We start from the raw sequence: 288,358 nt of genomic DNA, 5'->3' as shown, positions 1-288,358 counted from the left end.
GGAACCTTGGCATTCACTGATTTGGTATCCACTGATTTGACTCACCCCTGTTACCGAGGTCCACCTTTAAATGCCTGGTAACAAGAAAAAGAGCACCAAAATCCAATTTCCTACCTTCACGCTGTTAAATAATTATAATTTCATTTCACTAGATTCCACTATTCACCCCATCTAGTCCTTGAATGAGGTATGGCGTCTATACCAATGCATTTCACTGTGACAATGGAGGAGCAAGAAACCTGGAAGTGGGTCTTTAAAGCTATTTTTCCACTATTTCTCCAGATAAAATGGGGGTTCTGGAATGGAACCCCAGTGGATAACAAGGCACGACTGCGACAGAAAATGAATATTGAGGACCAGGTAACATCTGAACAAGGAAAGTTTCTGCTTGTAGCCATGCTGCCAGGCCTGAGTGCAAGGGCCCAGCTGTAACAAACTTCTAATTAGTGCATACTAGGTCTGAGAAAACTATGGAGGAGGCCGCTTGACAGGGCCTTCCGATACTGTACCAATTACCAAGTGGGCTTCAAGGCCAACTTGATTAACAACAAGGTACAGCTGTGAACTTCTCAGGTTGGGAGGGAGGATTCCACCATGAGTAAGAAGGCTTGTGGCACGTCCACCTCTAGAATGTTCAGCTGGAACCGAGTTCTGATTAGTGGGTGGGTCAGGAGACCTATAAAGGTGAGGGAAAAGAGCTTTTCTTTGTTCTAGCTTTGCCTCAGGCTAAGGGGGCCTGAGGTTTGACCATTCTGGCAAGAGGGACCCAACTTGACTTCAGCAAGATGGGTTAGACTGGACTTTGGAAATCTAAGACTTTGGTGAGTGATAGAGTTAGGAGCTATCTCTTTATTGTTTTATTAGTGCTGAGTGTTGTATTGGTATGCTTTATCCTAAATTCTAAAACCTTTGACTGATGCAGTGCTGTCTGCATAACTATTCTTTAAATCTATATTCAATAAATCCTATCTATTACAACTGGATTATTGGGACTGGTGAAGCAAAGGAGACTGGTTGTGGGAGTTAACCCAGTGTGACTGGGTGGAACCTGGAGACCCTGTACTAGGAGCCTGCTCTGAAGTTCAAGCCCGAGTCCAAGGGGACTCAGGCTGGAGCATGGTTCTGGGAAGGGTTCCCCCAAATTTGGCCTGGCTACCAGGATTGGAAGCTCTTCGGTTAAAGAGCAAATGGTAACTGGAATTGGAAAGACCTGAGGGGTGTCAGGTGATTATATGGGTTTATGGCCACTTGATTACCCTAAGGGCAGTAAACAGATTACAAGGCCCTCAAGGGAGGGTCGTCTTGATTGTCACAACAACCTGTACATTATTTTCTTAATGGATCATCTGAGCTGAGACTAGCCCTCTGTTTTCTTGAGAAGAACCTATGAATAAGGTAATGGAAAGGAATTTTTATTAGCCATGTTCTTCCTCTTGGCTATTGTGTTTATTCCTTGATCCAGGTCGATATTTGGAGTGTCCTGTGTGGGTTTTGATAGTGGGCTTTCCTTATGTTAGATGTCAAAAGAGAAATTTAGTTAAAGGCAGAAAGATGGGCCTCAAATCCTGAACCTGAAAAGAGGGCAGAAGGAGGGCAGAGAGCATAAGTTCATACTGCAATGTTAGCAGCAAACAAGAACATGCAAGTCATAATACGCAAGTCATAAGAGGAGCATGTTTGTTTGACCTGTCCTGCCTGAGTTTAGACAATTCTTTTTAGGTCAGTGTATTGATCTATACTGGTTATATACGTATCTCACAACTGCTTGTATGTCAGACTTCCCTGTAATTGGAGTCTCCTTGCAATCACATTTTCCAAATATTAAATCATTACTCTGGTGGGTTTTCCTTCCACATCTGGGATGGCCACAGGCTAGCAGTCCATTCCAGGATGAATGTTGGGCCGAAGGGGCAGGGAAGATTCTAGAAAGAAGTGGACATCCATCTGTTCATAGCTACCTGCAGAGAAATAACCTCAACAACAAATTCTGTGTCTTGTTAAGACTATTCTGCTTATGTAGTCTCATTTTCAAGAGATCCTGGCACTCTACTATAGGTATCAAAAAATTTTAGCAATTTCATTCCTCCAATTAATACTGTGCTCTGCTGATTCATTAATGGCTTCTGACTCAACAGTGCACAGCATGGTCTCAAATTCGATCCTGCTTCAGACAGTTTATTTGACAATGAGTGATATCTATTTAACTCATTCATGAGTATTACTTAGTCAACAAACCAGAACCTTTGCTATTACAAGTTCAGCATGACAAAATGCTGAACTGAAAAACATCTAACGCCCCTGGTTTGTTTGGCTGACCTATCCATCCGGTCTGTATCAAAGTTCACCTCTGACATACCGCAATCCCGGGCTATAAACTCTACAGGAGGGACAGGCAGGGGCGTGTTGGAGGTGGGGTGGCCCTTTATGTTAAGGAAGGGATAGAATCCAGCAAAGTAGAGATTGAAGGTGGGTCCGACTCCACCGTAGAATCTCTGTGGGTTAAATTACCAGGCTTGTGCAGCGATGTAATACTGGGGGCGTGCTATCGTCCTCCAGACCAGAAATCTGATGGGGACCTTGAAATGAGGAAACAGATCAGGGAGGTGACAAGGAAGGACAGGGTTGTAATCATGGGGGACTTCAATTATCCTCATATTGACTGGGTCAATTTGTGTTCTGGTCACGATAAGGAAACCGGATTTCTTGACGTGCTGAATGACTGTGGCTTAGATCAGCTAGTCACGGAGCCCACCAGAGGACAGGTGACTCTGGATTTAATTTTGTGCGGTACGCAGGACCTGGTTAGAGATGTAAACGTTACTGAGCCACTGGGGAACAGTGATCATGCTGCGATCCGTTTTGACGTGCACGTTGGGGGAAGAATACCAGGCAAATCTCTAACAAAAACCCTTGACTTCCGACGGGCGGACTTCCCTCAAATGAGGAGGCTGGTTAGAAGGAGGTTGAAAGGGAGGGTAAAAAGAGTCCAGTCTCTCCAGAGTGCATGGAGGCTGCTTAAAACAACAGTAATAGAGGCCCAGCAGAGGTGTATACCCCAAAGAAAGAAGGGTTCCACTAAATCCAGGAGAGTGCCCGCATGGCTAACCAGCCAAGTTAGAGAGGCTGTGAAGGGCAAGGAAGCTTCCTTCCGTAAATGGAAGTCTTGCCCTGATGAAGAGAATAAAAAGGAACATAAACTGTGACAAAAGAAATGTAAGAAGGTGATAGGGGAGGCCAAGCGAGACTATGAGGAACGCATGGCCAGCAACATTAAGGGGAATAATAAAAGCTTCTTCAAATATGTTAGAAGCAGGAAACCCGCCAGAGAAGCGGTTGGCCCTCTGGATGGTGAGGGAGGGAAAGGGGAGATAAAAGGAGACTTAGAGATGGCAGAGAAATTAAATGAGTTCTTTGCATCTGTCTTCACGGCAGAAGACCTCGGGCAGATACCGCTGCCCGAACGGCCCCTCCTAACCGAGGAGTTAAGTCAGATAGAGGTTAAAAGAGAAGATGTTTCAGACCTCATTGATAAATTAAAGATCAATAAGTCACCGGGCCCTGATGGCATACACCCAAGGGTTATTAAGGAATTGAAGAATGAAGTTGCAGATCTCTTGACTAAGGTATGCAACTTGTCCCTCAAAACGGCCACGGTGCCAGAAGATTGGAGGATAGCAAATGTCACGCCTATTTTTAAAAAGGGAAAGAGGGGGGACCCGGGAAACTATAGGCCGGTCAGCCTAACATCCATACCGGGTAAGATGGTGGAATGCCTCATCAAAGATAGGATCTCAAAACACATAGACGAACAGGCCTTGCTGAGGGAGAGTCAGCATGGCTTCTGTAAGGGTAAGTCTTGCCTCACGAACCTTATAGAATTCTTTGAAAAGGTCAACAGGCATGTGGATGCGGGAGAACCCGTGGACATTATATATCTGGACTTTCAGAAGGCGTTTGACACGGTCCCTCACCAAAGGCTACTGAGAAAACTCCACAGTCAGGGAATTAGAGGACAGGTCCTCTCCTGGATTGAGAACTGGTTGGAGGCCAGGAAGCAGAGAGTGGGTGTCAATGGGCAATTTTCACAATGGAGAGAGGTGAAAAGCGGTGTGCCCCAAGGATCTGTCCTGGGACCGGTGCTTTTCAACCTCTTCATAAATGACCTGGAGACAGGGTTGAGCAGTGAAGTGGCTAAGTTTGCAGATGACACCAAACTTTTCCGAGTGGTAAAGACCAGAAGTGATTGTGAGGAGCTCCAGAAGGATCTCTCCAGACTGGCAGAATGGGCAGCAAAATGGCAGATGCGCTTCAATGTCAGTAAGTGTAAAGTCATGCACATTGGGGCAAAAAATCAAAACTTTAGATATAGGCTGATGGGTTCTGAGCTGTCTGTGACAGATCAGGAGAGAGATCTTGGGGTGGTGGTGGACAGGTCGATGAAAGTGTCGACCCAATGTGCGGCGGCAGTGAAGAAGGCCAATTCTATGCTTGGGATCATTAGGAAGGGTATTGAGAACAAAACGGTTAGTATTATAATGCCGTTGTACAAATCTATGGTAAGGCCACACCTGGAGTATTGTGTCCAGTTCTGGTCGCCGCATCTCAAAAAAGACATAGTGGAAATGGAAAAGGTGCAAAAGAGAGCGACTAAGATGATTACGGGGCTGGGGCACCTTCCTTATGAGGAAAGGCTACGGCGTTTGGGCCTCTTCAGCCTAGAAAAGAGACGCTTGAGGGGGGACATGATTGAGACATACAAAATTATGCAGGGGATGGACAGAGTGGATAGGGAGATGCTCTTTACACTCTCACATAATACCAGAACCAGGGGACATCCACTAAAATTGAGTGTTGGGCGGGTTAGGACAGACAAAAGAAAATATTTCTTTACTCAGCGCGTGGTCGGTCTGTGGAACTCCTTGCCACAGGATGTGGTGCTGGCGTCTAGCCTAGACGCCTTTAAAAGGGGATTGGACGAGTTTCTGGAGGAAAAATCCATTATGGGGTACAAGCCATGATGTGTATGCGCAACCTCCTGATTTTAGGAATGGGTTAAGTCAGAATGCCAGATGTAGGGGAGAGCACCAGGATGAGGTCTCTTGTTATCTGGTGTGCTCCCTGGGGCATTTGGTGGGCCGCTGTGAGATACAGGAAGCTGGACTAGATGGGCCTATGGCCTGATCCAGTGGGGCTGTTCTTATGTTCTTATGACATGGAACATCTGCACTGATGATACATAGGATTTTGTCAGACACAACACTGTGCAATGTAGTTGCACTCAACATTGTACCAGGTGAAGGAAGAGTGAACATTCTCAGTTTCATGTCCTGCATTGCAAAATAAACTCAGTGCCTTTTCACTTTGCACATGAGGCTCAAAGGAGCTTCATGCACATGAGCTCTTGTATCAATGTATTTTGTTATGCAAATGTGAGGCCTACATTGGCTAAAATACTCATTTGTATTACAGAAGGCTCTCCTCCAATATCTCTCCTGCATGAGTGGCAACCAGAAATTATCATAAGTAATGCCAGAGAGACACAAATGCAGTTTCAGCTTCACATGAGAAAACAGCCTCTGCCCACTAGAACCTGAGGAATAAGACATCTTAACTGCAAACTTGACCTGCCCATATTCTATTGGAAGTAGATCCCATAAGGCATTCCTTTCCTCCACATGAATTGTGCCATTGCAGGCAAGATTTCAAGATTCAGACAAGAAGCATGAAAGACTCAGCTACAAAATCCAGTTAAAAACTGTGTCAGAAGAGGCCTGCCACACAGCATTGAAGACATCAGAATCCTCAAGGCAATGAAGTCTGGGACGCAAGAGAGTTGCACCAAAAAAAATCCATTCCTTGCATTGTCACTTAGATAACACAATCCTTCTTCCACAGAAAGGCTTCATCTCTGAGGATGGACATCTTGCACCAGGATTAGGCTGTGATGGTCCTGAGCTATAAGAGAAGCTGGCTACACTATGTTATAGTGTTCAGACTTCGTCGGGTACCAAATGCAGCCAGTTCTAACTGAAATGTGTGCATGCCTCATTTATTTGCCTAATTACTGTTCATCATCCACTGGGAGCCCATCTGAAAATTCTGTCAAACAACCTGACCCTAGTTTTCACCTGGAATAAGTTTGTTAATGAGCAAAAATGTCATTTCCTAGACCCAATACATAGTAGTATTCTTGATTTACCCAGCTCTTAGTGGTCCAATTTGAAGATTTGGACGCTGGGCACAGCAGTTGTGTACATCCCTTACTGAATTCATGCTACTCTAGCCACTGACACTGGGAGGTTCAGGGGTTTGTCCAGCCAGTTTTGTTACTTGGCTAGTTCCTCAACTGGCTGACCCATGATCCCATCCTTGGGTTTTGTGGCTTCTGGTATTGAACTGCCACAGGAGTTCTGCTTGCATTCAACCCATGGCTCTCATGGTGTAAATCACTGATGTATATCCATCATCCAGAGACATATTTGGCAAACTTAGCACAATATCTTCCATCTGTGTCTGGGAACTGCATAATTGACTTCTTTAATCCCAAGCATCATTTGTATTGTTTAGCTCAATCAACAGAATTTTAATTTCCTAGTATCTGTTGTATGTACTTTCCAGCTTAATTAGTTGGACCAAAGTTTAAGCCTTGTTCCCTGACATATTGCTGGGTCATAAAATTTAATATTCTTGCTATTGATGAAATGAAAGGCAAATATCCTGTACGTCCAGAGTAAATTGTCATATTGCCAAGGAGGGTGGCACTTCTTCATGATCTTTATGTCTTGAATTTCTTTTTCCATCCAAAAAAATTGAACATATAAAGCTGCCTTATACTAAGCCAGAACCTCGGTCCAGCTAGTTTATTACTGTTTAGGCTGACTGGCAGCACCTCCCCAGGACAATAGAGTGAAATTGACTAGACCAGATAGCAACTTCTAGTTTTGTTCATTTTCTTTTTAAAGGCTTTGTAAGCACTGACGCAATACAGTGGACATGCAGTTGAGCAATACCTTCTAATTTATAACTTTGAGAGCAGTTGCTGAGCATCAGGAAGGGAAATACATAACTCACCTTCCACGATGTCATGAGAACTATCCAAGAGCTGCCCGGAGCAACAGCATACAGCCCAACAAATGCAACCCTACTGCTAGGAAAGGTGAAGGCAGGTAGGGCGGTCTTCCTGCCTGAGTAAAGATGTTAACATCCCTTGCTCAAACCCACAACTGACCAGTCTCTGAACCAGAACATCACAGTGTCTTCAAATGGAGAGGCTAGTCTTTACTTCATGTCATCCAGAGTCTGTCAACTCTCCCAGTCTGAACAGGTAGCAATCAGTGTTATCCTTCCCACTTTGGAAATGAATATAACCAGTCAAGTTAAGTTACATTTGTTTGCGTTTATGCTCAAAGATGCTCCAACACAACTTCTCTTTCTTACTGTGCAGAGGTTTGATTATTATGTTTGAAACATCTCTTTTAAGGCATGTGTTTTTTTCAGCTTCAACTCTGTGTTTTGAAAAAACTTATTCGAGAATAATGCAATGTAAGAAGGCAACATAATGAAATGGCCAGCCAGTTACCTCTGGAAAGCAAACAAGTAGGAGAGAAAGGCATACTTCTCTCTATCATTACTCCTCTGGAACTGATATTCAGAAAGTGGCATACGAAGGTCATTTGGCACCCATAAATTTTTGGAACCCTCCCATGATTAAATTATTTTCAGTAATAGCCGTGATGTGAAATAATAATAATGACCAGAGAAGAAGTGCAGACAGTGAACATTTTCTTTTACTGAACTTATATATAATGTTTCACGTTAGAGATCATAACCCAAAACAAAAGGGAAGGAATGCCCATCAAGATAACATGCAGTGGGCTTGTGGTCTATCATACATGCAAAAGCAGTTTTGTTGTAATATAGAAGAAAGACAAAGCTTATGTACATTTACTTTTGGTTTTCTACAATGCTGGCAACAAGCTATTTATTCCTAGTGGTATTCCCAGTGCAATCCACATTTTGTTACAGTGTACACCTTTTGTTACAGGATTCCCAGTGTAATCCGCTATTTGTTACATAAGGCAGTTCTATTTTCTTTTTCTGGTTTTTTGACTATAACATTTGATAGAATAGAAAAATTTCAATGTGATTTGTTTCTTTGCATTCTGCATGAAATTATATGATATATAACATGATGGCATTATTAAATACCAAGATTTTAAAAATTGGGAGGTAGCCTCTGTCACCCCTCTGCAGCTTGGCACCTGGGGCCCACGGCCCCCGTGACCCCCCATTCATGCACCACAGATTCAGAGGCATAATGTGCTGAGCCTCGGAGGTAGGGTATAGTCATCGTAACTACTAGACCAATAATAATAACAGGTATTTATATACTGCCTTTCTTGGTCTTTATTCAAGTCTTTATTCAAGGCGGTTTACATAGGCAGGCTTTATTAAATCCCTATTCAATAGGGATTTTTACAATTTCAAAGAAGGTTCTTTCTTTCAAGAACGACTACATTCAAGGTGTTTCATTCCGATCTGGCTTCACATTCTGGCCTCCATCCTCCCACGCTCAGAGCAGATGGAGTTGCTCGGCTTCAGCTTGACAGCTGCTCCAAGGTCGCACGATGCCAGTGGCCTCGAACTGGCGACCTTGTGGATGTTATCTTCAGGCAGACGGAGGCTCTACTCTCTAGACCAAGGATAGACCATGAATTTGTCCAATCCTCTTTTAAAACCATCCAAGCTAGTGGCCAACACCACATCTTGTGGCAACAATTTCACAAATTCAAGAATCAAATTCAAGAAGTGGGTTTTTGGAATCAGCAGGGGAAATCCATCCAGGACCCCCCATGGATATTGAATTCTGCAGATAATGAAATCCACAAATGGAGAGCCTCGGAATACCTCTTGACGTGGCTGGAAGTCATTGGCGTAACCAGAAGTTACTTCTGGTCAGGTCGAGGAGGTCTTCTGAGGCCCTCCAGCCATGGACTCGGCGTCCACAGAAACTGAAACACAGTGATACTGAGTCTGCTGATAAGGTGGCCCACTGTATACAACATTCCAAATGTAGCCACACCATCAATTTGCACAGGGGCATTATAATATTAGCAGTCTTATAGTTTATCCCTTTCCTAATGAGCCTTAGTATGGAATTCACAACTTCTTCACAGCTACCATGACCTGTGTTTTCTTCAGGCTGATTGTCAGTCCAAAATCTTGGCAGGCCTTGCTAAAACGATCCATGAGCTGCTGGAGATCTTTGGCAGAGTGGGTAGTGACAGCTGCATCGTCGGCAAAGAGGAAGTCACGCAGACATTTCAGCTGGACTTTGGATTTTGCTCTCAGTCTGGAGAGGTTGAAGAGCTTTCCGTCTGATCTGGTCCGGAGATAGATGCCTTCTGTTGCAGTTCCAAAGGCCTGCTTCAGCAGGACAGCGAAGAAAATCCCAAACAAGGTTGGTGCAAGAACACAGCCCTGCTTCACTCCGCTTCGGATGTCAAAAGGGTCTGATGTGGAGCCATCGAAGACAACAATGCCCTTCATGTCCTTGTGGAAAGATCTGATGATGCTGAGGAGCCTGGGTGGACATCCAATCTTGGGGAGAATCTTGAAGAGGCCGTCTCTGCTGACCAGGTCGAAAGCCTTCGTGAGATCTATGAAGGCTATAAAGAGTGGCTGCCCTGAGCATGAACTGGAGGTTGTCCATGACTTTGTGTACCTTGGCTCAACGATCTCCGACACTCTTTCTCTCGATACCGAGCTAAACAAGCGCATCGGTAAAGCAGCTACCACGTTTTCCAGACTCACAAAGAGAGTCTGGTCCAACAAGAAGCTGACGGAACATACCAAGATCCAGGTCTACAGAGCTTGTACACTTCTGTACTGCAGCGAGTCATGGACTCTTCACTCACAACAGGAGAGGAAACTGAGCGCTTTCCACATGCGCTGCCTCCGACGCATCCTCGGCATCACCTGGCAGGACAAAGTTCCAAACAACACAGTCCTGGAACGTGCTGGAATCCCTAGCATGTATTCACTGCTGAAACAGAGACGCCTGCGTTGGCTTGGTCATGTTGTGAGAATGGATGATGGCCGGATCCCAAAGTATCTCCTCTATGGAGAACTCGTGCAAGGAAAGCGCCCTACAGGTAGACCACAGCTGCGATACAAGGACATCTGCAAGAGGGATTTGAAGGCCTTAGGGATGGACCTCAACAAGTGGGAAACCCTGGCCTCTGAGCGGCCCGCTTGGAGGCAGGCTGTGCAGCATGGCCTTTCCCAGTTTGAAGAGACACTTGGCCAAAAGTGTGAGGCAAAGAGGCAAAGAAGGAAGGCCCATAGCCAGGGAGACAGACCAGGGACAGACTGCACTTGCTCCCGGTGTGGAAGGGATTGTCACTCCCGGATTGGCCTTTTCAGCCACACTAGACGCTGTGCCAGAACCACCTTTCAGAGCGCGATACCATAGTCTTTCGAGACTGAAGGTTGCCAATACAAATCACAGCTACCACACACTGATTAGCATTTTCATTGAGCTATCCACCAGAACCCCAAAGTCTCTTTCCTAATTAGTCACAGACAGTTCAGATGCCATCAATCCATATATGAAGCTGGGATTTATTTATTTATTTATTTGCTCCAATGTGCATAACTTTGCACTTTTTAAAAACAAAACTTTTTAATAACAAAACACTCCATATATTTGAAAATTCACAATTTTGGGAGATAGGTGTTACAAGTTTATTCACAAACTACCCACACCGTCATATATTCTAAGTCACATAAGAATGACTAAAATGTATTTCTGAAAACCTTAAAGTGACTCTCTAAGCAATCATTTCAAGAGATGAATAGGGCAGCAAACACTGTCTGCCTCTCAGATTGCTTATACAGCTACTCAAGGATTTTCAGAAATATGGTTTAGTCATTCTTGTGTGATTCAGAAGATGCAATGGTGTGTAAAGTTCATGAATTAACTTGAAACCCATACCCAAAAAGGTGTGATTTTCTTCATATAAGGAGAGATTGTTTTAACAGTACAAATATCCTAAAATAGATGTTTTCTCATGACTGAATTCCACAAGCCATTGAGGACAGTGGATCGCAGAATCTGCTTTTGTAATTGGCACTATGACAGTGCAAGCAATCACCATTGTGTGTGACAAAGCTACCAGTAGAAATGGTCAGAGGCTCCATCAGTGCACCAGAACCACCAGACCTTTACCCTGGGCAGGGGGCTGGGACACTCCACTTCAGCTGCCAGACACTCCACTGGCCCAGGTAAGGAGGCAGAAGGGACAGTTCACTGGAATTGGGCTGAACTGGGGGTATGTCAAGGAGGGGTGGGGATGAATATCATTGGCAGCTGTGGCACTGATATCCTATGCCTCTGGCTTAGACTCAACATGATACCTTGTTCCGAGTCTGTGACCTTTCTTTTGACTTAGAAATTCTGAATTCTGGCATCTTGCAGCTCATCATGAACCCACAGAAATCTTGTTGTGTTGTGTATCTTGTTTGATTAGGTGAAATGTTTCCTAATGAGCCTGAGCAATGCATACCCTACACCCTGAGGAACCTACTCAGCGGAATCTGCAATTAGTCCTGATGTTCATGATGACTGGCAAACATTTTGAGCCAATAGCAATGTGTGTACTGTGGAGGCCATTTCACAGGGAGTTTTCCTGGTTGCCATTTCCTCAGTTCTTGGTTGCCATTTCCTCAGAGAGAGTAACTGAGTGAGTGCATTCCAAGCTTACCAGGCTGCTTACAGTCTGGTACAGGCGAGAGCAAAGCCCCAGCTGGATTCAGGCCAAGGGTAACATCATTATTTCATGCCTGTTTCACTATTTCTCTACTACTGTTTTTCCTACATCCTGAACTGGCCAGGAAGGGCTTTATGAAACCTAGATCTCAAGAAAGCACTATTCTCCCGTGTGGTTCAAAGTCAAATTAGGTAGTTCAGTTAACCCTAGAGGGGGGGCAAACTCCCCATAGTCTGATTCAGCATTAGATCTGATGACCTAAGCTTCCCCCCCCCCTTTCCATTGAAGAGCCCAGTTTCAAAATTATGACCTTTTTGGAAGTACAAGATCCACATAGTATCACCATGAGCTTTTGATCCTTCTCAAGACCTCCTAGATGCCCCAACTGACCATCATTTCCCACTGACCTGGCAACAATAGCAGCACACAGAGGTCTTACTGGAGACTTCAATGGACAGCCTCCGTCCTCCCTACTTGACTCATTCCATGATGCAACAGCAGCATCTCAGGCACCAGGAAGGAGGAAGGGAGGTAGGTACACCAGCTCCCTTATTATAAAAAACAGATTAGGCCTTATGGAGTAAATGTGGTGCCTTATATGTAATGCAGCAGGACAAGTTTTTATTCGGAGATATGTAATTATAAACATCCATGAAATTACCACTTAAATCTACATGACATCACCACTTAAATCTATCAGAGTCACTGGTATCAAGAACCATACAGTCAAAATCCACATGGAAGATTTCTAACTCACAAAAAAAAAAAGTGACAGAAGTACTTACCTTACTCCATGGGAAAACACTCACTGGTAAGGAAGTCCTCATGAGATTTGCATTCAAATGTAAAATTATTCCATGGGAAACACATTTCTCATGTTTCTGCAGGTTTGTTCTGGGCCCTGATCACAACTGACTTTCTAAGGGCCAAACTAGACATATGTAGGAACTCTAACCCCAAATTGCACCCTATCCCCAGCTACCTTTCAGAAGTTCAGTGATTTTCCAAGTTCCCAGGCTCAGGTTTGCTGCCAACTGTCTAATTTAGCCCAAGTTCAGCCAGTATCAACTGTCAGACTGTTTTCCTAACTTTCTTCACAGTCACCAATACTTTAACAGTGGTTCTCAAACTTTTAGCACTGACACTCACTTTTTCGAATGAGAAACTGTCAGGATCCACTGGAAGTGATGTCATAACCAAAAGTGACATCATCAAGCGAGAACAGTTTTAACAATCCTAGGCTGCAATCCTACCCACATGTACCCAGGAGTAAGTCCCATTGACTATCGCTGTTAAAAGCATACCCATAGTAGCCTGTTAAAAGTACAGATCTGTAACAGTTCTCCAAATGCAGTCACATAAAATGACAGCATCGAGTCTAATATATTGAAAATAAAATATTGAAATGAATGGGGACCCACCTGAAATTGGCTCGCAACCCACCTAGTGGGTCCCGACCCACAGTCTGAGAAACACTGCTTTATTATAATGACAAATATGCACAGCCTACATCAGTGGTACTCAAATTTTTCCAGCCAGTGGCTCCCTTGACCCCTGTGGCTGTTGGCCATGACTCCCCATCATGTTCCTGAGGGCTGGAAGTGACATCATTAAACAGGAAGTGGCCAGAAAAATTAACTATATTAAATATATTAAATATAATATATTTATAATATATTATTTATATTATATTTATATAAATATAAATATTTATAAGTTATTATTATATAATATAATATATAATTATAATATAATATAAAATATTAGTTAGTTGGCAACCTTCAGTCTCGAAAGACTATGGTATCGCGCTCTGAAAGGTGGTTCTGGAACAGCGTCTAGTGTGGCTGAAAAGGCCGATTCGGGAGTGACAATCCCTTCCACACTGGGAGCAAGTGCAGTCTGTCCCTGGCCTGTCTCCCTGGCTATGGGCCTTCCTTCTTTGCCTCTTAGCAAATATAAAATAATATAAAATATTATATATATATATATATATTATAACATATTAAATATATATGAACTATATTATATTGGTAGTAGATCTCATTAATTATATTAATCATATCATTAATTAAATGCAGATCTTAAAATATATTAATACACAGCAATATACATGCTTTATAAATGATCAGCTGCTGATCACTGTTGGAGACAGGATGCTGGAGTAGGTAGATTTTGTCTGACCTAGGACGACTCATTTTTTTAAACTTTGTAAGCATACCAATAGAATTGTTTTATCAAATGAAGTTTGTGAACAACCAGACTGACCAACATCACACACACACACACACACACCCCTGTGGACCCCAATCCAACTAGTCATTTCTCCCACTCTCCTTGGATAGGATTGAACCCTTTATTAATTTAATTAAATTTTTCAAGCAGTTGGTGGGGAAAACAAAAATAGACCATGAAAATATCAGAGGTGATAAGGGTTTTGTTAGGAGTCTGATTTGTCTCCTATACTAGGAGATGCACAGCTCAAGCCTATGCATGTCCACTCAGAAGTAAGTCACATTGGAGTCAATGGGGCTTACTCCCAGGAAAGTGTGGTTAGGATTGGGCTGGCAATCACTTCATCAATGGCTGATAAGTATTCCCTTCAAATAGCAAGATTCATCACTCTAAAAATACAGCCTTTCCTCTTCAGTCCAACAACAAAATTAATAAATCACTTTAAAAACAGTACCCTTTTTCTGTGCCTGGCCAAATAAAGTGTGTGCTTGTCTCTCCCCTCCCCCTTTGCCAACTGCATGGAAGCAACTTTAAGAGTCCTGATGACTGGTAAAATAGGAAGTGTTTTTTGGGGGGAAGGGGAGGAAAGCAGGAAGGTTTGGAGATAGAAAGGGGGGAGTGGAAGAGGGAGGGGTTGAAAAGAGAGATTTCACCTTGATGAGAAGTGATCCCAGGCTGGGAACTAGGAACCAACCAGATAAGGATCAGCGAGGGTTAAGGACTGCAGGCTGAGCATGCTCTGAAGAGGGCGGGGCGGCAGCAGCCACTCTCGCAGCTGAGCAAGTCCCGTTTCTTCTGCTTTAAAAAAAAAGCAAAGACTACAGGTAGAAGACAGGCTTTTATTCTGCCCAGGGGTGTGACTGTATCACTGCGAGAGGACATCCAGCACCTCCCCTTTGAGTTCCTGGCACTGCCCTAAAGAGCCACGCCTCACAGTTTGAATAACACTGGCCTACATGATGCTGGCGGCTGGATGTGGCCTGTTGAATATCGGGTCCTTTCTTCTTCTTCTTCTTCTTGATCACAGCCTACCTAGTGGTCACTGGGAAATTTCAGTTGTTCCCCAAGGACCTAGGATATTTAGAGATTGTTGTTTTTGTCATCATCATCTTTTAATACAGCATTGATCTGAACATGAGGCCAAGCAATCAGAAATGCTTCTTCATTTGGCATCTTGTGTAACCCATTTTTGCCCTGCCCACAGGTATACACATTTGGTCCCTATTGCATATATGCAACATTGGGTAGAAATCGCTTAAACTAGATCACTTCACCTGCATGTGCAATTTTAGTATGCTAGGGATCCATGACTAGAGAAGTGAAGGGCACTACACTGATGTGCTAACACTGCATTGCACAAACTCCAGGTACACAGAATGCCATGTTGCTAAGTCTCTGTGTCATGTTCAATCAGCTATAAGGTAATCATGAGGACCTCTCCATTACTAAAGAATGGACTTCTACTAAAGAGTAGAAGGGTGTCTTGCCACAGCTCCTCCCCACTGGGCCTCATGCCCGCTTAAGGCTGATTAGTTTCCCTTGTTAAACTCACAAGTGCAGCAAGCAAAAGTCAGAGTCAAGTCCCAGTCCACAGATTCCAAGTAAGTCAGTCCAATCAGTTAGAGTTGCCAAACTCAGAGCCAATAAGCCAAGTCACAGTTGAAAGTCAGTCTCCTCTCCTACCTACACTCCTTCTACAAACCCACACCCCCTAGTTCCTCCAGGTGCTGTTTATATACTTCTAGGTTCAGTTTAGCCTCTAGTGGCTGCAGCTGTGCAGCACACCTCCAGCTACCACCTGGGCTTTAACCCAGCATTTACTTAGAGCAAGGGGCACTGTGCACACCACACCCTATCTCCTTGGTAATATCTTCCATGATGTCGCTACAAAGGGAGAGAAAAGTAACACTTCTTGCAACCTGACTCTGGTTGCAGACATGCTTAGCCTTGTAACAAAATTGCTCAACAACACAGGAGAAATATTTATTGTTGTAGAGTTTTACATACCAGCCTGATATTACAGCAAATTAGTTGTCGTTGATTGATAGATAGATATTTTAAGATGATTTCAGGCAAGAAGGATCACCACCTTAAAGGTGAATGACAGGGTGGTCTTTAGCAGTGATCTCATCGGGTGTTTGGCCTTGCAGGCATTGTAAGAAAGTTGTGCCAAAATTAGAAGTTTTCCAGTGGAGGCAATGAAATCAGTGCAGTGTAATACATATTTCTTTCCACAAAGCTTCATAAAGGTTTGTATAAATCTATCATATCTATCAAATCAGAACGCAAGTCAGTGTTTCTTTCAGACATTTAAACTTCAAAGACCCTTATCAATGTCCACATGGCTGTCACAGAAGCCCTGTGAATTATACAGAAAGTATTTGGGTCCATCCAACTTTCTTGGGATTCACCATTGCTCTGCAGGGAATGACAGTGCATTCTGGGAAATAAAAAAAATACTCACGTGTGTTTCCTCATTCCATGGTAATCCCAGTATGGCCACAAATGCTTTCTGGTGAAACTTGTCTGCCACGAGGGATCTTAATGAGAAATGCAAAGCAAGCTTCCAGGAATCAGGAGATTCTCTAGAACATGGTTGTGAAGGAAAAGATTTAAATTATTTGCTTCTTCATTCCAGGAATGTGCAAGACAGCTTAGCTCTTTTGCAATCTGGGCTTTGCAAGTATGAGTACACGGACTGCTACTTAGAGTTTCCATCCACTAACAGCTCAGTCCTCCTAACTAAGACTAGGCTACCCTTTATGACAGCGGAACAAAGGTCTGTTGTTATAAGTGGCCATACAGCAGCACTCACCACTGCAGCCATTTTGGGTCTACCGCCATTAGTCTACCAGTAATTTTGCTGGCGCAAGTCCGAGCAGATCTGGGTAGGTGAATTGAGGCTGGGAAGGGATATATGTGGAGCTGCCGCTGCCAATATCTGCCTCCTTCCCAGCCTCAGCACGACCCTGCCCTCTCCATCCCATTCCACCTACCACTTCCCACTGCTCCCCATGCCAACTTACCAGCCTCTGGGATCTCACAATGGCAGCTGTCATGTAAGAGCAGGGCCATCTGTGCTCAATGAAACATCACATTTTATGATGACCATAAAGTGCTCTGCAGCTCTGGAGCACACATTCTAGCAATGCAGGAGCCTGATAGGTTTGGGCTGTTAACCTCTTTTTTCACTCTTCCTCCACTGATGATGTCATATTGACCCAGGATCTAGGAACTTTTAGACCCTAAGAAATGTCCTTTGCAAAAAGAGAAGACTGGAACAGGCAGGCTGGTTGGCCTGTGTTGTATGTAATGCAGGGTTGGAGATGACTGTGGTGCAACTCAGGGGAAGGGGATATTTTTCACCTTATCCGGAGTACTGCCCCAGCCACTGTAATGGGGTTACTCAGATCTGCACCAGCTAAATTGTATCTGAGCATCCCAGAGATAGGCCAGGCTGCTCAGGAGAGCAATGTAGGATCCAGCCTAAGTGCCAGTGGCTGGTTCCAGCCCTCTCCCAGGTCATAAGAATGGAAGAACAGCCCCACTGGATCAGGCCAAAGGCCCATCTAGTCCAGCTTCCTGTATCTCAAAGCGGCCCACCAAATGCCCCAGGGAGCACACCAGATAACAAGAGACCTGAATCCTGGTGCCCTCTCTTGCATCTGGCATTCTGACATAACCCATATCTAAAATCAGGAGGTTACACATACACATCATGGCTTGTAGCCCGTAATGGATTTTTCCTCCAGAAATTTGTCCAATCTCCTTTTAAAGGCTTCTAGGCCAGATGCCATCACCATATCCTGTGGCAATGAGTTCCACAGACCAACCACACAATGAGTAAAGAAATATTTTCTTTTGTCTGTCCTAACCCTCCCAACACTCAATTTTAGTGGATGTCCCCTGGTTCTGGTGTTATGCGAGAGTGTAAAGAGCATCTCTCTATCCACTTTATCCTTCCGATGCATAATTTTGTATGTCTCAATCATGTCCCCATCTTTGGTGACCAACATTTTTCTTTTAAATCAGGGATCAACATTTGAATCTGGTTGTTTCTCAGACTTTTGGAGCATGTCTCCGTGTTAACATATTCTACCTTCCCCAACCCAGCAGCAGCCATGAAGGGTTGAAGCCACAAGGAAGTGATTGAGCACATGCTTTGCAATCTGTGGCACAGAGCAGAGGAAGTTACCTCATCTCAAGGTAGGCCCTTGGTCCACTACATTGTCATCTACATGGACTGGCAGCAATTTGCCAGAGTTTCTGATGGGGTCTTTCCTACCTATGGATGCCAAGAACTAAACCTGGGGACTTTTGCATTCAAAGCAGGAGTCGTATCAATAAGCCAAAGCTCCTCTCACATAGTAGGCTTCTCCAGGCAAAGCTGGGAGGGACCTCTGGAGAGTCACTGCCTGTGTAGAGAATACTGAGCTAGATGGACCACCGTATCTAGGCTGAGTGTAAGGCTGCTTCATATGTTGGTTTGTCATATATTCCACAACAGATTTTAACCACAGCTAGACTCATCTAGGACAAGAAACTGATCTTCCTGGTCAGGGAGTATATTTTCCAAACAGTTTTGAGCTCTGGTGCCCTTCCACGTTACAAATGCATCAGCATATTGCAGAGATTAGCTTTGGAATAACATTTTCCCATGCCAGAACTGTAATGAATGATCAGAATGCTTGTTGTCCTGGATAACATCTGCTGAATGCTGTACTGTCACAAGTAAGCATCTTAAGGACTGAGAGCTTGGGAGCAAAGTAAGACAAAAAAAAATGTTGAAGCAACTTAAGTTCATGATTCCAAAACAGCACAGGTTGGAGAAGGGGCTTTTTGTTTTGGCTTTACATTTCATTTTTGGAATTCAACAGTGATTTATCAGCATATCCCCCCCCTTTTGGGGGTTTGGTATAGAAATCCCTACACTCATAAAGTCTCAACAGAATGATGAAGTATTGGTAATTTGAAGGACTGGCTGTAACATTGCAGATGTAAGATGTATTTATTTTAATAAGCTTGGCCTGAAAGAAAGTGGGTTCATTTATTGAATACGGAAAATAGTTGGCTGGCAGTCTCCATAATAGGCTCAAGCAACTTAAAATTCTTGGAGACCAACGCAACCAGTATAAACAGATCTAAACCAAGGATTTCAAAGCTTGCATATGCTTTGTCCATGTGGAACAATTAAATGGATGATTTCTCAACAAAAGCTTTCTCAACAAACTTTCCGTCTTCCTGATCGCCTTATCCCTCTTTTCCACACGTGTCTGGAGCTAACAATGACTAGCTATTAGGGAATAGTCGATCTTCAGTGATTAGACATTTCACGGTTGGTTTGCAAATCAATACCATGGCCAGCATGCATGTCAGATGTAGTTGCACGAAGTAGCACAAATTTGACCAGTTAAGCTGAGAAGACAAATTGTTTAGGAAGATTAAACTGGGTAACAGTATACCAACTACTCATTCCTGAGAAAACCATACAAACAAAAGCAGAATGAAATCCCATAACAGGGCGTCATTCCTTTAAATTATGGTATATGTCCTTTTTACAGCAACAATAAACATCCTGGGTTGTTGAAAAAGAAGTCACAGTTAATGTGGGTATAAGCAATAGAAGGAAGAACAAAATTCCTAGGAAAAACAATTCCTGGGAAAAACTAACTTAGGGTGAATATTCTGTTACTCTTGACTGCGAAGCAAATAGATTTCCCCCAAATTTGGTTTCCTATGACATGATAATTCTCTGAATTTCAGTGGGTGAACAGCCTAATCCTTTGCAGGTTTACGCAAAAGTAAGTTTCACTGACATAATAATATGATTTTAATATTTTTCCTCAGTGTTCCATAGCAGACAACTGTTCCCCAACAATCTCAACAACAAAAATCATTCAGTGCGGACAGGATACACACGCTCCAATCTGGTGATGGATAGGATACACATGCTCACTGGTGGAAGTGAGAGAATGCCAGCGGAAGTGACGTTTCACCAGCAAGCGCAACGAGGCTGCCAGCATAATTGCTGGTGGCCATGTACACCGGCTGGTGGAGAGGCTGCTGTCTACCAGTGCTGGTGAGTTGGCCGTAAGGGTGGGCAATGGGCAAAAGAGGGCAGGGAGGAGAAGGAATTGCAAGTGTCGAGGTAGTGGGGGGGGGTGTAAGAGGTGGAATGGGGTGGGAGGGGTGGTTACTGGCAGCACTCACATACACCAGTACGCTATGTTCCCTCCCTTGACCCTGTCTCTTACTCGATCTGTGCCAGCAAAATGGCTGGCACACAATTGAAGAGACCTATCAGGGAAGCAAAGGCTTTCCTCAGGGTAAGGAAACAAAAGTTCCCTTATCTTGAGGAAAACTCCATGACTACCCCCCCCCCGGTTGGCAACCTTCAGTCTCGAAAGACTATAGTATAAGCCTACAGCACCCGGTATTCCCAGGCGGTCTCCCATCCAAGTACTAACCAGGCCCGACCCTGCTTAGCTTCCAAGATCAGACGAGATTGGGCATGTGCAGGGTAACAGTTGCTGTCACTACTATAAGAAACAGCACATGCTTTATTGGCACACTCCGTGGGGGGGTTGATAGGATTGGGCTGTCAGTTTAGATATGGAGTTACATACCAACATGAGCTATTATCAAGGTCACTGGTTTGAGAAAGGTTGGAGCTTAGTAGGGCTGTCACTAGCCTCTACAATGCTTTTGTGTGCATTCGAAAAGGGTAGCCCTTACTCAAATTTTTTTTAAGTTAGCGTATTATTTATTTCTGAGTATCAACTATTATGACAACAGAAACTCATTCTGTATAAATTCAACAGACCAAATTACTGAGCATAAAATAATAGAAAATGTCAATTTTTAATCACAATAATGAGGAAATCAAAGTGACTAGGATGTAATAATTTGTTTTCAGTCCCAGCAGCAGCCCTTCCAGGTCAGCACAGGCTGCCTCTGGCTGCTTCCCAGTGAGCCTGCATTGAGGCTGACATGCTGAATGGTTGAGGTGCCTGCCTTGCTCATTCTAGCAGCAGCACAACAGCAGAGGAAGTGACAGGTGAAGGATGGGCGGCTTCCAGCTGGCTGGGGAAAAGCCTTCTTGCTGTCACAGGAGCCCCTCAAACCATGGTCTCTTGGATCACTTCCAGGCTAGTGGAATGGTGGCCCTGCAGTTCTCATAAGATCTTGTCTTTATAGCAGGAAAGCTTTGTGGCATATTAGGAGTCTGAGGGCCCAGTCCTATCCAACACAGAAGCAGCAGCTCCAAATGGCTCTCGCCAGATCCTGTGCTCCTGCTCCGAGCCGGCAGAAGGTCTTCTTGAGGGAAGAGGACATTCGTCCTCATACCCTGAGTAACACCCCAGCCTGCTCAATTGGGCTTCTTGAGTCTATGCCAGCTATTTTGCAGATGCAGACTGGAGAAGCCCTGTGTCAGGCTTCTGAGCCCAGGAAGGCAGATCGGATTTGGCAGAGGCGTCCAACAATCCCACACACACCCCTATGCTTGTCCCACCTCTCGTTCCACCCTCTCTCCTCCCTTCCTCTACCCAGAAACACCTCACACCACCCTCTCAATGCCCCACAATGCTTGGTGGTGCTTACTTCCTTTCCATCAGCAGCTGGGGGTTCCTCTGCTATATTGATGGAGCAATACAGACCTGTCCACCAGTACTGGGGCTGCAGCACTGGCACTGAGGCCTGATAGGATTGGGCTAGGAGTATTATTATTCTGTTTGTCTTTATACGGCAATGTGCAGCATGCACCAAAAGCATTGGCTGATAATACTGGATCAGATGTCTTCTATGATGTGTAAGGAGCCCCTTAGATCAGGCACCCTTGTACAGTGTACCTGAACCAGTATACCTGTATGTGACCACCGGGATACATATGTATTGAGTTACTGAATCATGAATGCATCTAATGAAGTGAACTGTAAGTGCATGAAAGTTTATGCTTCAATCAATTGGTTGGTCTTTAAAGTGCCACAGGAGTCTTTGTTGCTTTTGCTACTACAGGCTAACATGCAGCTGCCTCTCTCAAAGCAGAATAATTTGACATTCACTAATCGAGGCAAAACTAAACGTGTCATTTGACCTTGTGTGTCTGTGTGTTTGTTTTTCTGGAAAGACTAGCCACAAGGTCAGTCCCCAGTCCCCAATTTCCAAACTTAAAATTGTACGTTTATTCTATGACCTGAATATCAGACCATCCCTGTACTTTCTGCATTAGTGAGAAAAGTGGGAGTAGTTGGAAAGAATGCTACCTTCATGTTTTCTCTCATGACTTTATATGTTATAGTAGTAACTAGTAAGTGCAAGAAGCTTACTATTTGAAAGCTGAACATTCAAGAGAGGGGCCCGGAATTTCACTAGGGATATCTCTAGCTGGTTCCCACAGACCCCGTTTTGGCCACAGGTGTGGGGATTATGCCTGATCTAATGTATACCATCTACTGAGATTTCAGAGCCAATGCAGGGACAAAAGATGGGGTAATTTACTTGTTAGCTCTTCAAGAACATTATCCTGGAGTCGTGGAGTGATCTGAGAATGGGACAGAAAAGCATGGTGGATTTTGTTTTTCTTCTTGATCAAAAATGCTTCTACTCTTCCAGATCAACTGTTTTGCATTCAGTTCTGCATTCCCACCCTAGCCCCAAGGGAAACCCAGGAAAGCAATTTACTGAAAGTGAACTGACATTCTTGTTTGAACTGTAAAGCATTTGTGTTTGAGTAGATTCATGCAGTGATTGGAGTGTTCTCTTTGAATTTCAGCTGGTGAATAGCCTGATCCTTTGCATGTTTATGCAGAAGTAAGTTCCACTGTGTTTTATGCGACTTACCATGCACCTTTCAAGTACACATGTACAGAAGTGCAATGTTTGGGTTGTTGAGGCTGCAATCCTTTGCATACTCACCTGGGATACATTTTATGAATCTCAGTGGGGTTTACTTCTAACATGAATAGGATTGCACTACAAGTATACTTATTGTCCTTGAACCCTCTGGATTGGCTGGATAAAAAAAAAAAATTGGAAAATAAATTTGAGTTACATAAAGAGCCCAGTCCTATCTCCTGCCAGTCCTATCTCCTGCCTACAAGATTACGCTTGTAGATCTTTTAGCTCCAGGCTACCTGTGAGGCCAAATGCCCATGGTGGACAATGGAGCTCCAAAGCATGCAAGATGTTGCACCCAAAAACTCTGCCCAAGAAGGAGCACGCACACTCATTGAGGCACTCATTAGGCGCTTGCTGTATGCTGTGATGGGGGAGCAAACTGAAGGCAAGCAGGAGGTAAGTAAAAAATATTTTTAGTTACCTCCATGTAAGCCCTCAGGCAGCCTATGGGTCTTCTTGAATATATGCCATCCATTTTGGTTGTGTATGTCTGTCATAAACTTAGGGGGGTTTGGGGTGCTCAGAGTTCTTGGTTCTCGAACCCTAAAGCCCTCAAGGCCCCCCCATCCAGTAGTACTGCCACCACCCTGTATGTGCCAGTGCCTCAGTCAAGGGACACTGAGACCCTCTAGGGTTAATTCTATCCCTTGCAGGCACTGAGTGGTTTTTCCAATTAAAGCTTCAGTCCTCAAGTTACTAGACCTCAATGAGCACTTGGTAGCTTGCTGAACGGCTAGGCAGGATTCTGAACCTTTGTCCCCAACAGGCAATGAAGCAACTTAGTAAAAGGGATTTTAGTTTATTAAGTACATACGGTTACATAAAGTTACAGTAAGGCAGCAAATACTAGAGGCATAAACATCTAGAAAACATATCAGCAATAAAATAATAAAGCTAGCTGGCTGTCTCTATTAATCCCTATCTCTCACCTAGGTCAGTTACGCTTGTAGATCTTTTAGCTCCAGCCTACCTGTGAGGTCAGATGCCATGGTGGACAGTGGAGCTCCAAAGCATGCAAGATGTTGCACCCAAAAACTCTGCCCAAGAAGGAGCATGCACACCCCTTGAGGCACTCATTATTATACTTCTTATGCTAATAGTGCTGAGGTGACTTCATACTTATTTAGACTGTCCAACCAGAAACTTTTGAGGACAGAAGCTTCTCAAAGTTGGCTTGGTTGCTAGCCCTCCTAGTTCTTACTCCTCCCAACTGGAGATCCATAGCTGCATTCCATTCCGGCACCCCTCAGTCTACTGAGGTGTTAAACATTCCAATGGGTCGTAATTCTTGTTGTCTGTCCTTTCTGGCCAGCAAAGGAGAGACAACAATCTTTTTGTTTGTTTACTCACATTCTTGCAGCTAGGAACTGCTAGCCGTTTCTCCGTTACTGACTTAGTTTGGTTCAGGCTTCACATGCTAACCAAGGCCTAACATGTACATATCCGTGACAAGGTCCAAGGAGAGAAAATGGTTTAAAAAGAGGCAATAAGATCTGACGTGCACAACTGCTACCAGATCCAGCCCATCCCCTCCCTGTCTCTGGTTCCTCCACCACCCATGACCCACCCCCACTGCTAACTTACTGGCACTGGGGATCTGGGATGGCCACTGCCATATGACCAGAACCACTCACAACTTCAAGCCGTTCACTGAAAATGGTCCCCGTCCCCCCGTGTGTGTGTGAGAGAGAGAGAGATGGGGGGGTTCACACATGCTCCCTATTCCATCAGGTGGTAAGGCAGTTAGGAGTACTGCTGCTGTTGACTAGCTGGTGGCAACATGGGAAAGAGACTTCTTCATGGTGGCATCCTCTGTGTGGAATTCCCTGTTGGTAGAGATCAGGCTGGTTGCATCTGGAGGCATTCTGGAGGCAGCTGAAAACGTATTTAATTTAGCATTTGAGCATCCTTTCGTTCTGTTGCATTGGTTTATGTTTTATTTTATGCTGGCAGATTCACTTGTGTTTGGGGGTGTTGTTGTCATTGTATTGCACCGTGTTGATTTTGTGGACATTTCACTGTTGCATTGGTTTTGTGTAGGGTCTTAGAGGCTGTTGTGAGCCATTCTGAATGCCTCCTACTGGAGACGAAAAGCAGGATAGCAATACAGTATTTCAAACAGATAAAATAGCTACTTAATTCTGCAGCTGTAGCTGCAACTACAGAAGCAGGTATGGCTCTCTATTCCAATGGCATATGGAGTACCAGTACATAACTCTCTCCTGTGCCAGTGTTTTGCTACCATCCATTTGGTAAGGAGAAAAGCAAAAGAGTGCCCTTGGGGACACTGAAATTGTAACCCTATGCACACTGTCCTGAGAGTAAGCCCCATTGAAGACAGTGGGACTTACTTTTGAGTAGACAAGCATAGGATTGTGCTCTGATACAAAAAGGGTAGCACTTGGCCCATTCCCTGTCACTGTGATCAGCCTTTTATTGACAGGCATCCCACCGGTCCTCTATTCATCCTTATGCTTCCCCTCATAATGTATTAAATGATAGCTGGAAAATAGGGCGGTCACAGTCATTGCAACATCAGCATCCTGAGATCTTCAACAGCTCAATCCTAACCTGCTCTGGAGCAGGTTGGGCCAGTTGCAGCTCAGCCTGGGACAAGGGGAATCACTTCCCCTTACCTCAGGTAATGCCACAGTAGCCTCAATGGGGCTACTTGGATCTGTGCCACCTCAAGAGATTCCAAGCAGTCCAGAGCTGTCCCAGGCTGCCCGGGAACAAGGATAGGATCCAGCATAAGTGCCAGATCCTGGCCCTGCCCCCCTGCTTACCCACCTGCCCATGGGCCCACTCACCGCCTGCCCCGCCCCGCCCCAAAACACCTCCCTCCCATCCTCCCCACACCCCCTGACTCCTGTGCCAGTACAGTTTGGCCTGCACAGGCTTACTTTTTATGCCGGCCAAGTAGGGTTTGCATTGGCCTGCAGAGCTGGTGCACATCTGTGCAGCAGCCTCTCCCAGTGACAAGAAAGTGCTTTACGGCACTTGCCCTTTTTAGGATTGTGCCCCAAGGCTCCTTCTCCTTCTTCCAGACAGCCCTCTTTGTCCTTCTACCACCCCTCCCACCCCTAGTCTTGTGGTGCACATCTTGCACTCAGTCAGACAGGAGAAACCACTGTTGTAGGGCACAATTCTACCCTGTGCTGGAACAGACAAGCCAAGAGGCGCAGGATTGAGGCCACAAGTGGCTCAGCCAGAGTCAAGGGGAAACATTTCTCCTTAACTCTGGGTAAGGGCCACTGGCACCTATGGGTCTCCTCAAACTCGCACCACATCTTGAGGTGGCACAAGTCTGAGGAGAGTGGAGCTGCTTCAAGCTGCTCAGTTCTCCTCGGGAACAGGGGTTGGGATCCAGCATAACTGCTGGATACCAGCCCCACCTCCTGCTCCCCGCCCACCCTTGTGACTGCCCACCCTCCCCCCGCCCAGGAATGCCTCCCTCCCTCCTCCCTGCCTCCCCCCAATCTACCTTGCATCCTTGCATCGGCATATCCAAGACAATGCAAGGCACTGGGCGGAAGCCGGCGCAGAGGTTTCCATCAGCCTTCACAGGCTGGTGTTTCTTGGAGCACTGGCCCAGCTTCCTTCTGAGGAGCCGCAAATGTGCCTTACAGCACATTTGCTGACTTGTGCCAGCCCAAGTCAAGGGCAGGACTGCGCCCTTAGTCACCTACCAACAAGGCACTCTGCATGCGGGTGTGAGCTGATCATCAAAATGGCCATGAAGATTGACTGGATTGATTCCCCATTAACAGGCATCCCTAGCTTGTGATCTGCAACTATGCCAAAATTAAAGGGAGACTTTAAAAAACAGAACAGACAGACTATAGCAATATTTCTGAAGTGAGAGAAAACCTGGCACAGGCTCTCCCCTCCCATCTAATACACATAGACACTTTGTTCAGTGCCAACATAATTTGGAACCTGGTGTAGCTTTCAAAGATTTATTTTACACAGTGGCTTAGCCAGATAAATGTCCTGAGAGATTTGGGTATGTGTTTAATTAACAGTTGGGACTCACAAGATTAACAAATAGCTGTGGTTCTTCTCATTTTCATACCCTGGCTCACCAAATGCCATTTCAGCTTTATGGGTTTTAGCCTTGAGTTTAACCTGTCATTGCTTTTAAACAATCTAAATAGAAGCCTGTCATGGTGAACAAAAACATAGGCTCTTTAAAGCAGCCCTTTTGTTGCCAGCATTCAAAACGTGACTTCGGCACCTCGGTTGTATCTCCTGAGCTTTAGCAAAATCTCAGTTAGCGGGTAAGAGAACACTGTCCTTGTAACTGGCAGAGAAATATCAACCAATGAAGTGTCAGTCTTGGTGAGCACACTTGTGAATGTGTAAAAATTTCCGAAATGAAACATTTGTCATTTCTTACTATTTCACACTTGGATGCACAGATTCATTAGCGGATTTCTATTTTTGTGTCCAATTTGTTTATTTCAAATGATTTTCAAAATATGCTTTTGGAAGTTACTTCCTAGGGTTCAATTATACATTGCACAAATGAATGTGACAGTGTCGCCTTGTCCCTTTTCTTTCAGGAAAACTGCTTGAGGAGGGGAACGTCTATAGGCTTAGCTGCTAGGAGGGGGCATTTGGAGAAAAGCTAGAATAGAGGAGGAAAAGGTTAAGTATCCCCGCCCCTTCCTGCTTCTCTGCCCATAACCGCAGCTTCCCCAAGTGGCTTTTCCTGCTAAAAAAGAAAGGTTGCTAGAACACTACTACTGCGTGCATTTGTGCGTAATATGGAATTGGATACTGATTTGCAGGGGTGTATCTAAGATGTGGCAAGCCAGGGCATTTGCCCTGGCCACCACTGAAAGGGGGCACCAGGCAAGCAGGAGAGGTGGCACGCCCCCAGCCCACGTGCTCCCTACCTTTGTTGGGATGGGATGGGGCCACTTGTTGCCTGAAGGTGGGCCCATCCAAAATGCAGCTCTTCTGAGTGGGGGTGTAGCACGCAGGTGTGGGGGCGATGTGGTGATGCAGGGGGTTGTATTGCTGCGTCACCTGGGTGCCATTAGGCTCTGAGACGTGGCCGACTGATTGAATAACCAGTTGATCTGATAAACATTTACTACATGTATTTCCAATTCCTCTAAGTATCCACAGTTTGTCATTATATTGAATGTGACAGGTATTTGCAACAATGAAAGGCTTCACAATACGCTAAGCCAGTGTTTCTCAGTGTGTGCTTCTCAGAGTCCTGGGACTCTCCAAGACCATTGTTAGGAATGGAAAAGGCTCCAGAGTCCAAAAAGTTTGAGAGCTGCTGCACTAAACAATGCCATGGGAAGGGGCGGGGGAGGAGATCTGAGATTTGCCTACTATTTGCTTGCCAAAAAAAGGTTAAATTTGTGTTCTCTTAATTCACTTATTTCAGCATTTCCAATTATGTAAGTGGTTGAATTTAGGGTGCTCAAAGAAAATGTATTGGTTATGAGTTTCCAGGTGAATGGTTTCAGGCTTAAGCAACACTTGGGACATTTTTAAACATATAAAACTGAATTGGGAATTTGGCACATTTTGAAATAGTGCAAAATGTCTTGGTAAAGGAATAGCTGTTAAAAAAAATGACACACACTTATAGGCTATTTCAGCATATCCAAATCCCACAAGCTACAACAGGAGTGTTGTAGCTCAGGTTGGTCCCCCACCCACTGCAGATAGGAAAGATTCTTCAAGCAGGATGCTAAGCAGACACTCCTCATCTGAGGAGTGATAGTTTGGGGGATCTCCTCAATGTATTTGTTGGGACCTGTCCCAGGTTATTATTGACTGATTATTTCCAGCTTCAACAACAAGACATATTTTAGATCACTTTGGCTTTGTCTTCTGTTCACTAAATGGCCCTTCATACACTTATGATGACATCCAGCATACGGAATTAAATTTCAGTTCTATTTCTTACATCCTTGGATCAGGGGAAAGAAAGCTGAATGGTAGGCTCAGTTTCCAGGCCAAAGCATTCACATCTCATTCCTGCTTTGTAGATTCTTTTGCTTCAGGGACTTTGATGTATCATACAAAAATGTAACATAAAAGGAAATCATTTGCAGAAAATGCTCAAAAGCTGCTGTAATTGATGATGCAAACTCCGTGGCTTCCCAGGAGGCCAGAATATATCTGTAATTCAGGCTTTGCCAGGCACCGTATGGCATTTGCACACCCCTACGCCTGAAATAACCAAGGTTATCAAATACCATATGAACATTTTGGATGTATCCCTTACCATACTAGATGCAATTTAAAAGTTAAACCTTACACTTTGTGTTAGACTTTATAATGGTTTCATTTTTCCTTTTCAAGTCGATGCTTGAGAATGAAGTCATTCTTTCCCCATTACCTACTTACACCTGGGTAAGTTTCAAAACCCAGTTTACATTCCTTTTAATATGCACACAGAGCTCTAAAATGTACATTGGCACATAGATTAAAAATGTTCATTGCTCCTGATGGCCTAGAGAGTTTCAGTAAGAACAGAGTAAATACTCTGTGTTTTTGTTCTGAGATGCTTACATTGACAGCACATGCAGACAGTGGCGTTACTAGGGGTGTGCAGGGGGTAGCAATTGCACTGGGCAACAAGCTTTGGGGGGCAACAAGCTGAACTTGACACTAATGGCCAAAACTGTGAAAACCTTGGTATGTACAAATAATACCATCATGTTATATATCATTTGAAAAGTATTTTAACGCTGAATGTAATGAAACAAACTCTGTTGATATATCTGTATTCTATCAAAGGTTATGGCCAATTAACTAGAAAACATTTTCATTGTGTAAACTTTGATATGTATGAATAATACCATTGTATATTTCATTGGAAAGGTGATTTAACGCTGAATGCAGTGAAATGACTTTTCTGAAGTCTATCAAAAGTTATGACCAATTCACCAGAAAACTTTTTTATTTAGGGCACAATCCAGAGGCACCCTTGGCGCCGGCCCAGGAGGGTTGCAAACACCTCCTTGGGAGGAAGCCAGGCCGGCACACGGAGGTGCTTTGGCCTGTGGAAGCTGACACAAGCCTCTGTGCCGGCTTCCTCGGTGAGGCTTGCGTCAGCCCATCTTGGCCGATGCAAGCCTCTGGGATGGGCGGGGAGGAGGTTGGAGGGAGGCATTCCTGGGCGGTGGGTGGCCCCGGGAGAGGAGGTGGGCAGGGAGCAGGAGGTGGGGCTGGGATCCAGCTCTTATGCTGGATCCCAACCCTCATTCCCAGGGAGTTTGGAGCAACGTGAAGCTGCTCTGCTCTCCTTGCACTTGTGCCACCTCAGGAGGTGGCGCAAGTCCAAGGAGACCCAGAGGGGCAAGGACGCCTTACCCAGGGGTAAGGGGAAAAGTTTCCTATTGCGACTGGCTGAGCCGCCTTGGGCCCCTATCCTGCTCTGGATATAGCGCAAGCATCTTGGCTTACTTGTTCCAGTGAAGGGTAGGATTGCACCCTTATTTACTTAATAAATTAAATTAGATTTAATCATGCAGAGACTACAAAATCTTCTTTGACCCTGAGTAGCAGATACCTTAGCTATCCCAGTGCCCCATTTTTCACTTTTTTATAAGTCTGGGTGTAACGTCACTTCCAGAAGTGATGTCACTTCCTGGGCATCATTTTGCACTCGGCACCGGCTTGCACTTTCATTAGCTACGCCACTGCATGTAGTAGCACCTCTCAAGAAGGAAGTCATATTGGCCTCTGCTCCCCAGCACCACACTGAGCAAAGGTCCTGCCTGACCTGGAAGCTTCCCTCCTTCCTGGTCAGAGGGAGCCAATAGCTAGCTTGGGTGGGTGGAATCATTCTAGAGTCTAGGAACAGACCACTGCCTAGGAAACACTCCAGCTCACATCCCTGGTGGCTCACCACACAGAACAGTAGGGTGCAGAACTGAGGGTTCCTGGTTTCAGCCCCTGGTAGTTCCTGACAGGATGCTGCCCTGTTCCTTGTGTCATGGCCATTGCAGATGTGCATATGCAAGAGGTTCTGAGGGGGACCGCGTTCCAGGAGCAGGCATGGCATGAGAAAGGAAATGCTTTCCGTACTCCAGATCCATAAAACATTATATGCTGCACTCCCTCCAAACATTTCTGCCCTGCATATATATATAGTACCATAAGGCAATTGGTCTGTCAAAACATTCCAGGTGCCAGTAGGGGAAAAGTTCTGGCCAGACATCAGAATCCGCATAGCACTACATGGCTGGCAACATTTTGCATTTCACCTTAAATTATGCATTTGGAAAAATAGTGTGGCATTGCTACCAAAAAAACAGAGGACCAAACTCTATTAATTCACTGCTTGGAGCCGGTTATTCTGCTCCAGATTGCACTTGATTGACTCCAGTGTAATTGCACTTTGGAAACTGAGGTTTTGATCTGAGGCCTGCACTAACATCCTTTTAAAACCTTTCCCTTGGTACAGTTTTGTACTCTCTCTCTCTCTCTCTCTCTCTCTCTCTCTCTCTCTCTCCCTATATATATATATATATATATATATATATATATATATATATAATATTAGAGGAGGAGAAAGTGTGTGTGAGAGTGAAAGAGAGAGAAAAAGATTTCCCCGCTGTGTTGCGGTCCTCTTGCCAAGGCTTGTTCCTCTGTAGCTTTTATATTTCTGGGCAGGAAATCTCATGTCTGCCAGTGCTGTGGTTTTTTCTGATATGTGCATGAATCACTGGAGAGACACATTGGTTTGATGTATTGAGGATATCACAGTCAGACCGTATGTTGTCAATTTGGGGTGTGTGCTTGTCTGCACATGTGACCAACAGCTCCAAAGGATTTTCCTCCATTCAGTTATTCAGCCAAATATGCATTACACTATTTTCTACTTTCTTTGTTAACATGGAAAAGTAATTAAAACAAATCCAGGTAATTTAATTTTAATCAGTGGAGGCCATAGCTTAAGTTTCACTGAACATTGGTAAAGTATTTTGACCTTGGCTCTCTCAATGCAGAAGTTCTGAGCACTCAAGAAAATTGCAATTCACAAACCAGTGTACAGGTTGTGCCTTGTTATCCGCAGGGGTTCTGTTCTGTAACCCCCAGTGGATTTAAAAAAAAAAAATCAATGGATACCGAATCAGTGGAAAAATAGTTTTAAAGACCCACTTTCAGGTTTCTTGCTCCTCCATTGTCACCCCAGAATGCATTAGTATAGACACCATAACACATTCAACCACTAGAAGGGATAAATAATGGAATCTAATGGAATGAAATTATCTTTATTTAACAGCAGGAAGGTAGGAAATTAGATTTTGGTGTTTTTTCCTTGTTACAAGGCATTTAAAGCTGGACTTCAGTATCATCAGTAAGTGAAATCAGTGGTTATCAAATCAGTGGATACTGAGATCCCGCCTGTATTAGCTTTTAAACCTCCTTACAGGTCAATTGGTATCTTTTGCTCGGGGCCTTCTAACTAATTCAAAAGATATGTGCCCCGATTGCATTGTTGTTGGATCCTGCTATAAGTCTCAGTTCAAACCACTTCGCATCCATTACATCCTTGCCACACCATCCAGGGGTGGTACCTGAGGTTGACTAGGTCGGGCACTATCCAAGGATTCACACTCATCCTAGGACTTACCAGACCAGGTTGACCCCTAAATGGTAGTGCCAGTGTCCAATGCATCAGAAAGGAGTGAATGGGGATGCTATGGAAAGCCCAGTGCAAGGTTTTGGCCCAGGGCCCCCAGCAACCTGGGGCAAGCACTGAGGCTATCCCAATCCTAAGCAGGTCAGCCAGCCACAGAAGGTGAGTTGGACCTGCAGAGACTGCTTTACAGAAGTTGTAAAACAGCTGCAGATGGCACACACTTGTGGCTGGCGGCAGGGAGGCCAGAGTAGCCTTTGGCATGCTGCCAGCCAAGGTAAGCTGTTGGGGGTGGTGGGACAGGGCATGGGGTGGACAGAATGGGGCAGTGGCCTGGCTTTCATGCCCCTGTAAAGTGCCTTGTGCTGCCAAAATGCTAGTTCTGGCACCACAAGGCTACAATAGGATTGGGGCCTAGGCTCAAGGTTGACTGTGGGGTACAGACTTCACATCCATAGATGTTGTGGTGAGCATTCTTGTAGGTTAGCTGTGTCTCCCACTTTGACAATGATATGCTTTTTATAATTAATTGGCATTATTCTGGAATATGCAGGTCATGATGCTACTGAAGTTGGTCACTCATACAAAAAGATTAATCTTTTATTTTGCCTGTTTGTTCTACTCTGAATAAATAGTATGTTTGGCTTCAGAGATTCCTTTGGGGTCAAACTGCCCTTCAGAGAGTTTCGGCTGACCTCAGAACATGGAGGTTCCATAAACAAAGAAACATGGCAGAAGGCAGATGGTATACATAAGAGGATATAAACATTTTTTTAAAGTAGAAAATAGGTCACAATAAGTAACAATATCCTCCAAGATATTTTTGGCATGCCTGACTTTGTCCTGATTTTTTTTTTAAATATATACTTCCTATGTAAGATTCCCTAGTTTTGTTTTGATTATTCAAAAGTTCTGGCTTTGACCCACATAAGCCTCAAACTACTTGATTTGCTACTTGGATGGTAATCCTTAGGGTACCTTCCCTAAGGTACCTTAGGTACAAGGTACCTTAGGGTACAATCTTTAGGTGTGTTAAATAAGGAGAGGTGCATATACTTCAGGTCAATTCAGCTCCTGTTTCTGTGGACTATGTATTGTTACCTACTTGGATTTACTATGTAATAGAGTGGTACCTGAGTGAAAGCTTGTTAGCTTACATCAGTTCCTCTTTTAAGGGCCCAATCCTTCCCCCCTCCCACCGTTGCAGCTACACCAAGATTGATTGCACTGATGGCCTCATAGTACTCATCAGTGAAAGTGACATTCTGCTGGAATTCTCCTCTGTCCACTGGCGGACAGAGTACACTTGCGTCCTGAGTACACTTCTGTACTGCAGCGAGTCATGGACTCTTCACTCACAACAGGAGAGGAAACTGAACGCTTTCCACATGCGCTGCCTCCGACGCATTCTCGGCATCACCTGGCAGGACAAAGTTCCAAACAACACAGTCCTGGAACGTGCTGGAATCCCTAGCATGTATGCACTGCTGAAACAGAGACGCCTGCGTTGGCTCGGTCATGTCGTGAGAATGGATGATGGCCGGATCCCAAAGGATCTCCTCTATGGAGAACTCGTGCAAGGAAAGCGCCCTACAGGTAGACCACAGCTGCGATACAAGGACATCTGCAAGAGGGATCTGAAGGCCTTAGGAGTGGACCTCAACAAGTGGGAAACCCTGGCCTCTGAGCGGCCCGCTTGGAGGCAGGCTGTGCAGCTTGGCCTTTCCCAGTTTGAAGAGACACTTGGCCAACAGTCTGAGGCTAAGAGGCAAAGAAGGAAGGCCCATAGCCAGGGAGACAGACCAGGGACAGACTACACTTGCTCCCGTTGTGGAAGGGATTGTCACTCCCAAATTGGCCTTTTCAGCCACACTAGACGATGTTCCAAAACCACCTTTCAGAGCACGATACCATAGTCTCTCGAGACTGAAGGTTGCCAACAACAACTGGCGGAACATGAGTTCCACCCAATAGGATCAGGCTGCGAGGCCCACTGAGTTCAATGGGGTTTATACCCAGGGAAAGTGGTATGAAATTGCAGCCTTATAATGTAACATGAGCTACATGCTGTCTCTGGTAGCCCTGGGAAAGAAAATGGTATAGACATTAACCTATACCTTAGGCAAGTGGTTCTTACACATTTAGCACTGGGACCCACATTTTAGAATGAGAATCTGTCAGGACCCACCAGAAGTGATGTCATGACCTGAAGTGACATCATCAAGCAGGAATATTTTTAACAATCCTAGGCTGCAGTCCCACCCTCACTTACCCAGGAGTAAGTCCCATTTACTAGCACTGTTAAAAGAACATACCTAGTAGTGTGTTAAAAGTACAGGTCTGTAACATTTCCCCAAATGCAGTCACATACCATGGTAACATCAAGTCTAATATATTTAAAATAAAATATTGAAATGAATGGGGACCCACCTGACTCGCCACCCACCTAGTGGGTCCAGACCCACAGTTTGAGAAACACTACCTTAGGCAAATTCTCAGTTCGCCTCCTGCTGAGCCTGGAGCTTCTTCTCTGATAAGATCTTTTGAATAAAGTTTCAAAGGCAGTGCTCTTACTGATGACATCGCTGTTTTCTGCTGAAGTCCCAGAGCTCTGCTCCTGTCTACTCCCTCTCAACTAACCCTCTACCCAATTAACAACATGGATTTCAGGTATATTTATCTGCCATTATTGGTCTTTGCGATGAGGAACTCTGGTAAGCTTCCAGGGAATCCCATCATTCCCCACATTGGCCTAAATTACAAGTCAGAGGGCCAGCTCTTTGTGTGTGTGTGTGGGGGGGGGGGGGGTTTGCATTCAGTCTCACCATCAGAACTCAAGAAATAATAAGCAATAAATGTTGTAGCAGGTTCAGATACTTGTGACTGGTGTCTTCATGTCCTGCAATAGTAATTCAGGGCAGCTTTTTTACAGGATTGATTACTTTCAGCATTGAGATTGCTTGGGGTCTTAGAGCATTTTTGTGAAAATCTGCTGATTTACAGGTGTATGAACTAAGAAGGACTACAGATCTCTAGGCTACACAGCAGGAGTTGTAAACTATTCAGCCAACTTGTAGCCTCCCAAGGTAAGGAGCACTCAATCTGCAACATTTTGCTTAGTAAGGATCAGATTTCAAGCTGGGACATGAGTGTTAATAGATTTTTTTTCTTTCTTTCAAGAGGCTCTTTTGATCTGCGCTGGACCAACCAATGCACTGTCCTTGACCTGAATACATTCGAAAACAAAAGTTGCTGAACTATTCAGGCACTCAATTCACTTTTTACTGTTTACTGCCGCTGAGACGTTCAAATATTTTTGCACACACTTGCTACTCTGAACTCCAAGTTTGGTAACCACTGTTTATACAGGTGTTGGTACTGGACCCAGAGAGTTTGAAGCTGCGTAATGAGTGAATATCTGAGGTTAGGCGATCTGTTGATTGCGCAATGAAAATAATCTATTGTGTATATTCAGCAGCCTAAAAATTGCAGCAGGCATCTGAGAAGGTAGGCTCTTGCTGATGAGAGCTCATGCCAGAATAAACATGTTTGTCACTAAGGTGCCACAAGACTCTTTGTTGGGGTTTTATTTGTTTGCTCCAATAGGCTAGCATGGCTCCCTTTTTGGAGACCCCGAGTCAGTCTCTTGTTTGCATGCACTAGATCCTACCCCTTCCCACAGCAGTCTCCCCGCTGCTCATTTTCTCATCTTGGACTCTGCTAAGAGCTGGCACAGGACTGAGGAGACCCATTGTGGGGTGGGAGGCTTATGGAGGGGAAAGGGGATTTAATCTGAAGCATCCCATTCTGCTCCCCCCTTTTTGGTGCAGCTGCACAGTGGGTGGGTGGGTGGGTAGAAGAATAGATTGGGCCATTAATTTTTTTTTTTACAGTATTTTCAGAGCCTACATTCCAAGTGCCCCAGTGTATCTGAAACAATCCTATTTTGGGGTTAGTGCCCCGGAAAAATCATTGTCCTTATTTTTGCCTCATTGGTTAGTTGTGTGAATTATTAGCATTGCCATTATTGACTGCTGCACTTTCGACCCCAGGAGGTAGAAGCTGTTGGTCAGTGGTAGACTGTAAGTTTTCTGTGCAGAAGGTCCGATGTTCTGTCCCTGGTATCTCTATGTGAAAGGCTCTCAGGTACTACGGCTAGAACTGCACTTGAGATCTTGGAGAGCTGCTTCTGCGGGCAGTAGTGGGCCAGATGGATCACTTGCTTGACTCTGTATAAGGCAGCTTCATATGTCTTTGTGACTCACCAACTGCTGGGGAAAGTGCAGCTGGGACCACTGAGATAGCTGCCGGTGTGAGTTAATGAAAGACTTCTTTGTCATACGAGTCTTCTTCCAAACAGAAAGCTAGACACCACCTGCATCCTCAAATGGTTGGCAACCTTCAGTTTCGAAAACCTACAGCACCCGGTATTCCTAGGCAGTCTCCCATCCAAGTACTAACCAGGCCTGACCCTGCCTAGCTTCCAAGATCAGACAAGATCCGGCATGTGCAGGGTAACAGTTGCTGCCTGAACCCTCAACATGCCTATTATTTGAATTGGGATTTTTTTTCATCCTTTGCGCAGTGTATTATTCCTCCTTGACAGGAAATGACAACTGAACTCCATCCCCATCTCAGATACCTTAAGGGCATCAGTCAAATGAGCTAGAAATAATAGGGTACAAGGGCACAGAAATTCCCAAACATTCCAAATCAGTCATAACAGGTAGTCATTCCATTTCTCATGGGTAGGTATGTCGAAATGTTTCCCGGAAGATGAGCCTTCATACACTCACATCTGTGTTTGCACTTATGTTCAAACAAGTGCAAGCACAGTGCATCATTTGAAAGTCTGGAGGCTGACTGGCACGGTCTGAGCAGGCATTACACAAGAGATACTTTGTACCACTTAAATTTCCGGAGAATTGTGCCCAAGTATTTGAGGTTTGCTTTGCATTAGAATTCCAATTTACATATTGAGAAACTTCAGGATGGTATCTTTCTGACCATGTGCGTGGAAGCATCATATCGCTGCATCAGGGAAGTAGGGGAAGTAACTGGAAAAGTTACTCTGTAGGACCCAGACAAAAGCTCTGAAGCCTGGCTGGAGATGGGGTTTAAACACAAAGCAGTTTCTCATACGCATCCTGTTATTTTACTAGCAGTTGGTTCCACAGCAGGAGAAGCAGTGGATGTGCTATGGCATCACTAGACATACCTGGGCATGGGTAGCATGAAATTAGGCAGGGTCAACTGTGGAGGGAAAGATCAGGTAAAAGGGATGATGTCAGAGATAGGACAAGCAACTAGAGTTAGTGGGTGAAGAAACCCCTCCTTGGTTAGGAATGGTGAATGTCAGAAGAGGTCAGCAAGGATCCTAAAGATCTACCTTCTGTCTCTAAGGCCCCTTTCTTTGTTTGGATTTATGTGTGTGTGTGTGGGGGGGGGTGATCATTCAGCTCTTTGAATGCTGTCTGAAACAGTACAGCCTAACAATATGTGTCACATGTTTCTGCTTGCCTATTCGTTTTTGCTCACAGGCAATGAGAAGAAAGCACTGAGGAACCACAGGTGAGCTGATAGGATCCCAGTGCCTGCACCTTTGTGTGTTGGAGAAAGTGGAAGAGTTGCAAAGAACAATGGAGTCCTTCAGATTAGGGTCCATGTTGCAGACCATGTGGGAAGCCCCTGGGATCTGAACTGAGCCTGGAAGCTGCCAGTTCCTAGCATATACTGTGGGTATCAGACGGAACAACATTTTGCATGTGACACCTCTTTTTTTGAGTGGCAGTTGGTTCAACCTTTAGAGGAAACCTTTAAAATCTTCAGCGCCGCAGTGGAGAAACCTTTTCCTTCAAAAATATTAAAGGGGGGGGGAATCTCACACGTGCCCTGTGGTTTTCCTTAGGAATACGTTGCTCTCGACAGTTAGCCTCAAAGCACTGCAGGCATGCCAGTATAAAATACCTACTGTTTGTAGCAGCCCACAGGTAATGTACCAAATGAAGCTCATTAAGAAGGTGAAGAAATGTTGAGAAGAGGCTGTGCTTTGCCTCTGGAAATAAGATGCTTCAATTAAGTGGGCCTCTCAGTTCTGATTACTTTTATCAATAGTTAAATCTTAGGTTACATGTTTTGGAGTGCGTTTTTTTCTTTCACTTTGACAAGAATATGCGTCTTTCTTTCTTTCTTTCTTTCTTTCTTTCTTTCTTTCTTTCTTTCTTTCTTTCTTTCCAACTTCTATCCCCCCTATCTCCCTAAAGGGCACCCAAAGCAGCTTGGGATAGGCTATTAAGGGCGCAATTCTAACTTGTGCTGGAATCAAGCAGGTTGGCAGGCCTGCGCAATCCTAACTTGCGCTAGAAACAGGCAGGCCTATGGGCCTGTGCTGCATCCAGCACAAGTTTGGGGCCAAAAGCGGTACAGCCTGAGGCAAGGAGAAACCTTTCTGTTACCTCAAGTTGTGCTGCAGTGGCCCCCACTGGGTCTGCTCAGATCTGTGCCACCTGACGAGGTGGTGCAGATCCAAGCAGAACAGAGCAGCCAGAGGCTACCCCACACCACCCGAGAATGTCCATGCCCCACCTTCCGCTCCCCAGCCACCTACCCTTAGGAATACTCGCTGCCCACCATCCCCCCACCCTGAAATGTCTCTCTCCTGACTCCTCCCCACTCTCCCCACGCACACCCCAGGCCCCTGTGTGGGCCAAGTTCGGCCAGTGCAACTCACCTTCTCTCTGGGGCCCACCTCAGCACAGGGAGGCTGGCACATGTTCATGTGCTGGCCTATCTCCCCTCAGAGTGGCACAGAAATGCTTTACAGCACTTTTGCAACACTCTTGGGCCAGCGCAAGGGACTTGCATTGGCCCAAGTGCCAGGTAGGATTGTACCCTAAAATACATATAATGTAGATAGTGAAGCAATATATATGTCATATAAAATACAAATATTTTAAAAATTGAAAAACACCCAGACAGGAGCTGTTGAAGTCTTCTTTATTAGGTTAATGTGGCACCTCTCTTTTCATTGGATCTGTTCTCATGGCCATCTCCAGGCTCCCCTTGGTCTGTCTTTTGGAGCCACTTTTTCCATCATAAGGTCCATTTTCCAAAAAGCAGCTATGGTGGGGCTATTTGAATCAGGGCTGCAACACAGAGGGGGCCTAGCTCATTCTCTCACACCACAGTCCCAATTCACATCACTCCATTACTGCTAAAAACTGCTTACCTCTCGTAATTGCCAGCTTTGAGAGGCAGTTATATCAGAGACTCTGCACAGGGCAGAGTGCTAGACCTGTCTTCCCCTATATCCTGGCTTCAGTCCAATTAAGACTCCCCTCCCCCAACCCCCCTTTGCAAAAGAAAAAGAGTTCCCATACTAGAACTCCCACATCACACTTAGTTTGACCCTCATTTCTAAAATAAGTGCCAGGGCCATTCCATTCATGAGATTGTCTGAGGTGGTTGCAGATGGAAACAGGGGGTGCACACTTGCTTCCATTGATCCCCCTCCTCCCATTCACTGGCCTGGAAAAGGAAGAGTGGGATGGAGCAAAAGAAGAAGTAGGAGACAGAAGAGAGTTGTGGGCTAACTCATCAAAAGATGTCCTGATCCACCACTCTCCTCTCTTCCACACTTCCCCTTCTGCTCTATCTCCCACTTCCTTTTCCAAGCTAGGCAACAAAAAGAGGACAACTTGGCACATCACTGGGTAAGGAAGTAGCAACACTTGGCATGCCACTTCAGATTCTAGGAGGACCTGGGCTGGTCTTGTGAATGTCAAGAAGTTACGCAGGGTGATTTGCCAAGTAGTAACTTAGTGCATCTAACCATGTGATCATCTGGCTTGTCCTGCCACAGGGTGGGGAAATTTGACCTCTCCTCTGCTTCCCTGGTTTTCTAATCAAGAGCAAAAGTGAGGCACAGTTTTCATTATCACTTGCAAGACAATGCTAGTTGTGTGAAAAACCAGCCATATGGGAGCTGGTTATGGTTCCAACATGGTGATTGTGCACAAGCTCAAAGTCTTTTCCTTCTTTGATTTTCTTTCATACTTTCCTGAATCCTGGGAGTGAAATCCGACTCCTACTAAAATGGGAGGGCACAACTTTGTTCCTAGACATTCAAACAGGGCGATAGGCCAGGGGACAGGGTTTGTCAAGGCCTGACACATATTTCTAGAAGCCAATAGGGTGCAAACACATCTTTTCACTTACACAGCTGGCAGACTACCCATTATAAAAGACAAGAACAGCTGCACCTGGTTAATTAGGAGGGGACCAAAAACAAAATGTTCATTAAGCCATCTGTAGTAGCTGAAAGGAGGATGCAGACACTATGATGATTTGACTTAGCACAAAAATTAGAGGTAAAAGAAATAGCAACAAAGAATATTAGATCTCAAAAGGGAGTGTAACTGAAAGGGAGGTCAAGATACAGATGCTTAAACTTTGCTAGGAACTTTGCTGTGTTATATTTGGAAGTAGAAAAAGGAATTGGGTGGGAGACAGTTATGAACTGAATGCATGGAGAGGCATTGTGTGGCTAAGAGAAAGATCTGGGTCAAATCATGGAGTCAATGGAGTTAGTAATTGCAAAAATTTGCTTATGTCTGACAGATGTATTTTATGGCTATTATAGTTCATGTACAGTATTGATTGCATTTTACCAGGGGCAGGACAGAACCACTTAATGGACACGTTGTGAACAATGGAATGCCAACAAGCATATGCATTTGATTTATGTGTGGTTGTGATGCAAACAGTGTTAAACTATGTTCAAGGTCGTGAAAGAAAAAACAAACCATTCCTCTGCTGCAATAATTTCAAACAGGATTCCTAGGAACCCTGGGATTCTTTGAAATCCTCAACAAGAAGATCAGTAAGGCAGGTTGTCAATGGTGTTGCTTAGCAGTCGACAGCCAGTGAATAGTGCTGGGCATGTTATTGCCAAGGCACAGTTCAGATAAGACGAGCACAAGCCTAGCTAGTACCCTCCATAATCAGAGAGCCTATGACAGTGGTACCCAAACTGTGTGCCACAGTGCCCTCAGACATCATGGAAAACTCAGTGGGATGCCACAGGATGTACCTGGTGGCCTCTTCCAAGTTTTTCTGGGTGGTGCCATCTTCGATTGCATGAGATCTTGCACAATTCTCACATGATTGCACACAATCCAAGATGCAGTGCCTGGGGGAAGAGGCCACCATGAAAGAATGACACCGTGACCACAGTACTTTTGGGAACTGCTGCCCTAGGACATAAGGAAAGCCCTTCTAAATCAGGCCAAAAGCCCATCTGGTTCAACATTCTGGTTCCAACAGGCCTCTGCATACTCCAAGCAGGAGATGAAGGTTTGCACCTCTCTCACTGTTGCTACCCTGCAACTGATATTCAGAGGCATACTGCCTCTGAACTGGATGCAGCATACAGCCATCATAACTAGCCATCATTGATAGACTCATCCTCCAGATATCTGTCTAATCCCCCTTTTAAAGTCATCTAAGCTAGCAGCCATCACCACAATTGATGATAGCAAATGCTATAGATTAATTATGCACTGTGTGAAGAAGGACTTGGTTCTGTCTATTCTAAATCTCCAGCCAATCAGTTTCTTTGGCTGACCCCTCATTTTAGTGTTATGAGAGGCTTCTCTCTATCCACTATGTCCACACCATGCATAAATTTTTATAAGCCTCAGTCAGGTTCCCCCGTAGCCACTTCTTTCCTTAAATAAAAAGCCTCAAGTCTTATAACTCATAAGGAGTTCCTCAAAAAGAAATCTCAGAATTCCATGCAGAGATTGTGCTGCCTATTCTCAGGGATTTATGTAGAAAGTGTTCCCTGAAAGAAGAAAGCTTGAAAACCACTGATTTTTGGGTATCTACTGTGGTAACATCACAAGAAGGACAATCCTATAGTCAAGCCACCAGCTTCAAATACATCTGGCAGACATAAACTAGCCACCAGCCAAACTACATGAGCTTAACTAGACTGTCCTATATTCAATTTGCACAAAGGAGCAAAAAAGAGCTTTCAAAATCCTAGCGACGAACAATTGTCAATCACTCACCCAGAGTTAATGACAGCACTACCAGCACTTTTCCATGATGGGACAGCATGTTGACAACATCATCCCACAGACAGGATATGGAAGGAGCCAATCAATGCACATCAATGGGGAGCGACCACATGACATAAGCACATCACACCCATGCACATGACTTACCTGACACAAAGATGCCACAGTATCAGCACCGCTAGAGGAGCTATGGTGCCACAGGCAGTAAGGAAGCAAAAACAGAAACTAGCCAGAAATCCCAGCACCAGTATTTCCTTACACAAAGCCTGTTTATTTGCTTTATTTTGCTTATACAAGCATACTGCCAAAAAAAAAAAAATACCCTTTGAGTGTAGCAGATTAAGGAAAGAAAAATAGCTCCCTTGGCAGCAGCTGGTGCATAGAATAAACAAACCAGCTTTCCCTGGGGACGGGTTACAGTCCCTATGGGGAACCCATCTGTTGGAAAGTAACTTTTTGCCAGTGGAGGAACTGGGACAAGCCACAAGAGGAGCCCCAGGTACACTCAAGCAATGAAGAGCTACCACCAAGGCCAAACTCATCTTTTGCATGACTGTCCAAACATGCCCATAGTAGAAGCAAAATAGGAAGAGCAAGCTGGTCTCAACTGCACAGTGACATGCACAGGACAACTCCCTAAGGCAGGGGTGCTCAATAGGTGGATCGCGATCTACCAGTAGATCGCGAGGCAAAATGAGTAGATCGCGGAGTGCCGACCGCTCCCCTTCAGGTGCCTCTGGGAGGAAACGCCGGGAGTAAGGCCCATTGTACTCAATGGGCCTTACTCCCAGGTAAGTGTGGCTAGGATTGCAGCCTCACAGCCTAATCCTAGGCATGTCTATTCAGGAGTAAGTCCTGTTATACTCAGTGGGGCTCAAGGTACACCAACATACATTGTACACATAAATGTTATATGTAATGATGGCGCGAACATTGTAAAAAAAACTCTGGTAGATCTCCGGGCCTTGCTGGGTTTCAAAGTAGCTCTCGAGCCAAAAAAGTGTGAGCACCCCTGCCCTAACGACTCAAGTATAACAGGTGACAGGACAAAAACACCTCATGGAGTAATTGGCATCCTGCAGCCACGGGCACCAAAACCTCAGAGTCTGCATATGGAATGCTGGCACAATGGAAGAATACAGGCTCAAACCTGAGATGTGCCTTCTTGTCAGAAAGGGCTTGGTGTGACTACAAACAGGCACACCTGGAAGACTGTGGTAACTACTGGATGCTTTGGAAGAAGGTCTACAAGAATCTACATGGACTTACCAAATCCTGCCTTGGTAAGCCGCTATTGCCAGCAGGCAACAGTTTAGAGACACAGTGACTTCGCAAACAGACATTTAATAATTTGGTATTGTAATTATTTCCATCTATGTTATCCCAATTTTCTACAAGTGATATTCAAAGTGGTTAAGGGACCAATCCTATCCAATTTTCCAGTGCCAATACAACCGCAATGCAACCTCGACGTAAGGAAACAAATGTTCCCTTATCTTGAGGAGGCCTCTGTGACTGCATTCCTCTGCAGAACACAGCACACACCCTGTTGGCATGACTGCATCCTGCTGGAAAGTTGGATAGGACTGGGCCATAAGGCATATATACCCACACGTCACACATGAAAATTAGGACTTTCTTTGCTATAACACCCCTGTTTTCCTGGCAAGGGGTCATCATGGCCGTTGACCTCTGTTACACCTTACTGTTCTCTTTTCTGCCTACTGTATGTTAAACTTCTTGTATTTGTTTGGAATTTTTCAATTTTTATGCATTCATTTTAAAACTATTGCAGCCCACTCAAAGAAGTTGAGGATGAAATAAATTAGAGCTTTAAATGAAGTATAGTAAGGTTCAAAGTAGATATATGTGGCAGGAGAAGAACTCATTCCAGTGAATAAATTTAAAGTTTATTGGGGGGATTATATGGGCAGGAGGTCTGGTCTAGAGGGTAGAGCCTCCGTCTGCCTGAAGATAACATCCACAAGGTCGCCAGTTCGAGGCCACCGGCACCGTGCGACCTTGGAGCAGCTGACAAGCTGAAGCCGAGTGGAGGCCAGAATGTGAAGCCAGATCGGAATGAAACACCTTGAATGTAGTGGTTCTTGAAAGAAAGAACCTTCTTTGAAATTGTAAAAATCCCTATTTAATAGGGATTTAATAAAGCCTGCCTATGTAAACCGTCTTGAATAAAGTCTTGAATAAAGACCAAGAAAGGCGGTATATAAATAACTGTTGTTGTTGTTGTTGTTATAGTCTTACAGCCCAATCCTGAGCTGCCTAGCACGTGGGGTTGCAGCAGTGCCAAAAATGACTGCCGCTGCATCCAGCACATCCCAGGGCTGCCGCCACCGCCCCCTCGGAAGAAGGAGACTTTTGTTCCCTTCCCCCTTGTAAAGCGAGTAGCCCCACAATGGAGCTACTTGATTCTACAATGACCCGAAGGTTGGCGTAGAATTCAGAGCCTTCATGTTGGGCAGCGAGCCAGACACGGAGGCTCAGGATCTGGTCCTCTGGTCCTGCCTCCCTCCCACCCCACTCCCTCCCCCCAGCATGCCTCTTCCCCGCCCTCTCCCTGCTCTCCCTCCATCCACCACCCTGGAATACCTCCTCCCTACCTCTCCCCAAGCCCCCACCTACCTCTCCGCTGCTTGCCAGTCCACGTGACCGCTGAGCAGCGGAGGTCCAATGCTTCACTGGCACTAACCCAGCACCGGCCAGCAGTGGGCTAGCACCAGTGCTTCACCAGTGCTAGGGCCCGCAAACATGCCTTACAGCATGTTTGTGACAGTGCTCACCGGCAGTGAGACGGCGCGCACTCTTCAGAATTGGGCCCTGTATGAGGTATGGTGATGAGGAGATTCTGTGCTTTAAAATTTAAAACCACTGCACCACTGCTCAGTTCAGCTACTATTTAATTTGTAACAATTAAGCATGTCATAGGCTCATCATAACATGCAGTGTGGCACTCAGAGATTCAGAGCCCAATCCTAAGTACTTGTAATTCTCAGCGACAACACAACCTCAAGGCAGCCCCAAGGTAAGGGAACAAATATTCCCTTACCTTGAGGAGGCCTCTGTGACTGCCCCGCACATCAAAGGATACAGCTTGCACCCCATTGGCATGGCTGCAGTGGTGGTGGATTGGGCTGCTAGAGCCCAAACATTTCCCGAAAGACAAAATATGGGCAGTACTTGTTCAGAACTGGTACCAGAAAAGAGGTTCTTTCTCTGATACGTACAGACAATTGGAGTGTTTGCTACATACACAGTTAAAAACACCTCATCAACATGATTTGTGGAGCCAGCTATCATTGCTTAGGTCACTTATTATATTAACTTAGTCCCAAAACTCAAAATGCTATAAATCGTAGCAATATATATTTGCTACAAGTTTGCAGGCGTTGTCTCCAAGGAGCTAATCCAATGTATTCTAAAGGAAATGAAAAGAGGACTTCCTTTGACTGTAGAGGGGATCTCTATCTCCCTCAGACAGATCAGCTTCCAGGTCTAGAACAAATGAATGTCGGCAGTCAGCAAGCTGTTTCCACAAAGAATGTGCTTTTACAGCAAGACCACCAACCGTGCACATGTGTATCCCCTAGCCACAGTCTCTCAGAGAGGAAACCAGATAATTGGGATTGAATTTCCAATAGAACTCAACATAAGACAGAGGTCCTGCGCCATAAGATTTATAGCAACAATTTCTTCTGAGCATACATTAAAGCCCTTTGGTCAATATTCACAAATGTAATTGGGCAGGCTATGGTGAATAAAGTTTCATGTTTGAAGGACTTTTAAAGAAAGCGAAAGTGTATAAATTTATAGTTATTAATACGTCAGAGTTCTGGCTCTCTTTCCTGAAGTTGAATTGACGTGTCATTTTGTATGTATAGACTGAAAATCATTGATTTCTTGTGTTGCCAAATCACTGCCTCTCCCTGGAGGAGAAGCAGCCGCAATGCGTGTGCGCTGTCTGCAAGCAGCACGAAGGCAGTCGCTTCCAGGCTCCCTCCAGAGAAGTGACTGGGTTTTGTGGCCGCGTCACATGCCCCATTGCTTCTCCTCTGGAGCTGGGAGCCTACAAAGGAGATGGAATGGGTGGGAAGTGGCTGTAGTGTCCTCTGTAACAAGGGTGGAGTCTTATGTCCCCCTTGACTCTTCCCCAGGTATGGCTCTGCCTGGTGTATCTACTGTATTGCTTTTACTCTGCCATTCACTGCTAGATTAACCACCAGGCTCAATATCTTGTGGAAAACTTCAACCAGAATGGCAGTCTAATCCTAGGCTTCCCCTCCCCACCAGTGTCGCTGTGCCAAGATGGCTTCCACTGCATCCTGGGGGGGGGGGAGCCCCAGAGATCTCCTCTGAGTAACAGAACATTCATTTCCTTTCCCAGAGGTAAGCCTCAATGGCACATATACTCAGACCAGCGCCAGCAAAATTGCTAGTGCAGGTCCATATGGACACAGGCAGCAGAACTGGGTGGGGGAAAGGGGATTAGGATTTGGTGCCCACTGCTGCTGCCAAACTCATCCCTTCCGAGACCTGATTTGACCTGCACCCACCCCAATAACACCCCATTCTGCCCCATTCCACCCTAATTCTGCCTCCTCCATCCTTTCCCTTCTCCCTTACCAGCTTACTGCCATTGGCGGTCCTTTGATGGTCCATTTCTGTGCACAGGGCCACTCCAGCCTCACCACCAGGGGTCTGGCAGAGCATGGTTTTGCACTCTGCCAACAGGCCAGTTACAATGGACAGAGAGTGCCCCCCACTGTCAGAATGCTAGTTCCAGCAGTGAGGAGGGGGGTTAGGATTGGGCTGTGAGTCTCTTGCTTTCGCTCTGTAGCATTTCTGAGGAGCAGGGTTTCAGACAGGAGTCTTTTCAAGCCCCACCTGGAGATGCCAGGGTTTGAAGCTTGGATCTTCTTTGCAGCATGTACTAGACACCCCTTCCCAAAGAGGAAGCACTGTGACAGAGCACAATATCTTTTGTCTTTGTCCACTGAAGCTAGACCAACACTCCTCTGTCATCTGAAAGCAGCATTTTTTGGAGACCATCTGTTAAGCTTTCTTATTGCAGTAATGCTGACCATTTTGAAACAGCCCTTCGATACTTGCCCACTGAGTCTTTTAAAAGTGAGCTGTTTAGCTGACTTAGCCTATTTCTCCCCCTCCCTACCTCTGAGACTTGTAAAGAGATGTTGCTATAGGGAGGGCAGATTACCAAAGCAAGTGTTCAGCAGGAGTCCTCAGTCTAGGAGTCCTCAAGCTAGGTGAACAGTTTGCAAGTGTAGCATCTAAAGTTCATTCCATCTGCCTTCCTTAAGCCAAGCACAAACATAGTTCATGTGACTATCTTTGGGGGGAATTTTTATATCTCCAAACATGTGCAGTCACACATGAATGAGTATTTTCTTTCTTGCCAAAAGTGCTTCGCTGCAGAATAAGAGCAGTGACTTCATGGGAACATTATCACGAGTACACTAAATATTGAGGTTGCCGGATAAATGGGATTTATGGCTCCCAACATCAATATTGTTAGTGCTATCTCCAGATGTTGTAGTCCTGCCCTGGAGAAGGAAGAGGCGGCGATGACAACCTTACAGTAGTGGGGCTTCTTTTTTTCAGGTCACAGACAACATTTGTGTTTTCATCTCTTCTTGGTGACCGACTGGCATCATGACGTGATTTGATTAAAAGCTTCTATCTGGCATCCGGAGGTGATTTACATATGTGAATGACCCATCACAGCTCAACCATCACAGACTGAAAGCTCAAATCATTTCCTATCAAACAGAAAGTGCTTCAGTGGAATCAATTTGCATACACAACTGCAGCCCGGTCATGGAAAATCAAGGTATAAATAAATAGGGGAGTGACTCCTGTGCAGTGCTGTTCTCTCAACCAATAAATAACCACAACCAGCCTCCGAAAAACTAGGATTACATATATAGGTGATGATGGCAGATGGTGAAAATGCTAGGCAGATTTGAGACCTGGCACTTCTCAGTTTAATTAACTTCTCTTTTTACTGTCTAAATCCAGCACTGCGTGTGTTTTATGGTTCCCATTTCAGGTAGTTCAAAACATTGTGTTCAGGGCTGGTAATACCTATTAGACAAGTCAGGTTTCTCTTCCTTGCACAGTGCAAGTGTCCTGAAATGGCACAAAACTACTGTTATAATTATTTATTAGAGCAGTGTTTTTCAAACTGTGGGTTGGGACCCACTAGGTGAGTCGTGAGCCAATTTCAGGTGGGTCCCCATTCATTTCAACATTTCATTTTTACTCTGGTAGACTTGATGCTCCCATGGTATATGACTGCATTTAGGGAAATGTTACAGACCTGCACCTTTAACAAGCTACTATTTATATCCTTTTTAACAGTGATAGTAAATGGGACTTACTCCTGGGTATGTGTGGGTAGAATTGCAGCCTAGGATTGTTTAAAATGTTCCTGCTATTTAGACGGAAAACACCAAAGAGCAATACCATAATTTAATAATGTCTGGTCTGTCCCTAAGGCTGCAATCTTTTATACACTTTTCTAGGACTAAGCCCCACTGAACAGGACTTACTTCTGAGAATATTGTACTTATATGTATACATTTGAGCTGTAATCTTCTTTGCAGAGTATATATGCAACAGAAATTGCACCTATAAAGTGCATAAAGTATAGAGACCTGTGTTTGTCTATGTGGGCATGCAGTGGATGTACACCAGGGAGCTTTGATTTACAAATGCAAATCTCCAATTCACATTTTACACGACCACTCTAAAGACTGATGTGTAAGCAGAAAACATGCCTGGACCAGCAAATGCCACCGCTGTGTTACATACCTCAAGAAATTCCTTTTGAAACTTTGAGCAAAGTAGCCTAATACATTCCTATCCTTACTATAGAAATCTTGTTTAATAGCTGTTTAAGGAAACAAAGCAGATAAAGTGCAGCAAATGAACATTAAATGCTGTAAAAATAGGGAGACTTTAAAAAAAAAGTCAATTTTACAATGAACAGAGTAAGAATGACCTGCAATCCAACAAATGAGGAACTTTGGTGAAAATTCCTGATTTTCCCCTACTTTTGTCATCTGTTTTTACCTTCTTGTCACCTAGGGAGGCTGTTGTATAGGATCAGCATTCTGAAAGGCAGCTGAGCCGTTTTGAAGTCGCAGTCATTTCTGCTGCGTTGTTCTTTATTTTTTCCCATCTTCCTCAACTGTCCAGTAAACAAGGAACAAAAAACTTGGCTTTGAGCCAGCTCATTGGAGCGAGAAGACCACCTGATTCACCAAAACAGGAAAGTAAAGCGACACAGATGACCCCAAGTCAATCATTCAACAGGTACAACCTGGTAATTGCCCAGTTGTTATAAGAAGCAGGGTAATGAAACCCTGGTGTACATTTGTCCTTCTTTCTCATCTGAGTTTTGGAGACCTCAACAAGGGTCATTTATCTCCCAGTCTGGCATGGGTGTAGAAACTGAGAACCTGAACTAGCATGAATACCCAGGGTAGGGAAAGTACCTAAAAAAATGCATTAGCTTAATGTTCTGTTTCAGCTTGCCTACAAACCGCCATGCCAACTTTTTGTTAACTTGGCATAGTTGCCTAACTCTCCTCTGTGGTTTGCTTTTGACCCATTGTATTTTCCTGTCCATATGTTGGTGTGTTTTGATCCTTCCAATAAACTCCATTTATTTTTATGGATAAATTAGGGGCTTTAGTGGTGGGCAGTTGGTTGTCCTCTGTGCCAGACTGCCCACTTTCAGTTTCTGATCAGCATTTCCAAGGACCTGGAACTTTTGGCACTCTATGCTATACTGGGTGGGGGTCTTCCCCAAGGCAGCTCCTTTTTGTCTCTGTTTCTTCTAATATAGGGTGGAGGCAGTGATAACTACGATCTCAGGAAAAGATGAAAAGAGGTTGAATGCTGGAAAAATTTTTGACTGGTTCAGACAGGGGTTCAGTTAGCCATTGCCCAGGTTGGGCACTGGTCAAGGATTCAGTCACCAGAGGTCCCATCTGGCTAGGCCACCCTTTAAACTTTCAATACCAACAACCAATGGGCCACAAGTAACAACCAATGGGCCACAAGTAACAACCAATGGGCCACAAGACACACGTGGCTTTGCCCCAACATGATTATACTGATGTCAGCATTGGGTTCAGACATGCCTGCGCATGATTTAATAATAATAGTAGTAGTAGTAGTAGTAGTAGTAGTACAGGTATTTCTATACCGCCTTTCTTGGTCCTCAGATTTCTCCTTAGACTTTATTCAAGGCGGTTTACATAGGCAGGCAATTTAAATTCCCATAGGGATTTTTACAATTTGAAAGAAGGTTTCTATCTTTCAAGAAACCACAACATTCAGATGTTTCTTTCTTGGTCTGGCTTCACATTCTGGCCTCCATCCTCCCACGCTCAGAGCAGATGGAATAGCTCAGCTCAGCTTGTCAGCTGCTTCAAGGTCGCACAGTGCCGGTGGCCTCGAACTGGCGACTTTCAGATGTTATCTTCAGGCAACTGGAGGCTCAACCCTCTAGACCAGACCTCCTGCCCTGAATTTAGAGCACAATTCTATGTTGTCTGCTAAAAGGGAAGTCCCAGGGTCTTCAATGATGCTCACTCACAGGAACGTACACATAAGACTGCATCCTGGTTATGATACACGATTATTGGCATCTGAATATATGAATTAACACCAGTGAAAGTTTTGTGCTGAGAGAATAGAAAAGTTTCATATGAAGTTTTACATGTGTGATATTCTAGGCACCCATGCAAAATCATTCAGAATTTCAAACTGAGATTTTTCCCAATTCTACTTGGGGATACCAGGAGTTCAATAGGGCTCTTTTGCACACAAAAGTATGTGCCCTACTACTGATCTGTGTCTCCTCAAGGCCACTGAAAGTTTATCTGCTCTTTTGTTTTCTCCATGCAAGCCTAACAGTGCATAGGATGCAAAGAATGGGGGGTGGCTGTTAAAGAACTTGGAAGGTAGTGGGAAAAGTACAGGAATGTTGTTTTCTCTGTGACCCAACAGCCTGCACATGCCCAGTCTTGTCTGATCTCAGAAGCTAAGCAGGGTCAGGCCTGGTTAGTACTTGAATGGGAGACTGCCTGGGAATACTGGGTGCTGTAGGCTTATACCATAGTCTTTCGAGACTGAAGGTTGCCAACCAACAGGTCTTTCTCATCACTTGTATCTATCTTAAGAAAAGGGCTGGCCCACTCATGAGGTGGAATGAAAAAAATTGAATTCTACCTCTAAGACATGCATAATAAATGTTAGATTGCATTAGGTTCATAATATCTGCCACAGCGCTATGCTTTATAGATCTGAACCAATGGTGAAATCTGGTTGTGATTAATAGCTGGATCTCTTGTGGGAGAGCTCTGGAGGTGAGAAGATTTAAATTGTGCAGAACCATCTGGTATTAGCTCTGTCAAGCTTCCTTCTACAAGCTGAGCTGATCTCTCTTGTATTATAATCATTTCCATATGAAAAGCAGTTGTTGTTTCTCTGTCTTGTCTCAAGACACTCAAGAACTCTTGAGCCAAGAGCAAAAATTTGGCAACATGCATATACGTGGGACTGTTCAATTTGGTGGACACTGATGAACTGCATGTACTACTTGTCAATAGTTGTTACACTTAATAGCCAGTCAAGGTTTTTGTGGGTATTGGATTACCCTTGAAGATAATCTCTCATTGACTCTGTGGGTGGACAACATTCATGGTTTGAATGAGCACATAGTTTCCTTCTGAATTTGATGTAGGCCTATGAAGGAAAGAGCTAGACCCAATCCTGTCTTCCCAGGCTGACTGTACCATTGAGCAGGGCATAGCAACTCACCTCAGGCAACAGATTTGGGACTCTGTTAAATGTCAGTTATTTCATGTATGATTATATTTTATTGGGGGTTGCCATTTGTATTCCCTAGTTTTCTTTCTCTTCTTCATTCTTCCCAGGGAGAGGTGCAGGTTTACTAGGAGTGGCATTTATATACAGCAGGGCATTCCTCCTGTCCTTCACATATGATTATCCATGGACGATTATTCAGAAGTACTACTGGTTCCGCACACAGAGTGTCTATGGTTGTAAATAATTCCATTAGCATCTGTACGAATATGCATGCCAAAGGGACAAATCTCTTTGCTTCCAAAATAAAAAACAAAAAAAAAAGTTAATTTTTTAACCGGCAAGAACACTGGTAGAGTTATTATGATAGACAAGAGAAAAACAACACAAGGAACACTCTTGAAATGTCCTGTTTTGCTGCAATTTAATCCTGAATATGTATCCAAAATAGTGATAGGTGATTCTCCCAGAGCTCCCATCAGATTTGGCTTGGAAATAAGCCAAGAACAAAAGGAGAACCCCTAAGGTGCACAAAGTGTCTGTTCATTCTGTCCAGTATGCTTCAATTAAATTAAAAAAGAAACATTTCATTAGCACTGTAAAAATAAGACACCAAGTACTCCACATGCTCTGCTGCAAAATAAATTCTTGGAATACACAGTATCTTATTTCTAATTAGGATTTTTTAAAATAATCAAAACACATTGAACAGAATAAATTAACACTTTGTGCATCTTAGAGATTCTCCTCTTCCTTCATCTTTGTTTCACTGTTTTCTCTCCCCTTCTTCAACATTAGAAGTAGGTTAACTTATTTTAAAAAAGCAAAAAAAAACAACAACCAGATCTCCTAATCTCTTCTCACCCACTCACTTAGTCCCCTTCCATCCTGCACACCCTGACATTTCACATTTACATCCACCTTCCTTGTTACCTGGACTCACTTGGCTGGACAATGGTGTTTGCGCCATGGCGGGGGAGGTCTTGCCTCCCCACATGCATGCATGGACCACTGATTTCAATTTGAGCCAGAGAAGAATTCCAGATCTCCTAATCCTTGCTTTTTCTTTGAGGTAAAGATTGTGAGCCCCTCAACTTGTATCCAAGCCAGTAGGCAAAGAGTTTTGCCAACGTCTCTCATTCAAGAGCAAGCCTTTGAATTGTGCTGTGAACCTTGTCCCATCCATTGAAATCTGAAATTGTACCCCTGAAGACCACATCTGTTAGATTTTTATACAAGCAGATTCACACTAATGTGTACAGATGTGGCAAATAACTTTCTCAGAATATTTTTCTATCTGGATAATATGTATGGAAGTTTATTGGGATTTCCACTGCTTAAACTATGTATCTGACTGGGAAAAAAACACTGGCATGTCCATTCCCATATTATTATGTACATCCTCAAACATAGCTGTGGACCTACATGTGGAAATGGCTATGATGGGGGGATGTTACCAAAAAGGGCTGTTATGTTTTAAGGGGAATTATTATATTACCCTTTTGGAAACCTCAGGATCGCAGGCTAGATAACAAGACAGCATAATGCAGAGATAATCCCTTGTAGCTTAAAGAGGAGACTGGGAGAAAGGTAACTTTCAATCAAAGGATTATATTTTTATTGCAAAAACACACAGGTAAACATAATACACATGGAGAATTGATACGTATATGTTTCTTGGTTCCTAGTACTTGGATCCTGTGTACCTAGCTTTATGGTGGTTGCATGTAAAGTGTATTTGGTGCATCAGAGAAGGAATCAGAAAAGGATAGGTCGTAGGGAAGGATTTTAGGGGTCCCTGGTCTGCATAACCCAGTTGCTAACTAAGATGGGGAGAAAATGGGAGAAAAAAGGGGGGGAGAAGGGAAAAGATTCCAGATGCAAGATATAATTACCTGTCCTGGGAAGCAGTTGGGGGCGGTGGAGAGTCCTATGGAGGACCTCTTCCTTGGGAGGGGGCAGCCAGAGAGAGAGACCATGTGGCCAGAGCTTTCTCTTAAAGGGTTTTTTCTGACCTGAAATGACCCGGATGTGGCCTCCTGGATGCACATGCTCAGTACACACAGTGGGACACATGGAGCATGCAAGAAAAGGATGACTGGGTATCAGCCATGACTGGCCTCCTGGGGGAGGGGGGGTAGCTTTCTTTCTGTCGCCCCTGCGGGGAATTTGGAGACATGATGTCTATTATCAGCAGAATTCAAATGGGTCAAATGGCTAGCTTCCCTGGCTAGGGAAACTTACACAATAGACAACAATAGGAAACACTTAAGCAACGATTTACAGTGATTGAGACAACAATTTTCCCTTTAGACTTTGCTGCTAAAGTCTTTGTTGCTGTGTGCATGGAGAGCTGGAGTCTTGTGCAAACCTGTGACTTCTATCAGGGTCCCTGGAAATTGGGCTTGTTTGCCTGGCCTGTACAATATTCCAGTCCACAATAACATAACCAGATATAAAATCACAACTTAAAAGGAAAAAGGGGATTTTCACGTAACAGCGGTGGCCCCTAGAAATAATTTTAATATATGAACCAGAATGTGTCCAATGCTTCCATTATTGGGAAAGATCTTTTGCACATTTGCTGATCACCTCTTCCAGTCCCAACAAATTCAATCCCTGGATTTATTCAAGGAAATCCCTAATCCAACACAAATTCAAATGTTCCTTATTCCTCCTGTTTGCCAAATTTGGGAGCTTCTTGAGCATAATCATGGACCAAATTATTTTGGTCCAGAATAATACAAAGGCATCTATAATTATAACCAGGGCTTTTTTTCTAATGGAACGTGGGGGGACGGAGTTCCAGCACCTTTTTGCAGGGGCCCCTCCCCTTTGGAGGCATTCCAGGAGGTGGGGAGCAAAATAGAGGCATTCGCTGGGTGGGTGCTGGGGGGTGCAGGGTGGGCAGATGCCTGGCCTCTGCCTGACCGCACAATGACCCCCTCCTGCCCCCATCTCCAAGCTCTCACCTGAGCCCTGCCTGTCTCCCCTCCCACCATGCTCTGCTTCCCAGCTTCCATGCGCCGACGCTGAGGAGGAGGACGGACAGCCAGCCAGCCAGGGAGATGGGCTGCAGCACCCACGGAATGCCCAGGTACTAGCTTGGCGGAGGAGGAGGGGAAGGAAGCTGGCTGGTGCAGCCCCCGTGCCAATCTGCAGCATGAGCCTAGGCGTGTCTACTCAGAAGTAACTCTCATTGTGCTCAGTAGGGCTTGCTTCTGGGAAAGGGTGTATAGCCTTGCAGCCTGAGAGCCCAAGCCTATGCATGTCTACTCAGAAGTAAGTTCCATTGTGTTCAATGGGGCTTACTCCCAGGAAAGTGTCATAGCCTTGCAGCCTGAGTAGACAGGCAGAAGAAGGGCTCTGAGGCTGCAGTCCTCTCCACACTTTCCTGGGAGGAAGTCCCACTGCCTCTAGTAGGACTGACTTCTGAGGAGACAGCCATAGGCTTTGGCTCTGAGGCTGCAGTCCTCTCCATACTTTCCTGAGAGGAAGCCCCATTGACTCTAATGGGACTGACTTCTGAGTAGACAGGCACAGGATTGGGCCCTGAGGCTGCCATCCTATCCACAGTAAGCCCCATTCACTACAGTGGACTTCTGAGTAGACATTCATAGGATTGGGCTCTTAATCCTGGCAGAGATATATATCTGCACCCGTTTTCACATGCTAAGGGCAGGTGAAAAGGGATTCTACATGTGTACAACATGCTGTCCAGCCTTGCCAGAGATCCTCCTCATCCTTTCCCCACAAGCGTGCTCTCCACCAGCCAGTGTTTGCAGCTCCTCTCCAGCAATGCACAGCAGCTGCTCAGGGCAGCAGAGAACATACAATTGCATGCCAAGTGCCTTCCCAAAGACACAGAGTATTCTGATACCTGAATTAAACCATATTTAATCGCTTGTTTGCAAACGTAGCTGTTTCTATGTGCACCTAAGGACCCCTCTCGTGTAAGAATTCCTTTTTTGTTCTTACTCCCACAGTTGCTTAGAGTAATTTTACTACATGGAACTCATGTAAGCCATTTTTTGGAATCCATTCACTGCTTCCTCTCTTCAAAGTAGTGCCACACTACATACTACCCGCTACAAGTGCACCTGTACAGTATTTTTCCCCATGTGTAGAAAAAATAGCAAGGGGGAAGGGGATGTGGAGATGGACAGCCCAATCCTATGCATGTCTACTCAGAAGTAAGCTCATCTTTAGGGGGAAGCACATAAAAAATATTTTATTTCTCCAATAAAAAATGGTTTATAAATAAATAAATAAATAAATAAAAGATTAACAAGTTGTGAGTTCCTGCACATTTTTATTTACAAAAAAAGCACTGATTATAACAAGGTTTCTCACTTTTAAACCTCAAGGATCCTTTTCAGGCTACGTCTGTTGCATTGTGAATTTTGAGCATTAAAAAGGGCACGTAGACTTTAGAGAACAATCGAAAAACTTTGCTCCACTGCAGGAGCAAACAGGAATTACAGCCCAATCCTAACAGGCTGTCAGCCTTATGCTGACCAATCTCACGATTCATTAGTCTAAGGCTCCAACAGTGAGCAGCTTTCTATTGATGGTGCAGGAGCTGGGAAGGCCCACATCAGCAAAGGCAGATCACTGAATCTCTGCTGGAGTGGGTAGGTTGACAGATGGGATGGCTTGGGAGAGGATCGGGGTGGGGGGTCATGTTGGGCTGAGGCAGACTGGGGATAGATCTTGGTGGTGGCAGCACCCATGAGATGCTATGCCCCTGGCCTAGGCCCATCACGCTTCCTTGGACCTACCAGATTTATGGTGGCAAGATAGCTGGCATGGATATAAGTAGGCCTATTGGAGACCAGGGAGCAGTAGAGTAGGAGAGAGGGCCCAATCCTATCCAACTTTCCAGCACTGGGGCAGCTGCAATGCAATCCCGAGGTAAGGGAACAAATGTTCCCATACCTTGAGGAGGCCTCCAAGACTGCATCCCCAACACTGGAAGCAGTGCATACCCCATAGGCACAGCAGCACCGGCACTGCAGAATTGGATAGGATTGGGCCCTAAAACATTTATTTACTTACCTCTCAGCCACCGCCTGGGCCGCAGTCAGCCGGCGGGATGCAGCAGAGCCTGTTTTGGCATCGCTACATAATGCTGGCCAGCCCTGGATAGATTGGGCCACAGGGCTGTAAATATGAGTGAATCCCATAGAGCGACCTACTTATGAATAGAAACAAGCTGCATATAATAAGTAAATTTCTTTATCGTTTATGATGTTTCTTTATAGTTTATGTCCTCTTCTTTGTAAAGCTCCATTACTCCTGCCAGAGAAGAATAAAGACACAAATATTTTACTGGCAAGAGGAGGCAAAACAAACCCTTAAGCCATAAAGTAATGAACGTTTCCATTTCAAAATGCTGGGTCTGATTTGCGTGAGCTGCTTTAGCTACATTAGTGCCTCAAGCTGAGAAACAGCAAAGGAATCCTAAGGCCCAGGCTGGATTGATAATCATGATGCTGAGAGTTGAAGGTAGTATTAGGCAGGGAATGTTGCCTAGTGTCTGCAAACCCATCCAAGGCTGGCCTGTCCATGATGCAGAGGGGTAGCAAACAGATGCTTTCCACCTCCCCCCCCCCCCCCCCCCGTCTCTGCTGCAACAGGCAGACCCAGTCTCCTTTCTGGCTCCTTTAACCAAGGCAGGCAATGCAAGGTGCACTCTCAGTATTGCCTGCTTTGCGTAAAGAGCCCATATGGAGAAAGAAGTGAGATCTCTGCATTCTGATCTGTGGAACGCAGCGATCTGGTTCCTTCACCTTCCTCTACCAGGTACTTTAAAAGAGTTTGGTGGGGGAAGGAACAAGATCACTGCATTCAGAGTGCAGTGGTCTGGCTCCCTCACCTTCTACTGGTCACTTTAAAAAAGCATTGGCTCTTCCCTTTGTACTACCTTCAACCCATGTACATCTGTTCCTGTACCCATATCTTTACTCAATAAAAATAAAAATAAAAAGCACTGGCTCTTTAAGCAAAGGAGGAAAGCACTCTGGGAGCATTCCCAGTTTGCTTCACAACTCCTGCTTTGATTCAAGAGTGAGCATGGAAGGAGCCAGGTAATAGGGGAGATGAGAAGGAGCCAGACAGCCCAATAGCTACAGCTAGCCCTGCACTCATCTCACCATCATCTACAGTGGTGCACGTTTGCAGCAAATCCTAGTTGACTAGAAGAGACAGACAGACAGACAAGACAGACGATATGTACACATGAGCAATGAGTGTTGAACACTCTCAGCTCTCTAAAAAAATTGTTGTCTCTCTCCACCCAGAATGTATCAGGCCATCTCTCTGCCTACCATGTGCTCTCACCCCTCAGCCCTTTGGTTTGTCATAAAATTATGACACTTTTCAAACCTCAGAGGTCAGACATGGTGGCTGTCCCGTCTTCAAACAAATTCAGCAAGCCAATTTTACAGCTGAAAGGACTTGGAACAAGCAAGTCTGGGTTTGATTGATGGTAGCTCTGTAGAGCTTTCAAAGAGAAGCTGCGCATTCCCTCTCTGCAGTCAGGGAAACAAAGACCCAGTCATTGCCATACCACAATCTGCGTGCATGTGTGAGGATTGCACTCCATATGTGAGCAAATTTAATTAGTGGGGGCTAGAAAACACTGAGGAGATTCTTAACCTGACAGCACAACTTCATTTCTGCCAAGAATATCATTGCCTCAGTGTCTTTTATTTGTTCACATAAAAAAGGACAGAAGAGTGACTCCCATAAGCCACACCTATGTCTGAAAGCATAACATAGAATGATGTGCATTATTATGTTGGACAAAGTCATGCTACCCTGGCAGTGCCTGACAGCCCAATCCTATGCATGTCTACTCAGAAGTAAGTCCCATTAAACAGGGCTTACTCCCAGGAAAGCGTGGATAGGATTGGGCTGTAAGAAGGCAAAGTGCAATGCTGGCCATTGCACAAAGCAGACGCCATGACATGGCTGCTGGCAAACATCCAGTAGCACTCAGTGTGGACCAGTGACAACCCTGGACTGCACTCACATTGAGCACTATCAGCCTGCTTGTTCTGCAGTATTTGCAGCGTGTAGCCCTAGCCTGTTATTTCCACCACCCAGAGGCACACTCTAGAATCTTCCTCTTCAGCCACAGCTTCAGCCAGTGGCAGCTGCACTTAATAATAAAGACAGACATTCCATATCCCACCACCATGAATGGATGTCGTGGTCATCAACATCATCATCATCATACACAGTCCATCAAATGTTGGTGGCTGGATTTGGTCTGTTGAATAACAGGTCCTTCCCAAGGACCTGGGATATTCATAGATGCTTCTGTAAAAGGTGTGCTATTCCAAGTAAGGCTGCTTTCTGTAGTCGATGTGTAGTGGTTTCATCATCAGCATCATTGATTGATTGATTGATTGATTGATTGATTGATTGATTGATTACACAGTGGTGTCACAATCCACCAGATGTTTGGACTGGGATTTTTGGGTGCACACTAGTTCAAACTCTACCCAAGAATTTAAAAACTGTTGAGATATTGCTTTATAACAGTCAACGTTCCTAGTAGTGCTGCTCGTTGCAGCTGTTCAACTGTTATCTTATCAATGCCTATGTTGTTGTTATTGTTAATCAGAGCCCACCTGGCAGTGGCTGGCATTTTGCAAATATTGAATCCTTCCCAAGATGCCTAGGATGCCTTCCTAGGATACTTGGAAGTATTTATGTTGAATATGTGCAGTGCCAAGCATTGCAGATTTCTGCAGCTCATATATAGTAATTTCATTTACACCCAAGGTATGCAGGCGTTTTTCCAAGTTTTTCAGTATGGCGCATAAACTTGGAAAATTGGTACAATTTTTTCCTTTCTTTGCCAGAGTTGTTTTACCTCAGCCTGAAGATATTTGTACTTGGTTACTTTTCCATGTTCTTTGTCTTCTATTCACGCATCTTCAGGTCTTGCCACATCTATAATCTGGACCATTTTCTTTTTCACTACTGTTAAATCTTGTGTATTAGATGCAGAAATCACATAGTATTTTAACCTCTTCATTTTCATTTTTAACAACTTTATCTGGTTTGTGCTCCCACTATTTCCTGCGCACTGCGGCATTGTATTTCTTGAAAAAGTTCCAGTGCATCAGGCATGCTGCTTTGTTGTGCCTTTCCAGGTAATCAATCTGTTATTAGTCTGGTAATCAGGTAATCAATAATAATTAATAATAGACTACTATACTACTTCATCACAACCTATGCTGGGTTGGTTATATTTTGCAATTTGGGTTCTAGCCAAGATCCTGGGAATTGCAGAGATATCTTCCTAGGATGATGACGATGATGATCATTTTACATATTTATATACCACTTTTCAACAAGAAACAGTTTACAGAGAAAACTGTAAGGCTTTAGAAGCAACTTGGCAATAACGTCTTTTGCCTGTCTTCTTACATGATGGAGTAGCCCATTTTTGGCACTCCAAGCTGGGGTATGCAGCTATTGTTGTCCAGCTGCTGATGCCAACACAAAACCACAGGTCGTGATGTTATGCCAGGGCAGTGTGTTGCACTGCCCCACCCTTACCACTGATTTGCTCATGCATCAGATAGAATTAGAGCTCAAGGCACTTTTGGACTTCGTGCAATGTAAAACACGTGCAACATAATAGACATAGTGCATAACACATTGAAACAACAAATTTCAAATGCAGACTTGTTCTTCATTCCTGCTGTCACACAAAACCAACACAGCTTTAAAAATAAAATAAAAGCAACAAGCAGATACTCTGTCTGCACTCCATGATATTTCTGTTGAAAGACAGCCATGTAGATTAGAATCAGTGGCATTCGCAATACTGCATTTGTCCCTGATGTGCTCATTTATACTAACCAAACTGATTATGGGTTAATATATTAAATTACAAGTTTGCAGTTCCCTGTCTAACATGGTAGTAGTGGTAAATTTTGAAGTGCAGGAGCTTGTTATGTCACACACACCCCCATAGCCACACCCGGCCCTCCACACCAAGACCACAATATTATGCACACCGACAGTGCAATACTTCAGTGGGACTTACTTCCAGAAAGGTGTGTATAGGATTACAGCCTTACAGGGGAGTTAGTCCTAATGATGTGAATAGAACTGAATAGACATGCATAGGATTGTACTATAGTCTTTGTCAGGAGTCTCCTAACCCCAACCCAGGGGCTAGATGCGGCCTGCAGTGAGCCTCTTTCTGGCCCGCAGCCAACCTCCTGTCCCCTGAAAGCCTCTGGCCCACTCAACTGAACATGACCAGAACTCTGGTCTGTGCTCTGATTGTGTCTGGAGGGTGTTCTGAGGGCCAGAGAGTTTGAATGAATGAGCCCATTCATTCATTTTTTCACTCAGATCTAAGTTCCATCTCTAATTTATTTATTTAAATTTTATATTTAAATTTTTTTCTGGCCCTCCACACCATGCCAGACATTTGATGCGGCCCTCTGGCCAAAAAGTTTGGAGACCCCTGGTCTATGTAATCAAAAAACCAACTTCAAATCTCTTTGTTTGAGCATTTTGGGGCGCAATCCTACCTGAGCTGGAACAGGCAAGTGAAGAGGCTTGCACTATATCCAGCACAGGGTAGGGGCCAAAATTGGCTCTGCCAGAGGCAAAGGGAAATTTTTCCCCTTACCCCTAGGTAAGGCACCCTGGCCCCTATTGGTCTCCTCAGACCTGTGCCACCTCTGGAGAGCGGAGTGGCTTCAAGCTGCTCCGAATTCCCCGGGAATGGGGGTTGGAATCCGGCATAACTTCAATTTCAAAGGCAGCACCTGCTGATGCTCCTGCTGTAGAAGAATTCTTGGAGCTCTGCTCCCCTGCTGCCTCCCCTTTGACTACACCACTGTCTATGTCCTAATTAATATGCTTATCACTTAGATCTACAATGTGCTGTAATTCTCATGTTCTCATTGAATTCCTTGTATGCTCATTGCCTAGGAGGAACTCCTGCACATTTGCCTGGGACCTCCTACATGTTACAGACAATTTTCAGGTTCCGGCAACATTCTAGGATACACATGAAGTTCAAGCAAGACACACCAGACAGATCTGTTTAGCATCAGTGTACTCCTGCAAGAATTGATAACATGCTCCAGAACATTCCGCATGACTGCAGCACATTGCAGAAGAAGATTGGCCAATGCGGGCAGGCTGAGTTTCAGGAAACTTGTCTGTTATTACTGATTTTTGCACTGGGGAACTATCAATAAACTTCCAAGGAACACAGTTTAAAAATCACTGCTTGCGGACAGTATTTAATATGGGATATGGTTATGGTGAACGTGAGAAGTCTTCAGAATACAGTACTTGGCCACTAGATATGGTGAAATATATTTGGGCTCCACCAAAGCAATAATGTAAAAACGGGAGGAAGCCTAGACCAGAAAGTCCATTCATTTCCACTTTAGAAGGAAATTGCATCATGGTTGAATAGATGGAATCCTTGATTCAAAGGACTGGTTCACACATATGGGTTCATCCCTTGATAACAGCAGCATCAAATGCTGATCTGCATATATGAATGAGCCATCAGAGATTAACAGCCCAATCCTGTTGTTGCTATGTGCCACCAGAATGCTAGTTCTGGCAGCGGAAGTGCTTTCCGGCTGTTGTAAACAGCAATCTGGAAGAACATGTAGCCATGTGTTTCCAGACTGCCACAGGAGATGAAGTGGAGGCCCCACACATGGTGGCAGGGCAAAGAAGGTCTGCTGATGGAGGTGAGTTGGCAGGGTGGGCAGAACTGGGTGAGGATGGAATGGGAGAGGGCAGGAGGTAGAAGGGAGTGGCATCCAACATGGGTGACTTGCACCAGATGCTATCCCCCTGGAGCTAGCCAACCAGCCCCCTTTTGTCTCCTCAAACATGCACCAGCTAAAGAACTGGCACAGGTCCAAGGACACCCATTGCCAGTCAAGGGGAAAATATTTTCCCTCTCCCCTCCCAAGCCTCCCAACTGGGCCTTCCACTGTAGTGTGCAGTGTGTAGTGTGCACACTGTAGTGTGCAGTGTTTGCAGTTTGGTGCAGCTACATGCTACGGTGGGGAAAAACAATAGGTTGAACCGTTAATGCCACTGATAAAATGTTAATGCTGTCTCAACCCACAATGCTTTGCAATGAAATTATTTGAGACATGACATTTGCAGTTATGATGCCCTCACTGAAGCACCGTCTCCAACAGGTGTTGCCTGGCACTGATGTTGCTCTCCTTCAGTTACCAGGTAAAGCCCACCTTATTTTCCCATGTCTGCATTTTTTTTTTTAGCTGCTGCAGTTTTGATGGTGTTTGTTGTCATGTGTGATGTTTGTGATTCCTTTTTTAGGTGGGTTGTAGTTCTGGTTTTTCATTGGGTAATTAATTGGCGAGGCTATATATAATTAGGTTAAGTAAATAAATAAACACTACAGAGGCAAATGAGATGAGGCATGCGAGTTGCATGCAGTACATCTCCCCTGCAAAATAAAGCATCTTAATTAAAAGGTTAGTGATCAAAGAGTTTATCTTTGTTCCGTGCCCATTGATTCACGCAAGGAGAGGCCATTTGTGCAGTATAATTTTGCAACAAAGAACAATGGTATAAGAGTCCAAGGCCCAAATCCTAACCCACTTTCCATCACTGGCATAGCTGTGCTAATGGGATGTGTGCTACATCCTGCAGTTGAGGGGCACTTACAGAGGTCTCCTCAAAGTAAGGGAATGTTTGTTTCCTTACCTAGGAACTGCATTGCCCTTATGTCGGTGCTGGAAAGTGGGTTAGGATTGCGCCCTAAATCTGTCTGTCCAAGATAGCGTAACTATCTGTTAATCCCACCAGCACAGCACTATTTTCAAACTCATGAGGTTTTAGTGGGCTCATGCTTCAACATGTGCTGTATAAGTACATTAAATAGAAGGGAAAGAGTTCCAGGTGCAAGATAGTTACCTGTCCTGTAGAGCAGATGGAAGGGGGGAGAGTCCTGTAGGGAGGACCCTCTGACACAACACAAATGTGTTGGGCCCTGGAGAGAGAGAGAATGTGTGTGAGAAGAAGCCTTATAAGGGGTTGGGAGACAGATTGAGGTGGAAGGTAGCTTGATTGCTAGCACAAAGTTGGGTGCTTGGAGACCTGTTTTCATATGTATACGTTTGAATGGGGATCAAGATGTTGGTATCAGTTGGCAACAAAATTCAATCAAGGGGTTGATGGCTGGCTTCCTTGAAGGGGGAACTTAACAAAGACTGTGGAAAAAAAATACAGGATGTAGGTACAATACAATGAATCAGAAACAGAATTTCAACACCAATAATAATAATAATAATAATAATAATAATAATAATAATAATAATAATAATAATAATAATAATAATAATAGTACAGGTATTTATATACCACCTTTCTTGGTTGTCAGATTTCTCCTCAGACTTTAATTCAAGGCGGTTTACACAGGCAGGCAATACTAAAACCCAATAGGGATTTTTACAATTGAAGAAGGTTCTGTCTTTCAAGAACCACAATGTTTCAGATGGATCTTTTATGATCTGGTATGACATTCTGGCCTCCATTTTCCTCCCACACAGGCTGACAGCGGCCAAAGAGCAGGTGGAATAACTCGGCTAGGCTTGTCAGCTGCTTCAAGGTCTCGCTGTTCACGGTGCCGGTGGCCTCGAACTGGTGACCTTTGGATGTTATCTTCCGGCAAACGGAGGCTCTACCCTCTAGACCAGACCTCCTTCAAAATCCTTGAAGGCAGTTCAAGTTTGCATACAGTAGTGTAGGAGATGCTTTAACAGTGATTGGATTAACACACAAGACTTCCTCACATAATGTGTGACTATGGGGGGGGGGGGGTTGTGCAACCATGAGCTTGTGGCTTGACCAAAGTCCTGAAAGTGTGGCCTGTATTCTGGGAGAACAGTTTAGCTTGCATGATATTATAGTCCATAATAGCATAGAGAGAAAATCACAGCTAAAAGGCAAAAGGGGGGAATTTCACGCAACAGCTATGAATCCTTGCACTGTGTCACTCAAGAATGTAATAAATTTAGAACGAGTCTCCTGACTGGAGTAAAGGAAAGGAAGTGGGCTATCTATACAGCACCACTCCCTTTCAGTGCACATACTAGAGGACACTACATCTCGAAGACAAATTGTACATTTCTTATGGGAGGAATAGCTTTTTTCATGGAGAAGCCTTTTAGACTTGTGCAGCAGGGAAGAATTAAGGATTTCATCCAGGCATGTTCCACACATCTCCCAAAAGAAAACTAGTTTGAAATGAAACATTTCACCTTAGAAGCACAGAGAAAATCTCTTGAAATCAGGCAGGAGGATATTTCAGTGTGATATAATGAGGCAAACACTGTTCCAAGAGTGAAAGTAGTTCTTTAGCTGGATTCTTCTCCTGGAGATCTCATAGGGGCAGCCCAGTCCTATGTAACTCTGAATGTGGCACTGCAGCTGCACCAATGTGGCATTCGCTGTATCCCATGGGTGAGTTTCAGGCTTTGAAGGTCTCCTCCGGGCAGGGGAACATTTGCCTGGGAGTATGCCTTCACCCTCTGAATGGGTCTACTTGGAGCTGAGCGAGCTATATAGCTGGCTCAAGTCTGAGTGGAGCTGGGAAGGCATATCAAGGCTGGGAAGGGGGATAGGATGCCACTGCTGCCAATACTGCCCCCTTCCCTGCCTCGGTTTGCTCTCTTCCCCTCCCCAATCTCTGCCCCATTCCTCCTCCTCCCCCCTGTTCCTCCCCCTCCCTGACTCGTTCTCTCCCCCTGCCCTACCAGCATCTGGGGACAGATTGCTGGCATGCAGATCTAGCTACTCACTGCTTGCAATGGTGGCCAGGCCACATGAAATGGCATGTCTTACAATGCTGGAATGTAAGTTCCAGCAGCATAAGGCCCTCTTAGGACTGGGAAATCATTCTGTTTTTAGAGTGGATACACACAGCCATTTATCAAGTGTTAATGGATCACAATGCACTTCTAATCACTTTTTAAGCCAAGCTGTTGGTAATATCCTGCCAAATGGAAAGGTAAGTTTTGACTGCCTATCAGGTGCAAATTTCTAACAAAATGCATTGTAAAACAATCATTTTGTATTCATTTTTAGACTTCTCTGTTTGCATCTAACATCTGGAAATATCATTATTACACAGAAAATAGTTATACGTATTTAAAGAAAACTGAATGAGCCATGATTGTGCTTTTAGAAACTGCAGTTTGAAGCAAGGGCTTCCCCATATCATTATGGCCCCAATTAAGTTAAATTTAGTCATGATTAATTTTGGGTCCATTGCTTTCAACTGGACAGAGTCACAATTGAGTTTAGCTGGGCCTGTACTTGCAGAGGGCAAAAAGTCCATGTTCTCACATGAGGTTTGCCTGTAGTTATCCATTTCTATAGCAGACAAGTGGTTTTCATGCTCACGCTCTTCAGAATTGTGCAGCTGTTCCACATTAGGCACTCCATGCGCTCATTTTATTCAGACACAGAACCAATCTGGTTTTCATTGATTTTTGTTTTGGTAATATTTGCTCCGGTATCATTACAGCTATACGACTGGCAAAAAAAAACAGCTTGCACTAATAAATCATTGTCTTTCTTTTGAGAGATGAAAAAGTAAATTATCTCAGCCTTTGGTGAAGCACAGCATGGGAAGACCTTGCTAGTAGACACAACTCATTCCTAGGGTACTGTCTGCCTTTCCATCATGGGACCTGGAGCAAGGGCCCTTCTGGGTCCTCTGTCCGTCAGCTCACCAGCTGCCGCCACCCCACTCAGCCCCTCTTCGTAGCCAACCCTGCTCTTCAAGACCACAGCAACTGCCTTAGAGAAGAGGGTTATACTCTACCCCAGGGTTCTCCTCCTATGCCATGCCTCCTGTCACTAACCTCATGAGCTTTGCAAAACTCAGTGGGAGACTACATCATTAGCACTGCCCCCCCTTTCAGGTGTTTATATCCCCTGCCATCAGTCACTGCAATGTCTACAATTATATTATTATATACTGCTTTTCAGCAAAAGCAAAAAAATTAAAAAAATTAAAAAAATTCACAAGGTGGTTTTCATAGCAAAATAAATCAATAAATAGTTACTTGTCCCAAATGGGCTCACAATAAAAAAAGAAATGACATAAGGGAGACACCAGCAGCAGCCACTGGGAAAGACATTGTGCCGAGGTGAATAAGAGAACCACCATGTAAAAGATGCCTCTTTGCCCAGTTAGGAGGAGTGCAATGAATTATTGTTATTATGGCAGTTATTATTATTAATAATTACATTTTAAGCTCATCTTTCCTTGAAGAGCTCACAATAATGTACCTGAATACTCCCTTTAATCTTTACAACACCCGTCCAAGGTAGGTAAGAGCTGGTAATACTATAGAAGCTAAGAGCGTGGGCTGTGATCAGGGACATTCAGGATCCAAACCTCAGCCTTGCACTGGGCCTCCATGGCACCCTCTGCCCACCTCCCTGGTGGGATTCTGAGTGCTACTATTGCCACCAGTGCTGAAGGTCCAGTGGTCAGCCTGGTCTGGTGGGCTCTCTGATAGGCATAGGGTGCAATCGTAACTTGCTCTGGAACAGGCAAGCCAGGAGGCTTGCGCTGTACCCAGCGCAGGATTGTGGCCAGCAGCGGCTTAGCCAGAGGCAAGGGGAAGCTTTTCCCCTTACCCCTGGGTAAGGGCTGCTGGCGCCTAGGGGTCTCCTCAGACTTGCGCCACCTCCTGAGGTGGCACAAGTCTAAGGAGAGCGGAGCAGCTTGAAGCCGCATAACTGCCAGATCCCAGCTCCACCTCCTGCTCCCCACCCGCCCACCCCAGGGCTGCCCATCGCCTGCCCTCCCCCCTCCCAGGAACGCCTCCCTGCATCCTCTTTCCAGCCCCCCCCCACACCTACCTTTCGTCCTTGCATCGGCTCATCTGAGCCAATGCAAGGAGCTGGGGGAAGCTGGCGCAGAGGCTTCCGTCAGCCTCCACAGGCCAGTGCTTCTCGGAGCACCGGCCTGGCTTCCTCTCGAGGAGGCGCAAACGTGCTTTAAGGCACTTTTGTGACCCTCCCAGGCTGGCCCAAGGGACCTAAGTTGGCATAGGGTGCAGTTTGGATTGCGCCCATAGGCTCCCAGCCCAACCTGGCTGATTTCTAAAGCCGCCCCTGACTTCAAGCAAACCAATGTTCTCTCAGCCACAGCCCCCTTGAACAGGTAATACACAAATCCCTCCAATAAGGTGGGGATCCATTCCTAGACACTCCAGTGCTGTCTGAAACAATTCTATAGGAGCTGTTTGCTGGAAACTGGTGCTGACTGGCCAGAATCCAGTGTTTTTATTGGTTACGGTAAACTGGTGCTGACTGGCCAGAATCCAGTGTTTTTATTGGTTACGGTAGCTGCCAATGAACTCAGATAAAGAGCGCTGCAGTGAAGTGGTGCTAAAGGTAGCAGCATTATCAGAGATGTCACTGTATTGTAAGTATTATGAGAGCCAGGGTGGTGTAGTGGTTAGGGAGGTGGACTTAGACCTGGAGATCCCGGTTTAAATCCCCCCTCAGCCATGAAATTTCATGGGTGACCTTGGGCCAGTAAATTTCTCTCAGCCTCACCTACCTCACAGGGTTGTTGTGCGGACAAAAGGAGGGGAGCAGCTGAGTACACTGCCTGGTATAAAAATGTGATTAATAAATATTATTGAAACAATGTACTGAGTTAGGTAGTCAGCTCCACTACAGGGCAGCTTCCTATGTAGATAAACTGCTCTGAACATACAGAAATGCTAAGTAGTGTCATATGATTTATGTGGAATGAGGCCACATATCCAATTGGAGTAAAAAGATTATGTGCAAATAGGTCATAAGCATATCCTTATCCAATTGGTATTGTAGGAGAAGCTTTCTATTTCCTCATGTTCCACTCAGCAGCTGCCTCAGCTATTGCTTAATGTTTGGCCAGCCAGCATAAACAGTTATCTTCCTGACCGATGTTCACTTTTGCGTGAGAGGCCGTGTGTTGCCCTGACTAACTCAAGGGCCCTCCTTCCAATGACAAAAATGTCTCCCCTCTCAATGGATGCATTAAGCTTGCTGCTTTTGAGTGTGTAAGGAAATGTGTGTGCTGTGTTCACAGTCCAAGCAGGGTCCTAACAATATAGAGTCACATTCTAAGCAAAAAGGAATATGGAGGTGTTCTGGTGACCAGAAAGGGGTGAGCAGACAGTTCAACTGGCAATGCAGCTAGGTGGGTTTGGAGAGATGAGGGAGTTCTGGCCACCTCAAGAGGACATGAACAGGCCTGCAATCAGGATTTCAGGAGCACCTTCAGAGGGCTCCCTTGACCTGGGAGAGATGGGATATGCATGCTGATCATTCTCTCATGCTACCTCTTACATTTCTGGATGTTCCATGCAAGAAATGCACAGAATGGTGGGATGATGGGTCCCAGAATGATGGGTCCTGTGTCAGTTTTGCCATATAACAAATGCTCAAACTTGCTTCTCTTTGAAACCATCCCTGGATAAGCGCCTGGAGAAAAGGAGAGTCTGTGCTGGACTCTGTGCTGGAAACTGTATAGAGAGGGCAGGTAGCAAAAAGAATCAAGCTGGCTTAAGGAGGAACATGGAAGTTGGGGAAGCACACAGAGACTGGCTTGCAGTGGAAGTTGACACATAAAAACAGCCAGGGTACTTTCACATTGTGGCGTTGTCTCAAATTTTGCAGAACAAGTCATAAATCTGTGGTGCATTTTGTCTTTTCTAATGAAAAGCATTGCTCATTGTATTGCATCTGTTAACAGCCACAATACAAACTTTCAATCACTTGTTTCAATTGACTCTTAAGGCTGCAGACAGTGTTCAGTGCTGGTAAACAATCCTTTTGAAGAGCATTTAAATTGGTTTCAGAGAGGCTTTGCTTTCCATTTGTGTACACACTTTTCTTTTGTCCCACTACTGCTTCTGGTCAAACAGGTTTTGCAGGTTCAGTGCTGATAAGCTGTTTACCACTACTGAAAGAGGGATTCATAAACACACAATGAGCAATGAACTCTCTTTCAAATTGTCCTGGGCTTTCTGAAGAAACTGAAGCTAGAGAGAGACATCGTTTTCTTTTTCAGAATGTTGAGGCAGTTTGTAAGAAGGACCGTTGCTCTTTTGCTGGTCTGAGAAGATTCTGGGATGAATCCAGCTGGGAAGGGCGGATAGGATTTGGAGTGCACAGTTGCTGTCAAGATTCACCCCCTCCCGCTCCAAACTGCCCCAAGCCTGACCCACTCCCTCCGCTTGCCCAAGATCCCCCAATCTGCCCCCACCACCAACTTACCAGCAACAACCTCTGGAGCTTTATGCGGGCAGTAATGGCCTGCAGAACAGTGGAGCACCACCTCAAAAATCTTAATTATCCTCCTGACTAAATAATAAAATGTTAGACCAGAATAAATCAAACCTCTCAGCCAGTCTCCAACAAAAGAATTGTACAGTTTCTGGAAAAAGACCTTAATGCAGTCAAGGAACCTATTATTTTCTCCCTATCAAGAATACTTAGAATTATAGTTAGCAATGAGCCACAAGGTCATCTAGTGCAACCCCCTGTCTGTATCAGGAAATCTTCCTAATTCTTCTCATGCAGATGCCTGTTGAACCTCTGCTTTAAGATCTCCAGTGAGAGAGAATCCACCACCTCCCTCATCAATCTATAAGGCAGTGTTTCCTCACCATCTGCCCTGTGCTATGCCCCTTGATGTATGCATTGGCACTCTGGGGCTTCCTGAGACTTTGCACATGTAAGACACATATGCAATGGAAAGAAGAACACGCAAAATACAAGTCGTAAAAATATTAGCCTTCATAGGAGGAAAATCAAGCACTTGGTCATGACATTTTCTATAATCATTAACTTTGGAAGGTAATTATTGCTTAAAGTACTAAATTGCTTATAGCTGGGTGCTCATCAAAGCACTCATTCATTTTGATAACCTTGTACATCTTTGGAAAGCAGCAAAGAGGAGACAGAGTGATTATAACTCAGCCATAACTAAGATCAAGTTGTTTGGGGGTGGGGAGGGCATTCTGTTCTGTGACGTAATACTACATAACTATCTTGTGTCTGAAGAAGTGGCCTCTAACCTAAGGAAGTTTATACCATTTAAAGAAATGGCATGAGCCAAACGCCATGCCTGCCCCTATTTGGCCGAGCTAGTCGTAGACCCAGAGGAGGGTGGCTAAGGCTGAAATACCCAGGAGTCGGCAATGCCGGAGAGACCACAGTATGGGCCTGCCGTGACTGCCCGCCAACAGGTCAATCTCAACACCCTCATGGACACATTTCTGTGTAGCTTTGTGGCCACCCCAGGAAGGACCTCAGCAATCCAGCACAAAATCGAGACACCGCCAGGAACGGTGGTGAGGGCCACCTGGCAGCCCCTTCCACAGAAGAGGTGGGAGGCGGTAGAACAGGAGGTCCAGGACATGCTGGGTCTGGGGGTAATTGAACCCTCAAAAAGTGATTGGCGGAGCCCTATCGTGTTAGTCCCTAAGCCCGATGGTTCCATACATTTCCGCATAGACTTCCGAGAGGTCAACAAGAAGGCTAAGTTTGACGCTTATCCCATGCTGCGAGCAGATGTTTTCCTGGACCAGGTTGGCAAAGCCCGGTATTTATCATCCCTGGACCTAATGAAGGGCTATTGGCAGGTCCCCTTGAGACCTCTTGATCGGGAGAAGACAGCGTTTGCAACTCCGAGCAGACTATTAGCAGGCAGGATCTGGTCTAGAGGGTAGAGCCTCCGTTTGCCTGAAGATAACATCCGAAGGTCGGCAGTTCGAGGCCACCGGCACTGTGAACGGCAAGACCTTGAAGCAGCTAACAAGCCTAGCCAGGTTATGCTGAGTTATTCCACCTGCTCTTTGGCCACTGTCAGCCTGTGTGGGAGGAAAATGGAGGCCAGAATGTGATACCAGATCATTAAAGATCCATCTGAAATGTTGTGGTTCTTGAAAGACAGAACCTTCTTCAATTGTAAAAATCCCTATTGGGATTTAGTATTACCTGCCTATGTAAACCGCCTTGAATTAAAGTCTGAGGAGAAATCTGATGACCAAGAAAGGCGGTATATAAATACCTGTATTATTATTATTTCAGTTTACCGTCATGCCCTTCGGTTTACATGGAGCCGCAGCGACATTCCAAAGGTTGGTCGATCGGGTTCTGGGCTCCTGCAGCACTTTCTGCATGGCCTATCTGGATGACATTCTCGTATTCATCCAAACCTGGGAAGAACATCTTGAGCACCTGCGAGCCGTTATAAACCCCCTGCAAGCCGTTATAAACCCCCTGCAAGCTGCCAACCTTCGAGCCAACCCCAAAAAGAGTGTGTTGGGTGCCACTTCCCTGCGGTACCTGGGTCACATAGTGGGCCAAGGGTACATCACCCCACAAACAGAAAAAGTGGAGACGCTGAAGTCCTTCGCTCGTCCACGTACCAGCCGTCAACTACGCCAATTCCTTGGTTTGGCAGCCTATTACAACCGCTTTATCCCCCATTGTGCCACACGTGCCAGCCCCCTTACTGACCTCCTGCAGGGGCCGGCACGTTCCCACATATGGTGGTCGGCCGAGGTTGAATGCGCCTTCAATGATCTTCAGACGGCCTTGTTACGTGAGCCGGTCCTGCACAGTCCTGACTTCACACGCCTGTTCCTTGTGCAGGCTGATGCTTTGACGACCGGACTGGGTGCCGTCTTGGCCCAGGAGTATCCCGAGGGTGAGCGCCCTGTAGCTTACCTCAGCCGCAAGTTACAACCTGCAGAAAGGCACTATGCAACCATCGAGCGGGAGGCCCTGGCAGTTAAATGGGCCGTGACCTCTTGGCAATATTACCTAACGGTGAATCCCTTTGTTGTCATCATGGATCATGCCCCACTTCTCTGGATGCATCGCCTCAAGGATCACAATGACCAGATCCTCTGGTGGTACCTGGCCCTGGCACCCTACGCCTTCACCGTCCAACATCGCAAAGGCTCACTCCATCAGAATGCCGACTGCCTCTCCCGCCTTCATGAGGACGATGACCCTGCCCCTCTGGCATTTGGCCCAAGGGGGGGTGTATGTCAGGGGTCGAGCCCTTGTCCGACCCCTGCCTTACCTGGCTGCAGGCCGGGGCAGAACTGCCTGGCCATAGAGCCACCACCACTTCTCCAGCTGACCAGGTAAGACGTAGGGCAGCTGAGTGGGAGAGACTGCCCCCCCAGAGCTCACCTGACCTGAGCAGTGAGCAGGGCTGGGTCACCATTAACCACCAAAGAGGAGGGAAGCAGGCCAGCGTCAGGACCCCTTTAAGCCTAGAGAGGGAGGAAGGGGAGGAGCTGAGGGTGTGACTGGGGAGGATAAAAGCAGGGAGGCCTGTGATGACAGACAGTTCTGGAGAGGGAAGGCAGGAGGCTGGAGCCCCTGCCTGAAGACCAAGGGCCTCAGGTCCTACCTCCAGGGAGGAGGACAAGGGTGTCGTGAACCCCCTCCCCCTGGCTTGGTCTGAGGCTTCCCCTGCAAGGAACCCCAGGGAGGTGGACACCCCACCCAGGGGTCCCAAGAGACCATCCAGCCGACCCTTGGCACCCTGCTGGGTGACACCCAGAGACCCCCCCTTTTTGGGGCACCCCCTCACACCTACTAAGAGCAAGATTTAATAGACCAGTGGAGAGTCCCCAGTCATGTTCTTGCGACCTGACCTCAAAAGAGTCCTTGACTCATGTACTTTTGTATTGTACCCACTATATTGATTTACAACATCGATTTCTATATCCATTCCTGGAAAACCTTCATGGTTCAGATACAAAATTGGTCCGGTATTTATTGGACGGGAGAAATGAGTGTCGCTCATCAAATGTTGCAAAATATTTATTTAAGGCACTGTTGAGGCGTAAATTCCTCTGTATTTCTTTGCCTGATGAATGATTGGTGGCTACCTTGAATTTTGTTTTCTTGATGGATTGTTTATGCCAATAAAGGTGGAATGAATGAATTAGCATTATTAGCACAAGAATACCAAAAGTCTTGAATTTTTGCCCTGTTGAGAAAGTTACTTCCTTGATCTATGCTACAGCAAATACACATCAAAAATATATATTGAAACATGTTGTCACCTGTTTTTATGACGGATGATTTCATCTTTTTATTAACCTCTTGCTGTGTATTTAGTTTATGATGATTTGTTATTGCTTTTTGTCTGAACAAATGGATGTATTCAGTCAAATACAAGTTGAACAGAAGCAGATAGCGTTTTCCAATTCACATGAAACTGAGGCAGAATGTTACTAAGCATTCCTCGGGTCACACCAGATCAGACCAGACCATCCATGAGGCCGACTGAGACTGACCTTAGGCAGGAGATATTGGGTTGCATCTATCTCTGTCTGTCCACCTATCGCCACTGCCCCTTCTCCCACTTCTTGAATTGGAAGAGGAAGAGGGGGGCAAAGTAGAAGAGTGGAGGAGGAGATGGCCAGAGTAGTGAACTAGAGCATCTCTGGCATTCTAGTCCACCATTCTCCTCTCCTTCACACTTCTTGATTTCCATTCCTGTTTTCCTTTTCTACTCCAGTGAGTGGGAGTAGATGCTAGCACATCCACCAGGGAAGGACAGCAGCATTTGGCATACCACCTCAGGGACTAGGAGGTCTTAGGTGAATAACACTTCAGAGCAGTGTAATAAGCAGGGATGAGCAAATCCACTGCAAATCCACTGCGGTTAGACTTGTCGTGTTCTGAATCCCCGCCCCTTTTGACAAATATCAAATTCACTTAATGGGCAGCTGTGGGGACTCATACAGAGCATTTTTGTTATTCTGTTTGACTTTGAGTCCTGAGTCTTTTTGATGCCCATGCAGGCGCAGCTCTGCAGAAAAAAAAAAAGGCTCCTGGTGTGTGTTTGTGTGTGTGTGTGTGAGAGAGAGAGAGTCCTAATTTAATACTCCCTGATGTCCTCATCCCATCTGTAAACAAGACAGGCGGGGATGGGACAAACAGCATGAGCGCAGTGACAGAAGTGGCAAGTGGGAAGAGGGTCACATGCAGCAGCTGGGAGGCTTACCAGTTTGACCCAATCCTTTGCAGCTCTACTCAGACATAGTCCCATTTGGCCAGTCATTCAATGAGCCCATCAGAGCCATGCCATGAGTTTCTCTTGGATGGCTAGGAACCATCTCTCCTTCTCCCCTCACTCATCCAGGGGAAAAACCTTTATTCAGTTCCTTCAGAGATGGACAAGAGAGCCCGCTCCCACCTCCCTTCCCCAACCTCCTGCTCAATGCAAAACTAAAACATTAACCCTCCCCTGTCTCCTGGCTGGAACTTCTCTGCTGCTTGCCTGGTCCCATGAGGTCTTTCACACTGTGAAAAAGTAAGTCATTACATCCAGACACAGACTGAAGTCTGCATGCATGGGGACACATTTCCAAGTCAGTAGCCTCAGACTTGAGTCAGTGCCATGTTTTTGCAACTTGGACTCAAGTCACCTGCCCCAAGTTCACATCATTGGTAATAAGTATACCATGTTATAATTGTTAAACGGGAGATCAGTCATGAAAAACATTCTTCTTTTTACATCAATAGTACTATCTCTCCCATGCCTGCCACACTGCAGAAACGTGGGTGTGGGTGTTCATTTCAAGTCTTATCAGAAGATATTGCCAAACTGGACAGGAGACATCCCATCATTGTAGACAGTGTTCATAGAGTTTCTTTATAACATTTCCTTCCACATGCATAGGAAATTATCTTTGGGGGACAAAGGTTTCTTCCACCCTAGCTGTTTTATCTGGAACTGACATAATTTGTTCTTTCACTTATTAGAGAAGATCCAGACAGTGTCACAACCAACCTCTTGCATTCCAGGGTTTTCTGTGCTGTCCTCCTGTGTTTTTAAAGACCTGGTCTGTGGTGATTTTTTTCTGATTTTGAACAGAGTTGTAGTAACAACCCTTCCCCGTATTGACAGGCAAAGTATTATTGATTCACTTGGCTTACATTTTCACTCTTATGTGCCCCTTCACCCCTTACATGAAAACAGCCCACATTGTTGATACAGTACTTCTCTTTCTCTCTGGAGGGGAGGTGTCACACTGAGGTACAAGAGTGGGAACAAAAAGTTCTTTGCCTTGGTGAACTAGAGCACAGTCTCTGCCAAATGTTTACAAGATAAGAGGGCACACAATTTCATTCATAAGGAGTCTAGCCAAATGATCCAACCCCCCCTTTTCAGACTGAGGCAAACTTGTGGTCTTGTGTGCTCCCTGAAGCATTTTGGTTATCTGTATCTCACCACTGTGAGATACAGGAAGCTGGACTAAATGGGCCTTTGGCCTGATCCAGCAGGGCTCTTCTTATGTTCTTATGTAGCCCCTGGGCAGTCCAAATCTTGAGCTGCTCGGGGCGCCCAGGCTCGGCGGCACTGAGAAGGGCTGCCGTTGGCACTGAGAAGGGCTGCTGCCGGATCCTGCACCTCCCGAGCTACCACAGGAGACCGCTGAGCCATGGAAGCTGGGCGACCGCCCCGTGCTAGCCCAGCATCAGCTGGTGCTGGGCTAGCCCCGGTGGGATTCTCGTGGTGAGGCTGGCAAACGTGCCTTATGGCATGTTTGCGACAGTGCTTGGTGGCAAGGAGCCGTGCTGCCGAGCACAGGATTGAGCTCTCAGATAGCAGATGATCAGTTGGGAGGGGGTGGTAGTGCACCACTACAGGACCTCCCCCCAGAACCCCCACCACCTTGGCAGTCCTTGGGGGATGTCATCTTGTCTTCCACCTGAGCCAGTGAAAAAGCTTGGACTGGCCTCACATATTTAGAACAAGCAATGGGGAATTTCTTCCTAGCCACTTTATCTCCTCTGATCACCTACTATGTAATTCCCTATTACACACACTCATAATCCACATAAACATTATGTTCAGATGCTTCTCAATGGTATGTACCCAATCAACAATCTCAGAATTCCAAGAACCCTTACATGATTGATCAATGAATGAATCATCTCTGAAGGTACATGCATGAAAGAGGGTCAGTGTCTGCCCATTGGTCCACTTCTGAAATTGTTAAGGAAGTGTGGGAGGAAAAAGATATAGAGCCTGAAAGGGGTGCTGTAACCTTCAATCATCTGTGCTTACCACCCAGCACCTGCTCATCTAGGAAGACTCAAATGGGACTATTTGGAGGGAAGATCTGTTTCATTGAAGTGTAAACACAGTAAATAAAACACATTTTTTTAAAAATTCACTTTGTTGGTTTGTAAAAAATTCATAAAATAAAGACTAAGTAGTCCCTTTCCACAGTACTTTTTAACAGTTGCCACCCACCCCCCTTACTGGAGACAGGCATTGCAAGACTACTGGAATATAGCATAATTATATAATATAACCCCTGCTAATTGGGTAAGAGGCACTTTTTCAAGTGGATGCTCCTTTTTTAGCAGGGGGAGAGTAACTGGCCCATCTCACCCCAGCACTGTCTGTTCTAGTGGCTGTCTGCTGGTATTCCTTTGCATCTTTTTAGATTGTGAGCCCTTTTGGGACAGGGAGCCATTTAGTTATTTGATTTTTCTCTGTAAACCGCTTTGTGAACTTTTAGTTGAAAAGCGGTATATAAATACTGTTATTATTAATAATAATAATAATAATAATAATATTCATGTACTACTTTAAAAAGAAAAGAAAAGAGCAGAACAGAAAAAAAATGAATAAAGCAGTTTACATAGCAAAATTAATGGGGGGGGGGGAAATTCCTTGACTCGCAATCTTTAAAAACAAAAACAAGGAAGTCACCAGCAAATAGCCAGTGGTGGAAATGCTATGCTAGAATGAGTGAGAACAGTTGTTTTCCCCCTGCTAAATACAGAATTCACCAGAGATGTGCTAGAGTCACAGTGCTAAGTCTTGAGCTGAGTCCCAAGTCAGCGACCCTGCGACTCAAATCGAGTCATGAGTTGCGCATGCCATCGCAACTCAACTCACGGAAAATTTTGAGTCATTTTGACCCAGGTCATTTAGAGCACAATCCTAAAGATGTGCTTGGTAGGTGCGAGTCTCTTGCACTGGCCTGGGAGTGTTGCAAACATGCCGTATAGCACATTTGTGCCTACCCTGGAGTAAGCCACAGAGGTGCACAAAAGTGCGCCAACCCATAGAGGCCAGATCCAGCTTCCATGGTATGGCAGCAGGTGAGTCCGCAGCAGCTGAGCTTGGTCGGCGCAGGGATCTGGGGGAAGTGTGGGGAGACCAGGGAGAAGGCGTTTCAGGGTGGGGAAATTTTTCCCCCTTGCCCCGGGCTGAGCCTCAGCCAGCCCCAAACTTGAGCTAGATACAGTGCAGGCCCACTGGTCTGCCTGTTCTATTGCAAGTTAGAACTGCGCCACCCAAGAAACGAGTCTACTTGAGCTAAAAAAACAAACCATTAATCCCATCTCCCTTCATCCCCAGCCCACCTCCTACAACCACCTGCCCTCCTCCCACCACGTCTGCTGCTGCCGTCAGTCTGAAGGACAGCTTCCAGATCACCCACGAGGTCTTTCGGGGTGGCACAGAAGCGACAGTGGAAAAAAAGTTTGCAAGCACACACACACTAAAGAGAGTCAGGACTCAAGTCAAATTTGAGACTCTTTTGGATAAAAAAAAACCCAAGTCTGAGTCAGTGATGCGCGTGACTCAAGTCCACACAAGTCATGAAAACATATGTTTTTGCAACTCTAGTCTGTCAGTTTCAAGTGTCCATTCCTGGAATTCACCTTATAGTATTTCCAGATTCTACTGACATTTGAACTCAGATTCAGTGTTCAGTCCAGAGTATTAAATATTATGCCACAGAACCAGAGAAGTACAATAAGGCTGTCAAGTGCAGCTCTGATTCCACTTTTAGCTGCTTAGCCTTGACAGCATTAAAAGGCCTTAGTGTGAAAAAGACCAGATATTCCTGTACTAAGGGTATTTTATGTACTAAAAATGCAAGAGGTAGAAAAAAATTAACCCTCACCATAGGTTACCAACTGTCCACACATCTAGTAGAGGCTCCCTAATCTGATGTGAACTGTATCTAAATATGGTGTGTGTGGGCACACATAATGCATGAGAGAGAGAGAAGACCTAACCCTGTCCAACTTTCCAGCACCAATGTAGCCATCAAATGGAACATGCACTACATCCTGTGGGGGGGGGGCAGTCATGGAGTCCTCTACAAGAAGGTAAAGGAACTTCTGTTTACTTACCTCTGGGCTGCTTTGCAACTGCATCAGTGCAGGAAAGCTGGATAGGATTGCGCCATGTCTGTGTGTGTGTGTTTGTGGATGGATGGGGGAATTCTGCATTGTGGTGAATTGTGCATTGTGGCTGCATTGTGGCTGCAATGTGGTGGATGGGGGGAATTCTACATTGTGCCTGCTGTATAGACTTCACTCAGAATTTTGCAGATACTATGTACATGCAGAAACAGGAACTACAAGTATTGCTGAACTGGCAATAGTAGGCTGCTGCTCGCATGCTGTTTTCTAAGAAATTTCCCTTTTAAAAAGAAAATTCCCTTTCACTCTCTTTCTTGCAACAGAAGCTTGCATTGGAAGGAAATTCCCCTCACTCTATGAACATGGATTGTGGAGAACTGTGAACAGGGTACATAGATATGGTGTGCTCCATGATATGTTTTCATTAGCCTTGAATTCTCAGTCCACAGGAGCCAAGATCTAATGGAGATGAAAAGGAATCACCTCCCACAATTTAACTCACAGAGCAAACTCTCAATGTCACCTCTGGCATTGAGATAGTCCCCTCAGAGATAGCTCATGTTTTCAATACTAAGAGGACAGGATACATGCAGATGTACCTACCCTGCAGTTTATACCTGCAAAGAGAAAAATAATTCAGCTGAGCTGGGGATACAAGCAACACAGGGATGACCCACTGACGAGGTGAGATGAGGCAGGCTGCCTCAGGCATTGGATGTCTGTGAGTGGCATCCTGCACCCATCAACCACCTCTATGGTCACCTCACCTAGCCCCCATTTGCTCCCTTGTTCATTCCTCTTGGCTTTGCCACTTTGTTTTAAAATGAATGAAACAAGGAAGCCAGGAAAAGCACTGCCTCATTTCCATTTCTCCCAATGTCCTTGTTCCACCCTGCTCTGCTGTGCTATTTCCAAACAGCACAGCAGAGTCACAAGGAGGAAGCAGGTAAGTGGAGAGGGAGGCAGCAGCAGCAAATTAGAAAGAGATTTGCCATTTCAGCCACTGCTGCTGCCATCAGCAACACAATTACTACCTTATTCTCTTCCTCCTCCTCCACTACCACCACCACCACCATCATGGAGGAAAAGGTGAGTGAGTTTAAGGAGGAGTGTCACCATGGTTGTCAGCTCTCCTCTGCTGGAAGGGGAAGGAGGCAGGGATGCCTGTCCCACCCCCATGGAGGAAGAGGTGGGGGAATACACATACCCTGTCTGAGCAAGAGCAGCAAGCAGTAGAGATGGCTCCAAATGCTGTTTCCAATTAGGTCAGGCCTTGAACGAGGTGTAGTACAGTTCTAGTGTACTTCACTAGAGGAACAGTTCTAGTGGCTGTCTGCTGGTATTCATTTGCATCATATTAGATTGTGAGCCCTTTTGGGACAGGGAGCCATTTAGTTATTTGATTTTTCTTTGTAAACCGCTTTGTGAACTTTTAGTTGAAAAGCGGTATATAAATACTGTTAATAATAATTAATAATAATAACAGTAAAATGGGTCTTATCCTCTTCAATTAAATCCCAGGAATCTGATTCCAGTTACTCGCTGTAGCTGTTTTCAGTTGTATGAGTGATCATGCATCACAAGTGCACATCTGTGGACACACCCAAAAAGCCACTAATACTTGACCACTAGTGCAATCCTGAAGTGAGACTGCATAAACACTGGATTACCTTGCAGGAAAGTAATTCATTGCAACAAGGAGACTATTTTTGTCTTTAACATTGCAGGGAAACTGAATTTTGTCTCAACCTCTGGAATCAAATGCAACAGATAACACGTTTCATGCTACCTTAAATGTTTTTCAGCTTTTAAAAACAGTGTTGAGGTGTAGGGGGACCCAACAGAGGTTTATAAAATTGTGGTGGATGGTAGGCACCCTGAGAAATTAACTTTTTGTAGTGGTCCTGGCATTAGTACTGCATTTCTGCTGTAGCAACAGTCCAGATACCATCATTGGTTGGCAACCTTCAGTCTCGAAAGACTATGGTATAAGCCTACAGCACCCGGTATTCCCATTCCCATCCAAGTACTAACCAGGCCTGACCTGCTTAGCTTCTGAGATCAGACAAGATCAGGCCTGTGCAGGGTAACAGTTGCTGTCTATGGTGGGGGGGATAATGGCTAGAACAGAAATCAGGTAAGTGGGATTAAAAAATGATCTGCAGCAGAATTCAGGGGTCATAGTGATTGCCTTCTGTTTAATGTAGGCACTACAAGTTTCTAAGGTTTGTATTCCAGGCCAAAGAATAACAGACTCTTGTGACATCCCTGAACAGAGTTGTCATGGTTAGGGGTAGTTAACCTCTAATTATCAGTTGCTGCAGGACAAATGAATGGAAGAAATAATTGCCTCTGTGTCCTACATTTGGGCTTCCTGGAGACATTTAGCTGACCACTGTTGGAAACAGAATACTGGGCAAAATGGACCTTCACAAGTACATAAGAAAGGTGCTACAGGAATAGGTCAAAGGCCTCTCTAAACTCTCCCGCTGATCTAGCAAGATCCTTGTTATATTTTAATCTGATCTTGGAAGCTAAGCAAGGTCAGGCCTGGTTAGTACTTGGATGGGAGACCGCCAGGGAAAACCGGGTGCTGTAGGCTTATACCATAGTCTTTCGAGACTGAAGGTTGCCAACCAACCAACCATTAACTTTCAGGACTTGGCTAATATGAGTACCAAACTATAGGTAAAGGAAACATACCTGTATAACAAGCATTAGTAGTAAATTTCACGAGCTGTCTTTGCTGTGTTCAGTCTCAGAATCCAGTGTTAATTGCTATGTGTGATGCTAGTGTCTCAAAGACACTGTCCAACTTTCCAACCCTATCCAACTTTCCAGTGCCGGTGCAGCTGTAATGCAGCCTTGAAGAAAGGGAACAAATGTTCCCTTACCTGGAGGAGGCCTCCATGATAACCCCCCCCCCCCCACCGCAGGATGCAGCACAAGCCCCACTGGCACAGCTGCACCAGCACTAGAAACTTGAATAGGATTTGGCCCTGGGTGTCCACTCCTATTCAAATTCTAAGCACTGATGCAGCCATAACAAAGGGGTGTGCACTGCATCCTGGAGTGAGGGGCAGTCATAGAGTCCTCCTCATGGTAAGGGAACATTTATTCCCTTACCTCAGGATTGCATTGCAGCTGCATTGGTGCTGAAAAGTTGGTTAGGATTGGGCCAAAAAAGAGTAAACCAACTTCATGCATTCTCACCCTAGGATACAGAAGCCCTTAAGAGTACATAGCATATTTTCAATAGGACTACATTTTGTTAGTTAATATCCGTAATTTTATATGCAAAATGTGGCTGGTATTTGCTTCTTTGCTTAGTGATGCAGTCGGAATATGATTTTTCAACATTGAATGTGAATGTTAATTGATGTACTAACAACCTATAACATTTTTTTAAATCCTTATAGCAGTGTATAAAAACAAAAATAATACTAGCAACATTTTCATAAGAGTTATTATATTAGCAATATTTAGAATATTAGCAACATTTTAATAAGAGTATCATTAAAGAAACAAGAACAAATGCAGCCCAAAAAAATACAACATGAACACACTTCTTACTTCCAATGAACTTCAGTGCTGCAGTTCCATGCATACAATCACTTTGAAGGTGCATCTCATATAGCTTAAAAGCTTGCTAACCTTTCTAATGCAGCTGATCCTGGAAAGGTATGTTTTGCAGCCCGATTCACAAATGCTTGTATATGTGTACATAGGTACTTGCAAGGTTTATACCTTGCTCTTCAAAAGATTTCCAAAATGGCTTCCAAGCGGAAATAAACATTAAAAAATTAAAATGGAAATCAAGATATTGCAAAGCAAATGGTCTTCAGTCTAAAACTAAACCAAGGTCATGAGAGAGAGAGAGAGAGAGAGAGAGTCTAACAACCCTCAGAACATCACATGCTCTTCTTGATTATGCTCAATGACTAGAAGATGAACTGACACCACTGAAAAGTGTTGCATTTTAGGTGATATTGGGTGATATGAAAGCTCTGCCTATGATTTTAGATATGATGGCTCTTTCCCACATGTAAGAATTCACTTGCTGTTCATGGTACTCCCATTCAAATACTTAAACCTCTGTTAGGGTGGGAGACCAAAACTCTAATGATAGCGTGCATGGCATGGAATTATATCTCTCTGGCCTCACGTCATGCACATTTAGAGGACACAAAGGGGGACTTTGGTTGGTGAACAGTGGAGAGAGAACACTGCACACAAAGGGAGAACTTTGCACAAACAACCTGCTACTCTCAGAACATATATGCAAAGAGTACTCTGTTAACACTTGTCTTCTCAGAACTTTAATTACAGGTACACTGCCCTAGGAGAGCTCTACACAAAAGCACCCAATACTCTACTATCTCAGTAAGGGGTGCAAGGAGAATGCATCCTACAGAGGTAAGCAAGGGAGAGAGAGAGAAATGCCATACCTCAACATATGAATGCTCTCTCTTTCTCTAGCTCCCCTCCCTTCATTTCAATATTGTCAGATGTGTCTTTGCTATAATATAAATGCATTGCCTAAGCACTCCTTTCGAGGTGTACCAAACAGTGCTACTGCTGATAAACACTCATTCTGAACAAATTTGCTTTTCAGGATTGCAGCTTTGTCACATGGGGCAGTACAGTCATTACCCACAGAGTTCCACCTGGAACTCCCTACAGAGGAGCAGCAGGTAATGCATTATCTTCCTCAATAGGGCATTACCGCAAGTGCATGTCAATGGCATGTATGTCCTTCACCTGTTTTAAGGGCGTACATCCGGCAGCCCACTGACTTTCAGTCTATCTTTGCTTTTGAGGGGATAAAGGGAGAGCAAGAACATCTACAGGGATTGCTAGTGTGATAATAAGTGGACAGGGATCAAGAGTCTCAATAAGGATCATGGAAGAGCAGTGGAGATGGCCCTGTGGTTGGGGAAGAGCTTCAGCATGCTTCTTGCTTTATGGTTCACTACAGTGGGAAAACATTACACCTTTGGACCACCACCCATGTGATGGCCATGCCTGATTCAAGCAGCTTGATGACTCTCTCAGACCCATGAGGCTCCACATACTGGGCACTAGCTTGGGCTTCAATAAGGCACTAGTTAGGGTCCTGGCATAGGAGGTACTCCTCTGTAGCTTTATTCACTGGGACCTTATCAAGGGCAGGTGCATAGTGAACCTGTGGCAGTTGAGTGGACAAGGGTTCAGGGGGCTGGGACACACAGCTGCTATTAATGAGTAGTGGGGAGCACACAGGGAGCTCTTCTGCCCCTCCACTCCATCACTGATGGCCTTGTTGTGAAGGCCAGATTCCAGCAGAGAGGCACAGCTGCAACTGCAGCATGTGCAGCTAGAGTCAGAGATCATAGTCAGTTCAACAGCTGAGGGTGAGCACAGTGATGGGAGTCAGTGTCCTGCTGGAGCTGGCCACATTATCATGTCTCAGTGCTGTTTTTCCTTCTTCTACATGCTATAGTTTCTCTGGAATTTGCAGGGGCCCTGGTAAATGGGTCCCCAGAGGCCTAGTTATCTGTATCCAAGCCAGGCTCCCTGTTGAGTTGCTGCCACAACTGGCGCCACCTCAGCACTCACCACCTTTGCAGCCACTAGCCTAGAACAAGAGAGCCTGCCGCTGCTCCAGCCCACAATATAGTGGATATTGTTCAATAACACTATTTGGTTCCCGCTTCCAGTCTTTGGGGTCCCTGCCTTGTTCACAAGTGGAAAGGCGAGAGTCATTAGAGGTTTGGAAAATCACTGACTGGAGTTCGGGGGAAGGAGGAGCCTTGCCTAGGATAAGCCCAGAGAGTTGATACTGGAGCATTAGCCACTGCTGTCTTGCTTCTTAGGGCCCAATCCTATCCAATGTTCCAGTGCTGGTGCAGCTGTGTCTATGGGGTATGCACTGCTTCCTGTGTTGGGGTGGCAATCCGAGAGACCTCCTCAAGGTATGGGAACATTTGTTCCCTTACTTTGGGGCTGTATTGCGGCTGCACCAGTGCTGGAAAGTTGGATAGGATTGAGCCATCAGTCAGAATTTCAGTCAGGGACATGTGGTGGTTGGGGAGGCAGGTGAGACAGGTGAAGCAGAGCCTCCTCACCAGAATCCTTTGAGAAGTGCTTGGGCAGCTCACAAGGTGGCAGTTCTTTTGGAAGGACTCTGATGAGGAGGCTCCGCCTCACCTGCCTCCCCACTGCCCTGCTCAGTCAAAACAAGCTTGCATTCCTCTCATGGAAGTGGCATGTGTCACCAATTATAAAAGCCCAGCCCCCCATGTAGCTGAGCAGTGCTCCAGGTGGGACGTGCAGTGGCTTGTGGGCACGCGCACTTGTGGCAACCGGGGCCACCCTGAAGGAAGCCGGGCAGCCACTGGATGCCATTCTTTTCAGGGTGCCTGTGGTGGGCGGGCAGGGCACCCAGCCGTGGTGGGGAGGGATGCTGTGAGCGGCCCTCTCCTTGTTTGTTCTTTAACGCGCGGCTTGGAGAGCGCTTTCTGGGAAGGGGCGAGAAGCTGCAGGCCGGCAGGCGACAATACATCAGGTGGAGCAGCAGGTAAGGCCAACCGCAGGCGGCGGCCGAGCGCGCGCGCATGGCTCAACCGGCTGGGCAGGATTTGCGAGCCCTTCCCCTCAGCCACGCCGGACAGGTAGGAAACGCCACCTGAGGAGGAGGAGGAGGAGGACGACGCGGCTTGCAAAGCGCCTCCCCGCCGCTGCCTTGGCGCCCTCCGCTGCTGCTTTCCCGCAGGGAGCCCCTGAGTTGCGCACACCAGGAGGGCGCGGAAAGTTCTCCTGGAGAGTCGCCCGGCTTGGCCCCGGGCGCGCTCCTGGCTGGAGTTCAGCAGCCGGAGAGGGGCTCTGGCGGCGCACGTGGAGGGGGGCCAGCTGCGGGAAGCGCCCCTCGCCCAATCAGCGCGCGCGCGCACAGACGGAGCCTCTCCTCGCTCCTCCCTCGGCCTCTCCCCACTCCTGCCGTCTGGGAAGCTGCAATTCTCTGGCATGGTTCTCCGCAGGGCGGCGGTGCAGGAGGAGCCCGGCAGAAGGGCTGCTGAGTGACCGGGGGCTTCGGCTTGCGCCACTGCTCGCTCGCTCGCTCACCAGGATTATCGCCCAGGATGGGGCGCGGGACCCTCCCGTCTGCAGGAGCCTCGCCGGCCGGTGCGGTCGCCCTCGCCTTCCTGGGGCTGCTGCTGGCGAGCAGCTGGTGCGCAGCGTTCGAGGGAAGGAGAGGTAGGTGCCGATGGGCGAGCGCAGCACTCAGCACCCGCTGGGCAGCCCTGCGTGCGCCAAGTTCCAGCGGTGCCTGCCTGGGCTCCAGCTTGTCCCGGAGCCGCTTCTGATGATTCGGGGGCGTGCTCTGCACATGCTCAGAGGCGCTCTTGTTCGGGCTTCACTCCCGTGAAGGCAGCCCCAAATACCAGAGAGGGGGCGCACAGGCGTCCCTACCACACTGGGAGCTAGCCCAGAGAGGTCCTCCTCCTTACCTTCACAGTGGTGTGGCGGGTGATTTTGGTTGTGTGTGTTTCGATTTATTGGATTGGATTATCATATCCCTTGATAAGTTATTATAATTAGGAACGTTTATATGTCACTTTTCAGCAGGAGAAGTTCACGGAGTGATTGACTTGATAAAAGTTGTGATAGTGTAAAGTTGGGCTGAATGAAAAATCTCCAGAAAACTGAGGCTACAATCCTGTCCACACTTTCCTGGGAGCAAACCCCATTGAGTGTAATGGGGCTTACTTCTGAGTAAACACATATAGACTTGGTGGCAAAATGCTCTCTGTGCCTGCTGGGAGGCACTCTGGTAATAATCATATGAATTAAGAATACGTATGCTGCTTGTCAGCAACATCACAAAAGCCAACAAAACAGTTTTTGTACATCGCAGTGCAATTCTATCAGAAGTAAGTCCCCTCATGTTCAGTGCGGTTTATTCCAGGTCTGTATAGGATTGCAGCTGAAATAATGAAAGAAAGGGTCGTCTGTTCAAAAAGGGCCCCTGCTCCCAAAAGATACAGAAGAAACACCCGCAAAGAGCCACTTGAAATGACACTATGCTGGAAGAGTTGGGACAGTTGCTGTCCCCCTGCTCAGTGTACCAGGAGTGCCACTTTTAAAAGGACCTCTTTGCCCATTTAGCAGGGCTGTAAAGTCCTGGCTGGCGTTTACATTAAACCAACAGATTCTGAGGCTCATCTTTGATTCTGGTGAAGCCTGGGGTTTTGTCTCCTTGCTTTTGACTGGCTCTGGCTTGACACCCAAGCCAAAGGCACCTTGTTCCTACTGGCTTACCAAAGAGTATCCAGTGTTAAACTCTTGTTGCCCTTCTCAGTGATTGTTGCTTGATGACAGCAGATGGAGTGGTTATAAATTAGTTGATGCTGGAGGGAGACCTTGGTTGAGGCTGGGGCAAAGAACAGGGAAGGCTGAACTGAGAAGTACCCCATTACTGCCCAACTTCCCAGATGATATTGTCAGGGGCTCCTAACTTTGATAGGGTTGATTTGACTTCCGCTAATGAGACGAGAGGGTAGAAGCCTCAGGAAATCCATTCTCAATGCCCCAAAGCAAGTCCTTGGCCAGAATGAGGTCTGGAAAAATGGGAACAGAATTTCCCCAGTGTTTGCAGGATTCTCATCACTAGTGGAATGACCAACCATGTGCAGGGTTTTGTTAGGTGTCTTCACCCATAATTTGCCCCTGAGTTTTTCTTAGGAGTCCTGACAAAGCAGGCTGTAGGCGATGACAAACTGTGCCACAGTGAGGTTATTGCTCTTTAAAGTGCCACGGAATTTTTGGCTTTTTTGCTACAAGAGGCACCGCTACCTTTGTGGAAGTTGCTCTCTTGGTTTGTCTTGTAAATATCAAAACAGCCTTCAGTGCTTTTCCCCCCTCCCTCTTTGCTGGACCCTTGAATCATCAACAAGACAAACACCTTGGCAGCAGAGAGGAGACTATTGTTTATATGGTCACTTTTAACAGGCAATGCCCTGCGAAGAGGTTACTGCCCAAGATTATTACCCTTTTCCTGTAACATGGGGGAAAAACCACTAGTGATTCATAGGAATGCCCAGCCCAAGTTGTAGCATTCTCTACAGACTTGAGGTTTACAAACGCTGTGTGTGTTTGCCTGTCTTTTTGGATTTTTTTTTTATAAAACCCTCTTAACTATTTGGTGCTGTTTATCTTTTTCCCCAACAGACGCACAGAGCAGTTAAACAGTATTAGGGAAAAGTTCCCTCTGACCAAATTCCTTTGCCAACTCTCAACTTTTCTTTCCTTGCATGTGCTGTTTCCAGTCTAAACAATTTGTCAGCCTTTATGATTGAGTGCTATGTATGCCACTGAGTGCCTTTAATTGGACTTGCTTGGTGTCCTATCCTATATCTCACCTGGTTTAAATTCGGGACCTTGAAGAAAGTGCTTTTTTTCTTTTTTTCTTTTGGAGAAACAAGGTTAAAGCTGTGAGGGGAGGGAATTTGATAGGTTTTTCCTTTTGGCCTCTACATGATTTTCCCTTGGGACTTTCTTTCTCTTTTGCTTTTGTAAAGTTTTGATAGCAAGCGGCCAACTTCAGTTCCAGGCAAATCATATTTATTTTGAAAATCTGCCAGAAAGCAGAAAACTGCAGCTTTCCCCCCCCCCCCATTCCTTTTCTGAGAAAAGAACTAGCAGCCTGGAAAGTACAAGTCTGGAGCAAAAGTAATTTAAGCATTTCATGACTTAGGACAATAAAACAATTTTGCAAAGGAGAAACTCTGCACTCTGAGGAGTTAATTGCACAATCTTAAAATCAAGAAGTGTTCTTTTTCTGCTCTAAAGAGCAAGTTCATACCTGTTGGTGATGTAATCAGGGCAGGGCTGGGTTATTTTTTTTTCTTGTTAGTAGACTCCCATCTACCTCCGTGCCTTTCAAACAAAACCATTATGAAGTGTGGCTTCACAATAGAGTGGGAAGAAAATGTTAGATTGAGCCGGATCCTTAAAGGAAAATTTGGAAACGTGTAACATAGAATCACACATACTCAGTACAATGCCGCTATGGCATCTGTAGCAGCAGAGAAGCTGTTTCAAGTTGGCAGTGTAACTGTATGTGGGCAAAACATTGTTTAACTGTAGTTGTTGACATGATAGTGGGGATGAAAATTGTGTGTTCTTGGCACTTAGTGTTGTGTACTGTAAAGGACAAGGACAGGAATATTTGCCTTGCCTTTGCTGTGCTTCCATTGACACATGATGTCACTCTACTGATGTTTCATAATGCAACAGTTTAGGGCAGTGTTTCTCAAACTGTGCGTTGGGACCCACTAGGTCGGTCCCCATTCATTTCAATATTTTGTTTGCAATATTTTAGACATGATGCTACCATGGTATGTGAATCCATTTGGGGATATGATATAGACCTGTACTTTTACTAAGCTACTATGTATATTCTTTCAGTGACATCATCAAGTAAGTGTGGGTAGGATGTTACAAATGTTCCTGCTTGATGATGTCACTGCTGATCGTGACATCACTTCTGGTAGGTCCTGATTCTCATTCTAAAAAGTGGTTCCTGGTGCTAAATGTGAGAGAACCACTGGCTTAGGGAACATTATAGAACAAGAGGGGAGATAGATCCTTTATCTGAGGATCTTACAGTCTAAAATTTTTGCAGCGGGCAGTCAGAAAAGGGAGAGACGGGGATGAGTGTAAGAGCAGTTACGTGTACTTAAGTTTTGTTTCACATTTGGTGAAGACTGCCAGAATAACAGTACAATGCACGCATACTTGGAAGTAAGTTGCGGCTCATTGGGGCTTATTCCCTAGTCAGCATGCATAAAATTGCAATGAGTTTCACAGCGAGGTGGCTGGGTTGGGTTTATATTGTCTTGCTGCTGATACTCCTTCCAAATGAAATATAGACCCTTCTAGTCCTACTGTATCTGCTTGTTATGGGCAGCTGTTATAAAGAGGCCAAACTGGTATGCAGGTGGCATTTACTGTTATGGCCTACTTCAGCTAAAATTATCAAGGGTTTGGCGCATCTTTGGAGCAACCCCTGGGGGCTGGGGGATAAGATTAGGCCCTCAGTTTGGCTGTAGTTGTCGTAAGAGGCAACTAAACAGCCACCAGGTAGATGGGACTCGTCAGCCTGGGAAGGCAGCTCATCTGAGAGGAGGAAAACTCTGATCCCAAACCTCCACTGCCTTGTGGCTACATCCAGTTACGGAAAAGGCTTCAGGAGTCAACCTCAAGGCAAAATCCGGAGCCGGAGTCCCTGAGGCAGTTCATGGCTGAACACAGTCACGTTCTGGCAACTCTTGCGACGCAGCTGGAACCAACCATATTGGCTTCTGTTTTTCCATTGGACCATTTCAGCGACGTGGAGAGGGGGGATTTGCTACATGGGTAACAGTCTATCCTCCATATCTACTTTACCCAGGCTTCGCGCACTGGAGAGGACACTCTGTTCCAGAACACTATTCAGAGCTCGATACCATAGTCTTCCGAGACTGAAGGATGCCAACAAGGAGCATCTTTTCTATAAGAAAGTCTGTTTTGGGCTTTTTGTTTAGAAAAAAATAAGAGGCCGACAATTTTATGAACCTCTATAAGTAGGATGGAGAAGCAAAACATATATAAAATACTTAAAAACTGGAAGACTTGTGTACTTGATTGGTGGTGCATTCAAGACAGATGAAAGGAAGTACTTAACACAGTGCATCATTAACTTGGTGATGACCACTAGCTCAGATGACTTTTAAAAAGGATTAGGCAGTTTTATAGAGGATAAGGTTTTTCATTGTTCACTAATCATGATAGGTAATGGAACCTTTGTGTTCAAAAGTAGTATACCTTGATTACCAAATACTGCAAACTGGAATGGTAATTATTTTCTAAGCCTTCTTGAAGGTACCTAGCTTTTTACTGTTTAGAAATGGAATGCTGTAGCAGGTGAACCTTGGTTTGCTCCACCAAGACAATTCTTATACGCTGGAAAATTGTATGTACTGACCGTGCCCTGTGTAAGAGGAATATATGTGGGATTAGGTTCTAAAACCTTTTCCACTGTTCAGATTTGTGTATTTTTCTTTTCAAAGATTGATCTCAACATAAATATTTTGAGTCAGGCTCTCATAAAAGTCATTGAATATAATTCAGTGAATCAAATGTAATTGTCACTGTTCTTTCCCTTTCAAATATGGGTCAAATGACACATGATGAGGAGGTGCCTGGATCTGCAACTCCTCAGTAACATGCAGTTGAAAAGAACTCGTATGTAGTGTGTTACCATTGTTTTTCCTCCCCACTGATGAAAAGTGAAAACAGTGAAACAGAGCAGGGGCGTGAAAATGCCTGTGAAACAGAGCAGGGGCGTGAAAATGCAAATATGATCATGTATATCATGTATTTTTCACTTCTGTAGTAGCTGGGAAAAGTCATGGGTGGGAGGCACTCGCTAATGCAGAGGTTCCCAAACTGGGGCACCCCAGCCAGGAAAGCTCTGTCACTACCCCCTTAAGGGGCAGGGCGATAGAATCTGCATGATTGTGCTGCTCCTGGGCAAAAAAATGACTTTATAACTTAGTAGGGGGTCTATCTGTCTCCCCAGAAGTTGTGGGGAGCCCATGGCCCCATCTGCAGGCCTCCCCATGCCTCTGAAATACTATAGATTGCAATTGTGGCCCAGTTCTGATTTCACAGGCCTACAAAATTGAGGGTCAGAAAATTTTTTCGTAAACTTTATGGTGGTTTGGTATGAATTTAGGGAACCGATTCAAAAAATGGCAGCCGTTTTACCCTATCATGTCTAGTTTTGGAGATATAGTATAGCCTCATTAGTGAATGGTTCAAGCAGCTTCCACATGAGGAAGCCATGGTGTAGGCTTCTTCATGAGGAAGCTGCTTGAACCATTCACTAAAGAGGCTATGCTGTGTCCCCAAAACTAGACATGATAGGGTAAAACGGCTACCATTTTTGGAGTCAGCACCCCAAATATACCCAGGAATTGGTGTAATGTTTAAGGAAGCAAAATGTGTGTTGGCCTGTGTTTTCAGACCCCTTGTCTGAAACCCCTTGTAAGTTACAAAAAAAACCCTTTTTCTCCCAGTGGTGGTGCAATCATGCAGGTCCTGTTGCTGCCATTACCCTATCTCCACAAGGGCCCAAACTGTCCCTGAGAGTTTTGGAACCTCAACCATAATGTGTAACTTGGGCCTAAGGGCCAAACTAGATGTGACTTTTAAATAGCAATTAGAGGGGGATGATCCAGTTTTGAACCACAGCATGTCAGTGGGCGAACACTTTCCCCTGTACCAGGTTCATGATGGAAACCTCTCCTATTGCCGAATGCTACTGTTTTGTCATGGTAGCGAACGTGCTCTGGATCTTTTTCCCTCCGCCCCCCCCACCCCGTGCTGCCACTACAGCTGCTGTAAAATATGCATGTAGAGATTTGTTTATGTCTAGTTTGACCTTATTCAAACTTGAATGTCTTGAAATAAATTGGAACCTGTATTATATTTGTTGGAAAAGAGAAAAATCAGTGACAGTATCTAATAATTCTATAAATGTTTTTCTGAGATTATTTCAAGAAGTGTATATCTCTAAATTAGGATGGCCAAAGTTTGAAATGGAACTAGGGGAAAGTGACATGCATGTGATGTGAAGTTTTCAGTACACAGATTCTAAAAACAAATGGAGGTTTTTGGAAATTTCAACAGGGAAGAACTTGTGCTCTGCAGAAGGCAAAAAATTCCACTAATTTAAACAGATTATGTTCATAAAGAGATATGTATCCTGGTATAAATGCAGATTAATTTAACAATGTAATTGCATTTGGATGTTCTATTGCTGTCCAACCAAGGGACAATAATGGCATTGTTTAGTGACTACAGGTTCCCTGCTCCCTGTGTTGGATACCACGAGCTACTATTCCATAATTGCATCACCATAAGAGGAAAAGCGCAGTATAACATTTAAGTAATAATATAAATGCGTTCTCTATTCTTGAACACATTTGATAGACACACTGAGCATTTATAAGTAACCAGGCATGTGCAGGCGTCCCCTGTATCCAGGTGGGATATTCTCCTGCTACTACTGCAGATACCAGAAATGGTGGATAGTAGCAAACCCTATTCAAATTCCCCTCATTGTACTCATGACTCACCTTTCCATTTGCAACACTTTGCAAAATGAAGTTTTTTGGAAAAGTAAGCAGACAGCAAGACCTAGCAGCTAGAGGATGAGTAGAGGAGGTGACAGTGGGTATGCTAACAGGATGCAGTCCAGTGTTCTCACTGTCTGTCCGCTTCCTGTTAGCATTCTGTAACATATTTTTTTTGCTTATATGCAAAGGCAGGTCTTTAAGCCTTGCTGAGAATATCTTTCCTCAGTCTTGTTCACACAGTCTGGAACTATTTGCTCTGTCCCCTATTGAAATCTGAAATGGCACCCCGCTCTAGGTTCAGTTCAAGTGTTTTCCATTTTGCAGACATTAGAGGTGTTCCCATGTCCAGTTTCCCGGTGCTTACAACATGTGAATGTATAATGTGTGAGATGGCCAACTTGATCTGAAGCTGGAGTTGTCCCCCCCCCCCCAACATGATGCAATATAATTAAGCCTGGAAAATCCTGTTAAAATCTCTGCTTTGGTAGTCACCTGGAGGTTGATGCTGATTCCTGAAGACTTCAGGCCTGTCCTGGAAGGTTGGCAAGCTTAATGATTTATGTAGTCTTGACCTGACAGATTTGTGTATCTTAGTGCTCATTTTGGATTGCCAGATCTTATGAAGCTACCAGCTATCTAGACCTATATAGTTTCTGTTTTATGATTCCTGCATATGGAGATATGGGAATAAGGACAATGTCTACAGAAAAGGTAATGAATATATTGGCCCCAAAGCTACAGTCTAGCTCAGTGATTTTCAGCCTTTTTCATCTCTCGGCACATTGACAAGGCATTAAAATTGTCAAGGCACACCATCAGGTTTTTGACAATTGACAAGGCACACCATGCTGCCAGTGGGAGCTCACATCCCCCATTGGCCCTACTAATAAATGACCTTCCCTCAAATTCCTGTGGCACACCTGTGGACCACTCGCGGCACACCAGTGTGCCACCGCACAGTGGTTGAAAATGGCTGTTCTAGCTCTCTCAGTAGTTTCTTTTAAAATGTGTTCAGCTAAACAGTGCTAGTAGCTGTCCACTGAATTTGATCAATTTTGTATCTTTTATTCATATAATCGTGTCGTATCTGCCAGGTGTCACTAGTTTTTGCTTCCGATATCAACCATTTATGAAAATTAGTGCTGTATTTTTGGATTATGTAATAAATGATACTGTGCAGTTCTCAAAGCATGTATCAATCCTGTGGTTTTCCTTAGTCAGGTGTTCTGATTGGGGGGGGGGGGCAAATTGATGTAGCACCAACAATCCCTTAAGGTTTTTTTTTGAAAAATCTACCAGTATATGATATGATCTTTTAATTTTTGCAAGTGTTTGTGATGTGTGTATCCTCTAAATCTCACATAGTTTTATACACATATACAGGGTGACTCAAAAGTAGGTGGACAGTAAATGATAACATTTATTCCACCTACTGTCCACCTACTTTTGTGTCATCCTGTATATATAGTTTTATTTTTGCCCCTAAAAATAAAGCAATTTAAAATAGGGCTCCTTCCCAGCTTCTCAGACTTTGCAATGTTTTTGACTAGCAGTAGTGGTTTATCATATTCCAGAGGGAGTCCTGTGCATTGGTCAAGGACAGTTTTTGATAGCCTATTTGCACCAAGGCCACATGTTAAGACTAATTGCCTTGCAGAATTTCTGTTGTCTCTCATGCAAATTCTTATAAAAGGAAGGTCTCTCATTTGTAGTATGAAATGCTTGCTGATATTTTTGATATTTTATTCGTAACTTTGAATGCTTTTTAAAAAAAGCAAGTGGTGTACAAATGCTAGAAATGGGCTCTGTCTTGCAAACAAGGAATCTTAATTCAGGTTTGGGTGCCAATTTGCTTTAATTGCCTTCAAGACTTCTTAATCAGGCATGAGGAATAAGGGAAAGTGGCCAAGAAGCATTGCAACAGTATTGATTTGCTGCCATTCTTCTTGATGACTGTCCTCATTATCTGAGGATTCCTTTTTGAATTATAATAAAGATGTGCGTGCATGGAAGAAATGTTGGGACTCGCGCGGAGGAAGCTAACGCTGACATCGCAAGGAACGGGTCGTCAAAGTATCTAAGTAAGTGTGTGTACCTCCCCCTTTTATTAACAATGCGTGTCTGTAGCAACTGCTGTAAAGTATGGAAGGAGGAGAGACATAATGTTTGAAAGTTCATGGTAAAGAAAAGCCTTGACCAATCTGGTTTCCAGGTGACTTCTACCTTGTTTGCGTCTAAGACATGCAGTTGTTCTCTACGTGTTATCCTCTTTGCACTGAGTGAATGGGAGCTATGTGGGAAGCACCTTTGAGTTTCTGACATACTGATCAGAGCATGATGAGCTTTGTGTAGCCTAATCCTGTGCTGTGCAAACTAAGATGTTTAAGATGGCCCAAAAAGTTTCTACTTGAATGTTGTTTAGCAATGGCATTATGCGAATATTTCAAGGATGTAGAAATGCAGCAGTCTTGATTTTTATTGATAATATTAGCAATACTCTGTACTGCCTGATACATTGTACTGATGTAATGAGGTACATTGTAATGGTATGAGTTACAAAGCTGTTGTGTGGCACAAAATTGTGTTTAGTTTTGTTTTATTTACCACTTTCCCATGAGGAACAATGCCCAGTGGAGCTCTTAATAAACATTAGATGAGAGTGAATGTTGAACTGTATTCATTCATTAGAATAGAAAAAGTTAGATCCTATTTTGAACAGTTCAAGTAACAATAAATTGTCAACAAATTCAAGTAGAACATAGTAACAATTCAATAATCACAGCACAAATTTAATGCATCTCTCTCTTGTCTAAGGAGGTGCTGAGAACAACAAACCTGGGGCAGAGGGAACTTTGGTATTAGTTTGACTGGGGATGTGGAAGAGGCTAGTCTTCCCTCACACTTTGGCTCTTTTGGCTGCTTGTGCGATTTTAGATGTGGAAGTAGAGGCAAATCATTTGATGTGGCATTTATCAGCCATTTGAACCACTAACTACACTAGTGTAGTCTTATGATATGTAGCATTAACATTTTTCAGTGGAATTACTGCAGGTAGGCAGTATTTTCACACCTACTAAACAGAGAATACTTTTGCAGTTACATTGGCATAAGTCACTCTGTGTGCTATCAAATCTGTTCTTGGGGACTTGGGGCTGCTATTTTACTTACATCTTGAAATAAAGAGATGATACAAAAAAGTGGAAACCTGAATAATTCCAGTAAGATTGATTAATGTCATTAGAGTGGTCAGAAAACAAGATCCCTGCCCTGGAAACTTTGCAATCTTTCTGTAGAGAGGAAGAGTCCTTTTGGGAGTTTCTCACTGCCTATTTCTATGATGCCCCTTAGGGCTAAATCCTTCATTTGCATATCTAAATTTTCTGAAATATTTGTTCTATACCAATTTTGGCAATAATTCTACTCCATTAATCTGCTCCTAAAAGTACAGTTTTTCTTTTGGCCACATCAGTAAAAGCCTTAGTGATAATGTTTTAAACCATTTCTGCCCAACGTTGCATATATGCAATGGGGACCAAATGTGTATGCCTGTGGGCCGGGCAAAAATGGGTTAAAGAGGGAAGCAGGTGAAATCCAATCATATCTTGATTGTTTTGTACAGTGGTTCCCAAACTTTTTCGACTGGCCTACTAGGCCATTGGCTTTAGCTTCCCCTTTAGGGCTACAATCCTATACACTGTATGGGGCGGTTGGTTTATTGCAAGGATTCCACAGTTCCCCTGTCTGGTTTCTGTTGCTCAGGGGGAGAAATGGCTCACAGTTTGGGAAACGCTAGTATAATGTATAATACTTTCTTGGATTTTAAGGTTTTCCAGTTTGGGGCACAGTGTATGCATCTCAGACTATGCACAGGTGAACGTGACTAGAATAATAGAATATTAAAGTTGGAAGGGACCTTTGTTCAATGCAGGCAGCTAAGATCATTCCTGACAGGCGGCCATTCAGCCTCTGCTTGAAAACCTCAAAGGAGTGAGAGCCCACTACTGTACTAGACAGATTGTACTAGTGCCTGCCAGCTCTTACAGATGGGAAAGTCTTCCTCATGTGTAGTATAAATCTACTTCCCTGTAGTTTCAAGCCTTGATTCTATTTCTGCTGCCAGGTGCCAAAGAGAGTAAGTATTCTTTCCTCCTTGACTGTGACAGCCCTTCAGATATTTGAAAGGTATACAGCCCAATCCTATCTAACGCCCCATGTGACAATGCAACAGCTCCAGCATGACCTCCACTGCATCCTGAGGGGGGGGGGGGTTCTGACCTCCAGAGGTCTCCTAACAGTAAGCGAACATTTGTTCCCTTGTCCTGGGATAAGTCCCTGCAGGCCTGTTGGGTCAACTTGATCCCAGTCCAATAGCAAGTCTGAATTGATCTGTGAAGGCAGATTAGGCCTGTGAAGGGGGTGAGGATCTAGCGTGCTCTGTGGCCACTGAGCCTGCCCCCCTCCCAGGCCTGATCCGCCCTCCTCACCACCCTCATTTTGTAGCTATTGGCAGTATTCAGTGGGAGGTTTAGGCAGGGCCCCTGTTGACCATCTTGTTAAATTGGCTCATTCATAACCTTTGATAGCCTCTGTGGTTGAGGAATTGTCATAAATGCACTCCTCTCTGTAGTAGGCTAGGGGGCCTGTTTGGCATACATAGATGCCAAGCCTTGGGAGTTTTTTCATGACATTTTTTGATTGACTCTGAAACATGCTTGTGCCAGAGCCACAGACATGAAGGCGACGAGGTAGCAGTACATCTTGACGTCAAGTACAGTGTTTATGATTCACTGACATTCATAGCGCCTTAAGCAATATTGTCTCTCATTCTTATCTGTTGAGTCTGTAGGTACACATGATGTCATTGTGTGCTGATATGATAGTCTTTATCATGTGTCTCGGGTGCATAACCCGTTCCTGGTTTCACTTTGCTTTCTGTAGTAATTAAACTAAAGTTTGCAATCTCAATATATTTGCATTTTATAACATGTACCTTCTATCTTGAAATGGAAAACAGCATATCTAAGGTTTTTAGGTAGGCTCCCATGCAAACACTGGCTGGAGCTAGACCTTGTTGGCCTCAACAAGATTGTTGCATCATGTGTCCTCAGATTGTGCCTTCGGATCTCAAACAAAGATGCAGAAAAATAAAGTCTGATTTACAGCAGTGTGCACCTTTTCTATTTAATTGTCTGAGGATTTTCCATGCCTGTATCTAATTGCATAAAAGAACAATTATGAGCAATGTGAAGTTTTATGCATAAATCCTCTGATAGTGATCGTTCCACTGAGACAGACTGGAGAAATTGAAGGGTGCAGTTTTGCTCACTCAGCATGTGTCTGCACAGGAAGAGTGCGGGCTGTAGAGTTGCACTATAGAAGCCAAGCAGTTCTCTCTCTTCTCATAGCTGGGCTGGAAGGACCATAGCTGTGGTTGTGTGTTCTCTGCTGGAGACAGATGCTTTTTCTCAGTTAGCAGGGATTCTCCCACACATTATTTAGTTGCCTGCTTGGACTTTGCATGTAACCAGTCTCTGATTCTTACTGAGAGTAGCCTGTGCAACGCAAGGTATGAGGAAAAGCAGGCAGCTGAATCATCCTATCGCAGCAAAGCGATCGATGGCGGAGAGGACAACTTCCCTTAGTGAGGTGGTGTTCTGCAGTCTGCGCAGGTGCACACACACTAGGGCAGCAGGATTTCTCTTCTAAAAGTCTAGAAACATGCCTTAAAATAAGTATCTTTGTTTTCAAAGGTATACATTTGAAGCTTGGTTGTTTTTTTTCCTGAGGCCACAATCCAGAACAGAGTTAGGCATGCTTAAGCTCATCTTTTTCAGTGGGGCTTTGTTAACTTAATTCTGTGGTTTTAGTATGTAGCCTTCTTCAATGCATGGATCAAAAGTGTTGTGCACTTCTCCTCCCCCATCCTCCAGTAAATGCAAATGTGAAAAAGTGTAATATAAAAGGGTGGAGGTAGAATTATAATAAATAACTTGTTCTAGTAGTTTGGTCAGATATTTCAACATTGCCTTCAGGGAAGAAATAAGGGATTGCTTAAATTAGTAACTAGTTTCTTGGATTCAGGCTGAGGCATATTCCAGCTCCATTGAAGTGAAGGGGTGACTACTAATAAAGATCGCGGCTTCTAGAAATATAACATGACAAGCAGCTCATTATTTTGTATGCTGTGACCTTTGTATATCATGTGTCTGGGTGTGGTCTTTTAAAATTTGAATATATTTTGATATTTTGAACTTGGTCAAGCACTGATTACACTTTACATAATTTTAAGTCTTAGAATAATTGCATATAGGGGTTAAAAAAATTAGAAATGGGAGGGGAATTGGCACCAAACTCCCTCAACTGGGAAATCTCTAGGCTACCCCCTTCAAATTTCTCCTTGGTTCATAAGGGCTTTCATCTGCCAGTTCCCCTCCTCCCATGCTTTCACAAACTTTTCAAGTTGTGAGGTGGAGGAGGGAAGCCAGCAGATGAGGCTAAAACCACAGGCTGCTTCTAAGCTGTTCCATCCGATGTGAACTCTGGGAAATGTGTGTCAGGAAAAGAGACCAACCCACTACATTTCTCAGAGTGAAGGTCGCAGGCTGTTTCTAAACAGATCCTCACTCTTCAATACAGATTTCTGAGCATGTTTAATGCTTGTTTTGATGACTTGGAAAAATGTCATGTTATATATCACCTGATTTATTTTTAACCAGGAAGAATGGGGCGGGGGAAGAGATTCCTTCCTTTAGTGTGTAGACAATATCAGATTTGAACATGTTCAGAAGCTTTCATTGCATAGAATAGGAAACGTAGGAGCTGGAATTTTTGTCCCTCGCTAATTGGACAACTGTTGAAAATTTGCAAAATTCTTTTAAACATCTGCAAACTTTGTGTGTTGTAGTATGAAGTTTTCCCACATTGCGGAGTGGTTCACACATGCACAAAACAATCACTTGTTTACCCCACACTTTTGTGGCAGCTAAATGTTTCCAACTTCATTGACAAAGTATTGTCTCAGATGATATGAAAGGTCTGCCTCTGGTGTGCAAATGGGGTATCATAGATTCAAGCCCATCACTTGATGTTGCTTATGTAAACTGGCCCTGTGTCAGTCTTCATCAGATCTCTGTCTAGAGGTGCTGAGCGATTGATGATGCATTCTGGCCATGTTATACATTCTGTTCACTGATTGATTTGTACTTTCATGGGACATGTGATGCTTCATGGTCGTAGCTCATCCATTTCCAGTTTCTCTTGTTGGAACTCAGTTTCAGTTTAAATCTAGGATTTAGCAAAAGAGCATTCCAGATAAGGGTCAAAATTTGGTACAAAATTTGGTGTAGCAAACTGGTGGTGTAGACTTCTGGGAACAGGGTGACAGTGGGGTAGGTTTACAGCTTGCACACTCCATGATCTTGAGTTTCTCAACCCTGTCTGGAGCTGCAATCCTAAACATACTTATCTGGGAGTAAGTCCCATTGTACACACTTGAATTACTTCTGAGTAATCATGCATAGGATTTCACTGTCAGAGGGACACTCTTCCATAAACTTACCCTTTGGATATGAGGTGAACTAATATGGCTGTTCTGTGGTTACTTTAGCCACCTTCCTTGTTCACCTTTTTCTGCCCTTTTCCCCCTTAGGGTACTCCTACTCAGTCACTTCATGAACACAATAACAGTAATTATCTTGTCACTGGACTACGTAAGCATCCTCCTCAAGTACAAGTGGAAAGAGAGAGCATTTGGTTGGAATTAATCATAGCTTTACAATTCCACAAGAATTAAAAGACTATTAAGTCATCCAGGTTAGAGATTTTACTAAGGTCATTTGATGCTACAACTTTCAAAGAAAAAAAATGCAGTCAGTGCTATATATGAAAATAAAAAAAGTGAGCGGCTCTTTCTCTAATGGAAATTCTGCGTGGCCAGCACTCCCCTGATCTCACTTGAGATCTTGGCTTGGCCAAGAGGATGGTGCCTGGGAGAACCAGGAAGAAGCCACCAGGAACATCCTGTGGCACCCCTGTGAGTTTGCTGCGGTGCCCTGGGGCACTGCAGCATATGGTTGGGAACCACTGTTGACAATTCTCCGTTTCTTTTTGTTTAATTACAGGTCCAACCTTATTATGCACAGATTTGACTCAACATGAATTGCCATTGCAAGTGAGAAGTAATGTGCTGATCCCTGGAGAAGGGGGAAAAAATCTATCTCTTTAAAATCACATTTAAACAGTTAAAATCACTTAAAACGCCTACTTAATAAATCTGTAGAGTATTTTACAACCAACAAGCTACAGATCAACTACTCTAAATCTAAAATCATGGTGTTTGCCAACAATTGGAAATCATTTAAATGGTCATTTATGGGCAACAAATGGACCAATGGAACAGGTAAAATCATTCAGATATTTAGGCATTAATTTCCTCTACAAGCATTTGTGGGTTTCTTATCGTAATGCAGTCCTAAATGCATCAAAAATTTCATCCCTTGCAATCTCCCGGTTTTTCTTCAGCCAAGGTAACAGACATGTCCCGACTGCTTTAGAGGTATTCAAGGCAAATGTACTTTCACAAGTTCTTTATGCCTGTCCAATCTGGTATTAAGCCTTGAATCGATCAACTGAGAGCATACAGGCCTCCTTCCTGCGGAGGATCTTGGGTTTACCAAAATGTGTTCCATGCTCTGTTACGTGTCTTGAAGTGGGTTTTATCCAACTCAAAACCTTGGCTTGACTGAGATCAGTAAAATTTTGGCTTGCGATCTTTTTCAATTCTGCCCCGTATTGGGCTAATGTACTAGCTTCTGACATATCCAGTACTGCCTGTGGAGGTTACGGATATACTCACCAAGCTCAAATCGATAGACTAGACACAGCAAGCCTGGGTATGATTGGTTTAAATGAAGCTTACAGCATTATCAAGGAAAGATTGCTTGATATTGAGCGTCAAGAGCTATTCTGCACGGCTAACACCATATGCTCCCCTCTCTATCTGCACATCCCACTCAGTTTTGGGAAACCGACTTCTTTCTTTTATCCTCTGCAGTGCCTGCAGGCTCGCAGAGCATTCTCCCTTGCGAGATGTAATGCATTTCCATCAGCTCTGCTAGCAGGCAGGTTTAGTGGCATTCCCTACTCAGGAAGAAGATGTACCTGTGACAGGAACTGTGCGGAGACATCACAACATATATTTTTTTACTGCCCACTTCATGACATCCTTTGTAAGAACTATCTGACTCCACTACTGAATAAAATGCAGGGTTGGGAGGATTTGATTAAGTTACAATCTCTTCTTTCCGTATTGGAAACTGACTCTTGACAAGGTTGCTAACTTTGTTTCTGGGGTACTGGCGGGATGGAGTTCTGGCTGCATTATGGTGAATGGGAGATGATTATGATTGCTTTATTTTATTGTTCTCTGTTTGTTCTGTTTATCTCCTCTATGCCAATAAAGGTCTGTCTGTCTGTCTGTATGTATGTATGTATGTAAAATCAAAGTTTTTTAAAAAAACCCGCTTTTCTTACTGTTGTAGAGAGACAGTCATGCAAGCAATCATTCAATTCTTCAGCTGAGCCAGGCAAAGGCTGTAGATCCTTTGCATTTCTAATTCCTGACTCCCTCTCTACAACAGTAAGAAACTGTTTTTAAACCACAGTTATGGGACACAATTTTTATTTTTTTAAACTGCTTTTATTTAACACATTTTACGGTATCAGCAGGGAATTCCAGAATCAAGACCTTATTCCATTAGGAGCAATGGAGGTAGCAAGAAACCTAGAAGTGGGTCTTTAAATCTATTTTTCCACTTTTTTTAATCCACAGATTTTTTTATCTACTATGGGTTCTGGAACAGGACCCCAGTGGATAACGAGGGACGACCTGTACATGCCTTACAATTCTATATCTGACTTTTTTTTTGGGGGGGGGGGGGGAGTGATGTTATGTTGGAACATTTAAAATACCTTTAATTTTTGGAAGTAATTTTTAAAGCCAATTATGCTCACAGAACTTATAACTTGACAGCATTGAGCAAATAACTTTGGGGGAACTAGATTAGAATAACTAATTTGGGAAAGCAAAGGGATGGTGCACTGTTGACCATTTTCAGTCAGAATAACTCACCAAATTTGGTTACATGGGTATTCAGTGTAATTCTAGCAATGTTCAGGAACAGCGAGTTGATTCTAGTATGGTTAATAGGGAGATTTCTCCACCTCTCCCGCATTACTAGAGATCAGAAATTGAAATTTGAGGTTGATCTCCCTTTTGAAGTTCTCCATTTAGGACTAAAGAGACAGCTTGAGTTTGATTAGGACAAACAAACTATAGAATGCAGCAAGCAAAACAAATAGGAGGTTGTTCACTCAGGAAATAAATTCAAAATATTCATAATCACTCCAAGCTATGGAGGAGAGCTCACCAGTAGGTAGTTCTTCAGTAGTTTGTTCTCTTACAACTGCTTGTAAGATTGAAAGTGCAGGATCACAGACATCTGGGACAAATAATTTAGATCAGGTTTTTGAACCCAATGGAGTATACAGGACTTCACCCCAATTCTGCTTCTTGTAATATGCTAACTGAAGAATGATGGGTGCATGACTGCAGCTACCTGTAAGGAAGTTGTAGATACTCTCCTACAAGGTGAGAAACTTCTACCAATAAATTAAGTGTAGATTGACACCTTGTCTTATCCTTGGATCACTCAGGGGTCAGGGCTGTTCAGGCTGTTGGGGCAGCCAGGAGAAGCCCCAAGGAGCTTTAAAAGTACCTGTGGAGGGTCTGTGAAGCTACTTCTAGAGGTTAGTTCAGTGGTTCTCAAACTCTCTGGGAGAGTTTGAGAGCCAGTAAGTCTGCAGGGGGAGGAGGCAGCAGGGGCGGGGGGAAGGCAGCGGCACGATCCCCTGGATCGAGCTGCTTAGGGGGCTGCAGGGGCTTGGGTGCACTTACCCAAGCCTCCTACAGCCTCCCTGGGGTGTGGGGAGCCCAGCGCAACTTCTGGCAGGGCTCCCCGCAGCAGGGAAAGTGGATGCGGAGTGAACACGCTCCACCCCCACTAAAGCTCCACCCCCTGAGTTCTTTGGGGACTGGAGGGAGAGAGAGAAATAGATGACTTATGAAGTGGGTTTCCATGTACATTTAAGATAAGTCTCCATGCTTTGATATATATGATGCCATTTTTGGTGACAAGCAATGGACACCTTCCAAGTGCAAATGATTTCAGTGGCACAGCATCTTTCTGATGCCTATGATAACTTTTTCAGAGTTGTATCTTCATACTTGATGCATGCCAACAAAAAAGACAAATGTCATTATATTTATATAATGCAATATATATAATATGCAAATGCTTTACAATTATATTTGCGTTTCTGATACCTTTGCAAATGCTTTACAATTATATTTGTGTTTCTGATACCTTTGCTTATTTTTCCCTTTCTTTGTCCAGCAGTTCTCTTGCACTGTAAAGAATGGAAGCCAATTTGAGGCAGTGAACTGATTTATTTCTTAGTGTAATGCCTGATATATCATTGATATTTATAAACAATAAATATCAGTGGTGCTTATGTAGCCGAAAGATCCGATTCAGGACCCCCAGGGATACAGAAAACCATGGATAATCTGCGGATTTTGGAGTCCTCCTGAGCTCCAAACATGATTGGAGCCTTGCTCTGAACATGACCAGTCATGTCCGGAGCCCTTCTGAGCCTTGGAGAGGCCACACACCACTGTGCATGGCCTCTCTAAGGCATAGGATGATGCTCAAACACAGGTTGAGTCTCATTATTCATGAAGGTTCCGTTCCCAGACTCGCGTCAACAGCAAAAATTGCATTAAAGCAAATCCATTTTTTAAAAAGTCCCTTTGCTAGGCATTCTAAAAACAGTCTTTCTAACCTTTGTGATGTAAGATAGAGTCAGTAAGCAGACAATCCATCAATCAGTCTCTCTCCAGGTGCTTTAAAAGGCTTCATGCCGAGCCAACAATCCCTCCCTTCACCAATGCAAAGTGATTATCTTTCTTTCATGCACTTAGGGGGAAGGGAGGGAATCACTCGTCTTGAAGTGAAGCTGTTCCAAGTGCCTGGAGAGAGAATGATTGATAGATTGTCAGCCAGCTGCCCTCTCTCTTGTCAATGAGGCTATTGTTATCCTTTAATTTAAAGGTTCCACAGGTGAAAAATCCGTGGATAATTAGGTTATACGTGTAATCACTTGCTTGACTTTCTCTCTACAACAGCAAGGAAACCTGTTTTTTAAACTGTGATTTTTAAAGAGTTGCATTTTTCCTTTCCTCCAGGGATCAGCACATTCCTTCTCATTTGCAATGGCCATTTGTGTTGAGTCAAATCCGTGTATAACATGGTTGGACCTGTATTTTTTTCAATGACTTCTGGTTTGATAGGAAGTCATCAAATGCTCCGGGTGGCTTTCTGAGCCCCAGAAAAGCCACCAACCACGGCGCATAGCCTTTCCGAGGATCAGAAAGCCCCCCAGTCATGACTAGAACAAGGTTCCGGTTGTGTCTGGGAAGTCTGCAAGCAGGCGATCAGGGGGTTCGGCGTCCGCGGTGAGGCAAATCCACAGATGCCAAATCTGTGGATAAAGAGGCCCCACCTGTAGTCTTCGAATTCAGATGTATTTGCTTAGGTTTCTTAAAAATAAAGTTAGCAGCAAACAAAGGTGTGTTAGTTCATGGATCTTTAGGTTTACATTTGTTTTAGTGTTGGATATGAACCTCTAGTTGTGCATTGCAGTGCTGACCTTTCTGCTGAGTAAAAACTGGACTTTGTGCCTGCACTGCCATAACCTTTTGAGAATTTGAATCCAAGATTGTGAACCGGTAAGGTGCTGAGCCAACTGAGTGCCTATTGACATAGTTGAGAATATTCTGTAACTGGTTAGACTGGACTCTTTAGGAGTTGCCTGCTTGGTAAGAGATGTTAACTAACCATGCAATCTGATGTATGGGACTTACTCAGAAGTAAGTCCCATTTATTTCAGTGAGACTTGCATCCAGGTTAGTGTGTAAGACTGCAGCCTAATTGTGGTCTTTTTTTCTTCTTCTAGCAAAAGCAAATAATATCTAAATGGTTATGACCAGGTCTTTGCGCACACTCGCTGTTCTGTATTTGTAGACTGTTCCTGGTGTGAAGTTGACATTTTACATACATCATAAAAGGTTCTTGGCTTTGCTTGCATTGATCCACATAACCTGAAAATTTACAGGATGTCCTAGTTTATTTCTTGACTGTTTGGTTGCTGTAATAAAAGGTTTAAAATTTTTATTTGTGGTGGGAAAGGCAGAGGTAGAATAAATGATAAAATGATTGATCTGATCGACTTGCTTTTGCATTGCTAATTTACAGACCATTGCAGAAATGCTTCTTTATTTATATTTATAAATAAAATGCTCTAGTTCCCATTTTGTTGCATTCTGATGTGACCAACAAAGAAAACGGCAGACCTGATTAAGTAGACATGGTCTACATAATCAAATCAGATCAAATCAGACTTGATTTTCAATTGGTTGGAATCATCAAATGCAACAAGCATGTTTAGCCCACAATGCAGTGGTAACTCTGAGTGGATTCATTTACTTTCTTCCATACGGCTGTTGTTCATACTTATGATGAAAATGAAGCACTGCACTTGGACAGTTTTCGTGGCAAGAACAGAATGTACTGTTCACTCCTATTAGCCTGAGTCCTTGTTAAAGAGGCCCAGTGTGTTTCTGTGTGCAGAGCACACAGGGCTCATGGGGCCTCCCATTCATATAGCCCATCATAATTGTCATTTTTTTAGTTCTATATTGCTAAAATAGTGTAGTATAGCTTACAGATATGTGTAATTCTTTATCAAAGAATGTCATTGTGGATGCTTCAAACACAGTCGTTCTAGTCCAGTGGTTCCCAAAGTGGTGGGTCACAACCCACCATGGAAACCAAAATTGGGTCATTGCCCCTTAAGGCTATGATTTTCAAACTCTCCAGGAGCCTAAAAAGCACAGTTAGTCCTTGTGGGGGCAGGGGGAGGCAGTGGGGGCAGGGGGGAAGGCAGCGACCGCACCGCTCAGGGGGGCTGCAGGGACTGGGATGTAGTCACCAGCCCCTGCAGCAGCCTTCCCGGGGTGTGGGGAGCCCTGCGTGAGTGCCTGCAGGGCTCCCCAGCTGGTTCAAAGTAAAAGTAGAGTGATCGCGCTCCACTTCCGGTTTTGCACTGCAGTAGTTACAGTGCCATGGGGACCCAGGAGGCTGTAAGCACACCTGTGGCATTGTGAAGCCTTCTGGAGGCTCGCAACCCCTTCTGCAAGCCTCCCTGTTGCTGTACTGAGCTCTAATCAGTAGTGCAGCAGGGAGGCTCGCAGAGGCAGCTACAAGCCTCCAGGAGGCTTCATGACACCCCCCTCTGGTATGTTTACAGTCCTCTGGGTCCCTGCAGCACCATGATTGTTGGGGTGCGCACATCCCTGCTCTTGCCTCACCCCTGCCAGCACTTACACTGTTCTAGGCTGATCCATTGACAGGTTTTAGTACATCATGAGTGTACCCAGGTTGATTAAGTTCTGTCACTTTGGTGTCTTAGTCTTAACTGCCTCTGTTTTTGAGGAAATTGCAGTCTGACCTTGTGCTTTGTTTGAAGATGAGCATTTGCAAAAAAAAAAAGTTAATGGAATGGAACCATTTATCCCCATGGAAATAGTTATATCACTCTAAACTCCTAAAACTAAACTCCTAATTTCTAAAAGGGTGAAATAGGGCCTTTTTAGTAGCGGCAGCAATATTATGCAACTCCCTCTTGATTTACAAACTGCTCCCTCCCTGGAAATCTTCCCTAAAGATTTCCTAAAGAAATCTTCCCTAAAGAGGCCTAAAGACATTTTCTTTTAGACAAGCCTTCTGAGGTCTTGGCTTTCTTAACATCTCCTTTTCTGCAGGCTTGGGGTTTTTATAAGATTGCTGCTGCTGCTGTTTTTATTGTATTAATGTTTAATTGCTATTTTTAAGATGTTCTTAATTGTGAAGGTTTTTTAAAGTTTAGTTTATGTTTAATGGTAATTTTATGTTTTTGTATTTCTCGACATTGCTGTAAATCACCTTGGATCCTTTCAGGAAAAAAGGCATGGTAGAAATACAGTAAATAAAATATTCTAGATTTTTCTTAAATAACTGCCATGCACGGGTTTTGGACTTACACTCTTGTGTGATTAGATTCAGTACTTGGCTCACAAACACGTTGTGACCATGAAAAGGGAACGCATTTAGCTTTCTCTATTTCCCTGAATAAATAATAATCAAAATTATGTGACACTGTGAATGTGCTTCTAGGCACTTTAGTTATAAGTGCACTCAAATAACAAAAACCATTGACTTCAAGTGGCTTCTAATGTTTAAATCATGTTTGGCATAATCTCTAGTTTTGATGTGGAGTGTGCCAAATTGTTGATAAAAGACTATGCATACTCCCACTCAAACCAAGAAATTGTCATGTCTAGTCTTATGATAATGATTTAAAAAATAGAAGATTCCCAAACACCCAAGTGCTTAGCATTACTTTTTTTTGTGCAAGTTATGTCAGAAGGTGTCTTGCACCAGTGGTGTATCTAGTGTATTTGACACCCAGGGCCCACCGCTCCCGCTGCTCTGCCCTTGATAATTCAAAACCATGAATAGACAAGGCCTCCACATGGAGATTCCCCGCCGCCACCTGATGGCCAGGGCTACAGCTCTTTGAAGTGGGTTAGACCTGACCTCTGCCTCAAAATAACACTGTGAGGCCAGGTCTGATGTTTAAAATGATGGGCTTGTGTTCAAACCAGTACCTGGAGTGGCAGGCACGTAAAGTGGGCATTCCCTTATTGTTGGCATCCAGGGCAGACCACCCCTCTTGGTACTCCACTACAAGTCTTGTCCCTTAACACTGAGTCTGCAGGTCTTGTCCCTTAACACATTCAGAGATTTATAGCTATTCTTGGAATCTGTTATTTTTTTTCCCCTTCCCTCAGCTGGAGTTGAGACTGCATGCATCTTTTCACAGGCTGTGTAAAATACATATAGTAGAGAGAATCTATGTCCTTGCTAACTACCCCCAAGAGAACAGACAAAGCTCTACTTTTATTGATGGGATCTATTTTGTATTTGAGATGAAACCATTTTAAAAGACTAGGCTGTGTGCACACAGTAAGCTGAAAGGATATTGTTTAAACAGAAGTTGGTTTACTTTTTCATGGATTTGCGGCTGTTGTCCTTTGAGCAATTGGTTTGTGCAATGGGAGTTGAATGTACATATCAAGAGGTAAATAAGCTCGATTATAAACAGCAAAACTCTCCTGCATAATCTTTCTCTGTGAGTGTCTGTTCATGGCTAATGATATCTGCAGAAAACTCTGCAGATACCAAGTTCTGTTGAATCCCTTTTGAACAGCCCGACCCTATGCATGTTTATTTGGAAGTAAGTCCCTCTGAGTTTAATCGGACTTGCTTTCAAACAAGGGCCAAACTAGACAGAATAAAGATAAATGTGTTTCTTTCTTTAGTCTCTCACATTTAAACTGGGGGGGGGGCCTTCCAACAGCAAATGGGACTACATGGGAGGAGAGCACTGGATTCTTTCTCTATGCCTTGCCTCTCTTGCAATGTGTTGCTCCAGCCACTCTTCTCTGTTCCCTGCCAATGTAGTTGGGAGAAAGAAATGGAGAAAGGTGATTGGAGAAAACTGAAAGGTGGGGGAAGGCTTAGACCTCCCTCTACTGTTTGCTTTACTTACTGGTGAAATGCCTCTGCTTTATGGGGTGATGGTTCTGTAACTTCTTGTTAGATGCTTGGCATGTATAGAACTGCAATCTTAGATTTTGCCTGTGCACTGCCCTTGCAGTGCATTGCCCTGTCCTGTGAAATATTTAAACCCTGTCATATGGTATGAATGTACTTTATGCAACAACCTTGCTGAAGCACAGCAATAACAGATCTGGTCAGGGTCTGGATGGGAGATCACTTGGGAATCTCATGTATGCTGCCTTGAATAGACTGAATATTCAGTAATTTGTAATCTATTCAGTAATTCAATACGTTGGCTAATAAACATTTATCTAACTATAACTGATAAAACAAAAGTCATAAGATCAATTTTAAATTTTAAAAACCTTTGCAATTGATCAATAGCTGGTGTCATACAATTTCAAATAGCCCAGATCCAATAAAAAGAACATCATAAGTATTGGGGTTTTTTTGGAGGGGGGGGGGAATCAAAGTTGCAACCAAATAATATCTTTTATTAGGACCCACCTAATAAATGCACAGTCTTTAAACAATCTTTTGAATTCTCTCGAACTCTTCAATGAGCTGGATGTTAAGCAAGGCAGAGGGGATGGCAGAGCAGTATATGATCTTCCATAGTCTGCAGTTTGTAACAGTCCTAAAACAGAGAACAGGAGGAATTGAGCAGGCTCAGTGTGAATTAGCATCACTTGTACTAGACAAGTTCACTGTTTGAACCCAGGACTTTTAGAAAAATTAGACAATAGTTGCAGTTCCCTATTTTCAGACTATACAGTCCAACCGTTATTTTGCCTTCCAGCACTAATTTGAAGCATATGGACCCCTAGTTGAGCAGATCATAATAATGTACTGCAAATTCTGTTTTTAATGCAATGGAACTCTCCTAGTTCTGTATTTATTTTTTTACTGAAATAATACAAGAAAGTAAGGGATTGGACGAATCCTCTTTCTTTGTCTTACAAAATGAACCAATCAACTGGCAAACTCTAAATGTAGCTACATTTAGTCCAATATTTATTTGATTTTTATCCCACTTCTCTCCCAAAGGGCACCCATAGTGACTGAATGACAAATCTGTTTTGCTTAGCTCTTTTTTAGCAATGTACCGCTCTATGGCATTTAAGCATACCATCTCCAGTTTGGCTTCTCTATTTTATACTTTCAACATATAGTGTGGAACCATGAGCTTATGTAGAGAATTCCTGCTGGGCTGGGATAAGAAGTGGAATTTTGTATACAAGAGGGAGGAAAATTACATGGTTTCTTCGAAGACTTCACACTAGTCTTGATCAATAACACTTGTGCTTTTTTGTGTGTATAGTTTATATGTATTGACTGAATTTTTTTTAATGTGGAACTACTAATTTTTCATTTGTGTGTTTTTTCTAGTTTTTGATGTTGTATATTTTGTTGACAATGAGGTGGATGATTAACTGACTTACTGCATGCTGTTCTGCTTGCCAGTATTTCTCATCATATCAAGAAATAGACAGTAGCTTGTATAATCTGAAGGTCTTCCAAGAAAATGTAAGGGAAACATTTACGAATTCTAGATTATACCCCACTCACCCCCCTCAACAAACCTTTGTTTATGGAGGACCTCCAAGTTGACTCCTTTTCATCAGCAGAAACATAAATTTACCAGAAGGCAGATTCTTTTTCAACAGTTCAAGTAAACGTGGAAAGCTCTTTAAATGTAACACTCTCTTTTCTATGGGAAGGATAGCACATTTTATATCATAGTTAGTAATGTTGAAGCAGTTTCTTAAGAAAGAAAGAGTGAAATTCATTTAATCATAGTTTCACAATTTATTAAAAATTCACAATAGAGTTCCATGATACAAAGGCTTCCAATGCAAGCGTACTAAGTAAAAATAAGTTTCTGTATCATGTTTTTAAATGCAGAAAGTGATTCTCTGTATTTCAAGAGGGCATGAAAAGCTTCAGATAGTAGCATATAATTTCTCCTGAATTGGTCAAAGCATGTGAGCATGTATCTGTGGTTGATCTCCTAAAAAAAAAAAACAGGCTCACTGCCCAATTGTTTTAAAGTATGTATTTTACAAATATGCAAAAGGTAGGAAATATCTAGATTTAGCTTGTAAATTTAGAGTACACTTTGTCTCGTCTTATTTCAACATATTGTAACAAGGAAACATCCTGCATTTTAAAGATGTGCCTAAAACCAGTGGGTTTGCTATAATGAGAACCGTTCTCAAATGTGAAAATCTACTGAACCAAAAGGAGGGACAAAGTTTATTTTCTATTCTTCAGTCTTCAAGGGCTGAATCAGATTTGACATGAGAGATCTGTGAGTAGAGTTTCCATTGTTTTCCCCCAACTTAAGCAGGTATGGGAATGGGGGACTCCACTATAAACATTTTCTGGATGTAAGTAACCCTTATCATCTAAGAGCTAAGGCAGGGGTCTCCAAACCCCGGCCCAGGGGCCAGATGCGGCCCATGGCCAGCCTGTATCCAGCCCACGGCCAGCCTCTGATCCCCTGAGAGCCTCTGGCCAGGGTTGACCAAACATAACTGGAGTTGTGCTTCTGGGGTGGGGGAATGGGGACCATTTAAGTGTGTGCTTTAATTCTTGGGCTGTATTGGTGCTTGGAGGAATCCTGGGCATTTGAGCCCATTCATTTATCAATTCATCTAAGTTCCATCTCTAATGTATTTATTTAAATTTTATAATTTAATTTTTTTCCTGGCCCTCTATACTGTACCTGCTATTTGATGCAGCCCTTTGGCCAAAACGTTTAGAGACCCCTGAGCTAAGGGTTACTTAATGGAAAAATTCAAGCATAATCCAGGTACCTATATTATTTTACTGGTAGTTACAAGAGCTGGGGGTGTAGGTCTGGAAACAGGCATGGGGAAAGTGTTAGCCCCCCTCTCCCAATGCCTTCCTTTTTTTCCAACTTGCAGCTGCGGGAAGCTTATTTTAAGTGGTGGTGGGGAGTCCGGAAATCCAATCACTGAAGGCTTGCATCACATCTGTTTCCATCTTCAGAGCTGATTCAAAGATGAACATCCCTCAATTGCAATATCAAGTGATTATGCAAATGTGTGAAAGTACCATTACTACAGATCAGATATTTCTCATTTCTGTTCATGAGCTCAACACATCATGCTTTTCAACTGAGGCATTACAATCTTATAAAAATAAAGTCTCCAAAATGATTACAGTAACATGCACATGTGAATTGGTCTTTACATGGAATAACTGAAGTAAAGGTTCCCTTTCTCACTTCGTACGCTTCATGGAAAGCTTCATATACAGAAGAGCAGCCCTATTAATAGTCACTTGTCTGCTCACCTGAGGTGAGCAAGAGTCTTCTCTAGAAATCCAATGACCTGAAAGAAAGCTTGGTCTTCTTTTTCCTCCCAGGCTATAGTCATATATAGCAGTAAAAATTATTGTATTAGTAAGTCTTTGGATGTATTTGCAGTTACCTTTACATGATAACCTGAAGCAATATTTTCATTAGTATTGTATATATTCTTAGACTGAAAGAAAAAAGGTTATAAGAAAGGAAACTGCTTCTCACATTCCCTGTATACGTGGAGTTGTGACTAATGTGATAGAGGTAATACTTTAGCCTAGTGGGTTAATTCTGAAAGTAGGCTTCTGTTTGTGTTAAATCAAAACATGAACCTAGTTTGAGAGTGGCATTCAGCAGGGTTGCAGCTTTAAACCTGAAAATGAAGGTCAGCAGTTACCAAAGCACTTCTACTAGCTTTCCAGTTAGCTGTGAGTGTCTACCTTACCACACAAATGGGAAATGGAGGGACTTTTCTGCCTCTGTCACCTTTTCCAATATGGGTTCAATAATAGTGACTTGTCTTATAGGCTTGTTGTAAGGATTACTGAGAGAGCACTTAAGAGTATTCAAAAGTGCTTCATACGCTGACAGCCCAATACGCTGACTACCCCTTCCTATTTGTGGTGTAACTGCACCAGTGGGGGGGGGGAAGGATAGGATTAGGCTCTTCTTACTTGAGAGTAAACTCCACTGAATGGAGTAAAGCTTGCTTCTGAGCAAATGGCAATTTATTGAATACATTGTGTTCTGAAAAGTCAATATATTTGACTATCATTATTATTATTCACAAGAGTATTTTGCTGCTGTATGTTTTAGCATACATCAAAAAAAGCTAATGGCTTTCCAAGATCTCTCTATTTTAGTTGGTCAGCTGAAGTAAGGAATTCTTTTGAATTCCATTTCTAAGTTTGTGATGTTATAATTCTCTTGAAACTGAGTTAAATTTAGTATATACACTTCTAGGGTACAAATTAAAGTTTAATTATCCTCTCAACCCCCTCCCCACCCATGAAACAGTTTTGTCTTGTTTTCATTTTAGTGATTGAGAATGGAAAGGTGACTTGTGCAGTGCTACACAACTTATTGTAGTCTCTCTTGGCTAAAATGCGTATTGCAATTATTATTATAATAATTAACTGCAAATTGGGGGGGGCAGGAAAGAGTAAAGTTCTTGATATGCAGGTAAATAGTAATTCTGGTTTCATTTTCTAATATGGAATGGCTATTGATTTTTTTAAAACTTTCTACAGGGAGGTGTTTCGTTGCAGTGGGTGTGAGGAAAATGTTTGAACAATGATTAATGGCCTATAGTGGAATTTTGACACCACCTTCATGAGGAATTTAGGATGAGCCTCCACCTAGCTTGCTGTGTGAAGAATTTGCCTGAAGATGGACTACTCTGAGAGACCTGAAGGCTGGTAGTAGACTATTGCTCTCAATTACTTTCAGAGCCTGCTTATGTGAAGGTTTTGTAGTTCAGTGACAACCACTTTTGCCTTCAGTTTGACTTTCGAAATGGAAAAATTGTGTTTAGGTTGCATGGTGATCTTCTTTGCCGTTATTTAACTGTCATAAGACCTTTTCTGGAGTCTTTTAAAAATGCTTCCATGGGGTCCAATGTAGAAAGTCTCCATACAACAAATTCCTGGTAATATGTTTCAAACATTGCATCCACTGTGACGAGGTGACTCTTGCATGTATGTGAATAAAGGTCACACTTTTTGAAAGCTCATTGCTAAGATTTAGCATGTACACAATTTTTGCTCCTGTTATCCATAATTTCACAAGCATGACTTTTCACTGGAGACTAAGAAATATGGGATGGTAGACCTCTTCATTATGGGGCCTGTTTTTCATTTTTATTAAGCCATTTCTGCCCAACATTGCTTATATGCAACAATGATCAAATGTGTGCACCTGCAGGCTGTGCAGAAATGGGTTAAGAAATTTTAGTGCTTGTTCTCTGAGCAAGGGACCAAGATAATGTTGAGTGATAAGAGTAAAAAGATATCCACATCTAGTAAAATAGAATGTGAAAATTTCCACCTCCAAAGTATCTCTCTAGTCAGCAATCAATAAATTGAGATGGAGTATTCCTTATGAAGGAGAATTTTCTGTATGTGAATGTTCTATATGAATGTTCTGTGTAGTCCAGTACTGTCTACAATTGGCAGCAGTTGTCCAAAGTCTTGGATAAAGATATTTCCCAACTTGGCTAATTCAAGTGATTTCAACTAGTAATTTTAGAATATTGCATATTCCAAGCCTGTCTACTTCAACTGACCCATGAACTCTTCTAATTCTACAGGAGCCAGATAAACATTTAAGTATAACCTAATTATCCATGGATTTTTCACCCACGACTTTATCTCAAGACGATGAGAAGGGCCTTTTAAATCAAAGGGGAAAAGACGTTTAACAATAGCCTTGTTAATGGGGAAGAGGGCAGCTGGTAGACAGTCCATCAATCATTCTCTCTCCAGGCACTTAGAACAGCTTCCAGGCAAGTGACCCCTCCTTTTGCCCTGAGCACGTGAAAGAATGCAAGTCATTATCACCTACTCCATTTTTTCCCTGCACTGGGCTCTCAGGAAAGGGAGGGGTCATTACTTCAGATTGAAGCCTTTCTAAGTGCCAGGAGAGAGTAGGTCAGCAAGGCTGTTTTTAAATCACTGAACGAAAGGACATTTTTTTTAATGGATTGGCTTTAGTGTGATTTTTGCCATCCACGTAAGTTCTAGGAACGGAACCTTCACGAATAATGAGACTATACTGAGAAAATCTATAGTTAGATCAAAATTTCGGTGGTTGGATTGTGTTGATGGTGCTTCTTAGGTAAAACATCTCTAGTACAGATTGAGGGAACAGAAGAAAACTTGATTTGAAAAGCAAGTTCTGAACCTTCTGTTTTTCAGTAAGAACACTATGATATACTTACACAACGTACTCTTTCACTTCAGCTGTACTCCCCTATGAGTACAAACAGGATACTTGCAGCTGTGTATACTGGCATGCTTCTTCCCCAGAGGCTTATGGCTATTGCTAAAATATCAGATAATTCAGTTGAAAGGCAGCCCTGGCTGGAGGTTGGGATGTCTTCAAACACTTGGTGATAACATTTTTAAAATTCCATTCTGGTCTCTCTAAATTATCTGTCTCATGGACAAACTTTCACATTGATAATTGCCCTACTGGTTTGTTGGACAAGCTGATACAAGTGCTGTTAAAGAGCATACCAGTGAAAAAGCCTATCAGCTGCTGCTTCTTTGAAATCATCCATCATCATCATCATCATCATCATCATCATCATCATCATCATCATTCCAGGGACTTGAATGCCAAGTTGGTGTTTTTCCTCAGTCTTGCCTTTTGGTTCTGGTTGCGTTTGCCAGTGCATCAGTGGGAACCACATATTGCTTGCACTCCTTTAATGTTCTGCCAGCTGGGCTCTTGGCTCCGCCAAATTGCCTTCACAGTGTTTTGGCTGAGCTATCGCTGCTGTCCATTTGACAGGAAGAACAGCCCCCTGGCTTGGCAAACATAAACTCTGGAGTTGAAGATTCCTTCCAAAGCTTAATCTGGTAAGCATTTGTTTCTAATGAGTGAAAGAGAAGGGAATTCTGATGCTATGGGAGAGTTAGACCCTAGTCACAGATGTTTCATTCCATTTGGATGGCGATTCGCAAGCTTTGCCATAGTGAATTTTTCCAAGCTAATTATTTGGAAGTGCAGCTAAAATGCAGATGGTTTGCCTGGCAGTCTGCCCTTCTGTTGTCAGCCTGGGGACTAGATTTTTTTTCCCCCTTTTTTGAGGGAGGGCAGGAAGAAGTACCTACTTGAATGTTCCCAAAGGGAGGATACTTTGTCAAAAAAAAAAAAATAAGACCAGAAACTAGTGTGTTGCCTACTGAACCTGAGAACTAACTGTGGAAACAAAATGTGGGGCGCTCATCAGACATTTCCTCCCAGTCATTGCAGTATAAGAGGATGTGGGTGGGAGAATAGGCAGTATGCCATCTTGTCTGGTCATATGCTTGGAGAGGTCATGAGAGATCTTCTTTTGCTATTAACTTTTGTTTGTCACTGTTCCCTCCCCATGCTATCTAATGGACAGCCCAACCCAATGCAGCTCGCCATGTGGCAAAGCAGCTGTACCAGCATGGCACCTGCTGAATCTCATGAGGCAGTTTCAGCCTCTGGAACTACCTTAGGGTACACTTTTGCTGGCCCACCTGGTCTATTTGTTCTTGCGCCAGTGATATTGCTGATGCAAGTCTGCATGGATCCGTGTTGCAGGATCAAGGAATGGAAGAGGCTTGGGATAGCGGCATGTACTGCTGTCACAGATATTGTTGTCTTCCTGATCCCAATCTACTATCCTCCCTGCCCTGTTCTACCCACCTCTCTCCCACCCTCTGCACTGATTCTGCCAAAGCAGGAAGCCCAAAGATCTGGTGTAAGGAAGGAAGTAGGCAGTGGTAGAGTTGGTTCAAAAAGATCTGGTTTCAAGTTTTCACTTACAAATCTGAAATCAGGAGCAATAATACCATAAAGGTGCTTTTGCCTCTCCTGTAACAGGCAGAGTGTAATTGTGCACAAAGGATAGACATTTCCATGAAAATTTCAACTTTGTAAGATAGTCATCTTTAGGAATGCACTGGCAACTTACTGTAATTTAGCTATGTAATAAGCACGTTAGGACTGATTTCACCTTAGTGAAGCACTAAATATTTATTTTCCTGCAAGATGTGTATCTTTCTGCATCCATGGGAAACATTCCAGGAAACTGCTGTTCTATTAAACATGGGGAATGAACCTGAATTCTGGCATGCAGTTCGATTCTTCTTTTTGTACTCTATAGCTATTCACCATTTCTTATCTTACATTTCATGATGAGAGTCACGGCCATGTCTCTGAGTCCCGAATCTTACAGGGACAAGGGTGGTTCACTTCTGAGTTCTTTGAGTCATACTGTTCTCTAGAAAATGGTCCCATGGTTGGAAGTGTATTTTTCACGTGAACGAACCACCTCACAAGAAGTCAGTCTCTAGTATAGAAATCGGCACTTAGCAGTGCAGACATTCCCGTCGTGGGGCATGTTCAAAGAGAGCACAACTTGCAAGTATGTGTATTTAGATTGCTTGTCCAAATAAGTGCACTGTCTGTATCTTGAAAGATACACTTTGTCCACTTTGCAGTCATGGGGGGAACCCTTTCACCAGCACTGCTTCTGCCAAGGCATTACTTTGCAGTCAGTGGACAAGATACACTGTTTGCAACTTGAAAGAATGTATCTTGTCCACTGACTGCAAAGTAATGCCTTGGCAGAAGCAGTGCTGGTGAAAGGGTTCCCCCCATGATAACTGGGCTCCCCCAGCACCTCTGCAGCACCTACTTTTCTCACCTCTCTTGTCTGCGGTTTTCCTCATACCATTCCTCACCTTCTGAGGCCTCTTTCTGTCTTTCCCTCCCAGAGCCTTGGCAGAACCAGCACTGCTTAAAGGGCAGTATCAGACAGCCCAATTATCATGAGGGCCAGATAGAGCTTCCAGGGGCCACAACTGGCTCATGGGCCTTATATTTGACACCCTTACCCTATATGCTATAATGAGCAGAGTCATGAAGTACCTCCCAGCTCCCCCCCTATGATTCTGCTGCATTTTGGGACCCCCCCCCCCACTACTGTTAATAACAACAAACCACTGAACTACCTTATGCAAAATGCACAATGTCTAAGTTGGCAGTTAAGAAGAAATACAACAATTGGCACTAATGGAGACATCCTTTAAAATGCACTTCTTCAGATACTTGCTGTCCTATAAAATGAACCTTCATTCATTATTTTCAGGGATGTTTTCAGATATTCAAAAGCACCCAAAGGAGCATTTATTTTCTCCATGTTATCATGTATTTGGGTACTTGACTATGTAGGGAAAGTTTAGTTTAAGTAGTAGCTTTCAGGCTGACAGCTGCAACCATTTCAAGAGGTTTTTTTTTTTAAACTCTTATAAACACAGAAATGGCTGTGGTTTTGATTCGTACAACCCTCTCCTCCCCCTTTTTAAAAAACTGTTATCACTTATTCAATGTTATGGTTTCATTGAGAATGTAAGGATTCTTTTGTGTGTGAATTGGTCCTTCATTTGTTATGTAGTAATATACAAATATTTTCTGTTGTACCTCTTTCCTAAAACAATTTTTAATCTTTTATACTTAGGTACATTACTGAATAAGTGAACTGCAAGGTATTTAACCTGAAATCAGTCAGCTAATATGATTCAGTTCTTGTTGATCTGATGAAATCTTACTTCTCCAGAATCCCAGCTTGTTCCTAGCTTGCAGTAAATGGGCTTGATAGATTAACCCCATTTAAGTTTCCATTATTCTCTGGGAAAATGCCTATAGCAGTTTCTGGTTGTCTCTTGATAGGCTCATTTGGAAAGACAGAACAACCACCTGTTGGTTTTGGCTCTCCTTTTTCTTTGGCAGGAAATCTGTTTACACAGTCCTGGGAGATAGGGTGTGCATCCTCATCCCCTGTAGGGCCAGATCTGTAAGAGCTATGTCACTCTGAACACTTCTTGTTATGCAAGTGTCAGTCGGGAAAATTGTATGCAGCATCATGTGTCAACATCATATGTATGTGTGTGTTTTACAGCCTGGATGTCATTAGAAACCCGCTGTATTTCTTCCCAGCACTTCAGTGTGGTCTTTGCATATGCTAGTGTACATAAAGGCTTTGTTTTTCTTCTTAAACTTATGTAAGGAAAAGTCATGGGTGTAGTCATAACTCTTGAGTCCTTGTGTAGTCCTCATGTTTGTGGTAGCCTTCCATGCAGTATTGTAAGAATAAACTCTAGTACTGAGACTTGAAGACAGGTCAGAAATGAAAGGTATATTTTCAAGGCTAAGCATGTTGTGTATATAACACACTTCCTGTTGTATATATATTTTTAGAAGTGAGGAACCTGTGCACCAAACTTATTCCACCATCCTCTGTTACATCTGTCTCAGATACAAGTGCTCAGGAAAAAAATTGGATTCTTTGGTTAGCCCAGAAAGATACTAAGTTTGACCATAGTAAAATATCAGCTGTAAAATTGTTCTACACTGTAACAGCAATACAATTTCATCCCTATACTCATGATGAGTAAATGTAGCCAAAAATGTTGTGTGCCCAGTAGGTGAAAGGATGATTTAGCCCTATTATGACCATCTTCGTACCAGATTGGTATGGCAGCCAAGGAAAAATTAGCAGTTAAAAAAAATAAAGGTACTGTACAGTGTATGGAAATGTGCTAATACGTACAGTGTAGAAAAGAAAGCTTTACCGAGTATCCTCTGAGGTTGTTCTCATTTGGGCTTTCCTGCTTATTTTGAGTGTATTTATGGAAGTGTGAGCAGTGGTTGGATATGTAAAAGACTCATGGAAACTCATAGACTTTGATGGGAGGAGGTTTTGAAGTTTCCATAATGGTAGTAAAGTGAAGAAGAGATTGGAAATTAGATGGGAATAAAAAACGTTTAAAATGAAATTTACTTGTTTATAAGCGTGTCCTAAAACTTAACAAAATGTAAAGAAATGACTAGCAGAAGTGGAATAAATCATGCAAAATAGTAAAATGTGATGAATAAATTTTGTGAAATAAAAAATGTGTGTTGGTACCAGCACTTAAGATACGCAGACCTCTCCAAAAGAACAGTCTCTGCCTCCGTAAGGCTGGTATAATCCTTCATGCCTATCACCAGCAATGCAGACAGCAGCTTTATGATTGCTGTGGCAAGGATTTTATTGCTTCCAAGCATTGCTTTATCAGCTTGCAAAGTCTAAACGTATTATAAATCCTGAAGAGAGAATGTACTGCTGATGTCCTGAATCATATCATAATTGCAATCTCAAATACAAGCCAACCACCTTTTGTAATGGGTGGTGTTCCTAAGTCTGTATGGAGGAGCACTCATGATCTTTCTGTGTGCGGAGGAGCTGATTTCTTTTAAAGGCCATTGTGTTTTTAACAGTAAATAGGCAGCAAACTATTTATGCTAGAAAGCACAGGATATATATGGAAAATGTTATGCTCTTCAAATTTGGATTATATATTTCAGAAGATACTTCCTATAACTTTTTAAATGTTCTTTTTGTTAGTTACTTGAAAGCAACCATACCATTTGCTGTGGTATTCGAAAGCAAAACGAGTACAAAAGTTTTAGGTACTAGCAAAGGATACATATTAACTCGTATATTGCTGGATCATTACTTTCTGTGGAATGTAGCAATTAGATCTCTAATGCTGTCTGCTTTGACTTCCTGGTATGGAAGCATAGGAGTAGTTGGAACGCATTGTGTGTCTGGTTAAAACAGTGGGTCCCCCGTATCCGCAGATCCTGTATCTGAGAATTTAGTTATCTTTGGTTCAGGTCCATAGCCTCCCCGCTCATGCGCCATCTCTGGAGGCAAGCTCCACTCCCCCTCGCCTCAAGAGAGTCCTCTGAGCCAAGAGGAGGCCACAGACCTCCATCCATGGCCTCTGCAAGGCCCTAACAGAACTCAGTAGCTAAAATAACACGACCTCTGGTTTCATGGAGAAACCAGAAGTGACATTTTTAATAGCTTATAAGGCACTGGGAGGCCCAGTTTTTCATGGAGAAACTAGAAGTTATGTTATTTTAGCTGCCAAGTTCAGTTGAAGCCTAGCAGAGGCTGTGGATGGGCATCTGTGGTCTTGGCTGGGCTCAGAGGACCCTCCCGGAGGCGAGGGGAGCTGAACTCCCCTTGGCTGTAGAGGGTGAGGGGGCAGGCGTCTGCCCATATTCTCAGTTTCAGGTTCCAGAATGGAACCCCCACAGATACGGGGGTACACCTGTACTATAATGGTTATCTTCTTTTGGAGTCCCATGTTTGACTTTTGGGGCTGATATACCTGTTACAATTACCATATAGATGTCATATTGAACTTTTACATGGAATACTCTTTCCATGTGGTGAAGCACAGGTTACCTGTTTGTTTTTTTGTTTTGTTTTTTATTTTTTGTCATACCACTTCAGACATCTTTCTCTGGCTGTTTGGGGCGCCGTAGAGGAAAAAATCACCACCTTGCATGTACAGGTGGCTTACCACATGGATACAGTCTTTATGTAGAGTGACTTTAATTTTAAAGTGTTTGTCATGTGGTTAATGTATACACATACACATCCTCACACTTATGGCCAAAAGGAAAAGATCAAGTGTGAAATTTTGGTAACCTTATCCACTGGATACCATTGATGGAGTCATTTTACAATAAATCTTAACATTGATTGTTTAAGGTGAGGAATGTCCTGTAAATCAGACAGAAACAATACATAGAGTGAGAGATTTAGAAGATGAGTAGGTTGCCCAGTCAGATGAGAACATAATGCAGTCTCCCTATGATAAGATGTATTGTGTGGTATGTATTGCCCAATGCCACTTTTCTTTGCTTCTAGGATAGCAAACAACTTTAGGATTTAATTGCATGGGTGTTTGGATGACCTTATTTAGGAAATGTGTGCACAGAGAGCAATACTTTGAGTGATGTGTCATTGCAGACAATGCACTTGCAGTATTCTAGTACGTTTCTGTACTATTCCACAGTTACAGTATATATTTGAAAACCTAATAGCAGTTAATTTCTCAGTATAATTCAGAGCTGCTACCAGGGGTACATAACTAATGACATTAAAAACTCTTGTATGGGCTCAGAAAACTTGGATAGGAATTTGATATGTCACTAGTAACTACTGGTTCATTGTAATTAGGCTTGGGTTTTAACTTGCTTTAATAGCGTCCTCTACCCATGCTATGTCGTTGAATAAAATGCTGGATATATGAACAAATCTGCAGGAATTATATTTTATTACCAGCTTTGAAAAATACTGTGTGGTGCTTATGCATTGCTTGTCAACACTGCATCAATTGCTGGCAGATGTATAACCTGTTCCATATTTGTGTGGATGGCTCTGCATTGCTGCATGTTGGGAATATGTGTCTGGGGCACTTATCTGTCACCGAAGAGAGATGCAGTTTTTAGAATTCAGTTTGGGTAATTGTTGAGCATCACATGTGAATTGTTATCTGTACTTGATAATTATTTAATTATGTTCCCCATTGAAAACTACAGTGACGCAGATCTGAATAGTTATTGTGAATAGCATGTACTGTTGGCTTAATTGCTTGTATACTCAGTTGCTTTTTAAAAATTCCTAGATGGACAATTTTATTATTGAACATGTTATACAGGTTGAGTCTCATTATTCATGTGGTTTCCATTCCAGAACTCAGCTGGATGGCAAAAATTGCATTATAGCAAATCAATTTAAAAAACAAAGTGCCTTTGCTCAGGTGATTTAAAAACAGCCTTGCTGTCCTTTCTGATGTTAAGATAGTCATTAAGACGACAATCCAACAATCAGTCTCTCTCCAGGTGCTTAGAAAGGATTTTTTTTCACATATTCAGGGGGAAGGGAGGGGGTCCCTTGGAGAGAGAATGATTGATGGATTGTCAGCTAGCTGCCTCTCTCTGACTATTGTAAAGGACTGTTTTCCTTTAATTTAAAGGGCCCTTCTCATCATGTTGAGATAAAAATCTCTACAACAGTAAGAAAAGCATTTTAAAGGGGTGCATTTTTCCCCTTCTGTAGGGATCAGCACATTCCTTCTTATTTGCAGTGGCCATTCATGTTGAGTCAAATCCGTGTAATAAAAAAATCTGTGTATAGCAAGGTTGCACCTGTATATTTAGGACACATCAATTTTCCACTTTAATAATTGCTTACTTTTGTATCCTTAGTTTTACAATATTGTGAACAAACTATGTTAAGGAGGATAGTGTGACTGTGCCTTTCGAAATACCTTTTATGAAGGGTTCATTCTCAGTAGTAGAGCACATGCTTTGTATGCAGCGTGTCCCAAATTTAATACTGGGATATGCAGCTGAAAGGTTATCTGGTGGTGGGGCTGGGAAGGATCTCTACCTGAGTCTCTGGAGAGCTGCTACTAGTCAGAGATGATCCCATCTGTGGGCAAGAGGCTATCAGCAGAGCAAGAAAGAAAGAATTAGACCTAGAACAAAACTATTTAGGAGCTATTATCGCAGTGAATTGTGAATGTTTATGAAACAGATCTGTTTGGGATTTTTAACAGAAATCTGCCAGCTGAGATGGGCAACTAATACGGAAGGATCAGGTTGGACCCTTGAAACAAAAATTCAACTGGTGCAAAGTTGGCCCTCTTAGAATCTTAGACACAGTGTGCCTTTAATGGTGGTTCTTACATCGGTGTGTGTAAAGTATCATTACACTTGTACATATAGGATTTTAGTTGTCTACAAAGGACAAATTCTTTTGAACTATTCTAAAAAGGTGCAATGTGTACATCTAATTCTCTGAAACAATAAATACCAGCAATTTTTTGCTTGGACAGTATTTCAGCAAATGGTGCTGCCAAAACAATAATTGCTGAAAGGGAGAATCAATAACATCTATCCAAATTTAATAGGCCATACATTAATGTTTCCTCAAATCCATACTTATAGTTTTGGCATGGATGATTATCGTGCATTTTTCCTGCTCCATAAATTGTCCCTGGCAGGCACTCTAGTTCAGGGGCATATTGAAAAGGTCATGATGATTTAAAGGAAGTGACAGCCCTGACAAAAACCAATTGTGTTAAAATGATGTTTAATTGATCTTACTATGTTTCCTCCCTCTATAAAAGTATTTTATTTTTTCATTTTGTTTCTCTTTAGTTGTGTTGCATTGCTTATAATTTTCCTGTCACTTGGGACACAATCCAGGGAGTTAACCAAGCCAGAGGTCTTGTGTGCATCCACTAGAACAGGGGTGCTCAATAGGTGGATCGCGATCTACCGGTAGATCGCGAGGCAAAATGAGTAGATCGTGCAGTGCCAACCCCCCCCTTCAGGTGCCTCTGGGAGGAAACGCTGGGAGTAAGGCCCATTGTACTCAATGGGGCTTACTCCCAGGTAAGTGTGGCTAGGATTGCAGCCTCACAGCCTAATCTTAGGCTTGTCTACTCAGGAGTAAGTCCTGTTATACTCAGTGGGGCTCAAGGTACACCAACATACATTGTACACATAAATGTTATATGTTATGATGGCGCGAACATTGTAAAAAAAACTCTGGTAGATCTCCGGGCCTTGCTGGGTTTCAAAGTAGCTCTCGAGCCAGAAAAGTGTGAGCACCCCTGCACTAGAACTTTTGTTGTATTTCTTCCTCCTCCTGCCTTCACCTTTAACTAGTGTGACTGTGTGCTTTTTGGAAGCTACTTTTGAAGCTTTGCATCTTTCTTCAACATATTTATTAATGCAATAGGACTGCTTTTTTAAAAGCACACATAAGAGCTCAGTGAGTGATGTAGGAGCATTGAAACCACAGCATTGCTGACCCGTTTATTGAATGGGAGACCACTGGGAGCTTTGCACAACAGCAGAAAGTGTGTGTGTGATAAAATTTTGCATGCCCAGAGTCACCTGAAGCATTTGGATGCAAAAAACCTATATGAGTGAGTATCTGTACTATCCTGCATGAGTCAGTCCAGGATAAAACTATAGGAGCAATTAGAGGGTTTGTCTATCGATTGCAGATTCGTGCGTGAGAATTGTCTGGGCAGGAGTGAGCATTTCAAATCAAGTAGGATAACTTACCAAAAATTCACACTAATCTACCAAAATTCACAAAAAGTATTAATGTCTATTTTAGTGTCTGATGCATTGTGTTTCTTGGGCAGGAGAGATCTCCCTTTCTCTCGCTTGTATGGATGCACCACATGCTTGCGTACTGGAACTCGGTCCTTCTTTCCTGGCCTAGGACCAGCTGCTTCTCTTCCTCATTGCCTCTACTGCAGCGGTTTTCAACCCACCAGTTTCGTGTAACACTTCCCTCGTCCCTTTAAGGGGCGAGGGAGGCAGCAACGTGATCCCCAGGATCGCATATCTAAGGGGGGCAAGGGAGGGTGCTTGTGACTTACTTTGTACAATGTAGGGCTGCAGCATGCTTCAGGAGGTGTGGGGAGCCCTGCGCAGCCCTCCACAGCGCCCCCTGATCCTTGGAACCTGCAATAGAAGCAGGCGCAAAGCACTTCCATTTTGCAGGAGGTGCTTTGCACCCACTTCGATTGCAGATTCCAAGCATCAGGGAGCGCTGCAGAGTGCTGCGCAGGGCTCCCCACACCTCCTGCAGCCTGCTGCAGCCCTACATTGTACAAAGTAAGTCACAAGCACACATCCCTCGCCTCCCTTAGCGACGCGATCCTGGGGATCATGTTGCCCTAGCCCCTCCCCCACAAGAACTTAATGAGGGAGTAAAACTCAAAGTTTGAGAACCACTACTGTACAGGATCCAGAAGTAGAGAAAGAAGTGAACAGTGATGGAGAGGGCAGTCAAAGGAACCAATAAGATTGCGAGGAGCTGTCCAGTGGAAATTTAAAGTGCCTCCTGATAGTATTGGATTCCCCTCTCAAACTGCAGGCTCGTGTTAATGCCTCAGTAGTCAATACCACAGCCATGTATGTCTCAGTTGTCCTTTTGCTTGTCAGATTCCTACTTGTGGTCTTCTGTATTGTGGTGTTCTCTTCCTTAACTAGTTAGGTAGGAACTATTGTTATGAACTGCCCAGAAATTCCAGAGAAAGCATTTGGACTGATGCAATAGAGTCTCAAATTACTTCCCTTACGTCAGGGGTGCTCAATAGGTGGATCGCGATCTACCGGTAGATCGCGAGGCAAAATGAGTAGATCGCGGAGTGCCGACCCCCCCCTTCAGGTGCCTCTGGGAGGAAACGCCGGGAGTAAGGCCCATTGTACTCAATGGGGCTTACTCCCAGGTACGTGTGGCTAGGATTGCAGCCTCACAGCCTAATCCTAGGCATGTCTACTCAGGAGTAAGTCCTGTTATACTCAGTGGGGCTCAAGGTACACCAACATACATTGTACACATAAATGTTATATGTTATGATGGCGCGAACATTATAAAAAAAACTCTGGTAGATCTCCGGGCCTTGCTGGGTTTCAAAGTAGCTCTCGAGCCAAAAAAGTGTGAGCACACCTGCCTTACGTCAATGTTTCTTTTGGGCTGGCAACTCCTGTGCCCTTGAGGTGATGCAGCAGCAGCAACTAACATCTGTCTAAAAAATTGATATAACTGAATTGGAGTGCTGTAAAACTACTTGAACTCCTCTTTGATGGGCAAGCAGTGGGACCAGAGGCTGTCATAACCAAATTCTGCTGCATTGTAATCACGGTGACAGCTTGATAAAATGGTTGTATTCGAATAAAATAACATACAATAGTGCTTTCATACATTGGTCGCTTCCTGGACTACCTGTAGTCTGTTAGAGGATGCGTCACACCTAGGTAATCTTAGGCATCTCTGCCTATTGATATTGAAGAGGATCCCCTTGCATTACTTCACAGAAGTGAGTACATAGCACAGTAGATGGAATCATGTCTACCATTTTCATATTGCATGTATTTCTTCCCCCAAGCACATGATTAGAAATAATTTTTGTTACTTTTATTAATAAAACTAAACAAAAGCTTGAATCATATTTTCTATTCTGCTTCACTTGTTTAAAGGAAATGGGAAGATGCAGATGTGTGAATGATTTTCTGTGCATAATGTCCTGTGGGGTACATTAGCTGTGTATCTTCTCTGTGAAAAGATGCATGAACTCCAAACATTTGGAAGAAAGGATGTTGCTTCTTGTCAGAGGGATGATGTGGGTCAGCACGAAGTGGGTCAGCTGAGGTTACTGAAATCTCCTTCCAGTATCATCTGAGGCCCAAACCACATGTTCAGGTGTGCACATAAATGGCATTTTCCACAGGATAAGTGCACTTTAGGAAGCAATACCCATGTGGTTTTCTTATCCTATGGGTTTTGTGTAACATATTAAGTATCACTTTGCCACTCCTCTCCCTAATACATGAGCTTTGATTGAACGTGTGGTTGCAGGTCCAACATGAGTTGAAACTCAAAGATGTATTTTCCTACAGAATAAGTACACTTTTGGTTTGGGCCTGAGTTTAAAGCTGCTGTTCAGACAGGTTTGCTATCATTAAGGCTGTAGTTTAAACTACATAGGAAAAACTTAAATGTCTTTTTAAAAAAGTGTGCACACACACTCTCTCACTCTGCCTTGAGGTACATGGGGGCTGTCTTCACTTTGTGATGCTAAGTTAAGCTTTTTCCCAACTCTCTTCTGAAACAGCTGTAGTTTGTCTCATGACAGTGTTGTAATGGTACTCCAATTACGTATTGTGCCTTCTTCCTCTGCAGTACACAAAGCATTTTAACTTTTCAGTGCTCAATTCTTACGGGACTGTTGCTACATTAACTGTAGCATTGAGGCTTCAGCCAGTGAGTAGATGGAAAAAACAGATGGCTTCAAGTTTCACATGAATAAAAAATTAAGAAATATATCAACAGGAAACGACCAGTGGGCTCAATATATTGGAGACTTTTGCTATTCTCATTTCCGTTTTTCCCCCCTCGCTTTTTACTCCCCATGGTGTGTGCTTTTTATTTTCTAAAATCTAGATTTCTATGTGTGTGTGCTTTGAGATTCAGTATAGAAAACTGTATGGCATTGAAAGTTACTTTAAAAAAGAATGGAATGTTGTGGAACTGTACAGTGGCTATTTTTAAGAACCAAAAAGTAACTAGGGGAAGAAGAGGGTGTGATTTCTTTAGAACAAATGGACACCGAAACAGTTTCCACATTGAAGTACTTTCGAGGTATTTCCCATCAAGATGAAACTCCTACGACTGAAATATAAGCCCATCCCTGGAGCAGAATGTGGTAGCCCTCCTCCTGCCAACTGGTGGTTGGGAAGGAAGCTTTAAAATAAATTATGCCATATAAAAGTGTAATAGAGAAATGGCAGACAAAAAAGTAACTCTTTAGTAATGCAGAAAGTTCTGATAGTTCTTCAGAATTGTACACAGCTTGAAATGTTTTTTTTTACCTTGCTCTTGAAATTGCAGTTTAGTGTGATACTAACAAAAATACTGTATGCTTAGAGGAAGAGAAAAAGAACTTCGATCATCACTAAAGTTGCTTGATTAAAATGTATATTGGTCTCTGGCTCCCCGAGATCCAGTTTTCCATTAGTTGCATCTTGTTTCCTAGGAACTTAAATATATATCTGAAGTGGCACTTTTTGATTTTTCTTTGTCCCCATTTGTTCAGCAGTAACTGTGGTTCCTGCATATGTATCTATCTTTCTTAAAAGATTCTGGGCTCATTTAAAAATGTGCTTTAAAATGTGGAATGTGAGAATTTACGTCGACATACCAGTAGACCAATACACACACACACACACACACCAGTCAAGAGAAGGGGGAAACCAATCAAGTGGGGCGGGGGACGACGACTTTGAGACCTCTCTGTGAGATTATGCAGTAATAGGAGTATATGAAGCCCACTGGTCCAGCTAGCTTAGTATTGTCTACAGCAGTGGTTTCCAAACTGGTGGATCATGACCCACCAGCCTGGGAAGCACTGGCCAATGCCCATTTAAGGGATAGGGGAGGAAGGCAGCAATGCAATCTCCAGGATCATGCTGCTGCCAGGCATTGGGGGGGGGGGGGTTTCTACTTACTTTCAGCCAGCACTGCAGTCCTGGGGGTACCCAGGGGCTTGCAAAACTGTATAAAAGAAAAAAAGGCACTTTCAGTTTTCACGATGAAACTAGAAGTTGCTGGTTTTTTTTTTTTTATAAATTCGCAGTCACAGGGAGCGCCCTCTGGAACCCCCTAGAAGAATACCTCTCTCCTATCCCTGGCAGCAGTGTGATCATGGGGATTGCATTGCTGCCTTCCTCCCCCCCTCCCCCCCAACAACAATTTACAGTGCTCCCAACTTCCTTGTAAGAGTTTGGGAAGCACTGGTCTACTGTGTCTGCCAGTGGCCTCTCTCGGATTTCAGGTGATGCTTTCCCAGCCATACTTGAAAATCCCGTAGTTTGAACCTGGGACCATCTGTCTGATCCACCTGCAAGGCATATACTCTACCACTGATGAGGATTATAAATAGTAAACACTTGTCCATATTATTGTGAGCCCTTTTGGGACAGGGAGCCATTTAGTTATTTGATTTTTCTCTGTAAACCGCTTTGTGAACTTTTAGTCGAAAAGCGGTATATAAATACTGTTAGTTAATTAATTAATTAATTAATTAATTAATTAATTAATTAATTTAAAGAGGTATAGTTGGCCCTCAGTATCCATGGGAGGGGGTCTGGTCGCAGACCCCCTGCAGATACTGAAACCCACAGTTAAATTCATGGTCTGGGGACCACCTCCGGATGCGATCTAAAGTGTTCTGAGGCACAGACAGGCCATACACGTCCTACTCGCCTCAGAAAGCCATGTGGGCCTTCTAAAATGCAATTCCAGTTTTTCACTAAACTGGAAGTGTATTTTAGAAGGCTCCAGCAGGCCTTCTGGAATGTGGAGAGTTCACACATGGCCTTGCCACACTTCAGAAGGCCTCCTTCCTGATGCGATCAGAAGACCCTTCCAGTTGTGACTGGGAGGCACAGTGAGGGCCTCCTGACCCATGCTGGGTTAAATATGCAGATCCCGAACCCACCGATAAGGAGAGCTGATCTGCATTTGTCTTCATTCAATTACTCCCAAACATGCTTAGGACTGGAAGGGGCCTTGGGGTAGTCTAACCCCTGCTCAGTGTGGACAACTGCTACAGCATCTCTGATCAGTGGCCAACCAGCTTCTGCTTGAAAACTGAACTGAGAGCCCTGGACGGAGCACTAAGAGCACATTACTACATAAGGCAGACTATTCCAGTGCTAGCCAGCTTTTATGTTTAGGAAACTCTTCATGTATAGCCAAAATCCACAAATGTGATTTTAAATCATTGTTTCTAGTCCTGCTGTCGAGCCCTTCTTAAAATGCATTGACAAAATATTCCGAGTGACCTAGTGCAGGGTAGAGTGGAACTGCTATTCTCATAATCCAGATTCTATGCCTCTGTTGATGCAACCCAGCATTGCATTAACTTGTTTTGCAGCTTCATCACACTGCTAGTTCATGTTCAGCTTGTGGATCACTAAGACATCTAGATCTTTCTCAGAACTGCTGCTGCCAAGTCAGGTCTGTCCCATCCGGTACTTGTGCCTCTGATTTTTTTTTTTCCTTTTTGGACTTTCGTGTAGGATTTTACATTCATTTGAACTTCATCTTCTTGTATAGGCCCAATGATCAACCCAGTCAATGCCTTTTGGAATCCTGCTTCTGTCCTCCAGGGTGTTAGCTATCCCCCTGCCCATCTTTGACCTCTGCAAATTTGATAAACATTCCTCTACCCCAACATGCAGGTCATTTATAAAAATGTTGAACAACATAGGGTCCAAGATACAGAGCCCTGTGGCACTCCACTTGATATGTCTCGTCTAAGACAGCTGGTCCAGAATCGACTTTCTCAATGACCATCATTACTCTGAAGTAAAACTTGAAATGCCTGTAACTATGGGAGACTGAGTTGCCATGGCTGACTTCGTGTGATAGTTGCTCTCAATCCTATGCTAATCCTGCTAGTTTGTTTGAAGTAGCAGTCGTTTGTGCAGGGATTGAAGCAGTTGAAATCTGGCTTGTGACATGGCAGCCTGCTTGGCCACTTACTGCAATTGCTGGAGAAAGAGAGCTTGCATCCATTTGCTAGAAATTGAGCGCTGAGGGCAAAAGCTAGATAGGATGGGAGAGCCACGTGTACCTACCTGCCCCATTTATATAGAAGGGAGATGAGGGAGTAGAGGTCTTAAGTTTTGCAACAAAATGCATATGTGAATGAAGGGAGGTGACTCCTGCTTCTCTCGTGTCTTTAAGCATCCAATCCTCTTCACCTCACATCAGATTACTTCCATTTTCAAATCTAGGAGAAAAGTGACTGTTGCAACAAAATGCAAGGAAGGAAAGCATCAGTTCTCCAAATCTTACCCCCTTTTGATCTCAGAATTAGACACTCAACACCCCTACTGGAAGAGACATGTGGAGAACAAATGTGACTTCCTCCTTCATATCTCAGTTTGGATGTGGAGTCTATGGATTCTAGGAACAATCAGTGGACAGGTTCTTTCACTGACTTGTGGTTTATAACAAACCACAAAAATGAGCTAGTAGGAACCTGCCCAAAGTTCCTGTGTCCTCTTTAGATGTCACCCATGTTTCAGACATTCCACTGTATAGGTGAAAAGTTAATTGCAGTGTGGTTGACTTGTACAAACCAGTTTGTCACCTGCCTATGTTAGCTTTCACCACAGATTTTACATGACACACAATTAAATTAAATATGGTGTCTACATTGTATGTTTTAAAAACTATTTCTTCTTCCCCTCCTCTTTTTAGGAAAACTTTGTTTCTCAAATAAGAAAATTAATGAAGTTCATTTTTTGAAACAGTTCGTAAGTTACAGTGAGTGTTCAGATACAGGCGCTGCAATATACAGCTTGTCCACAGTAGTCCTCATTTGCATGCAGATATTAAAAATGCAAGGGAATCTTCTGTGTTAATGAACTGGAAGATTTTAAAAGTTTTCATAGAACTTTGGCTACTTTTCAGCTTTGGCTTTCTTTTGTTAAGGAATTAAGGTTTTGTTTTGAAGCTCAGGGTTTTTAAAAACTGGACACAGGATGTCCCTAGATTTGTGTTAACGGTGCTTAACCTTGGTCATATGCAATGCCAGATCATGATAAACAGATGCAGGAGAACTTATCCAAAAGAGTATGCAGCCTCATGGGCCACCACTGGTAAGTGTTAAGTCTGTGCTGTCATCCTGGCTACTACATCATCCATGGTAAATTGTGTAATGCTTTGCATTTAAATCACAGGGGGTTGTGTTTCCAGTGGTAGTTATATTTTTAAGGAGAAGTGTTCAGTTGTTAAAGGAAAAAGTCAACAATTTCCAAGAAAAGCTAATGTATTTTAAAAATGCAGTGGGCTTATCCTTCCCCTTTTTAATTCTTACACTTTGTCGCACTCATGTTTTTCATCTGCTAAATGCAGTTTGTTGGTTTCTTTAGGCTAAACAAAACCTAGTGCTAAAACATGTTGTGTTGATATGCCTAATAAGCTGGTTCTATAAAGCTTAAATGATAGAATATTTATATCAAGTGAGCAGCTGCTACTGTTGTTTTTCTCTCCACACTCTCCACTATTCTTGAAGGAGGGAGAATTTTAAGAGGTGAAGGAACAAAAACATGCATGAAATGACACATCTTGGGAGAATCTGCTTTAATTCTGAAGAACTGCAAAGTTTTTCTCTGTTTCATGGCAACCTGGCTGCACAGATTAAACATGCCATTCAAGTTGCATAGGGCAGGTAAATTTTGTGCCAAAAACTTAGAAGGGAAGAGTAAGAAACAAGGCAGAAAGGAGTTTAGCAAATCAGGAGGATTAGCTGCAGGCATAACTGTTGAGCAAACTAGGAATTTGGCTAGGTTGTAGATTTTCCATTCACTGTGTTTTAGAGAGCATTTCTTTCTTCTTTTCACTTTCTTTTATTTCCCAAAGCACACTTGTAAAGATCTTCCAGTGATGGATTAAATCATAGGACAGTATGGGGTTATATTTCAAATTTTCCTGCTATGTATATGAGCTCACATTTTATGTTGCCTTGCAATCCAGTGTTTTTTGCCTAAGGCCCAATGCACGAACTAGCAAGTGGTCTTCACACTAGCGTGAATGATGTCATAGGGGTGGTCATGATGCACACTGTACCAGAGAACCTGGCTTTTGAACATGCAAGAGTTCAACATAGTCGTTGCAGAAGCAATCAAATGGGTTAGATGCATATTAATGGACATCTGGTGTGAAATTGACTCTGAAGAACAGTGTGGATTGTGTAAGTTCACTGTCAGTTTTCATCTGATGTAAAATGGATGTGTGCATAATCATTAATGCCACTGCAGCCTGAGATACTGAGTTATTCTTGCCATATTGCTAGTGCTACCTGACAGTGTAGTCAGCCACTGGTGGATTCAAACTGCAGGTCTTTTGGAAGATGAGATGGAATCCCACTCCCATCGTGACTGCATACCTGCCAAAGGTATGAGGGACCCAAATCTTTTGAATTTTCTGCATTGCTCTGTCCCTCTCCATTGCAATTCACCCTAGTTTTTTCTGTCCATTTATGACAAGTGATGTAGTGGTAAATTTTAGTGTGCAGGAGCTTATCATGATACTGCTCCTAATCATACCTCAATTAGGGGTGGTATTTTTGGTGATACTCTTTCAAAAATTGCTTGATTAAAATATCAAATTCTTATTCAAAATTGTACAAACAGCATAATAAAGCAAATAAGCATTTAAACAGTGAACTCTATCATTTTAGACTGTTAACAAACATGTTTAATGTTGGCAACCTTCAGTCTCGAAAGACTATGGTATCGTACTCTGAATAGTGGTTCCGGCACAGTGTCTAGTGTGGCTGAAAAGGCCGATTCGGGAGTGACAATCCCTTCCACACTGGGAGCAAGTGCAATCTGTCCCTGGTCTGTCTCCCTGGCTATGGGCCTTCCTTCTTTGCCTCTTTGCCTCAGACTGCTGGCAAAGTGTCTATTCAAACTGGGAAAGGCCATGCTGCACAGCCTGCCTCCAAGCAGAATGCTCAGAGGCCAAGGTTTCCCATCTGTTGAGGTCCAATCCTAAGGTGTTCAGATCCCTCTTGCAGATATCCTTGTATCGCAGCTGTGGTCTACCCGTAGGGCGCTTTCCCTGCACAAGTTCTCCATAGAGGAGATCCTTTGGGATCCGACCATCGCCCATTCTCACGACATGACCAAGCCAACGCAGATGTCTCTGTTTCAGCACTGTATACATGCTGGGGATTCCAGCTCGTTCCAAGACTGTGTTGTTTGGAACTTTGTCCTGCCAGGTGATACCGAGGATGCGTCGGAGGCAGCGCATGTGGAAAGCGTTCAGCTTCTTCTCCTGTTGTGTGCAAAGAGTCCATGACTCGCTGCAGTACAGAAGTGTACTCAAGACGCAAGCTCTGTAGACCTGGATCTTGGTATGTTCTGTCAGCTTCTTGTTGGACCAGACTCTCTTTGTGAGTCTGGAAAATGTGGTAGCTGCTTTACCGATGCGCTTGTTTAGCTCGGTATCGAGAGAAAGAGTGTCGGAGATCGTTGAGCCAAGGCACACAAAGTCATGGACAACCTCCAGTTCATGCGCAGAGATTGTAGTGCAGGGAGGTGAGTCCACATCCTGAACCATGACCTGTGTTTTCTTCAGGCTGATTGTCCAAAATCTTGGCAGACCTTGCTAAAACGATCCATGAGCTGCTGGAGATCTTTGGCAGAGTGGGTAGTTACAGCTGCATCGTCGGCAAAGAGGAAGTCACGCAGACATTTCAGCTGGACTTTGGACTTTGCTCTCAGTCTGGAGAGGTTGAAGAGCTTTCCGTCTGATCTGGTCTGGAGATAGATGCCTTCTGTTGCAGTTCCAAAGGCCTGCAAAGGTTCTCTATGGAGAACTCGTGCAAGGAAAGCGCCCTACAGGTAGACCACAGCTGCGATACAAGGACATCTGCAAGAGGGATCTGAAGGCCTTAGGAGTGGACCTCAACAGGACAACATGGACAACCTCCAGTTCATGCGCAGAGATTGTAATGCAGGGAGGTGAGTCCACATCCTGAAACTGTGTTTTCTTCAGGCTGATTGTCAGTCCAAAGTCTTGGCAGTCCTTGCTAAAACAGTTCATGAGCTGCTGGAGATCTTTGGCAGAGTGGGCGGTGACAGCTGCATCATCGTCAAAGAGGAAGTCATGCAGACCTTTCAGCTGGACTTTGGACTTTGCTTTCAGTCTGGAGAGGTTGAAGAGCTTTCCATCTGATCTGGTCCAGAGATAGATGCCTTCTGTTGCAGTTCCAAAGGCCTGCTTCAGCAGGACAGCGAAGAAAATCCCAAACAGGGTCAACGCGAGAACACAGTCTTGCTTCACTGCGCTTCGGATGTCAAAGGGTTCTGATGTTGAGCCGTCAAAGACTACAGTGCCCTTCATGTCCTCGTGGAAAGACCTGATGATGCTGAGGAGCCTGGGTGGACATCCGATCTTGGGGAGAATCATGAAGAAGCCGTCCCTGCTGACCAGGTCGAAAGCCTTCGTGAGATCTATGGAGGCTATAAAGAGTGGCTGTCGCTGTTCCCTACATTTCTGCTGCAGCTGTCTCAGGGAGAATACCATATCGGTGGTGGACCTGTTGGCTCGGAATCCGCACTGCGATTCTGGATAGACGCTCTCTGCAAGTACCTGGAGCCTCTTCAGTGCAACCGGGCAAACAGCTTTCCTACAACACTAAGGAGAGAGATGCCGTGGTAGTTATTGCACAGCGTGATGATGTTTGCATCCCTCATGTCCTGTGGTACTCCACCTTCTCTCCAGCAGAGGCAGAGGATTAACAAACATATGTACATATATATTCATTGGCTTTCCAAGCTTTCACAAAAGTGCACCGCCACGTAGACAATCAGAAGTTTTTAAATTCACAGTATTCCCCCCCCCTTTCTTACCAGAATGGCATAAAATGTGCAGAAAAGCCACAGAAAGTGATCAGGTCAAGTTGCAGTTCAATAGAGAAAAAATAAAATAAGAGAGGTTTCACTGTGCCTTGGTTGGTTTTCTAAGCTTCTCAAAAGCGCAGCACCACACAGACAAGTACATATTCAAGCCCCAGAATAGGCATTTACAAACAGTGATTTGAGGCAATGGGGAGATCCAGATTTGAGCACATTCACCTGATCACATAATCGCCTCACCTCCAGATTACAGTAAAGTGCTGGTACCTTTCCTGGGCATCCCACCAACTCATGTCCCTTCCCCCCCCCCAAGATGCTGCACATGTGCTCACTGACTTCCAGCACTTTTACTCAGCCGCTCCACCATCGGAAGCAGGCTTGCTGCCTTATGGAAAACTATGTGTAGATTCCACAAAAGTAAGCAAAAATGGTATTATTTCATGAAAGGAATGATATTTCATGTTTTGAACTTAATATCATATTGCAATTTGAGCAGAAATTATTTAGCATTCTGTGTTGGTCACATAAAAAACAAAAACACCCCAAACTATAATAAAGAAATTTCTTCATTAGAAATTTCATAAAAAAGAAAGTTCTTCATTCGCGTGTTTTTTTCCCTCCTGCCACTTACTTCTACCTTAAAGCTTATTGTACTTCATTGAAATAGGTAAGTCATTTCGTCTCAGACTCTTGAAGTGGGTTGCGGTAGCTTTAAAACAAATGTGTAAAAATTGCAAATGGGATATAGAAAATATCCCGAATAAAGGATATATTAGAGTGTTGGTCTTAGGCATCCTACTGTGTTCAACAGAACGTAACTCCCATATAAATTTGCAAAGATTGTAACGTAACATGAGCGACATATTGTCTCTCAGGTAGCCCTTGGAAGGGATGATAGCTGCCCTAGACATTAACATATGTTCATAAATTTCCCATTTTTGTCTCTTGCTGAGCACTTCCATGAGCAGTTCATAGTTTCTGTTCCTCATTCTGCCCCTATATGTTACTGCTATAGTTCCCTAACTCTGCAAGTTCTTTTTCTGGTTCCCCAATCAGTTCCACTTCTTCTCTTCACATCCACTTTATCTATTCATACTGACACAGCCTGTCTCTCTGCCCATGTACTCGGTTAGATGCTTCAACCTGCAGGGAGGACATGGCCCACATCCTGTGTGTGATAGTCTAGTCTAATTGTGTTGTATTGTTCCTAAATATTAATGCATTGTATATTTAGGTGTATTTATATCCCACCAAGATCTGAAGTATAACACTATGCCAGATATATGCTATATTAGGAGTCTTGCCATAAGGATTTTAACCCCAAGCTGCAACTAGGAATCTCAAGAAATTCAAATGCTTTGCGACGGTCAGCATCTTCTCTAAATATATTGTAGCGTGAGAATCACACCAGGAGACCATTATTTTCTCATAGCAGTTAGTTCTCTTAGTATAATTCTGCCTCTTCCACTCAAGAGTAGATGCTATTATCATCTGTGTTGGCAGATTACTGACAAATTGTCTGTTTTTTGTTCAGTTTTGTAGTCGAGTGAGTGTGGGAACAAAAAAATAACTGTCATCATCTCTTCCAAAAAGTTTAATATAAAACCCTCGTGTATAAAAGAGTAGAATCACAATGAAATTCCACTGTGGTTTGGCTTAAGGGGGAAAAAATAAGTGGAGAAAGGAGCATAGAAAATTTAATTTCTTGAATTGAGGAGTGCTTGCTGTTTGGAAATGTTAGGATTGATTGTTACTGCATGAATATTACATTTTCATTCTTCATGCTGTGGTAGTAGACCACAGCTGCGATACAAGGACATCTGCAAGAGAGATCTGAAGGCCTTAGGAGTGGACCTCAACAAGTGGGAAATCCTGGCCTCTGAGCGGCCCACTTGGAGGCAGGCTGTGCAGCATGGCCTTTCCCAGTTTGAAGAGACACTTGGCCAACAGTCTGAGGCAAAGAAGGAAGGCCCATAGCCAGGGAGACAGACCAGGGACGGACTGCACTTGCTCCCAGTGTGAAAGGGATTGTCACTCCCGAATTGGCCTTTTCAGCCACACTAGACGCTGTTCCAGAACGACCATTCAGAGCGCGATACCATAGTCTTTCGAGACTGAAGGTTGCCAACAACAAGCTGTGGTAGTAAAGGTGGAGTTTAAACTCAAGCGGTTGGTTGTGCAGGTGGGCCCTTAGCATCCACTGATTTGACTCACCGCTGATACCAGGGCCCACCTTTAAATGCTTTGTTACAAGTAAAAGAAAAGCACTAGAATGCAATTTCCTACTTTTGCACTGTTAAATTATTTCGTTGCAGTAAATTTCATTATTCATCCCATCTAGTGACTGAATGCGATATATCTTCTATACCAGTGCATTCTGGGGTGGTAATGGAGGAGCAAGAAACCTGGAAGTGGGTCTCTAAAGCTACTTTTCTACTGATTTGGTATCCACTAATTTTTTTATGTACTGGGGGTTCCAGAACGGAACCCCAGTGGATAACAAGGCACAACCTGTATAGTCAAAAATGGCAGACAGTGAAATATTTGAGTTTATATCCTGGAAAGTGGTTCTTAACAGAGGTATAGGTAAATGTTCACCTATGACCTTTGCATGGTACTTTATTTTTTTTTTAATACTAAGCTGTTAGCCCTCATGCTTTAAAAATTCTGTTGTAGTTGACACTGATCTTGTTCACTGGTAAGAGCTGAACATTCCTATTTGTGAGCGAGGCATTGTGCTTTCTTGCAAGTCACAATTTGCAACTAAAGAGGAGACTTGAGTGAATGCGTTTTGTTTGATACAATTTAGTTGAATCTTGGGGAGAGATTTACTATTTAAACCTTTTAAAAATCATTTTGCTACCTATTCTAATATTCACTTGATATGTAGTTTACTCTTGATTTGTATACAGTGTCCAGCATTTAGTCCAATACAGAAAGGGGTATTGGCTGAATTCAAGTGTAGACTGTCATATCCAGGTTTGTTCATTATTGCTGCGGTTATTGGACTTTTACCTGTTTCTGCTGTTTCTTGTTGCATTACCTTTTACTGCCCTATTGCTGCTATTGTGTATTTTTATTGCTGTTGTGTTTTTTTATTATATTTTAACTGCATTTTATAAGCTGCCTTCCACATCTTGAGCAGGGGAGGAAAGGTGGGGTAGAAATGTGTTAAATAAAAATGAATCCACCACGTGATACTCTCACCTTCACTTGATATCTACAAAGAATACCCTTGAACCAGAAATGGAGTAAATATCTCCTTGGCAAATCACGTATCTTTTTCCTGGAAGTTCCCTGTAGTGAAGATCATCTAGACTGCATAAGCAATGCTCATCTTAATTGTTATCCCTAATACAGCATAGACAGCCATGGGATCTGTGCTTTGTAAGCACCATGCCATGAGTAATGCAGAGCTCAGATATGCATTCAAAACTCATCCAAGCCCTTTTGAGACCTTCATGTAGTTATTTTCTTGGACTTATGAATTAGAATCTAAGTAAGGAAGAACATTTTTGCTCAAAACCAAGATATTTCCATTTTGTGTACACCAACTTGTTGTGGTCAAACAACCACATTCCCTTTGACCACAAATGAGGAACAAGAAATAAAAACTGGCAATGAATCAGTTTCTGGTCTGAAAGTGTGAGTAATGATGGATGATGGTTTGGTCACTACATTTAAGCTATGTACAGTGAGTCGCCACCATAATATATAGGCAACTTTATTGTTCTTCCTCTTGTTTTTCTATTTGCTTTCTTTACAACATAGGAGTAAGACTAAAGATTTTATTCATTTAAAAATACTTATATCCTGCCTTTTTCTAGGGGTTCAAGGGGCTCAATGTTAATTCATTGAAAAATATATATTTCACTAAAAACCACACTATGCATGTGTGTAAGCTGTGTTTTGTGCTATTAGAGAATACAGATACAGTGCCTTGAACCTTTATGTCCAGTTTAATTTTCAAGAATTCCTCACATGAGAATTTGTGCAAAAATCTCATATCTATTCAAAAGATCTGTAATGTGATACGACAAAAAAAGTTGAACCTGGAAACTAGAGTTCTGGAAGTTTTTTCAGCAAAATGTCTGTACGGTATTGGTAAAGTGACTGTTCCTATATTGTATGAAGTTGATGAATGTTCTCTTTATTTGTTACCTTATGTTGAAATAAACTGATTTATTTTTAACTCTGTAATAGATAGGAGTGGTTTCTGTGAGAAGCAGTGACGAGAACTTTCTACAATTTGTGTTGTAACTTCCATGTAGGCAGGTGTATAATCTTGAAGTTAAGAGCCTCTTTCAGAACTGAAATTCTTTTTTTTTTTTCCAGTTCTGATCCTCCAGTTATGATTATATATCCCTAATGTACTGCCAGTGAACAGGTATCTCTAAAAGTATGTTTGAACAGTAATTGTTCACTGAGCGTGAATCACTGCTATGCTGTCTGCCTCAAACCTGTGCTTATTCATTCAGTCCTGGTCCAAGACCTCCTGGAATCTGAGGCAGCATGTCAAATCCTGCCCCCCTTACCTAGTCAACTTTTGCTTTCTGGTTTAGAAAAGGAAGAGGAGGACTGAGTGAAGGAAGCGTGAAAGAAGAGAGAATGGTGGGCAATGCTGCAGCCCAACACTCCTTCCTTCTCCACACTGCCTCTTCTGCTCTGTTGTCCTCTACCAATCCAGGGAGGAGGATGGGTGGGCAGAGTTAAGTGCTCCCCACTGAACTGCTACTTGAAGTGACATCCTCAGTCAGCCTCATGGATGGGCTGTCATTTATTTGGCCTTTCCTTGAAGGAGCTAAGGATTGTAATCCATAGTCTTTGACCTCCATTCCCCTCCTCCATTTTATTCTTCCAATAATGTGGAAGTGTAAGGAAGTCTGAGAGGTAGTGGTCGCCAAGATCACATAGTGTCCTTTTGCATGAATGTGGCGGAATGCACTGGATAACATGCTGTAGTTTGCATTCAGCCATTTATAGCACTACTGCAATTCTTGCAGGGAATCAATACTTATGCTTCAGCATTAGTGTTGGTTTTTGTGTGTGTGTGTTTCTAGTATTCTCCTGGGCAGCAGCAAAGCAGCCACTGGAATCAATTTATCATGATGCATCTCAGCTTTCGAGAGTAATCCAGGACATATGTGAAAAATTATACATACACTGAATTCAGTGACTGGCCCACCTCAGGAGGGCTTGATGGTTAACTTGAGCTGATGAACCACAATTTTAGTTCCCGTGTGTTGCCAATTACAAAGTCTACTTTTAAAACTCTCTTTATTATTTTTACTGCCTCCAATTCTGTGTTTCCCACTATTGGCTTCTCTTCCACAGCTTATGTGTACAAATTAGAACAGTATAAGTGGTGACATCATGTGATCCTACGCAATGTGGGAGCCCACTAAATGATTTCCAGGTTGAAAAAACTCTGACTTCATTTTTCTTATGTAGCACATTTTTTTCCCTTTCCACATACTGTACGGAATCTCTGCAGCATTTAAAATAAATGTATTATTCTTTATGGAGCTGCCTGTATATACTTTGAAATCTCTGTATTTTCAGCCTTTCTAATGTTTAACATTTTTGGTAGCAGTTTCCAGAATGAAAGGAATCGGATTATTCTCTTTGACTTTAAAAATGCAGGCCCCAATATTCTGGCTATGGACGTTGGATTTTACCAAATAAAATGGAGGGAACCCTTGCCTTGAGCCATAGGTATTCTGGTGTACTCTTTCATCCCAGCTATATTCTCACTCAGCTTTGCCCTCTTCACATCCTTTCCAGTGTTCCTGCAGCCATTGGTTATAAGCTGGCATCTTTTCGTTTATCCTGTCATTCAGCTTGTTCCAGTTGTTTCTTTCTTTTGGCATAGCTACTTAGCCTTGGCTAACTCTGTCCTTGGGCCCAATGGTTTATTTTCCCAGTCTAAATCCTATGCCTCATCTCCACAGTTTCCTTGAATAAGATCTTCCTAGCTCTTTTTTTCTCCTCTTTGGTTCTGATTTGCATACTGTTTGTTTTTTTTTATGTCTACTTTATTCCTTATTTATTGGCTAGTTATCTCTGCTTCAGTCTTGCTTTCCTCATAAAGCCTTGTGTTTGATTACAGCTAAATTGTAACTTGAACTCTTGAAAGCCCTCCACTGGGAGAGAGCAGAAAATGATCTCTTTTCCCAAAAATATTCTGCAAAAGACAAATTTAATTCTCTTAAAGCAATGTTGGTGTTTAATATGTGGTGAAGTACTTGCATTTTTGTGAGTGAGAGGGAATTTGAACAAGGAAATGTTTTTTTTAAAAAACAACCTGAGTAGGTAGTAATACAGTTAATACATGGCTCTAAGGTACACCCTTTCAAAGGAACTGAGTAAACTAAGCTGTTTACTCAGATGCAGTAACTAGTAGTATTCAGGAAGTGGCACTGAAGTGAACTGTTTCCAATTATAACATGTCATGAAGTTGTAATGCTTTGAAAAGTTAGTAACATTTTTAAAAAAATATGAGAAGAAACATGAAAAAACCCACAATTCTGCAGTGTTTAGGGATTAGAAACAAAATGTATAACTACTAACATTTTTAATATGCCACTATATTTTGATGTATATTTTTACATCAAAATGTATCTATCTTTAGAGGTAGATAAATTTTATTGGTCAAATATGAGAATGGAAGAAAAATCTTTATCAGCATTAGGTATAGAGCAAACTAAAGGAAGTACGGTTTCACGCAATGTATAATTTCTTATGTCTTTAGCTGCAGTGATTGCACTAAATTCAGAAGGCTTTTAAAAAGTGTTACACAATCAACTGTGAATTTGTCTTTCAATGTCTATGTAGTGTCATGTTAGCTAAAGGGAACTTCCAAGACTAGATATTGTATATCCCTGAATAACAGATGTTGGGAGTTGACTGACTGGTGGCTTACTAATGTTAAGATTAACTGAATTTGGCAGGTCTGTTTGTCTTACTCTGATGCAATCTTCACAGAAACTCTGTTTTGTGCCACTATATTTAAAGCCTCCTTTGTCATCCAAATGCCTCTGTTATGAAGAATAGCTGCCACACACACAGTTTCACACAATGTAGCTGTATTCTTCAGAGCTTCAAGTGCAACAAAATGACTTGGAATTGGAATTACGCCACTCCTTCTGCTGTCTCTGAGTTGTAGCATGAGTACATAGGATTGAATCAATGCAAACCATCTTTTGAAAGCTGGGGTACTGATCTGCAAAGACCTATTAAACTAAGCACTGTTTGTTTAAAGTAGCAAAACTTCGCAGTCTCTGCATAGTTATCTTTTAGTAGTTTGGTAAACACATTACATAGTAATCCCAATTAAAACCTGAGGTATCTGTATTTTCCTTTTTCTGTGGAATCCTTTTATTTTTCCTAATGCCATTGTTAGTGAATTTAGTCTCTTGCTTTTTGTGGATTATGCATGGAAAACACACCTTCCTAGATATTTTCTCTGAAAAACATGGACCTGCTTATCTATGCATTGTTTTTGACCAAGTAAGCATTGTTTTCACCTGTTAAGGAAACAGTGAAATACAGCTTGGTTCACAGTTTTCTCAGCACAGAAATGGGGAAAAAACATGCCTTGATTTGCTTACACAGCTAATATTAATTACTGCTTTTGCCAATACATGCCTAGTAGTAATAGGATAGAAATATTTCCCCCTTCTTAACCCTCTATCTTCCATATTTGCTTTGGGTCATCTTTTGGGTCATAGTTTATGAGCTGGTTATTTTTGTGCTGAATTCTTAAATAGGCAGCCCATGGTGTTCATCATTGAACCTCCTGACTAACTTGTTCAGCATCAAAGTATCCTGAGTTCGCTGGTATGTATGATCAGAGGTGGTGTGGGGTAGGAGAATCCTGCTGGACAAACGGGCCATGGCAGAAATGTACAACCGAACAATTTGAAAAACATTGTTATAATCAGTATGGATTAGTTAATGCAAGGAGATAAGAATTGTTTTAGTGGACCAGACTAATGTCCAGCAGGGATGTCAGAGATCAGCTAGGTTGGACACTGGCTGAGAGATCATGCTTATCACTTACACTTAATCAGAACCTTTATTGGCATAATATATACATATACAGACAGTTTACAAAACTAAAGAATAATTCCCCAAAAATACAGATGTACCCCACATTTCTCTAATGATATTAGCTGAGCTATGCTGTTTCAAGGGATGTTTTAGAAAAGTCTCAATTGTCTCAATTATAATCGGATCCTCCGAAGACAATTGACTCAACTTCAGTTGAGTCTCATCTGAACAATCTGCCCACTTGTTCAAGTAAGGAGCTAAGTATTTCTTGCGGGCCATTAGATAGAGTGTACAGTGTACAGTAGCTCATGTGGGACAAAGATTAAATCCTACTCGGCTCATAGCTACAGCATTTTGTTATATGGGGTCTTGTTAAATCTTCCATACAGCACAGCTGAGGGAAATACATTGCACCTGGCCAAGGTGAAGGCCCTGTGCACAGAAGGGCACTTTAACAGAGTAAGGTACCATGGCATGTGACCAGTTCTGGTAAAGATCTGATGGCTTAGTGGGAAGCAGAATTTGCTCACAGCACTATATAAATTCTGTGCTTGAATACCAAGAAATCTTTTTGATTAGTTGGAAAGCCGTCATGCAACAAACCCAGCACCTCCAAGCTAATACCAATTTATCTGATTTTGTGAAAGACTACTGCAGAGCCCACTAGGGCTAGCAGGTCTGTTAGGAGGCTGTATAGGAGACTGTTCTGATTTAGGCTGTAATACACTCTGAGCCAAAATTTACAAGCTCTTACCCAGACCCTTGTCTCAATTGGTAACTGCCCCATTTCTAGGCATAGGAAAGCATAGGTAATGCATCTTGGCAATCCCAAGATTTTTCTTAGAAAAGCAGCCTGGATTTGTTCCAAAGGATGGGTCAATGCCTTAATCCAAATTGGGACACCATGCAAGATCAGGCGAGCAACTTTTACATTAAATACTTTCAGGGATGCAGGAATATAGGCACCCCCTCTAGTAAAATGGTAGCGTACAATGTCATCACACCAGTGAGCTTGCTGATTGTGTTACAGTGTCTGGTCCAGGCTAGGTTGTAAGAGAAATAAATGCCTAGGTATTTGTATTGCTTCACTTGCTCAATTTCCTTTCCCCTAACGGATCATGAATATTGTCTCCAGGTGTTACTAATGGTCATAATTTTGGATTTATTGAAATTGAGAGACAGCTTGTTCAGAAAGATCTTATGCATTTGGCAACCAAACGCTTCAGACCTAGGCATGACTGTGATAGTATAAATGCATCGTCAGCATACAGCAATAAAAGAACTCAACATGTTCCCAACTGGAGTGGGTACCTCTCAATTTCGCCCAAACACAAGGCTAGATCATTCAGGAAAAGATTAAAAAGAGTGGGAGCCAAGACACAAGCTTGCTCAACACCCCTGTTGGTTGGGATCTCATTAGAGATACCCCTTTCAGGGGAGAACCTTATCTGACACATAGTATTGAAATAAAGATTCATTATAAGGGCAAGGAGATATCTGTCTATGGCCAGATTGGTGCTGGTAGTGTCTAGTGCACTGTGGAAAGCCAGGCATAGAGCTTTGTCCCAAGGGCTCCAGCAATCTCTTGCCTGCTCTATAGCCTGTGGTCAGCACAAACCCACCAAATGTCTTTCAGAAAGTCACATGGAGGTCATGAGAACTCCTGGTTGACCTGATCATTTCCCATTCTGAGGTTTATTGTTTCTGGACAAGGAGGTTTAATTTTAAACTATTATGGCTAGCAGCTGTTGATAGACTTGTACTCCCATGAGTATACTGTATTTGTATAAAGGATTAGACAAGTTACCCTCATGTTTTATAGTAATGAACTATGAGAAGCATTACCTTCTGTTTTGAACCTGCTGCCAATCAATGACAGCCAACTCTAAGATGAAAAAAGGAAGAACACATCTTTTTTTCCTGTCTGTTCCATGGATCCAAGTATTCTTTAGTGCTAAGATAATTCATTATGCCTATTTTTCAAAACACTATTTTGATTTATTGTTCCCTTTCCTCAATAAATGTGTTCAAATAGAAGTGATTACAATACAGGGTGCTGTTGGGTTCTGTTTTTAAAGACAGTCTGAATTTCTTTGCTGTAAAGATCCTGAAGGAAATAGGCCCTTAGTAAGCTTGTAAACCTGAGGCTGTCTGACTATAAACAATGCTTCTGCTGGTAGTTGTGGGGAAATTACAGCATTTCCAGTATCTTTTAGGGACTGTGATACACATATTTTAATTATATCTCACATCTGAAAGTAGGGTGCAGTTATGAGCTCTGAGTTGTGCTCTGACCATGGAGAATAAGGAGCTGTGTCTCCCAACAGACCGTGGGGTTTATAATGCGTTGAATAAAAGGCTAATAACTATAATCTTAGAGGTCATAGGGTTTTGGCATGGGTATGGCAACTTGGTGGCATGTGTCACAGAATCCCATCCCTAGTGAAGTCAGAAGTTGTTGCTAAGTTGCCTTCAAATCACAGTTGTAGCCAAAATGAGTAAGCCCTTACGAGGAACCTAGTCATTGTCTTAAAGAATGGTGTAATCTAGACCAGTAACTCTAAAATTAGGCCCTTGAATTTGTTGACAATTTATGTGTATGATTCTCATGCCATTCCATTTTTCCTGGGTGTATTTAAACAGAAATTGAACTCCAAGAATCTATAAAAATCTTTAGAGCAGCATTTTTGATGAGTGAGAGCTACACAAAGAGCCTCCTTGTCCTAATCAGCCTCACTACAGTGGCTCTTTAGTTGAACCTTCAGAAAAACACCTGTGCTGAATTACCTGTGTTTAGTAGTCCCTTGTGAACCCACTTAAGATGTGTCTTCTTTCTTTTTAAACTCTATCCTTTCCACTCAAAGCATACGGCTTGTTTAAGAGGTGATAAGGTAGGCAAAAGTAGTAAGAGAAATATAACTAGAATCTCAAAGTAGCCAAATGGTTGGAGTGTTTGACCACAAAGAGAGAAATGGATACAGGTATCATGTGAGTCCATAGCCAGATGGTTTGTCTCTTATTCTATTTTTTTTTTAACTGGTTCTGTTTCTGTGCTGTAATAACAGCCTAAAACATAGAAACGAAGGAGGTACAGTGTACCTCATCTTGCATCTCTCTGCTCATAAAATCTTTACCTGCTAAAACCATTGCAATTGCGTTAAGGGCCAGTTTAAAAAAAAACAAAACTGAGAAAACCTAGTCCATTATTGGGTGAGATGTAAAGAAATTGTTTTTTCATGTGTGTTCATAAATGAGAACAGAGTTGGCTTACGGAGTTGAACCAATGAAACCAATGCAGCAGGATGTAAGAAACTTTCCTTTTCTCCCTCAGTGCTATCTTTGGCAAAATGGTTGTACTTGTAGGCCTATTGGATGGAGAGATTTGAAATTTCTGTTATTTTGTGACCTGGTTGGAGGGGAAAGTAGCCATTTTAATATTGCCAGTCATTTTTATGAGATTTAACGTCCCCTTCCCACCCCTTCAAGTTGAAAATGTGATTATTGACCATACCAATGTAGTCAGTACTACAGCCATCTGCTGATTTCCTTTGAGACTGGCGCAACACAATGTGTCATAGTAACTAATGAGGATGATTATAAGTTTCTTAGTGCTGAACCCATTTTAAAATATGAGCAATAGATATAGCATATCTAAAGGGGACACTTCTTCAAATCAAAAGGTATCTAGAACATTTAACAAAAAGAGAATGCAAGTGTTTTATTAGATGTCTTACTTTATCACTGAGAATTGTATAATAATAATAATAATATAATATACAGTATTTATATACCGCCTTTCTTGGTCTTTATTCAAGACTTTATTCAAGGCGGTTTACACAGGCAGGCTTATTAAATCCACGCAGGGATTTTTACAAATTGAAAGAAGGTTCTCTCTTTCAAGAACCACCACATTCAAGATGTTACACTCCGATCTGGTTTAACATTCTGGCCTCCGTCCTCCCACGCTCTGAGCAGATGGAACAGCTCAGCTGCAGCTTGCCAGCTGCTTCAAGGTCGCACGGTGCCGGTGGCCTCGAACTGGCGACCTTGTGGATGTTAATCTTCAGGCAAATGGAGGCTCTACCCTCTAGACCAGACCTCCTGCCCATAAGAGTTCCAAATACAAATCACAAGTTGACTTTCAGCACGTGGCAACTTTCTGGACTCAAGTCCAGTTAGTCCTAATCATCCCCCATGACCTTGGATTATTCTAAATGCAGGGATTACAATGAATGCTTTTATAATACAGATTAGTTTGGGAAAATACAAAATATCGGTATTGTTCGCATTGCACACATAGAAATGTTTGCAGAGCAGAGGATAATTGTTTTTGTAGAAAAACAAAATTTACGGTGTAAACAGATATTCTGAAGTGTGATGGAAGTAGTTTGAATACAGTTCGCTGCAGCTGGTGCACCAGTTGCGTCCGTACTTGGATCGTGCAGACCTGGCCATGGTGATCCATGCCACGGTGGCATCAAGGCTAGATTATCGTAACGCGCTCTATGTGGGGCTGCCCTTGAAGACGGTTCGGAAACTGCAACTAGTGCAGAATGCGGCGGCCTGCATGGTTACTGGAGGTAGGTGGTTTGACTCTGTCAGTCCGCTTCTCCAGCGGCTGCACTGGCTGCCCATTCGTTTCCGGGCCCAATTCAAGGTGCTGGTTTTGACCTTTAAGGCCCTATACTGCTCTGGGCCAGGGTATCTTAGAGATCGCCTACTCCCGTACAATCCGGCTCATCCTCTTAGGTCATCAGAGAAGGCCTTTTTACAAGTGCCGCCGCCTAGGGAGGTATATGGGGGGGCGGCAAGAAATAGGGCCTTCTCAGTAGTGGCACCAATGCTATGGAATTCCTTTCCCCTTGATTTACGAACGGCTCCCTCTCTTGTAACTTTCTGGCGAGGCCTGAAGACCCTTCTGTTTAGTCCCTGACCTTCTTAACATCTTTTTAATATCTCTTAACATTTTTTAACATCTGCTCACAGGCCTGATCCTTTTCTAATTTGCTGCCCTATGCTCTTACCTGATTAAGAACATAAGAACAGCCCCACTGGATCAGGCCATAGGCCCATCTAGTCCAGCTTCCTGTATCTCACAGCGGCCCACCAAATGTCCCAGGGAGCACACCAGATAACAAGAGACCTCATCCTGGTGCCCTCCCTTGCATCTGGTATTCTGACATAACCCATTTCTAAAATCAGGAGGCTGCGCATACACATCATGGCTTGTACCCCATAATGGATTTTTCCTCCAGAAACTTGTCCAATCCCCTTAGTTTTTATCTGACTACTGTTTCTATGATATGTTATGCTTTTATCTGCTTTTAAATTATGTTTTTGTTTTAACCTTGTTTTGTAAGCTACCTTGAGTCCCTTCAGGGAGAAAGGCGGGGTAAAAATAAAGTATAATAATAATAATAATAATTTTGAAGCGTATATCTTCATGGCAAAGAATGAATGTTCAATCAACTTCTATAACACTTCAGATTATGTGTCTCCCTTACCCTTATTTTACATTTTTGGAATTATAGCTGTCTTCATTAGACTGCCCTCTGTATTTGGCTTGGCCCCAGCAAACTTATTGAACTGTTCACATTATGATCCAATGACTGCTGAAAAACAGCTGCTCTCCAGCAGCTGCCTGAGCACCCGCAGGAAGGCCAGAATCTTCCCAAGTGCGTTGGGGGATTGTTGGTCACCCACCAGAGCAGGTAAGCCAGTGGTAAGGGGTAAAACTAGAGGAGGAAGGTGGAACAGGGGCAGGAGGGGCAAAGCCTGCCAAAGAGGGGGCAGAATGGGGGCAGGGATGCGCTGGATCCAGTGGTGATGGCCCACACTGGCTCCTGTTCCCTCCATGGGCAGCCTCTTTGCCCCTTTCTTTCGTCAAACTTTCACCAGCAAAATCAGTGTTGTAGGTCCAAGGAGAAACACTGTGGAGCAGGAGGCTTACAGAGGTGTAAGGGGATTTAAATCCCCTTTCTTCTCTGAAGCCTTCTGATTCACTCCCACTGGATAAATCGTGACCATTTTTGTTGCAGCTGCACTGGGAAGGGGATAGGATTGGGCTGTAAGAGATGGAGTTACTTGAAATAGTGGCTCAAATAACATTGTCTTCTCTAGCCAAATGGATGCTGGACATGTAGGATGAGAAACTGACAGATCAATAGAAAAGAGGGTCCATAGCCACCCAATCAAGACGCCTTTATTGCCCTCACTGGGAGAAAGGCAGGATGGAAGTTCTTTAAATAAATATATATTTGAAATTTACCATAAATTGTTATAATTTTGATCATTTTTCAAATTTCTAGTAAATCTTGTCTTTGAGAAGAAAGTAATGAATACAGTTAACATTCTGTATGAATGCTGGGACTCAAAATAGTAATGTTTTCCTTTTTTGAAAATGTGTTTTATTTTTCATATAAAGATAATATTCCTGCATCAAAAGCACTTGGTGTTAACAATCTTTACAGTATGGTTCGGAGCAAATCTTATATATGAATATGAGCCTCAATGGTGAAATGTCCATTCTTAGAGCTAAATGGGAACAGTAAAGACCAGCTGCACAAAGAATTTGTGACGGTTTACATTTCCATAGCCTTTTATGAGCCTGCACAGAGAGTTTTTCATGGTAGTGGTTTGTAAAGCATGAAAATTAATGAAGAAAAAATTACAGCAACTCTATATAAACTTAACTGTTTGAATTAGCACTTGTTTTTATTGCTGAACACACATGTTGCAGTGAGCCTAATGGTTGCTCACACATTCTTGTAGTTCACAACATTTGTGTTCTCGCACCAGTTCCCCCCTTCAGAATTCATCCTCTTCTAGCATTATGAATTGCTGAAAGCCGTGTTAACTTCTGTCACATTTGGTTCCCAGAATATTACCTTGCCACAAAATGTAAAACTAATGGAAGATTATTTTGTGTTCAGTATGCAAAGGTAATGAAGGTACAAAAAAAACTGCGTGGAGGTAGTTTGTGGCAGATGTATGTTAAGGCTTCATCCACCATTCTTCAGGGGGTGCATAAAACTAGAGTATCCAACTTGAAAACACATGCCTTGGAATACAATGAATTGTGTTCAAGCTACTTCTACAATCTCTGAAGGCTCAGGCCTTTGTTGCTGTTGCCCTGTATATCTGGAATGGCTTACTGTTAATTTCTAGCATTACTCTAAATTTATGAACAAACCTTTTCTTGTTTTACATAAACAAGAAACTAAAAACTAAAAAAAAACTTTGCTGAAGTTGCATTGCCTTTACACGTTGAGTATCCCTTATCTGAAATGGTCCAAAATCCAAAACTTTATTTATTGTTTTGTTTTATGCCATTGATTTTTCACTGTATTAATGGTACATCATATTGTTAAGTACTTATGTGTGAATAAGTGTAAGAAAATGGTTGCTTATTGATAACGTATAAATTCAGATTCAGGAATGTTGGTGATGCCAAACAACCACAGTTTGTTCATGTCAGTGACTGACAGCTTTGCTTTCTAATAGTTCAGTGTGCACAAACTCTGTTTCATGCACAAATAATTACAAATATTGTATAAAATTATCTTCAGGATAAGTGTGTGTTTCCCAAACAGAGGCTTGAGTGGCTGGTAAAGCTTTTTTAAAGTCTCGTAAAGCTAGGTGGGTCCTGATAGAGTTGTTTTAAAAAATGGGTCACGGTGCTAAAAAGTTCGGGAACAGCTAGTATAAGGTGAATATAAAACATAAATAAATTTTGGGTTTAGACTTCGGTCCAATCCCCAAGATACCTAATTATGTATATGCCAGATATTTCACAGTCTGAAAACGCTTCTGGTTCTAAGCATTTTAGATAATGGATACTCAATTTGCACTGTCCAAAAGGTAGGGATGATGCCAAATGTCAACTAATAGAGGAAATGACCATTCAGGAACCATGGAGAAATAAAAATCAGATCTACTATGCATCAGAAACTTCCTGACACTTAAGATAAAGGAGTAAATTGAAAAATATTTTATTTAGATTTAGATTTTACTTATCAATTAAACTTTTGACCTCCTCTTGCATGCAAACGAAGCAATTTATTTATCCTGGAGCAATTTAGTTTGCTCTGATGAAACACTGAAAATACTATGCATATGCCTGTTTGTGTATATCCATTTTAATAATGAATTCATCTCATTTCCCTGTTGGCTCAAGAAAAACATATAGGTTGCAAGAGTGCATTTTAAGTAGTTGCTGAATATCCATGCTTGTCTCAAAGTGTTATATGCTAACCTACATGTGTCAGTCTGAATATGTAGTAAATATAATAAATATTTTAGTTGAAATACATTGACCAACAGAAGAGCAAAGCGTTTAAGTATTTTGCCTCACATGTCTGCTTTGTTTTTAATTTTCATTTCTTGCCTGGTAGAAAATAGGATATTAAGTTTCCCTAGAGATATAGATACTTCAGTGGAGTTTGCTGTGTTTAAAAAAAAAAGTTCATTGTAGAACATTTGAGGGAGGATAAAGTAAAGCACTGTGTGATAAGCTTACCAGGAGAATCAAAATACTGCTTAGAGGGGCAGAGGGAGTCTGATTCCTTCAACTATTTTATTAAAAACCTAACTAAGCTTGTTCCTACCTAACTCATCATGGGGTGATGCAGAGGCACCAACGCAACATCTGCTGAATCCCGCAGGGGAGTTTTGGCCTCAGGAGGCCTCCTCAGGGTAAGGGAACACTTGTTCCCCCAGCGTAAGACTCTGTTGGCCTAGTGGATTAATGTGGACCTGCACTAGCAATATAGCTGGCATAAGTCTGCATTGCTCCATGAAGGCAGATCAGGCCTGGGAAGGGGGTTAGGATTTGGCAGGCACTGCCCCCTTCCTGGACCCATTCCTCCCTGCCCCATTCACCCATCCCTCCCCACACCTCAGAATGCCTGCCGGAGCCTTCTGAAAGACACTTGCAGTTTAGCAAAACACCAGAAGTGCTTGCTGGAAGGCTTCAGCAGGCATTCCGAGGTTCAGGGAGGTTGTCTATGCCTTCTCCGCAGCTCAGAACATGAGGTCCAACCATGGGTTTCATTACCCACAGTTTTTGGCATCTGCGGGGTTTCCGGGAACGATGCCATACTGGCACAATAATACTTCATCAAGAACCAATGACCCATTTCCAATGCAATATTGAGTGCCTAGAATGCATTTCAGGTAAGGTGTGTTTGCTGCATATGTGACATATTTCGAATTGGGCCATAGTTTGTTTGTTAATCCATTCCTTGTCACGTTTTAAGGAATTGGGTTGAAAAATGATTCTTGGTTTCTCAGTTCACATAGAACTAAATTAGGAGCCAATGTAATAAATCAGCAACTGTGTATGCAGCTTGTGCAGAGTTTTATTTTAAAATCCAAATATCCAAGTGTGGATATTTGGGGGATGAACTATTTCATCCTCACCTCTGTTCTAGCTCTGTATTAACTGGAATACCTATTAAAGTCAGTCTGAACATGTTCTGTTTTCTAGTATACAAGCAGAAAGTTCTGAGAAAAAAGTAACTGGTGTTAGTAATCTGCTAATTTTGTTACATGTGTTGAAGGGGACTGTGGGAAGACAGATGGAATACAGCTTTACGAAATCAGTTTTGAAAGCATGTCCACATGTTAAGTCAAGCAGTGTTAACAAGTATTAATATTTTAAACCCCCTTTTGCTGTGATGCAGGACTCAGCAGGAACATTGGAATGATGTCCTCTTTTCTCCTCTAGTTGGTTAGATGAGCAAAGTGAACATTTTACAAGGAAAAACAGTTTTGTTTTAATTAAGATAGATGAAAATGCACATTTGTTTTATTTTTTGCAGACATTTGTCCATGAACTCTTTTGTCCTCCTATGGGTTTTATGAATGAGAAAAGACAAAGATTACTTTTTACTCTGATTTCTGACATTATACGGAATGGATAGATAAATGGATCCAAGGCAAAAAAGATTTTTTAAAAATTTGTCAGTCGTATGTGGAAAAAATACATGTGCTGGATTCCATGTACCCAGCATTGCATCTGGGTCACTGAGTCATGCATATATACAGCATTTCTGTGCCTCTGTGGCACCCTTCAGGGTTTGAAATCCTTGGGCCAGCCTGGGAGGGTTGCAAACATGCCGTAAAGCAAGTTTGCACCTCCTCAGAAGGAAGCCAGGCTGGCGCTCTGAGAAGCGCCGGCCTGTGGAGGCTGACGGAAGCCTCCATGCCAGCTTCCCACCTGCTCCTTGTGTGGGCTTGAATGAGCCAATGCAAGGAAGAAAGGTAGGTGTTGGGGGCGTGGGGAGGAGGGAGGGAGGCATTCCTGGGCGGGAGGAGGGAGGGCAATGGGCGGCCCTGGGGTGGGCGTGCGGGGAGTGGGAGGTAGGGCTGGGATCCAGCGGTTATGCCAGATCCTAAACACGGTTCCCGGGTAGAAAGGGGTGACTTCAAGCCACTCCGCTCTCCTTGGACTTGTGCAACCTCAAGAGGAGGTTGAGGCCAGCATTGTGGCCAGCAGCCCTTACCCAAGGGTAAGAGGAAAAGTTTTCCCTTGCCTCTGGCTAAGCTGCTTCAGGCCACAATCCTGCGCTGGATACAGCACAAGCTTCCTGGCTTGCCTGTTCCAGCACAAGTTACGATTGCGCCCTTAGTGTGCTAATGCTGAATACATAGGCAAGTTTTTCTGGTTTAGATGTGACGTTTAATGTGTGGAACACCATGCAAGGAAGATATTTACATATAAACGAGGACAAGACAAAGGTCAATGAATGCTGCACACGTTGCCCAACTCTTCAGTGGCCTTGGCAGTGCTCTTATCTTTTTTTTTTTTCCTAGACAAAAGATACATATTGGGAGCCGCTGATGTCCCGGTTGATAAACTTAATTAATACCTATGCTGACCCCAGAGAGCCTTAGGGATGCAGTGTGAATTCCTTAGGGTGCTAACCTGTGGGGTTACAGAGCCTTTATTCTGTATTTTTTTCCCTACTGCAACTAGAAGAATTCTAATAAAATTTGTTTGTCAATGTGGGCAGGGCCAACATCAGAGATCAGGCAGGTTAGGCCCAGGCCTGAAGGCCATTGTCCCTGAGGGTCCGTGGCCAACCCCTGAAGGTTCCCAGTACCACGTTCTCCTTCGTCAAGTAAGATGGAAAGTGTGATTGACCAGGGGCATGGGAGGAGAAAGTGTCTTTGTGGTCTTGCTTATATCCTACATTAGTGGTTCTTAAATTCACAGGGAGTTAGAACCCCACTGTTAGTTCTTGCGGGGAAGGGGAGGAGGCAGTGATGCGCTAGTCAGAATCATGTCTCTGTCAAGGGACACAGGGGCTTGCCTAGACTCACCACAGTCTGCAGCAACCTTCCAGGGGTGTGGGAATCCTGACACCAGCCTCCGCAGGGCTCCCCAACATGCAGAGACAGTGCAGATCATTATGCAGATCATTATCTGCACTGTCTGTGCATGTTGGGGAGCCCTTTGGAGGCTGGCGCAGGGCTACCCGCACCCCCAGAAGGCTGTTGCAGGCTCTAGTGAGTCTAGGCAAGCCCCTGTATCCCTTGACAGCGATGCAGTTCTGGCGATCGCGTTGCTGCCTCCCCCCGCTCCTTAAGAGGGCAGAGGCCAGGGCTCTCTGACTGGGGCGTTGAGTTGAGTGAGTTTGAGAACCACTGCCCTAAAGCCTTGCTAGTTGGTGAGCATTCCTGGGAACCTGCTTGCTTCCCCAACTGGCTGGCAGCTCACCAGCTAGCAGACAGCAGAGAGAAATATGGAGCAGGTGGGGAACAGAAATCTCACTGGGAGATGGGAACCCAGTCTTAGAGGGCCTATGTGCAAGGGCTTGCTCAGCACAGCCTTCCAGTATGGGTACCATGTCAAAGCCAGGTGGGCTGAACCAGTACATTCAAAACTTCAGATTTCTCTTCCCACAATCAGAAATACCCACACTTATCTTTCCCACACCACTTTTTTCTGATATGGTAATAATGGGTAGGAACACTATTATGGTTTTAAAATCTAATGCTTAAAGAGACCATTAAAAAGAGTGTCTGTGTGAAGAAGAACAAATGAAATTTTTTATCATCCAATCTTTTTTTCTTGAAAAAATAGGGAAAAAGCCCATAGACAAACTAGAATGTATATATCGTCCCTACAGTACTTGCGCTCCCTCTGAATTCTCACACACATATATGCACAGAATTCTTTGAAGTCAGTGACTATAATGGAAGAGAGGAAAATATTGATTCCCCCACCACCCCTTAATTTCTCTAAAGCATTGGGTCAGATTCACTCTTATCCCATCAGGTTGTCTTCATGACACACTGACCTTAACATACTGTCTTGTTGAGCAGTTGATGCCTTTTTTTTATGTTGCAGGCACACTACCCTTTTGGACTTGTCTAAAAGAGGGACTTAAGATGAAATGAGAATGAAACTACAATATATCCCTTGAGGTTCTGACCTGCATATATGGGCAGAAAATTCTACTGTAGGTGTTTTTGCCAATTTTATGATGTGAACAGCCCTTCAGATGGAAATTGCTTGAGCTTGAACCACTCTCTTTTCACTTTCCATATGTCAAAGTCAAATCTGGATGAACACACTGATGTTTCAGCATCTCAGATGCTGTTGCAATATTGAAATTGAAAGCTGTGAGATCTTGGATGGGACAGCCTTTGGTGTAAAATTGGTGTAGGCAGATGTGTGTGTTACTAAGGGGCCTGATGCTTTAAAACAACTTCAAAAGAAGTAATAGCCTCTAGTGTGAGTGATGCTTATTGACAGAAGAATTTCCAGTTCTTAAAGTTGAGCTGTTTAGTCTTCGAGCTGCTTCTCACTTTAGGTGGTGATCCCGTTTTCCAGTGTTACATTGCTGCTTGTTATGTGATGAGTGCTACAGGAGGCATGAAAGAGAGATGCACATCACCAAACTCACCACATCACATGCATAATTGGCTACAGATTTCTCTACTTATCCTTTTCACATGTTGTGAAAGTTGAAAACTTTGTAAGAAATAAGTAACTTACAGCTCAGTTCTCTGGTTTTCCCCACCATAGCATGCCACTGCACTGCATATAGTGATGAGGCCAGAACTGGCTGCATTGCATGCAGTGATGGGGGGGGGCAATCAGAAGGCTTGGAAGAGATAAAATAAAATAAAAATACCTCCCTGTAAGCTTCCTGATCACCACTGAGCTCCTCTGACCTGCACAGCTCTTTAGCATCTGGCTGTGGCCTAACCCCTCCTGCCTCCAACATGTCTACTGCCCTTCCCCTGTGATGCCCCATTATACTTCACCTTGCCCTGTTCTGCCCACCCTGCTGACTCACCTCCATTAGTGGCTTCTTTGCCCCACCAGTGTGTGCGGGGCCTCTACATCATCTCTGATGGCAGTCCAGAAGCATGTGGCTATGCACACTTCCAGGTCATCATGTCCAGTGGCCAGAAAGTGTTTCACTGCTAGAACACTAGTTCTGGTGGCGGAAACGGGGGATGGAATTGGGCTATTAATTAATCTGTCAAGGACCCACAAGTGGTGAATTTTGAATGATGTTCATGCTGTTACAAAATACTTTAAATGCTGGGCATTGCTCTGGAAACAATACTATTGATTTTATTAGAGATGGTGCATAAGCGGTTTTTGTTCTTCCATCAAATCCATTAATAGGGTATTTATCTGAAAATCATTTTCATTTATATCCTGGAAACTGTACAAAATCAATCACTGGGCCATATTTATAGTGTAATATTGTAGCAGGCAATTTAGTCCAAGTAATCATGAAAGGTTTGGTGCTACTCCCCATTTTCTAAGATGATATTTTTGCTGGTAAAGTTACTATTTTAATTGTCTTAGCTGTCCATCAGATTCAGTTAGTGAGATCTAAAAGCAATGTACTATGCCTTGACTCACTTCCAGCATCATCCTTGGATTTCTTGGAACTACTCATTGTATACACTCTGGAAATCCCCCCCATTTTGAGAATAAAACATGATCTGATGTTTTATGTAGGATGCTTTGTACATGTTTAATAACTGTCAGTCTACAAGATTAGATGGTCATTAACAGGAAGAAAATACAGGTGGACCCTCCTTATCCCCAGGGTTTCCAATCCTGGAACCCTCCTGGATACCGAATTTCATGTGAAACCAAATCACATGGGGTCCACTGAGCTCCCAACACGACTGGATCCTTGCTCCAATTGCTTCCAGAGGCTCTTCTGAGGCCCGTGGAGGCTGCATGCAGCCTCCAGAGTGCATGAAGCCTGCATGCACTCCCTCCAGAAGGGAGTGCCCTTCTAGGACCTCCCGAGGCCATTCTGAGGCCCATGCAGGCTGTGTGCACAGCTCCAGTCCCCTCCAGAGGCTTCAGGCTGGGCCAAGTGTGGCTCAACTGGGGGGGGGGGTCAGGAGGACCTGCGTTGAGCCAAATCCGCAGATGCAAAATCCACGGATAAGTAGACTCGACCTGTAACATCCATTCTCCACGGATAGCCTCTGGTTAAAAAATTGGAATCCTGATTCTAATTTTAGAATTTCTAATGCTGAAAATGGAAGACAGAAGTAGGCTCTGAAATTAGATGGATGTATTTGTCTGATACCCTACTTTTCTCTGTTGCTTGAACACACCCATTCCATTTATCCAAGACCTACAAGCCTTCTGGTACTCCTTACAGAGTAAATCTATTTCTGTATACTCTAAACACAAGAAGGAGCACTATTGTTACAAGGAGCCATTGATGCTTTATCCAAAATTATTTTTCCCAGGGATTGTGTCTTGCACATTTAGTATGTCCTAAATCACAAATTGGGTGTGTTGATTAACTCCTGTGTGAATGCACATTAGCAAATAGAAAATACACAGGATCAAAGAAGAAGATATGTCCATGTTAAGTGCTCCAGCTGGTATATTTTTAATATGTGCATGCCAGTGGTTTTCCACAGTGCCCTTTTTCACTAAGCAGACTCATCAGTGGAATGTCACTTTTGCTTGAGACATCTCTATTGACTGCAGTCCTTTAACTGGAAGTAACTTACTTGCACTTTTATACTGAACCATCTTCAACAACAGTTTTTTAAAAATTATAATTTTATATTTTTGAAATCTTGAATCCACTCTCGGCTTTTGTGCAATAGGGTGACTTGTATATCTAAATTTTAAAAAAAACAACAGCTAAGAGGGCAACTTATGTGAATAATTTGTGTAGAACTATAAATAACCGAATATTGGGTTGGATGAGGTCAGAGTTGTGTGTGGTATGGTCATAGAAAAATGTTGTGGATATGAAAATGTCTAGGCAGGATGTTTCATTTTGATAGGCTTCTCCCACCAATAATCTGAAGCATTTCATAGAATAGTAGAACTAATTGTAAATAGAGTACAGTGTGGCCAGTAGCATTTCACCTACATTTGGGTCTGGAAATCAGTAAGCAGAAAAATGTGCAGTGTTTGAAAGAGTTGAAGAAAAAACGTCTGAGACTGCAATCATGTGCAGGTTTACTTAGACGTAAGTCCAACTGTGTTCAGTGGCGCTTACTCCTAGGTAAGTGGTTGTAGGATTGCACTGCCAGAAAATCCCCCTGCCTGCTTCGGGGAGAGGGCTGTTTTTCTTAAGAGCTCTACTGGATGAGGCCATGGGCCATCTTGTCCAGCTTCCTGTATCTCACAGTGGCCCACCAATTGCTTCAGGGAGCACACAAGACAGCAAGATAAAACCTGTGTCCTGGTGCCCTCCCCAGCATCTGGCATTCTGAGGTAGTTCACCTCTAAAATCAGGAGGTTGCACATACTCATCATGGCATGTAACCTGTGATGGACTTTTCCTCCAGAAATTTGTCCAATCCCCTCTTAAAGGCATCTAGGCAAGATGCAATCACCACATCCTCTGGCAAGGAGTTCCACAGACTAATTACACGCTGGTTAAAGAAATATTTTATTTTGTCTGTCTTAACTCTCCCAACATTCAATTTTAGTGGATGTCCCCTGGTTCTGGTGTTATGTGAGAAGGAAAAGAGCAGGTCTCTATCCACTCTATCCATTCCCTGCATAATTGTGTATGTCTCAATCATGTCTCCCCTCAGGCTCCTCTTTTCTAGACTGAAGAGCCCCAAACATTGTTGCCTTTCCTCGTAAGGGAGGTGCCTCAGCCCAGTAATCATTTTGGTTGCTCTCTCCTGCACTTTTTCCATTTCTACTATATCCTTTTTGAGATGTGGTGGTCAGAACTGGACAAAGTACTCCAGATGTGACCTTACCATTGATTTGTGCAATGGTGTTATTATATTAACCTTCTTATCCTCAGTACCTTTTCTAATAATCCCAAGCATGGAATTGGCCTTCTTCACCGCCACCGCACTTTGGGTCGACACCTTCATCGAGTTGTCGACCAGCACCCCAGCATTTCTCTCCTGATCTGTCACAGACAGCTCAGAACCTAGCCTATATGTAAAGTTTTGATTCTTTGCCCTAATGTGCATAACTTTACATTTACTCATATTAAAACACATCTGCCATTTTGCTGCCCATTCTCCCAGTTTAGAGAGATCCTCCTGGAGCTCTTCATAATCTCTTCCAGTTTTTACCACTTGGAAAAGTTTGGTGTTGCCCCAGACTTGGCCACCTTGTTGCTCAACCCTGTCTCCAGGTCATTTATGAACAGGTTGAAAAGCACAGGTTCCAGGAACAGATCCTTGGAACACTCCACTTTCCACCTCTCTCCATTGAGAAAATCGCCCATTGACACCCACTCTCTGCTTCTTGGACCTCAACCAGTTCTTAATCCATGAGAGGACCTGCCCTCTAATTCCCTGACTGGAGTTTCCTCAGCAGCCTTTGGTGAGGGACTGTATCAAACGCTCTCTGAAAGTTCAGATATATAATGCGTTCTCCCACATCCACATGCCTGTTGACCTTTTGAACAAATTCAAAAAGGTTCATGAGGCAAGACTTACCCTTACAGAAGCGACGCTGATTCTTCTTCTTTAAATAAAATCCTCAGAGATGAGACTTTCATGAGATTCCCATTGCGGCCTATAGCGAAACAGCAGCCCTGCTGTTGGACCTTGAACTACGCACCATAATTTTAATTTTTCCCCGGCCAAGTCCATCAGACTTCATAAAGAGCCTGTATAAGATGCAGTCAAGCTACATTTCCTGCTTAGATTTTAATCTACCATATACCTCACAATGATATGAATCTATGTGATGTGCTGAGAGTTCAAGTACATTAAAGCAATATTTCTCAAACTGCTGATAGATGAAGCACACTTCTCTCTTTCTCTCCCATGCAGAGACGCAATAATCAGCCCCCATTGGGCATAGGTGATTCTGATTATGTTGTATGCACAGATTGCACCTCATGGGGAAGAATTATCTGTGCCCTCCAGTGGGAGATGATTGAAAGGAGGCAAGGCCAGAGTAGTAAATCACACAGGTAGAAACTTTATCTATGAATGTGTACTTTGGCTCAAAGGAACCTTTAATTCCTTTCTTGGAGCACACTAACAGTTCTTTCACAATATATTAGCATGCCTCAGTAAAAAAATTGGGAATGACTGATGCAAGATCACTGTGCACGGAAGCATATTGAGTGCAAAAACTTTAAAAAAAGAAAAAAACACAGGCTAGTGGCTGAAATTACCTGCCAGTTCTCAGAAAAACCATTTAGAAGTTCCAAGGTATTTGGTTTTTATATGTGATATAATGCAGATGGGCTTGAAAATGTATCTCACACTCATGGGAAACCTCTTCCCTCAAGTTGATTTCATAAATAGAAGTGTTTGCATGTAATTTTTCTGTGTGACCTCTCCCATCTCCCACCACCCCCTTAACCCAGAAAACATCAAAGCTGCCTTTCTGTGATGAGTGAGTTGTGCGACTGGCTGGTTCTTTTCCTTTTTGCTTTTCCAGTGTCCAAGGAGTTTGCTGCCAGTATCATGGGTGGAATGCGCTGCAATGCAGCTGGAGAATGCTGAAAACAGCTGGTGTGCTGACTAAGAGTGACGTGTGAAATATGTGGGTTTCATGCTCCATAATACACTTGCTTTCGTCCTTTGCATTCAGCTGCAGAAAATGAGTGTTTCTCCCTTTAAAAAAAAAATTTAACAAACCCACTAGAATAACATGGCCAATGGCCTCTAGCTGCCTACATATTTAGCATTCAGTCTGTTTCCTTTCCTTCAGAGTGGAACAAGCCTGTCTCTGTTTTTCTATGTTGTTCAGGAAGTTGTACAGTGCAATAATGACCCTGCTATCTAATGGTCATAGTTTACTTAGACTTTTACCACTTCCGCTGCTGCCAAAAAGAAACAACTAGGACCATTACACTCCCACTGCTGCTGTAGTCTACTTGGAATTGATGACAAATTGATGTTGGGAAGATCTCACACATTTTATCTGAATCTAATCTCTCCCCCATCTGAAATAAAAACCAGATGCAATGAGAAACAATTGCTTCCAGACAAAATTAAACTTCTCTTAATCAGTTGTACAACAAATAAGTAAAGTTGTATAACTTAGCAGCTGATCAACAAAAAGGACTTACTATGACACAAACTCTGAGAGCAACTGATGAATTATCCTTAGAATCATAGTGGTGGAAGAGATTTGCAAGATCACCGAGTTCAACCCCTTGCCAAGCCAGGCTGTCCACAGCTACAGCATCTCCAACAGATAGATATACAGCTTCTAGTTTAAAGTCATCTACCACTCGAGAGCCTACCACCTTCCAAGACAGACCATTCTACTGCTGAATAGTTCACACTATTGGGAAGTTCTTCCTCACATTTGATTGAAATCTACCTTGTAATTTAAACCCATTTTTGTCTTGGCGTTGATTTTCTTATTTTATTCATTAAGTAGATTTGTAACCCATCCTACTGTAGCACAGGCAGTGATGGTTGTTCAATGTGCAGTTGCTTGTCTTCTATTGGATATGAATTGATGCAGGTGCATTACACCCTTGCTTCAGCATCAATACTAATCCCTATTGCCTCCAGACTCCATTCAAGATGCTTATGCTAGCATACCTGATAGATCAGCACCATCACTGTGTTTCATCTTTGTCTTTTAAGATATCCTGAGAGTATCCTCCTACAGCCCTGAGCCTACTCATGATTACAGGTGTGTCCATTCTGGTCCCCCCCCCCAACCAGGAACACCCTTTAGAGAAAGTGAAGGAGAACACTCAAAATAGCTGTTCCTACCATAGCATGGAGAAACTGCTGTGTTTTTAGGGTTTCAGGCAGTCTTCCAAGCCGCCTGCAGCCTCCAATGTTGCCTCAGAATGCTTCGTGATGCATTCTCTTCCTGGTTGCGATGCATTCTGGGGCAACGTTGGGAAAGAGAAGAGCACTGGAGTGACCAGGAAGAGACTGCAGGCAACTTGGAAAACTCTCTGAGGTCCTGAAAACGCAGTAGTTTCACTGTGCTATGGTAGGAACAGCAATTTTGAGCATTCTCCTTCACTTTTCCAATCTTTTTAAAGAGTGTCCCTGGTATCCTCTGGATCCACAGATAATTGAATCTGTGCATACCAGATCCACAGATACCGGTACCACCTGTTCTTGGAAATAAACCCTACTGTTTTCAGTGGGACTTGCTTCCGTGGAAGCATATTTAGGACTGCAGCCTCAATTTTATCTTCTGTGCAAGTATCTTGGATAAGAAGTCTCACATTTCAATTGACTTTGAGAGGCCAGGGAGAGCGTTTTACAAGGGTTCCCTTTGTTTTTAAATACCTTACTTGCCCAAATAACTTGGAATGGAACAAACTGTAAACCCAATGAATAAACTGCACAGTTCTTGACCACACTCTTGCACATCTTTATTGCCAGATGGACAGCAAGAGCATAAAGGAAGAAAAGGCAGATATATATGGATCTAACCACTCCTAGTCAGAACCACTCACTTGACTGTCATACAAAATGAGTCCCCTCCTCACAACCACCATGGAATTCTTTATGCTTGCATGAAGTTCTTTTTGAAATGGATTCAGAATTAGTCAGCAGGGTTTATATTAGTGCAGCAAAAACTAAATCCATATTTGGGTTAAAGTTGCTGCAAGGACAAGCTGGGTCATCACACTGAGGAAAGATATATTTCATTTCCCTGTTTTACTTCATACTGCTTGCATTAAAGTATGTTTAGATTATCCTGTAGACTTTAAATTCCCAAAGCAGAAATTGATGGTACTAGTCTCAAGATTGATGCCCGTTGCATTGGAATGGGTCCCCCGGGCATTTTATGAAACTATATGAACAATGACAGGAGTGGCTTCGGAGAAAATTAATCTGCTTAACAGCTGTCTGATATGGCAGAGAGATTCAGCAAGTATACTGGCATTGGAAACCTGAGAAGCCCATCCTGTGGATTGCTTGTATCAAGTCCTATGGAGCTGCTCAGCGGTTTCAAGCGATGCAGATGAGATTGTCTTCTATTTAGCTTTCTTCTGAAGTCTGAGGGCATTAGAAAGCATTAAGATTAGAGACTCCTGAGACAATTTTCGTATCATATTTTGCCTATAATTCTCCCACTCAAAAGGGAAGTAAAGGAGTTGGAGAAACATCAAAATCCAAGATTAGCGTTCACGTTGATGACAGATTTGTATGGTACCATAACCTGAATGTGCACTCCCCATGTGCATACTTTTTGCATTTATGTAGCTGACTTTGGAAAAGAAAATCTGTTCTATAGAAAAACTGTTCTATAGAAAAAATTATATAGAAAAAAGAATCTATATTTGCTTGCTTGCTTGCTTGCAGCATTTTTATCCTTTCTCCCACAATGAAGGAGATTCAAGGTGGCTAACATTGTGACATCAAGGTGGTGTAACATCTTTAGTGGGTAAAGATATGAAACCACCTCCTGACAGCTTGATTCATGGTCTGAGCTGCAATGGTCTGAACTGGCTGGCATTGTCTCTCATTCTTTAGTTCTACTTGTTAAAGGGGACAATGGTAACTTAGTCCTTTTGTGTGTGAAGGAAGGAAGGAAAAGTAGAGTTGCTTAAAATGTGCTGCTACGTCAGCTTAAGTGGCTATTGTAAATTTGATTCCTACCATTAAATTCAGGATAGTGGAGTAGATGGAGTCCAGCATTGCAGATTGGCCTTGGAGTTGTATCACTTCAAGTGATGTCCATTATTTTTAGAATTTCAGTAGATTCATATACCAAGCAGGAGACTGAATAACAGCAGAATGCTCAAAGAGTTTGACGCAGCTCCCTACTTTTGTCTTCTGTGCCTAATTTTTTGTTTGGAATGGCTATACCAGTCTTACAAAATCCAGAGAATGAATGGAACAAGAAGGCTTTCGCACATTCACGCTTCATGAACATTTCAGTGGCAGTTCAAATTCAATAGTCAACCAGCTAGGTCATGTATTATTTTGTTAAGGGTAATAGTACGTTTTTACAGTACAAATTACAATTCAGTGGAACACCTTCGGACATTTGATGCGTGGAGTAATAGTGTACGCTGTGCTTAAGGCTATCCTATCCCTATGATTATTGAACAAACTGGCACTTAAAATATATCTTCTCCTACCTCTTGACAGCACAGATAAAAGATCCAAGATACCCTACATAAGAGTCTTTTATAATGCTAAAATTTTAGCTAATTTTCTTGACATTCTAATATGCTGCTCTTTTTAGTTTTTGTCCCTTAAAATTACCCCATGGCATTTCTGATGGCAGGGTATTTACGATTCTTCTTCTTTCCTCCTTATGTTGTTTTTATTATTTAGACCTTTGTTATATGTTAGAGGCTAATTATTTGAACAAAAGAATGGAAAGCACAAGAATGTTGGCATTGATACTGTGATAACAGGCACAGTATGGAATATCTTTTCATCATATGGTACCAAAAGAGTTTTGGAAGAAGTTGTTGAGAACCCTGGGAAAAAGTCCTGCACTGGACTCTCCATGGCACCCTCTGTCTAACTGTGTATTGACTGTGCTATCACTGCTCCCCATAATGGTTGGCCCAGCCATACTGGGAAGAGAAATCCCTGTCATTCATAAGACATGTTTGTGTGACTTGAGCTTGCAAGTCTTTCATGTGAACCTTTCTTTTAACAGTTTGTTTGTATAAATGAATCTCATAGTGTATCTTCTGATTTATTCAGTAACCTGCTGTTCCTGCATATATGTCATAGGAATGCCTCTGCCCACAAGACATAGATTATAGGTATGTGCCACTTTGCAGCATACTACTACAGCTTTTTAAAAGCTTTCATAATGTGCATGAAAAACCTTAGCAGCTATGGAAGTTTCAAAGTCTGATTCTGCATTAATACATCAGTGGTTCTCACACATTTAGCACCGGGACCCACTTTGTAGAATGAGAATCTGTCAGGACCCACCAGAAGTGATGTTATGACCGGGAGTGACATCATCAAGCAGGAAAATTTTTTTACAGTTCTAGGTGGAAATCCTACCCACACGTACCCAGGAGTAAGTCCCATTTACTATATTTGTTAAAAGAATATATATAGTAGCTTGTTGAAAGCACAGGTCTCTAACATTTCCCCAAATGCAGTCACATACCATGGTAGCATCAAGTCTAATATATTAAAGATAAAATATTGAAATGAATGGGGACCCACCTGAAATTGGCTTGCAACCCACCTAGTGGGTCCCAACCCACAGTTTGAGAAACACTGCATTACATTGGATTGCAGTTTCATCTATTTAATATGTTTGAAATAATGTGAATCAAGATGAGTTGTAATTACCAGTTTCTCGAACAGTAGTAGCAGGCAATGTGATATATGTATATGTAGCAACATCATACGTACATATGTAGCAAAACATATGTAGCAAAAATATTTGCCCATTCCTTCCTTATATGATGAGAATTCCCTATATCAGTGGTTCACAAACTGGTGGGTTGTGTCCTACCAGGGGAACTGGAACTTAAGCACGCCCCCTTAAGGGGAGTGGCCCTGCTACCACTACCCCCCTCACTGCCTCCCTCACCGCCCACCTAATACTTACCTGGTTCCCACGAAAACTGGAAGTAACTGCTAATCAGTGATAAGGATTGTTTACAGCAGCCTCGGAGGACATCAGTGGGGCTGCAAGCCTCCAAGACCCTTCAGGAGGCCAGTTCTGCCCTCAAGGTGAAAAGACCCTTGGCAGTGGCAGCACTGTGATTGCTGCCCCTCTCCCTGCCCACTTATCTGGTTCCCAGCTCCCCTGTAGGAGTTTGGGAACCACTGCTCTATACTGTTGGTTTTTTGAGATCAATATGGCATGTGTTACACGCCTTCTTCCATTGACTGTAATGACATGGATGAAGTGGACAATATTAGTCTTCAGAACTTTACTTTTTGCTATAGGAATCTGCTGTTCTGTAATTCCAAGACTGCTTTTCATCAAGAAATATCTAACATGTTCAGTGCAGGTGTGCTTAAAACTTGCTGTTAATTAAACTAGTTTCATGTTGAAAAAATAGTTGGAACATTATAGTTTTCTACCATGGGTAACTAGAAATCAAATTCCATTGTTTATATTGGTGGACATTGGTATATCTGTGTGTTTTGTGACTTTGTATTGGTAGAATGACAATAAATAATTTTAATGGACTTTATATGCTATGAACTGGAAATATAGTACAGCAGCCTGTAAGCAAATTGGTCTTTTGATATTTGCTCAACAACTTTGATTTCCTTTAGCCTTTTATTATGCTCACTTTTGCAAACCACAGTCAAAAGAACAACCAATATTTGTTCAATCTGACAGATAAATAGGTTACTCAGGTCAATTTTTATCAGATCATCCATAGTAATTGCTTCTGACATTAGTTAAGGGAGCACCACAATAGTTTGACTGTTGCTGAAATTTGCAAGGCAAAATCTAAGGGAAAAAATGCTAGTAAGTCTGAGGCTGCAATCCTAACCACACGTTCCTGGGAGTAAGCCCCATTGAACAAAAAAGTCTTACTTCTGAGTAGACCTGGTTAGGATTGTGCCCTGAGTGGTATAATTAAAATACATTTTCAGAACTGTTACACTAAAGGCTTAGTTCCAAATTACTATTGTTCTTTGGGGCCTATTTAGAGATTACATTAATGGGGAATATAGATGTGAGAATATGCACAGGTCTGAATCCTGAAGTAGAATGTAATGGAGCTTACCCTCGTCTTCAGAGGTTTCACATAGTGTCAAGCCCTGCTTGACAACAGGGATGTTGGTCCACATCTCTGTCATTAAGTGGTGCACGACTATGTGTGTGTGAATGAACATTTTAATGTTATTAAATGTCATTAAAATGGCCTAAAACTAGTGAATCAACCTAAAACATTCATTGAAAGTAAGATTTTAAAAAAAACAGCAGCAAACAGTAAAACAATAAAAACTAGACAGCATAAAACCCCCATTTTAAAAAGCCCTAAACTCGGAAGACGAGTGTAAAAAGAAATGTCTCTAGGCCCCACCAGAAAGCCTCTAAGGAAGGAGCAGTTTGTAAGTTATTAGACACGGCAACAACTTACCCTAGAATGGATACTTGCAGAAATATGAGTGGTTAGTAAGCCAAGAGGGGGGGAATTCCATAGAACTGGTGCCATCATGGAGAAGTCCCTACTCCTTGCTGAAACCCCTCTCACCTCCACTGGTGGCAGCAAAAGGGCCCTCTCTGATGACTGGAGAAGATGAACCCAATTGTACAGAAGGTGGTCTCTCAGATACCCTGGCCCTAAGTTGTTTAGGGTTTTAAAGGTCAAAACCAGCACCTTGAATTGGGCCTGGAAATGAATGGGCAGCTAGTGCAGCTGCTGGAGTAGTGGCCCGGCAGAGTCAAACCACCGACCTCCAGCAAGCACATGGGCTGCTGCAGTCTGCACTAATTGCATCTTCAAGAGCAGCCCCATGCGGAGTGCATTACAATAATCCAGTCTTGATGTCACTGTGGCGTTGATCATTGTGGCCAGGGCTGCATGATCCAAGTATGACTGCAGTTGGCACACCAGCTGAAGCTGGGTAAAGGCTTTTTTGGCTACCGCTGCCACGTGGGACTCTTGGAGTAGCTGTGAATCCAGGCAATCCCCAACCTGTGGACATTCTCCTTCAGAGGGAATGCAACCACATTCAGTGCAGGATGATACTCTAGTACCTACATCATGGATTTCCAGACCAGGAGAACCTCTGTCTTGTCCATATTTAATCTCAGCTTGTTAGTCCTTATCCAGGTCCCAACAACCTCAAGGCACCTCTCCAAGACCTCAACAGCCACCTTGGAATGTAGTGAAGAGATAGAGCTGGGTGTCAGCAGCATACTGGTAGCACCCACTCCAAAGCTCCAGATGACCTCTCCCTGGGGTTTCATGTAGATGTTAAATAGCACAGGGGACAGAATTGAACCCTGTGGCACCCCACACCTCAAGGTCCAGGGCACCGAACAGGCCCCAGCACCACCTTTTCTGCCAAGAAGGAGCAGAACTATTGCAGCATGGTGCTCCCAACTGAGCCAAACAGCCCAGAAGGACACCATGGTCGATAGTGTCTGCTACTGAGAGGTCCAGCAGGACCAACAGGGCCATACTTCCCCTCTCCAGTACCCAGTATAGGTCATACAGCAAGGCGACCAAATCTGTTTCTGTCCCAAAGCCCGACCTGAAACCTGGTTAAAAGGAATCCAGATAATCCGCTTCATCCAAGACCCTCTGGAGTTGAGATGCCACCACTTGCTTGATCACCTTGCCCAGAAATGGAAGGTTTGAAACTGGCCTGTAATTTGCTACCACAATGGTGTCCAGAGAGGGCTTTTGTTAGAAGGGGTCGAACCACTGCCCACTTCATGGTCAGTGGCAGGACTCCCTCCACCAAAGACGAATTAACCACCCTCCTTGTCCACTCAGCCAGCCCCTCCCAGGCAGATCTAATAAGCCAAGCTGGGCAAGGTTCAAGCAGGCATTTTCACATTTTTATACCGCCCTTCCTCCAAGGAGCTCAGGGCGGTGTGCACAGCTGCTCCCCTCTTTTTGTCCTCACAACAACCCTGTGAGGTAGGTGAGGCTGAGAGAAAGTGACTGGACCAAGGTCACCCAGGAAGCTTCATGGCTGAGAGGGGATTCAAACCTAGATCTTCCAGGTCTACCTCCCAAACCACTACACCGTCCTGGCTCTCCATATGAACTTGGGAAGTGCAGTATAAGCCAAATCAATATCTAATCCAGATAAAATCACAGCTCCATGAGGCTCTTTCATGGAGCATCAAATCATGGTTTTGTGTTTGATCTGAACTAGAGTTCAAGCTCTTCTTCAGTGTACAGAGCAGGGCCAACCTATGCCCTCCTATCACCTGCGGTAGCATGCCAAATACTGCTTCCCCTTACTTAATGATATGCCAGACTGCTCCTGGCACTGTCCCATGTACTAGCTCAGCGTTCTTCTCCCCTACACATTTCCTCATCCTCTCTGTTCCCCTTTACTTTTCCAGTCCAGGGAATGGAAGGAGAAGGGAGAGCAGTGGAGCAAGTAGACAGACAGAGATGGGCGCTCCCCCACCAATCTGCTGCCTAAAGCTACCTTTCCAGTTGACCTGATGCATGGGTGGGCCCTTGTACAGAGGGTGATATGACAAGTGTTCTCTAAAGGTGGAAGATTACAAAACTTATGCTCTAAGGCAGGGGTCTCCAAATGTTTTGGCCAGAGGGCCACATCAAATGTCTGGCACGGTTTTGAGGGCCGAAAAATTTTTAAATATAAAATTTATGTAAATAAATTATAGATGGAACTTAGATGTGTGAATAAATGAATGAATGGGCTCATTCATTCAACTTCTCTGGCCCTTAGAACACCCTTCAGATGCAACCAGTGCATCGTTCCAGGCAGGATCGGTAGAGTGGGCCAGGGGCTTTGAGGGGACAAGAGGCTGGCCATGGGCCAGATAGAGGCTCACCGTGGGCCACATCTGACCCTCGGGCCGGGGTTTGGAGACCCCTGCTGTAAGGAAACCTCTAATATGTTCCAAGGTATATTTACACTTTTATTTTCATACTTGTGTTTTTCATACTGAACAACATGGCAGAATCTGATGAGAAAGCAGAAGTGGAAAATGTTTACTTCTAAAGGGATTAGGGATTAAGGGATCTGTTCAATAAATGTTTTGTTTGTTTTGTTTTTCACATTAATAAGAGAGAACATACTGTTCATTGAGCCCACCACGCACTGGACCACTTTCTGCATTACTAATGTATGTCCCACAGGATGACATCTGGTGATAGCATTCATTTAGAACTAGAAAACCACTCAATTTGGTGCTATGTCAACTTAAACACCCACCTTACTCTGTCTTCTTTAGCTCCTTAAATCACATCTGAGAGGCTTCTTCCTGAGACTGCAATAAAGGGAGACTTTTTATAATGATAAAATTATAATTTTATGAATTAAAATAATTATAGGTTCCTCTAAAGTTTCACATAATTTTTGCTTTATGGAAATTAGTGTTACTAATTGGGTGGGTTTGCTGCACATTTTTAAGAATGAGTTCTCCGCTTGCTGTTTAAAGAGGACTCTTTAAACTTTGAAATTTAACTACAACTTCTTTTAATGTAGAAAATACCAACTTATAGCCTTTTCTATCCAGTTTTAAAAGGTGGGTGCACAACTAATTCTGTGACAGTGCAAGTTGATAAACGAAGGCCTCTCTCATAACATTTAAATGATAGTTGTGTAAATTGTATGCTCCTTGTCTTCACAATGTTTGCCCTTTGGGTTTACTTCACAGTTGATTAAGTACGGAACGCTTTGGCAAATGTTTGCCTATTGAACATCTGTTCTTCACACACTCATGGAAAGTTACTTGTTCCTTAATTGAAAGATTTATGAGCATGACATGTAAAAATAGTTGTTTGGTTTAGCACTTTATAAATAGAGTAGTACATATATCTACAAATTTGTTATAATGCTGCTTGACTTTTTTGTGCGGTATTCTGTCAAACTTGCTCTTCAGCTGATATAATCTTGAATAGGTATCTCGAATTTTTCAAAAATATCGAAGACATGGGAGAAAACACAGAAATTACTGAGAATAACATAAATGCATCAGATCTATACTTTTAGCTGAAAATATAAAGCATGTAAAACTCTATGGTATGTTGCTCATGGTTGGAGTGTAGGAGTTCATCAACTTGCATCACCAGGCTATGGTGAAGCTTCTCCACTTTCTGCAGAGAAAGAACTAAGGCAGAGTGACCCATTAGTACATTCTGCCATTGTCTTCTCTGGCCTTGTCATCCCCCCATCCCTGCTCTGCCCTTGCTGCCATTTTTGAAAGGCTGAGGACCAAGATTTTGACAGGGACCAAAACAAGGAACAAGTAGAGCAGGCACCCTAGCCAACAAATCTCTGCCTCCATTTATCTGTCCCAATCCTGACCTCTACCTTCTTCTTAAAGGATTTTGGAGGGAGGAGCCAGAGCTAGTCAGCAGTGAGGCAAGAGGGGCATGAGTTACTCTGCCACTTCTTCTCCCTCAATCTAGGATCACAGCAAAGGTACTCATCCTCCACCAAAGGGATGTCATGAAAAGTTCCTGCATTTCTGGTTTTCAGTGAAAGCTACTGTTCCATATTGGCTAGATAATGCAATATCATTCCTGATCTTTTTTACCAGCATGGAACTGACATGGGTCAGCAGCTCTCAATGGCTGCAAATTAACTGATTTTATTGAGATTTAAGCAATCAAAGTGTGCGAAGGATGGCAGCCACTGAAAAATCTCAAGGACAGTCCCAGGAGATCTGGAATGTCAGGAGTCCATCAGAGATCAGTCTCACCCAGTCTGAACACAGTTCTAGTATGAAAGTGATCTAGTTGCTACAAATATTTCTGCATGACCACGGTATTACCTCAGTGAGTGACCTCATTCCTTACACTTGAATAAAATGCAGACAGCAGCTTTTCATCTTGCGTTTCTGTGCAAAGTAGAACTAATCCAGTAGAAATTTTCTTTTCACATATGGCTTAACTTGAACAGATTGTTTTGAATCATCTGAGGCATCTTGTTCCTGTGCTGACCTTTTGGAAAAAAAAAAATGTATGGCAAGAGAAAATGCTCTCTGAAGGCTTATGTTGTAGAAACAGGAGATCAAACTGGGGTAAGAATTCTCCACATCATCTGGGGAGCCTTCCCCTGGATGGTATGTAAGGTTAGGTGGCCAGGACTCAAGGAGGAAAGTACAGACTGCTAGCTCCAATGAGGTGCATGGAATGGGATTTACACCCTGGGCAGTACCAGCTGCAGTACCAGCTGCAGGCTGCCTCCCCACTGGCTGTTCCATGTAGCAGTTGGGCTACTCCTCCTTCAGCATTTGCTGGATTTTGAAGAGGAGTTATCCAGATGGTCAAAAAAAAAAGCGCAGAAAGTCTGGTTGCTCTTCCCTCAGCTTTGGTGAAGGAGCAGCACCCATTAGATGTAAGTACATTTTTGTAATAAGTAGTAATAATAGTCTGGGGGATACGATCCCTAAAATTCAAGCACTGTATGAATCAGTACTATAGGAGATTTCAAACAATTAGACAAGAAACTAGTGGTGATTGGCTAAACGCTACCCAGAATGCATTGTTCCCATTGTCTATAGACACAGCCAGGATAAAGTGATGTAGCAAAACAGCACTGAAGGAAGTTCCTTAGGGCAACTGTATTATGTTTCAGGTGAGATAATTTTCGTATTTCACCATCTTTCCTGCTTCATTGGTGAGCAGTAAGAAGAGCCGAGTGAATAACTGCAATGGTTGACAATTTACAAGATGTCTGAAAGACTTCTGCTAGTCGTGAAATGTCTACAAAGAATTAAGTGTTTTTCAGGAAATTGATTCAAGATGAGCAAAATCTGCAGAAAGAGGCCACCCCATTCTTGGTTTGTGGTCTTGTAGGCTTGGCGTAAGAGTCAGTGCATGTGATTATCTTCGTTGTTTTGTGTGCAATTAGTTTTGAATATCAACTTCCTATCATTGATGGTTTAGTGTAGGTTGTATCTGACAGGGCATGTAGGTCACACTGAAATAATGATCTTAGTGACTGATGGGCAAATGTAAGTAATAGAATTAGGGTTACAGTGAAAATTCATATATTCACAGCAAACTAATTTTTAGAATGTGTGTACTTGAATGTAAACGCATGGACTTTCCAGTGCTGATGGGACTTGCACTACGTCCTGAGTTGGGGGAGCAGGTGGGGAGCCCTGCTCAAGGTAAGGGAATGGATCCCCCATGGACATTGAGGGACTACTGTATACAGGATTTGTTGCAGGCTAGTTGTCAGCCTTTCAACCAAGGTTACAAGATAAGAGAAACAGCATGGTGCGGGTTTTGCTGCTCAGTACTACTACAGACATGTTCCATTATTTCTTCCAAATCCCTACACATAATAAAATCCTATATTGGAGAAAGACTATGCAGTACACCAGTGTTGGGAACTCGAGTCAGGTGACTTGGACTAGAGTCACAAAAATGCACGCTTTTAGGTGACTCTGCGACTCGTGAGTCACATGTGTGAAAGACTGAAAACCTTGAGTCAGGGCCCACCTGGATCAGCAGTTGTCCCCACGCATGCTGACTCGAGTCTGCCTGTGTCTGAGTGCGCTTGCTTACTGTTTTCTCCATGTGAAAAACCTTGTGGGGCCAGGATTCCAATGGTGAGCAGCAGGGAGGTTCCAGCCAGGAGTCAGGAAAGGGTTAATGAATCCGGCAGGGCGAGACAGAAGTGAGCTCCTTTTCCTCATCTCTGATAGGAAGGAACCAATGATCATTGGACAAAGGAGGGACATTCAAATTTTTTTTTGGCTGAAGGAGAGCAGGAAGAGGAGCCCAAGGGGTTTCTTGGCTTAAAATTGGCTGCAGAAGCCAGGAAGGTGGGTGAAAACTCTTTTACCCAATTCTGCTTTCCAACCTTATGGTTTCTTGGCTCTGTTGTTACTTGGGGAGCAATTCTCATTGAATGACTGGCTGAAGTGGGACTACTTCTGAGTAGGGCTGCCAAGGATTGGGTCATTCTGGTAAGCCTCCCAGCTGCTGCTTGTAACCCTCCTCCCTCTCGCTGTTTCTGTCCCAGCTCTCACTCAGTTCCTCCCACTCCTCCTGCCCTGTTTACAGATGGGCGGGGACATCAGGGGAGTGAGTAAAGAGAACTCTGACACACATACACTCCCTGGCAGCAGCCAGGTTTTTTCCACCAAGAGCTTTTTAAAGGGGGGGGGGGTGACTCAAGTCCATTAAAGTCACTAAAGGGTGACTCAGAGTCTCAGAAAGGGGAATTTGAGCCCCCTACCAGCAGCATGGTGTGCCTGCTCAATGGCCAAAATCCCAATGGTGTGCCTTGACAAATTTTATCATCAGTGTGCCATGAGATGAAAAAGGTTGCAAATCGCTAGCTTAACTGGAAGTCTTTCTTTGCAAACTTTCAGCAGAATCTATTCAGTCATCAATGACTTCAGTAAATGCTTGTTTATCACTATGTTAAAACAACCATATTCTCTACTACCCTATCTGATCTATCTGAGAAAGCTGGCACGTAATGAAGTAACATCTGGATAAGTTATAAATGATTGGCTGACAGTTTCAGTGGAACTAAGTGGGCATCTTCCTTCCATTGTATTTGTTTCTTGAGGAATATTTTTTTTTGTTTTTTTCTGTACATCTATTACTTTTACAGAGCTGCAGCTCCCTCCTCTGCAAGTCATTTGCCATTAGTGAGGCTAATGCCGCTTTCAAAAAAATTCTCCAAAGTGTACAACTTTGATCTCAGGGAACAGAAAAGTTGACAAAAAATTTCTTCAAGATTAAAAAATAAGGAATGAGTATTACTTTGCTTTTGCAATGTTACATTTTCAGTGAAATCTTTTTATTCTTATGAAACATCTGAAGATAATTTCAAATGTAGTGTAAAAAGAAAAAGTCAGGCACTTAATCTGAAGAAAAAAATCTAAGAACTTTGGCACTGTTGCAAAATATTTGCAGATGAAAAGTTAATTGTGTGGGTTTCACGTATGGAAAAAAGTGCACCCTTGAATTTATAATGTGAAATCCTGCTGCAGGCTGAATATGTGCAAAGCAAGATCACACTTCAGAAGACCACAAATAACTTGTTATCGTTAAGGTGCCACAATTATTGTGTGTGTGCAGGCATGTCTGTGTTTTACTGAAATCTCAAAAGCTAGAGTAAAGGCTGCAGGGGTAGCATCAGAACTTGGGAAGTGGGTGAGGGCTGATGCCCATTAGATAGTCCTTTTGGTCAAGCCAAACCCTGATCTCTCAGTATTGGGGGCAATGATAGTAACACTGTCCAGAGGTGGGCAGGGTCCCATGCATGACTTTGCCCCAAAGCCCACCGCAACTGACAATATGTGGGTGAATAAGATTTTCAGTAATTAAGTGTGGCTTTAATGTCCTTATCCTTGACTAGCAAAACCAGATCGTGTGTATGTAATATCACAGAATATTGCAGAATACTATACACTAATGTGCTCATTTTGCTTAATTTTTACAACATGCAGAATGCAGGCTTTCTTATTGTTGAATTTCTTGGGAACAACAGTTAAGAATTTTAATGTTTTGGCACAGATTACCTAGCTCTGGTTATCAGTATTATGAGTAAGTAAAACTTACATCTTTGATTTTACTCATTTGCTGAGATTTGTGACTGAAAAGGAAACAGTTCATATGAATAGTTGGAAGGGGGACAAAGTAATTCCTAAATATACGTACAATGTGATTGTTTTAGTTTATATTTGGGGGAGAGGGGAGAGCTACCATGAACAAAAAGTAGCGTGTAGATTGACTTGGTGTTGCTGGGGCTGTTTTTGAGCACTTACTTGTCCACGTAATTAATGAACGAGACTTCTCTGCTTGGAGCACTACCCAAGTGTATCACTAATGAGTTTTATAACTGGAAAATCACTTGACAAGCTAATAAAAACATCACCTGACTTAATTTAACGGATCCCTTTTTTATTAAAGTTAATGAATGCCCAAGTTCTGTAACAGTTTCTTTGTCAACCGTTTTAAAAAGTCATGAGAGATACAGAGGTATAGCACATAACTGAGCATTTGTGATAGTAACTGATTGTGGATATTCAATGCTTATCGAGCTAATGTAGTTCAGGAAAACAAAGATTGTTGATTAACTTGAAATATAATTTAAATCTGTTTGTAGCTCCCTCCAGTAATCAGTTAGTAGAATGAGTTATGTGCATTGAAGATCAATAGTACCCTATATGCTGCCTGCCAAGAAATTAGCTTCAAATATTTGAAATATTCAATCTGGTTACCAAACCTTTTCAAGGGCTCTGGGTGTCTGAACTGGAAACCTCATGGCCTGAAACTAGGATCTGCATTAGTGAATTTCTTGGATCTGTGTACCCATAGGTAGAGTTTGTTTCCAGTGAGTAAGGATTACAGCCTTAACTCTTACTGAAAACAGTGGACTTTCTTCTGAGTAAAATAACACAATTTTCAAACACCTCTACACATAGGCATTGGTATCTTTTTCAGGTGGCTTATTCAATATTGGAGCAAAGACTAGTAGCTTAGCTAGAAGCATCCTAAATAGGGAGGCAGAATATTTTAGTTGATTGTTTATAGTCAATTGCAGATTTAGCTTTTGGTTCCTTGTTTGTAAACAATTATGAGGTACAGAAGGCATTGGACTAGGACTGTGGAATGCATAGTCCAATCCCAGCTCAGCTATGAAACTGGGGCTGCAATCCTAACCACTCTTTCCTGAGAGTAAGCCCTATTGAACAAAATAGAACTTACTTCTGAGTAGACCTGGGTAGGTTTGTGCCCTGGATGTCCTTGGGCATGTCTTTGTACCTTTCAGCCTCACCCACTAAAGAGAGTGGTTGTTTGGATAAAATACGATGGGTCCAGCGTTCATTCACTGAGCTCCTTGGAGGAATTTTGGGGGAAGCAGAACTGCATCAGCACAGAATGTTTTCAAGGAATGAGACAAAAGCAAATAAAAAATTTTATTTTAAGAAGGTGTAGAAGGGTGTTTATGCTCTCAGCATCTGCTGTCTCCACAGAAACAAGCAAAGGGCAATAACCTCTTGTTGAAGCTTTTCTTTTCCCCGTGAAAATGGCTCACCAGGTCTGTTTTGCCAACTGCTTCATTGTATTACCGAATTACTAGTGTTATGGTACTGTTTTGCTCTTCCATGATGAATATGGAGTTACATGTTGGCTATGAAGTTACAATGTTTATTCCTATTCTGCCGGGCAGAGGTGGCAGTAGCGGTATAAAGGGATTAAATAAATGTTTTTATTAATTAAACCTTACAGGAAAGAGAAGGTGTACAGGTGTACATTTTCCTGGAATTGAATGTGCCCATAACAAAATGTCAGCTGTATTTATAGGAATATTTTGTTGTTGAATGAAGCATTTATGTGAAAAATAACACTTCTTCCCTTGAAATTATTTTTGGTTCCATAATATGGGGAACCATGCGACCCGCATGATGATAGAGACCTTTGTACTCCTGTCGAAGTGAAGCAATGGTTGATCACACCTACCAGTCTGATTGGAAGGAGATTTTGTGTGTGTAAAACCCAAGTTAACTTTAAAGGTCTCTGAAAAGTTTACTTTTAAAGATTACTTTAACACAGCCAACTCTTTAAGCAGGCTAATATTATGATTAATTCCATCATTCTCTTCAAGGTATTCAACATATAGTAACCTTGGCTAACTCCAGCATTTGAATGTTTGTTCTGATACTGGATATTTTTATTTATTCTATTATACTGTAGTGGATACAAAAGCAATAGCCTTCAAATCCTGAACAGTCAATATATGAAACACCGATGATGATGATGATGATGATGATAACTGTATTTATATGCTGCTTTTCAACTAAAAGTTCACAAAGCAGTTTACAGAGAAAAATCAAATAACTAAATGGTTCCCTGTCCCAAAAGGGCTCACAATCTAAAAAGATGCCAGGGAATACCAGCAGACAGCCACTAGAAGAGACAGTGCTGGGGTGAGGTGGGCCAGTTACTCTCCCCCTGCTAAAAAAAGGAGCACCCACTTGAAAAAGTGCCTCTTACCCAATTAGCAGGGGTAATAAAACTTTACCAAGCAGAAGTGAAAGAAGAGAAAATAAAAAAAGATGTTCAATAGAACATTAACAAATATTGCACATTTTCTTAAGGCTGTGTATCATAAGATTGAGCAGATGGCTCAAGACTGGCCTAGTGATGAGACTGACTGAAGCAGCAACTTCAGACTGGAGAGAGGTGAGGAACTAAAGAGAGGTGTCCTGCACACCAGTGTCTTCCTGCCTCCCCTCTCTAGCCTGCTGCCCACTCCGCCGTTTCAGTCAACACTGTTTCTCTTCCTTGCTGAGAGTGAGTGGGAGGAGGGTCTGTGCAGTGTCAATCCATTTCTTCCTCCACCATCACTGTTGTGAGCAGTCATGACTGTGGAACTGCAGGAAGAAGCAGCAGGGTAATCCTGGTCACTTGCTTCCATAATTGGCCCATCTCCCCATTGCCCATTTAGAAGGCCAGGCCGGCAGGAGGGGGGCACAGCACCACATATCCTCCTTACCTTTGTATCTACCACCTGCTCCTTCTCTTCCTTTTGCTGTCCCGCCCATGATCAGCCCCAGGCAGGAGAAAGCAGCAGATGTAAGGGTAAGAAGAAGGAGAAACTGAGAGTTTCCCAGGTTGTTCCTGTGCATTCCCTTCCACTTTCCTTTCCACCTGGCTGTTTCCTTAAACAGCTGAGCAGGCAAGGAGGAAGAAGTGGTGGTTGGAACATCAGCAATGGGACACACATGCTAACGTGTATACATTTCAAAAGAAAAAGAGGAAAGGAATTCCAGGAATGCATGCTGGTCTAGCCATGGATCTGTGTCTCTTCAGGCAGCATATTCACTCAAGATGGGTCTCTTCAGCCACCTTGAGAGATCAAGGGCCTGATGACACCCACTTCATTGTAGTGGGATTAGGAGTACTAATAGCCATTATCTTTTCCCCAACGTAGCACATATGTGGCAAGTTGGTAGCTTAAAAATATTTGCCAGTGTGTCAGTCACCAGAAAGTAATGGTTGTGCATCCTTATACTGTAGGGTTAAGACTAGTTCATGGGATATTAAATTCACTTTTCAAAATGCTTGAAGCCAAGAACAATGAACTTGTGTATTTCTGCTTTCTGTATTTATGCTGCATGCAACTATGTAGATTGCCCAAGCAGCAGACCACACACAGTACACATTTTAGCCTAATCAGAAGACCAACCTGGCCAGAATTTTGTAATTGTAAATTAAATTTTGGATACTTCAAGAACTTTGTGTGGTTAACAGCTTCTGTTTTGTAAACTATGAGATCAGAATCTCAAGAGGCTACCCAGTTACAGCTGTTGGGTCCACAGTGTAGCCCTGTATGATTGCGCAGTTATTTTGAGCTATTACTTCTATCAGTGACCTCTCAATTATAATGCATTTGTGTGGATATCCACACCACAGAGCAGGGAAAGTAATCTGTAATTGCAATGATGTGCATGCAATATGGCAGGTATTATCTACTTCCTTGTCTGGTGAAATCTTTCACAGAAGACATCTGGTCAAGCAATCCAACAAGACTTCAAAACAACCATCTTCTGTTCTTTGGTTTGCTGTGTGTCTACTTTTGTTACTGATTTGTACTGTCTATATAATTCATAATCTATGAAAGCAGACTAGTGGCCATCTTCTATTGAATATAAGGATGAATGACAGACATGATTCAAAATGCAATTTAAACATGCCCTCTATGAAATTCTTTATTATTTTCTTTTCAACAGCTTACACCCACTCAGGCATTGTTGCTAACAGCTTAGCAAATGAGAGGGGCTGTGTTTTGAATAACATCTCCAAGCTACATTGCATGACTGTTTGGATATCTTTTTTAAGTCTTTATAGTCCAACTTACAATATGTCTGAAGACTCAGCTACATGCAAAGTACAAATTCTTCATTTCGTGATGCATTTTCTAAGAAAGGTACATAAAGGCTGTAAAAGCTTGTGGTGAGGTCTGTGTGCCTGCATGCATGTCCACATTGCTCGCTCCCTCTGTCAGTGATCCAGATAATGATTCATAAGCTGTACCTTTGTCCAGGAAGATTAAATATAGTCAATCCCATCTTCCTTCCAAACATTAGGAAAATGATCATCCTGGAACATCTGTTCTACTCATTACCCTGTTCTATTTTGTTACATTATTATTCAGGGAATTGTTTTTCCTTATTTCTGTGTTTTTCATTAATAAGTTTAGTGGCAGAATCAAATCAACAAATCTGGTAACTTTAGTGAGAAATGCTGTGTGCTTCAACCAAGTGTTCTATTCAAAAAGTATCTTCTTTTTGCCTTTAAAATATTGACTGTTTCTGCCAATAGACTTTTTATTGTTGTATGTGTGTTTTTATATTTGACACCTGTCTTTTGGTGCTTTGAACAATGGAAAAACATTGTATCTACTTCAAAAATTGTCCCACATTAGGAAGAAAAAACAGTGACCTGTGTGTTTTCTGCTGCTGGGGTAATAGCAGCTTTGGGAGGTGTGCAATTTCGACTGCACAAGATAAAAGTGGTTAACTCCCCTGATCGCTTAGTGCTTGTTTGGTTCATTTTGCTGGCCTCATGTAAAATGGGATCTGTGTTTCCTTGACAATACCACAAGCTTATTGAAATATTAATAAAATGTTTACAGTGAATATGTAGAGTGGATTGGGATGATGATGGCAGACCCCACCCTGAATTTCTGCACATTTATTGTTGCTTTGTACGTAGAACATAAGCATATATAAGTATTATATGTACCATTATCCCAATCCTCTTGCTGTGATTCCAGTTTGCCCATTTTATGAATATCTAACTCGGGCTTATGAGTCAAATATATGTATTAATTTAGTGTCCTTTCTGCCTAGGCTGTCTTTTCCCATAAGCCCAACATCTGGTTCCCTGAAAGTGGAGAAAGAATTCATTGTATTTAGTTCACATTGTGAACCCAGACACTTTATAAGATTAATTCTCCCTGCAGTACTTTATGCTATGGAAGACCCCTCCTTTCATTTCCATTAAAGCTATGGGGGAGGGGGTTCTGGCATAAAAAAAAATAAAAATAATGAACATTTATAGTTGCAGCTTTGTCTGAAGGAGCACTATAATAAGGAAATTACTAGAGAGCATATAAAGAAAGTTTACTTAGCTTAAAGAAAGTAGCATTTCTTTTAATACTTATTTTTACAAAAGTCATGCAGTCTCTAGAGTTAAAACAACAAAGGCCTGCTGTTTTAGGTGGATGATTCTTAGTTTAGGTGCAGTTCTTCTACTCTTGGCAACATTGTGTTAAAATGGAGGAAAAAAGAAAGGGAAGCATATGCGTATGCCAAGCACCATATTCCCAGAAAGTATGTATTTTTGCTTCTTTTTACCTGCTACACCACACAGACACACCAGTCTGAACTGCTAAAAGTCCATAAGAATTCTGATGAGGCACCTGCAGCTCTGCTGCCATTTTACTGCCCCTCCCCCTCTACACATGGGGCAGGCTGCCCAACTTCAGTCTGAACAAATCTGGCATGCCCTGCCCTCCTGCCTTATGTTCAGACTGAGATTAGTTGGTCGCCTTTTAAGGGACCGGGTAGGAGTTTTTTGCTGCTAACAGGATTGGCTGTTGGTTGGCAGTTTTTTTGCCTACCCCAGACGGGCGTTTGGATGTGGTTGAACTGAGAGTTTTTTTGCAAGTATGTTTGGGTAGGCGGGTGGCATAAAGTATGTATTTATGTGCTTGTTTTCCTGCTCTGGTGTCACATGCAGAGTGGCTACATATGAATTTCACCCTTGAAGAGATGGGCCAATTCTAAATGGGCAGGAAAGCTCAGGCATCTCCTCCCAAGGGAGCTGTGCCAGCCACCACTTTGTGTGTTTCATTGTGAGTGTGGAAAGAGGATAACTGAGGCCCAGATCCTAACCCACTTTCCAGCACTGGCATAGGTGTGCCAATGGGATGTGTGGTGCATCCTGCAGTTGGGGGGGGCACTTACAGAGGTCTCCTCAAAGTAAGGGAATGTTTGTTTCCTTAGCTAGGAGCTGCACTGCCCTTATGTTGGTGCTGGAAAGTGGGTAAGGATTGCACCCAAAGTCTCTAACATGTGATGAGAAGCATAAGTGTGCAGATTCTATCCACTGCCTCATAGTCATGGGTGGGGGGGGGATAATCTGCGCTGCCCCCTACATGATTATACAGTTGTGAGTTGAAGCACCAGGAGGGAGGGAGTGTGCTCATGTCGTTCCTTGTGTGTTGGGCAGTGTTGGTATCGTCCAAACAGATTCAAAGATTACTGAGGGGCAGAGAAATACAGAAATACATGTCATGGCGACATGAGAGAAATCTTCCCTGACACAGCAGTGTCACTATTAATTCAGCATCCATGGTGAGTTTTTTGGAAAGGGGACAACCCAAAATCAAGCACCAACATGCAGCTATAGACCATGTCCTTGTTGTAAGTAAACTTTTCCTTTAGAATCCTCACGGTGAGTAACTTCTACTGTGACCTCACCAGTTTTTTGTAACCTTTTCAGATGGAACTACTTTTATTTCCTTGTGTGTGTAAATCAGTGCTCAGCATTGTTTCACTTGAAAAGTGATTTTGACATTGCAAGCAGACTTGTAGTTTTTGGTTAATCATTTTTAAGTGGCTAAAAACCAAAAGCCCAGGTACTTTTAAACTATTTTTAAAATGTTTCTTTTTCCCAAATAACTTGTTCTTCCTCTTGTCATAGAGTACAGTATATGCAGATAGGAAGACCAGAGGCGTAGCTAGGTCATTTGGCACCTGGGGCCCGTAAAATTTTGTCACCCCATACGACTTTAATTAATTAATATATTATATTATTTTATTTATTATTTATTAATTCACATTTTTATACCACCCTTCTCAAAGCAGCTCAGGGTGGTGTACATGGTTCCTCCCCTTATTTTGTCCTCACAACAACCCTGTGAGGTAGGTGAGACAGAGATAATAATAGTCATGATATGAAATTAATAACAACGGCCAGAAAATAAATGCATTGAATATTTCCCCACAAGCAATGGATGAAATTCTGCATAAAATGGTATATAACATGATGGTATTATTCCTAAAAGCCACAATTTTCAGAATTTTGGTCACTAGGAAGATTGTGGGGGATCCAGGCTTGGGGAGGGGGAAAGGGAGATTGTGGGGGATCCAGGCTTGGGAAGGGGGAAAGGGAGATCGTGGGGGGATCAAGGCTTGGAGGGGGGGAGAGAGGGAGATTGTGGGTGAATCCAGGCTTGGAAGGGGAGTAAGCATATCTCTATCAGGACTCACCCAGCTTTGCAAGTCTAAAAACAAGTAAAAATTCACTTTACAACTGAAGCCTCTGTTTTATTCTTTAGGGAGGGGAGGCTGCCTTCTGGAGCATTTGTTCAGCTCCACTTTCATCAGATCCGGACCATGTGGCTAGCCTTGTGCTCCCCTGTGCCCAACTTGACCAGGAACCAAGGCACATTTGCCTACTCGGGAGTAAACGCGACCCTGTGGCTTCCTTTCACTTTCCATAGGGCTCAATACATTCCTCAGCTTGGAGGGAGGGACTTCCTTCTTGGGTGTTTTTGGGGGGCTGCTTTCATTGGACAGAAACCATTTTTGTGTCCTTGGATTCCTCTCAGCCTGCCCTTTCTGACGAACTAAGGCAAGTCCACCTTCTCGTGAGTAAACGTGCGATGTGGTTCAGTGTCACTTTCCATAGGACTCCATGCATTTTTGGGTTTCCGGTTTTTTGGCCATAACTTTTGATGGAAAGGGGAAAGTTTTTTTGTATTGTATTCAGCTGGAAATTCCGCATCCAACAGTATATGGCATGATGGGGTTACTCCTAACCAGTGCTTTTTTTGTTTAAAAAAAAAAAAAAAAAAAGGTGCAGGAACTCACAACTTGTTATTTATTTATTTATTTATAAACCATTTTTATAGGAGAAATAAAATATTTTTTATGTGCTTCCCCCCTAAAAATGAATGAGTAGACATGCATAGGATTGGGCTCTCAGGCTGCAAGGCTATGCATCCTTTCCCAGGAGCAAGCCCCATTGAGCACAATGAGACTTACTTCTGAGTAGACATGCCTAGGCTGTCTCAGGTGCAGGGGCTGCACCAGCCAGCTTCCTTCCCCCCCTCCTCTGCCAAGCCAGTACCTGGGTGCTGCAGCCAGTCTCCCTGGCTGGCTGGCTGGCTGGCTGGCTGGCTGGCTGTCCCTCGTCGTTGTCCTCCTCCTCCTCAGCACATGTCCCCGCGCCCTCCACCGGCTGGGAAGCAGAGTGCGGGGAGAGGAAAGGCAGGCTGGGCTCAGGCAAGAGCTGTGAGTACGGTGAGGCAGGGGCAGTGCTTTTTTTGTATTAAAAAAAAGGTGCAGGAGCTCACTTACAAGAACAAGTTTAAGATTAACAAGTGTAATCTTTTATTTATTTATTTACCTCCCCACCTAAAAAAAAAAGAAGAAGAAGAAAATTATTCCTTATGGGGATTTGAACCCCCAACCTCTGGCTCCACAGACCAGCATTTTAGCAATTAAGCCATAGGAAGTCTTAGGCTCAGTGTTTGGAACTAATACTTGAGGCGCTGATGGCCACCAGCTGGGCTCAAGACCTTATATATTAGTTCTGAACACTTTAACTATAGGCTTTCCTATAGCCCAATGGAGAGAGTGCTGGGCTGTGGAGCACAAGGGTGGAGGTTCAAATCCCTCCCTAGCCAGCAGAGCGGGGCGGCGCAGGGAGGGAAAAAAGATGGGGGCGGGGAGGAGGGAAAAAAAGGTGCCGGAACACCATTCCGGTACATTCCATTACAAAAAAAGCCCTGCTCCTAACCTTTGCAATGTTAGCAATGTTGGGGCATTTGTGGTGTCACCCCCAAGGATGGTACCCGGGGCGGGCCGCCCCCACCCCTCGCTAGCTACGCCACTGCAGAAAACCACAGTAAAAGGGAAACCTATGTATTTGTTGAGTCTGTAAAGTGATCTGATATACTTGGAAGTCATAACTTTCTTTTGGCAGCTTCTTCTTTCTGGAAGAAAATACAAAATTCAAGATGCCCCTCTCTTTGGATTCCTTGTCAATCCTGGGAATAGAAATCTTTTGTATATGTTTATATTGTGCTATAAGCTGAAACAATTTAACATCAAAGGAACTGTGAAAGATTGCTGTTCCTCCTCCTCCATGTTTCACAGACAAGTTTCTTCCCTCAATTGAGGAATACCCTTTGCATTTGAAGTTCAGCCAAATCCGTTTTAAAAAGAAGTACTGATATGCTTCTCCCTTAAAAAATAATCTATGGAACAATTTGGAAAGTATATAATTTGTTTACAAGTATGATCTTTGTGAATGCAGTGTTCAGGATCTGTGACTTTTGCTTGAATTGTCTTTGAAGTCTTCTAGAAGCTTTGTTGGTTGGCTTTAGGTGACCTGGGATAAGGTGGTATAAGGGCAGAATTTAAGTATTTCTAAAGATTTTCTAGTGCGTTACTTTCTACTTTAGAATGAAATAGTCTACTGATTGAGTAAGATATTGCCATTTTCCATCTTTTTCATTTAGATGAATAAAGGTATGTAACAACTATATTTTGTTTATGTGGTGATAGAAAGCAAGTTGTGTTTATTTTTCAGTTCCATTTAGCATGTACCTTATAATTAAAAGTGAATAACAAATCACAGACTATAGAAGTGGCAGCATTTCCTCTTCTCCTTCTTCCTACTTTGCCTGAACCAATATTTGCATTTGCTTTGCTAAACAGTGTTTTTGATTACAAATATAATATTGTCCATCAGATTAGCCGGGATTAATTATTAGCCAAATACGGGCAGAAAAGTAAGAAGAGCTTTAGGAGCAAAATGTGCAGAGACCTGAATGCTGAATACTTTGAGATACTAAGCCTGTAGCGATAATTATGCCTGAACAAGTTGCTCACTGAGCAGGCTCTGACGCAGATATGTTTGGTTTGTTGTCTTATTGTGTTTGCACTTAGAAATTGCCTGTGCTTTAAGAGGACAGCCTCCCATAGCTTTGCACAAGGGTACAGTCAGATGATGTTTCAACAGGAAGCTGTAATGTTCAGAACACCCTCATTTTGAGGAAATGAATCATGGGTACGCTGTCAGTTTTGTGTCACCACCTCAATTTTAAAAAAATATTATTTGGAGTTCTGTTGATTTCAGTTATACAACTGTCATTAATTTGATAAGAACTGAGGCGTCAGCTTTGGAGACACCCAGTAGTATTTGAACTGGAGCAAACAGTTTTTTTAAAAAAACTTGAGAGCATAAGAAGGACCTCACTAGATCAGGCCAAAGGCCCATCTAGTCCAGCTTCCTGTATTTCACAGCAGTCCACCAGATACCTCCAGAGAGCATACAAGGCAACAAGATACCTGCATTTATGGCTGCTGCTCTCCTCCACCTAATTCATCCAGTCATCAATGGGATGTCTACTGGGCACAAATACATTTAAAGGGCCCCTTTCAAACTATCACCAGTAAGATTGATCGATCAATTTTATTGGGTCTAGTTTGAAAGGGACCCTTTAAATGTATTTGTGTAAATACAAATTTAAATGTATTTGTGTATTTGTTTGAAAGGGACCCTTTAAATGTGTTTGTGTAAGCTACCACCTCTACCTGCCTGCACAAGTTACCCTCCTACCTGCCCAGAAGCAACCAGGGGATAGAGGGCACTTGTACTAAGGGATGTAGCTGCTTACTATGCCTTACTATTCTGCTTACAATGTGCTTACTATTCTGCTTGTTACTTACTATTCTGCTTACTATGCCTTACTATGCCTTATGGTTGGGGTGGGAGTAGAAGTACCCACCTTTGATCGATCGATTGAAGGGGGTGCTTCTACTCCCACCCCAACCGCCTGGTAAGGCATAGTAAGTCTCTGTTGCCCATGATACTCTGGGCCAGGGATGTCCAAAGTTTTTGGCAGGAGGGCCACATCAGCTCTCTGACGCTGAGTCAGAGGCCAGGGAAAAAAAGAATTAATTTACATTTAAAATTTGAATACATTTACATAAGTTTACATAAATGAATATATTAAAGATGAACTTATATGAATGAATGAAGGTCTCACGATAGCTCAAAGCCTATAAAAGGCCTTGCACAAAGCAAGGCTGGCCTTTTGTTTGCTGCCGCTACTGCATCACAGATGTGAAACAGCAAGCAGTGGAGGAAGCCCTCATCCCACAGCTCATGCAAGAGTTCAAACAGTCCCCCTCACACTGAAATCAGTTGCATTGGGCCAGAGTGGGCTCCAACAAATCTCCAGAGGGCCAGAGGTTCATTGGAGACTGGGGACTCCCTGAGGGCCACATTGAGAGACCTCAAGGGCCGCAAGTGGCCCCAGGGCCGGGTTTTGGGCACCCCTGCTCTGGGCAAATGATATTAATTACTTGTAAGTACTGAATGTTACATTGAAACCAATTGAACAAGTTGTGACTAGAGATGAGCCAAAATAAGTATATGTTTCATGAACATCTGTGCAAAAGGAACATGCCTCAAGACTTTCAGTCAAATTCTGTTCACAGTTAGGTGCCACAGGCACTCCTAACTCTGATAGCAATCTTTGTGTATTTTTTTGTTTACTTGATTACCATTTAGCTGAAATTAATGTAAAATCTTTGTTTCATGTTGGATTTGTGAAAGTGATTGGTTGCTCCATTATCCCAGATGGATTTGGGAGGAGTTGATGCTTTGTCCTAGTGGTGGTTCCCTGTGCATAGTTTAAATTTAGGAGAGGTCAGGCCAGCCTGATGTTGGCATACCTCTCCTTTTGTTCTTAATCACTCTCCTACCTCCCAGGTGATTGTTGTTCTTTAAGGTCCTTCCTTTAAGGTCCCAGAACACAGTGACCATTCGCTTTTTGTTGGAGAAAGTTTTCTTACAGAGGTTACTTCTCAAATTGCCCAAACAGCGCACTCGCCAAACAAACTTTGTATGTTTGGCCACTGTATGTTTGGCCACTGTGTTCTAAGACCTTAAAGGAAGGACCTTAAAGGACGACAATCACCTGGGAGGTGTGCACGCACACACACACAGAGCGACCTTCAGAAGGGGTTACCAGCTAGAATGGTCTTCATGGAGGGGAGAAAGAAACTTGTCCCAGGACATGACAGTTGCCTCTGTTCAAATGGAGAGTGCATGGAGAAGTAGTGTGGCCATGGCATTTAACTTCTGAGTAGTATTAAATTGTTTTCCTTAAGTCTTTTTTTTTAACAGCCAAGCGGTACTTACATTCAGAGTAACCCTCGTAATTCTGCCTTTCTCAATAAAACGCAATTTTTCAGAGTCACTATGAAATAATTTCTGGCTTCAGTGGAGTCATTTCACAGCCACAAGTGAAACTGATTACATAAATTGTAAAGTAGAGAGAAATAGTATAAAACTACTCCTACTGGCTTATGTGTTCTTCCTGTTCCCCAATATGCTTTTTTCTTTTTTGATAACAATTTTCTAGGCTTTCTTTCTACTAAACGCTTGCAAAATAATTTAAAGGAGAATTTGAAAATAAAACAGTGGAGTACAAAATAAACTCCTAAGCTTTGCTTTCAAAATTGCTGTATCGATTGGCTAACGTTTTGTCTTCATAGTAAGTAGCATCCATCGTTGCTTGCCCTGGAGGAAGAGATCCTTGCTCTGGAGGAAGAATGAAAGCTGCCCAATCTTTTTTGTATAATAAATGCTAGCAGGATACAATAGGCAGGTGCAGCATTGGATAAAAAAATTTTTTTATTAAGCTTTCATGTGAGCACATGAAAACGGCTGTAGAAGTAAAATATGCTTCTCATGTTTTCAGAGATGTCTTCTGGCAAGGGAGGGAAAAGCACAGAAGCAGACTAGTTTTTATAGGCAATTTCTTTTCAACAGGATGACTGGAATTTCTAATGCAGCATCTTGTGTTGTAGAACTAGATGCTTTGAAAGAGGCTACATTGATTTCCTAGGTAAAAAGAACAGATGGTGCAATTCTTTGGCCCCTCCTTGGCATGGCAACTTGGCTTCACCCTTTTGGCTTAACAAATTCTAATGAGGCCCCTTTTTTGCTTTGTCAGCCCCCTTAAATTCCATAGCACCATCAGCCTATATATCTTCTTCTGGGATCACTAGGTAGCAGATGCAGACCTCCCATAAGGTCCGATGGGGCAAAGGCCCTGGACGTGAGCCCCTAGGACCCTGTAGAAGCTTCTCTGAGGCTCCCGATGGGAACAGAAGCTATGCTTCCAGTTTTCCAGAAGCACAGTTTATAGCATCGGGGAACCTCAGAGAGGCTTCCCCGATGTGGGTGGAGGTTGCGCAAGGCTCTGTGAGCCTCAAATGAGTGGGGGGTGGCTTTTTGTGGGGGGATGGTGACAGCCCGCGGGGGGGTACTATCGCATGCCTGGGTGCGGGGCTGGGGAGGTCCACTGCTGCTAGGTAGTGCTGAGTCCTATGCATGTATTTCCTTCTGCTTCTCTGTAGCAGGGGTGCCCAAACCTCAGCCCTGTGGCCACTTGTGGCCCTCAAGGCCTCTCAGTGCTCAGGGAGCCCCCAGTCTCCAATGAGCCTCTGGCCCTCCGGAGATTTTTTGGAGCGCATACTGGCCCGATGCAACTGCTCTCAGTGTGAGGGCTGCTGTTTGACCTCTCATGTGAGCCGTGGGACGAGGGCTCCCTCCACTGCTTGTTGTTTCATGTCTGTGATGCAGTAGCGGCAGCAAAGGAATGGCCAGCCTTGCTTTATGCAAGGCCTTTTATAGGCCTTGAGCTATTGCAAGACCTTCATTCATTCATATAAGTTCATCTTTAATACATTTATGTAAACTTATGTAAATTTATTCAAATTTTAAATGTAAATTAATTCTTTTTTCCCAGCCCCCAACACAGTGTCAGAGAGATGATGTGGCCTTCCTGCCAAAAACTTTGGACACCCCTGCTCTATAGTAATATATATTGAAGTATGAAAGTGGCAGCCCATGAAAATTTAGAGGAGAAACAAGACTGGGGGGAGGGCTTGTCTTGGGAGGCTCTAAATATTTCACCATCATTGATAGTTCTGTCTCAGAAGCAATCAAACGTGAATGCATTCCCGTGTTTTCTGTCTGTTTGTTGTCTCTTACTTTTTTTTTTAAATGACCCTTATGTAAAATGGCACTTTCAACTCTGGATGGCGCCATACCAGAACTACCTTCTTGAGCAGTGGTTGGGGGCAGAGCAACTTTTTCACCATATGCGAACAACTTGAGGAGCTCTTTTTAAGCTTTGAGGCAAATACATTGAAAGTAACAAGTGAGAGAGAGAGAGCGCTCAGAATGTATGTGATTCATAACTTGATGTAAATAAAGTGTCTAGGAGACTGCACAATTCCTTGGTACCTATTTGCACAGGAATGCTGGGTTTCCCAGCTAGTGTACAACTATCAAAACAATTTCTGTTTTACATGTTTGCTTTATATTTGCCTTTCATCTCCTGACTTTTCTCTCTGTGTCTGTGTATTTATGTGTGATCCACTTTCCTGTTCTATTTCCTGTTCTATTTCTTCTTCTTTTCCTAACTTGGATGCAGCTGGCAAAAATGTAAGAATGCCAAGACCAGATTTCTAGAATATCCAGAGACAAGATAAATGAAGGTTTAAAACCGAGTAAAGCAGCTTAGATATGATTCTCCTTGGGTATTAATCTAGACCTGGAGCGTATTTGTAATAAAAAAAACTGGATTGGAAGAACAAGAGCTTATAAAGTATCTGTGATATTTTAGTTAAGTATGAAATTGTTAAGCAATCTTTTTTATTATGTTGAGCTGGTACAACATTAAAATGAAAGACTCCATTACAAATGCCACATGGCTAATAACATTTAGCAAAATTGTACAAAGTCATCTCAATTCATGCATGTAAACAAAAAACCCACATCAATGGACTGGGATAACATATGTGTTATATATTATAAATGCAAGATTTTGATAGAGACTAGCAAACTCAGTTGTAGAATGCATAAAAAATACCTCCCCAAAGTCAATAATTAGTAACCATAATGCATGTATTAAGCTTGGTGTAGCTGGAATTTTTTGAAACGTTTTTCCTTCACAACACAAATCATAAAATTATACCTGAGGTTCACTGTGCCACACAGAAATGGCTGTGAGTAGTAGTATCTTATGGCATGGATTTCTGTTATCTCACAAAACTCTTTCCTTTTTTCTTCCTCTTCTGATACTGCCTTCAATCCAACTACCAACTAGGAATGTAGTTGTTTATTTTTGGCAGCAGGAATCCCCAAAGCCCTATGCTATGAGCCAAAATCAGACAGTATCTTTGTGGCCTTGCATGTGAAAGTCATGTAATCACAGAAACAGCAAAGACATTTGTTATTTCTCAGTTAGTTTGTCCCTTGTCAGTTCAAAGCTGCACACTAGTATGAGTGGACGAACCTGATGTTTTTCGTTTTCCCATGGCTACAGTTAACTTGAAGCTTTCAAAATATTATTTTACAGTGAGATTCTTCAAGCTTAGTACTGCCTAAAAAGAGTCTGTCCCACATAGTTCCTATCTTGCCCCATGCCCCAACATCACTAAAAAATTGAGAATACAATCCCATTTTCCTGTTTCACTGGAACAGGTAGAATTTCCATAATGTGATCTGTGAAATAAATGAATAATTTCCCATACTTATTTGCTTCCAAGATTATGTTTAGAACTTTAACTTTAGATGCGCAGTTGGTTCAGATCTATCAAGGGGTAATAGTTTTCAAACTTTACAATTGTCCCAAGACAGCTCTTCAGAAGGAGTTGTATAATAAGCCAATTAATTATTAAACTTCAATTACCAGGCCATTGTGGCACCCACCAAAAAAGCGTTATGCATGCCATTCCTGTTTCCTAAACTGAGAAGTGTTTTGAAGAAAGTGAGACAATGCAAAATTTAATTCAAGCTAAAACAAGCTTGAAATAAAAATAGTCCAGAATTGTAACAGATGTTAGAGACTTTATGTAGTCTCCTCGATCAGCCTGGTTCATCAAATAGAATAGAAATCTAAAAGAAAATACAACATTTTTGAACTGTGTGTAAAAATAGATTTATGTAGACTTCGTTTCCATGTTCTATTCCATTGAATACAGTTTTTGAATGTATCACTATGCCAGTGAATTCTAGATTCATTTTATTCCTTCATAAAACCACCCACCCACCCAAAACCACAGTCATTTCCAGAATTGTGATGTATAGTACAGGTGGCCTCCGGATCCACGGATTGTGCATCTGTGGGTCTGGCTCAACACGGGTCTCTTGGACATGCGTGAGTTTTGCAGGCTTCAGAAGGCCCTTCAGAGGTGACCAGAGCACAACTCTGGTCCCCTTCAGAGGACTTAAGGGGTGAATATCACAGATTTGATTATTCACAATTTTTGGTATCCATGGGGGGGTCCGAGAACAAATCCCCTGCAGATATTAAGCTCCTATCTGTATATTCAACCAAGTCCTCTATCGCCTTACTCCTTCAGTTTACTTTACAAAAGGCCCAATCCTGTCCAATTGTCCAGCAAAAAGGCAGCCACAATTCAGCCCCAAGGTAAGGAAACAAACATTCCCTTGCCTTGAGGAGGCCTTCATGACTGCCCCTACCACCACAGGATTCAGTGCATGCCCCATTGGCATGGCTGCATCAGCACTGAAAAGTTGGATAGGATAGTGCCCAAAGTAAAGTGAATGAAGTTGCTCTGAGTAGAATGTCCATGTGCCAGTAGCTTGAGCCTTCTGTGTACTGTGTTAGTTCCTAACTTCCTTGAACCTCTGGGACTACTAGTGGAGGAAACTGCAGGCATTTCAAAGAATGCTACTAGCTAGCTCCAGTATATCTGCTATATTTCCTCTTTCTGGGCAACTTGTTATTGAGGCAAGATGTTAGGTTCATGCTCTGCATGGTCTCTCTTCTGCCACCAGTTTTTGTAGGTACAGTCAATTCTCATTATCCGCTAAAGTTAGATTACTGGAAAACCTAATGGATACCAAATAGCAGATACTGAATCATTGAGCCTATGGGGAAAATGGGGTTAGATTCCAGGGGACCCTCTTCACCATACACTCTATGAACTTTATGAACCTGAATCATAACTTAAAGTCTACAGGACTGGGTGATAGAATATCTCCAACATCTGATGTTTCCTCCTCTGTGCTGGCTATCACTCAACTCACTGAAGGTTGCTGGCACAACAACAAGGCCTCTGAGTTGAGAGGTGCAGAGGGGGTTGCTTCACACGTCGTCGTCCTCCTCCTCCATTTGTCTCTTGGCTCTTTCCCTTCGCTTGCCCCAGCCTCTTAAAAGCCCTCAGGTAGCCTTCCAGAGACCTCGATCAGATCAACCTCTGATCATCTCCAAGGTTGTGAATGTTCAGGGAGTCCCCAAGATGATGGAACCAGTATGGAAGTGGACACAAATGTGTCTGCCAATTCTCCATCAGTGCCCATTTGATGAGGCACTGGCACAGTACTAGCAGATAATGAGAACAGAGTCACAGATAACAAGATGCTGGTGGCAATTCTGCCCCTCACAGATAGTGAATTTGCATTTAAAGAGAACTGACTGTATTTACTGCCCTGCAAGTCATGGAAGATTTTCAGCACTTGGACCTGTGTACCTGACAGTGATTATATATTGTTTGGTTTCTGCTATTTCTGGTGGCATGGCAAGGAGCCTTGGTTTAATTTTAGTGGCATAAAAATAACCTAGACATGCTTGGAGGAATCAGTAATTTTACCTTTTTATAGAATAAGTGCTTTGAAGATTTAGACAGGTCATATACAAATTACATTTCACACTGAAGAACGTTAACTGCAATTTTAAAAATAGATTAAAAATAGCAGCATTCATTATTATTATATTTTTGTCATTCTGGCTTTGCCAGATAAGTAACAATAGAATGTAAGACACGTACTAATTTTTTTCTATTAGTCAACCATAGGCCTGTATAACTTCAATTGTTCATATTGTAGAGTTATTTGTCTTTTCCCCAGTGAAAATGCAAATTTGGGTCTCTTGAAGTACATTTTCGGTTCCAAGCCAAAGCCATCTCAGTGGAGACATGGCAGGGAGACATGCCAAATTTTATGTTAGTTAATGTTATGTTAACCCAAGAAAATTAAATTCACCAGGGGCTGGGAAAGGGAAAACTCTAATTCTGGATCCCACAATTTTGGTTGATAGTGTTGGAGCAGTTGCAAACACAATTCAATTGATCAAAAAAGAGCAAATTCAGAACTGATGTATTTCATATCCACACATCGTGCTTCAAAGGAGAAAAAGAATAGAACAGTTGTGACTATTTGGAAGTATGCAAGAATTGTGGGAGTGATATTGGTTGTGATCCAGTGTTACGTGCCTCTGTTTGCTTCTCTTAGTACAGTTGGTCAAATGCCTTCTTCAGCTTGATGGTGCATATTGTAACTGCCTGCAGGTACTATTTCTCATAAGCACTAACTTGCACCTCTTTGTTCTTTCCTGTGTTCTGTAGAAGAAAAAGATGGGATGAAATGTTAGTCTTTACACAGTTAACGTTCTCAAAGTTAGAAGAGGACTTTCAAAGAGAGATATTGCATTGACATTTTGTTGGATTCTCAGTCATCTTTAAAAATTTATTCATTCATTCATTTAGAAGATTTCTATGCCACCACTCCCCAGGCTACTAGCCTGGTGCTGAAAATCTGGGCGATAGCCACACAATCTAGAAATATAGCTTTCGTCATTTAGTGTGCCGTATGTCATGCATTTTTCCTTTTGCCCCACTCTCTGCAGTATGTCAAGGAACCAACAACAAGCTGACGCAGCTTGCAAGCATAGAGGAACACTACAACAGCCTGAAGAGGATGTATGAAGGCTGTGAGGTTGTGCTCGGCAATCTGGAGATCACCCATGTGAATCACAGCTATGACCTCAGTTTCTTGAAGGTTAGTGGGAAGAATCCTGCTGCTCTGGCTAAGAAGAGAAGAGGAATGCTTGTGAGGCTCATTGTAGCCTCTGAAAGGAGTCATGGTCAGCAAGTAGTTCTGTCAAGCAGGAAGAGGCTGGAGGCAGGCCAAAGCATCATGCCAGCCAAGTGGCTTCTTGCTAATTCAAGAAGCTGCTTTTCCACACCTCTCTTTTGACCTTGGACGTAGCAGTTGGAAACCATGAGTATTATAGCAAGACAACTTGGAGACTCTTCCTAGTATGACCTGTGTAGTTTTTTTCCAGTTCCATTCAGGGATATGTTCCCAAGTGCATTCAAATGTTTAATTTTGCCCTTTTCCACTTGGAGCAAAGAATGGCTACTAGCGTGGACATGGGTCAAGCTCCCCACCACGGCTGCTAAATTTACAGATTGCATCTATTGGGAATTGCTACCTATTAGACACGCTCCTACTTATTGTAGGTTTAGGAATTCCTGTTTTGGAAATAGATGGAAAATATGCCTGCATTGATTTAAGATAAAATTCAGGCTGAGTTGACTCTAGAATCTTTTAATCAAGGCTATGGATGGCTGAAATAACTTTTGTTCCCAAGCATTGGAAAAGAGTGGAAGGAAGTAACTGTTTTGCAATGAAACTTTTGGGACAGGTTACATAAATTCAGGCTTCAGAGCATGATTTTCTAATTGAGAGTTAGGATGAACATGTTACATTATTACAGCAAAGGATTTTGTGACTTTTTCAGTTGATGATGATTGCCTCCTATGACCTTCCGTTTTTATTAGTTTTTACCATCTCTATGTTTGTTAAACCACAAATCCCCTACTGTACATAAATAGATATGTATATAGATTGAAACGTCCAGTTCCTACTACCATGCCTGCATGAAAGCACCACCAAAGCACATACAGCACCTCTGCAAAAGTGCTGAGGCAGCCATCCGTAATTCAGAGTGCCAGCGTATTAATCTTTGATGATTTTAATGGTATTGATGGCTGTTCTTCTGCTTGTTGCATTTTCTTGGTGGTTTGGCCTATATTAACAGTTATTTTGTGGTTTTAATTTTTTTAATGTGGTATTTTATTTACTGAACTGTATTTTATTTGCTGAGTGGGACAACAGCATGGTTTAAAAAAAATTATGGAGCAAATCCTGTAAAAATTCAAGGGAAATGTTAAAGAGCCCTTTTTTGTTTTTAAATAATCAGGCTCAATAAACTGGTAAGAAATTCTAACCTGAAAAATAAAATCCCCATTCCTCATTCTAACAAATTAGGAATAGTGGGGTCTTTCCACCACATTGTATGTATTTTTGACTATTGTACTTGCTTGGAGAAACTAACTTCAGTTACTTTTCTGGAATTTGTCCTCACAAATGCTCCTGCGTTATTCCAAACAAGTACCAAGTTTAAATCTTTCCTATTTTGTTGAGTTTTTAAATGGCTTTATAAGGAAAAGGTCAGGAGAGGAGAGAATATTATGGCATTAACATGTTTTGAAGACTTCCTCACCCAGTGTGAAAAATGGATAATATTTTCTATTTTTATGCCTAATAAAGGTTTTTGAAATTGAATATTTTCTATTCTTCTGTTCTCTACCCCCCAGAGCATAAAAGAGGTGGCTGGTTATGTGCTCATAGCACTAAACTCAGTGAAATCTATTCCTTTGGAGAATCTCCAGATAATCAGAGGAAACACTCTTTTTGAAAATGCTGCATTGGCTGTTTTATTAAATTACTATGACATGAAGGGACTTGAAGAGCTTCCAATGACACATTTAGCAGGTAAGATGTGGGCAGGGCCAAAAAAAAAAAAAAAACCAGTACCATGTCCCATTTTTGATCCCAAATTTTTGAAACTTCAGCAGAACACGTGCTTCTTTAGACTGTCTTCCTGAAAATTTAGAATTAAGCCAGCAGATGCTGCTCTGCTTCCTATGACTATTGGCGAGATACGGAAGGATTAGCACATTTTAAAAAATACTATACTTCTCAAAAGATGAGCATTTCTGTTAATTAAACCCACAAATTATTACTTAGTTTGTTCATAGCACTTCACAAAGATTAGCTCAGAAAACTTTATGGAAACACTGGTATCCTTGTTGTAGATGGAATGCTGAGGTGGCAGGGGCATCTTATTTAAAGATGCCTACCATGTTCATGGAAGAAGAGCAGTTTTAGAACCAGGGACTTCTAGGTTTACAGTTCGGTTTGATGGCCGTACTACAACTCTAGCTCTGTTCAGTTTATTGAGTGTTTCTTCATTTTTTTTTATTAGATCACTTTTCCCAAAAGTCCTAAGAGGCACCAAGTTTTACTCCAATTTTACATTCACAGATGGAAAATGGGTTCAGCCCAACCAGTGACTTACTTCTTCATGCAGAAGCACAACAGATTTGTACTTGTATGTGACCCTGTGTTTTCCTAACTCAAATGCAGTACTGTCCACAAGACCATGCTGACTTGTATAGTGCCTCCGCTCTCCACTGTCACTGGTATTTCATTATGAGCAATCAACTGTTATAACACCATTATCAGCATGCTATAACACTCACCCTTTAGAGAGGATGAAAAGCAAACCATGTCAGTTCTCAGTGTCTTTGTCCTATCTGCCTTTGATAGAAATCCTAAATGGAGGAGTAAAAATCAGCAATAACCCTCATCTGTGCAACTTGGATACTGTTCTGTGGGAAGACATCGTTAATGGAGGTTTTGTGCGGTTTGATGGCATTGATATAACAGCAAAGAATTCTGGGTATTTCAGAAACAACAATACGGCATGTAAGTATGCACTGAAGAATAGAATATGTAGGACATCAGCCAAGCCTTTTGAAGTTCTGTCTGCTGGTTATAATTCAACTATTTTCTGAAACTACAATAGTCCTAAGTAAACAATGCATATTTAAATGTTGTTTCTGAGTCCAAAAACCTTCAATTTAAGAAAAAAGTTAAGGTGCTCACAAATCCATTCATACACCAAAAAGCATGAACATTGTAAGCTAAGGTACCCATCTTAACTTTCACACCATTTGAGCTGCAAACATGTTCTACAGTCTCGCATATCATGATGACTAACAGTGCAGCCTCCATGCGTTCATACTTTCCTATGATATTTTATGCCTAATTCTCCTCTGTTGTAGACTGAAGGAATTCAGGATACTATGAGGGCATTGAGTTACTGACCAACAACTTACTCCAGAGGTAAGGGGAACAGAGCTCCCCTCACCTCCAGAGGGGGGCATGTGTGGGGGGAAGCGTGGATCCAATCTGCTAATAACTGAATCCATGGATACCCTGACATGAATACAAATGGCATGCATTTCTAAATGAGTAACATAAGGGAGACTGTCAGGGAAACAGGGTTTGTCTTGGCTCTCTGCAAAGCATATGCTTGATGACAAACCAAAATGGCTATTCACATCTCATTTGTTGCACAGATTTTTTTAATCAATATTAAACCTTAAACTGGAAGAACAATGTAGTTCTGTCATTTGACTACATCATGGTTTGTTGCCCAGTCATCCTGAGCCTACAGTGGTCCCATATTGGGTCAAGACTGTGAAAACTGTCATCTTTAAATCTGTACTACCGCCCAAAAAACCCTGAACTAAGTTTTTCTGTGAGTCTATTAGCTTATGAATTATGGCTTCAAAAATCTAATTCCCAGACAGTGGAACAAAAACATTCTGTCCCTGTTCTATCTAGTTCACTAGAATGGGTGAATGTAGAATCAGAATTAATTTTTTTTGTTTCTTACTTTTGCAGAGAGAGTGAGTGAGTGAGTGTGTGTGTGTGTGTGTGTGTGTGTGTGTGTAGTTTTGTGCCTAAGAAACAGACAATTTATGGCAAGCGTAATTTGTGGATACATGTGTTCAAAGTGTTTGTGGTTTGCTAATTCACTGTGTTTTATGATTATTGCTCAAAATCCTTTACCAGTTCATCCAATTAGCAACAGGCATGTATGACAAATTATTTAACCAGCTGTACCTCTCATTATGCTTTTCTTGGGTATGCTCGTTACCCAAGGGGGATTTGGGGGCAACTTCTGATGCTGTGATTTAAGCACCTTAAAGCTTGTTTTAAGACATGTAGCAACTTCTTTATTTTGTATTGTTCATTCTCCTTTGCTCCTTCCAAGTTGCCAGTTCATGATTACTAAATATTATTAAACCTTAGAGAAAAAAAAAGACTTACCTATTGTGCTCTACCGCCTCAGTGTAACTTCTCATTCATGCTTTATCTTCTACCTTCAGCAGCACGTGCACCTCTGTCCTCTCACCTCTGGTACCAAAATCATTCACTTCCCCCTTTGCTCAGACTATTCAACACTTTCCTAAAATCCCTTTACTGGCTTCCCATCACCTTGCATATCCAGCACAACTTCCTGACCTTTCAAGTTTTCCATTTCCACTTAATAATGAGACCCAGGCCCAGTCTTTAATTTCCTTATCATTATTCCCTTGGGGGGGGGGGGAATGTTTTTGTTTTGTTTTTTTCTGAACAATCCTACTGTGCATATTACTCAGAATTAAGTCTCATTTGGTTCAGAGAGACTTATTCTCAGATACGTTTGTATAGGACTGTAGCCCAGGTCTGGTTAATATTTTCCTTAAAAATATTATGAAATGATTACATTCAGAGACATTTATAAACATATATGTTTCATTACTTTTATTTTCTTAGGTCCTAAGTGTCATGAGAATTGCACAACAGATCACTGCTGGGGTGCTGGTCTACAAAACTGCCAGACTAGTAAGTGCAATATATATACGCATTACTTTTCCTTGTGTTTAAAATATGTTTATGATTGAATAGTAATAGTTCAATTAGGACCTCCTAGTATGAGAGCAAGAGTTTCCCTGGACACATTCTGCTTGTTTTGTTACACATCATACACACAACATCTGGTATGCTGGATTTGAATCTTGGCTGCATTAATTGCTGCTTGAGGCTCAGACCCAACTTCAGCTCCAATCAATGAGTGGCTGGTACTGGCTCCATCTTAACTGCAGAAGATTTCAGTTGTGGACCATAAGTTAACTTCCTGCAGATTCTATCTGCCCTTGAATGAATGCCTTCCCCCATATTAACTGCATAAAGGCAAAGTCAGCATTGATGACTTGATGACAGCATTGATGACTGGCAGAATGGGCAGCAAAATGGCAGATGCGCTTCAATGTCAGTAAGTGTAAAGTCATGCACATTGGGGCAAAAAATCAAAACTTCACATATAGGCTGATGGGTTCTGAGCTGTCTGTGACAGATCAGGAGAGAGATCTTGGGGTGGTGGTGGACAGGTCGATGAAAGTGTCGACCCAATGTGCGGCGGCAGTGAAGAAGGCCAATTCTATGCTTGGGATCATTAGGAAGGGTATTGAGAACAAAACGGCTAGTATTATAATGCCGTTGTACAAATCTATGGTAAGGCCACACCTGGAGTATTGTGTCCAGTTCTGGTCGCCACATCTCAAAAAAGACATAGTGGAAATGGAAAAGGTGCAAAAGAGAGCGACTAAGATGATTCGGGGCTGGAGCACCTTCCTTATGAGGAAAGGCTATGGCGTTTGGGCCTCTTCAGCCTAGAAAAGAGACGCCTGAGGGGGGACATGATTGAGACATACAAAATTATGCAGGGGATGGACAGAGTGGATAGGGAGATGCTCTTTACACTCTCACATAATACCAGAACCAGGGGACATCCACTAAAATTGAGTGTTGGGCGGGTTAGGACAGACAAAAGAAAATATTTCTTTACTCAGCGCGTGGTCGGTCTGTGGAACTCCTTGCCACAGGATGTGGTGCTGGCGTGTAGCCTAGACGCCTTTAAAAGGGGATTGGACATGTTTCTGGAGGAAAAATCCATTACGGGGTACAAGCCATGATGTGTATGCGCAACCTCCTGATTTTAGAAATGGGTTGTGTCAGAATGCCAGATGCAAGGGAGGGCACCAGGATGAGGTCTCTTGTTATCTGGTGTGCTCCCTGGGGCATTTGGTGGGCTGCTGTGAGATACAGGAAGCTGGACTAGATGGGCCTATGGCCTGATCCAGTGGGGCTGTTCTTATGTTCTAATGATGATTGAAACACTTAATTTTAAGACAAACTGGGATTCCCACTTCATCAGGATTTGAAAACCATTGTGGGTTCCACACCACTCAGTCAGTTTTCCCTCTAAATGCACTAATTATGTATTTTGCTTTGTGCACCTTTTGTCATCTATGCCGGAGTTGGGGGGGGGGGGTCACTTGCTTTCCAGAATGTCTGATCATTTAGACATTTTGGGTGTTCAGAGAACTCACTTGAGTTCTCTGTCGCTTCTTAAATATGTGTTTCATTTTTTGTCCCTACATTTATGCTATGATTGTCCCAACAATGTTATTGAAATTTGTCTCTCTTCCCCCCCCCCCTTTCTACCTTTCAGTAACAAAGGTCACTTGTGCTGAGCAGTGCTCAGGAAGGTGCAAAGGAAGCCTGCCTAGTGATTGTTGTCATACTCAGTGTGCAGCAGGGTGTACTGGTCCAAAAGAGAGTGACTGCTTGGTAAGGAAGCTCTAGATACTTAAATTGTTTTAGTATCTTACAACCAAAATCTGAAAGGCAGTTGAATGGGAATGCCTAGATTTTTAAAAATACACCCATAACTAAGGAAGAAATTCACCACAACATTTGTTATTGATTTACAAAAATAAGGCGGCAATCCAATGCAAACTTACCCAGATGTAAGTCCCACTGAAGAGAGTTGGATTTATTTATGAGTGAACAGAAATAAGGATTGTGCCATGAAATAAATTTATATCTTGTCTCCTTATTTCAGAAACCCTCAAAATTTACCAAAACTTTATCAGACTATTTTACAAACATACTAAGGCTTTTGTGGCTAGATGAGTTTAAACCATAATTTTAAATGTTGCTCAAGTCTTTAAGCTACGGATTAAAATAGGAGCATGATTACTGGAGTAAAGGAACATGAACTCCTCTGCCACTTAGAGCAAAGCAGAAAATTAACAGTGGCAGAGCATGCTGTGAGAAATGGTCAACAAATAAATTTTAATCAGATTCTTTCTACAGTGCAACAGTACCATACTAGAATCTACAGAGAAGCCATTGAAATTCAAAAACATAAAAACAACATGAACAACAACAAAAAAGAGAATCTCAGTATAAGTAATGCCTGGCTTCCAGTACTCAAATGTACTAGAATAAAAAACTTTGAGGAGAAACCTATATAGGAAATTGTGGTAATGATGAACAGGTAAAGAGTGTAAATATGCCTTTAAAAATTCAAGCAGTTCCTGGCAGTTAAGCTGGCTAATAGATAAAAGGATAAAAATTCCTTGTACCCCTGACTATGCTTTCCACAGTTGAAAGTGAAACTTTGGGACTAGATCCTGCAATGTGTTTTAATTCATGGCTTTAAGACTCAAGCAACATTTTAAATTATGTTTTAAAGACTATTTTGTTTTATCTTTTCTGATTCAGGTGTCCTATATCAATTTATGTCCTGTACTTTAGTAATTTTGAATTGGCATGGACTGTTTATTGACCCCTATCTTTTATTTAGTTGCCATTATTGTGGAGCTTGTTGGAAGATTCTATACTATAATACACTGTTCTTTGTTTGCACAATCTTCTGACAGATCTAGGCTGCAATCCTATACACACTTGCCTGGAAGTAAACCCCACTGAACACAATGGAACTTACTTCTGAGTAGACATGCCTAGGATTGGGCTGCTAGTGGCATTGCTTGTAGTAGCAAACAATGGCATTCCGGGGGGGGGGGACAATGACACTTTTTTTACACCTGTGTAAAGCAGCCCCTCCCCCTCAGTTTCAGAGCCATTCGCTTTTGCAGCTGCAAAGTGGAGGCATCTCCTCCACTTTGCTTTCACAGCCTTTAATTGCTCTGGTGGCCACTGTACACAGGCATTCAGGCGCCTGAAAAACATAGCATTTTGCCCCCCCCCCCACCCAGGAGTGCCAGTGGTAGCAAAGGAAGCCTGTATTCTTTGAATAATCAGTTACAGGCATGCCCTCATATCCGTGGGGGTTCAGTTCCAGAACCCACTTAAGTGAAACCATGGATACAGGCAAACACCTCCTCCCCACATTCTGAAGCCAAGGGGAGCTCTGAGGTTCCCCTGAGCCCAGGCTTCCCTTGGTGGTCTTATGCCTCATAAGCATTACAAAACCACTTCTGGGAAACTGGAGAAACCAGAAGTTGCATTTTTTTTAACTTTATGACACGGTGTCCGTCCATGGCCTCTGTTGGGCTCAGAGAACCCTCTAGAGACAACCCTCCGCTCTTCTCCAGAGGGGGTGCACAGGGGGGTTGTGGACCCGATTCCCAGCAGATGAGTGAACCCGTGGATTCAGATTTTTCCACCTTCCAATATTTTCCACCTTTATTGAATGCGGCTGAATTTTTAATACCATAACACCAGTTACGTGAGTAACCAAAATTTTGTATTACATGATATAAAAAAAAAATCTTAAAGGAAATATCTTATTTAAGGAAGCAAAATGTGTGTTGGCCTTTGTTGTTTGAGAATTTTAAAAAATGTTAAAAACAGAGAATGGTTTATTTTGTACTGTTGCTTCATAATTGCTTCATAATTGTTAACAGGCATGCCGTAAGTTTTCAGACGATGCAACCTGCAAGGACTCTTGTCCCCCTTTGCAAGTGTATAATCCTATTACCTATCAGTTAGAAGACAACCCAAATGGAAAATATAGCTTTGGAGCCACTTGTGTAAAGAAGTGTCCACGTAAGTCTCCTTAAGCATTTTTTTAAAGCAAAGATAGTTCATCGGGAAGATCAGGACAGTTTCTGCCTTCCATCTGGGATATTTCAAATTGGTTCCTGGCCTCTGTGTCTCATGGAAAAATCCATATGTTCCCAGCTATGCATTCTGGAACAGGAAGTCCCAAACAAGGACATACTACTATGTAGGATGGCATGGTACTATGGCATGGGGGGGGGGGGGAAAGAAATAATTTTTAAAAATTATTATTAATGTTTTTGGTGTTATCAGTGGTATTGCAGCCTAAAGATGTTTCGACTGGGATTTTTGGCTGCTCACTAGTTTGAACACTTCCCAAGAGTTTAAGAATTACTGAGAAAAAATAGTTCCTGCCCCTAAAGGGCTCATAATCTAAAAGGGCTGCAGAAGAGACACTAGTATGGGGTTTAATGCTGGGGTTAAGACACAATGCTGGGGTTTAAAAAAACAAAAAACTCCCCCTACTAAATATAAGACACACAACTTGAAAAGGTGTCTCTTTGCCTAGTTAACTTACAGATGAGGCCAACCATCGCACATCCAGGGTGACCAGATGTCATAACTCGAAAAAGAGGACAAGGCACCCCAAAATGTAGGACATCCAAGAAAATTGTGGAACATGTCAAAATAAAAACTAAAAACACATATATTGATTTCATGTGGTTAATTTAAACATGATATTACTTATTAATATTAATTTCAAAAAGACTATGCACTGCCTGCAGGGGCCGCTCATAGGGAAAAGGAGGTCATTTAAGTTCTTTTCCAGGACACGAGGCTAAAAAAGAGGACATGTCCTGGAAAAAGAGGACATCTGGTCACCTTGTGCATGTCTGCATAATTTTGCCCTTGCCTCATCTGAGTCAGTATCTAATTAAGGTGAATAATTTTGCTACATCTTTGCATCTGACATGATTGAATGATCCAATCACTCTTGATGCAAAGAAGCACAAAATAACAACCCTTGTTTTAGGCTATCCTTTGCATCTCTGCATATGTCACTGTTCCTGAGCTTGCCTCTTTCCAGTATGCTTCTAGCTTTAATTCTGAAAAATATGTATGTGCCTCTTTTATTTACTTTATTTTACTTCATTTGTACCCCGCCTTTCTCCCCGAAAGGACCCAAGGTGGCTTACAATAATCAATTAAAAACACAAAAACATGAATTAAAAACAAGATTTAAAAACACATTAATGACAAGAGCATTTTTAAAAACAGAAATCAGATATAAAGATGTAAAAGGAGCAAAACAGCAGCAGTTTATAAAAAGGCCCCAAAACTGTAAAAGTTAAAAGATGTTAAAAAGGCCAGTAACTCAGAAGTCTTGTCTGAAAAGAAATGTCTTCAGGCCTCACCGGAAAGTTTCAAGAGAGGGAGCAGTTTGTAAATCAAGGGGTAGGGAGTTCCAGAGGGTTGGTGCCACTACTGAGAGTGTTGGTGCCTATTTCTTGCCGTCGCCCCACATACCTCCCTGGGCAGCAGCACTCTTAGAAAGGCTTTCTCAGATGACCTAAGGGGACAGGCCAGATTGTATGGGAGTAGGCGGTCTCTAAGATACCCTGGCCTAGAGGAGTATAGGACTTTAAAAGTCAAAACCAGCACCTTAAATTGGGCCCGGAAACAAACGGGCAGCCAGTGCAGCCACTGGAGAAGCAGCCCAACAGAGTCAAACCGCCTACCTCCAGTAACTACCCGGGCCGCCGCATTCTGCACTAGTTCCAGTTTCTGAACTGGCTTCAAGGGCAGCCCCACATAGAGCACATTACAATAATCTAACCTCGATGTCACTGTGGCATGGATCACCGTAGCCAAGTGCACAATCCAAGTACGGCCACAGCTGGAGCAACAGCCAAAACTGAGTGAAGGCCCCCCTGGCCACAGCTGCCACCTGAGAATCCAGGAGCAGCTGTGAGTCCAGGTGGACCCCAAGCTGCAGACCTGCTCTTTCAGGGGGAGTGCAGCCCCATTCAGCACAGGCCAATACTCCAGCACCTGCATCGAGGATTTCTGAACCAGGAGAACCTCTGTCTTATCCGGATTTAATTTCAGCTTGTTAGCCCTCATCCAGATCTCCACCACCTCCAGACAGCGCTCCAGGACCCCAACTGCCACCCTGGAATGTGGCGGAAATGGGAAATAGAGCTGGGTGTCATCAGCATATTGACGGCACCCCACTCCAAATCCCTGGATGACTTTTCCCAGTGGTTTCATGTAGATGTTAAAGAGCATGGGGGACAGAATTGAACCCTGTGGCACCCCGCACCTCAAGGGCCGGGTGTCAAACAGACATCCCCCAGCTCCACCTTCTGGGACTGATCCTCCAAGTAGGAGTGGAACCACTGCAAAACAGTTCCTCCAACTCCCAACTCGGTCAATTGGTCCAGAAGGATACCATGGTCGATGGTATGGTATTGAAAGCCACTGAGAGATCCAGCAGGACCAGGACGCACTTGCCCTGTCCAGTCCCCTGCGTAGGTCATCCACCAAGGCAACCAAGGCGGTTTCCATCCCAAAACCCGGCCTGAAACCAGATTGAAAAGGATTCAGATAATCCGCTTCATCCAAGAGCCTCTGGAGTTGAGACGCTACCACCCGCTCAATCACCTTGCCCAGAAACGGGATGTTAGAGATGTTTTATTAGAAGTTTGGTGAACTTCTAAAGCAGTGATTTTCAACCTTTTCCATTTCGAGGCATTAAAGGCATTAAAATTGTCAAGGCATACCATCAGGTTTTTGACAATTGACAAGGCATACCATGCTGCCAGTGGGAGCTCACATCCCCCATTGGCCCTACTAATAAATGACCTTCCCTCAAATTCCTGTGGCATACCTGTGGACAGCTCGTGGCACACCAGTCTGCCACAGAACAGTGGTTGAAAATGGCTGTTCTAAAGGAACCCATGAAAAATACTGAGTTTGTTTTTACACTGAACACTCAGTATAAAAGTGCTTCTGTATTTTACATTAATTTTTATTTATAATATGACGTTTAATGCCAATAAAGGTCTCTAAATCTAAATCTATAATATGACATTACATTTGTGCCAGGGAGCGCAGACTTGCATATGAGTATACAAATCTGTTCAGGTCACCTTGTGAGGCTGTGCTTTATGATCTTCCATTTGTAGGTTTAGATCTACAGATCCTTTTTTGGTTGTGGCGCTCAGTTTCTGGGATAGTATCCCTTGAGAGGCCAATTGTCTTTTGACAATTAATCAAAACCATTTTCTTAGCCATTGCTTTTTAAGTGAGAATTTAGCGCTGATACTTTTATAGCATGCTATTTATCTTGGCTAGTTATAGCTTTTCACTGTTGTGCCTTTTTCAATACCTGTTGGTTCTCTCCCCCCCCCCCCTTTTCTGGTCTTTTTCAGATAATTATGTGGTAACTGACCATGGCGCATGTGTCCGAACTTGCAGTATGGACTCGACTGAGGTGGAACAAAATGGCATTCGAAAATGTAAAAAATGTGATGGCCCATGTAGCAAAGGTGTGAAAATTAGAGAATCTCTGTATGCATTACGGAGTGTAGAGCCCTAACACTGTTGGGCTTTTGCTCATAAAACAGTAACATTAGTAACTATTTTACTATAGTAGCTTCTAGTAGTAGTAGTAAGTCTTGACCAGCGTTGCAGTTAAACTAAATCTAGCAGTTTGTCAAAACTGCAAGATGCTGTACGTTGGTGGAAGGCTAGCAATAATCATTGATGAATGTTTCAAGAATTGCTTTTTCAGATTTACTACCTTTTTGTTATTAATCTTTGGCTGCAATCCTAACCACACTTTCCTGAGAGTAAGCCCCATTGAACAAAATAGGACTTACTTCTGAGTAGACCTGGTTAGAATTGTACCCTTTGTGTCTGATTGAGAGTGCATCTACCTATTCTTCCTTCACCACAGAGGCCACTTCTCAGTCTTTTATGCCATATTTTGCATGTGTCCACTTATTTCTCAATCCCTTATAAAGACATAGTTGGAAGATTTCCCCCCCTTTCAAGTATTGGATGTCCAAGTAAACTTGTACGAAAAAGGGAGTACATGTGGCTTCACATAGATATTTTTTAAAACAAAGCACATCTCAAAAATGCAAGGAACAGCCTTGTGGAAGCAACAAGTATGGTAAAGATGGAACAAAATGCAAAAAAATAAAAATAAAAAACCCTAAATATTTCAGATTTCAGCAGAGTACACAGACACTCAGTTTTGGTACAGAGTCCAGCCCATATATCTATAACAGATTAGTCTAAATTTTGGCAGCCAGGGGGCTGCACGAATACTTCAGTGCAGAGCCTAGGGGTCACATAATGAATTACATTTCCATATCATAAATGAAAGTGTTCTCAATATACTTATTATAATTGTATGTATTCAATAAATTTAATTAACAATTAAACATTATATGAGGTCTCAGAGGTGGCCTTTCTTTGTGAGTTCAAAGACACGAAACTGTGTGCCAGAAAACAGGGTGAAAGAATCTCCATGTTCAGAGGCAATATATCACCAAATAAATAAGTTGCTACTGGACAAGCAATGTGGGAAGAAGCCGTCGTACCCTGATTGTGTGCTTTCCCCCCAAAAATCTAACTGTCCACTGCTGGAATCTGGGCAAGGACTCCTGTTGCGCTCTTCAGCTTTAAAATATATATACCTATTTTTTTCAGCTAACAGTTTGTAAAAATGCAATAATCAAATCCAACAAAGGCAGCCAAATGATCAAGCAACAATACCACCTAGCCATCAACCAGATCGCTCTCCCATAACAGCAGGGAGAAAACACCATAACTGAAAAAAGTCAGTTTTCGTACAGCACCTGACACCTGCCATTTGTCTTTTTTATTTTTATATTGATGTTACATTGTTTTAATAATGCATCTTTTAAACCTAAATTTAACGAAATGATTGGAATATCAAAATGAAAGGCTAAAATTATATTTATGTACACTGCCTCACGATCTGACTGACTTCACAGGGATGCTGTGGGGAGACAGAATGGTGGGGGTTTGGGGAAGAAGGACCTCTTAACGCTGCCCTGAGCTCCTTGGAAGGGGGGTGAGATATTTTTCAGACAGACAGGGCTGTCCAACCAGAAGAAGAGATGAAGGAGGACATAGGAGGGGAAAACAAGGTGGCTGGAAATGGGTGACTTGACAAATGGCAAGTAATTTGTTGTTAATGGTGTTGGGGAGGTGATAAGATGAGATCAGGGCTGCAGTCCTAGGCTCTCTTACTTGGGAATAAGCCCCCCCACCACCACCACCACCACTCATGAAGTCAATTGCTAAGTAAACATGCATGGAAAGGGCTGCAATGCACTGGAGGAAAAGGAAGTGGTGATCTGTGGGGGTGTATGTAAAGATTTGCCTTGAGTAGAGAGAGAATTTGTCAAGTTCCATGGTGGGTTTGAGGGGAGAAATTCGAGGTATTGAGAAAGGAACTGACGGAAATGGGGGTTGATTTTAATGACTCCTCAACTTGTGCTGCTAAGCTGTATGGGGAGAAGAGGAGACACAGAGACTACAAAGCAATCGCTGTTTACCTTGCAACCAACTTAATTAAGAAATTAAGGACCCTGCTGCTGGAAATCTGTGAGGCCTAGATTTCTGTTTTTCAGTTCAAGTCATCCAGCAAGCTCCAAGGTTGAGCTAATTCAAACCCCAGTTCTTCCTGGTCCAAGTCCAGCACTCTAACCACTACACTGCACCACTACAGGCAAACGTTTGCTAGATCAAACCAGAACAAATCAGTGTTACGTTGGCTGTTTTCCGGAAAGAGCTCAACAGGTTCAGATTAGGTCACTTTAAAAAAAAAAGAATTTCTGGCTAAATGCCATCAAATTTCAGCAACTTACAGAACAGTTGTATTCATGTCTACTCAGAATTAAGTCCCATTGTGTTTGAGGTTTACTCACAGGAAAGTGTAAGTGGGGTTTACTCAAAGAGCTAACTCTCAGGAAAGTCACCAGCACAACAGATTGTCACCAGTGGATGGCAAGAGCCGCCACCTGTTTCCTCATGCCCACAGAGATGCTTGCTACCCAGTCAGCCTTCTTCCGTAATCCTCACCTGCCACCAAGCAGAGAAGGCATCTCTGGCTAGATCGTTTGACTGCTGGAACCCCAGAGGAGGGACCAGTCCAAGCTTGTGCAAATCCAATAGACAGAGCGTCGAGTTTTTAGAGAAAGTGTGCATGTGTGTATAAGGGGGGATACTTGTACTCCCCAGCTTGTGTGTGTGTGTGAGAGAGAGTGAGATAGCATGCAGCGATCTACAAGGGGAAGGGTGGCTTGGTTTTTTCAAGCAAATTGATGGAGGGCTAGAATGAATTAGTTCCTTACTTCAGAGCCTTCCCCTCCTCCTTCTCTAGATGCCCCCCCCCAAGCAAAAACATTATGTTTAACCCATTTCTGTCCAGCCCTCAGGTGTTCACATTTGATCCCTGTTGCATATATGCAGTGTTGGGCAGAAATGGCTTAATTACAACTCCTGGTGTAATATCCTTGGCAATTGGAGTGGGTGCTGCCAAAGTCTGCCACAAAATCAAGCAAAAGGCAAGCATCAGAAATGTCTCCTGGGGGAAAGTACACAGTGTCATGCTCCAAAGCAGCCCTCCCTTCGGCTTTTGCCCTGTTGCCACTGCCTCCTACAGCTGCTGATCAAGAAGAGAAGTGGAGGGCATCCAGCTCTGGTGATCGGCAGGGAGAGAGAGGTGGAGGGCAACACCATGCTTCATGGGCTCTTCCTCTGGCGGGAACTATGCAAACTTCAAACACATCACTGCAGCCCGCTCAAACATGTCCAGCCAATCAGCTCTAGCCTCTTTCATCTGGACCACTTGCTGCTTGGTGCAAGAATCTGAATAGGCAGTGCGGAGGAGGGGGAGGTTTAGAACTCAGAAGGAGGCGGAGGTAGGTGCAGGTTTTTATCTGGCACCTGAAAATTTATTGTATTCTCCTGTTCTTGTAACAGATATATCTGTGGTTACCTTAGCTGGCTTTCTTGTTTCCAAGTTTTATTTGATGTATCTACATTTATTCCCATTCCTGCTTTGTAATGCTGGCAGTTTTTAAAACACTAGTTATAGCAGGTTATTTTAATCTAGTGGTTTTAACTTTTTGATGTTGCGTGGAAGCTTTTGTCTGAAAGACAGGATATGAATATTTAAAACAAAATAATGAACATATTTATTTCCCTGATCAGCAGTGCTTGGACAGAGGGCCACATAAATAAGAATTGGTGGGGGGAAGCAAGCAAAGCACCTAGCCCCACTCTCCAAAATGAACTATGACCACATTCCTTGGTTACAGATGCTTCCCATTCTCGGTCCTCTGGGGCTGATAATTATGGGGGTCAATTGCTGCGGTAAATGGGTGGGTGTGTATAAAATTGATATACTTGCTGGTGCCTGAAGACTCTATTCTGCCTCAACACTACATTTTATTTCCTTTTTTACCAGTGTGTAGTGGGATTGGAACAGGTAAACTTAAAGGTGTTCTTGCTGTCAATGCATCGAATATTGACTACTTTAAAAATTGCACCACCATCAACGGAGATCTCATATTTCTACATGTATCAATTCTAGGGTAAGTTGTTGCTGTTTCTAATGCTGTATCTAATAACTTATGAACGGCTGCTTCCTTAGAGGCTTTCCAGTGGGGCCTAAAAACATTTCTTTATACATTTGCCTTCTGAGTTTAGAGCTTTTAATATGGAGGTTTTGGGCTATCTTGTGGGCTGCTTTTCTATCATTTTACTGTCTGCTGCTGGTTTTTTATCCTTCTCTGGGCTTTTAATGAGTTTTTCATTTTCTCTTTTTATGACATTTTATCGTGCATGTGTTTGTGTGTTCTGGAAGCCACTTTGAGTGCCCAGCAGGGAGAGAATGCAGGGTAAAAATGTTTAAATAAGGGCACAACCCTATCCAACTTTCTAGCACTGATGCAGCTGGGCCAATAGACATACATTGCATCCTGTGGTGGGGGTGGGAGGCCTCCTTAAGTAAGGGCAAGTTTGTTTCTTACCATCTGGCTGCATTCTCGCTGCATTGGTGTTGGAAACTTGGATAGGATTGGGCCCTAAATAATGTTAGAGAGAGAATGAACAAAGGTTAACATGGCTCTTGTATCAGAACTATGAAGGCTATCCAAACAACACAGTCCTGGAATGTGCTGGAATCCCTAGCATGTATGCACTGCTGAAACAGAGATGCCTGCGTTGGCTCAGTCATGTTGTGAGAATGGATGATGGCCGGATCCCAAAGGATCTCCTCTATGGAGAACTCGTGCAAGGAAAGCACCCTACAGGTAGACCACAGCTGCGATACAAGGAGATCTGCAAGAGGGATCTGAAGGCCTTAGGAGTGGACCTCAACAAGTGGGAAACCCTGGCCTCTGAGCAGCCCGCTTGGAGGCAGGCTGTGCAGCATGGCCTTTCCCAGTTTGAAGAGACACTTGGCCAACAGTCTGAGGCAAAGAGGCAAAGAAGGAAGGCCCATAGCCAGGGAGACAGACCAGGGACAGACTGCACTTGCTCCCAGTGTGGAAGGGATTGGCCTTTTCAGCCACACTAGACGCTGTGCCAGAACCACCTTTCAGAGCGCGATACCATAGTCTTTCGAGACTGAAGGTTGCCAACATGACATGTATCAGAACAGTGAGTGAACATTCTTATTTTGTTCTTCTAGTGATTCATATACAAAAACACCTCCTTTGGACCCAAAGAAGCTGGAAATCTTTAAAACTGTTAAAGAAATCACAGGTTAGTAATATCAAGTTGCTTAAAGGGCTTAGGCTTCTTCAGATATAACAGGGAACCATAGTTTCTCTGCTTACAAGAACAAACTCTGAAGAATTGTGACCTTCTTCCTCTCATACTGCTACAAGGTTAGGAACCCTGGCTTGTTAAAACAGCTTGCATAAGACCAAAAACTGTAATTTAACTCTCATTAATAAGACAGAATGTGCAACCAGAGTTTGGAGTTGGTTTTATATCATTGCTTGTTAACCAAGTAAATCACAATTCCTGGCTTTGCATGAGCTGTGGAGCCATAGTTTTAAAACATGAGGTGTTAAATGTCACAACTCCATGATACCTTAAGCAAGTCAAGAGCTGGGAAGGAAGGAGTGTGGAAACTGCAGCTCTCAAGGCAAACCTGCCAGAGAAAATGGTTTCTCATTACATCTGAACCAGCCCAATGTGTCTCAACAGATTAGAAAAGGTTTGAAGAAGAGTAAACATTTCCTGCTTCTCCTAAGAAATAAGCAGGTTTTCATACCAATTAATTAATAGAGCTGATTATACATATGTTGAATTGACTGCAGCCCGTGTCTAGCGTTTTATGTTCATGTAAGTTGAAGCAGTCATTGGTTCCAGCTATGTTTAACACCATATGATGTCCCTTGTGAGGCAACTGCTGTATGCAGAACCGTGCATGCATGATTGCCCCTTATGCTTGGGGAATAAAGTAGCAATGAACTGGGCACTTATTCACATGTGGCTGCTCCCTACTCATGGACACTCACCCATTCTTTTCTGGGGACAGGCAAATCACCTAGTGTAGCCCAGTCCTCTGCACTTTAGAGTAGTTCAAATAAACATGAACCTACAGCCTAGTTTGTTGATCATTTTCTCCCAGCAGTGACTGGGAAAGGGGTGAGAGACAGCTCAAGTTTTGAAAGTTCTCCCCAGGACATAATACCTGAATATAATACCTCAGTGTAGAGTGGCAACCCCTAACTGCATTGGGTAGAAAAGTAGTTGTTAAGGTCTACTCTATTTCTTCTTCTCATTTTTCTATACGTTGTAAATGTCCTCGGTATTGTGGGGAAAGTATCTTTGTGCATGCATATGTATGCACTGAAACAGTGAGGTTTCCAAGAAGACCTGCTAAAGGAAGCAAAAACTTCAGTGGTATCTTGAGCTGCTCAGGTCTGTAAGTCACCAGCCTCCATAATGTTTAGCTGTCTTGGTGGCCAGCATGTAAACTGTTTATAATGCAGTGTTAAAAATAGCTCCAGACTCCCTGAAATGTCATTCTTCATTTTGATGTTCTCATAAAAAATATGTGAAGGCATTCTGGCTGGACGAAAACGTTTTGTGATATGCAATTTGTCTTGTTTTAGGGTTTTTGTTGATCCAAGTTTGGCCTGCAAATATCACTGATTTGAATGCTTTTGAAAATCTAGAGGTTATACGAGGCAGAACAAAACAAATGTAAGTATAGCCCATGTGCCAGAAACTTTAGGTGTGGGGGAAGGTGAATGTGTATCTAGATAGATAAATAGCTGGGTTTGTTTAAAAGGGCTAGAGCAGGGGTGTCATACATAAGGCCTAGGGGCCAGATGCGGCCCATGGAAGCTTTTTATCTGGCCCTCAGGCACCCAGCTGCTGAGTACTGCTGAGGTGTTGCTGCTGTAAGAGCAGCCCACATGAAAATTGGGCTCTCCCATATCTTGAAATATGTTCAAGATTTGTGTACTTTCCTCTTCTGTCATTTGCAGCTAATGAGTTCCTAAGTGAGAAAAAGTGTCCAAAACCTGGCTCCAGGGCCAATTGTGGCCCTCCAGGGCTCCCAGTCTAGCCCACGGGGAGCCCCCAGTCTCCAGTGAGCCTCTGGATCTCCAGAGACTTGCTGGACCCTGTGCTGGCCCAATGCAATTGCTTTCAATGTGAGGACGACTGTTTGACCTCTCACCTGAGCTGTGGGACGAGGGCTCCGTCCACTACTTGCTGTTTCACATCTGTGATGCAGCAGTGGCAGCAAAGGAAAGGCTTGCCTTGCTTTGTGCAAGGTCTTTCTTAGGCCTTGAGCTACTGCAAGACCTTCATTCATTCATATAAGTTCCATCTCTAAAAATTCATTTATGTAAATTTATTCAAATTTTAAATGTAAATTAATTCTTTTTTTCCCGGCCTCCAACACGTTGTCAGAGAGATGATGTGGCCCTCCTGCCAAAATGTTTGGACACCCCTGAACTAGATTAAAGGCTAACCCAGCAATTTCCAAAGGACACATTGCAATGCCCTGGGACGTAGCAAGGCACTATCTGGGGCACATGCCTCCAGGCATTGTCAGGAGGTTTAGCATAGTGGGTAGAGCTGCTGCACATGAAAACCGTGTGCTACGAAGAGTCCTCCTGCCTACCCTGATCCTCTTACCACTGTTTGGAAGCTTGTGATGCCTTCTGAACCCAGAAGTGAGTGGCCAGTGACATCATTGCTTGACATAATTCGCATCACTGCAACACACTTCCAAGTTCCAAGGATGTCACAGCAGTGGTAAGTTTGGGAACTGCTGAGCTAACCTAAGAGTTCTGGGTTTTGGGCAGGAGGTCTGGTCTAGAGGGTAGAGCCTCCATTAGCCCGAAGATAACGCAGAAGGTCGCCAGTTCGAGGACACCAGCAGCTCTTTGAACAGCTGAGAATAGCGAGACCTTGAAGCAGCTGACAAAGCCGAGCTGAGTGATTCCACCTGCTCTTGGTGTGAGCAAGAAGCGTCTTGGCTGCCCTCCATGTGAGAGATGGAGCTGCTTGTCAGCCTGCGTGGGAGAACTGAAGGCCAGAAGTGAGACCAAACCAGGAAGATCCATTCTGAAATGTTGTTGGTTCTTGAAAGAGAGAACCTTTATGATTGTAAAAATCCCCTTGAGGGATTTAGAAATGCCTGCCTATGTAAACCGCCTTGAATAAAGTCAGAGGAGTAATCCGATGACCAGAAGGGCAGTATATAAATACCTAGTTATTATTATTATTTTAGCAACATTTGTGACATAATTTTCTTCCACTGGTTTCCCATCCAGGTTTCTATTCAGATCCGTACCTGCATAGCTTCAACAACTCTGAAGTATCAAGGGCTCCCTTCCCATTTACAGGCTTCTGTTTTTTATGAAACAGTGATGTAAGATGGGGAGTAAGAAGGAAAGGTGTCCTTTTGCAGTGTCAAGCCTAACTACGTATATTTTGTTCTTTCTCTCTTTAATATGGTATTCATTAGGTCTGAATACGTAAGCCACAAAGATTGGCTACAAATCTTGTGCCTAATTTGTGCCTCCCCCTCGTGTCCCACCTCCCTGCCATCTTCCCTGTGTCAGCAGATCTTTATTAATTAATTCCCCCACACAGCTCCCCTGGTAACACATCAACATAGACTGCAGCATAGACTTAGGTGTGCCAAGAAGTCTTATCATAACTAGGCTCCAGTTTGGGGCACCTGTAAGTACACTATACTAGTTAAAAAAATTATTCTAAGCACCTAGTAGCTCTTCTTCTCTCTTTGCATAGCATTTGTTTTGTCTCTGACAGAGTTCTGCTTACATAGTTTTAAGTTTTTGTAGGTCTCACAAAATTTAATTTTGTGATTTAATTCTATTTCCATTCCCAGATAACTAAAATAATAGTAATTTTGGAAGACTCTTTCTTTGTGTATATTCTTACCTCTTTGGTATTCTTATTTCATTTTAGGGGCCAATATGCTCTTGCTATCACAGGCCTGAACATAAGATATCTAGGATTGCGCTCACTCAAGGAAGTAAGTGATGGAGATGTAGTCATTGTGAGAAATGAACACCTCTGCTATTCTGACACAGTGGATTGGAAGAAACTTTTTGTAACAGACAACCAGAAAACAAGAAGTTCCAGAAACAGAAATGAAACTGAATGTGGTGAGTTGATAGGATCCCCTTATTAAATTTGGACATACCTACACATTTTGGAAAACTTACTTCATGTTAGTGCATTTAATAGCAACCAATGACCGGGCAATCCTGTTTTCTTCATGGTGTTAAAGAAAATTCTGTATATTCTCATGAGGCTTGGTTTTACCAACCTTGCTTTTCCAAAAGTGTGCGTTATTTCAGGACTTCGTAGTCAGTCTGAGCTCTGTCATGATGCAACCATGCCAAAGGGAGTATTGTTTCCCTTTCCTTGGGCCTGCATTGCAGCTGCACTGGTGCTGGAAAGTTGGGTAGGATTGGGTCCTAAAAGTTCCATTTCCTCAATGGTCTCTGGCTCTTCCTGAGATGTACAGTCTCATATAGAAGTAAGGCTGGGCCTGAACACAGTGGGTGCACTTCAACCCAGTGGTGTAGCTAGGTCATTTGACGCTCGGGGCCCATAAATTTTTGTCACCCCTTATGACATAATTAATTAATTATTTAATTATTAATGAATTATGAATTCATTCACATTTTATACCACCCTTCCTCTAAGCAGCTCAGGATTTGAAATGAATAATAATAATGGCCAGAAAATAAATGCAGTGAATAATATTATTGCTAAAAGCAGTGATTTCCAGAATTTTGGTCACTAGGGTGTCAACCCCCCCCCCCCCAATGTCTAATTGATGTGTTTTGAGTTAAGGCAATGGTTCTCAAACTTTTAACACTGGGACCCACTTTTTAGAATGACATTCTGTTCAGGATCCACTGGAAGTGATGTCATGACTGGAAGTGACATCATCAAGCACAATAAAATTAAAATAAATAATTATAAATAATTAAATAAGGGGAAGCCAGCCCTGTTCCACCAAGTGAATTTTCTCTGTAGCCTGCCTGCAAGAACACCCTCCCACACAAAAATATCAGTGAGATTTTCAGTCCTCCTCAGTGCCCAGTTCAGTGTAAACTCTTATATTTCAAGCATAGCACTATCAGAAACCCACCTGGCTTTACAAGTCTAAAAACAAATAAAGTGGACCTTACCAGCTGAAGCCTCTGTTTTACTCTTTGGGGGGTGCTGCCTTCTGGAGCATTTGTTGAGCTCCACTTTCATCAGATTGGGACCATGCAGCTAGCCTAGCATTCCCCTTTGCCTGACTTGACCAGGAGCCAAGGCATGTTTGCTTACTCGTGAGTAAACGCAACCATGCCTTACTTTCACTTTCCATTGGGCTCAATACATTTGTCTGCTTGGAGGGAGGGACTTCCTTTTTGGGTGTTTTTGGGGGCTGCTTTCATTGGATAGTTTTATTTTCCATAGGGTTCCATGCATTTTTTTGTTTCTGGGTTTTTGGCCATAACTTTTGATGGAAAGGAGATATTTCAATCTGGTTTTTGGCACTGCATTCCACTGGAAATTCCACATCCAACAGTATATAGCATGATGGGGTTATTCCAAACCTCCACGATGTTAGCAATGTTGGGGCATTTGTGGTGTCACCCCCCCAAGGGTGGTACCCGGGGCGGACCGCCCCCACCCCCGCTAGCTATGCCACTGCTTCAGTCTTCCCAGAGGCCCTTTGTATCGCCAATTACTCACACCCAATAGGGTTTTCATTTGCACAACAGCAGAATGAATAGGTTATTTGCTTGGCCCAGCTAGGTGTCTATTGTGCTTCATTGTTCCCAAGCCACAAGAAGCACCATGAGCTGAGTCAAGTAGAAAGCAGTGTGATCATGTGGACCTCAGCAGTGAAAAGATTCTGAAGGCTAACTTTGGAGATACAGGAAGCTGGACTAGATGGCCAGCTTACCCTATGGCCTGATCCGGTGGGGCTGTTCTTATGTTCTTATGAGTGTGTTCTGGAGATCAGCAGACTGAGAATGCTTCCAGATAGTGTTCTGTGATGATCAAATATGACATGAAATATTTGTGTGCTCCCCCCCCTTCAGTAAAATAGCTATCACAGTCATAGTGGGGAGCTGATGAGGATTGGGACCACTGCACACAGGGAGAGCATTTAACTCTTTCCCATTGTGCAGAGGTCCTGACAAAAATGCCTTTGTCTCCTGAAGCTGCTGTAAGCTTTAGAAGGGAAGCTCCTATTGGCACCAGGGAACAACTATTTCCTGGGGCTTATAGCAACTTCAGTGTGTCCATTTTGGTCCCAGTTATGATCGTTCTCCCTCCTCCCACCCCCATCATAGCTGCTGTTTTATTTAAGAGAAAAAGCACTGATGATGTTAGGGTTGCAGCTGATTTTTCCTCCAGTGAAGGCATTGTGAATAGCTTCTAAACTAGTGGCTTCTTGAATTTTAGCAATTCAGGTAATTGAATGTCAATGCGAATGATCACATTTACTATTCTCTATTTTCACTGCATCTTCTGCCTTTTTTAATGTAGCCTTTTGTCTCTTCTAGTTGCTTCAGGTCAGGTTTGTCATCCCCTCTGTTCAGAGGTAGGCTGCTGGGGCCCAGGCCCTTTCCAGTGCTTCTCTTGCCGACACTTTATTCGCAGTGGAGAATGTGTCAAAGAGTGCAACATTTTGCAAGGGTAAGTCAGACACGCTTGAACTTTCATATACTTTGTTTGAATTGTATGCAAGAAATCGCTTTTGTTGCAAATTTATTTGCCACTTATCACAGAGATAAGTATTTTGTAAAATCTTCTAAACAATCTCTTCAGCTAGAGTGGAAATGCTTCCAAGATTAAACTTAGACACTATAACAGTGGTTCTCAAATTTTTAGCACTGGGACGCACTTTAGAATGAGAATCTGTCAGGACCCACCGGAAGTGATGTCATGACCAGAAGTGACATCACCAAGCAGGAAAACTTTTAACAATCCCAGGCTGCAATCCTACCCACACTTACCCAGGAGTAAGTTCCATTTACTATCATTGTTAAAAGAATATATGCAGTAGCCTGTAAAAAGTACAGATCTGTAACATTTCCCCAAATGCAATCACATACCACGGTAGCATCAAGTCTAATATATTAAAAATAAACAACTGAAATGAATGGGGACCCACCTGAAGTTGACTCGCTACCCATCTAGTGGGTCCCGACCCACAGTTTGAGAAATACTACACTATAAAACTTCTCTTACCCTAATTATGTTAGTGAAGTTGAGATTTCCTCCGGTTATGTCCTTTCTCCGTTCCAAATCTGTGAACCAAGTGAACTTCATTCTACAAAATATTTGGGATGAAAAGAGCTATTTTATTTATTTATTTACTTACTTACTTATTTAAAATACTTATGTTCTGCCTTTCCCCCCAAGAGGAGTCATTCAATGTGGTTACAATAAATTTTAAAAGCATAAAAACCAATAAAGCAGTAACCAAACACAAGATTGATAAGAATGCATTAAAAACCCACAATAAAAATAAAAACAATTTTTAGCCTCCTTGGACATTTGCTTCAGCATGGGAAAGGCGGGATTTAAATATTTTAAATAAATAATAAAGTACACCTGGCAGCATAAAAACAGTTCTGAAACAGAAACCCACATGCCAAATATGTTTTCAGCTGCCTCCAGAAGACAAGCAAATAAGGACCCTCTAGCCATTTAGGCACACATATGCTTTGAAAGTCTCCTCAGTTTTAAAGCAACTTGCATGGGAGTAGCTGCTGTTGAAGAAACACAAAGACCTTTTTGGGATGCATGGTGAAGAGCAGCAGATTAAGATCCTAAATTCAGGGGGATAGTTAATTACTATCACTAGAATTTGTATTTGAAACTGTAATTGTTTTATATATGCCAATAAAGGTATTGACTGACCAACTGGTAATTCTTTGGATTATTACCAATAATCATGATCCTGGACAAGAAAGCAGTTTTATCTGTTTTGTCAAATATTTGATTAGCATTCCTCAATACAGAAAAATACAGGTCTAGCCTTGTTGTACACGGATTTGACTCAACACGAATGGCCCCCTGCAAATGAGAAGGAATGTGCTGATCCCTAGAGAAGGGGAAAAATGCATCCCTTTAAAATCACAGTTTTAAAAAACCACTTTTCTTACTTTTGTAGAGAGAGAAACAGGCGTGCAACCCATTACAGGTATAACCTAATCATCCATAGATTTTTCTCTCTCAGTGCAATGAAAAGCACCTTTTAAATTAAAGGAAAACAATCATTTAACAATGGGGGGGGCAGCCGGCTGACAATCCATCAGTCATTCTCTCTTCAGGCAGCTTCAGCCCAAGACCCCTACCTTCCCCCTGAACAGGTGAAAGAAAGGTACTTTGCATTGGTGAAGGGAGGGGTCGGAGTGAAGTCTTTCTAAGCACCTTGAGAGAGACTGTTTGTTGGATTGTCCTCTTAATGACTCTATCTTAACATCCCAAAGGTCAGCAAGGCTGTTTTTAAAATCACCAGAGGAAAGAAACTTTGTTTTTTAAATTGATTTACTATAGTGCGGTTTTTTGCCATCCATGTGAGTGCTTGGAACAGAATCCACTCGAATAATGAGGCTTAACCTGTATTTTTTTTCTTGATAACCCTTCTGCTGTTTCTTTTAAAGTTGTGTGTCTATCATCAAGATTTCCATCACTGGAGAACAGACAATATGTATGCTTTAAAAACACACGCACACACACATACTTTATTCATCAGGAGATGTTGCCTTTTTAAAAAAAAACAACTAAATTTCCTCCAGGTGATATTTTGACCTACATGGTAAATTTTCATGTTTTATTCACATCTAATTATGAAGGTAGTTTTTAATTAGTGAAAAATGTCTTGACATATAGTGGCTAAGCCATCTGTTTCAAATTCTATATTTAATGATTCACTATATGTTTCAGAGGAGGCAAGTAGTACCTAATTATCAGCTGATTTCTACTTAACCTATATAATGGTCATTTAAGGAAAAAAGGCATGATTATTGACTCAAATGCTGTTTTCCCCCAAGAGTTGGTTCATATGTGATAATACACTTTCCCCACTTTGAAGGGTCTTAGACTGACTTTTTGGAGTTGTCGATATGATAGGGTTACCCTATCAGGGTTTTGGGGATGATTGAGTGGCCTAACAACATTTTGGAAGTGGCAGAAGAGAGGTCTTGCATATTCCTTAGTTGTGTAATTGTTTCAATAAGTTAAACTAAAATGCTATAATTACATATTAGAGAGATCGGATGGGTCAAATAGGATGTGGTGTCAGTTACTACTTAAGTTCTGCTTTCTATTCATTTCAGGGAACCACGGGAGTTTGAAAAAGATTCTGAGTGTCATCAATGCAATCCAGAATGCCTGGTGCTAAATTCAACTGAAAACAGTGCAACTTGCTTTGGGCCTGTAAGTTTGTGTGTGATCTTGCAGTCTTATGACCAATAGTCAAGAAGTTCATTGTGCTTACATATACACAGGGCAACAATTAGGTACAGGTGACACTGTTTTCAGGTCATTACACACCTCAAAGGGGTTGTTAATGGCTGAGGTCCACTCCTAGAAGAGAGCCCAGTGGTCCTTTTTATAACCTGGGAGATGCACCCAAGTCCCTTGCTTTCATGAGCACCCTTCTTGATTTTAATGGAAGTATCTGATCCATCTTCCTGTTGTATGTGCAGAGCAAGTATACTGAAATGAAAGGGAAAGGATTTTTGTAGAGGCTGGATCTTCATTTTCATGTTGGAGATCCCATATCCATAAGTAGTTGCTGACTCTAGGTTTGTTGGTATAGAATTTTTATATGAGGGACAATGGATGATTATTCTATTATGGTCGTGTCATCCTAAGACCATTGCAAAAATAAAAACAATGTATATTTTGGGTGAATGAAGTTAGAGTTTTTCTTGTTATCATAGTAGTCAACATTCACTCCAAAAGGGTATGAGTGGAAAGAAGCAATTAATCCAGTTTTTCACGATATGCTTCATGTGCACAAAAACCCATGACACTTGTATACACTAGAGATGTTCTGAATAGAGAAGGATGTTCAAAATCTGCAAGTCCGGATAAGCAATGTTTCATTGTCTGTAATAGTATCAGAAGCATTTAAAATATCAGGGTTGCGCATGGGTTGTTTAACTTCCAGTGGCTTCAGTTGGGTTTAAGCAGCCTAACCAAACTGAACAAGCGTTAACAGGAACAGGGGAAGGGTTGAGGAGAGGCAGGCGGGGAACAGACTGGACAGGATTCCAGGAGAATCAGGCAGAGCATTTGGAAAATTTCTAGGCACATTTAGTGCACTCTGAGCAGAAAGCTGTTAACCAGCTCACCAGCAGCCACTTCTGACTATCTTTTGTATGGGCTCCTGGAAGGCTGGAACCAGAGTAAGCAGTGAAGTTTAAGTGGCTTTAAGTGAGCATAAATTCCAGTGCAGGGTGTAGCTGAGGAACTTTCCCTGACACTTGGGGGAAAATTACATGTGCATGCAAATATGTGCTTCTGACTCAGAACTTTTAATTGTAATCATTTTTTTTTAAAGTAGAACCAAGGGGCCACGTGGAATGACTCAGAACCATAGTGGAAGGTTGGAGAACTTGACCACTTAGCCCCCACTCCAGTTTCTAGTCTTACATGCCAACCCAACCCCTTCTCCTGTGCTACCTATAAAAAATGCTTCTGTTGAAAGCCAAAAGAAATTATTTGTTCTTACCCATAAATAGCAGGCACATGATCAGGTTGGAATCCACAGCGGGAACTAAGCACTTAAACTCCACAACCTTTTGCTCCCACCATTTGAGGGTGTTTTGCAAGGATACCAGAGTGCTATTTGTAAAGAAAAGTTCTGAGTCAAAAGCATGGATTTGCATGTATGTGTGGTTCTATTTTAGCCTTTGCAAAATTGCATCCTAAGGCTCTGAAGAACCTTTTGGCAGTAATGTTTACCATGGCAAATTAGGGAACACTGTATGTAGTTTCATTGTATTGTCATACTACCCAAACGTATTATTGCTTGGAATGCTGAATTAATGACTCACTTCTCATCTCTGGTAACAACGGTACAGTTCTTAATGATTACCAAATTTTGTTGGGAAATATCAAGCAAGGAACAGACATTTTCTCCCCTTCCATCCACTTAACACTTCAAAACTGAGATTATCCAACAGGGGTGGGCAAATTGCCCAGCACTAGATCAACTCGGAAATATTTGGAAGACTTGGGGAGCTGCAGTTAATGCATGTTTTTAACGGCAAGTAATTTATGTAATCTAGACATTTTTATGAATACATACCATCTTTCCACCTCCACATACAATGTGAGCAGGAAATCCAAGTTTGGCTTAGGCGGTGGGAAGGGGTAGAATGCGTGGAGAAGCTGAATGCCAGCTTCTGATACAAATGGAAGAGTCAGCATATATTGTGCTCCCTGAGTTGCCTAGCATCTAATTTCTAGTGGGGACTGAGCCAGGGTGCTAGTATTTTTAATACCAGGTGTGTTGCTAGGCCAGGGGTGTTCAATAGGTGGATCGTGATCTACTGGTAGATCGCGAGGCAAAATGAGTAGATCGCGGAGTGCCGACCCCCCCCTTCAGGTGCCTCTGGGAGGAAACGCCGGGAGTAAGGCCCATTGTACTCAATGGGGCTTACTCCCAGGTAAGTGTGGCTAGGATTGCAGCCTCACAGCCTAATCTTAGACATGTCTACTCAGGAGTAAGTCCTGTTATATTCAGTGGGGCTCAAGGTATACCAACATACATTGTACACATAAATGTTGTATGTGTACATTGTAAACAAAACTCTGGTAGATCTCCAGGCCTTGCTGGGTTTCAAAGTAGCTCTCGAGCCAAAAAAGTGTGAGCACCCCTGTGCTAGGCGGTACTGTCTGCCATTGAGGGGGTGACACCATAGGAAAAACCCGCCATGCCATTCAGCAGTCTTGTTCCATGTGTCGTCTTTATGTTTTCAAGAGCGGGAGGCGTGTCACTCTTGTCTGGCCTTGGCCATCTTCAGCAGCTCCAAGCTACGTTCTGTTCATTGAGCATGCAGAAGCTCCAAGTTCAGCCACTGCAGAACTCAGACTGGAGCAAGGAAGTGAGTCAGCTGGGTTTGGAGCGGCCCCTTCCAAGCCCAGCCAACTTTCTTCTTCACTCCACTGTAAGTTCTGCAGCGGTTTACAAGCCAGAAGAATTTGGTGGTAACGTGAAAATGTCATAACATCAGTGTCTGCTCATTCGGTGGAGTGACATCACAAGCCACTGCACTAGGTCCAAGAAAAGGTAGCGGCACCCCTGCTGTGGTCCTAACTCCACAGCTATTGTATTTAGGTGCAGTACACTGCCCCAGCTCAGGAATCTGATAAAACAATTTCTTCTTAAACAGTCTTTATAACTAAATTTAGAGCAAAAAATTCATAGAAACAAGTAACGTGAAGCCTGGGAATACTTGTTGCTCAAGATTCAGAAATGATTAAGGTAATAAACCACATGAAAACTACTTTAGCACTCTAATGCAAACCTGTTATGTCTTTACCCTTGCACTTCCGAAATAACCACACCAGACAAAGGCTTGGGATAACTGTCACTTTTATTAATCAAAACCATAAAATCTGCAGCAGCGGGAACTAACTAAACCACCCCCCAAGTGCGGACAACTAAGTTGGGGGAAGTTGGGGGAAGCATCTGCCTCCCCCGGGCTACACGGGCATCACAGTGTGGCTCCAAGTCATCCTCAGTCCTGGCCCGAGAGACCACCAACCCCAAGGGGTTGAGACAGCGGAAGAGCAGAGACCCCACAGGCCATGCCCACTGGTGTTTTCTGCTCGCTCCAGCCCAGGGGCTTGCCAGCCAGCCTCAGTGACCTGGACAAGTATCATCTGAGCAGACCTGGCTCACCCCCTGACCTTGCTGACCTCCCGATGTATACCGATTCCCTACATCCCTATCTACCCTGCCCGCACGAACCTGCCACACGGGGGGAAAACCAGCAGACTGGAGCCAGAAGGTAAGGAGCCTTCTGGGTGCACAGCCTGCCCTGCCCCCACAGATAATGTAGCCAATGGGCTGCCCCCATTTTCCCGCCTCTGCCTGGAGTGCACAGAGTGCAGGGCAAAGGGGGGGGCGACACGTTATGTTGCCTCACCCTCATTCTCTTACTGAATTTATTAGCTCATGGACTAATGACTCTCAAAAAATGTATTCTAATCCAGGGTCCAGGCAACTGCACAAAGTGTGCCCACTTTATAGATGGTCCTCATTGTGTTAAATCTTGCCCTGCTGGCATTGTGGGGGAGAACGATACCTTGATCTGGAAATATGCGGATGAAAATGGAGTGTGTCAACTGTGTCATCCAAACTGTTCCCGTGGGTGAGTTGAAATATTTGTTTTTTAAACAAATTGAAGTGCTTAATGTTTGTTGTTTCACTGTAGATAAAAATTAAGAAAAACATAATTAGTTCATGAACATGAAAACAAAGAGCAATCAACACATAAGAGCTGCAGAAGTTCTTTGATGAAACACGTTTTTTTCTCCTAGTGCACCAAACAGATTTCACACATGCAAAAAATGCAAATTATAGAAAGAGAACAGCAATCAGGAGCAGAACCATTCTAGTCATTGTACATAATGCACAGAAAACTATGCATGATTATATCCTGCTTCAGTGCTGGTGGTTTTTACTGGTTTTATTTGTAGTTATTTATAGTATGCTACACTTTGTGTTCTCTTCTACAGAGCAAATAGCTAGGGGCAAGATTTTAATCTGGTAAATGGTCCAAGTAGAAAGGGTTAATTTCCTTGGTGCCACAGTCCAGTTCCAGTTCAGGCCCAACCTTATGGCTACAATTTAACATTTTTTTAAAAAGGGGAGGGGGACTGCTTGTAGGTAGGCATAAATGAGACCCAGAATTTGAGGACTTCTTGGGTTAGAACTGCAGTGACACCTAGTGGACAATTTATTTCAGCGATCCATTATAGCACCACAGGAAGGTTGTCCAAGCGGACCTTTTAAAAAAAGAGACACTGGAATTGCACAGTCTGATATAAGGGATATCCATTCTGTTTCAGGGGACACCTGTATGACAAACTTATATTAGGTGATAGCAGAGCCTGTTATGGTATGCCCTAAGGTTTGGAAAGAGTACTGAGAATTCTCAGAAAACACAGTTGTTCTGTCTCACAGTAGGTTCCCTGCGGAGAGGCAGTCATGCTTACCCTAATTATAGAACTGTTCTTGTATAATTGTAATGTTTTGAATTAAGAGGTGATACTATAAAAATGGGGACATCTAACATCATAATTACAGTAGGAACACACATGCTGATGCCTTGGCACTTCGAGGCTACATTGTACATAAATGATGCCAGTGTCTTCTTGGTCCTCTGCTGCACTGGCAAACTAAAGGAGCAGGCAAGGATGGCCTTCTCCTCCCCTAGTTCCATTCCATTCCTGGCATCCTGTGGGGCTTTGGTTAACTCAGTGGCAGGCTCATCTAAAAGCAAGGACTGGAAAGTAGATCAGTACTATCAGGTAACACATAGAGGGGAAAAAATGGCAACAAATTGGTTTCTCATGCAGAAGGATTAACTTAACTATGAGCCTTTTACACCATGGTGATTTCTGAGCACAGTTGTAACTCCTTTGTTACATGTGCTGAGACACAAACCTGAGCTTCTGAAAGTGCATAAATTCAGTAGTGTTGAGACAGAGATTGGAGCTCTTAACATTAGTTGTTGCACAGAGGCAGCAAGCACAAGATGGCGTGAAGCAGCGTTTGGGGTCACGCCATGCCTGATTAAGCGCCTAAAGGAAGACAAAGTGTTGCTGTACAAAACATAATTAACAAGAAAACCCTGGCTGCAAGCTTACAGTCTGTAATTGCCTGAAGTGTAAAAGAACCTTTCAAAGGATCAAAGAAATTATAAGAGAAGAAGACTGTTGTTTTCTAATCTTTGGCACAGCTGTTTTGGCACCCCTTTTATGCTAGGTTCCTCTGCCTGTACTTTATCTGACTCTACATGCGTTCATGAACACTTCAGCAGCATTTTATCCAAATTCAGGATGACACCCCTTTCAAAAAAAGAGAGGCTGTACTCAGTTATCAACTTTCCTTCACATGTTGCCTGTAGATTATTCTATCACTTTCAGTGTCCTTTAAGTACAGGAGGTTACTTTTTTCAGACATGGGATGTCTCCTCTGAGTCACCCATTTGTCTGCAGATAAGGATTACTGGATAGCTCCTACAAGAAACCTCTCCCACTTTGAATTGCTATTCTTATTTGGAGGGCTAATGGGGAGTCAGTTGCATATTATTGTTCATTTTCAGAAGCTCATGAGCATGTGTGCACTCAGTGAGAATGAATATAACACAAAGGAATAGTGTCTATAAAGGTAGCTTGTGTGTCTGAGAATTTCTGCTCCACCTTTTATCCAGAAAGATTCCAAAGATATTTTATGTAGACTAATAAAAGTTGATTAAACCAGGGCTGCTTTTGTTCCCCTGACTCATAGCATTGCTGTGGGGTTGCATCTACCTACCCACCCTTTCTGTTCCCATGGCCTTTAGGTTTGCTCAAACTATTGTCTCTGTTTCAGTCCTCCTTTGTAATTTGGAGGTAATAATATTGCATTTTCTTTCAAGTTGTAAGTATAACTGAGAAAATGTATGTGAACTGCTCTAACTAGTCAAACTCTGTATTAATACTGCTGAATCTGGTTCAGTAGCAATAACTGAAATTATATAAAGTGAGAAACAACCTTAAAGTAGTTCATAGCTTTAATCAAAGGTTGATTCTTGGAATAAATTTCCCAGAATCTACATTCTGAGTTCTTTTAAACATTATGCCTATGGAAAGAAGCTTGTAGCCTCCACTTCTATGAAAGAGAATTACACAAGAAGGTTCACAAAAAAACCAAGTCAGGAAAAGAAGCCTCACCAGACTTTTTTTTTTTTTAAGCTCATGGCTTCCCATTCCATTTATGATTATCCTGTTACATTCAAAGTGTCCTGTGAAAGGCCATAACTCTTGAAAACCTTGCTGTGATAGATTAAATTGGAAATGGTGGGCTGAGGAAAAATCTTGTTAAAATTGTGATGGAAAATTGGCCCTACCAGCTGCGTCTGTACCAAGTGAATTAATATTTATGTTCGTGCAGATGAAAATTTCTAATCTTGATTTCAGATGAACAGAATAGTTTCAGGGATTTGTATGCTGGCCCTCATTTTCTCAGTAAATGGAGAGCAAAGTGATGTATTTCATAGTCTGGCAGTGACTAAGCTCAATAAATTGTCCATATTTCCTAGGTTCATTTCTGAAGGAGTACTGGTTAAAACATTCCAGAATATTAATGGTGATGTTTTTGATACTTTGGATCATAAGCAACCTCTGCTGAATGTTAAAACTCCATGTGACACACATGAGAAGCCCTTTTAAACTAATTTATATAAACTGCTTTTAAATCACAGGCATGCCTCCACCTTCACCTTACCTATGTTGTTAAATGTTTAAAATTGGACTACTGCAAGTGGGAAGCTCTCATGTTCTAATATAAAAGGTCCCTGCATGTAGAAAAATAACCTGTCAAAGAGAATGCTTTGTGAAACCAGATCTCCCTGATAACTTTGTTTCCAGTGTTATAGCATACTGCCATTCTTTGGTTCTGGTTGACACAATCTGCTGGTTTGTTGTTGTTTTTTAAATGTGTAATTGCAATTGTAGAAGAAACAGCACTTCATCAGGACAGTGAACTTAATTGGAAAATATTATCAAACAGTGTTCAGCAATGAATGCTGTTACTGAATCTAAGCCTAAGTCACAGATCAAGTCATGGGGGTTAATGTTTTCCCTTTAAACGCAGCATTGTGCCATTGTATATGGGTGAGCAGCTGTGCTAAGTAGCCTGAGGTCTGCTATTGAGAGATTCCCCTGACTGTTATTGATGTACCTAGACATTTTTAACCCTTTACCTTTCTGTAACAACCATTGTTAACTTTTAGCATTTTTCCCACTCATGGCAAGATCACCAGTTCCTTTCATGGAAGAAAGCAAACAGTTGTCTCTTTGTGAGGGCTGCTTTGTGCAGTCAGGATGAACAGCCTTTTTGAAGTTAGTGAATAACTTTTTCTCTTTTTAAGAGATTAAATTTGTTCTTGAGAGGAAAAAGTTGAGAGTTCCGTGCTGTCTATTGAATAATAGATTTGAATAATGTTCTGGCAGACTCTCGTCCTTGTGAGCTTAGAAATGCTCAGGTTTGAAGCTGTTCCTTCAGCAGAACATACAGAATACCCTGACCTCTGGATAAAGCATCTGTCCAAGGCTCTTGATAGTTTCTCGAGTCTTTTATTTCCTTAGCAAGTATGTTGTCTTAATGTGAGGTGTTCAAAATAGCAAAAATTAAGACTGTAGCTATAATCTATTCTGGTTTTTTCCTTCCTTACAGGTGCAAAGGACCAGGGCTTGAAGGCTGTCCTAATGGGTAATTATTGCTAATTAATATTGTGTATGATTAGCATAGTGTAGCTCATGTCTGTGAATAGACAGGCAGCTCTAATAAAAGATATGTGTATGCACTGAATTTAATACACATGCAGCACAATCCTATCTTGCACTGGAACTGGCAAACCAGGAGGCCTGTGCTGTATCCAGTGCAAGATAGGGGCCTAAAGTGGCACCTCTTACCCCTTACCCCTTACCACTGAGGCCACTTACTTCAGCTGGAGGTAAGAGGAAACTCTTCCCCTTACCCCTGGTAAGCCACTGCAGCCCCAGTGGGTCAGACTTGCGCCACCTCTGGAGGTGGCATAAGTCCAAGGAGAGCATATCTGCTGGGTCCTAACCCCACCTCCCACTCCTTGCCCGCCAGCCCCCAGGATCGCGTGCCCTAGAATGTCTCTATCCCGCCTCCTCCCCACCCTCCCCAAAGCTCCCCTGTGAAGTTGGCATGGAGGCTGGATAGAGCCTCCGCAGGCTGGCAAGCTTTCCTGTGCTGGCCCAGCCAACTAGAGGAGGCATAAACGTGCTTTATGGCACATTTGTGACCCTGCTGGGCCAGTGCAAGGGACTTGTGCCAGCCCAAGGGCATTTATTCTACTCTGTTTATGGCAAATGTCATGTGGATTCATGCTAAGACAAAATAGAATTGTTAGACCTAGTTCCCCTAATTCCAGATGTGGAAATGAACGTGTGCCTGGGACTGAATTGGTTCATGCTGCAAGGAGAAGCTTATGATTTAAATTCACACAAGGACAGTTATGTTCACAGAACAAGCGTGTCAGGGAGAGGCTAAGCTACACCCCTTCTGCTTGACTTCTTATGTGCTTGAACTTGGGAGAAGGAGATATAATGGAACATTTAACCACATAACTGCGTGTTACATCATCATATAAAAAGTCCAAACTGGATACATGCATAAATGCACAATATGGCCTGATAAGAGGCTTTGAAACCTGGAAAATCTGCAGAAGAGGATAGGGGAGTTTTAGCATTTTTTTCTGCCATGGTTTTGATCTCAATCACAGGAGTGCCCATATGCTATTTTTAGTTCATTTTTTTTTGTCAATTGGTTTTCAGTTTAAGTTTGTATCCTTTAAAAAAAAAACAGCTAAAAACAGTGAATGGGAGTGCAATTAAGGTAGAAACTAAAATGAGGGTAAAAGTACTAAGGTCCTTCAACTTGCCACCATGATTTCATCTTTTCTCATGCCCCACCCTACCCCCACATGTGTTATTTATTAAAAACTTATCTCCCATCAGGCCAACATTGCATGTTTTAAGCAACACTTAAAGTTGCATGTCTGGTTTGCGGTGTAGTGCAAGGATCGGTTTACCTTATTGTTTGCTATTTGTAGCTATGAGACCTAAGGTCCAAGGTCTTCTTAGTCTTCATGTGCAGCGAAGTAATTAAATCCACTAAAATGAAAAGAGTACTATTACTCTTTACTCTCTAGATCTCTGGTTCCCAACCTGTGATCCATGAGACCATGAGAAATGATCTATGTGGTCTTGGGGGGAAAAAATATCCTTCAATCGATTTCAGCATCTTACCAAGCAAGTGCTTCCCCATGGACCACCAGACAGGGTGGAGAATGGACCGCCTGCAGCCATAGCCAGCAACAAAGTGGCAAACCATAAATCTTTTCTATAAATAATAAATCTCTAATAAATCTTCTCTAATTAATACAAATTTAATTGTATTTTTTGTGTGCTGGGGGGTTGCTTGTAGTCCACAACAATTCCAATTCTTGCCTCAATGGTCCACAGGATCCTAGTGGTTGGGAACCACTTCTCCAGATATTTAAAGTAAGTCAAAGTATGAGCTTCCTTGAGACCTGTGAGAGCTGAGGCCTCTTTCCATCAGTCTGAATTTCAGGGTCACAGTACTGGCCTTGGTCGTGCTTTCTTGTCAGGCATCTAGCACCATGTATGTGTGTGATCGAGCATTTTTTGCATCTAACATCTGCATAAAACAGGGAGAAGGGGAAAAGAATCATGTAGTCCTTGGAAGAAGAGTAAGTTCTAAATGTAACCAACACTATACAGATCAATGATGTTTCTTTTTACTTTTTGTCTTCTAGCTCTAAGGTCCCATCTATTGCAGCTGGTGTTGTTGGAAGTATCCTTGGCTTAGTTGTTATAGCATTGGGCATTGGTCTTTATGTGCGTAGGCGTCGCATTGTTAGGAAACGAACTTTGCGCAGGTTGCTCCAAGAAAGAGAGGTAAGTATAGCAAATAGTTCTGAAATGTACCGGCTAGTGACTTCAGTTTACAGTACAACATATATGCAGTTGTTCCTTATTTTGTTGCATGGAATTCAAGTGTCTTCCCTAAAGTGTCTTTCCTAAGCACTTGCCTTTTGAGTAGCATCAATAGTTCATTTTCCTAGCATACAAACAACAATATATTGTGTTGCTAGATAGGTGAAAGACTTCTCCTTGGTAGATATGGATAACTTCTGTAATATCATTGGTGATGAACAACACAGCTCCCCCTTTAATACCTATGTCATACTGTGAACCTATCAACATTGCTCACGCAGAGGGCATTTGCATAAGATATAAATTTGTTAGTCTTTAAAGCAAAGTATAGCAAATCCTTTTGTTACAGTTACACCCTAGCAAGGAAGTTTCAAAGCTGACCTTGAAACTTCTATATTAAATTTGCTTGCTTTGAGATTTTAAAATTTAGTCTGCTTAACCTTGTGAATGTAAAGTAGAATTTGCTTCCCTTGGTTTCTGCCCCATGTAAGGACAAGTTTATACAATCTGCAGCATTAATTGGAAGAGCTTTGTTTGAACTGTACAGGCTGCAGGTGTAAGGTTGCACATTTGAAGGTTCATCTTTAAAACTACGTTTAGAAAAACTATATTGATAGTCCAATCCTATGGTGCCTGGGTGCTGCACTATAGAGCGGCGCCAAAATGGCCACTGCTCTATCCTGTGGGGCTAGAGCAACCACCAGAGGACTACTCAGGGTATCTCAGATCCTTTACCCCATGTAGAATTCTGTTGGCCCCAATGGGTCTTCTCAGATCTGCATCAACTCCTGAGTTGGCACAGAACTGAGGAATTGCATGTTGGGCGCCACAGCTCGGGAGGGGGGATAGGATTCAGTGGCAGCATGTGATGCCACCCCAGCCCCCTTCCCGGGCCCAATCTGCCCTCTAGCCCACTCTCCCATTGCCCAGTTTTGCCATCTTTCTGACACCCCAAAAAGCCTTCCCATTGGAAAAACTCCACAGCTGGTGTTCCTCTTCTGCAGCCTGCTGGTGTAGAGGCCTAGAGTAAGTGGCATGGGCCTCTCCACCAGCACTCCATGTCCCTTGCCACCAGCGAAGTGCCGGCACTTTTGTGACACCCACTGCAGCACCAGTGGCTGGCTCTGTAGAATTGGGCCCTTAGATTTCTCTGAATCTTATTGTTAACAGTATTTATATACCACTTTTCAATGAAAAGTTCACAAAGTGGTTTATAGAGAAAATCAAATATCTAATGGCTCCCTGTCCCAGAAGGGCTCACAATCTAAAAAGATGCAAAAGAACACCAGCAGACGGGCACTAGAAAAGACACTGCTGGGGTGAGGAGGGCCAGTTACTCTCCCCTTGCTAAATAAAAAGGAGCACCCACTTGAGAAGTGCCTCTTACCCAATTGGCAGGGATTATCTTAGAAGAAAAGAGTTGTAAATTGAATTGCAGTCTTTCCAAAATCTTGTCCTACTGTGTATGATAGCATTGCAGTGGTGTCACTAGGATTCGCGTCACCCGGTGCGGGAGGCCTGCGTGTCACCCCATGCAGTGGGCGGGACAATGCCCCAGGTGGGCATGGTGATGTACTATCGCCCCGCCCCCACCGGTTTTTTTGGCTGTACCTTTTGTTAGAACACAGATATTTCAATGTGGATTGTTTCATTGCATTCTGCATGAAATTATGCATTGATTAATATATAACATGATGGTATTATTCCTCCAAATTCTGATTCTAGTGATTTTGAAAACTTGTAGAGTCTCTCTCACACACACGTCAACTTACTAACAACTTATTGCAGCAGTTCTCAAACTTTTAGCACTGGGACGCACTTTTTAGAATGACAATCTGTCCAGGACCCATTGGAAGTGATGTCATGGCCAGCAGTGACATTATCAAGCAATTAAAATAAATAATTATAAATAATTAAAATAAAATAAGGGGGAGCCAGTCCTGTTCCACCAAGTGAATCTACTCTGAAGTAAGTCCTATTGTGGTCAATGGGGCTTACTCTCAGGAAAGTGTGGGTAGGATTGCAGCCTGTGAGCCTACTCCTATGCATGTCTACTCTGAAGTAAGTCCTATAGTGGTCAATGGGGCTTACTCTCAGGAAAGTGTGGGTAGAATTGCAACCTGTGAGCTCAAGCCTATGCATGTCTACTCTGAAGTAAGTCCCATAGTGGTCAATGGGGCTTGCTCTGTAGTCTGCCTGCAATAACAACCCCCCAAAAAGAATCAGTGAGATTTCCAGCCCTCCCCAGTGCCCAGTTACAAATTCTTCTATTTCAGGCACATCAGAATAAAGACCCTCCTGACTTCACAAGTGGAAAATGGAAAACTTTCCCCTTACCATTCAAGCCTCTTTTTTGTTCTTTTTAGGGGAGGGAGGCTGCCTTCTGTTGCACTCCAGCTCCATCTGGTGCAGCCCGCACCCCCTAGCGACGCCAGTGTAGCCTTGCAAATCAGTGACTCTGACAATATTTCTGTTCGCTAGCAATATTTTTCAAAGTAACCTATTTTGAAGTGGGAATAATAGAGCACAAGTAGTGTCAGTTTGTATTACCTATTTTGTGTACCTCAAAAACTTTAATCTTAAACCATCTTGTGAAAAGAAAGGCTTCATCTAAGCTTTGCTTTGTTGTCGCTCTATAGCTTGTTGAGCCTTTGACACCCAGTGGAGAAGCACCAAACCAAGCGCTCCTGAGGATTCTGAAGGAAACGGAATTTAAAAAGGTCAAAATTCTAGGCTCCGGGGCTTTTGGTACCGTTTATAAGGTAAAGTTGCCACCCTTTATCATATACTGACTCAAAGCTACCTAAACAAGCAGAACTGGTTAGAATAATACAATTTTTAAATGAATGATCTCTGGTCAGGATCCAAAGAGCTACTTTAAGATCATTCTAGGATTTCGGTATGTGCCTAGTGAGATTTTTGTCTATTTTCCTTTCGAAACAATGGACCTAAATGTCATATCAGAAATTGCAAAGTTCTTTGGTTGCTTGGGGTGGTGGTTGTTTGAGGAAAAAGAAGGGCAACCCCCCCCCCCTTTGGTATGTAAAACTCGTTATTTTGCTGTTTGGGTCCTAGACTCTGATTTATACCAAAGGTTGCCAGATGGCTTGCAGTACAATCTTAAGCATATTTACTTGGAAGTCTCACTGAGTTGAATAGTGCTTGTTCTCAAGAAAGTGTGCAATAGTACTATAGCATTAGTGTAGTTCAAGCATATGAAAAGTTCATTAGTTATAGATGAGTTCTCCCTTGCTTGCCACAGATTGGAAACTATCTGATTTTTTTCCCCCTCATCAACAGAAGAAAATAAATAACTTTCTGATCCAATTCAAAGATTGGGAAATATTAGTCCCTGCCTGACCCCATTCTTGGAAAACACACCTCTGCCCCTTCCCTTTACTTACTCATCCCCAGGGGCAGTGAGTGGGAGCTGCAGAGGCAGCAGTAAAGTGAACATTGCAGTGACACTAGGGGCTCATTTGCTTCCTTAAATGGCTGCTACACTGTTTGATTAATTAATCCATTTTTGCCCAGCCCACATATGTACACACTTGGTCCTTGCTGCATATATGTAACATTGGGTAGAAATGGCTTTAAAATGTTTCTCCAATTCATTGGTCAACATTTTAGAGAGAAAAATTATTTTAAATGGAACTACTTTGATTCATTGGTCACAGAAATTATTCTGTAAAAGATTCATTTCTTCAGTCTCACCCGCGCAGGTGACAGTGTCTCTTTTGGGGTGGTACCTTCTGCGTTGTATGAATTCTAAATCAGTGGTCACCAAACTCACCAACGATGTTTCTGAGTAGACAAGTAGAGGATTGTGCCATAAGAGTGCAATCCTATGTACATTTGCTTGGGAATAAGTCCCTCTGAAATCAATGGTGTGAGTTCCAAGTAAACATACATAAGATGCTACACAGTTGAATTCCCATGTGTTTGATGCTATGGCATTATTCAAATCCCATCATTATCTCTGGAAACAATGGGATATGCCTAGGCCCTTCTCTCTGTTGGCTGCTGCATTCATATCCCTTCTGAAAGCATCATGACCTTTAAATGCAAACTTTGCTGTGAATACAAAGTTGAAGTTATTTCTTTTGCTTTTTGGCAGGGACTCTGGATTCCAGAAGGAGAGAGTGTTAAAATTCCTGTGGCTATTAAGGAATTGAGAGAGGCCACATCCCCCAAAGCCAACAAAGAAATTCTCGATGTGAGCTTTGTTTTTTTTAAGTATTTAAATATTGGCTCTGGATATTTTATAGCATGATGGCAAATACTTGTTTAGATCCCCAATATCTGTTCAGCGGAACAGCTGAAGGACTGCAATTCCAATTCTCAAAAATTTTGACATCTGGGATTGATTTTTTTTCTTAATTCAGTTGAATGTAATAATTTGTTTTGCTTACACAGACTGTAGATAGACTATAAATGCTTAACCTTTTATTTGTATCAGTTGAAAATGTCAGTTCAAAGAACACTAACACTTAATGTAGTTGAAAGTTGCAGGGAAGAGAGAAGAAAGATTGTCTTGCTTCTTACTACTTTCCTTACTACTTGCTCAGCTTCGGCTGGTGTGCCAGCTGCGACCGTACTTGGATCATGCAGACCTGGCCACGGTGATCCATGCCACGGTGACATCGAGGTTAGATTATTGTAATGCACTCTATGTGGGGCTGCCCTTGCAGATGGTTTGGAAATTGCAACATGTGCAGAATGCGGCGGCCCGTGTAGTTACTGGAGGTAGGCGGTTTGACTCTGTCAGTCTGCTTCTCCAGCAGCTGCACTGGCTGCCCATTCGTTTCCGGGCCTAATTCAAGGTGCTGGTTTTGACCTTTAAAGCCCTATACTGCTGTGGGCCAGGGTATCTTAGAGATTGCCTACTCCCATACAATCTGGCTCTTCCTCTTAGGTCAGGGGTGCCCAAACCCCGGCCCTGGGGCCACTTGCGGCCCTTGAGGAATCCCAATGCAGCCCTCAAGGAGCCCCCAGTCTCCAATGAGCCTCTGGCCCTCCAGAGATTTGTTGGAGCCCACACTGGCCCAACGCAGCTACTCTCAGTGTGAGGGCGACTGTTTGACCTCTTACATGAGCTGTGGGATGAGGGCTCCCTCCACTGCTTGCTGTTTCACATCTGTGATGCAGTAGCGGCAGCAAAGGAAAGGCCAGCCTTGCTTTGTGCAAGACCTTTTATAGGGCTTGAGCTATTGCAAGACCTTCATTCATTCATATAAGTTCATCTTTAATATATTCATTTATGTAAACTTATGTAAATTTATTCAAATTTTAAATGTAAATTAATTCTTCTTTTTTTCCCCGGCCCCTGACACAGTGTCAGAGAGATTATGTGGCCCTCCTGCCCAAAACTTTGGACACCCCTGTCTTAGGTCATCAGAGAAGGCCTTTTTACAAGTACTGCCGCCTAGGGAGGTATGTGGGTCAGCGGCAAGAAATAGGGCATTCTCAGTAGTGGTACCAACACTATGGAACTCCCTTCCCCTTGACTTAAGAATGGCTCCCTCTCCTGAAACTTTTCGTTGAGGCCTGAAGACTCTGCTGTTTTGACAAGCCTTCTGAGTTCCTGGCCTTTTTAACATCTTTTAATACCCTTTTAACACCTGGTTACAGGCCTGATCCTTTTATAATTTGCTGCTCTATGCTCTTTTACCTGAATACTTTTTTATCTGACTACTGTTTTTATGATGTGTTGTTAATATGCTTTTATCTGTTTTAAATTATGTTTTTAAGTTGTTTTAACTTTTGTTGTAAGCCATCTTGGGTCCCTCTGGGGAGAAAAATAAAGTTACTACTACTACTACTACTACTACTACTACTACTACTACTACTGCTACTACTGCTACTACTTACTAGTTTCCTTACTACTGCCTATTGTATTTGCTTTAACTTTCAATTACATTGATAAAAGTATAATTTTCTAGAAAATTTGTTCTTAGTGGAAGAGTGTGGCAGTCATTCCTCTATAAACTGTTCTTTTTATTGACCTAATGAAATTTGTTTTTCCATGGTTCTTCAATTATAGCACTTCTATAATGTGCTTAATATGTCACGCAAAAGGAAATTCACTTTGTGAAGTCTTCTTTGAAATGATTATTTTGTAGCTTTCAACAATTGTATTGTAGCCAGTATTAAACAGCCTTATAAAAGCAGCTCTCCATGTAAAATATCAGATTAATCAAAGAAATATAATGAGATAAGGGTGACACTTCAGTAACTTCACTTTAATAATTATTGGTATAGGGCAGTGGTTCCCAAACTGAGTCAGGACCCACCAGTGGGTCATGACCTGATTTTTGGTTGATTGCAAAACTGACATGCTGATAGCTGACAAAGGAAAATGTATTGAGCCCTATGGAAAGGGAAACATGTGTTTACTTGGGAGTAGGTGAATATATCTTGGCTCTTACTGAAGGCAAAGGGGAACACAAGGTCACCAGAATGGTCCTGAACCAATGAAAACATGGAGCTCAACAAATGCACCACAAGGTGTCCCCTCCCCCAACATAGTAAAAAGGATAAAGAGTATTGATTGGGTGGTCAAGTGAAACTTTTTTTAGTCTCGTAAAACTAGGTGGGTCCCAATAGAGTGTTGTTTTTAAAAAGCGGTGTGAAAAAGTTCGTAAATCACTAGTATAAAATGATGATTGTACTCAACAAATAGACTATATAGTTACAAGCCAAAATAGAGAGGATCCTGAATACTTCACAGACACCTTGCTATTTTTTTGCTAACAGTACAAACATGCCTCGGTATCCATGAAGGTTCCGTTCCAGACCCCCCCATGGTTAACTGAAACCATGGATATCAGAGAATGCCCCCATTCCCTGGAAGGTCTTCTGAGCCCCACAGAGGCCACTGATGTCTGGCATTCTCCTTGCCTCCAGAGGCCACAGAGCTACCCCCCGACTCTGGAGGGGCGTGGGGGGGGCCCTGAGGACCCAATCTGCAGATACGATCTGTGGGTACAGGGGCCCCCCTGTACTGTATTGTATTGCACAGCATTGCAAGGCAGTATATGGATTCTGGGGAATCCAGAATCATTTCACTGGGGAATTCATATCTAAATGAGAGAGAGAGAGAGAGAAAAGTATCAACTTTGCATGTGTAAATTTACTACTAGAAGGCTGTAATCTTATTCAGTGGGTTTGGGCCTGTCTACCAACATTGTTTATCTGCCTTGTCAAGGAGTTGGAATTGTATCAATTCCTCATTCTTGCTTGTCCATCGCTGCAGCCAGTAGAAGCTGGTAGCTGAAAGAAGCCCTGGAGGAGGACCTTCTATAAGCCCTACTGCTTAAGCATTCTTTGTATGCTGGAAATATTAACAGTAATTTAATCCAGATCATTCTCTAACTAGAGCTCCTAAGACTTTATTGGGATAAGAGCTAATTCAAGGGACTTGCGACCAAATACCAAGCATACTTGCAGAGGGTCATGGTGTACCTCAGAGATTTCCAAGATAACATTTAAAAAACAAGCAGCCTGCTGCAATTTCTCAGAGTGTTTAAAGAAAAACATAACTGCACAATGACTTCATTATTGTTTCTTCAGGGAGCCAATGAGCTGTTTCACTGTGCAGTATCAAATTTAACAGGCTCTGTAAAATCCTGGAAATATTCCATGTTCTGTGTGGCCCCCATACACACACCGTCAATACAGATAAATTCCCCATTTGACAGACTTTAAGCCAACTTTTGCAGGAAGATGCCTTGGAGCTTAGAACAGTGGGGTATATTGATTTAGCTAAAAATTAATACAATATGTGTTCATCTTAGCCAGAAATAGTATAAGAAGCAGAAACAGAATGAGAAGCTTGCTTCACTAGTATGGCAGCACAATTTTCATGAAACAAATATATAGTTTTTTTAAACTTATTGTTATTTTTATATATGCATTCTTTTGTTTGTATTACCCACCCCATATGCTCCCACTACATTCAGTTTAATAATTTTTTTCTAAACAAAATATTGTTTCAGTAGCATTTGGCCAAAGAGTGGAGAGTCGCTGCTTTAGCATCAAAGCAAAGGAATGAAAAAAATAGTCTCATGGGTGTTCAAAATCTAAAATACCTGCCAGCAACAGCTACTGTGAATGATGGTGTGCTTAGATGAATAGGGAGAGTTGCTCTTCCCCTACTGATGAAAAGAGAACTACCGTTTCAAAAGTGTCTCTTTGCCCATTTACTAAGGGGAAGCACCAAAGCATGACTAAGTAGTTGAAAGGTGTGTGTGCCAATATTTAATTTTGGTTGTTATAAAATAATAAAATCAAGACACTAACGGTCCAATCCTACCCTCCCACCCCCCAAATGGTAGCCAAAATCGTTATTGCTGCATCCCGCAGAAGGAAGGTTGCAGTCGCGGAGGTCTCCTTGGGATAAAATAAGATTTGTTTCCTTATCCAGGGGTAAATCTCTGTGGCACAGATGGGTCTACTTGGACCTGTGTCAGTGAAATCAGTGGTCCAGGTCCTCATGGACCCATGCCAGGGGTTTGGCATGGGGAGTCTAGGAAGGGGATTTGGCAACCACTGCTGCCACCAAGTGCACCCCTTTCCCAGACCTGATCTGCCACCCAACGCTTGTTCTGCCTTCATTCCACCTTCCCCCAGGCGCTGTCCCATCTTCCCTGCCATCCTAGGTCGAGGGCTGAAAAGAACATGATGCTTATCATATAGTTCAAGGAGCTTAACATCACTTTCTTTTCAGCCCTCTGTCTTGCTTCCTTCCTCACTTCTTGCTGCTTCCTTCTTCCATTTTACAGTCAGTAAAGAGCCAGGAGACCAGGAAAGAGTGACAGGAAGGCTGCAATCTGAAGCAGATAAGCAATTTGTGCAATAGGGGGTGTCGTGGGGGATTTTTCAACTACGGATAATTGAAACTGCAGGTACTGGATCAGCAGATAAGGGGGCACCTGCATGTCAATTGTAATCTGAAGTTGTATAGTCCAGACCAGTAGTTCTCAAACTTTTTAGCCCAGGACCCACTTTTTGAATGACTCGAAGTGATGTCATTAACCTGGAAATGATGTTGTGCCCGGAAGTGACATCATCAAGCAGAAAATTTTTTTAACAATCCTAGGCTGCATTCCTATCCATGCTTACCCAGAAGTAAGCCCCCATTGACTATCATTGTTAAAAGCATATACATTGCAGCCTGTAAAAAGTAGAGATATCCCCAAATGTAGTCAGATACCATGTTGGCATCAGGTCTAATATACTAAAAATAAAACATTGAAATGAATGGGGACCCACCTGAAATCGTCTTGCGACCCACCTAGTGGGTCCCAACCCACAGTGAGAAACAGTGGTCCAGACCATCTCAATCTGCATAATGTTTAGAACAATTCATGGTCATATTCTTAATGTCAAGAGTAACTATGCCATTTCTCTCATTCAGTGTCATCCTATTTTATTGACCATCTTCAAAGATGTGCTTAGCCAAGTTTCTCTGTCTTCTAAACAGGAAGCCTATGTGATGGCAAGTGTGGACAACCCTCATGTGTGCCGTTTGCTGGGCATTTGCCTCACTTCCACAGTTCAGCTCATCACCCAGCTTATGCCTTTTGGCTGCCTTCTCGACTATGTCCGGGAACACAAGGATAACATTGGCTCCCAATACCTTCTCAACTGGTGTGTGCAGATTGCAAAGGTAAATTAACAGGAAAATCCACCTAGGTTATTTGTCAATAGTCACTATAATGGATCTGATAACATCAGCCCTATCTGCTTAACCAGAGCCACAATCCAGAGAGTGAGGAGTTGCACTGCAAACTGTTTTTGAAAATGCTTCTGTGTTTTAAAGCCATTGTACTTTGGAATGTGTGGGGTACTGTTATATTTGTTGTATTTTTGCTTTTTTCTTTTTGAAAGACAAATTCACATTGAGTAGATGGTATTCATCATCTTTTATTCTCCAGGCTGTGTAAAAGCCAACACTGCATTGCCTAGAAACTGTAGCAAAGTTTCTCTTTATTGTCAACTCACCAACAGGAAACCAGATCCCAAAAATACTCCTCCAGAGTTCATGCTTTTATTTTTTTCCTTTGACTGTGAAATAGTAATTTTTTCTTCTGTCTTAAAGGGGGTTATCTGTTATTATGTTCTCAGCACTAAACTGTCTCAGGAGGCAGATTAAGATTAAGGCAGATTCATAAACTTAAGAAGTTTATGAAGTAGAAAAATGAGATTTTGCAGTGATACACCAGAGTATTGTGAAAGATTCACAGCAAACTGTTCAGTCTCTGTTTCTGCAAAAATGTTGTTCTGATCTTGACATGGAATAGGCAATAAACTGATCTTCTTGGGACTACTTTTGGGGCAAAGATGGTCCATAATGAAACCAAGTCATGCATGTTGACGTCCTATATGCCTGAAACTAGCAATGTACATCATCATTTAACTATTTACAGGTCCATTCTGCAATTCCCTGATTAGACACAATGACATTATTTTCAAATTCAGGGCATCTCAGACTATGCTGTAGCATAAAACACATCAACATTCAGTTGCAAGAGAAATTGTTGGGTTGAAAAAACTGGTTATGCAAGACCTTGAGAGATGAGAATTCTCACACCCCCCCTTCACTGTTGCTGACTCTATTTGTTTGAGAATAGCAGCTCATTAAAGCTACATTTCATTAATGAACACAGTTTTTACAATGGCCTTCTGCCAGCTTGCTGGGGTAATTTGGCAACGCAGGAAGTCCTTAATACATTGTGGGAGTTCATCTGAAAATCTTTAGTAGATGTTATGATGTTCATCCAGAGTTTAATGGAGGAAGAATGGAGGTGGACACTTGGGAGAGAACATTTCCCCCAATATCATAATCACATTAGTAAAACAGAGACACACACATATTAGCTGTATTCACACACTGTGAATGTTTTCTTCTTTTGACCTCAATTAAAAATAAAACTGTTGATGATTATAACCCTTCAAAGACTGCAATGTTCATGACCTAAACACACTTCGTAGGAAACAACAGCAATATCCTGTGCAGGGCTAATCAGAAGTAAGGCCCATTGAATTCAGTGAGACTTACTGTTAGGGTTGTGTAAAGGCTTGTTCCATTGAACATAGTGAGACTTACTTGTATAGGATTGTGCTGTAAAACAGTGCAATTTGAAATTCACCAGTGATCAAGCATAAGTTTTAATCTCATGGCTCATGCTATTTTTCTGGGTGCCCAAAGTTTGCACCAAAGCTACCTGATAGTAAATGTTACTGTTAGTAAATGTAGGAGGGACCTTTGCAACAATATATACTCAAATAATATGTATCTAACAGACCAATCCTGAGCTGCCTGGAGCACAGGGCTGCTGCGGCACTAAAATGGCGGCTGCGGAATCCTATGCACCCCAGACAGCTACTGCCTCCTCAGGAGAAGGGAACTTTTGTCCCCTTCCCCTGAGTAAGAAAAGTAGCCCCGCAATGGGGCTACCTGATTCTGCGCCCACTATCGAGCAAGAGCAGAGTTCCATGTCAAGTTGAGAGGCTTGATGTGGGGCTCTGGATCTGGTGGAGCCAAGCTCCCCTGCCTCGCCTCCTCCACACCCTCCACCTTCCCCCACCCTGGAACACCTCCTTCCCACCTCCCCCGCCCACCTCTCTGCCACTAGGCAGTCCAGATGACCACCAAGTGGCCAACTGCCAATCTCCCACTGGCGCTGGCCCAGCGAAAGCTCACGCTTGGCTAGCTCTGGTGCTGGGCCAGCGCTAAATCCTGTGAACGTGCCTCACAGCACATTTGCAACAGTGCGCGCTGGCGGAAAGTTGGCACGCAGAGCTCAGGACTGGGCTCTAAACTTCTATATTCATGCTCTGCACATACAACCATTTTCTACTGAAGCTGCAGCTGTTTTTTTGCTCCTTATACTATGAAGATCTAATGTTTTAATCTGAAGTTCTCTGCAGTGCAGTTCTGAGTGTGAGTTGGAATAAGATTTTCTTGCATACATGCTACAGGGAATGAATTATTTGGAGGAACGCCGTTTGGTACACCGTGATTTGGCTGCTAGGAATGTCCTTGTCAAGACTCCTCAGCATGTGAAGATCACTGACTTTGGACTGGCCAAACTGCTGGGCGCAGAGGAGAAGGAGTACCATGCAGAAGGTGGAAAAGTAAGAAAGACAATAGATTTGTTCCTCTTGGTTGGGTTGTTTGGGCGCAGATGCTTTCCATTCTTATGGAAACATCAACAGCAATAACACAGGCCAACACAGATTTTGCTTCCTTAAACGTTACACCAATTCCTGGGTATATTTGCGGTGCCAATTCAAAAAATGGCATCCATTTTGCCCTATCACGTCTAGTTTTGGAGACACGGCATAGCCTCTTTAGTGAATGATTCAAGCAGCTTCCTCATGAGGAAGCCTACACCATGGCTTCCTCATGAGGAAGCTGCTTGAACCATTCACTAAAGAGGTTATGCCGTGTCTCCAAAACTAGACGTGATAGGGCAAAACAGATGCCATTTTTGGAATCAGCACCCCAAATTCGTATCAAACCACTATAAATTTTGGGAAAAACTAATCATTTTTCTCATTGTAGTCATTGACCTTCTTCTAGGGAAGAGCATTTTGTAAACTCTATTATACATGCAAATTGGAACCTGCCACTCATTATTTATGCCTAAAAATTCTCTCTCTTCCTCCCCACCCCCCTGTGTGTGTGTGTGTTTTTAAAGCCTGGATTATGACCAGGCTTTATGACCATGATTATATGGGTCTGGTCCTAGATGTTAACTTCTCTATGATCCACTTCCTTTGGGGGAATTTATTCTCCTGCACTCTAACATCTGCCAACACTCACCATTTGACACTGAATTATTCCTGCAGTTTCCCTGCTCCTCCTCATCATCAGTGGCAGCTCTTTTATGGGGTGGGGGAGGGAAAGGGAAACTCACAATGGAACCACTGATTTCACATTATGTTGCACATATCTGTATACAATTACAGTACCTGATACAAGCTTACCTTCAGAAACAAATAGGGTCCAAATATAGTCACATGAACTGTTTGGTAGTTGTATACCAGGTACAGAGATGGTGTGCTATGGCTACATACTTCTGATATCAGATTTCTATTTGCTTTGAACCATACATACATACATATCAGATAACAGATCTCACATCTTCATGCATGCATGCATAACAATGACAATTGAACTGGGAACTGTAGCATTACAACAACTAAATCCTGTGTTTTTCACTTATCCAAAGCAATCTATAAACAGACAGTTAAATAATATTCAGTAGAAGCAGTTACCTATACTAAGCATGTTTGTTGAAAACAAAGAGTGTTTTCTTGGTAGTAAACTCCCGAAATTTCCATATTCTAAGCAATGTATTTATGATTTGAAGCTAAAGCTCTTGTTGCCTGCAATCAGTTTTTTAAAGTACCCCAACATCCCTTGCCCCAGACATTTCTCAGTGATAACTATCTGGATGTCAGATTTAGAAAGCTTCATCATTACTCTTCCTAGGTTCCTATCAAATGGATGGCTTTGGAGTCTATTCTGCATCGCATTTATACCCACCAAAGTGATGTTTGGAGTTATGGTAAGTCTGCAGTAAGTGCTACATTAATTCTGAATTGGCAGATCGTGTGAGTAGATTTGCAGTGGTTTTTCCCTGTCTCTGTTTAACATCTGCTAGAAAAGTCAAGTTTTATTTTCATGGTATTTGCACAATATCTTGAATGGCAAGGTGATTAAAAATAATATTACAAACAAACATAGATCTTCACATATGTAATAGGGGCAGTAGAATTAGGAACTCTGATGGTAGTAGAGTTGAGGAGGGGAAAAACAGAACCCTATCCACATTCTGTTACTGCAGTCTAGCCACTTGCACTCTTCACTTTATTTGATTTATATTCAATCCTTTCTTATAAATTCTCACATAGCAGAAGATGAGAGAGTAGAGCCATGTCCACCCTAATAGTTATGTCTTTCAGTGGACCTGTTCTGGTTTCTGCCAGCTTCTCACTAAGAAGAAGAGCCTTGCTGGATCAGACCAAGGGCGCATCCAGTTTCCTGTACCTGGCAGCCCACCAGATGCCTCAGGGAGCACTCAAGACAACATGATACCCACATCTTTTTGCCACTCCCTTGCATCTGGCCTTCAAGATAGACCTCTGCAACCTCCAGGTTTTCTTTAATCGTATAGACATGCACTTAATGTGCGCATTCTACTACAGTCTGAAAGCACTTACATTACAATCCTATGCACACTTTCCTGGGAATAAGCCCCACTGAACACAATGGGACTTACTTCTGAGTAAACATTCATAGGATTGTGCTGTTAACTACTCTTCAGTTTGAATGGTGCTTGGAGGAGGATGCTTTCTCTGAGCAGAGAGAGAATCTTGATGGAATATCTGGCTTCAGGGAGAAAAGTGGAATATAAATGGAATAAATCTAGCAGTACCCTCATCACTACCATTCACCAGAAGGCTCCAGGCTTGCAAGTCCCTAAGCGGAGTGCTTGGTCAACAAGTTCCAGCAATGAATTTCCAGTTAATGAATATAGGACCTTTACACACATCTTATAGGTCATTTGAAATTTACCTGTACGACCTTCTGTGCTTACAGAAAGAGCTTTGGTAAGCTTTGGTAAGCGAAGAAACCATAATTTTGCCACTGGGCTTTGATCTTTTTTGTCATTCAGTCAATCAATTTAGGTAATACGTTCTTCAGTGTAGGATGATTTATTTTGTGCTTTCTAGCAAGACAGGGATAACAACTAAAGACATAGTGAAATTCGGTTCTTAAACTACTGCTCCAAAGCACTGTAGTCTAGTAGAGATGGGCAACTCAGTCCTAACTTGTGCTGGCACAGCCAGGCCGCATGGCCTACACTGTATCCAGTGCAACTTAGAAAGCGACTGAAGGTCTAGCCAGGTCAATTCTTCTCCTCAGATCTCCGACAGCTATTTAGCTGGCAGGCCAGTGTAACACCGGCTGGCCTAAGAGGGGGTTAGGATACAGCAGAAGTGGCCTCCATCAGTTCCATCTCCCTCATGGACCTGATCCACCTCCCCATTCTACCCTCTCCACCCAGAAACATCCCCTCCCTGCTGCCCTCCCCACATCCTTGTGCTGGCCAGTGCAAATTTTACCTCTGCTGGCAGCCCTGGGTCAGGGTGCAGCATCAGTGGTGTAACACAGCACAGACCTCTCTGCCAGCGCTGTTGATTCTCGAGTTGTCGCAAACGTGCGTTATGGGATGTTTTCTTCTTTCTAGGCTGTCAGAGTGCTCCTTTAGGATTGAGTTCTGAATCTTTGTTGAAACCAGTTGAGCTACTCCTGTTTCATATAGACAGCAAAAAGAAGGCAGAGACTGTAGGTGCCCGTTAAAAATAATAATAATAAAAACTGGTATTTATATCCCGCCTTTCGTGGTCATTAGATTCCTCCTTTGACTTTAATCCAAGGTTAAAGGCAGGCTTTCTCTAAACCTCTTTCAAGAACAAACAACATTCCAGATGGATCTTTCACAGTCTGGTATCAGTTCTGGCTGCAGTTGTCTCTCACACTGACTGATAATCAGCTCCTTTTCTCTCACCGAAGGGCAGCTGGAATAGCTCAGCTTGTCAGTCGCTTCTCGAGGTCTCACCATTCACGGAAGCCTCGAACTGGCAACCTATGGATGCTTTTTGTGCTTAACAGTGGCTCTACCCTCTAGGCCAGACCTCCTGCCCATAATGTAGTCTTATGAAAAGTCAGGTTTTTTCTTTAAAAAGTTACTATAGCTCAGCAAATGTTTCTATTTATTTACCTTCAGAGAGATTAATATGGTATTCAGTTTGATGCATGATTATTCAGAAATAGTTTCTGTTTGTGTCCAGTAAGTCTATCTCCCTTGCGATTATATTTTAGGATTCCAGCATAAAACTCTTCATTTTCTGTCCTTTTTAAAAAAATTTTTAGAAAGGCTAAGGCAGTCACCATGCATACTTTAGAGCTTGAACAGTTCTGGAAATGAACTGAGAGTCAACAGGATAAATTTTTGTAAAATTTATCTTCATTTAATTAACTACAAGAAATTTATTCCTCTGTTGTGACCTGATCACAAAGAAGTAGCAGTGACCTTTTAGAAAACACTAACTGCTCCAAAAGCAATGTTACAAATGCTTCCAAAGCCTGTTCCTGCACCAAGTGAACAAATTCTTTTGTTCCCGGGAGTATCCAGCTTTTTGATTTAATGGATGAGACTTTTAACATTCTTTCCTTCTGTGGCCATTCAGGTGTCACAGTTTGGGAATTGATGACATTTGGATCGAAACCATATGATGGGATCCCAGCCAGCGAAATTTCCTGTGTCTTGGAGAAAGGAGAACGGTTGCCTCAGCCTCCCATTTGTACTATTGATGTCTACATGATCATGGTTAAATGTAAGTCAATTTCTTGAATGCGTCAAATGTGATTCATTTGAATTAGGGAGGTTACAGTATAGTTTTTTATAGGTTTTTTTTTTTAAGCATTAATCTTGCAGTTCATCTGAAAAATGGTTACTATTCACAGCTACTGAAGTAGTCCCTGTTGTAAACCAAGGGAGGTTTCGAGACTTAGGGTACTTGGTTTTTTGAACCTTAAAACCCTCAAGGCCCCTTGCCCGGTAGTACTGCCACCACCCTGTACGTGCCAGTGCCTCAGTCCAGGGACACTGAGACCCTATAGGCTTAATGCTATCCCTTGCAGGCACTGAGCTCTTTCTCCAATTAAAGTCTCAGTCCTCAAGTTACTAGACCTCAGCGAGTACTTGGTAGCTTGCTGAATGACTAGGCAGGATTCTGAACCTTTGTCCCCAACAGACAATGAAGCAACTTAGTAAAAGATATTTTAGTTTATTAAGTACATAAGGTTACACACTCTACAACAGGGGTGTCCAAAGTTTTTGGCAGGAGGGCCACATCGTCTCTCTGACACTGTGTCGGGGGCCGGGGAAGAAAATAATTAATTTACATTTAAAATTTAAATAAATTTACATAAGTTTACATAAATGAATACATTAAAGATGAACTTATATGAATGAATGAAGATCTTGCAATAGCTCAAGGCCTATAAAAAAGCCTTGTACAAAGCAAGGCTGGCCTTTCCTTTGCTGCCGATACTGCATCACAGATGTGAAACAACAAGCAGTGGAGGGATCCTACAGCCCATGCAAGAGGTCAAACAGTCGCCCTCACACTGAGAGCAGTTGCATCAGGCCAGTGTGGGCTCCAACAAATCTCCAGAGGGCCTGAGGTTATTGGAGACTGGGGGCTCCCTGAGGGCTGCATTGAGGGCCGCAAGTGGCCCCAGGGCCGGGGTTTGGGAACCCCTGCTCTACAATAAGGCAGCAAATGCTATAGGCATAAACATCTAGAAAACATATCAGCAATAAAATAATAAAGCTGACTGGCTATCTCTATCAATACCTATCTCTCACCTGGGTCCGTTACTCTTGTAGATCACTTAGCTCCAGAGCTACCTATGGGGCCAGGTGCCCATGATGGACAATGGAGCTTACACGCGTGCAGATCATCGCACCCAAGACTCTCTGTCCAAGAGGGAACTTAAACACACACCCCGGGCACTCATTATTATACTTCCTATGCTAATAGTACTGAGGTGACTCATAATTATTAGACTGTCCAATCAGAACCCTTGAGGAACAGAATCTTCTCAAAGTTAGCCTGGTTGCTAACCCTTATACTTCTTAAACCTCCCAACTGATGATCCACAGCCGCACTCAATCACCCTTCATAAGGATGATTGAGGTGCTCTCTGTCTGCTGAGGTGCCAAGCACTCCAATTGTTGTAATTCTTGTTATCTGTCCTTCCTGGCCATCAAAGGAGAGACAACACATTCCTTCCTCTTTGTTTATTTACCCACATTCCTGCAGCTGGGAACTGCTAGCAACTTCTCAGTTACACTTTCTTAGTTTGGTTCAGGTTTCTCATGCCAACTTAGGCCTAACATGGACTTATTCATGACAGTCCGATATTTATCTGTGGGAAACTAGTGAGTTTGCTCCAGGATAAGAGGCTTATGAATTGCACCAAAGAGTCGTATGTGTATCTTTTGTATGCATATAACTTGGTAGACAGTTGCACATGCATACATTCTGTTCATTTTATTGTAGCTTACTTATGCCTAATTATGCAAGATCAAAACTTAAATTTCTGGAACACCTGTATACACCAGTGACCCAAAGGTGCAGGCTAACATGCTTCATAAAAAGAGTGACTAAGGACCTAGTATGCAATGTGGCCTGGTTGGTGGGTGGTGTTTGTTTTAAATTGGAGTGGGGAAAGCAAAACAGAGTGGAATCACAGCAAGGAGCTACAGGCTTCTGTGAGTCCCACCAAGATTTTGATCCCATCAACTTCTACCACAGTTCTGCTCTCTGCTTCATACCCTCTTTGAGCAGCTGTTTAGAAAATAAACAACTCATCCCCTGAGCCATGATGCATGCTTTTAGAGGTGCATCTAACCAGGCTTTTATTCTTAAGCAAGTGAGATCTGTTTCTGACATTTGTTCTCTCACGGGTGTGTTGCAAAAAGGCAGCAGGGAAACAGCCTCCAAAATATTGTCTTGTTGCAAAGATATTACAACGTAAGAAAAAATGCCCACTAAAACAAGAAAAAATGCCCACTAAAACCAAAACTAAAACAAATGCCCACTAAAATAAGAAGCGATGAATTCAGATACAATTATATGGGCTACATATAGATTATTTCAAGTGGTAACATGATGGTGCAAGATGATCTCAGCTAATGGGCAGGTATGGGAGAAGATGACCAGATACACATGAAAAAAGGACATAGCACAGCTCTTCTTCTTCTTCCTCTTCTTCTCCTCCTCCTCCTCCTCAACAAAAAGTTCAGAAAGCAGTTTACAAAGAAGATCAAATAACTAATGGCTCCCTGTTCCAGAAGGGCATTATTGATGCCCGTGTCATCATTATTGTGTCCCCAGACAGCTGCAAGGTTGCTGTAGTGCAGTGACAATGGTGGCTCTAGCCTTGGGCAGCTGTGTTGCACCCAGACAGCAGGCAGACTAGCAGCTTTGGTGCCTCCACCTATTCCTCTTCACACACTAATGGCTTAATTTCGAAAAGAACAGAGTTAGAATGAGAAGGAGGAAGTGCTGCATGACACCATGGACCACATCACCCTAATAACTGCTCACAACCAATGGGAGGAAGGCCCATCCAGGTAGGAGGAAGACTGCTGGAGGCTGCCTTGCCGAACCCCAATAAACATGTTCGCTTGGCTGGGAATGGTTGAATTTCAAATATATACTTAATTACTAGACTGATCCCGGGAAGATGGATTGAGGCTGAGAAAGGGGAAAGGATATGAGAATCCACACTGCTGCCAATACCATCCCCTTCCCAGCCTCAATTTGCCTTCCTCCCTACCCCAGTCTCCTCCCTGCCCCATTCTACCCACGCCTGCCTCCCTCCTGCTCTTTGCACTGATTTACCAGTCTCAGGATTCTTTCTCCATCTGCTAATGCATGGACTGGACCACTTGTGTCAGCAGTGACCAGGCAACACTGTATGGTGTTGTCATGTTTTATGACAGCCATAAAGGACCTTACGGTACGGGAACATGCATTCTGGCAATGAAATGTAAGGCCGTGTTAAGATTGGGCTGTGAGAGTCTTTTTCTTCCTTTCTCCTCTGGAACAGAAAGGAGAGCTACACATAGAAAACAATGGAAGAGTCCAGGTTTTTAGAATAGACATCATGGGAGTGAGATGACAGGGTTGCATCACTACGCATCTAGCTTGGAAACAAGTTATTTCAAGAGAGTGATTGTTCCAGTACTGTATCCATGTGATTGAGGTCTGAATCTTGTCTCTCAACTGCAAGTCCCTAAGAGCGCAATCCTAACCAACTTTCCAGCACTGACAAGCTGTGCCAATGTGGCGTGCATTGGATCCTGCAGTGGGGAGGCAGTCAAGGAGGCATCCTCAAAGTAAGGGCATGTTTGTTACCTTGCCTTGCGGCTGCATTGCAAGTAGGCCAGTGCTGTAAAATTGGTTAGGATTGTGCCCTAAGTCATTTGTTAATTCCTTTCTTATGTGAATTTGATTCAACCATATAAATTTAATTCACCTTGCACATTTAAGGGAAGAAAAACAAACCTGTGAGATTCCAGAGGGCTATAACATTGAGATGCCTACACTAATAACTTTGAACAACATTTCATTGCATATTTGTCTCTTCCTCACTCTGGCTGGTGCTTCTAGTCTTTTCTACCTAGAACTTAATGTATAGAAACTATTCAAAATCTGGTTTTGCTGGGTTTTTTTGTGTATGAAAAGAGATTCACAAATAGTCCACTAGGTGGCATTCAAATACTTCATTCTTAATGTCACACAGTCTGTTCTGCCTATGAATAAATAAATTTTCAAAACTAAAAACCACAGACATGGTTTGTGAGCTCCTACAGAGTGTATTGATTGGTCACTCCCAGGGCTATGCCCTGAAAAATAATATAAGCCTATTAAAATAATATTATTATTTATTTAAATGAGTTATTTATTAATTATTTAAATGAGAAGGGTCTTGATCTGTGAACAGCCTTTACATTTTACATCTCTGTTTCCTTTCCCCTGCAATGTCTCCTTTTTTAACTTAGGGCTCATTCATGTTGCTTCATGGGCAGGCAGGCCTTGAAACTTTTGCATAGGGTAGGAAAGCAGGAGTGGTGGCAAACCAACCCATCTGTCTACAACCCTCTCAAGCCTGCCGCTGTAGTCATGCTCCAATCCTCATCCAGCTTGCTGATAGTGAATCAGAAGATGATCATGGCAGCCCCCTCCTCCCTCCAGTGCTGCTGGAGGAAGAAAGGGGAGAAACCTGCTGTGACTGCAGATTGCCTCTCCCCAACTACCTGATGCTTGCAAAAGACCCCACTACAGCTAGCACATTGCTCTTACTGATAAGAAACTGTTGCTCTAGTTTCTTTGGGAACCCCCTTTGTTCTAACAAATAGAGTCTATCCTGGCTTATCTCTCTTCACTCATCCTTTGTCAGGGTTTGGCCTGGCCAGTCTCTCACGTTCACGCTGCTTTCACTCCCTTTGTTTTAAAAATGCTTATGATATCATGAGGTAACAACCTTCTGGGGAGGGTGAGTAGGGAAAGAGTAGCAAGGAAGTCTTCTAAGTCTAGCAATTGGTAGCCAATATGCATTTATTACAGCATAATTAAAATATGCTTTATGACAACCCGAGTTCCCTCCTGACATCGCAACAGATTGGCAAAAGTCTCTTAGCAAGCTGCCAGGCCTGAAAATAGAAGTTTTAAAAATGCAGCCTGAATTCTGGCATTGGCATGGCTCCAGAACAGGTGGGAAGCTGACTGGAGAACACTGAAGGTCTCTCTCCCAAAACTATCCCAGTAGGTGGAGAGTTGTTAGTGCAATCTTCTTCATCTGCCCTTCCTAAAAGGAGATATCCCTCTACACATCAAAGGAGTAGGGAAGAGCTCTGTGCCTGATGGAAAAGGTTATCTCATCCTTTCATTTCTGGCTAGGCCCTTTTACTTTTTTTAAATCAAGGGAGGAGCAGTGCAAATTTTCCTTCCCCCCCCTCCCCACTCAAAGAAACTCTATATTCCTTTGATTAGCATGTGTCTCTCTTTGGAATCCCTAACAGTAAAGCTTGCCCATCTATGAAGCTGACTGAGGTGACTACCTCAGATAGCAAATTCAGATATGATGCTACCTGCTCTTTCTGCCCACTTGCCTCCATTGCCACTTCCTGGATTGGAAGAGGAAGAAAGTGATGGAGCAGAAAGGAAGTGTGGAGGAGAGAAGAGTGGTGGGCTACAGACTCCCATCTTCCTTTCCCACTCAAGAGAGCATGAGAAGCAGAGTCTGGCACATCACAAGTAAGAGGGGTAGCATTTGTTATGCTGCCTTGCACACCGGGAGATCTTGGACCAGCCCTGCTAAACAGTAACTTATCACCAAAATTTGAAGTTCCTTTTGTGGTCTTACACAATCTCCTGCAATGGGGGAGGGGTCCCCCATTCCCCTCCTTTTCTCTTCATTTTTCTCTGTGTATTGCTACCTTCAGGTTGGATGATTGATCCAGAGAGTCGTCCCAGATTTAGGGAGCTGATATCAGAATTCTCCAAAATGGCTCGGGACCCTCAACGCTATCTGGTTATACAGGTACGGTTATGTGTGTTCCTGGAAAAATTAAATAGAGAGTTTTCATGTATTAACTTTGGATACTTTGGATAACTTTGGATAACTGATTAGATCCCAAACATTAGGAAGAACAAATACGTTACTTAGTATTTTAATCACAAATCAAGTCCAAACAGCTGATCAGGGATGGCCACTTGTTGAGTCACTCCTCAACATATGACACATAAAATTATTTTACCTGACACCCAGTGTCTCTTCACATTGTAACCATAAAATGGTATTAATGTTGCCCATAGTCTCACATCGGAGGAGAAGGAAAGTGTTTTTGAAAGCTGTGTGTGAGAGAGAAATCTACTTCATATTTCATCTCTATTTGAGTTCTGACTGGAATTCCCAGAATATGTATGAGTGTGTGTTCTCTGTAATGGAGAATCCCTTGCTGCTAGTAAATAGTGCCTGCTTTGTTACAGAGCCTGATCACCTGTAAAAGGGGCAGATTATATAGCAAAATTTGCATCCTCTCAGGCAAACATTCCTTAGATGTTTGCCTGAGCAAAGGTCTCCAGATTCATTCAGAAATGTCAGTGTAAGCAAAATTCAGTGTAAGCAAAATTCAGTACACTGAATTTTGCTTAAACTGATATTTCTGAACGAATGTGGAAGTTTCTGCTCCAGCAAACATCTAAGGAATTTCAAAGGAGGCACAAAAGAGTTTCAGTACAACTAGTGAAACTTCAGAGGTAGGTTCCATTCATCTCTACTTCTGGTCACTGGACCATGTTTTGAAGAATTGAGTATCTCTCAAAACTATAGAAGTTAACTATGCTCAATCTCAATCTGTATTATATTTGAGGTTGCAGAGTGGAAACCATCAAAAGCTATCTGTGATAATGGTGCAGCTTAATATCACAAATTCTCACTGTGATTTGTCTCTGGACAGGGAGATGAAAGAATGCATTTACCAAGCCCCACAGACTCAAAATTTTATCGTTCCCTTATGGAAGAAGAAGACATGGATGACATTGTGGATGCTGATGAATACCTCATTCCACACCAAGGGTTTTTCAGCAGCCCATCAAACTCACGGACACCTCTTATAAGTTCACTGGTAAGGAATTGTGTTTCCAAAACTTATTTGTACAAAAATTAAAAAAATTTGGAATGATAGCCATATGTCTGTTGTAGCAAAACCAGCTCCTCCCAAAAATTCTGCTTTCCTTTCCCTCTTCCTCCAATGCAGCTGTGCCACCAGAGCGTGTGCTCTGCAGGGGCAGTGTCAGAAGTCTTTCCTGGGTGAGGGAACATTTGTTCCTTACCTAGGGGTAAACATCAGCTCTGGAATGGATCTACTTGGATTGCACCAGCAATTTCGAGTGAACCCAGTACTAATCCTGCCCCCTTCCAGCCTCCATCCTTCCCCATTCCTACCCCTCCCTGCCCTGTTCCACCCAGTTCCTGCCCCCTGCCCTGACTTACCACCACCGGGGACACGACAGATCCACTGCTGGGTTGCTGCTTGCCTCTAGTGGGATGCCACTTGCTGCTTGCAGTGCCCCCTGGCTGCTCCATTCAGCATGTTGCATTTTGCAACAGCCATCAAAGACCTTATGCAATCAGAATGCTAATTCCAGTGGCATAAGGCCCTTATAGGATTGTGTTGTAACAAATATGTTGGGTTATCAGGTGAACTGTGAAATGTATTGTGGAGTTTATCCCACAATAAATGTTAGGCCTTTAGTGACCACAGTTTCTTATGCCAAAAAAATTATAGCATGAATTGCCTTGGATCATCTAGTGTACTTATATCCTGACATTTTCCTCTTTCCCTTTAGAGCGCTACCAGCAATAATTCTGCAGTTGTGTCCTGCATTGACAGAAATGGGGTAAGTTTTGAGTCATTCAGAAATACAGACAGGAGCTGAGAAACATTGATTTGGTTTTTTTCCCCACAGTGAGCGCTTAAAAGAAACTCCTCCATAAACTACCTAGTTAGCTTTAGAATCAGAATAACCATTTCTTGCTGTCAGACACTGTGGGCTGTAGAACATTTCCTCTCTTTTAATGACACTTAATTTTACCAGCAGGGACACCCAGTGAGAGAAGACAGCTTTATCCAGCGCTACAGTTCAGACCCAACTGGGGTTATCTTGGATGACAGCCTGGATGATAGCTTCCTGCCTGCTCCAGGTGAGCACAGAGATGTTGGAGACTACTGAAGTATTGTGTTACTTCTCTGACAAATAAATTTAGTCATAAGAGTGCCTTTAGCTCTGGAGAGACTTGGTAAAATCCACATAATTTTCTCCCATGTCTCTCCTTGACAGTTCCCCTTGTATTTTTCTTGCTCTTTTTTAGCAGGTGGTGAACATGCAGTTATAAAGGAGAATGTCAGCATCAGCTGACGATGTTTCATTTCAATGCAGTGCCACATTGAGGCATCACCATGCCTGAGGCTCTGACATTGAGATGTTGCGGTGTCGTGACGTCACTTCTGGGTCTGCTCCTGATTGGCAATGAGCAGCTTAGTGGTCTTGCTGCCACACCATTCCAGCTTCTCCTTTGGAGGCTGCCCTCCAGGGGAGAGGCTGGAGTGGCATGTTGGTGGGACTGCAATGCTTCTGAAACATGAGGCAGTGGCACAGGGCAACTTGGCTGTCTTGCTGTCATACTATTCCAACTTCTCCTTTAGAGACCACCCTTCAAGGGAGAAGCTGGAGTGGCATGGTCTTAATGAGCTCCTTAGGGGGGTGGTCAGATTTCTCCTGTCCTCTTTGTAAGCCTCCCATAAACTGTTCCATGCGCCATAAAAGTCCCTTGCACTGGCCCAGGAGGGTCACAAACATGCCATAAGGAGGAAGCCGCATCGGAGCACGGAGATGCACTGACACACAGAGGCTAAATCCAGCCTCCATGGCGGCTTCCTCACTGAGGCTTGCATCAGCCCAGCTGGGCCGACGCAAGCAGCAAAAGTAGGCAGGGGGAGGTGGGGAGGAGGTGGGAGGGAGGCGTTCCTGGGTGGGGAAAGATGGGTGGTGGGCAGCCCCGGGGGCGGCGGGTGGGGCGGGGATCCAGCAGTTATACTGGATCCCAACCCCCATTCCTGGGAGAACAGAGCGGCTTCAAGCCGCTTTGCTCTCCTAGGATTTGTGCCACCTCAAGAGGTGGCACAAGTCCAAGGAAACCCATAGGGGCCAGCCGCCCTTACCCGGAGTTCAGGGGAAAAGTTTCCCCTTGCCTCTGGCTGAGCCGCTTATGACCACTATCCTGTGCTGGATACAGCACAAGCCTCTTGGCTTGCCTGTTCCAGCACAGGATAGGATTGCGCCCATAATGTGCTTGTGTGTGTGTGTGTTATCTGGAAGATAAAAAATTATCATGAATGATATGAAGGAATAAAAACCTGCAGCAAGAGCAAACTGCATATGTTTATAGTCTTTAGAAAACCCAGACATTGACATTAACGGAATGATGGATAAGTAAGTCATAAGAGCCTTTGTGCAATCAGGACTATTTAATTCAGAACCCCAAATCTGGGGTTAAATTCAGAAGTAGCAAATTTTTAGGAGCATTCCTAGAACATTTCGCTCAGTTTGTAAGCATTTTTTTTAGAGTATCCACTTTGCTTTATCTTTTAAAAATTAAGTAATGTAATTAATTGCTGATGAATTCAGTCAGTCTAATATCTGCCACAATGTCATTTTGATGCCTTAAATGTTTTTGCTAAGTGAATTGCACCACTTGTAGGAAAGTTCTGCTTTCATAAGTTTGGGCTTGTTGCCCCTTTCCCCTTTAGATCAGGAACCCATAAGCAAGGACTACCTTGATTTTAATTTGGAACAGAAGTATTGGGCACTATGGGAAAAAATGGAAATACATACTTGGCAATATTGTGAAAAAATTTCCTTGATGAAAGAAAGAGTTGAAGTTATTGTGGATTTCCCTATGAGTATGATTAGTTTGAAACGCAAAGCAATATGAAAAAAAAAATATGCAGTGAGCAAGCACTGTGTCTTGGGTTAGCCTCCAGAACTATCAGCTGCATCATCCTGATCTTTGAGGTGCTGCTCTTTGAAATTAATTCTCAACCTAACCTAAATAAAATGCCTGGTCAGGCTTACAACTATATTAATTCTTGTTTTCTGTCTTGTCTTTAAACCATTGCAGAATATGTGAACCAGCTCGTGACCAAAAAACCATCGGCTTCCATCATGCAAAATCCAGTCTACAACAGTGTAGATTCAAAGGCTGTGGTCAACTCAAACCATCAGAATTCCCACAATACAGCACTCAACAATCCAGAGTATCTCAATACCAGCCTGTCTCCTTTTGCTAACACGTTTTTTGACAGCTGCCCCTACTGGGACCAGACAGCCAACCATCAAATCAATCTTGAAAATCCTGATTACCAGCAAGATTTCTTGCCCAGGGAGATCAAATCTAATGGTATCTCTAAGATTCCTGCAGCTGAAAATCCAGAGTATCTGAGGGTTGCAGCATCAAAAAGTGAATACATTGAAGCCTCAGCATGACCACTGAGAGAGACTTCCTCTAGCACCACCATGAATGCAGGTGGTAGAGCTGACTGCTGTAGGAAGAAACTATGGACCACCCTAGGCTGCACTCTTATTCCAAATATGTGTGCTGATTTTCCCAGCTTGCTTATGACTACTCTTACCTCTACCTAAGTGGGAGCTGTGATTTGGGATGAAGAGTCAAGAGCCAAAGCAAGAAACGATTCTTGCATTCATTCCTTTCTTTGCAGGTCATATGGGATTGAAGCCTCTAGATGAATGCCAACAGTGATGACCAGCATCTACTTTAAATGCTTTTGATGCTTGGTATTTAAAAAAAAAAAAAAAGACACTTTGGTACTTTTAAAAGAGCTTCTGTGGCATAAAGAAGCCCGGATATTGAACTATTGGATGCCACTCAGCTCATTTGGGTGAATAGGGGAGAAACAAAGTCATTTTTATTGAGCCTCATGAGCAGAATTGACCAAACTCTTGAGATTCAAGAAAACCTTGTTCCTGTGTTCTGTGGTCCTGTGGTTTGGTTCTTTAAACACCAGCTTCATTTAATATTTTGTTGCACAAATGGGAAGAAAATACACCCAGAAAATATGGAGATTCTGCTCAAGCTGTTTGACCAAAAAAAAAAAGGAATAGACTGGAGAGAATCCTGTTAGCCCTGGTCTGTTTAGCAGAAGGACTTATCTACAGCACTACTGCCAACTGATCACTACTGTTGGAAAGCCAGAACTCTTCAAACTTAAAGCATTGTTCAGAAATGCTTATCAAGTACTCACTAGACTGTCTTTAAAATGCTCACTATAGGCATGGATAGTATTTTGGGTGTTTTGTGTTTTTTTGGCTCTACTGTTTTCTCTAGAATTGTGAAAAATTGGTTTTAAATGCTTAAAGCTCTGTACATAGAAAAGGTAAAGTGTATTTTTAAGAAAACCATTTTCACCCACTGCCTTGATGGCATTTTGGCACATCTGTATGAGTTTAACAGTGAGGAAATGCAACGGTTGCAATGTGGCTGAAATGGGATGATGAAGGTAGGCAAAGCCCCCGCCCCCCACTACCACCAGTGGATCAGTGTTATGTTTATCACTAGAGCATCTGGCAGGAGAATTTCCTATTGAGCCATAAGATATTGGGGATTCGGCATGGGACAGAGGGAACTCACCAGAAATGCCAAAAGCATAGAAAAAAAATACTTCCACACCCAAATCCAATCACGCAGCAGGAGTTATACGGGATGGTATATTTATGCTTAAATCACCAGCTAATTGACAGCTGTTGCATTATAGTGGTAAGGAACAAGGATCAGTCACCTGTCTTTGATCATAGAAGCCAATTCACAGATGCTGGAAGAATTTTAGGCCAATCCAGTGAGCTATGTGACAAAGTACCACTGGTATTGGAAAATTATACACTGCCACCTTCAGAAGTGTGACCAAGAAAGCAGCAGAAAAATTCTTGTTAAAATTACCTCTTCCCATTAGACATGGAAGATATTTCAAAATAAATCTTAGCTGCTTAGTCCCAAAATGCTAATGGTCATAACATATTTCTTTTAAAGAAAGAGTGGAAAGTGAACAAAACGTAATGTTTCTTTTGAGCCACCTAAATATTTAAGGTGCAATAACTTGTATGCCTTACAATATGCACGAAGGTTACTGTACCATCAAACTTAATGAACACTGTAATGGTATCTACATCCTTCAACCCTAATTTTGTAGAGATGAAAATAACCTTTTAATTCTCTTCATTAGGGAAAGTAGATCAAGCATAACAATCAGCAATAATGGCAGAGAATATCTTCATGATGGTTAGAGGCTGGGAAGGGGGATAGGATATTAGCAGAGCTGCCACTGCTGATACTGTCCCTTTCCCAGCCTAAGCACACCCTCTGAGCCCTGCTCTGTTCTTACTCTAACCATTGAATTTGGGAGCAACTAATATTGTAATACTGCATCTCAAAAGTATGCGCTGCTTGTTCCCTGTTTTTCTGCTAAAGTGGTGAATGCAAATGCCTCAAATGCACAGGAAAAATGAAAGTAATAGCAAGCTCACTTTCATGTTGTTGTGTTCTTTCTCATGCCACTTTTCCCAAACTACGCTTCAGTTAAATTTGGATTTTCACTAATTTACAGCCCAGTTCAGTGGAATTCCTCTGGCGCTGATGCAGCCATGTCAACATGGCAAGTGCTGCATCCCATGGGGGAGTTTTGAGCCAAGAAGTCCTGCCCAAGGTAAGGAAATGCTTTGCTGGCCCATTGGGTCTACACCTACCTGTGCCAGCTATTTTGCTGGCACAAGTCCGTGGACTCAGGTAGGTGGATTGATGCTGGAATTGGGGGGGAAGGATATTAGCAGAGCTCTTGCTGCCAATACTGCCCCTTCCCAGCCTAAAAACACACTCCCAGCCCTGGTCTCTGACCTGTTCTTACTCCTTCTCTCCCTGTTTCTCCCACCTCCCACACTGACTTACTGGTGCCAGGGGTCTGTAGACTGCTGTCATGCAACCATGGCCACTAGCTGCTTGCAGTGTTGGCCCCGCTGTGCAGAATGGCTGGTCACATTTTGCAACCACCATAAAGCAAATTGCAGCACCAGAATGTGCGTTCTGATGGTGCTGTGGCTCAACAGGATTGGACCCATAGTCTCAGTGAACTCAGAATTGTAACAGGAGTATGATGAGTTTTTACAGGGGAACATGCCAGATCATTGACTTGTATTAACAGCTTTCCACATGATGAAATTCTTGGTGCCACAGCTTTAGTGAAGTATGATTTGGTCCTAATGGTGACTTTTGATCTGCACGGTGTTAGGTGCTTGATCCTTGTAGTGGTTTTCCCAAACTCAGTAAATGTCTGAGAAACCTTATTGTTCATAAGGTCCATTTGCCATGCCTTGCACTTCCTCCTTTATTTTCCTTCTTGGGAACTGGGATGACACCACTGGGGTTAATAATCGAACTCTCTTACACATTAATTTGAGTTCCTCTGACACTATATCACTAGTGTGTGAGGAAGCCACACTGCAACAGCTCTCTTACCACCAAAGTAATGTCCTATGGTAATGTCCTAAAGACCAGCAGAAATGGTCTTTAGAATTGCTTTTGCCTCTCCTGATCAGGGTAGATTCACAGAAGGGCTTTCTTTCCTCTTATGTTTTTTAAAAAACAAACATGTGATGCTGAAATTGGTACAGAAAATAGTCTAGTCTAAAGGTCCAATTGCAGCTGCACATCCCAGCAAGCCTAAGGCAACAAACAGCCATCTGATGGAGAGAAAAAAGTCAGAAGATCCATCTTCAGAAGTTGGTAACGTTCTGATAGCTTTGTGCAAAGAGAAATCCCTCACATAGAAGGATTTTTGTATACAGATGCTGGAACATGTACAAAGCACAGACCAAAAATGTGTCTTTGGGAGGGTTCAAGTTTCTACAATTGTAACAGAGTGGCAGCTGAGACCACTCCCCACATTTCTGTAATATAAATTGCCTGTGTACCTGACCTTTTCACATTACTGTAGTTTTCTTGCAGGTTTCCTGTTGTGTGTTTTACAGGTGTCCACAATTTTCCCAGTGTCCATTCACCTTGTACAGCTTTTGTATATGAAAGTAGTTTCCATTTTGCAAGTGGTTGAAATATTTTCCATGTGTTTTGGCCAGAGGATATGCAGCATAGCAATTGCATGTAGAATTGTTGCATGTGGTTATCTACACAGGGATATTGCTCTAATTCCTACACAGAAATTTTGATGGCTCTAATTCCAATTTAGAAATTAGATGACATGTGAGGCAGCCCTAAGTATAAAACTCTTTGCATTTCCTGAGAAGCATTTCATTTAGAAGTTCACTATGAGCAATAAACACAAAATTTGCTACTACCTACCTCTTCAATGTCAGTTGTTCACATTGCTCTAGCTTTTTTTGATTTATATTTCTCTGTGAGAAAACATTTTAATTGGGGCAAAGTGAGAATTGTCTTTCTGTTTGCACCTCCTTCTTAAAATGTATAGTAAAAATGTTGTGAACTTTATAGAATTCCACTGCCAAGGGTGAGAAACCTTATTGGTTTCTAAAGGGTGGTTCGATAATAATCTTAAATCGCAATTAATTGTGATTTTTCTACTGAAGTCCCATGCTTCTTGCTTTTGTTTTCCCAATAACTCCTACTTATTTTCTTGTTGTTCTGTTCTAGCACCTGACTTTTTAAGAAGTCTTTTTAGAAAGTAATAATAAAATTTGTATTTTAAAGAGAACACTTTAATCAGCTTTCAACGTAAAAAAAAAAATGGGCTGTCAGGACCAAAGATATTGTCTCATTTTCTTGTTAAACTTTTGAATAAAAGACAATTTATCACAATTTTCATAGGTTCTCATTATTAACTATTTTTAAAAAAAACTATAAACTGACATAGGCTTTTACTACTAAACCCCTAGCTTAAAACAGTTGATTAAGATTTCCCTGAGGCAACATCAAAGGATGAAACAAAAGCTCCTTAAAGCAAATTTTTTCCCATTTAAGGACTGCCTGAATACAGTATTAAGATATGACTGATATGCAGATAGTCAGAAGGATGGTTTACTCAATAACAAGGCCCATGATTCTGCCAATGCTCATATTTTCCAATTCAAATATTTTGATAATGAGTGACATACTAAAAATACGACCATCATTGCTTGCCTACATCTGTATCAGACACTGTTTGGGATTCTACATGTGTTCACTTTTTGTGTTTTCTTAATTTGTATCCTGTAAGTTTTGATTAGGATTTTCCTTTTGAGTCAAAAAACTGAGTCATGTGTGCACATTCATGCATGGATACATCTCAGTGACAAATGTGTTTGAGTACTATAGCAGCCATGAAGGCAGACTGTGTTATTCCTAGGAGGTAAAAACAAAACACAAATATCTCTTGTGTTCTAAACACAATCCTAAACACAATTTAGGATTAGTGTAGTCTAGGCCAAAATACACAGGACAAGCTCAGGACCTCCTGGCACTTGAGGTGGCATACCAACATTGTCCATTCTTTTCCTTGTGGTGATCCAACCTCTTCTCCCATCACTCTATTTACACTTCTGCTCCATCTTCCTTTCCCAATCCAGGGAATGGAAGGAGGAGGGGGGCAAGGAGTGGTGGATGGAGATGGGAGCCCCCTCCCAAACAGATAGGAGATCTGTTGGCTTCAGTTGGATCTGTTGGAGATCTGTTGGCAACAGAGCTGTTGGCTTCCTGGATGGGTCAGCTCTGAAATGAAGGGTTTCATAAACACAGCTTCATTGCCATAGCAATTGTACTCTTTCCATTTCTGAGATCATTGCAACAAAACCCATATAAAATGTAGAGACTGGAAACCATCATACTTAAGCTATAAGTGATGTTTGCCTTTGTGTGCTGAAAAGCAGAGTAAAAATGTAATGAATAAATGTCATTAGCAATTATGTGGTTTCACTATGGCAAAAAATTGAAGCTCCCCTGACTGCCAAAAGAATTGTGTGCAGATTTGGGCTGCTTTTTTGTTCAATAATGAATTCTGAAAGCTTCGAGAATCAGATTCCCATCTGTTCTACAGCCAAGCTGTGCAATCAGATTTTTTTTTTCTCCTGGATGGGATATTATCTACTCACTAGCCTGTTGAAATAGATGAAAGTTCCTTTGTGCAGCCTCACTGACACTGCCTTAGTAATTAGGAGGGATCTAATTTTCATCATGCTTCATTCAGTGACAGCCTCATAATTGATTTAATGTGAACAATGTGAGGTCACAGCTGTCCTCTGTTTAGGGCAGGAGGAAGCCCCACATTAGTGTCCTGATCCAGAAAAGAAGCTCTGTGTGCCGAAGTAGATTTCCTTGCAGCCAATGTAGATGCAGATGTGTGATGCAGCCAGTGTAGATGCAGATGTGTGATATGATGATACTCATCCATTGTGGTGACTGGCTGCATCTCTCACTATGGATAGGGATGTCTCAAACTGTGATTAGAACTGAATCTGGACCTAGGTGCATTAAGATCCTATGGGACAAATACTCAGTTTAGATCCATTCTGTGAAGTTGCAATCAGCTTGTGTAAAGAAGTCTGGTGTAAGTCCACCATAGTGCAGTGGTTCTCACACATTTAGCACCAGGACCCACTTTTTTATTATTTTTTAGAATTAGAACCTGTCAGGACCCACCAGAAGTGATGTCATGACTGGAAGTGACATCATCAAGCAGGAAAACTTTTAACAATCCTAAGCTGCAATTCTACCCACACTTACCCAGGAGTTAGTCCCATTGACTATCATTGTTAAAAGAATATACATAATAGCTTGTTAAAAGTACAGGTCTGCAACATTTCCCCAAATGTAGTCACATACAATGGTGGCATCAAGTCTAATATACTCAAAATGAAACATTGAAATGAATGGGGACCCACCTGAAATTGCCTCGCGACCCACCTAGTGGGTCTGCTATTCAGAACTGCAGCCTGGAAGGTCGGGCCTTTCACTGACATTTCAATTCCTCTGAGCTCCTCATCCCATCCTATTCAGCCTCATATTTGCCATCCGATACAGCCCAGTAATTTATTTTCTTCTTTTAGAAGCTGTTTGCTGTCCAAGTTGCGATTTCAAAAAGGTTGAAGATCAGTTAATCAGACTCGTGGAATTGGATGTGAGTTTAGCTGGTTGGGCAGATGTGCAGCCCAATGAGGGCAGAACAGTAAAAAGACTGTAGCCTGACAGATCCAGAGCTTCAAGTCTACACCCCTGAGCTACATAGCTAGGCCTCTTTGTTCAGCCATGCTTCAGGTGCACAGGCAGGGCCAGAACCAGGCTCCTGATACTAGGTATCTTCAGTATTAAGACAGAATCTAGACATGAAATTGCTTAGACTGCAATTCAAACCCATTCAGTCTCAGAAGGGAACCAACACAGAAGGGGAGTTTATTGTCACCAAATGCCAGGAAGCATACAAAGGCATGAAAGACCAGTATGGCACAGATAAGTTCAGACTGTGAGCACTCTCGGCTCTTATCTGGGAAATATCTCATCCTCCTAATAACACTCAATATAGAACAGAGATTAGGGGAACAAGCCATTCAAGAGACAACCTGATGAGAAGGGCTGTCGAAGAAGCTAAGACTAGACTCCATCACTTGCATGAAACAAGTTCACCATGCTCCCCTTCATCCAGCCACTTAACAAAGTCAAAGTGCTCAGATTTATCCTCAACTAAGGTAATGCCTGCCCAAGCTCTGGCCGAAGTGAATGCTGCATAGACATGTGCTGTGACAACAAAAAAAGAGGCAGCCACGAAATCAGAAGCTGTGCATAGGAAAGCCAACTTAAAAGCTCTACTTCTTGAAAGGGAAACAGTGGCAGCTGAAGTCCTAGCCAAAGTGTTGTAGCTTACAGGGTAGGATGACAGAGAGAGTCAATTTGATGAAATTGATGCAGAAATCTCCACCCAACACACCACAAACTATTTGTTCAGCCATGACCTCATGGATGTCTTTGACAGACATTTGCCCAACACATACCTTGCTGTGAATACGAGCCATATCCACAGACACATGGCAGCACAGCAACTGATTTATGAGTCAAGTACATATGCATGGGAAGACACATTCAGTAAGAACCAGATTCAACATATAGCTACAAACCTTCCCCCAGCAGAGACTTCTAGCATACATACCTGCACCAACCATGCACAAGGGAGTTGCTGAGTACCGAATAAGGGCTTGTTTCTTTGGCAATAACCCATCACCTACACTGGGCTATACAGCACAGCGCAGCAAGAGACGACAAAATGTAGTCAAGACGCCAGACAATTCATAGAAAGTTATTTCTGGGTAGATAGTCTGAAATCTGTGCCTACAGCAGAGGAACCTATTGACCTGAGATGACAGCTCATCTCAGCTCTACCTATAACTTGAACATGTGATGCTGTGGTCACTGTAGAATTAGCAGGAGGAACATGAAGTGAGATGAACCTTCAGGCAGAAGCAATTGGCTTCTACACTGACAGCAAAGTAGCATTCAGCAACACACACAATCCAAGTAGGAAGTTTTAGGTGTGTGTAAGGAACAGACTAGAGCTCTGCACAACAGAACCCTTCTGTTTCAAGATCTGTTCCAGCAGTAGCTCCTGGACAGTAACATGAGAGTTGTACAAATGGCAGTGGAGGCAGGTCCAGAGACTTACTAATGCCTCTTAGAACCACTGGAGAAATAAGTACCTTGTGACTTTACATATGCCGCATAAATGGCAGAGCAGTCTAGAGATATATAAGGGCTCCAGGACAAACAAGCACATTGGAAATAGTGTCCCATGGGTCTCATAACAAGCAGAGAAGGAAAGACAGGTCTGCAAAACAAGGGACAGTAAAGACAGTAGACCTATCATTGAAGGGCCGCAGCTCATCATTAGGGAAGAGGAACACCCTTGTTGACTTCATTAGTCAGTGTTGTAGTGACTGTATTGTGCAGTCCACAAGTTACTCTGTGATGTTGGAATCTACAGATTCCAAATGGGGAGTGCTCTCCCCCAACTGGGCATTGTGTTGATTGTTATAATAATAATAATAATAATAAACTTTATTTATACCCCGCCCTTCTCCCCAAAGGGACCCAAGGTGGCTTACAACATATTAAAAACAGATTAAAACATAATTTAACAACAAATAAAAACATATTAAAAACACATTAACAGATACCATAAAAACAGTAGTCAGATAAAAAGAGCATAAAGCAGCAGATCATAGAGGACTCAGGTGTGTAAAAAATACTAAAAGATGTAAAAAAAAGATGTTAAAAAGGCCATGAACTCAGAAGGCTTGTTTAAATAAAAGGGTCTTTAGGCCTCGCTGAAAAGTCTCAAGAGAGAGAGAGCCATTCTCAAGTCAAGGGGAAGGGTGTTCCATAATGTTGGTGCCACTACTGAGAAGGCCCTATTTCTTGCCGCCGCCCCACGTACCTCCTTAGGCGGCGGCACTTGTAAAAAGGCCTTCTCTGATGACCTAAGAGGACGAGCCGGATATTACCCCTAGGTTCTGTCTATAGACCTATTTAATTTTCCCTCCGTAAATCATTCAGCAACTAATTAAACACAGGCTATGGCTGATTGCCCCTATGGCTGAACTATCTTGCTTAGGCTAGATTTTGTTTGGTGCAGCAAAGTCATTCTCTGGAATTCCAATCTGCTATTCAGAACTGCAACCTCAAAGGTCAGGCTTTGCATTGCCTTTTCACCAGTGGCGTAGCTAGAGCAAAGCACTAAGTTTTGCAGGTGCCTGGACATGCCATGCAAGTGGCCCCTCCTCCTCCTCTTCAGAGCCATTTCGGGCAGTAGGAGCAAAACAAAGGCATACTTTAGTGTTTTGCTCTCGCTCTAGCTACGTCACTGCTTTTCACCTCATCCAGTCTCCTCTGTCCTCATCCCAGCTCATCTAATCCTGGTCAGCCTTGAATTTGCCATTCTGTATAGCTGAACTTCTCTGAAGTTAGAAGTTGTTTGCTATTCAGGTTGTGATTTGTAAAAAGTTGAAAATTGATTAACCAAACTAGTGGGGTTGGCTGGACAGACATACAGCCTAGCGAGTATGGAGGACAGAACAGGTGGTGCAGTTAAAGGGGGACCAAGTCTGCAGGCAATGACTTCAGGCATGTAAAGAAAAAAATAGCTTTGAAAGCACAATTTTACATTTAAATGCTACATTTTGTATTGTTGAATCCTTTTGTGCCGATGCAAAAAACTTTCTTAGTATAAAGTGTTTTTTTTAAAAAGATGTATATAATACTTTTGCCGTTTTTTCTAATTTAGGGGAGATAAATATTGTAATGTATAGTGCATTTTGTTGGCTGCGAGAGGTTCATTTTTCAGGCTTGTAAAGTTTTGTAGAAATACTGGAATTGAAAAATTACCTTACTTTATGGACTTCTACAGACATGACCATGGGGACGGAAAGAAGAAATTCTAGGGGGAAAATTCTCAGACTTAAAACAAGTAATTCTGGGGGGGGGGGGGAATTCACTGCATTCCTAAGTACACTCCCCTGGAGGCACACTCCTCTCAGATGAACAGGACCTTCAGGTAACGATATGTAGAGTCAGAAGCAGTGGTTGCTAATAAAGCACTTCACTTTTCTGACATACTGATTGCTGTCCATGTGTCTAAAGTACATCAATGCCCACATGTCACCATGTCACATTCAGATCCCCTGCACCAACTCAGTAAATTGTTCCGGTTCCATACAGCAGATGGAGATGCTACATACAAACATGGACGCTGTGCCAATAATGCATCCTGGGAATGGGACTCACGGTGCAATTATCAGTAATGTTTGGGGTTAATATCAAAATCTGAGACTAGCTGAATAAATAGAAAATTTAGGCTTCCACATTTAAAAGCATTGTACTATAATCCAGTGGGAATATGAGATAAATTTGTTCATTTATCAGATCATCAGAAAAATTGAGAGCTTATCTATACTACAAAAATGTAGTGCTTTTGTATAACTTCAGTGGTTATGTCTTATCCCTCACTTCCCACTACCCAGAGAACTCTGTTTGGTAAGGTGTTCTACATTTCCTAGCTTGCCCCCTCCCTGAACTACAGTTTATAGGGTTCTCTGGAAAGAAGGAATGACACCTAAATAAGTTTAGATCTGTACTCTAGATATCCCCTGTGATTTCCTTGTTAATTGGATGGGCAGCACGATGGCGCATGCAGATGCTTGGAGATTCCATTAAACATCTATGGAAGCAATCTATTGCATAGGGCAGAAGCCGTAGACATAGACACATGAAATGAAAGTGCTTTCAGGAGAAGTCCTTGCTATATTGTGCTGAAAGAGAGCTCGCTTTGAAAAATCTTTTTGTAGATGAGTTTGGTACAAAGGGAAACAGCCACTTTACATCTGTGTGTTCTGTTTTAGTCCAGCCTCTCCAAAACAGACGCAGCATGAGCTACCAAGATTTTCTGTTAATGTAACAATGTTGTCTTATATTTTATATTCCTTGTTTTCAGAAATGACTGTAATGAGTTATTGAAGCATGATAGTTTAATTGGAATAAAGCCTATGAAACAAACCTCTTCTATATATATATATTAGTTTTTTTTTAGATTCACACCTGGGGTGGAAAGGTGATGTTGGATGTTGGGCAGACAGCCAACGTAATTATGGTGGACTTCCCCATTGCATTGATTTTTCTTTTACATGATGAGATCAGCAGCATCACTAATAAAACTCCCATGGTCATTCACTTGAATCTCCACTTGAAGTGGAATAAACAGGCCAGAGAAGTGTTGCCAGAGCAGCTGAAGGACTAGCTTGTGTCCTGAGGATTGGGTGCTAGAGTCCTAATGTTAGCAGCACTATACTCTTTTTGTACACTTGCTGTTGCTGGAACCCAACACCAGCACCATCTCTACCAACAAAGCAGCTGAACCTGGCCCAGAAAACAGTGACTAGCTTTTGCCTTTTTGATTAACAGTGTTTATATACCGCTTTTCAACTAAAAGTTCACAAAGCGGTTTACAGAGAAAAATCAAATAACTAAATGGCTCCCTGTCCCAAAAGGGCTCACAATCTAAAAAAGCATGGCCTTTGCCATGCTGTGCATGTGGTGACAAGGATGGTTTCACAATTGGTCAGGGCCATTCCTTTGTTCCCTTTCTGTTGCACTCTATAGGCCCTTTCTGTGCCCTGTAGTAGTTGTGAAAGGGTAGGGATGTCTAGGATTGGCAAGGACCTAAGCTGGGCTCAGACAGTCTGCTTGTGGAGGGAGGTCCATAACTGCTAAGGCAGGGAGTGCAGTGAACCTTAACTTGGCACAAGCTCAGTAGGCGGAACATACCATTGGATGTGTACAAACTTTGCATCTGTGACCCCCTCCAATTTTTGCCAAATGAATAGAGATTTATATTTTAAAAATGCATGAATATCCTGTTTCCCTCTCACAACTGAAAGTTCATGTAAAAAGGAATGACTATTAATAGTCAGTGGCCTCAGACTCCATGAGGGTATTCAAGTAGCTGTTTGAGACAAATCCAGAATCTGATAGTGTAAAATGAAAGGGGGGAGGTCTGGGGAGCATGTCAGAGGCAAGAAGGGGTGGCACCTGGTGTGAGCAACTTGAACTGGATATTATCCCTTCCAATGCCAGCCAACACACTCCCTTTGTCTCCTTAGACTTACACCAGCAATATGGCTGGCACAGGTCCAAGAAGACCCATTGCCAGTCAAGGGTTTTATGGAGGACTAAGGGAAAATATTGTCCCTTTCCCCTCTCAAGCCTCCTGATCATCCCCACTACCACCACAGTATGCAGTGCAGCACAGCCCTTTTTGGTGTGCAGGGAGAACCATAGGATTGGACTGTTAATTAGGTTTCTGCATGTTTAAATGATTCTGTTGTCCTAAATGCTTTTTCCACTGAAGTCTTATTTCACACCCTGTGAAATTCCAAAACTAGGAGTTCTTTAATGAAGCAACCAGCAGCCTTAGGGCAGTGATTTATTCCGCTACCCAAGGAACGCAATTCAGTACTAGTTACTCTTGTTCAAAATATTGATCTCTCAAGCAGCAATGCTAATTAGAACAAGATCTGCAGCATACTGAAGGAAGAGGGTCCTGTGTCCCTAAGTTCAAATACATTTTTCCAAAGGTTCATTTGTTCTGATTCAGAAATGCTGCTGTTTCTGACTTGACAGGAATGGGACTTGACTCGACCCCTGCAACACTCTAGCAGCGACTCCTCTTGGACTCCTGTCTATCCACACAAACAGGCAAAACTGTAATGTGAGCATCTTGACGCGTCTTGATGAGGCCGTGAGCATGTCGGTGGACATCTAGGGCAGCCATCTGCAAATAGCAGCACTTTTGCTCCAGCCTGCAGGTCGGTTTGGGCGTCCCCCACTGTGTGGTTCTGAGGAGACAAATAGCACTACATCCTTTCTGTTCATGTCTGTCCCATCTCTGCAATGAAATCTGTGTTGGCATCACCTTTAACTGGAGCCAAAATGCATTAGGCAGAAGCCTCACAAATAAGTCTTCATCAAGCAAGTGAGCAAAAGCATGACTCGTGCTAAGTATAAGGTACTATACAAGGGCCATCTTGGTAGAGGTGAATTGTGGAACTCCCTGCACAGAGATGCATGTCATGCCCTTTCATCATCTGGTGAAAATGTGCTTCTTCAGGCAAGCATTTAATTTCCCCTCTATTTAATTCATTTGTTTTTGTTTTCTTTTAATTTATATTTGTGACTGTAGTTCTGATTGGATTGGCTGTTCTGAGTTTTTTACAATTTTTGAATGTATTCCATGATTCTGTGATCATGTAAACATTTGGATAGAAACTGTACACAAAATTCAGCACCCGGAATGTCTCCTCCGGTTCTTTTTAAAATGACATTTCTAATCCTCAAGGCCACGAGGCTTGAAAATGTATGTGGGCTCAATGCCTGGTAACATTTCTGAATCTGGGAGTGGGAGTGGAATGAACAGGATTTCCAGAGGTCAGGGGTGGAATGGCTGGGCCTTGCATAGCTCTTTGTCCCTCTCTGTGACCAGCAGAAGCAAAATAAATTATTACACAGTGTAGGAGCATTCGCTTATTGCAGTCTGCAGAATTGCTCTTTGGCTCAGGGTTTGTATTGCCTTTGGGCAGAATTTTGTTTTTGTTTGTTGGAGACACAGAATATTCATGGCTGGTTGTAAGAGAGTCCTAAATTCTTGAGTTCTGCATATCTTATCTCTTCCTTTTTGTTGTCCTCTTTGACTTACCAAAGATGTTTTCTTAATTATCACTATATGCCTCTTGCAGTTGGGAAGCATCTTAAATCTTTCTGTTTGCGTTCTGTGTGTGTGTGTGTGTGTGTGTGTGTGTGTGTGTGAAGGGCCAAGCAAATACAGTAATCTTCATTTGATGCCTATTTTACACGATAATCACCCAGAGCCTTGGGGATGAAACTAGCTAGAAGAGACAAAGGCTACAATCCTATGCATACTTTCCTGGGAATAAGTCCCATTAAATACAATGAGACTTACTTCTGAGTAGAAATGGATAAGATTATGGTGGGACAAGCAAATGAGAGAATTTCTGCAGCTCTCTAGCTTGCTATGCTCTGTATTCAAGCAAGGCTGGCCCTTCAGCACATCATCTGTTTAAAGTGGGGTGGGCCTGTTTGTGATGCTTTTGTACACCCTATAGCTGCTTGCAAAATCCTGAAGGCCAAGGTTCAGTTCAAGGGAGATTAATAACAAACACACCCTCAAGCCAGCAGCCTTCCAAGAGGAGGGAGATATTTCCTGATCAAGCAAGATAACAAGAGATCTGGCATGCAGAAAGAATCAAATATTGACAACTAAGCAAGGGCATATATAGTAGAAAATGCTGTATGTTTGTAGCTGCATTGCAAGCCTTCCCCAATTTTCAGGAAGGTCAGAGTAGCCCCAACCCCTTTATCTTTTGTGATGCCCCTCCTACCTTCTGTTTGCAGAAGGCTATGGGGAACTATGATCCAGCTAAAATAATGGGACTTAGGAGCTGGGAGGGCTTACTGGTTTTATTAAGATCTCCCCCTCCTCCCCTCCCATAATTCGAGCACTAATTAGCACTCAGAGAAGCAGTGGCATCGCTAGGGGGTGTGGGGGTGCAGGCCGCACTGGGTGATGCGCAAGAGGGGGTGACGCGCACTGGGAGGGTGACATGCTAAAATCATGGTGGTTAGGAATAATACCATCATGTTATATACCGTTGGATGTGGAATTTTGAGCAGAATGCAATGCAAAAAACGGGAATGAAATATCTCATTTCTATCAAACGTTATTGGCAAAAAACCAGTAAACAAAAAAATGCATGGAGCCCAATGGAAAGAGAAAGCAAGGGGTATCGTGTGTTTACTCGTGAGTACGTGAACATGCCTTTGTCCATCTGAAAGGGAAGGCTGAGAGGTATCCAACAACACCAGAATGATCTTTATCCAATGAATGTAGACCCAAAAAAACACCTGAGAAGGAGGTCCCTCCCTACAACCGGGCAAATGTATTGAGCCCTGTGGAAAGCAAAACTAAGCCACATGGTCATGTTTATTCACGAGTAAGCAAACATGCCTTGGCTCCTGGGCAGTTCAGGCAAAGGGAAATGTGAGGCCACCAGAATGGTCCTGATTTGATGCAACTGAAGCTCAACAAATGCTCCAGAATGCAGCCCCCCCCCCTAAAAAGAATGAAACAGGCTTGACAGGGTAAGGTGAAATTTTTTTCTGTTTTAGGCTGCAGCCCTATCCACACTTTCCTGGGAGTAAGCCCCACTGACTATAATGCGACTTACTTTTGAGTAGATAGGCATAGGATTGGGGTCTCATACTTGTAAAGCCAGGTGGGTCCTGATAGTGATATGCTTGAAATATAAGAACTTAAATTGAACTGGGTACTGGGCAGGGGTGAAAAACTTACTGATTTTTTTTTTGGGGGGGGGGGGTGTTATTGCAGGCAGGCTACAGAGAAAATTCACTTGGTGGAACAGGGCTGGCTTTCCCTTATTTATTGATTTTACTTTAATTTATTTATAATTATTTTAATTTGCTTTATGATGGGTCCTGGACAGATTGTCATTCTAAGAAGTGGGTCCCAGTGCTAAAAGTTTGAGAACTGCTCCAATAAGGTGTTAGTAAGTTGACACCCTGGGGAGAGGTGACACCACTAGTGACCAAAATCACTAAAATCAGAGTTTGGAGGAATAATACCATTATGTTATATATCAATCAATGTGTAATTTTATGCAGAATGCGATGAAACAAAGTACGTTGAAATATCTTTATTCTACCAAAAGGTACAGCCAAAAAAAACAGTGGGGGCGGGGCGATGGTAGATCACCACGCCCACCACCTAGAGTGTTGCTCCGCCCACTGTAGGGGGTGACGCGCTGGCCTCCCGCACCAGGTGATGCAAACCCTAGTGACACCACTGCAGAGAAGTGCAGTAGGGTTTCCATACTTCTGATCTCTTTAGGTTTTAGACCCCTCCCTTAGGTCTCCAAAAGCAAAATTTGGAAGAGGCTCAGGACAGGAGACAACCCACATCTTGACTCTTCTGCATATTTATAGATGCACACATGTGGTAATCTAAATGTTGTGATAATGTACCATGGGTAATTATGTGTTCTAGTATACCTTTTGGTCAAAAGAGCGACCATCTTGTTTGTTTTAAATCAGTTCACAAAATGCTATTGCAGAGTAAAGGAGTACCAGAGATGATACACTGCTGAAGGCTCTTCTTAATATCAGGTTGTCATGGTACCCAAGCAATGATGCTTGCTCTGAGAACAGAGTCATTACAAGAGTTGTCCCTCTGTTCATCAGTGACTCATTAGATGGGTATGCAAACAGGTAGGAAGCAGACAGGTATGGTGTCAGGGATTGGTCACTGGCCAACTGCCACGAGGACCAACACTTACGCTGCCCCTCTTTCCCCTGGCATTCCCTATTGGCCAGTAGGAACACCACTCAGAGGCCCTTGCATCATTGCAGGGAGGGAGGGACCGTAGCTCACTTTGCATGCAGAAGATCCCGGGTTCATTCTTTGGCATCTCCAGATAGGGCAGAGACAAATTCCTGTTTGAAACCCCAAAAAGATGCTGCCTCTCAGTGTTGACAGTACTGAGCTGGATAGACCAATGGTCAAACTCAGTATAAGGCAACTTCCTATGTCAATGGAGAAGGCTGGAGAAGAAGCTGTTATACTAGAAGGGGAAGTTGCCATGCTTGGCCAAGATACTCACCTAACAAATCCTCCTCTGTCCCACCCTCCCCTGGGGCTTATTTCCAGGTATGTGTGTGTAGGAGAGCAGCCTTCATGATGTTGATTTCTGTCATCATGATAGTATGCAGCTGTGCAAAGATGCGGGGTTAGGAATCTGTTCTCTAGATTATATGGCAAACTTTTCCAACTAGCGGCTCCCATGACCTACTGGGCCATTGGCTGCAGCTCCCCATTAGCGCTACAATCCTATACATTGTAGAGCGTAGTGGGTTTTTCAGATGGATTCAGCAGCTGCCTTGGCTGGTTTCCACAGCTCCACAGTCCACAAATTGGGAGCAATGAAATGCCTGTTATATGGTGACAACGAAATGCCTTCTAAACCTTATGGGGAGAAAAGTAGGATACAAATTCAGTAAATAAATAAAGAATAAACAAACATCTAGATACTGTATATAGCTTGAAACAGTCCTCAAAGTAAAACGCTGAAGTGAGCAATGATGAAGAAGAGCTTTAACCAACTTTCTAAATGTGGTGCTGAGCTTTGAGCTGGTGCAATTAGGAAGATGTGTGCAGAACTTCTCATCATAAAGGGATTGAAATGAACTGGTCAAATCTCTACTCACCTCTTTGATTCCGCATGTGTTTGATTAGTAGAGTGTATTGCCAGGACTCTCTCTCACAGGCGCAGAGAAGCTTCTGATACTTAAAAGGGTAAACAGACAAGGTTGTTTTGGCAGATATTAAAACATAAAGCATGAGAAGACATTTTGCTGCAACACCCACATATGCAAAACATGTGCGGATAGTCCCCTCCATGTTTAATCAATGGGAGCCTGTTTTAACCTGTGAACGCAAATTTCAATCAGTGGGGCTGAGTTAAGGGCTCACAAATTTGATATTTCAGAATAGCTTTGTTCCGGTCGTTTACAGTAGTCAGAAAAGTTTCCTAGCAATGAGTAATAGTATTCATCCATCCAGGCCCAAATCTTAACCAAATTTCCAGTACTGGCATAGCTGTGCCAATGGGGGGGGGTGTTGCATCCTGCAGTTGGGTGGCAGTCACGGAAGCCTTCTCAAGATAAGGAAATGTTTGTTCCCTTATCTTGGAGCTGCATTGCCCTTACCTCGGTACTAGAAAGTTGGTTAGGATTGCACCCCAAATTGTATAACTTAGTTCATGGTCTCAAAAGGTATGTATTTTGAGATACTGAAAAGTGGCAAGAGGATTTACATTTGAATCAAAAGGCAGAAGATTGAACAGGTAAAAATGAATTGCAAACATGAATCATGCTGTTATGATATGTAAAAACATGCTGTGACAACAAGCCCTTTGTTTCTCCTTGTCCACCACATGCCTGTCCTCCCAGCAAACTATCGTGGATGTATTGCCTGCCACAAACAAAGACCTGTGGCATTTGCCAGTCTTCTCCAGATGATCATTACAAGGCTGCTGGCTTCTGTGCCCCTGCTGCAGAGCTTCTTTGGTGCCAGAACTCATCAGATCTTCGTGCAGAGAGCCCAGATGCCTGAAGGAAAGATACAAGTAGTGGGAGTAGACAGGGGACTAAGTGCAGGAAGGTTGAAAATGGCTGAGGAGGTGTGGAGGAACATCACTGAAGAAAGAAAATATCATGGGAAAATATAGAGACAGTAAAAAGAATGCACAGGACCTAACGGATCTTGGTCTGCCCTTGGGTATCAGCTGTTAGGGACAGTAGGGGGAGTGGGCTTTTCATACTCAGAGCTTCCCAGACCCATTTGATTGGTCATTGGGAGGAAGCCAGATGCTCAACTAAATGGACCTCTGCCCTGCTCCAGCCAAGTTCTACTTGTATTCTTCAAAATGGAAGAATCTCTATGCTTTGTGCAGAAGAGCACGACCAGAAGAACAGAGCCAAAATGGGCAGGACATCACCAGTTATGGGGCTTGTTTTCCCTGGTCATCCAAGAGGCTGTGCCAAAGCTGAACTTCAACTAACCATAACCAGCCAAATCTTTGGCTGCAGACTGGCCTTCTTCACCAGTAACAGCATGTGCCACAGACGATGACAACATCTTCGATTGCTAGATTTGGCCTCATCTGAAGATGCAGATTGTAAAGCACAGGCAAGCCTTGTGAAAATGTGTTCTCATCAAATATTCATTCACGGCTAAAGGCCCGTCTAGCAACTGCCAATTTGTTAATAATACATTAGGAAGAGAATCCAAAAATGTAGGTGGATACTCTGAAGACATTCTGCATATTACAGGAAGGCAGAAAATAATAATCTTTATGTTCCCCTTGGTACCACTTATTTTCTGACACCGTTTCTGTTACAGATAAACAGACGCATCCCATAAGCATGCAATCCAAACAAGTTCTAGCACATTTGCCCATTCCTTACAAATGTCACAGTGCACAATCTGCATTTGGTGTGCGGTCTGCATGTGGCATTTCAGATAGCTGACTAGATCGTGAAGTTGGATTGTTGTTATTCCAAAGTCTGACAAAAAGAGTTTAGAAATCTGAGAGGCTGCTGACCTAGAAAATCGTACAAGAGGTCTTGATGCTTTTTTTGCGTCATTGATAACAGAGTTCACTTGGTGACCCAGCCAGTACTTCAAATCTCCATCTGCTGTGGATTTCAAACCCTCCTACTTCAATCTAGCAACTTAGATGATGTGTGTTTTGCAAAGGGAGGGAGAGTGACGTATAATGACTGGCATATTCTTTATGGGTTTTGGTTTTCTGGTAGTTTAAAGTGAAGCTGAAAGATTAATCTGTTATAAAATCCCACATAGTCCAATACGCTTCCTTGGGTGTTCGGTTCATTGAAGTCAATGAAACTTATGTCAGACTAAATATGCATAGGATTGGGCTGTAAGAGAAGACGCACATGTTTAGAGCAGCTGTGATTCAGTGAAAGAATCTTTTCCAACTCAAATTGGTCACATGTACAGTGCAATTCTAAGCAGGTTTACTTGGTAGTGAGGTCCTCTGAGTTTAATGGGTGTACGCAGGGTGGCAGCCTTGAGTGTTATTAATTTAAGCCCTGATTATTTCAATGGGATTTGGGTGAGTCAGGAATGTTATTTTAAAATAACATTTTAAAATATTTGCTATTGGAGTTCCGTGTGCCTGCTGCAGGGATTCATCATCAAAGCACTGTGCTGGTTTGTATCTCAGTGATTCTATCTGCTACTAACAATTCATATCTGGTCTGCCCTTCTGAGTGAGCCCCTGTGGAACTGGACCACATCCAAATGTAGGGGGAAGGAAAAGATTCACCTGTTTAAGCCACTTCTGCCCAATGTTGCATATACGCAACAGGGACCAAATGTGGGCACCTGTGAGCCAGGCAAAAATGGGATAAATTTAGGGTTATCAGATACAAATGGGGACTGTGTGCCTATACCTTTAACCATTAGATAGAAGAGGGCATTTTGGCAGGAACAGCTCAACATGAAAGAGTTTAAAAAGCTGCACCTGCCCAAATTACCTCTTCTGTGCAATAGCTAAAGGTATAGACACTCTGTCCCTGTTAGTATCTGGTGACCCTACTTAAATTCTCCCTCAAGAGCAAAAATTCCATGCTGACAGAAAACTAGCATTGCAAAGTGGAAACATTTCTTTTGGATATACTAGTTTTCTAGAGGCAGGGAATTTGCACATAGAACATTCCAACATGTGATCCCCCCCCCCTGCATTCTAAAGTAGTACAATTCCTGGAGGACTCAATTGTGTCCAATTTCTGAATGTGTACTTTTGCTCTGTTTGTGACCTTATTCCACCTCCATGTTCCTTCCTGCTCTGCAGTTCTAGGATATGATGACTCAAATGGCTTCCAGCACAGTATTATTTGCACATTTTCTGCTGTTTGTTTTCCCATCCTTTTGTTCATGCCTGGGAGCTCAGCTGAGCATGATTGAAGCATTTGTACAAGCCAAATAACCCGCAGAGTAAGAATAATGCATGTCAGAAAGCTGTGAAATGACTCTCTCTCTCTCTCTCTCTCTCTCTCTCTCTCTCTCTCTCTCACACACACACACACACACACACACACACACACACACACACACACACACACACACAGAATTTGCCTCAGACATAAATCTCCTTACTGCCTTGACTTTTTGCATTATTGTACAGTATGCTAGAAAAAAAATCCATTAGAGATAACAGCATATGATCTACCAGTTCTCTGCCAAGTTAAAGTTTGAATGTCTTGTAGTGAAATTTCTGAATTCTCCCTTTTTTTTGCCTATTATTTTTACCCCTCTCACATTTGATCTTGAACCCCAACATTGCACTCGATGTGATAAAGTCTGTTGAGACTCCTGATGTAGTAGCCATTATTCTGGGATGCTTCCCTCCGAATCTTTGAAATCAGCACTGTTGCAAAAAGACCACATAGCAGAGCCAACAGGTGATTTTGTGGATTGCTTCTCTACATTGACTGAGTTCCACTAAAACAATAGCCTCTGTCCAGCCCACCTGCTGGGATTTGCGTGAGCCAGCTAATTGGAAATCCCAACACACCTGGCCAGATTACAGAGCGGGTAGGGATGCTCAGGTAGTCACACCATCCATTCAGATGGACCTCTGCAGCATAATCAATTTGGAGGCTTTTTTAAGTCATGCATAAGGATGTTTAAGCATGTTGCCCCAGTCCACCACTGAAAATAGCTATGGTTAGTGAAAGGCATGCCCACTTATCATGTGAATGCAGGGACCAAGCTTCCAGCACAGCATGAGTCACCTAGGATGGGGGAAAGTACCCCATTAGTATTTGTATCAGAGCTTTCGTTTTCAGCTTATCCTTTATGCAGAGAACCGGGTGCTTGGTTGTTTCACCTTTTTCCTTAGCGTACCATTCCTTGGGGAGGCTTACAAAGAGGCAGTGGGTATCAGCAGCAGTTGTGTCTTCCTTTACATTGCCACTTATAACTATAGCAGCAGAAATGAAGAACTACCACCTACTCACTGCCTGGTTAACTTTCCGTTGTTGGTGTGTAGCCTGGCACCACTGATGATGCACAACTAGGAAACCAGGCAGCAGACAGGTCAGAGTTCTCCATCATTGCTGTGGCTGTGGATGAACCACAACTGACCAACTGGCAGCCCAATCCTATCCAACTTTCCAGCACCAGTGCAACTGCAATGCAGCCCCAGGGTAAGGGAACAAATGTTCCCAAACCTTAAGGAGGCCTCTGTGACTGCACCCCCAACACAGGAAGCAGTGCTTCCCCTATAGGAACAGCAGCACCAGCACTGGAAAATTGGATAGGATTGGGCTGTGAGTTGGGAATGAGGGCAAAGCTTTACAGTTCAGTGCAGAATCCTTTTGAGCTGCGTGAGAAAATTCTTGAACAAGACCTGCTTGGGAGCTCATGTTGTGGAATGGCTGAGGTGGACCTCAGCTAGGGAGGCCAGCCTTCAAATCCCTGCTTGGCCATCCTGTTTTCTGGGTGACCTTGAACTGGTCAGTGTCTCAGTCAGTCTAACCTACCTTATAGAGTTTTTGTGAGGAGAAAAGGGGAGGGCACCATGTACACCAGTGGTTCTCACACATTTATCTCCGGGACCCACTTTTTAGAATGAGAATCTGTCAGGACTCACCGGAAGTGATGTCATGACCAGAAGTTACATCATCAAGCAGGAAAATTTTTAACAATCCTAGGCTGCAATCCTACCCACACTTACCAGGAGTAAGTCCCATTTACTATCATTGTTAAAAGAATATACATAGTATTCTGTTAAAAGTACAGATGTGTAACATTTCCCCAAATGCAGTCGAACACCATGGTAGCATCAAGTCTAATGTATTAAAAATAAACTATTGAAATGAATGGGGGCCCACTTGAAATTGGCTCACAACCCACCTAGTGAGTCCCAACCCACAGTTTGAGAAACACTGATGTACGCCATTTTGAGCTCGCTGGAAAAAGGAAAGGATCAAACAAACAAACAAACAGAGACCTGGTCTGTGTCTCCCAGACAACTGAATTTGCTTTAGGACTTGAACCAATTTGTTGCTGTTATCCTTGAGAAAATCTGCATCTTCTCCAGTAGGGAATATGTGCATAATCCTGACTGGCCTAATATTAACACCAAAGTGCTGAAGAGCCTTCTTAAATGCAGTCTACTTTTCCATTGAGAGAATCACTCTGAGAGCTATGCAAGGCTGAGCCCTTAATATAAATGGCTTCGACAGAGAATCCCTAGGCTTTTCTGCATGCCACTATCCACAGGGGCCCCAAGGTGCTGTTGCAATTAGCAGGAATCAATGGAGAAATGTAAGGAGGTTTTGTTTTTCTTCTGCTTGAGTTACTTGAAGAATGCAGACTCTCCTTTGGTCTGCCACAGTTTTTCCTAGAAAGAAATGCCCTTTCAAGGCTGGTTTTGTTTTTGTGTAGTTTTTATGAAAGTGACCCATAACTAGACTAGCCAAGATCAAAGACTTTCAGACCCTGAACAAACTTATGGACTGCTAGACCACTTTAGCCACCAACTGACATTTGAAGACTCTCTTTTCCTAATGGCTGCCGTGATATAATTCTGAAGCCAAGGGTTAGAACTCATCTGAGGTTCTTTTCACAGCATCTCTGTGCTTTTTGTGGTATGATTATGAGGGCATGGAAAAGGGCCGTATCTGTCATGGTACCCAGAATGTGGAACTCTCTCCCCCAGAAGGTGTGTTTGTCGTCTCCTTGCAGGAGTTGTGCTGCCACTGGTCTAAATGCAGAGCCAGTCCAGCCATGAAACTGACTGAAGTGGACACCTGGAGTGGCAGGCTGGAGGAGGTCAACAAACAGATGAGGGCTGCCCCACACCCCACACCTGCCTGCTTCCCCGTCTGATTCACTCCCCACCCAGCTGCTTTGACTGGTTATTCAAAAGACTAGAAAATCTGTCTGGTGGTCTAATGTTTAAGAAAATGGGTGCTATGGTTGGTGATGAGAGTGGCCAGCTTGCCAAAAATGGGCCTGTTCAAAGTTTGTTTGTTTCCCTGCCAGATGGGCAGCAAAAGTTAATCACAGGCCATTTGGGGACTGGGACTTGGTTTTGTGGCAGATTCCCCCACCCATTTTTCAAAGATTGACAGTTTTGTGACATCACCGGGCACTGCCTCAGAAATAACAGGGTTTGGGGGTGCATCTGCTGTGGCAACACTATTGCCAACATTTTTCCCAGCAGGCCTCCACTGCTTTTAACATCTGCATGATGTGCAGGAATTAAAAAATCTTTTCCAGGCAGACAGGTGCTGTGGTTGGGACACTCTCACCTGATGGATTTCTGTCTGTCCCATAGCTGTTGAAGACATTGATACCCTGCCAGAAGACAAAGTTGACCACACCCATCCATTCTAGGTGCTAGTGGACCAATTCCTTGTTGACAGATTTATAATTTTGCTGTCTTGGACCCTCGCATTTTTGGGGACCTTAAAGCACACCAGAGGTCCACACAGAATCACCAAGCAATTCAAAAGTCTATTTAGTCAAGGCCCCTGTTGTGAAGGTGGATCCACCCATTCACCAACCCCAAACAGCTCATTTCAGACAGTAGTCCCATGAGCTTAGTTTAGGGTGATGGTGCCATGTGTATGCCTACCAAATGTGCTTGCAGTATCTCCAAGTGCAGTTCTGCCTTATCAGGGCCAGGGAAAAGGCCCTGATAAGGCACAACTGGACACTTCCTTAATAGAAGGAATAAGTTCAGGGTAAAACTCTGAAATAAAGATATATGACTCCTGTTTTGACCAGAAGTCAAGAAGGATGAATTCAACAGGTATAGCAAAGGACCAGCAACAGTGACCCAGAGATGCTGAACTTCTCATAAGCAGAGATGAAAAGAGCTCAGCCTGCTCATTTTGGGGTTCGGGGAGTCCTCTTACTAGTCAAAATACATGGCTCTTCTGAGTCATTTTGCCCATAACAAAAGACTACTTCTTTGTATATATAAACTCCCTTTCCATGTCCCTGTTTGAATTCAACATGAATTGTTTAAAACTGGATTCACTGAGATGATGTCATTGAGGCTTCTGGGAAGGCAAGAAATGAAGATGAGCCCTAAGAATAGCTATAGACTCCCAACAAATGCATAGAGAGGACAGTGAGTAGAACTGGTGTTCCAGCATTTTTATCAAGGAAGTAATTTTACTGCTTTATTGATGCCAACTCAACAGACCTACCTTGACTTCTAACCTTGTGGGGAGCCAGTGTGGATGCATTTGCTACTGAGAAAGGTACAAGTCATTTCACCCTTTTAGGCTTGGCTTGGCAGGATAGGCCTTTCAGTTAATATTGATGGGTCCAGGGGGGAAAAATAGTTCCCCCAAATTGGTTGTCTAGAGACCCATACCTCATTGCAACAGGGTGTGCTAGAATCATGATGATGGTTTACAAAACATAAAGATGGGGGAATTGAGGACCTTGTCAGATGATGATATTATGAGTGTTATTTCTAGTGATGTGACCTTGAAAAGCATCATGATTGAGATGGCAGGGGACTGGAAATATGTGATTCACAGGAAACTGTCTTGGGGAATAGACTGAAGCTCCTAACTCATCAGTCAGGCTTATCATTGCCTATCTGTGTGCATTCATCCAGTCAAGGCCATCCCAGCCATTGATGACGTTGCTCCTTCTTCCAAGTCTATAGAAGTGCAAGAAATAATATTTTAAAAAGTTAATTAGGTTCCCAGACCTTAGCAGGCTTCTTGATAGAATGACCCTTCTTTGTGATGATGAGTAATTTTTAGTCATGCTGTGAGAGAAATTCTCTGAACTGTGCAAGCCATGCCTTAGGAAAAGCATGAAAGAATGAAAAGCAAAATCAACTGACCCACAGATTTGTTTTGCTCATTGTATGTGACTGCCCACTCACTACCGTTCTTTATCCTCCTTCCTGGACAGGAAAAAGAAGAAAGGGACAACGTGGGAGAGGAAGTGTAGAGGAGGAGACTGGACTAGAGCCATCTCTGTTACTCTAGCCCAGGGGTGTCCAAAGTTTTTGGCAGGAGGGCCACATCATCTATCAGACACTGTGTCGGGAGCCGGGGGAAAAAAGAATTAATTTTTATTTAAAATTCAAATAAATTTACATAAGTTTACATAAATGAATATACTAAAGATGAACATATATATGAATGAAGGTCTTGCAATAGCTCAAGACCTATAAAAGGCCTTACGTTTTGCTGCCGCTACTGCATCACAGACGTGAAACAGCAAGCAGTGTTCGGAGCCCTCATCCCAAAGCTCACGCAAGAGGTCAAACGGTTGCACTCACGCTGAAAGCAGTTGCATCGGGCCAGTGTGAGCTCCAGCAAGTCTCAGGAGGGCCAGAGGCTCATTGGAGAATGGGGGCTCTCTGAGGGCCACATTGGGAGTCCTCAAGGGCCGCAAGTGGCCCCAGGGCCGGGGTTTGGGCACCCCTGCTCTAGCCCACCACTCTTCTCTCCTCTGTACTTTCTCTTCTGCTCCGGCCCATCTTCAAATCCAAGGAGAGGGAGGATCAGGTGCTGGCACATCACCAGGTAAGGGGGACAGTATCTGGCACATGACTGCAGGTGCCAGGAAGTCATAGGCTGAAGTGATTATGGATGATACTTTTCATAATAAATTGCTCTGTGCATCTTGAAGTGTTTTGTGTTGTTTTTTTAAATGCAGCAATTAAAAACAATTAGAATCTATGCAGCATTTTTTTTTCCTCTCCAAATGCAGCTGAACTGAATGGCATATTTGAAACAGGAGGGAATAAAATGTTAAACAAAAAACAAGCCATGGTTTTATTTTGAAACCTGTGATTCCACTTAATGCAGCAAGGAGCAGACAGGGTTTGATTACACTGAAAAAGGCAACACAGTAGATGGATGGAGGTTGGCTTGCACTGCCCTAGTCGTTTTTCTCAGCTGTGGGTGCACACAAGGCAGACAGCACACGCGTGTGAGTTGCTTGTGCATGCCAGACAGCGATGAGGCAAGCTGACTGCAGCCCTCCCTCCAGAGCCTTGTGTCACTCAAGACTGTTTGTGTTCATTCTGACTGCGGCCCTCCCTCCAGAGCCTTGTGTCACTCAAGACTGTGTTCATTCGCTGGCACTGCAAAGCAGATACACCAATTTCACCGCCACCAAAGGAAGGCAGAAGCTGCAAGAGCGCTGCAGACCAGAGTAGGGCTGGTGATCAGTGGCAACTGCCCTCTATCTATCCTGCCTTCTCTGTCTGGGCGGTTCTTTGTTGGACTTCTTCGCAGGACTGGTAGATGGTGGATCAC

At 42.9% G+C, this 288,358-nt stretch overlaps 1 protein-coding gene and 1 pseudogene across 1 annotated transcript; one reads left to right on the top strand and one right to left on the bottom strand.

The window, feature by feature from the left end:
- Window positions 1–20,421: 20,421 nt before the first annotated feature.
- Window positions 20,422–20,538, bottom strand: LOC136654748 (5S ribosomal RNA; annotated as a pseudogene).
- Window positions 20,539–86,805: 66,267 nt separating this feature from the next.
- Window positions 86,806–261,369, top strand: EGFR (epidermal growth factor receptor). Its single transcript, XM_066629113.1, has 28 exons — window positions 86,806–86,984; window positions 197,435–197,586; window positions 199,191–199,368; window positions 200,206–200,364; window positions 202,267–202,335; window positions 204,005–204,123; window positions 206,208–206,349; window positions 209,739–209,855; window positions 213,818–213,944; window positions 215,045–215,118; window positions 216,483–216,573; window positions 218,821–219,020; window positions 221,436–221,568; window positions 224,220–224,319; window positions 228,115–228,272; window positions 232,346–232,381; window positions 234,480–234,621; window positions 237,300–237,422; window positions 238,778–238,876; window positions 244,145–244,330; window positions 246,646–246,801; window positions 248,165–248,240; window positions 250,930–251,076; window positions 256,764–256,861; window positions 257,781–257,948; window positions 258,673–258,723; window positions 258,922–259,027; window positions 261,005–261,369. Exons 1-28 carry the CDS (start codon window positions 86,870–86,872, stop codon window positions 261,367–261,369), a joined length of 3,687 nt encoding a protein of 1,228 aa, XP_066485210.1. The 5' UTR covers window positions 86,806–86,869.
- Window positions 261,370–288,358: the final 26,989 nt, after the last annotated feature.

This window comes from Tiliqua scincoides, chromosome 5 (genome assembly GCF_035046505.1).
Source record: "Tiliqua scincoides isolate rTilSci1 chromosome 5, rTilSci1.hap2, whole genome shotgun sequence".
In the NCBI taxonomy this organism is placed as follows: Eukaryota; Metazoa; Chordata; class Lepidosauria; order Squamata; family Scincidae; genus Tiliqua; species Tiliqua scincoides.
This window is presented reverse-complemented; position numbering and strand designations above follow the sequence as displayed.

What these genes read in the sequence shown, in the direction of transcription:
- EGFR (XM_066629113.1), top strand. Translation starts at nt 86,870, where the DNA reads ATGGGGCGCGGGACCCTCCCGTCTGCAGGAGCCTCGCCGGCCGGTGCG. An exon ending in TCTACAAAACTGCCAGACTA is followed by an intron (nt 202,336 to 204,004) that starts GTAAGTGCAATA and finishes TCTACCTTTCAG; the next exon opens with TAACAAAGGTCACTTGTGCT. An exon ending in TTGTGTAAAGAAGTGTCCAC is followed by an intron (nt 206,350 to 209,738) that starts GTAAGTCTCCTT and finishes GGTCTTTTTCAG; the next exon opens with ATAATTATGTGGTAACTGAC.